At 39.3% G+C, this 288,358-nt stretch overlaps 5 protein-coding genes and 1 long non-coding RNA gene across 6 annotated transcripts; 5 read left to right on the top strand and 1 right to left on the bottom strand.

Annotated features, from left to right (window-relative positions):
- Nucleotides 1–59,337: 59,337 nt before the first annotated feature.
- foxd3 (forkhead box D3) lies at nt 59,338–61,001 on the top strand. Its single transcript, XM_062424370.1, has one exon. The coding sequence runs from the start codon at nt 59,678–59,680 to the stop codon at nt 60,854–60,856; it is 1,179 nt and encodes a 392-aa protein (XP_062280354.1). The 5' UTR covers nt 59,338–59,677; the 3' UTR covers nt 60,857–61,001.
- A 7,388-nt stretch (nt 61,002–68,389) lies between these two features.
- alg6 (ALG6 alpha-1,3-glucosyltransferase) lies at nt 68,390–86,290 on the top strand. Its single transcript, XM_062424030.1, has 14 exons — nt 68,390–68,558; nt 69,437–69,521; nt 70,786–70,875; nt 71,101–71,189; nt 71,433–71,515; nt 72,039–72,103; nt 72,521–72,706; nt 74,296–74,431; nt 78,290–78,375; nt 79,830–79,914; nt 80,217–80,287; nt 81,507–81,575; nt 83,387–83,579; nt 85,619–86,290. Exons 1-14 carry the CDS (start codon nt 68,477–68,479, stop codon nt 85,814–85,816), a joined length of 1,518 nt encoding a protein of 505 aa, XP_062280014.1. The 5' UTR covers nt 68,390–68,476; the 3' UTR covers nt 85,817–86,290.
- Nucleotides 86,291–88,789: 2,499 nt separating this feature from the next.
- Nucleotides 88,790–95,629, bottom strand: LOC133985183 (uncharacterized). The gene is made up of 7 exons (XR_009925442.1): nt 95,554–95,629; nt 94,789–94,843; nt 93,606–93,684; nt 93,242–93,329; nt 93,013–93,069; nt 89,243–89,296; nt 88,790–88,999 (listed from the first exon to the last, which is right to left on the bottom strand). It is a non-coding gene; the product is annotated as an uncharacterized LOC133985183 (long non-coding RNA).
- A 1,330-nt stretch (nt 95,630–96,959) lies between these two features.
- efcab7 (EF-hand calcium binding domain 7) lies at nt 96,960–109,299 on the top strand. Its single transcript, XM_062424404.1, has 13 exons — nt 96,960–97,286; nt 98,065–98,276; nt 98,454–98,540; nt 99,030–99,246; nt 101,115–101,236; nt 103,972–104,113; nt 104,993–105,102; nt 105,633–105,796; nt 106,427–106,560; nt 106,663–106,811; nt 107,028–107,237; nt 108,252–108,359; nt 108,556–109,299. The coding sequence occupies exons 1-13, from the start codon at nt 97,151–97,153 to the stop codon at nt 108,634–108,636; spliced, it is 1,872 nt and encodes a 623-aa protein (XP_062280388.1). The 5' UTR covers nt 96,960–97,150; the 3' UTR covers nt 108,637–109,299.
- A 6,760-nt stretch (nt 109,300–116,059) lies between these two features.
- pgm1 (phosphoglucomutase 1) lies at nt 116,060–124,448 on the top strand. Its single transcript, XM_062423729.1, has 11 exons — nt 116,060–116,387; nt 118,467–118,629; nt 118,827–118,967; nt 119,212–119,337; nt 119,679–119,869; nt 120,511–120,665; nt 120,783–120,898; nt 121,014–121,149; nt 121,560–121,743; nt 121,988–122,122; nt 123,675–124,448. Exons 1-11 carry the CDS (start codon nt 116,142–116,144, stop codon nt 123,762–123,764), a joined length of 1,683 nt encoding a protein of 560 aa, XP_062279713.1. The 5' UTR covers nt 116,060–116,141; the 3' UTR covers nt 123,765–124,448.
- An 8,585-nt stretch (nt 124,449–133,033) lies between these two features.
- Nucleotides 133,034–261,368, top strand: ror1 (receptor tyrosine kinase-like orphan receptor 1). Its single transcript, XM_062424498.1, has 12 exons — nt 133,034–133,139; nt 220,925–220,981; nt 228,336–228,626; nt 228,918–228,951; nt 249,691–249,818; nt 251,222–251,539; nt 252,080–252,325; nt 252,717–252,931; nt 257,245–257,424; nt 258,540–258,767; nt 259,477–259,841; nt 260,539–261,368. Exons 1-12 carry the CDS (start codon nt 133,034–133,036, stop codon nt 261,230–261,232), a joined length of 2,862 nt encoding a protein of 953 aa, XP_062280482.1. The 3' UTR covers nt 261,233–261,368.
- Nucleotides 261,369–288,358: the final 26,990 nt, after the last annotated feature.

Here is a 288,358-nt window from a genome sequence, read left to right as displayed (position 1 = left end):
TAGTAATCGAACCATGAATTTGAAGGTTTATCAGGTGCCAAAACCACAGCAGAGGTGTTATATAATACTGTGAGACATGATTCTACAACTCTGGAAAGTTATCACTGCAACAAAGCATTTTATACTCTGTCACAACAGTCGCCAGCAACAGTAAACAGCAGGGATACAGCGTTCACATTACAGAGTAATCTACCAGCAATACGTGCTTGCATGTATTTTATTGTCCAACACAGTAACTCAGTGGATGATGTTGCATTAACTGTGTTTTTTTTACCTCTGCGTTGGCAACCTGGCGTCATAAAAAATTGATGAGGAAACTTTTTACGCTAATCTGGAGGCACATGTAGAATTTAAAAGTAAATATGACTGAGTTCTTTCTGTCTGTAAATTCACAGCACTCAGCCAGAGCACACAAATATGTGGGCCACCAACTCCGAACATAAAAAAGACAGTTAAGACAGTCTTTCATTTACTTGTGCAATGAGCCCTCATTTCTATAGTTTATGCAATGTACTTCTCGTAGATCATGTGACATGGCAGAAACATGAAGCACATCACTTCCACCATGCCATCGTTTCTGAGAACAGATACTAATATGAACTACAAAGTGAATGTGAATGAAATGTGGTCAGAAAATGTAAACATTAAAAATACATATAAATGGGCTTATGAACTGGATATATGTTGGTTATAGTGTATAAATCAATGGTGAGGGGCAAATAAATGTATATTTATTTGAATGAAAATGTGGTTTCAGTCAAAAAATGATGGATGTGGAAGAAAGGGAGGAATTAAAAAAGGCGAGGCAAGGCAGATTTATTTAAATAGCGCATTTCATACACAGGTGCAACTCATGGTGCTTTACATAAAAACAAAATATCAGGGGGTGATTAAACAGTAAAAATTGGAAACAAAACATACAATTAAAAAAGAAGAGTGTTTTACAATTAAATGTTTAATAAACTGAACTGTGCATTGCATAAAATCTTATGGTCACTGTCAATAAGCTTATATTATAAGCTATATTATAAACCATGGTAATCACCTCTTCTGTCATATACAAGAAGCTTGAACTTGACAACAACATACTACAATACACACAAACAGGAATTCATGTTCACTACCAGAGATGGACAGTGAACACAGACATAAAGCTCACACCCACACACACCCCCACACACACACACACACACAATTCATAAGCATGCAGACTGGGGAACAGGCGTCCTTTTGTTGGAGGGAGAATGGGAAGTGTGAAGGACGTGACGAGGGAGATAAGTGTCCTCCAGGGCCCTGAGGTTACCCTAATGGTGTCATACATCACCACTCACAAAGCCATGCAGAGCAAAGTTGTCAATGCATGAATGCTGCACTATTACTATCGGCCATTTTAATCATGGCACCTGTCACTGTGCTAATCAACACCATAACTTCACACTGGAAATCACTCACAAAAACTCTCACATGCTGATGTGTACCACGAACTGTACACAACACAGGCAGTAAGTTATGCATAGGGGGCTCTGCTGCCGGCTGGATGGCGGACCGCTGTGCTGAGGGGTTGTGACTTTGTAGTGCATCATTGCCCTTGTTTAATGGAGGCTTGGCTTTTCCTAAGCAGTTGTTGTGACAATACTAAATGCTGCTTTTATGAACGTGCTAAAAGGGTTTCCCCCCACTGTCAACAACCCCCCTATCTCCTAGCAAACACACACACACACACACACATGCGCACACACACTGCCTTTCCACTGTAGCCTCCTAGACTCACTACAACACAACACATTCACACCCTTAAGAATGAAATGATTTCAGCGGTCTGCAACTCTCTCTCTAACACAGATAATTCTGAAAATGCACATAAATGCATTTTAGCTTTCGACCTACACTTAGCTGATATATTTGCTCTTTATGTGTCTATATGCTCACCAAAGTGGATGAAGAATCGTGGATAAAAAGATGTACAGCAGGGTTGGGTAACCCTTTTTTCTTTTGCTTCAGTCCCTGTATGACCTGAAGAAGGAATGTTTAAAGTTTGTCGCCTTTTCATTCATTTTATAAATAGCCGTTGTCATTGATATTTATTAGGGGTGTGCATCTCTCCAATAGGATACAATACGATACGATGGGGTATGAGACAATCTGACACAGTTCATTGTTTAAAGTATACAATAATTTTACATTATGAATTAACATAAGTCTGTACTATAAATGTGGCATTGCTTACCTTCAAATAGATTTAACAAAGACTAGGGAACAAGTATTTTTGTTACGTTTGACATGTGAATTCAAAAAGTCATGTTTATTCATGTAACATTTTGCACTGTAAAACTTTACAAAGCCCCTCTGACAATGAAAACAAACAATATTCAATTTCACTATTGGCACAAATTCGAGCCACAGAAACAACTAAACAAGGTAAAAGAAATAAGACTTGGAGAGATCAGTGTAGGTTCAGATCATAGAAGAATGAGCTACTGAGGTAGAAAATTATAACACAATTTCAAAAGACATCCCATGTGCAATTTTTTCTGAAAACAGAACACAACAAAGTTTCAAACTGTAAGTACTCATGTACAGAATGTCAGTCTTGTGATGTGTTGTTTTGCAATGTAACATGCATCTGCCTGATAAAATTTGGCACTAGTATACACATTTCACTTTTGAAAGTGCCATTTTACCATATCTAAACTGAAAACAATAACTTTAAAAAACAATAACTATTTTCTCACTCATTTTCTATTGGTTTTCACCCTTCTTTGAGACAATGTCCATTCCTGTATGCTTGGTGCACGCACACATGTACACACACTTTCTTTGATCTTTCCTATAATGCGAATTATAAATCTTAATCTATTCATACCATACATACAGTGAAGAAGTGTATGTATGTTTGTGCTTGTCAAAGTTCTTCTTGAGGGAAATCAGTTGATCAACTTGATCATGCCGGAGTAAAGAGTACAAGAATACAAGAGTACTAAGCCTATATTTCTTGCCTGTGTGTGATTCATTGAATACTTTGGTTTGTAAAACAGGACTCTTCAACTCCCAGTTGACCGATTGTCATAGGAGTCAGTTGCACGTGACGTCCAGGCATCGGTGGTAATTGCCACTTGTTTTGTGTTTAACAGCTGTTCTTTTACTTCATCTTTTACGCTGTTATACATCGTTATACATCTATTGAAGCCCTTATTACCTTGGCTCTAGCTGAGTTGTGGCTGAGTTTTGGCTTGTCTAGTGCTAGCTGTGCTAGCCTCCTCATCGCCTGTTTCCCCATGTCGTCTCACTATGAGTGTTGAGATTTGTTGTACTACCTGTGTACTTTAGTTCGGTTTTACACTCTTTGCATATCGCAAGGGTTTTATCCAGTGTTCCGTTCTTCATATAAAATCCGAATTTCTTCCAAACTTTTGACTTAAAGTTTAACGGTAAGTTGTGAATAGTGTCGGTGTCAGACATTTTATCTTTCCCTCGCAAACAGAGTGCTATCTGACATTACTGTGAGAGTTTTATGGGAGAGCGAGAGAGAGAGCTGCAGACACGGAGCAGCCGGAGCTTTCAGCAGCTACATTAACCCGATTCATAACTTTGTAATAAGGCCATCGACTCATCACAGCATTTAGCCTGGACTCTTTACAACATTTTGCATGCAATGTAGCAAACAGTAACCCGTAAACTCAGCAAAGAGGCAGTGAAATTGCCATTTTTCTGTTTTCATAATTAAAATAAAGGATTAATACATCTGAGTCGGTTCAATCTGTATTAAGACTTTTGCTACAATGTTTAACACTTTTTGATAAGTGCAAGTGGGGCAAAATGTGTTTATGTTTCCCTGAATTGGGAACTAACGTCAGCATTGTCATAATATCTATCAAACACGAAAAATGTACACCTTGGCCTTTTCTATTTACAAAGCTAACAGAAACAGATGTTAGCGGCTAACTTTGTGCCCCACATGAAGGTAGCTAGCAAGCTAGCTTGTAAATTAGTTGATAATACACCTTAACATGAAGTAATTCATTCATTCATCATTAATCAATTACTACATGGCAATAGTTTTTGTGTACACTGTGCAGACCTACACTTATAAAACTACTAAGTGTATAAGAATAGTTGTACTCACTCGTTTTGTTCTGGTTAACTGGGGCTCTGCAGGCTGGGAAGTTAGCTAATTCACAACTGATTCGCTGTCATACATTTAGTTTCTACAGAAGCGGACTGCGTTCACAGATAAAAAATAAAATACAATTTTAAAAAAGAGACTCAAATGACTTTAGTATCTCAGCATTACTAGAAAATATCCAAAAATATGACAAAAGAAAAAATAAATAAATTATGATTTACTGTCGAATAACTGCAAACAGTGCAGTTAAGAAAAACTTCTCAAGTGCCGGTAAAAATAAACATTTTTTAGAAAGTGCTAGCTGGTCTAGCCACAGCCAAAACAAAGGCACAAACTACCTGTAACAGCTTAATAGACCTTAAACATGGCATTTTGAAAAGCACAGGTGGGAGAGGGGCTGAGCATCTTCTTTAGACCAGCCTACTCCTCTTCTTACTCATCTCCTTTACTGTATAATTGGCAGAGCACAATGTCAACAGCTTTCATTGGGAATTTGGTGGTTGTAGTGAAAACAGGATAGTAGATAATATCCCCTTCCAGTGTTTATACTATATAATATTGCAATATTAGAAATAAAAATCTTCTTTTGGGATGGTAGTTAAAGGGATAAGCAAGAGTGATGTGAAAAGATAATGACACAATACTCTTTATGGTTATATATGAATGTTAATTTATTTACCTACTTAAAGCTTATTTACCACATTTCAAGTAAGGAGTACACAATGCTTTCCAGGGGAATAGTGTAGGCTATAATAAGACACAAAGTAATGAGAACTGAAGAAAACATAATCATACAAAGCCAACAGGTAAAAACTATTTTCCACAGTCGGCTATATTAACATATTCCACTTTGCTGATGCAGAAAATGAACTAAAAGAGGTCTTAAAGTGATTTGCACCATAGCCGTAAGTTCTCAAAGCTGTTGAAATGTTGTCAAAAATGGAAAGTGGTGCACATCATGATTGATGTTCTACCCAGTGTGCCTCCTCCAGTGGCATCATGTCAGCCGCCTCTGTGTATCTTCTTTTAGACTGAAACACTGTGTAGATACGGGCCCCAAAATAAGACGGATATGTTGCTTGAGACCCAGCAAAGCATGATTTATGGTCGCAGCTGGGGATGGGCTGGTAAAATATGGATGATTTCTAACTATAAAGATACTGATATCTCAATACGAGGAATGGAAACATTCATGGTGTTGGTTTCAGGATGGTTGGACTGCCCTGTTTGGGTAACACTGAAGAGACTATGGATCAGGTTGCAAACTATTAGCATTCCTCTGGATCGAGGCTGTAATATGGGATGGCAAACGGCTGCAGCAAGTTGCCCTTTACGCAGACAGAAGTGTGACCAATTTGAAGGACGCCAGGGTGGAGAACATCAGAAGACATGGGGAGACACTGATGGTGGAGATGTAAGATGGATGAACGGAGATTAAAGAAAGTCCAGCATGAGAGAGGGGAAGCAGGCTGGTGAAACTTTTCCACTGTCTGTACAATGCTGGAAGATCAGTCAAAGACTTACTGTAAATCAGGTTATAAATCTAAAATCCCAGTTATCAATTAAAAAAATACTGACATATTACTTTTTGTCAATTATTCAAGAGTTATTAATGGTTGAGACTCATTATTTTCTGTTTTTATTCTTCACCTGAATATATCTTGTAATTTATGTTTCTTTAAAAAAAAATTTCTTTAACTTGATCAGATCCCCCGGCCATTCCAATGGAAATAACTTTTCTAGAATGTCTAAGATCTAAGATTACAGTCGTCTGACTCTACCCAACTGCACAAACGTATTTGATTGGATATCTATAAGCCAATCATAGTGTTCTATATCATCTAAAGTGGACTGCAGTAGAGCCACATCCCCCTTTTCAGCAAGTATGACTGACCGTGAAGACAGGGGAAAGCGTATGGAACATTTTAATCTATTAATCATATTGTTAAAGCACATTATTTGTGTGTCAAATTATCCGTCCTTTTCATGATAGGTTCTTGTGTTCAGATTCTCTGTCCATTGGAGTGGACAGAAAAAATACACATAATCCATCTTTTTTTAAATTGCTACTGATTTATGAGTGCAGAGTAGAAAATCCACCAATACAATATTTTTTTTGTTTGAAATATGGACGGCTGTGTCTCAAGAGGTAGATCCCCGGCTCATGTCTGCATGTCGAAGATACTAAACTCTAAATTGCTCCCAGTTGCTGTGCCAGCACTATATGAGTATGTGTCTGAATGAGCATTAGATTGGAACCTGATGAGCAGGTTGGCACCTTGCATGGCATCCTCTACCATCAGTATATGAATGTGTAAATGTGTGTGTGAATGGGTGAATGTTGGCATGTAATGTAAAGCGCTTTGAGTGGTCAGAAGACTAGGATGGCGCTATATGAGTGCAGACTAGTTACCATTTAATTGAATTTTGCATTAAAAAAACTAAAAATGTAAATACGATTTTTTTTAAATACAGTTTCCGATGAAACATTTTTTATTTACTTGCTTTTTTATTTTATTCATTTTACTTTCTGCATATGTTTCTCTTCAGTTTCCAGGATTGGAAAAAACAAACTAATATCATTTTGTTCTTATGATAGAAAGCAAATACAGGTGAAAGTAAGTTGTAGCAAGCTGATGAATATATTTCAGCCAAAATCGTATATAAAAAAAAGAGCTGTAATGATGGTAAAAATCTCAATTTGAAACTATTGATTCACAGATTTGAATTTGTAAATAAAAAGAAAAGAAGAAAAAAAAGTACAGATGGAAACTGGCATCAAATCTAACTTTGACCTTAATTCATGTAAAAAGGTGAGATGAGAATTGCAAACCAACCTTCAGCTACAGTGGAGCCAGCTGTGAGAAGCCATATTTGAACAGGGCTGTAGATTGGTGGTTCTAGTAGCACTCTGTGTCATTATGAAACCTGTTTTAACTAATGAGATACATTATCTTTAATCACCTACTCATTAGGAGCGACATGTTGAAGAGAGACGCAGCAGTGGCACACACACACACACACACACACATACACACACACACACACACACACGCACGCTGATACACACATACACAACCATACAGTGACATTTTGAAGGCAACTTGCTGATTTCCTGGTTCTGAGTAGATACACAATCAGACAACTTTACATACCAAACATTTCTCACTCCTGACCATTATACGCACATCCAAGGCAGCATAGGTGGTCTCTTTCCCCAGGTGAGAGGTACTGTACCCCGGGTTAAGGATTCAGAGATTCTGTTTAATGACGCCCAAGACTCCCCTTCCTCCCTGGGTGCCATTAGAACCTCATTTTCAAGGAGAGTGATGGGCCAGGCTCGCAGGGTTATCTGGCCTATCTTTTAATCATAAATGAGACCCCTCCCTCTTCTTCCTCCCCCTCTTTACCTCTCTCTATCTACCTCACTGCCCTCTCTCTCTGTGGGCTAGGGAAAGTGCTGTCTCAGCGCTCTCTTCTTTTTCTCCCCTCCACCCCTTCCTGTTCTTTCTTTATGCTTTTCCAGCCCATCGCTGATCGGGGGCATCAGTTCCACTGGGGTGACTCCTCCTCCGTCACTTAGGAGCTTCAAAGTCCTCTTCTGTCTGAGAGAACTGGGGGAGATGGAGAGAAAGAGGGAGGGTTTGGGCTGGGGGGTGGCAGTAGAGAGGTAAAAGGAGGGTCATGCCAATGACAGGGGGCCTTAAAATGATGAAGAAGAAGTACTTTATTGATCCCCATGGGGATTTTGATCCTCTGCATTTGACCCATCCTGTACACACAGACTGGGAGCAGGGGGTAGCTGCAGTACAGCGCCCGGGGACCAACTCCAGTCCCTTGGTCAGGAGCACTGACATGAGTATTACATACATGTCTTTTGATTGTGGGGGGGAAACCCATGCAAACACAGGGAGAACACGCTAACTCCACACAGAAAGGACAAGATAGGGTTCAAACCCAGGATCTTCTTGCTGCAAGGCAACATTACTAATCACTTAGCCACTGCACCGCCCAGTGAGATGGCTCCCAGGCTTCTGAAAAGTCTAGAGTGGAGGATCTTATGTCTGCTAGCCCTGTGAAAATCTCCTAAAACATTACAGTCTATTACCCCTGCAGTGTGTGCAATATTTCACAAAATATTTTTTTACACACTCTCTCTCACATTTATATATTTTATATTATATATTTTGTGGACTGTTAAGTTTATGTACAACAATTTGAAAAATATATTTCTGTTCTTGCAAGTTTTGGGAGAGTTGGTAAAAAAAAAAAGAAAAAAGGGGAATGATGATGCATTCCCACCTGCAGGGCTGGGCAATGATTTCCAATCCTCATCACCACACACACACACACACACACACACACACACACACACACACACACACACCACCACCACCACCACCATCACCACTACCACCACCTCAGTGCCCCCTTGCCTTCAGTCATTGTCTCTCGCTGCAGTCCTGCAGGGGGTAAACGTCAAACTCTCCAAATTGGATGAAACATTATGGGAAATATTATGAGGCAGCCTGCTGGTGTGATGGCTAGGGGCTTCTGGTTAATTGAGTTGTTGCCCGCGCTGCATACTGAACAGGACCTGAAGATGGCAGATGAGTTGGGAGGAACACTGGCTTTTAGAAAAATTTTTTTTTTAAAGACATTTCATCTTTATTGTTTAATGTGTATTCGAGACAGAGAAAGGCCAGATGGATGAGTCAGTCCCACGATATTTATCTCCCCAAACTATCAATCACTTATTTAAAGACACGAAGTAAACAGCTGTAATATTAGTGTTATCTTTATCTTAAATATTCTAGGTTCAATGGGGAGAAACCTCATTACTTTCCTCAAGCTCTTTGATACATTACAACAAGTTCAAAGTCCGTCCACAACTTCAGAGCCCTGCCTCCAAAACTTTCTCTGCCACTGAATAATCTTCCCTCTTTAAGCCTGACACACAGAAATCTTTTATCCACAATATTAGTCGGAAAAGGAAGACAGAACTGAAATTTTAAAGAGAAGGGGGAAAAAAGCTAAGTGAAGTACTTTTGATCATCGTTGCGACAAGGCTGAGAAGTAACATTTAGTCATTAATGTCAAAGTGGATATATATCCCAGGATTTATATATTAGCATTAAGAGAAGCCTATTAGTAATGTGGCTCATCCTTATTCGGGGTCACTGCCAATGAGTAATAATCTTATGCAAATATATTCTGCTGGGGAATTTTCTGATGATTATATGCAGATTCAGCCCAGTCTCTTCCACTGGGCTCGAAATGAGCAAAAACAGAGATATCCATACATTGTCTGTGATTGGACGAAGATGAAAGAAGCTGAACTGCATATCAAGTTTTACATCATTAAGAAAACATAGTTTCATTTATACTACCAGCTATAATTTCTTTCACAGACTAAGTATATCTACTGTGTTGTGCGTGTATTTGAGTACAAGGTTTAAAAAATCTGAATATGGAACATCCAGATCCTCTAGCAGCTCAACATATAGATTAAATTTTGAACAATACATACATCAACCAGGTATTTACAGCTTTGCAGTACTCCTAAAAGTCAGATTTAGTTGTCGAATGGTGACATTTTTAACACATCACAGTGGATATTTAGAAGAATGCACTTGCATTGAGCTGGGAAAGACCCAATACATATCTTATTTTGTTTTAATTTAATGGATTAATTGCAATGTTAATAAAGTAAAAATAAAATATTATTGAATATTATATTCAATCACATGTTTCCAGGGTCCAAGAGTCCTGCAGCGTGCCAAAAGCCAATAATATTAGATTTACAATGTTATGAAACCGAAGATTTTCACTGGGTAGCCGAATATTTGAGAACCAAACTGGAAACAAACTGCAACATAAACAATTATTCAACAAATCAATTCAGTCATTTTTGAATGCCACACATGAATTTGTGATTTCATTGTGCTACATGTATTTCAATTAAATTCTTCTCACTACAAGAGTAGAAGCTTTTATTGGTCATATGGTTAAGTTATAGCTTTGTGGCCATCAGTTTATGTTGTTTCAGTATATTAAATTATTGTTGATTTACAATTAACGTTGGTCATCAGTGCATGCAAACTTTGAATCTATCAGAAGCTTTCTAGTTTACTCATGTTATTAAATGAAGGCAGTCATCAGCTTCATTATCCACTTGTAGAAATTGTCGGTGTTCATTTTTAATTTAATGTGATGCTTATAACATGTCCACTGATATGACCCCTGTCCTCGTGACTGGTGTTCACGGGCTGCTGGGAAGTGCAAGTTTCCTGGCGGCTACTTCATCAACATTTCTCAGTGGGTCAGTGTCCTTCGTTGGCAGAGCACATCAATTCAGAGGGGACATCGATCACAGCCGCCTCTTGTCACATTGACCAGCTCATTAGCTAGACTTAATATACGCTGAGGGAGCTCTGAGGCCTGCGTGTCAGTCCTGCACTCTGTAGGAAAGTGGGCTTGGAGATGTACATGTTTAAGGTACAACTTGTACAAGTGCAATGACGAGGCTGTAACTGTTAAAATGACGACATGCATACAAGTTATTTTAGACTGTCCTCTGTCTGTTTGTGTACATTATTTAGTTTATTTATCTTTATTCTCTAATTTAGTTAGAGAGAGGTATATGCTGTTTAAAATAATGAAAAAAACATTGGTTGAATAAAACCATGCATGCAAATTTGCACGCTCAGTATCCTTAGGAATTTCATGCACATTTACACCTAGTGCCATCATTACAGTCACCACCTACATTATCTTCATTCAAAAAAACATATCAAAAGACATACACATGAACGTATATTGTAAATTTCTATCAATATTGTATTACTGTTTAGTCTTCATTAATGAACAAACTTCAAACTTTTTAAAATTCTTTTTATGATGTTTTTATCAATATATGTGCACATAAACTACACTAATCTAATAGTCAGTACTAATGGAGGAAGCAATGTGTGGTGTACAGTAAAAGTTAAAGTGTGGTGGTCAGGGTTGTGGATGACTGTGTAGCATAGCACCTAACTTTCATGCAGGAGACCAAAGTTTGCATCCGATCACAGACCTGCAATAAAACACATTTGCTTTATTTTTATTTAGAACAATCTTCTCATAACCCTAACCTTAAGTTATTTGCAGTAGTTCGCTAAATACACCTTACCCATGGTTAGTTAACCATAACCATTATCTCTTCTGAACCATAACCATACTGTATTTGCCACAAAAATAGCAGAAAGCAAGAATTTCAGAGATATTTGCACTACATGCACAACAAGTTGTTATTGAACATATTTGATATATAACTTTTTTTTTTTCAAGCTATATCAACTTTCTTGCTTGGCAATAGAATTAACTTTGCAGCCACTGTTTTTACATAATAGCCCAAAGTGAAGCTAGCAATTACAGAAGAGAAAGTGAAAGCCTTTTTGTGAAAAGCTGAATTGTCTGGCAACTAGGATCAGCAGAGATGCTTTCAGTTATCTGGAGACATTAAAAACTGAAAGAAATGTGGTGACATTTTTTGTTCATTATCATCACACGCAGTATTCACCATTTTTATTCAGTCAGAAAGTTGTGTGTGTATCATGGCCTTCTGGGTTAAAACAATGCTTACTCCTACTGATGTAAACATCCACTCCAGAGAAAACCATGAGTGCCCCAGCTGACTGCTTTCCTTGTCGGGCCGGCCCACTCACAGATGAGGGCCACATTGTGCCTATTGTGTGCCTAAATGGTGGCTTCAGAGAGGAGAAAGGGGGGAAACTTGTGTAAACAAGCTACAGCTTTAGCATCTCAATGTCACCACATGGGTGTCTGCTGCTAAGCAATGCGTTGTGCCTGCTGGCATCATGCATTCCTGCCTGGGCAAACTTTGGACACAATCCTGCCTACTGGCTCTCGCAGCTTCTTTGGAGGATTTATAAACGAATTGAGATGAGAACTTGTGTCAAAAGAGGTAGAAATGAAGAGTAGAGAGGAAAAATGTTGCCACATAAAACCTCCAGAAGTGTTACTCACCGAGCTGGTGAGCAGCAATAAACTACAGCAAAGTGTATTGAACTCTTTTTACCCAGTGAGTTGTTTACCTGGCTGGAGGCTACCACAGAGAAGGATATTCAGGGTTTTACCATCTCTATAGCACCCCATTCACTTCCCTTTTCCTCCTTTTATTTGTATCTTTTAGGTTGCTGTCACATTGTGTTTTGCATTGAGCAGATAAGAGGCACGGATAACACATTCACTGCTGCTTGATCAGGTCGTTCCACTTTCAGTTTTGACTCGTACAAACCCTGACAAGAGTGTGAAGTGTGAAGTGGACACACACACTGTATACACACATTTGACCTCTGTGAGTCCTCTGTATTTACCTTTTAGACAGTCAATTTTTAAGAGCGACCGGGCTCTCCAGTCTCTAATAATTACTGGCTAAAGACATTCCTTTATTGGTGTCTAGTTTTGTAATGCTGCCAAATAACACTTTATTGCCCTTTAATTAAATATTAATGGTGGTGTCATTACATCTTCATTCATAATTAAAGGGCTACTAACGACTGATATTGCATATTAATGTAATTAAACATCAGCACAGTGTGTGTATGTGTGTGTCCGAGGGTCCTTGTGCAGTTAGCGATGGTGATGTTTGATTTAAACAATAGAAATGATGTTTTTTGTTTGCTAATAAAAAGGCCCTATTTTGAATTAAAAGATACATTTTTAAAATCAAAGAGGTATTTTTTGTAGCATCCACACTGTTATGCACAATTATTTTTGTCATTTTCCAGTTCCCATTCACACTTCTCAGCCTCAGAATTATGTCTTTAAGGAGATAAGAGCACTATTTTTCCACCTCTCATCCCCCACATCCCCCTCTTCCCACCAATTGATCAATGCCCCATTACAAACTGAGGAAGGATTGTAAGTTAAAAAGAAGAGACTCCATTCCAGCTAAATTGACCCCCCACTGCGGCTGTAGATTACAGGACATGCCCCTCAAGCCCCCAGTCGCCCTGACTTCATGGCTCCCTAAGATGTGTTAGGTAGTAATAATGCATGATAACAAGGCAGCTTTTGTTGTTAATTTGGCAAACAGGAAGTTTCTGCCCTGGAGGCTAAAGTGAGGATGGACACTGGCAGAAGCAGCCATCTTTAAATCCCCTTCAGTGATGTGACCCCTGACCCAGCCTCAGAGAAGGTCAGACAAAACTTATCTCAATGAATAACTGGTGCCCCTTTTAAAGTCGGCATGTTAAGAATTGCCTGCAGTCGATGCTTTGGCGTTCTCAACGTGGTCCATTTGTTGATTTTGAATTAACAGAAAGCAACAGCAGTGGTTTTAATATGTAGACAACAGTCAGACATGTTTAGTAGGACTTACTTTTAAAGGATAACTCTGTTTTTCTCACAGCTGAGGTTGCTACATTGGAACAGTGAAGTTGGATGAGGCAAGTGGATAAATTATCAGACAGGATACAAGGCAACAGATTTTCTAAACCGTTTTATTTGGAGGTGAAAACCGAACATGAAGCAGTTGTCAGCAGCTATTACCAAAAATCTTAAATAAGAAGTTTTGAAAATGTTTAATTCCTTTAAATTACCATAATAACCTTAACCCTAAGAAATGATCAATTTCATTTGAAATGTTCAATACATAATCAGAAAATGTTGTTACTATGAAAAAGAAACCACATTTGCTAATGAAGAATGCCAAATGTGGTTAAAACCTCAGAAAAAAAGCTAATAAGTGGACCTTTGAGTTGAAATAAATTAGTCACACCAAGAAAACATTGGTTTGAACGAGTCAAACTCAACTGATATTGACATTACACTGAATCATATGTGAGGGGAAGCACAGTAAATTTGTATTTGTTCATTCTATTGAAAATATCCTGAATTCCTACATATACTTCCCAACAGAAGGGTTAGAAATGTCAAAAAAGACATTAAGTCAGACCCAGACACTAAAACTGCAGTGCTGCAGTCACGAAGGAACACTCAAACCAACACACAACCCTTCTGCCTCATCAATTATGCAGAATCCAACGTCTTCATGTAAACCAAGAGAGGAAAGCAGAAGAGATGAGCGAATGTTTTCCACGCGGTAATGAAAGTCAAATTCACCGGGGCGCTTGAAAGCATTACACAGGCTGCAGCCATTAAAAGTCAATCGGGGTGTCTGCTGCGTAAACAAATAGCTATGATTATTCCAACCTGCCATCCTCAGACAGCATTAAAACATCCTTCAATTAGGCAGCGCTGCAACATACTCAGACCCAAACAAAGCTCTCCCTCCACCTCTCTGTCACGTACCATCACTCTCACCAAGCCGCTGCGTGTCTCCCTCGCTCTCTGCACACCTTTCACTCATCAAGATGTGTCAACTGTTTGCCGGAGAGGGAGCAAAGATGGCGAGCTCTTTGACCCAGACCAAGATGGCAACGGTGTACGAGACACACAAACCTTCATTGTTTGTAGGCTGGATCAATCAGAAAACACCTAAGGGTCTTTTTCTGAACTTTGGCCACACAGTTGGATGGGTAGGGTTTGATACAGATGGTCAAAAAGAAGACCTTCAAAAGAATACACAACACACTTTCTTAGCAAACCTTAGTCTCTCGTTATAGAGGGAGACAACGTTTTTCTTGCCTTTCTCTCTCACATATACCCACAGGCTCTGTATGGCACACTTTAGTTGTGAAAGCTGGTATGCATTTCCCATTACCATAATAAGTCAAGCTGCTTAAAAGATCAAAAAATAATTTACTCAGTCAGTTTCTTATTATAAGCAATACAGTCCTACATAAACACTGTTTTCTGTTCAAGTTGAATCTGTTTCGGTTATAGCACTTAAGAGATTTCTGTGTATCTGTTATTTTTCTGTTGTTGGTGGTGGTTTATTTGGTTGTTTGTTTTTCTCACTGGTTTGAAGTAGCTGTGGCTTGGTTTGAATGTCATGTGCTTTTATGTACCAATCATGATTTAGCAATATCTGATTTGATAAATCAAATCTGCATTTACTTGCACAGGCACTAATCAATCTGATCAAACCACAACCGCAAAATCCTGTTGAAGTAAGAGTTTTTTTTTAAAATAACTAAGAATGTTTTTTGCAAGACTTTAACTTTCCTCATTCAGTCAATAATATTCAGCACTATAGAAAAATACTCAAAGCTAACTAATTATTCCACAATGCATCAGTAAAGTGTTGCGAAAAACACTTAAAACATGTTCTTTCAACATTCATCCAAGGTATTTTTCCTTTTGCACCTGTAATGACAATGCCAATGTTGAGAATGACAACATTTACAATGCCAAAGCTGCACTTCATAATTATACTGAATATTATATTTGAGATTAAGGCACCTGACAAAAAGTGACAGGAAATGAGAGAGAATTGGGGAACAACCCCGATCAGGGACTTCGGGGCAGTTCATGTTAAAAGCCTTAACCCCTAGGTAACCAAAGCCCCCATTGACAACATTTTTTCTCAATACCAACAACAGTAACACATTCAGCAGTAGTTAAAACATACAGAAAATTGCATAATCCAGCCTCAAGATGTCAAGATATACAAACTTCATGAGCTAAAGGCATTTAGCTGGCATATTTGTGGTGCCATTCTGGGCATGCTGGCTCTGAAATGCAGTCTCACAAGTGAGGCTTTTCTCTCTTCTGATTTCTAAGTGCTAATTAAATCTTGAACATATTGAATAATTTAAATTGATTCATGGAGATGGTGGACCAACTGTTAGTCTTGACTGTTAGAGAAGAGTCTTGGTCAACCAAGTTTTCATTGTTTGGTTAGTCAAAGAAAAGAAAACAACTTCAAACTCCATTCAAGAGCTGCACCTTTTCAATTTTGGGTGCTTTTCTAAATACCAAATATGTACATTTCTGACTTGTGTACATGCAACACTTTTGTTACTCACAAAAAACAACCTCACTGATATAGAGAGATGCAGTAAATTATGTAATTCAGTCTGTAATGTTGCTATAATTAAAATCTAAACCGTTATATAGCATAGTAAATTAGACTAAATTTAATATAGATTGACCTGCTCATTTAAATACATTTACATTTATTGAAATGTGGTGACATCTGTACATATAGAGCGTCAGAGGCAGCACTGTTGTTTTGTCCAGTAAAAACATGAAGCATCACTTTAACTGTCAGACAAACTAATGTGGCAGCTACAATTCATATTTTATTTTTTAGACCATCATCTATCCTCAAAAAGGGATTACGTCATATACAAAAATACTATGGAGACATTAGAGCCAGAGGTAAATCACCAAAGAGCTGCACAGATCAGTTCACGTTCATCGCGGCATGATGACGGACGTTGTAACTTTGTGATACACTCAGTGCATGTGACAAGCTCACAAGGGATACAAAGCCTCGCCTTAAATCAGGCCTATGTTTCTGTCAGCACCCTGGGTAAGGCAAACTCTAATCCAATTGACAATCATTAAACTGCTCAGGCCATGTGGTTGAATTTAACATGGTTTCAAATTCAATATATATGGTATTTTCTCAAGAAATAAGTCGGTTCAAAGGGAAATCAGGTCTTTAAGTGCCACCACTTCAGTGAGCAGCAGTCTCGAGCTGGAGAGGCTTGCAGCCCTATGTAGGCCAACTGCAGCTGAAGAGGAGCCATTGTGTTCATTTTCAGGCTGATTCTATCTGTTGCCAGTCACTTAAGGGAGAAAAAAGGAGGAATTTCTGGCACCAGAGGTTTAATATAAAGCATGCTGATTTCAAAATAAGCTAATTTGCTAGAAGGGGTACATCGTGTAAAAAGGTTACATTCATAATTATCATCAAAAGCAACTGTTGTTGTAACTCAGTGTGTAACATCCTTTTGATAACAACTTGAATGCGCAGTTCTTCCGGGAATTAAACAGAGCAATGAAAGATTTTAATTTACAGAAGGACCTGAGGGGTGAACAAATGTTGCCGAGTGTCTCTATCCTGTGGATTACATAAACTATCAGTCTTGGACCCTTTGGCGCTTGCATTACGCATTTAAGCACAACAAACAAGAACAAACAAGAGATATATTGTGTATTTTTCTGTGAGAATGGAAATGACCAGATTTTAATGGCTTTGGGTGATCATATTTGAATGCCTTGGTTGTATGGGGATGTTAATGTTCATGTACACAATCATAACATTATAACAAATAAACAGATGACTCTAATTTCTGAAAATTCTGATGGATTCTGGAAATACTGGTACCACAAAGCGCTGTGGATTGACCCCAATGACCGCAGGTCCTGAAACCATCCACTTAAGACAAATTCCTAAATTGTATTACTCACTTGCTCCAACTTTTCTACTTGACGGCTTTAAGAGTAAGCGAGGCTGAACAGTACAAAGTCAGTAATCAGCGTTGGTTTTTTAACACATTTTTAACTTAAATTTGACAATTATATGTTCCTGCTCAAGGTGACAGCTCTAAGATTATATTGTTTCACATCTCCATTCATTCAGTTATCACATTACTGCCTTTACTTACTCATGAAAAGGTGTTTTTTTCTGAGAAGCATCTGTCAACATAAATATGAGTCACAAGAGTAGTAATGCATTGCATTTCATCCAAAACATTATGCCAAAGAACAGTAAATCATATAGACTAACTTAATAATAAGTTAGCTGAAATGGAGGAGGAAGTATCCGAGGACATCCGATAAAAGCCGCGTGCTTTTCATCTGTAAGTATTTTGACAGCAGAGAAATAATTATAAAGTGAAGTCAGTGTATATATTTTGTGGGTTTTGCAGATAAACACACACTGCTGCGAAAAGAAACTTGCTGGTGTAAACTCATCCTCTTCTAAAGATCCGCGTCACAATGATTATGCGCCAGACTACACACATCCTTATTTCACACTTAAGGCAGAATTAAATTCTACACTGACAGTGTTAGTTCAAATCCAAAATCACATTAACTCTCATGTCTTCAGAGTTATCATGTGTCAAGAGCCAAAGTATCACGGCCAAACGCTGTGTGTGTTTCTTTGCCAAATGTGTGTGTGGGACTGATGCGACTCAGCTGTGCATGAATAGATGCACTTCCAGCCGAGACTCCTGACAGTCATTGTATCTGCTAAAAACAGCTGAGCCTTTGTTGGTAGATTAACACCGCTGCCTAAATGCCTTATTTAAACAGTCCTTTGGATAACGAATCACCAAGGTGCATAGGAGCTATACATTCATTTGTAAGTTGGGCCTCGTGCCAGAGGGGTTTGACAGAGTAACTAAACATTTCACAGCGGATGAGAGCTGCTAAATGCATTGTGACAGCCAGTAGTGTGTTTTCTTTCTTACAAAACACAGTGCACACAGAGGAAAACTGAAACACACACATGTAGCACCCACAGCGACACAGGGACTGTATATGGACACCTGTGATGCAGACACATACACACACACACACACACACACACACACACACACACACACACACACACACACACACACACACACACACACACACACACACACACACACACACACACACACACACACACACACACACACACACACACACACACCTGTGCAGATTGTTTCAAGTCACACTCATTTGCTCTCTTTCTCTTTGTCTTTGGAGAAATTACAGAGAAGACAATGAAAAATGTTAGGTGTTCAGAGTAATATTACATTAAGCTAATCAAATTTGAAGAAAAATGGTTGCAGAACATCATGGGGAAACATATCTATTATGGAGACATATTAGCAGTTACATTTGTCTGGGCTTTTACTCACTGCTTTTCTTTCTTTCTTTCTTTCTTTTCTTCTCTGTCCTCTGAAACAACCCAATTTTAAACTGCTTTACCATGTACCAGAATAAACAGACTGCCGCACATTTAATACCAAAAACCTGATGATCAAATATATTCCAAAGGTCACAGACTCGGCAGGGTTTCAGATTTTATATATCTCTGCATTCTTTGTGCAAAATAGATTTTTTTTTTATAACTCAATAAACTTGTTTTGAGGTAACAGGCCTTTATGGTAATTGAATAACTAAACAGGATGCTTCAGTGCTACTGCAACGATCTCCACCCAGCTGAGGGCAAAAGGCTCATTTTGATTGGCAGCAAGGATACTCCCTATCTATTAGTGCATTTGAGATAACTGGATAATGGAAAGTTTTTGATCAAGAAGCAATAAGAATCAACACAGAGAGGACAGTGTTGTAAAGAGTAGCAGGGCAGGAAGCTGAAAATGTGCACTGAGCTGCACTTCTGGCTCCCGTGACCTTGAACCCCTCTTGGGTCAGAAACTTCTCATGTTCTAGCTGCAGTGAATAAATCAAAAACTCTGTAGGATGGGAGTAAATGAACATTTGTTTGAGAGACAGAGACCAAGTCAGGGACAGGCTTATGATAAAATCTACTTTTGTTACTCCACGTGGCCTCTCAACATATGTTTTTGTAGTTTTTGTCTGTGGTTGTTTTTTGTCGTTTAAAACAGACGCAGTATAAGGAAGGTCCTCTCGTGTTTTGACATGACAGTGCTCCTGTGCACAAAGTGAGGTCCATGAAATGGTTTTCCCTGTTTGGTTTGGAAGAACTTGGTTTGGTTTGCACAGAGCCCCGATCAACCCTATCAAACACCTTCTGGTTGAATTGGAACACTGACATCAAGCCAGACCTTACAGTCCAACATCAGTAAGCATGAGTTTTTCATGCTGGAATCATTCCTCCTGTTCATACTCACCATTAAGTGATCCCTTCATAATGCACTTTCAATTTAAACGATTGGGGATAAAATCAACAGATGTCCTTCCGTGCAAAATGTATTTAAAAGTGTATTGAAAGCTAATAAGAGTCTTCAGCCATCCAAATTAGTCAATCAAGTCGGTGACTTTTTGTTATATCCTAATAAATTTGAAGTCTTCTAAGTCGATATCTTTCCTCTTTTTGTTACAATCCTGCAACTGAAGCTGAATGGGAAAACGCTACCCATCGAGACACAAAGAGGGAATTTTTTCCTAAAAATACTGTAGTTATGGAACATACTGTAGCCACTTTATCTGCCTAACTCAGACAACTGAAACCTCATATTATCTTCAAATAAACCTTTTAATACAATTTTTCTCAAAAGGAGGGCCATGGATTTTGGATCCCACCACTTACATTTGAAGGGAAGGGATGAGCAGGAAGAATGATTACAGAAAGCAAAACCTCTTTCCATGTTCATGTCGACACCTGACTATTGTTTTAATTACACTTGAAAAATTGTGCAGCTCTTCGTTAATACTCCTGAATAAACTAGAATAAAATGCCTGCAGCTTCAAAAGCTTCTCCAGAAGAAGATGAGCTCAACAATCACATAAAGATGTAAACATGTACGGGTGTCCAAGTTATTTTGGTCAAGTAATGTGAATAGAACTGGCTGAAGTAGCGGGGAAGGTGTAAATGTACTGTGATTTGAGTTTAGTTTGTGGCTTGTTAGACGTCGCATCCTTCTCCTGTCTACCTTCACTAAACCTCAGAGAAATCATAAATCACTCTGGAAAAAATATCAGCCAGTTTCTCTCATGTTCATTTTCATATTGGGCTTGGCTCGGGCCTCCAACACATGACTAACAGAAACAAAACATCAATGTTCTTTTAACTACCTTTAAGGCAAACGGGTAATATTTTTGATTTATTGTCACTCTATTGCTAACAGGCCTCATTCATTCACAGTTTGCCAGTGTGCAGTTTGCAAAGATAAACAGCCTGAGCGTCAGAAGACTGTTTGAAAGAAATCCCCAAACAAAAAGGGCCTGCATTTCAAAAAGGCTTGATTAACACATAAGTGGGCTCAACATTTGCAATAACACTGCTAATCTATGCAAACTTTCTTTAGCCTTGTTGCAACGTTGAATGCCTGACCGGCCGTGCAAAGGCGTATGGTAAAATATACTCTGTAAAAATCTGACAAAGACTGACTTCTCTCTCGGCCTACAAAGGATTCCAAGTTTCGCCATCCTGCCCAGCTGCCTAGAATAGACAACACAGCCTCTTTTGTCAGGGTGAGTCAATCTGTGTGGGTGTGAATGCATTAGCCCTTCACAACAGAATTATGCCCCTGGACTCCCCCGCTTTGCTTTCAAATATTCTGTGATAGGTTCCCGCGGTCATGTTTAGATCACTTCCGGGCAATGATTTGCCATAAGAGAAGATGAATGGTGACCATTGAGATGCTGAATAATTATACTTGGACCTGCGAGTTGGGGAACACATAACCCTCAGAGGGCAACATGACAAACATGTTTTTCGGGGCCTGGTGACAAAGAGCATGTTTTGATGTGACTGGGCATATTCCCTGAATTGAGTCATGCAGCAGGGTTATCGCTGTGGTGCGTGGGCCTTCAGTCGTTCTGTTTGTCCATCTCTGCACTTTGCTTTTCACTGTCTGACTAATGGATTTATGTGTGTGTGTGCCTGTGTGTGAGCGTGTGTATGTATGTGTGGGTGTAAATACTGGCATGCATATGCTCATGTGTCGCGATATAGAGTATGCATCTGTGTTTGTGTGCAGCCTGGGGAAAGGAAAGGACCACAGCAGCAGACCAAGACTCATACAATGGCAGACCTCTCTGAAGTCATCGTTTCCAACAGTAAGCAGACCACTGGTCATTATCACGCACATACAGCATCTGTGCAAATGTGAGTTCTCATGAAGGTTCATTGAGTACTAAACACAATTAATTCGTTTAAAACAGCCAGCAGGACCTAATGATCTGTTCTTCTGCCCAACACAGCCCAGAATCCCCAGGAATTACATCCATATTGGACAATTTTGCAGAACACAATCTGTGTTGGTTGGGATTATTTAAAAGGAAATTGCAGCATTTGTAAACTTGAGTATTATTTTTATTTTTTTGTCAAACTTGTTACTATTACTCACATCTGTTAAAGAGATTTAGGAAATGTGAACTCCACAAGAAACATTGTTCATGGGCAAGTAGCACAAGCTGGTTGTATTGAAGCTTTTTGGAAAGCTTCAATACAACCAAAATTATGTCTGACAGTAAACATGGAAAATTGTTCCCTTAAAATCCTTGTAGCTGCAGTCCTGTAGTGAGCTGCATAGAACAGCTCTACAGTTAACATTGTTCATGTCTGAATTTGTGTTTTAAAAATCTGCAATGCAGGTGGTCATAATGGTCATAATGGACCAAAATATAAGAAAAACACACAGCTTGACTAACACTGGAATGTCCCATTGTTGCCAGTGTGCAGGATCTAATTTCTTATGAAGTGAAGCAAAAAGTAAGCGTGATGGAGGCCCTGTAGTGTGACGAATTTTCACACTGCAGCTTATCTCAGTCTAGCTTTTGTTTACTTTCTTCTAACTGTGACCATGATCTTTATCTAAACTTAACCATGCCTAAGCCTAGCTATTTCTTAACCATATTTTAATTGTGTATTTTGAGACTGTAATAGACAATGGTTTTAAAAATGGTGTTTTATCAAGGACTTTTTGAGGAATAATCGAAAACCAACACTGCTGAATTGAAAAATAATTAATCATTTTGGTGTTTTGAAGAATTTTGCTCAATTTGGTACAAAGATTTATTGTCCCTGAGTATGTAGTTTGTCATTTTTTCAAACGTGGACCATGACATTGCCCTCAGTATGAAATGCATCATCAGTAATAATAACATAAAGTTACAACATTGTTTCTGACTGTCTTCAGCTAAATCTTGGTTTTTAAGTTCAATCTGTTGCTGGTTTTGTTACAAATCGAGGCTGATAGATGCACCGTTTATTTGGTTTAAACATACAAGATAATACATATTATTATACTTTTTATTTTATTATTTTTTTAATTTCTGTTTATCATTCTCTCTTAATATATGAATAAAATTCATAGGAGATTTGGTGGCCCTTGATTAAAACAGACCATTTTTTCCCCAACCACCCCCTCCCCAGCCCATATGCACACACACATTCACTGTCCCTGGCCCGTTGTATTCATACACACACACTTCACACGCGTACTTCGCATACGCACAGCTTGGCCCATTAGCAGTGACATGTGACGTTTCGACGGGGCAAATGAAGCTCAACAATTGATGTCAGAGCCTTACAAATTAAACAAATGGGGGACCGCCATGGTGTATTAGGCACCCCAAACCCCCTGATGAACACAGCCGAGGCACACGCCAGCAGGACAACATTGTCTCACTCTCCTCTCCTCCCCTAAACAAGGCTGTGAGAATGAGGGGGACCCTGCCAACCAACCAACCAACCAACCAACCAACCAACCACACACACACACACACACACACACACACACACACACACACACACACACACACACACACACACACACACATACACACACACACACACACACACACACACACACACACACACACACACACACACACACGCTACAGTCAGTCAGGGAGAAAAGTAAAACTAACCGTACATTGATTGTCAATTGAGTCCTTTGACAGGCAGATAAACAGCACAGATTGTGGGGATCAATATGATTGATATGTCATTTGGCTGTTGATGCAGCATCTTGCAGTAGTGTATGTATACAGACTGTGATAGCACAGCAGGTCAAAGAATGGATGTCACTGAGTGAGCTTATATTGGCATGATAATACTCTTGTAAGGCTAACTTGTATTTGCATTGATAACTTTAAATGAATCCTAAGAGAAACAGAGAAACTTCAGTTGCTTCGCTTAAATTTGGTTAAAGATTAGGAAACAGGATTAATTTGTCCAATATATGGTATGTGTAAAAATAAAAGGGTATGTTGCTTGGACAAATAACTGTGTCTGTATGGCAGCAATAGTTGGGGTTTGGGTGTTGATAAAATTAGATTACCCAATTTGCTCAGTTGGACAACATTAATCTTTGGCCACAGAAATCACAGAAACAGGGTTTCTGGGAAAGTTTTGTCAAAAGGGTCTTTACATGGGCTCTCTGAAGAGGAGGCGGATGACACTTTTCATGTTATGTATATATTTAGCTTAAATTGGCTTGCTAAGGTTCTGTTGGTACACTTGCAGATTTTATTTTAGATATTTTAAAGCTACTTTTTGCAGTAAAGGTCTTAAATCAATCCAAGTAACAACCATATTCAAAGTTTACAGATGTTTTTGAGCTGCTGTATATTTTACAATCATGTTCAGATCATATTTTGGACATACTCAAACACTTATATATTCACATGACAGAATTTTCTGTAGGTGTAGTTTTCTGTTTGTAACTCACATAAACTGTGTATGAATTTGTCTATACTTACAGATGCATGTGCTTGTGTGTGTGTGTGTGCCTGAGCATTTGTTAATCCATATGCAAACACATTGTCCATCGACAGACCTTCTGAGGGGTGAAACGTCCTGGGAACAGAGGAGAGGAGCGGGGATGAGTCACGATTAGGAACTCTACGATTCACAGCACCTGCACACACTACATGCCACACACAATCACATCAAATCAAACTCGATGCTCGCACACACACACATAAACAAAATACAAAGAGTAAGTGGTGTTAGGGGTGCACAAAGGAGTATACTAAGACCTGCCGAACACCACATATAGGCCCACTACACACACCTTTAAAGAATACACAGTGTTACACATGCACACAGTACATGACCATCCCCGCTTGCACATACAATCACACATGTACACAGGTGTGGCAGGTCCATTTTGTTTTCACTAACCTCTGCAGCCCTTTTTACAATCCCCGGCAAATAGGACTGAGGCTACAGGGCAGATATAGGTGTACAATTTCTTGTTTGGCTTTGTGAAAACATGGCGTAATGGTAGTGAGAAATTGTGTTGGGAATAAATGCATCACCTCTGTTTGGGAGGGATGCCTCATCATAAGCCATCATCCTCTATACGTGTTTCTGTGCGTGCGAGTGTGTGTGTGGAGAGGAGGAGAGGAGAGAGATGGAATATCTAAAAGGGGTTAAGTGCCAGGGTTACCCATCCAAGGAGCATTAAATGAAGGCTCTCACTTTGATGGACACCGGCACCGGGATCCCTGATGTCCCAAAATATTAGGTTTCTCTTCTAATAATGTTGGAAATATTGCCTACTGTCATGATTAATCTGGCTGGCTGCTGGGCCTGATTGCAGGTGACGCGGTCACAGCACAGTGCCTGTGTTAGTTTCCACACACCGTCAGCTTCACTCCACACAAAGCCGCAGCCAGGAGCAGGGCTGATAGCAGCCATCGCAGCTGCCGCTAATGCAATGTGACAGCAGAGAAGGAAACCTTTATTTTAATTCAAACAACAAAAGCCAAACAGCCAAACTTATCTGCGTGCCCAACATTTTCCCTCCAACACGATGAGTTATTTTCTCCTTTTCCCCACCAAAGTCCTTATGCTCTTTTTTGTTTTCTGTCCTCCTATTTTCATTGGGTGAGGTAAATCTTGTGTAAACCAGTTCTTGCTGGAACAGTATCTGGCAAGGGAAGAGAGAAAGAGAGAAAAAGAGCGGATGGAGAAAAGTGGAGGTATTTGCAGATGTGGAGGAAGGCACAAAAACATTTGTCAAATCAAAGGCTTGAATTATTGCACATAGTCGGGTCAGTTTCACATGCCACTTAGAGGTCCCATTGTCCTGATGTTGAACAAGACCCCCTTTATGTGATAGGCTTGAAAAACAACGTTGGCCCTCCACATAATCAAATCTGTAGATCCCAACAGGCCAGCAGGCCCTGAAACTCTGAATTCTTTGCATTGGCCATGGTCAAGACGTGCCGTTTGGCCCCAACAATGGCAACATTGATTTTAGCGCCATGAGAATTTTGGTTGAGCTGTAAAAACTGGGACTGGGGGGAAACACCGATCTTTGCCGTTCCCAGGAGGGTGTGTGCGAAGCCGCGGGGGGAAGGTGAGTCACTCGTAGGCTCCAGGGCTCTGACCCGCTGGACCTCTGGCCTAATTCAATCAGTCCAAGCATCATTAGCCTACCATTATCAGACATTATCTCTCAGGCAAAGCAGAACAGTTATTCCGTGCCAGCGTTGGAAGAAAAAAAGCAACCACACACTTCCTGTCCTCACTTTGCTTCCTTTTGCACGCCTATGGACCACAATTGGAGGCTGATTGTCTCACCACAATCGGGCCTTGTTTATACGCATCATTTTGAGAGAGTGCAAGCCGGTGTTCTGGGGAACTGATGTCACATTGATGTCTTGTTGCTATGGGACTGGGGCTAAGGCCACAGCATAAAGGCATGACCTTCCTGTTTGGCTGCATAGTAACGTACTGAGTTGATACAAATTACCCTGCTTTTCGATATACCAATTTAGCGGCTACTTACTGGGCAGGGGTCAAACCGAGCCCTTTCATGTGGCCATCTTTTGAAGTGGCTGCAGACTACTGTGAGACTTTAGCACCAAGCTTCTTGATGAAGGGGGAGGGAATGTGAAGGGAGGAGAGGAGTGCTGAACAATGGGCCCCCCTTTGAAAAGCCTCTAAATCTTGGTGGGTAACTTCAAAAGAGCCCCTGGTGTCAAAGCCTGTGTTGTGGCTGGAGCTGGACATGCTGTTTCCCTGGATATAAATGTTTTATTAGAGGGCACACCTCCTCAGGCTCACCCTGTCACTGTCAGAGGTAAGAGGAACAAGGGGACACTATGTGCCCCTGAGAGCGACATCAAACATAATGGGCTTTGCATGCATGCACACATCCTACAAAAAGTTATTCATCAAACACTATAATATGTTGACTTTTTTTTAAAAAGCTTTGCTCCTGGACTGTCATCCAGCTATAAAGACAAACTTTAAAAAATATTCTGCAGTATTAATATGAGGAAGATGCAATACATGTATTTCAAAACTACCTTGAGTGCATGCAGTGACACTGAAAATAAATATTTTCTCAGATATCAAAAGAAACATCTGATAAGGAAATTTCCTAAAAATGATCATTTGCCACATCTTGCACTGATGATTTGGGTATGTCACATGCAGCATCACATTGCCAGACAAATATCACAATTTGCTAAAAGTATACATAATTCATCACCAATCAGTCTTGCCTCCCTGTGCCGACTCCTGTGTTATCCCACAGAAGATAGATGTGGGAGCGGAGCGCTTTGAGATCCAGATGGTACATTCCCAACAATAAGGTTTGGCCTTCCTTTGGAAAATGATCTTTTTCCTGTGTGCGACACTAATGTATCATCGTCAGCCAGTAATGAGATGACGCCCCCAAATGAAAATCTCAAAAATACATTTTCTCTCTGTCTCCACTGATGTTGTTTTTTTCTTGGTTCAAATTAAAAGCAAATGTTTTGCCTCTTCTGGCCTGCAAACCATGCAACAAACCACATGCACATTAATGCAGTTTTTAAGAAAACAACAGAAAATGTGATCCGTGAATGAAACAGTGAGTACACAAACTCATGACTTTGTTTCCAAGGCAACCACTGGCACACAGCATCATTGTATAACCTGTGCCATTTACCAAAACATTAACTTTCACTGCACAAATATAATGAGTGGGGAGAAGAATGTGAGGCTTTTGATTATGATTTTATTAGCTTATATACCATTAAAAACGGTTGTCCTGTTTGTTTGCTGCATTATTGGTCAGTTGACCTTGGTGTCCTTATCCCCCAAGCTTTGATAATATTAATCAGAACTTCACTTGGCCTCTTATCTGCATCAGATTTTTCCTTTTATCAAATTATATCACATGATGATGCAGCCAGTCCAAAACTCTCACTACGTACTTCATCTGCAGCCAGCAACAGTGAATTATGGCAGGTCTTCAACTCAGCAAAAGTGTTGGGAAATTTCAAATTTTGCTCTCTTTTCAGGAGGCCTTTTCTGACCCCTATTATGCATTCTAGACTTAACGTCAAAGAGCGGGGAAGAGATTTAATTTGTTGACGATTGCCACCGATCTCCTTTAAACGACTTTTAATTGATAACGGCAAGGGAGAGCGGTGAACTTTAAATAGACATTCTAATTATCGGCTTTAAGAAGCAGGGGCTTTTTGGGAAATGTTATGGCATTTGGAATGGGATTAATGGGTGAGTGAGGCGCTGGCCACCCTGCAGCTAAATGACATTAAAGAGGGAGATGAGTGGTGCTGCTGAAGGGAGTAAACCCACTAGTCACAGGAGCCAGGGCGCCCACTGCCTTGGGCACACACACCGTGGGGTAACGTGCAGGGGAGGAGGAGGAGGAGGGGAGGAGGTATTACATTATCTAGCCCTCCTACACTTCACCCCACTCGGATACAGACACTCTGGTATAGTTAGATCATACTGCCCTTATGCAGCACTCAGATGAACATTTTTGAATACTTCCGTGTTTTAAAACTTAGCACATATACCAAAAAAAAGAGATTTCATAGCAATTTGTTATTCAAACTTAAAAATGTCACCATAGCATATGTATATAGTCAGTCACATGATTGTTTTATATCGTGCAGTTACAAGTTAAATACAGTATAAATCCTTATTGACAAGCAATAAGAATTTTCAATTCAACCTCTGCAGGAGCTTGATTAAAGTGCAGACCAGCATTTTTTGATAATGCTTGTATGTTGAGTCAAGATGCTTATAGATCCTGTGACTGACATAGTCGAAAAGTCATCCAATTTAAATAGAAAAATGCCTTAGTCATAGCCTTGAAAACAACCCATATCTTCTGATCTGACGCCCCTATCAGCAGGTCAACCACTTAGTTGAACTTAGGGAACCTTTGCCATCCTGGTTTAAAGAATCCAACATTGACTGTTGGTAGGAGAACAGTGGTCGTATATTTGCCAAAGTCCAGCGAATTTTCAACCAATCCATCAATCCCAATTGCCTCCCATCATGGATGGTGAGTCACATTTCATACACCATTGCTCCTGCTGGACAAGGGTCATAATACACACCGCTACAGTAGTCTTTGTCAGTTAAGTGTAAACATGTAATTTTTTAATTTTTATTTATTTATTTGTTTAGTTATGACTGATTTTGTCCTTTTTCTTGGGAGGACAGTCTCAACAGTCTCAGTACTTACAGTTTACAGTTTTCAGTCTTTCAGTCAACATATTTCCTTGATTTATTTACTCTTTTAATTTATTTACAGCACAGATAGTGAGTGCATGCACAGAATGGGTTTATTATCAGTATTCTAATTAACTCAGCGCTGATGCTATAAATTGCTCCCTAACCAGTCAGACTCAATAAAGTCTTAATACACACCTCAAGCACCATAATAGCCCTGACTAATCCAGCCTGGCTGGCCCTCAGTGGGTCCCAGTGGTCTTGCTGGGTGTTCCAGACAGAAATCCCAGTCCCCTGGGGTCTTCAACTGGAGGCCCTTGGCCTGCAGAGGCAGTTCTGATGGATCAGCTAAAGGCCGACTGTAGGGGATCAAGCTGGGGCCTCAGGGTTAAACATGTGGCATGACGGAAGGACTGACATACAGAAAGATCTAGATGACATCAGTATTGTTTCCTTCAAGATCTCACACACATCTAAATGTGTCAGCATAAGATTGTTCTTCTTGTTGTCTGACAGGCACAGTATGTGTCCGTATGTGAACCCTGAGGACAACTTGGAGTCTCTCTGACTTGAAGCCCTCGGGTTGTTCCCTTTCTGTTGCTCATGTGTCAAGATTTTGTTCCCTGTAACTTTTCCAGACTTATGTCATGGTGTTATATTAAGAAAAACACTTTTTTAACTATTCAAAGCTAGTCTAACAAAATATAATAAGATTTTTTTTAAAGGGAGGACGAGCACATCCAAAACTCATCTAAGAGTGATAAATGTGATAAATAAGCAATAACAAGTGAAAAATAGTTGCTACACAAGGGAGCTCAAAGGAATTATTATATTTTGGAGTTCAGTGTTGAAGACATTCTTCACTCCTTGCAGCCTAACAAAATATGCCACATGTTCAGGGTTTCTAATGCCTCAGGATTTTGCAATTTCCTGAAGTCAGACAATAGTTTTCCCTAAACAGTTTGCAACCCTATTTTAAACGTTTTACTTATCATGGAAATACATGTTATAATCAGTATCATATCATCACTGTGCCAGCAAATACATTTTTCTTGCATTTTTGCCTTATTGGATAGCAACACCTGAGATACAGAGAAGAAACATGGGGATGAAGGACTATGATATGCAGCAAATGGCCCCTGCTGGAATTGAAACAGAGACATTAAGGTTATACGGTGTGCATCTTAGCCACAAGTCTAACAGGACACACCTGTCAAGAATAGATACTTGAAGGGTACGGTTACAATATTTAAAGCCAGACAAAAGTCAGGTATCCATATTTTGCTCACGGTAATTGTTTTTCTTGCCATTAAAAGATTCTCTCGAAATGCACTTACTCAATTTCCTTCTTTGTGTTTTCTTGGGCAGTGTTTCCCTGTTGAGCTGCGGTGGAAGACTAGTAACAAAATAAGGGACTTTGGCACTATGAAGGAAGAAACATATAGACTTTATTTCACGAATCTGGACAGCTGAAGATTAGTATTAGCTTGAGGTGGACTGAAGGAGGACAGTGGATTTTGTCCCCCATCACTTATAAGTACATTATGAACAGATCTTCTAATGGTCCGTATGAACAAAAGAAATGATTAAAGCAAGAAGAACCTGTTTAAATGTTCATTTGAGCACCTGCCTATTGTTCTACAACATACTTGAGAAATTGTGAGCCTATTTTTTAACTGAATAGATAAGGACATCTAGACTAAAACTACAATTTATTCCAAACAGAGACCATTAATTTGAATGGCCACGTTTGGTCCTGAAAATCACACCTTCTACATACAAAAGTAGATCACAGACTAATCTTTTCATACTCTGAAACTAAATCAACAGGGGGCTATCTCATGAAGGCCTGAGCTGTGTGAAGGGCCAGACTCGGCCGGTAGACCTCACTTTGGTTGGCCTCGGGCTAGAGGATGAGACCTGGGGAGAGTTGAGATGAGGCTGTCACACTTCCCATAGATCAGTCATTATCACTAATCCAGTCACAGCACTGGGATCGCCAGGCCCATTCATCTAGAACCGTCATTAAAGTGCTAAATGAGAGCTGCCTCTGCTAATGAGGTAATGAGAATTTCTGTGCGAGTGTGTGTGAGTATGTGTGTGTGTAAGAGGAAGAGAGAGAGGGGGACAGTGAAAGAGAGGAGACAGAGGAAGAGCAGCAGAAAGGACAGAGCAGCAGGTAAAGCGACAGACAGAGAGACTATCTGAACCATTTTGCCATGTGTGTGAATCAATTTAGAGCTCTCCCATCAGGGGGGCCGTATCACTCACCCTCCTCACCCAGTTCTGTTTACTGCTCTCCCTCGCTTCACATAAACAAAAGCCAGAGTTGTACTTGTTCGCAATCGCTCTTTAATTCGATACAGCCTCGGATGCATGTATGCAGCTGTTTTTTTCTGTTAATTGCGATACCACCAGGGTAAACATTATTGTCTTCTCAGTTATACTCCAGCCCAAAACAAAGCGCTGCTGAAGCTGTGTGAAGTGGGAATGCCGTGCTTTGCTGTGTGACATAAATCAATTATTTATGGCTATGAAGCTCCAAAATATTTATCTTGCCTCATGGTATACAGTGCTGAGGCCTCAGAAAACAAATAGACGTTTTTATCAAAGGCACAAGGGTGTAAACAGCCAGAAAGTGGAAAGACAATATACGACCACCCGAGAAAAGGTGGTGACGTTGGTGAGAGAAGTTTAGGAAAAGCCTGTCATTGATTGGCAAACGCACATCAAACAAACGGCACATCACCTAATGCCTTACAGGCCTGTATGCACTTTCTGGCACTGTCATCACACAGAGGAAAGGGAAAGCAAAATACAGATTATGGTCATATTACATGTAATATTTCTGTTAAAGTGATAAATTGTAATTAGATAACACAAAAGTACATCAATATAAAGGGTAAACAAGATCGCTGATCTCCCAAGGATAGACCAGGGGTGATTGGAGACATGTGGCCACTTGAAGACCAAAAGATAAAAGAGATGCATGTCTAGCCCATATGGAACGACTACGTAAGCAGCAATATAGCTTAGTAACTATTTAGCTAAGGAGCACACAAATTAAACAGTTTGCAAGCTGCTCAAACATTCGGGTCAAAATGGACTCAAAATGTATTGTGAGGGAACTTTTATATTGACCGTGTCAGCAAAAAGTTGAGGACAGTGCAGCATCTGTTTCCTAATTCAATTTAATTCAAACTTCTTTATTTGTTCCTCAAGGGGCAATTTGAGGCAATCCAGTTTGAAAACAATACATAGTTCATTCACACACACACACACACACACACACACACAAAGAAAATAAAAAAATACATAAATGACAATGTTACGAGTTAAAACACAAGTTGCATCGGCTGGTGTGTAGCAGGTCAACAATATCCAACACCATAAAGGCTCATGCTATGCAAAAAGTTGAAGTGCATTTATTATATTTATCTATTCAAAAGGTAAACTGAACATTTATTGTACTGAGTCTAATGGCTTCTGGAATAAAATTAAACTTCCTTCTGTTTCTTTTACATACAGTTAATCTAAAAAAAAAAATCTTTGTGTTTTGCCAATAATTTTATAATGAAGGTAAACAATACTTTGCAATCTTGTTTTGAGAAAGGGATGTAAACCAGCAAATTAATGAAAAGGTTAAATATTGAAGTCGAATAAAAGGTTGTCAGTATTCTCTGATGAACTCCAAATAGTTCAATTTACTGTATGTGGGCATGACATATGTTAATGTATGTATGAGCTAAGGTCAGGCAGCTTGGTTAAGTTTAGTGAAGGACTATTTCCATCACATCACTTCCTGACATCAAACATTACCTTGAACATACAGTATAAAAACATCTCAGGGATCTAAGAATCAGAAAGTTTGTTTTAATCTACGCAGACCAGCAGGAGGTTTAACCACATGAACAAACACAACCTCATAAATAATAATGTGCACTGGGGACTAAAAATGTGAAGGAATTTCAGTGTTTATCTCAGGGAAAAACTTTTTTCATATCATATCATATCATATCATATCATATCATATCATATCATATCATATCATATCATATGACATCAGAAGAAAAGACACTGTGAAGGGTCATTGTGAAAAACCCACACACATAAACACACACACACATACACACGCGCAACTACACACACTCCAATTCTCTCGGGTCTTGAGGACTTCTTAGTTTGTCCAACTTGATGTTGATGTGATTATAAACATGTGCTGCAGTCGGACTGTTTCATCGTGCAGTGTTGAAGTGAGTGGCGTACGACAAGAGGAGAGTAAACAGAAAACAGAAGTAGCCTGTTGGGAGTGTAACAATGATGACAATGAGCTTCACTCAGTCTGTCGCATTAATCCGGGAATCAAACCCACACGGCAGCATGACCTTGTCTGTCTCACTTGATGATCTCCACATGAAGCACTGATGACACACACATGCACGTGTTAATGCCAGCAGAAACATTTAATTGTGCAAACACAAACACAGACAAATGAAAGAACAGTCACGTTTCCCGACTCTGCTTTTTTGGTTTGGTTATTCCTGGAAAACATACTTCAAATCGTTGCCTGACTTACCAGTTCCACCTACTAAACACATTCTTTAAGAGGGTAAATTGATTTAAACAGGAGGGTTGCTTCAAAATTGGCATTAAAACAATAGATACAAAGGGATAAAGGATAGTAGGTGTCGTATTGATTGCAAATCCCTTCAATCAAAGCAATTGATTTTAGATTTTGGGCTATATAAATATAACCCAAAATATGTTAACTTGACTTGCACGGAAGCGTGAGTACATTTTGTGGGAGACGGAAAAAAACGGGTTTCTCAGGAAATCTGACGACATGTAACCTGGTGACTGTTTACACACAGCAGGGCAGTAATCAGGTTAAACGGATTTTGGAGCCACAGATTGTTTCTTTTAAGTGTATCAGGGATACAAGATGCTGCTTGTTGGTGTTTTTGTTGTTGTTGTTGTTGGTTTGTTTTAGTTTGTATTAATATATTTATATCATATTAATAATCTGAATTATTTATTATGCACATGCGCTCTTGCAAAAACACAGTGGAAACCTAGTGATGCCTATACGAGGTCAGGAAATAGCAGAAATCTAAATGTGTTATGGGGAGAGGGTTTCACATTTACATGATGCTTAAAGGGAAATTCCAAACATTTTTCTTATCTGGATCTTCAATCATGTACGTATGCATCTATACAGCAGTGATAGTAACTTTGCATTTGCTCACTCATTTCTGGAACAACGTACATCAGGGCAAGCAGAACAAGTATCCCACAGTTTTCCAAATAAGCTTAAACCGTTTAAATGCTTGTCACTGAGTTCAACCTAAAGTGAACATGGTTTATTTTAGGAAATTGGGTTATTACAGGAAGCCCACACTAACCTGGTTACTTAAGTCCATGTGAACATGCTGAACGTCAGTGAGCATACATTGCCCTGCCCTCACCTGCCAGCTCATATATAAGTCCAAACAGAAGGGGGGTGTGAGCTAGTCTCATCACCATGCTAAGTGTTTACAAATTGTTTTGGTCTGACTCGTGGGGGTTGCTCGGAGGTAGCAAGCGGTCAGAATGAGCTGCCATGTGAAGGCTGTTGATCTCTGCATGACACACTGCCCTTATGGTGTTGCACATGGCCCTCCATTAATAAACAAATGAAGGGCTCACCCTGGAGGTCAAGGGAGCTCAGCTGGCCCATTTGCCACGGCGATCTCTCGGCTCACGGGGATCCAAAATGGCCACCCGCCGCGTCTGCCTGTCAGACGGCTGCTAACCTTGTCTTTGCTGATGGGCAGGAGGGCAGGAGGGGGGGTTTAGGGTGGGGACACACAAACGGGGGGCATGTGGAGGTGCCCTCCCTCCCCTTCGCTGATTAGTGTGAGTGACAAAGTGGAGCAGAGAGTCCACTCGGGCCTTCATAATAAATCTATCAGGGAGTAATAGAATTCCATCAATCCTCGCTCCTCAGTCTCCCAGCCCTCCCTCCTGCTCCCCACCCCTCGGGGGGTCACCATGTCGGGGTGTGTGTCTGCGTGGTGGTGGTGGGAATGTGGGGAGGGGGGGGGGTCCAATCCTCTGGGATTGTACAACTGTTATTATTCAATTACGCTCCCTTTTCTTCTCAGTTAAAAGACCATGATATCATTATCACTTAATGAATATATATAATTGGATCTTGGCTGCCGCTTCCCCCTGGTCTGATGAATACCACTCACTATTCATTCAGCCCCTGCTCATCCTCCTCTACCCTGCATTCATTACAGGAGTCTGTGGAGCTGGAGATGATGATGACAGTGATGATGATGATGATGATGATGATGATGATGATGATGATGATGATGATGATGATGTTGTTGTCAATAAAGCAAATCTGAAATTATGTCTTTGTAGGATCAGTGTTTAGTTAAACAAAAAATATAACAGAAATTCAACTTGGGAGCTCCTGAGCAAGTTTTTGTCTTATTCTTTTGTTGTTGTTTTTTAGCAGTCTGAATATTGTAAATATAAAGAACAAGAGCCAAAGAGAGAGAGAGATCAACTGCTAAAATTACATTACAGGTGACTGAATTCAGGCTTCTCAGCACTCTGAACATGATCAAACTAATTCTAACTTAATGAACAAAGATTTTATTGCTCAAACGATGCCTGCATTCTGCATGTGATTATTGCAATTTCCATGTTTTGTTTAATAACCCTATGTCAATTTACAGTACAATCGTTTGCAGAAACTCATTAAATCCACAGATTGGATGTCGGTTTCATCCCCTGCTCCGTGATGGCTCCACATGAAGAAATTGTTTGGGAAAATCCAGCAACGTTAATGCAGAATAGATGGAGGATGGAGAGATTTCTACAATAGCAATACCGTCATTGATTGTTTCTATTTAAACGTGTCTCCTGGTTAGCATGAGTGTGAACAAACTCCCAGAGGACATTAAGAGAAGGAGGCGAAAACCTTGATAGCCGTTGTCGTGACAGTCATGGTCATCAATACCCTTTCAATCTGCCAGGAAACAATGAGAGCGAGAGAGGGATGAAGATGGTGATGAGCACCACTAAAAACATTGATTTAGCATTTGTCCATTTCATTTGAAGTGAGACAAGGGGGCGACAGAGGAGGGTGGGTTTCGGTAGGGGGGGTCTTTGAAGAGGCCAAAAATGGGGAGTGTTTAGCCTCCTCCCATTCAGATGTCACCCTCTTGTAGGATACCAAAAGCAACCGTCCCTCCCCTCCGCATTGTTGAAGGTAAATGTGGCATGGCGGGGGCTGAGCATGTCTGTGTAAATCAGACATGTAGAGCGTGTGAGGCGGTGGGAGCGTGTGCATGTGTGTGTGCGGTGCATGCTCGTGCGTAAGGGAGGCGTGCACGTACATGGATGGGTCTGGGGCGTACATGGCCATTAATCCTGCTTAAAGAAGACAGTGTTGGCAGAGTGGCAGCGCCCCAATCCAGCTGCTCCCCCCCCCCCCCCACAGAGACACTTCAGACACCCTATCCTACTCCCCGCCCCAACACACACCCTCCCACCTTCCCACCCGTCACCCCTCCATCTCTGATCACCTCAGCCTGCTCTACCTTCACTCACAAGCCCCAATTTCCTATCACCCCCCTCCCCACACACACACACACACACACACTCACCACCCAAAACCCAAAACCCCACTCTCACTCACTCACCCATCCCTGCCATACATCACTCCAAATTAAATTTACATTAGGTCCTCCTCTATCAAAGAGGCCAAAAGAGAGGCAGGGAGGGAATGAGATCGAGGGGCTGACATCATTACCCGGCAGCAGAGCACATGACCGTCATCTATTAAAGCCTTTTATACACATGTCTCAGGATTTTACCAAAGTTCATGCATACCTAAGTGCAAGTTTGTGTTAAAAATTAAAAGCTCTTTTAGGAGGACAAAGGAGTTTCTGAACTGTTGACTTTGAGAGGGGCTTTATTACCCCCAACCATGGATGTCTGGCATCGCTATAGACAGCCCCCCATCCCTTCCTCTCTCCTCTCAGTTTTTTCACTCCCTCCTACCTCTGGTTCCTGCAGCCTCCTCTGCCATCATTAGGCCGTGTTGGATCAACTGTCTGAATATTAGTAAGAATTTTTTGGATAGGGGAAAATATTACCTCAGCAATCAAACAAACAACACAGTAACTCAGACAGCTCTTGGCTGTACATGATGTGACATTTTAAGTATGAGTCAGGACTACTGCTCTATGGTGTGTCGTCTTTCTGCTCACTGTTGCTGTATTTTGTTCTACACTAAAATTCTCTAATACAGGCTTTAAAAAAACGGAAGAAATCACCCATGTTTAAATCTTTAGGAAACATGGACTTGTAAACCCCAAGTATTTTCCGAAATCTGTTTCCGTGCAGAGATTTCATGTTGTATTTCATGTCATATCAGTCAGAGGAGTGATGTGTTCTGTGTTGTGTAAGACAGAGCTGTACTATGTAGCACTGCTTTGAAAGTCTGTCTTCCTTTCATTACATTACATTGCAAAGTGGCTTTGATCATGTACAATAGCGTACAATAGTGTTGTGTTATCTATAACTGGTCATTGAACATTTTCTATACTAGTAATGATACAGTATTAGTTTTGGTACCACATTATCGGAAAGAGGCGACAATAGAGGCAGATAGGAAATAAGGGTACAGGAAGAGAGAGAGGGGTATGACATGCCACAGAAATGCCTAGCTGATAATTGAACCAGACACATTGCAGTTATGTGGCACTTTTGGGCGACTACGATTTCACTGTATTGTGGTGTTTGGTTGACATTTCTACCACTGTTGTATTATCTATGAAATATTGTGATACATGATATTGTGCTGTACCATCATGTATTGTGTTGTGTTGCTATCTTTACTTGTGTCATTGTGCCTTATTGTTCTATTGTGCTGTACCTTGCTGTATGGTATTATGTCATGTCATGTTTTGTTATCTTCTAATGTCTTGTTGTGTCAGATTGTGCTGTACTTTGTCACGTTGCATTATACTGCAGCATGTCGTGTTGCACTCTCTCCTCTCACTCTACATCAGTGATGTATTAGAACAGTGTTACCTCCCCTCACCGTTGGGGATATATTTGCATTGGAGCGTCTGAAAGCAGCTGGAGTGAACCAGCTCAGTAAAGGCACCTGAGTGCTGAGCGCTTACTCTTTAATTGCTTCATTATCGTCTGTGCTAATCCCTCTCCAATTTCGACACTCTCATTTTCTACACTAATTTGTCCCGGTCCCTCTCCGGCTCTTTCCTCTCACAGTCCGCAGCGCTATGGCACCTATTTGCTTTCCAAGGCAATGATAACAATTAATGCAGCAGTCGGCAGCGCTTGTTTCATATAAACCTGTTTTAGCCAACTAAACAAGGAGCTGCTGATAAACAGACTCCGGAGCCAAGGCGCAGAGCTTCACAGCACCATTTGTCTCTCTAATTATGCTTTAATTACAACTGTGTATGCTAATACACTAAACATTTGCATAGAACATTCACACAACTTTCTGCTTTCTCTTTAGGAGTGCTGCAGAAGGAGGAGAGAACAATTGCACCAATGCTTATTGAAAGAGGCCTGCACTGTGTTAAATTACATATGGGAATTGTTTAGAATTAAAAACAATGCCACAGTGCTCTCTGACAAACTGTTTATTTTATATTGTTTGGTAACAGCAAACAAAGTCTGAGTGATTATAGAATTAGGTGGCAATTCATTTCTTTATTGCAAAACATTGTATTGCATTTTAGTCTAATAAAAAAGATTAAAAATGATCTTGACAGCAACTGTATTCACATTCTTCTGCAACAGAATGATATCATACTCTTAACAACAGTGGGCTATTATCACAGTTTTATATGTGTTATGATTATTAAGGCAACAGTATGCCTCAACCAAAGTGCTTTTCAGATCAGTGAACGGTGTCTGACGTTGTGACGGCGTGAAGAATGGAAATACGAGAGCTTGAGAGAAAAGGTAAAACTCCACCTCCTTAGTTACCTCCAAACACCTGGCTAATGGCTACGAGAAGCAGATATGAATGTCATCTATAAAAATCCATGTACTGATGAAAATCATGTGATATAATCAAATGCTCCAGAGCAACTACTAAATGGACCTTGAGGTGAGACTGTTTTGTCAGTCAATTTTCTGTCCTCCGTTTTAAATAAATGTCTTACCTTTCTTCTGTGCAACACTTTCTACTCTTGTAAAAAAGTGATATATTTAATATTTTAAGTCTTTCTTGTTTTTTAGTCACCTTCTGGAATCCTATCATCTATTCTATTCTATTTTATACACTGACTGCATTGCCCCTACACTTCGCTCCAGCGAGGCGTTCAGCCACACACCTAACTTAACTACATGTCATTGAGTCATTAACATACAAATGACCTGCAGTTATCCTGTGATTGGGGCCCCCAAATGCCACCAAATGCTAAGGAACCACCATTTACAGATAAGTAACCCAGCAAGCTCTGGTAAGTAATTCCTCGCAACGCCATTTTGGCAAAAATCAAGCCATTTAATTGACCATTAGTAGATAGGCCTCTGACAGTTAAGGTTAGTGGTAGAGGTGATGATGATGATGGTGGTAGAGGGGCGTAAAATGAGGGCTTACACTGAATGGAAACACACACACACACACACACACACACACACACACACACACACACACACACACACACACACACGTATTCCAATAGTGGTAAATATGACACAGAGCACGCTTTATTGTAACTGGGGTGATGATCCTTCTTTATAGGATGATCTCATAGCCACGGACTGACTCAGTCTACTCTCAGCAATACATGACTCTAACCACTGTTTCAGGGAAATACTGTAAATGATGTTATGTATGTCCTATAGCGCACAACCTACAGGAAATTAGAGATGATTTCACTCCAAAAGGCTTCGCATAAACAACAGTTTCAACTCTGTTAAAAAATATAAATGATTCCCATGACAACAAACACCCCAGACAAAAAAGTCCATTATTTAGATTAAATCTACAAAAGCAATCATCAGTGATCTTTAAAGACTGAAAAAACAATCCCACTATTAATGTCCATTTAGTAGCCATACTGGAGCTTTCTGGGGCTTTCTTTGCAATGTAATCCATGTTGGTGTCAAGGTTGACAACCAAAGTTTACTCTTGACCTTAGAAACAGTAGTTAACAAAACAATCTCACAACAACCTAAACCTTTTATTATTGAGCTTACTTACTATATAAATAAAGCTACCTTGCCTTTCCTTACTTACAATGTCAATTTTTAAGGCAACATGGCTTTAAAGTGATCAGAAACATGAACATCTGAACATCAACCACTGTTTCCAAGGTCAAGGGAAGCTGATCACCTTTATTGATAAACAACTCCAGATTACATCTTGATTATTGCAAACACTGTGACATTAGGTTTGCAATAGTATGTGCACACTGCCAGTTATTAACTGCACAAAGTCATAATGAAACAGTCGCTCATCTGGATATTTAGATACATTTTCACTCATGTATCACATTTCACAGCTGATTAACAGTTAAGTAGAATGTATACTGTCATTTCCACACTAAGTATCTTTGAGCTGTTTAGTTAATTAGCACTGAACTTCATACACTCTAATTAATAAACTAAGTGTGAAACAACCAGGTTGTGAAACAAGCAGCTGTTGACACTAGAGCAAGGTTCCTATCAGAACAATAAAAAAAACACATCTCGCCTTCACATTCTGCCTCATGCGGCCTTTTATTATATTTTTGGCAACCGTGCCTTACTCATAAGTGACATTGTGTGACAGTTGGATCAATATATATTTGGTGACCTAACCCCTCTGCCTGTCCAAGCAGGAAATCTAACAGCTAAGGAGTATTTCATCTGAACAGAGTTGTGCCCTTTGACCTCTTCGCTCCACAGGGCACAGAGCTCCATAGTTGTAAACACTGACTGGAAGTTGTTGCACACTTGTCACAATGTTGGTGGCAACTGACGCCTACCTCTCTTACTTTCTTGGTCTGTCAGAAACATATATTGTGTTCATAGCCTGTTGCCTTAAAACAAGTTCAAACTTGCAACTATTTTCAGTAGATTTAAGCACAATTGACTTATAATACGTCTTAAAAAGCAACTTTTTTTTGTCCCATTTATACAGTTTAACATGTCAGTAGCCTGAAAACATTAAAAGTTATTGGGGGGTGAAGAACTGCAACCTAAAATTTGATACTGGGCAAGACAAGCATTGAGCAAGTGAATTAAGTTTTGAATTTCAATAAAAAAAATAAATTATTAGCAAAACCAAACTGATTTAGGTTGCTAATTTATAGAGAAGAGATTAATAGGAAGGAAGGAGGAGTTTGATATTTTTCTTTTTTGTCTCATTTTTGATCACTAAATATGAAGCTACAGCCAGCTTAAATCTTAGTAATAAAGACTGGAAACAGGGAAACAGCTTACCTTGTTCTGTCTGAAGGTAACATAATCCGTTAATGATTAAACTCTAATTTAAACCATAAAAACACCAAAATGTAAAAATGACAGCTTGTGGTTTTACAGGGGGTTATGTGCCCTGACTATTTCTTGGCTGGGCACCATAACTACAGGTTATCACTCTCATTTTACTCTCAACAAGAAAGCAAATAAGCACTATATTTTCTCTTCCTTTTAAGTTTGGCACCAAAATCAGTTTGATATTGGCCATGTTTGATAAGGGGTCTACAATATAATCACAGACTCCTCACCTACATTGTAACTTTAACTAATTCCTCTTGTTTGTGGAGCTGCAGCAGCCATTTACGTAGGTCTTTTACTTTGGCTTCATCTCTCGGTTCTGTCATCCAAATTGAGATAGCAACACTGAGGAGGATCAACAGTGGAAACAGTACAAATAATATTTCCCTCGCACATCATCTATCTGACAGAAGGCAAAAAAAGGAAAGGAGAAAAGGGAGAAAAAAACAAGAAAAAATCTTGGCCTGCCCGCCAATCTTTCATTCGCTCTGCACTCATCCATCCTGGGTGTACCTCTTAATTTGGGCCTGCCACAGACTGGGCAACAGAGACCTTCAGCCATTGGAAACAAATGATCTGGGCGGGGAGGGGCAACAACTCACAGCTGGTGGTGCAACACTACTCAGCTGCTGGGGTTTACTTTCTATTACAGGAGCGCGTTTGAAATGTTCGATCTATCATGTTTTCTGGGTAATTGTGCAATCCGACAAAAGAAACCGACAAAGAATTTGACCATAAAGATATTAGATTCAATTATTCATACAGTCCAGGCCAGCTTTGTACTCACATCCTTTACTTACGTAAAAGTAACAATACAGCAATACACAAATACTCAAAAATACGCAAAATATTCTTAAAGTATTACAGTAAAAGTAGTGGTTTGGTCCCTCTGACTCATATATTATTATATATGACATTATTAGATTATTAATACTGAAGCATCAGTGTGTATGCAGCATTTTTCTGCTGTAGCTGCCAGATTTTAAGCTAGGTTGTGGCTTTATATACAGTTAGCTAGTTTACTCAAGTGGTTTCCAACCTTGCAGTTAGGCCCCTCCAAATGGTCACTAGATAAATATGAGGGGTTGTGAGATGATTAATGGGAGAGGAAAGAGAAAAAAAGGGTCTGATACACAAATCTGTTTTCTGTTTATGAACTTTTTCTGTATTCTTTGATTTTGAGTGAAATATTGGATCATTTGAAAAGTTATTGAAATGAAACCATGTGAGAAGTCTAGTTGAAAAATCACTATTTGTTGCAGTGGTTAACAACGCATAGACATCTGAAATATGACCCTGACTACACACTGCTATTGTAAGCCAAACAAAGACAAAAAGGTTGGAAACCACTGGTTTCATCTTTAGCAATGTGTTGTATAAAAGCTTGTTTTATTATCCATTGTGTCAAATCTTCATCTGAAAAGTAACTAAAGCTGTCAAATAAATGTAGTAGAGTAGAAAGCACAATATTCTCGTCTGGAAATGAAAAGTATAAAGTAGCATCAAATGGAAATATTTAAGTAAAGTAGAAGTTAAAATTGTATTTGAGTTAGTATACTCAGTTACTTTCCACCACTGATTAGCTGGTCATGCTAACATTTGCAGAACCAACACACCCTTAAAGACCTTCTGTGCACAGTTAGGGTTGCTAAGCTGTGATTGGACAATCACTCTTCAGGGGCAGGGTTAGTGAACGGTCAGTTGGCGGCATTACGTTCCAAATAACTCCAAATATCCAATATCTCCAGAGAAATTAAGTTCAATCTTTTTGTCCACAAATCAGTGTGACAGATTTGGAAATCTATGACCAACAACTGTCAGTTTCATCTAAAAAAAAGAATGATTTAATTGTGGCAAAACCCAACATGTTTTGGCTGATGACACAGACTGATGGATGCATACAACGAAAAGAAGAGAAAGGCCTTATAGTCAAGTCTTGGTTCATTAACAGTAAGTTCTGTGTATTGTAGTGGAGTGCAGGGTGGCCACATGGTGACATTTGTGCCTCTGTCGATGTCAACCTAATTTTATAGTGAAACCAGAAGCCTGGTGTCATCCTCATGTGAGAGTTGAGTAAGAGGCCTAGAATACACTGGGGAGATGATACCACACACACACACACAAACACACACACACACACACACACACACACACACACACACACACACACACACACACACACACACACACACACTGAATGAAGTAAAAACACAGACACTTGCATGACGTGAAGGGATAAGTTTGACAGTTTTACACAAGATGCAGAAGAACTACGCAGTTTATACAAACACACACATGGTGACAGATATTTCTCCTGGGACTGCAGTCGTGTAGATCATGACATACACCAGACGGACACCAGCACTCTATGAACTTTGGACTCTGAGGGATCATGGGACAGATGCCAACTGAATGGATCATGTCAGTGCGACCGGAGTGAGGACATATGAGTCCCCAGTAGACTTCTTCCTTAAGTGAACGGGACATTAGTGTTGACACAAGGTGGGAGATAGCTACTGTAGATGTCCTCCTGCCCTGGTCGTTAGTACTGCTGCTTCAAAAACACTGTTTGGAATAGCTCAGCATTATTGCAACGCTATTAAAAGTGCGACACTAAAGATGATTTGTGCAGTAAGCTGTTATTTTCACTTTCAGTACTAGCCATGTTAGCAGTGCGACTCTAGGGATGGCAGTTTTGGTGGGTCAGCTGCTCCACCACAAATATCTCAACATTTACTGGATAGATTGGCCTGGAATTTGGTGCCCTGGTGCACAGCCATTGATGGTGACCAGATGATGAATTCCAAATACTTTGGTAACCATCTGACATTTCTTTTAGAGCCACCCGCAGTCAAAGTTTTCACTGATCCAGATAAATATCATAATATTGAACTGATGGATTGGCACAACATTTTATAAAGACATTGCTGGTCCTCAGAGGATGAATCTGACAAACTTTGGTAATCTCCTGTCTTTCCCTCTAGTGGAAATGTCTCAGCAACTATTGAATAGACTGTCATGACATTTGGTACAGACATTCATGTTTTCCAGAGGATGAATTGTAAAAACTTTGGCTATTTGTCCGATGATTTAGTTAACAACCAAATACCTACAAACCCAATAACATTCCAACCAGGCTCAGCTGTACTTATTACTGCTACTTATAAAATGCTAACACACTATAATAAGTTGGTCAACATGGTTAACAATATACTCACTTAACATTGGCATGTTAAGTGCTGACATCTGTCATTGGCTGTAAACTTTTAAGTTACCCTCATTTAGCATTTTTAAGCAGTATATTAACAGCTGATAAACAGTTTATGAAACACTATAATGTCGATCTAAGCAGCATGTGAGTGTTTATTAATGTATTGGTCAACAACTAGAATTCCTTATCGATACAGAAACAGATAATGAATGACAATATTGTAAAAGAGAGTTGTAATAATATAAAACATTATTACTTCATAGGAGAGGTAAAAAAATAAAAAAAAAAAACTTCATATTAGAGGTTATCATTTTTGATGAATACTGCACATTTATAAACATTTTAGGGGAGATGGAGATAAGTGTTGTTTTCACATAAAGCTGACTTCTTGTTTCCTTTGCTTTTCATCTCTCTACTGACATTCAATAACTACAACACTATTTTACTTCAGTCTGCATACGTCATTTTGCATCAATGGAGTTTTAGATCAGCTACATAATCTGTTTTAGCCAAATATAGGCTGTAAACACAGCATGGAGAAAGAAAATGGTCTTTAACAGCTGTTATTTGATTCTTCCAGGTTTAGCCTCAGCCGGTATAATGACATTTACTTTACTGCTTAGCCAGTGATAAGTAAGTTGGGTCCTAAATTGAATGCATTATTGTAAAGCGCCACTAATCTACAAACACAACTAGCTGCTTAACATGTGAGATGACCACAGACGCACACATCTTAGATGTAATGGAGCTGCAGCATAGATAATTAGATTGTACTACGAGTTCTGTTTGGACTGCAGCAACAGCATATAGAGGAATTCCTGTCAGATGACTTTGGTTTCAGACAAATACAATTTAAGGTAACTGGAAGCGTCTTTGAAATAAATCAAATGTTTACAGAGCAATTAATGTGCTAAATTGAGAGGAATCTCCGGACAATAACTAAAGGTCACAGAAGTTTATGCACACTGGGTCCACTGTAAAACATGCTCTAAATTGTGTTAAGTAGCATGGAGTTGTTTGATGTGGCTCAACAACATTTTACAGCAAAGACCTCTCACTTTGACCTTTTTGAACTTGCAGAAATGAAGTGCTGTAATGTAAGTTGTGTACTTTTCAGTCTCTCTTTTGTGATGGTTGGTGTAAGTTTCTCTGCACTCTGAGATTGTGTGGAATTGATTATTTGCAAAGCAGGCAGCTGCCCCAGTGCCCTAGATTTACAGGGGCCTAAAAGGTCCAGTTCACCTCTACTCATTTGGTTTTGTTAATTAGTCACAATTTTCACCACTAAACTACATTTTTAACTAAGCTTTGTCCTTGGCCACTATAGTGGCTCAGTGAATCTACTATTTAATGATAAGGCTTGTGATTTCCTATGTTTTCCTTATTGTTACCAAATCTCATGTGCAGAGCCGAGCCAACAATTAACTCATCCTACTAGTAAAAGTATTGTGTGTGTATCCAAAGCCTGATATATTACTCTTTACTCTGACCTCTGTTATTGTCTGAAAAACTATTAAAAGCACGTCGGTGAGCCACATCGTTGTACTGGATGAAATGCACCTTCGTGCAGCAATAAGATTGTAACTCTGAGGAGAGAGGTTCCTAGTACAGCAGACCCAAATTTGTGCGGGAACACAGTTCCATTTACAGTGCTTCATTAGCTTGTTGAGCTACATATCATTGCACTATAAAGTCAAGATGTCAAGATGTCACCCAGTGCAGCTGTGTGGCACACTGAGGTGTTTTTAACAGTTTTTGGACGATGACAAAGGAATAAGATCTTGTCTTTGGTAACACACATAATACTTATAAATCAGATAAGTTTATTGTTGGTTTGGCTCTGCACGTGTGATCTGCTGGTGGAAAATTGCCAGCCATATCCTTTAAGAGCATAATTCATTTTGTTTACATTGTACTCAGATGGTACATATCCTAACAAACTCAAACACAGAAAATATGGGACCAAGTTGTTCCTGGAGTTTAGTACTGGTTGGTCTCTTGGTGACTCTCCAACAGGTTAATCCTTTTACAAGAATTTGAGCATCAATATATATATATATATATTTTCTTTTAACACAAACACATTTTCATGAAGGAGCAAACAGCTGATATGAATAATTTCCTCTGGTGCACTATTTTCTAATGCACTCATGGTTTTTCTAAGTTTGTTGGTTTAAAAAATCATATACTGTATAATCCCAACAGACAGTTTTGTGCATGTGAAGAACTGTCTTAAGAGATTCACTTTTTGCATAATAAACTTCTGTAAGCCCTCAAAACTCATCAATTCACAACAACAAGAAACTACAGATCTTGGATCTTGATGGCATCATGTTTCTTTACAGACAGTGTTTCCTTTCAGAGTGTCCATTCTTTTTATGTTTGATAAATGACTAATGAAAGCTTACAAAAAGTACTTTTGGGATTATGGCAACAGCAACCAGCACAACATAAGTCATTAACATGGTTAGAATGTGGTAAGCTAAACCATGCCGTGAAGAGATGAAGCTGCAGATAGGGTATGAGAAACTTATTCACAAATGAAAAGAGCAAACAAGCGATAAACTCATATTCTAATACAGAACTGATGAATTATCCACAGGACCACTGGTTTGGTTGAATGTGATTTTTTTTTCTTGTTATTATTCATTGTTAATTGTTTGCTGTGCATAGAGAGCTCTCTTAGTTTCCCTCTCTTTCTATTCAGTTGACATTCCTGTCGGGGAAAATCCAGAATTCCTAAAGAAGCACAAAACATTACATATGCAGGGAGAAATTTTGGATCGCTCACAGCCACAGTCTCGCTCTGTATCCTCTGCACGAATCTCCCCAGACAACTCCCATGCCAAAAAGAGCGCGAAACAAAAATGACATAGGCTGCAAAACTTGAAATGTATGTAACTTCCTCAATATTATCCTTGACTGGCTTGCTTTGTTTCAAATGTGTGTCCAAACCATGTACACAGATGAATGACCCAGCAAAGGAATTCCTGCTGCAGCTCAATGAAATGGCTTATGCAGGGCAAATTTAATATGTGGTTTTGCCCAGACAATGCCGGGGTTTGAGCAGATCTGCTATGCCCTGGAGCTGGGTGATGAAGAAGAGCAACACAGAGGAGAATGGGGCCTTTGTGAGCTTCCAAAATTTTTGAAGGCCCCTCGCAGGATGCAGCAAAACCTGACTGAGGAGGACGATTCCCTGTAGGGGAAACAAGTAGAGTAATCATTACATAAGTGCAACAAATACTTCATAACTAAGCAACAGAAGAAGGTCACATTGAAGATATCGGTTACAGATGCTGCACTGTAATTGCACCCCAAATTAGGAACTTAATGGAAAATCTTTCTACTGTGTGGCATGATAGAAACATAGTGGACCTTTACAAGCAGCTTGTACCGCCTTCAGCCAGAGAGATGTACGAGATAAGGTGCAGTACATAAGTATTTCAAGTCTTTATATCTGTGGGCTCATGCGTATCATCATTATTATTTCATACCTGCGATATTATAATTTACAACGGGATATAGAAACGAAGGTCATTTGTCATTTCTGCTGTGGCAGCAGAATGAAGTCAAAGAAGCTGCTGCCTTTGTGAAGTGACATAAAAAGATGTTCCCTGTATCTTCAAAGGAATCGAACATCTGTGTTGGAGGGGCAATTTTAAATGCAAATCAAACCCCTTTTGAGTAAAAAAAACCATAACGTGCTTTGCAGAAGAGTCACTTTGCTAAAAAACAACATGGTGAGACAATCACACGATAGAGTTACTGTGATGGGACAGGTTTATGCAGGAGTGTTCATCACAGGAACATCTCTCATGGTGGCCTATATGTAATTACAACGTCCTTGTTTCGAGTTCAGGCAGTGACCTTTGATCTCCATCTCCCCTCATTTATGATCACACCTTTACCGTCTGCTGCCTAATACTCCAAAAACAGAAGAGAAAAAAAGTTCCAATTGTGAACTGGTACTGCCCCATAAAAATTAAGAAAAGGATCATTCTTCTGTGATTTGCATCCCCTTAATTTGAGCCATAATGCATCACCAAAGCCACACCAAGGAACGCTGCTCAGTGCTAACACCGGGACAAAATAAGCAGCAGATTCTCTGATTGCATTTCAGCATATTAAGCTCTTTTGTAAACATTTGATAACATTCAAAGGCTCAAGGCTTTTCCAAATGACATTAACCCCACTAACACGAGTCATCTGACAGGAATACCTCTAATTTCTAGTATAGATTGTTTTCATGCAGAATTCTAACATGATAATTGAATTTGCTGTTCTGAGCTGCTTTCTCAAGTCCAGTCACATGGCCCCATTAGCCATTTAGCTTCCCCTTTGGTTCTTGAGTTGTGACATTATGGTCCAAGAAGAAGCCGGCCAAATAACTATTAACCGCAGCACTTTGATGATTCTGTAACATGTTTTAATGATACAATTGGCTTGACTCTCCACGAGTTCTTTCTGTGAACTCAAAGCCACTGGCTAGAAAAAAAAAGTCAAGACCAGATTGTTTTTGTTTACAATCAGAAGTAAAAAATTAAAAGATTGACCTACAGTTTAATTTGCTGACTTTCATTATTTGCATGTAGATGTGCTGCAGTGCAACCTATTAAATGGTTACAAGTTTTTGTTTAGTTTTGAAGGGGTAACTGTATGGAGTTACAGTAATACACAACTAATCACAAAAATGTTCCACAATATAGTATTTTTATCATCAAATACGAGTTGATACTGAAGCAAACATCCTGTCTTATGTTCCCCATTGTTCTCACTACCTGTTATAACCAATAGATGGCATGAAACTGTGCCCTCAGCAGGACAGCTGCAGATTTCAGGACAGTGGCTCATACACAGACGGATACATGTGAAGATGTCCCAGTTTGGTATGAAAGCTGCTTTGTTGTTTGACCACCAGGGAGTAAAGGTTTGGAAACTTTTGCAGTTTTCATACAAAACTAATATAAAATATTGGTCTCAAATGTGTTGTTTAGTTTTTGAGGTGAATAGGTGGTTATCCTACTGGATGTAAAAAGTCAAGTCAGTTTTCTATGTAGCCCAATATTGCAAATCACAACTATGCCTCAGGGGGCTTTACAATCTGTGCAGTAATACAACATCCTCTGCCTTTAGACACTCAGTTTGAATAAGAACCTCTTTTTTTTTTTAAATGGAAGAAACTTTAGGGAGCACAACAGAGAAAGGGTCCTTTTCCTGGTACGGATGGACATGCAAAAGATGCTGTGTGTACATAATAGTAAAAAAGAGGTAAAATAAATATATTCCTATTATCCTAAAATTCATAAAAGCTTTTGAAAAATGCATCAACTGACAACAAAGCCCACCACTACACACAAGCATTTAAAATACCTTTACTCGAATCTGCCAATTACATTACAAGTATACATGAGACAAAGATTTATAGATACATTCATTGTCTTAAGCCTGACAATCATAACCCAATAAAAGTATGTTTGTGGACATGTCGAACGCTGCCAAATATCTGTTCCAGTAACTACATTTATATCCGACATGGGTGATATTTGATTTTTATCACCAAAAAGCTTCATACATGTACAAGTCAAAAACACAGCCAATATCCACGATTAAAACATCTCTTCTGCCTTGATTTAAAAATTTAAAAAAACAATATCAGGAGAGTCAGAGATGTTAGAGAACAGGGAGAAGAGAAGACACACACACACACACAGACATATCTCAAACCCACAAGGTGTAGAGGAAATCAATCTGAGGTTACCCGTTTACCAGATGTTAACATCTTTAAAAGGGAAATCCACAGTAAATTAACTCTGCCTGCAGCTCTGTCTCTGTGTGTGTGTGTGTGTGTGTGTGTGTGTGTGTGTGTGTGTGTGTGTGTGTGTGTGTGTGTGTGTGTGTGTGTGTGTGTGTGTGTGTGTGTGTGTCTGTGCGTGCAGCATGCCAATGTTGAGTTGACCAAGTGACCAGCAGAAAGATATTCAATGTGAGCTCACTGCCAGGTGTCATTACACTTCCCCTTCTAGGAGAGAAAAGCAGCCACTCATGCCACCATCTGTTTCCAGGATGCCCCAGTCAGCTCACCGCAGTGTCCTTTTACTTCATTGTGTGGCATTTTTCCCCCTCCTTTTTTACCACCTTGTGTTAACTATGAGAACAAAATGATACCTTTGTGTATATATGCAGCAAGTGTCAAAAGTGTATTTCCAATGACCGCTTCCTTTGCAGAAACAAAAATGAAGAGGAATGACAAAACTAAGCAGCTTGCAATAAAATAAAGCATAGAAAGAGCTGCGCGTGTCACATTTAGTCTGATACATTCAGAGGTATAAAAAGGTCTAATTTGAATTCATCAGGGAACAATAGCTCACAGTTGTGCATGCGGAGGACTGATGGTACATTTTGACACCGATTCATATGCAAAGAACGGATGGATTTTATTTTAGCACAACATCCCATAACACTCTGAGCATTGTGGTCAGTGCATAACATATTCCAAACCACCACCACCACCACCACCCCCTCATCACTTTTCAAGCCAGATCTGAGTCATCCTGACTTAGACATCCAAGCAACAAGACCCCCCCTCTGTTTCCTCTGACAACAGTATCTGCTTATGATCTACCACACAGTTCTTAAAGCGTGATTTGCAGTGCAGCCTCAGTGTGCGGAGATGGTGAAACTCCCCATTGTGTTGCAGTGTGTGTTGGACCGGGCTGGGTGTCCTCTCAGTCAAATCAAAGACACTTCCTCCGGCACTGTGGCAGAGCCCACTGCCTCTGGAGCCACTCATTATTACATGCGAGGGGGGACTTGTGATCTTTTTAATTATTCTGCACTTCATTTCTATCCCACCATTCAAAACGCAACATGAGAATTGATTGCCTCAAAGATCCATCTTTATAATCTCCCCCCAGGCCCATAAATTATCCAACTTTGGGGCAGGGTGGACGAGCCGTGCAGGCACAAGCAGATCTCTTTCAGTGCCACACTGCTGCAATGTGTTGGGGGGGAGCAAAACTGAATGGGGCTGCTCTTTTGCTGGCTGAAAATGGGAGGGGGTAAAAAAAAAAAAAAAAAAAGTACACTTGTTATCTTGTGAACCCTCAAACATGTAAGATAGGAATCTCTTGAATGTCAGCGACAGAAATGGAATTAACAAGAGATCTTTTTATTGTCACAGAAGGTCATTAGGCTGCCAATCGGGGTAATTATGGAAATGATCTCCCCATCTCTTTGGAATGTTTTCCTGCTTCCATAAGGACTTGAAAGTGTTCAATCTCTCTCGTGGGAAAGTTCAGCCATAACTGCAAGTGTACCAGCAAAATCAAATTAAGCAAAGAGATTTCATTAGTATTTATAGCCCCGAGGCATTTGTAAAAGTATGGAGCAGCGGAGTAATGTGGGACTGTGGAAGGGAGAATTATTGCTTAATGACAAAGGCCATACCTAGAAGACATACATATGGATAATGAATAGGAGGCATTGATTGCATCTTTAAAAAGGATTCTTGAGGGAATGTAAAATATTGATGCATGTGTGTCTGACTTTGGACTCCCAGCATGGGTGTCAGGGTGCTAACTTTATTTGGACGTTAACTTTATTACTCAGAAATGTTTAATCTTGTGGTCAAAATATGGGCAAAATTACCTAAATTATGGGCTAACAGAATTGAAACTAACACTGAAAACTATGTTAGTCTATAATTTATTTGTAATCTTTCTTTAAAAAATTAGACAAAAAGGGTAATTTAGTAAATAAGTGTGCATTAAGTGAGACCTAATATACATTATGTATTTTTCCTTTGTGTAATGCATGTACTCCATTGTCTTCTACAGAGATTCAGGCCAAAATGTAATGAAGTCAAATAGCTATGTGCAGTAAATTGTAACACCTGATTTGAATCATTGGGTCTATTCAGTCCACTTAACCTCAGAGTAATTGACAATTTAAAGGTGCAGTCCTTAATTTCAAGAGACAGCACAACGACTTTGATTAGGATGTGAGATATGCGCTTACCCACTGGAATAACAGGCAAGGACACTTTTTATAAGGCAAATAAGGAACAGTGTGCAGCATAATGTAAGGGGAGAAATATTGTGTTTTTAAGATGAATTCAAACATTTGGCTAAAAGGTGAAGACATAGACTGTTAATGATATTAGTATAACAGTTTTTTCATGGGCCTTTAGATTTCCTCAGATTTTTCTCACAAATATCATAAGAGCTTTTTAAACACATAAACAGACATTTCAGTCAATCTTAAAATCAAAACATCTTTCATCTCTTCTTCATCTTCTTCTTGAATTCTCATAATTGGGTTCGAGAAGAGGTAAAGTGTCTCTGCGAGGAACTTGACAGATTGTGTGGAAGGAATATTATTATGGGCAGGCAGACGGGATGTAAGAGGTAATTTACTGTGATGTTACATGTATGTATGCATCAATAGGCAAGAGGATATTGAGTTCAGGGGTCGCACCGAATGAGAGTTCCCATAAGAAACGCTGCATCACATGCAAACATTAAGACTGGTGCATGGGCAGCATCAACTTTACAAATTGGACACCTCTTTGGGGGACCATATTGAGTTGAGGTGTTTCTTTCTTTATTTGTTTTTTGTACACGATTTATAATTTTCCTTTCGCCAGGTCACTGTAAAATATGTGTCGCTGTGTCCTATTTTAGCACGAAAAAATAAAAAATCAATTACATTTCTGATGACAAGTCATAATAATTAATAACTTGTCATTTATAATTAATTTTATAATTATTTTGTTCTCATAAATAGCATATTTAAACCCAATTTTGGCCTTGAAAGGCGATTTTCAGCAAAGCTTTCTGGCGCCTTTTCTTATATGTTTGCTTGCTTTGGTACTCCAATGCTTTATTATACTCCAATGAACACAACTATTTGACACCCGGGGCAGTATTAGCACATTGTTTACTGTCGTTTTATGCAGACAATGATTTCATGAAAAGCCGGCCTGCATGTGTTTTGACACCGTGCTAAATGCCTGGTATAGGGCCAATTTGCACCATTTTACAGCCTGAATCAGTGCGCTCACACAACACCGGCGATACACTGATGTGCAACTTTCAGCCTTATCTGAATGACAAAAAGCCTACAAACTGAGTGACATTGCACGTACTTAACAAGTACACATTGGCATGGTAATCCGGCTGCATTTAGCTGGAGGTGTCACTTTCCCACCAGCTGCCGCGAGTCTCATGCAGCCTCCCGGGGGCTTGCCACTGACGGACAGCCAGGGAGAGCAGCGATGGACGGGCGGAGGCGCTGCGCACAGAAGCGTCGGTGTATGTTTGGAGAAGTTTGCAGGATGGGAAGCACAAGATTGTCATTCTAAAGCAAATTAAGATAAATATTGTATTTCACCTCATTTCAGATGAAAATGAATTCGTTCTCAATTAATTAATATAATTGGAAAATAGTCTATACTCAAATAAGACATTAGTGGGATTATCTGGACCCAAATGTCAATATGAAAACAGGATTTTCGTTAAGATTATTGGCTTTCTGGATGAATTTACATTAAATTATATATGTAAAGTGTTTTTTGTAACCAGAAACATCTGAAACAACTATGAAGACACGACCATTTCCATCTCTTATTTATTCTTGTCTGATAATCAAAACTGTATTATTAATTATTCTATTTTGTACTCCCTGTATTTGATTATTTACAGTATGTTTAACCTTAAACCAACCAATATCACAAGATTACACATCTACAAAGACATTTTCTTAATATCATTGTATGTCGCAATTATGAATTTCTAAAAAAGATTAACCAAATTTTCCAAACTACAATTTCCAAGTGGTAATGTTCCTAAATCCTGCAAGCAAATAGGCTGCAGACAAGCCTGTTAAATGAATGTACAAAATGTACAAAAATCCACTGATTCTATCAAACCCAAATACTACTGCATTTATTCTGTTTTTTCAAGCCCCACCTGCTAACACCTATTTGAAGAAACAATAGGCTAAGTAATAAGAACTGTTGATTGTCATACATATAAAAAAAACATGCTCTCATTATAGCTCAGTGTCAGAGTTGTTCATATGTGAACCATGACAAAACTGGAAGCTAAAGTGAGATGTGTCCTCCTGCGTCACCTGCTGTCTTTATACAGACGCGTCAAAACAGATGCTACACACACACACACACACACACACACACACACACACACACACACACACACACACACACACACACACACACACACACACACACACACACACACACACACACACACACACACACGCCTGGATCAGTGTCTTCTATTTTGGGGCCTTTGTGCTTTGTTGTGACGGAGAGATCTGGCCCCGGCTGATCTTGCAGGAGGGAGGGTTAAAAATGAGCTCCATCATATTGTTTGACAGAAACTCGCAGGTTGATAGAGTGGATTCCTAGAGAAGGGCTAAAAAGAAGAGGAATAGGGAGGAAGAAAAAACAGCTGAGAGCTCACATGCCTGCCTTCCAGGGCTTCACAGTTGTCAAGCATGAAAACCCTCAATTAGAGAAAAAATATAATTTAAATGATGTTTCAAAACTCTAATTGTGTAACATGTGTGGCGCACAGCTGTATTGGACAATATCTTGTTTTCATTGCATCTGACAAGCTGAAGATTTGGCCACTGGTGCAAAATAATTAACATAATGGTCGTAATTACAGGCGCGCTAACAATGCCATTAATTTATCATATCGTTACTGGCTGCTGCCCCCAACTCACCTAATTAATTACATGAGTTGCCTTTAAAAAAAATCTGTTTTCACGAACAGCTGATTTCGTTGGAAGAATGCGAGTCAAGCAAGGTGCAGTTTGTTGTGTATTTAGAGCTTAAAGGCGCGTATTACGGTTTAAATTGATAGCAAACGCGAATATTATAAAGTTAATAGAGATTTTAATAATGAATTTGAGTGGACGAGATTTAAACGTGGATTGTGTCTGCGATACACCAAAAAACACGAAATGTACCAAAATGATGCTGAAAACCAATTATCTTTAAAAACGTATTAAACTAAAAAATAAAAAAGCGTTAAAAAAGTCACTTTTGATTACATTCCAAAAAAGATCAGCAACCACCTTTGTGAAGAGCTTCAGACCATCAGACATTAAAATATAGCATAATAATGTATGATCCCCAAACAGTGAAAGCTGTTAATGCACCTGTTTATAATAATAGTTCAGGTTTTGTGCGTCGCAGTGAAAGGATTTGACCTTAAAACGAATTAAAATGCTTTCAAATAATTTGCTTTTGTGACATAACATGTGTAAACGCGCACTCTTCCCAGTTTGGAAGATGTCTTTGAATACTCACTACAATGAAAGTGTGAAGCAGAAAAATTAGGAAAATCGATCCATCAAGTACAAATTCTCAACACAATTTAATTTACACTTTTGTGTATGTGTGAATGTGAATGAATAGTATTTTGCATCTCTCAGTCTCATTCATTAATTTATAGAGAGAGTGCATCCTTTAATAGTAGATATTGCTCAAATCTTAAGCACCCACCAATGCTGAAGTGTCCTTGCGCATGCACTGACACCCTGCCAGTCTCTGCAGGTGACCCTGACCTCTGACCTCTGTGTGTGAGAAAGAGAGAGAGACAGAGGGGGTACACAGCAGATAAAAAAAAAGAAATAGAAAAATCAGACTTCCCTCCCTCAGGAATCAACAGAGCATCACGTTATTATGATCACAATTATTTGTTCGGTGACCTTGCTGATAGTTTGCAGAGATCACATGTGGAGACTGTTTCCTCTCCATCACCTGTGCTGCAACCCCCCCCCCCCCCCCCCCCCCCCCCCCCCCCCCTCACCTCCCCTCCTCCTTCTAATGGTTTCATGCAGGAGCGAGTTTGGCTTATTATACTAAAAGGTTTTGTCGCGCTAAGCCGTGCATGTGTGCTTAAAACGTACATTTCATTAACAAACTGCGGAGGTATAAAAGCGGATTTATGAGGCTTCAAAAGATCACAGGAAGGACGGGTTTGAAACCCCCTCTCGGTGCTGTTGCAGGCAGGTTATATCAGCAGTTACGCCGCCTTTCACACAACACTGCAACTCTGGGATTTTTTTTTTTTTAAAGGAGTCTGGCCTGCACCTGTCTCACACACACACACACACACACACACACACACACACACACACACACACACACACACACACACACACACACACACACACACACACACACACACACACACACACACACACACACACACACAGACAGGAGAGAGAGGAGGTGTTTCTGTTTCGTTAAAGCAGTGACCCTCTGGTTCCTTAAACATCCTTAAATTAAGAAAACGTGTTCATTGAGCTTTTCTTGTTTTATTGGTATATAAAAAAGAAAATGATCTCTTGCACTTTTAAAAAAGAGGTTGGGTCATTTTAACATTTCTGTTTAAGGAGCAGAAGAATACACACACACAATTGGTCTCTAAATATCCAAAATGCTTCAATCGACTTCTGTGGAGACGCGCCAAATCTGCTGCACCAAGAGGGAACTTTAAGATCCATAAAGTCTTTAGCGAGATAAGTTTTCGATCTGAATAAAATATCCCAAACAAATAACCTTCAACAGATTTTCTGCTTTCTGGCTTAAATGAAGAGAAACGTCTCTTCTTAAAGTGAGCACACGGCCTGTGTGCGAGGCAGCGGGATAAAAGTTGACGCAGACTCCGGTTTCATCTGCTAAGTAGCGCGTATTGACGGACCTGCAGATCACACAGGTCACCAAGAGATTAACACGAGGCAAGTCTAATCGGAAACCGTGTTTCCCTCCTTTGACCCATGCGAGCATTATTAATGATAGCGTTTGATTAATCCCACTTTCATCCTGGCAGCGGAGGTGGCGCAGAAAGCAGCGCCTCTTTGCACTGCTGAGGGGGCAATTAAAGGATCACATTTACTCCCCAAACTGTATGACACAAAAACAACAACCTCAAAATGAATTTATAAGAAATGTTTTTCCTTTCTTTTTTTTCCTTTTAGTTTTTTCCAATAAGATCTGTTTTTATCACGCGAATTAAGTAATTAACTTGAATTATTTCATTCATGTGATGACATTTGTAATTCTTTGCAATAAGTATAATAACAACTGCAATTCAAACAAAATCCATCTGAAATGAATTAGAAAATATTCCGCCTCACACCATGTTTTAAATAAGACATTAAGAGCTTGTAGCTGAGAAATAACCTTTAATTGCATAATATGTTAATTTGTATGTTTAATTTATTCAAATAAAGCTTTTGTCACAAATAACTAACAGGTGTTGATTGTGGATATTTCCATTAACCAGCTTAAAAAGGACTTCAAATAAATCTGTTCGCTTGTGGCACATTATAATAGATTTAATTCAATATTTTGTTAATTAACTGCACCCCCCCCCCCCCCCCCCCCTCCCTATATAAGATAATAATATTAGTCGCTTTGAACGTTAGCTGCTTTTTCCCCCAAATGTTCTCACGCAGGAGCACCTCTGTATAGGATCCGGCATCCTCTCCCCTCACAGCAGCCTGCAGCGCTCACCTTCATGCTTGTGAATAAATGGTCTCTTTGCATTCACCCGCTGCCGCATTTCCTACTTTTTTCAAATGTAAAAACATGCAATGATCGGGGTCGTTAGCACCTCTTCCAAACTCTTAAGGGAATTCTTTATTCTCTCCATTCATTGTCGCCGCCGCCGCTGCTGTTGCTGCTGCTCAATATTCTTCCACCTTCGGCTAATCCTGCGGGAATAAATAGACTTGAATTCATGCTTTGCATTCGCAGCTTGGATTTACATGGCGGGCTATAAAGCTGAAAACATCAAGGCATGCATTGCAGCACAAAATAAACAAAATTACATTTAAAAAAATCCTTAATCGTTTTCTACAAAGTAATACAACAACACAGCATGCACAGACAGTTAGTTAAATGAAACTGTGAAACACGAATCAAAAACACACTTAATGAAATTAAAGGAGGATTCAGTAAACTTAACTGTCGTCGTTTTCATTCTGCAGTTTTCAACACAGTTTGTACGAGCAAAGTTAAAGCTTGAATTGTTTTTACGCAGCCATGTTAATGCGCATCAGATCTTTCAATCATGCGGGCCAATTTTCTCCCCCCCCCCCCCTCCCCCTTCTCCTCCTCCTTCTGCCACCGTTAAATGGTCTATGACGGACGAACACAGAAATCAGCGGAAAGCAGCATTGCTGATGTCCCATTGTTGACAAATCCATGAAACAACTCCAGTTTGCATGGTTTAACAGAGAGGAGCGAAGAGGAGAGGGGGGAGGAGGGAGGGACGAGATGGGGGGCGTCTGATCGTCACCAACCACGTGTCCTGCACTGATAGTATATCTTATACTGGGAAAAGTAATCTATCAGACAGTCCCTTTTAAAAGCGCCGGCCTTTTAAAGCATGTGTCACCTCGACTTGCCTCTCCAAATATCGCTCCTATAGGAAATATACGCGCCGAGAAGGGTCTCCAAACAGCTTCCAAGGCAAGACGCGTCGCTTTACACAGGCCTGCTCACTTACCGAGTGGAGAAATATTTGTAGAAGGTGAAGTTTCTCTTTGGCTTCACTGACTTGCTGCCGTTTAAGCCGCATTTAGATTTTGGGAGACATCCGAGCTCTTGACAGGAGCGACCAGAAGTCAGCAGACAACGCTGTGTGTGTGCGCACTGACCGAGCCGGTCTCTCCTATACTCATCACCATCCGCCCGGCTGCTCGGTTGTTTTGGCTCCGGTAGACTTTTTTTTTAAATACAAAAGACAAAAGTGTGCGTATAAGCCGTGAGATGACCCTGTCTGGGGGCAGCGAAAGAGCCAGCGACATGTCCGGCCAAACTGTGCTCACAGCAGAGGACGTGGATATCGACGTGGTGGGCGAAGGAGACGATGAGTGCATGGAGAGGGTGGACAGCGACTGCGACAGCCCGGGGGGAGGCATCCTGCACGACCTCCGGGGAGAAGCAGGCGACGAGGAGGTGGAAGACGAGATCGAGGTGGAGAAGGAGGAGATGAGGTCCGGTGGAGGGAGTCCGTGCTGCGAGAGCTCCGGAGAGGGAGAGACTGGCACTGGAAAGGGAGAGGGTCACGACCAGAGCGCAGCGGCGGGAGGCATCCAGAAGCCCAAAAGTAGCCTGGTAAAGCCGCCGTACTCATACATCGCCCTCATCACCATGTCTATCCTCCAGAGCCCGCAGAAAAAGCTCACTCTCAGCGGGATCTGTGAGTTCATCAGCAACCGCTTCCCGTATTACCGGGAGAAGTTCCCGGCGTGGCAAAACTCCATCCGCCACAACTTGTCCCTCAATGACTGCTTTGTGAAAATCCCCCGGGAACCTGGCAACCCCGGCAAGGGCAACTACTGGACCCTGGACCCGGCTTCAGAGGACATGTTTGACAACGGCAGCTTCCTCAGGAGGAGGAAAAGGTTCAAACGGGTCCAACCGGACATGCTCAGGGACCAGACTGCTCTCATGATGCAAAGTTTCGGGGCGTACAGCCTTGGGGGCCCCTATGGACGGCACTACGGGATCCACCCGGCGTATGCCCATCCGGCGGCTTTGCAGTACCCGTACATCCCCCCTGTAGGTCACATGCTACCCCCGGGGGTCCCTCTCCTGCCCTCCGCGGAGCTTAGCAGGAAAGCCTTCAACTCTCAGCTCAGCCCGAGCCTTCAGCTGCAGCTCAGCAATCTGAGCACGGCTTCCATGATCAAATCAGAGCCGTCTAACAGACCGTCGTTCAGTATAGAGAACATCATTGGGGTCTCCAGCGCCTCCTCGTCCTCACCGGGAGCCGCTTTCCTGCGGCCTCCAGTGACTGTTCAGTCGGCCCTGTTGAGCGCTCAGTCCCTCTCTCTGACCCGGACTTCAGCCGCTATCGCTCCCATCCTCAGTGTACCTTCAAATCTTATTTCTGGACACATTTTACCCTCAGCGGCGGCAGTGTCCAAATGGCCTTCACAGTGACTTAAAGAAAGCAAAAACAAACACACAAACTTATTTTTATATAGAGACATTATTACTGGGGGAAGTGTGAACAGCACAAATCAATAGGCAGCACTGGACTCATGTAAAGACTGTTGAAACAGAGCAAAAAAAGAAAAAGGAGATATTTCTGTACAGGTAATATTTGTAAATATTTGTAAAAGAAAAGAAAAAAAAACAGAATGATTTTACCTGTTTGACTTTTACCTGTCTTCTTTATTTTTGTTGTTTTTGTTCCTGATTGAGATCTGTGATAATTATTTTACATTTTTCTTTTTGTATATTGGAAGTTCAAGACACAAGTGGACACAATTATTTTGGCTTCCTTTTCATACAAGAAACAAAAAGCTCTGAAAAAATAGTCTGTTTATAATAAAAGAAATCAAATATATGTAATTCTATGTAGCTATATTGTGTTGTAAACTGAATTTATTTGTAAATAAATCTAAGAAAGAATCAAAATAATCAAAATTCTCATCATTAACATTCATAAATGGTTTGACAACAGATTCAATGAAAATAATATGTGACGCAGTGGAGGCATAAAAAGAAAATGTAATTTTAACGTGCAGATATTATAAAAATGGCGTTAGAAATGTTATCGCATAAATGAAAAGTTGTCTTATCATGTAAGTCATTTTATAGACTCAACAATGAATAATATCATCACATTTTCACGACGTTAAAAGTCAATATTTTTAAATGTGTCTTTTTATGCTTTATTTATAATTATATGTCCAGCATTATAATTACATTTGCCGAGCAACACAGTGAAAATTGAATTATATTTTTACGGCAAAAGCTGAACAGTTAACTGAGATTTTTGGAATAACCCTTTTTAATTTAATGAGGATTGAAGCCAAAGTTAGGCTATAAAAGATAATAATAAGGAATTTCTATTTACATTTTTTAAAAAGCAACGTTATATGGTTTTGAAATGTAAAGCTCTATAAGTAAGAAGATTATTATGTAAAAGGGAAGATCCTGAAATATATTACAGACACACACACATTGATTATTTGCTCAATAGTTACACACTTTTTTCAGACTGATATAAATCTAATTGATATCAAAACACGACGGTGAAAAATATATCAGTGGCCATAGCCTATATATGGGGTAAAATAATAAAACAGTATAATTGTTTTTTAAAAGTAAATTTATGGTTGTTTTTTTCCTCTGGCTGGAGGTCACAGTTTAGACACCTTTTAATTCACCGTTACATCACAGCTCGGCTCGTTTTACAGGATTTTCTGCGGCTCGCCTACTATAAAGGTAACAGTTTCGCAGTTGTGTCTGGCTAATCACTTTTACACAAACAGCAAATGGTGATCGGGCTAGTGTGTGTTTGAGTGTGTGTGTGTGTGTGTGTGTGTGTGTGTGGGGGGGGGGGGGGGGTTATAGGCGCTATATTTATGTGATCCCCATGGGAAAAAGAAAGGAGCCTCACTCTCTGCTTCACTTCACTCTCAGACACTGAAGAAGGTGCTGATGATGCAAAAGGCTTCTCCAATGTCACCATGGCATTTCTACCGACTACATTTATTATTATCATAACTATTAAATTATTATTGAATTAATTTTATTTCCAAACCAACCAGCTCGTCAAATCATTTCATTGTCTTATCTGTCTCTGACTATTCATTTAATCAAAACATGATAATTAAAAATAAATTGGAACATAGAAATTGTGGGCTGTGTAATGGGTTCATGACAATATTTCCCATCATTATATTTTTCCCTCTCCTATTTCGACTCTCAATTTGTATATTAAGTAGGTATTAAAAATTCACATCTTATTCTCAGAGACCTTTTAAATCGGGTGTGAAAGAGACCATAAGGGGTCAGTTTCAGGGTACACAATTGCGTAATGCAATTTTGATCAAGGTGTATGTGGAAAAGCACAACTGTGACTAAATGCAGCTTTTTATATGTGTCTATTGGGGTTGTGTGACATAAAAAAAGATGAAATTATACAGGAAACATCAAAAGTCTTACACGTTCTGAGCAGATCAGTTATTTCCATGTTTTATTTATTTTCATCATATGTGTAAAGTATGCGTGCTTACAGATGCAGGTTCAGACACAACACTGTGGAGCACACACGCAGGTCTGACCTGCAGAGCGCCTGCAGCCAGCTGCAGAGTCTGCATGTGTGTGTGTGATGTTGCACCGGTGATGCTGTAGGCTGACAACACCTCGGAGGGGATTCAGACCGCTAGGGGGCGTTAACTCACACCTCCGACTGTCCATTAGGAATATCAGAAATAACTAAATATTAAGGAAGAAATCGCAAATATGAAATGAGGTGGAAGATGAACATTCAAACACCAAGATCCATTTTATTTTCTGGCCTTTGAGGATGATTTTAATCTGTAGAATCTGTGCAATCTGACTGCATTTAAAAGAAGGAGAAGAAATAAGTGAACATCCGATCTAGTCATTGATTTTTTTTCAATTGCTTATTTTGTCTTTTGCTCAGTAAGGATTATTAATATTGAAAAAAGTTTACCATCCGTCGATTTCACCACACTCCACAGCTTCACACAAATACAGTGAGCAGTTTCAGTCAGATATTTGAGGTAGATGTTGATTTATTTATTGGAGTAGCACTGAAATTGTTGTTGTTCATCAGATTATTATTGGAGCTTTCGGTATATACCACATTTTAACACAGCAGATTCCACCTGATCAAAAACACTGAATTCTTAAACTAAAACTGGCAATAAAGCCCAGGTGTATGTTGGAAATGACATTTTTAAAAAATCCTTAATTGTGTTATAATTTGAGTCTCATATTTTCCACACAAAAAAGAGCATGTTAATATCACTGCAGTTATTTTAAATTAATGTAACATAAAAACATGTTGCTGAATCGAAAACGAACACAGTGATTAGTTTTTTCGTGTCACCAACGATACAATTAGCTGATTGTAGGATTTCACTCATTTGAAGCGCAAACACTTGCGCGCTCATGTACGCAAAACTCGATAACGAGCTACGCAGCTGCGCGTGCTTGTGCACAGGTGGAGAAAAGCCTGGATGGTGGTTCCCACAGCTCCGCCAGCCTGTCTATATTAGTCTCAAGCAACAGTCTGTAAAATTGTAGGAATAAAACGTCTACTTTACCTCTGTGAGACTTTTTACTTTTTTAAAAATGTAATTTGATCCTTATTTTAGCAGGAAAACTTAATTTAAATTCTCTTTCTTAACATTGCAAGAAAGGCAGCAACATAACGTTTCAGACAAAAAACATACAACAAGTAATACAAACCTAAAATAATGAAATCTTGAATACAATTGAAATAGTATAGAAATCAATTATACAACCTTAGTACCAGAATTTGACTAAAAAGCAGCAGCAGCAGCAGCAGCAGCCATTTGAGCCATTAAAACACTTCCCAGCAGCCCCACTGACATAGTCATATAGATATAGATGCACAGAGTTCCTGCAGCAAAGCTTTAAACCTGCCCACAGAAACCAATGACTGTAATTTACACTTACTTCATTTACAAAAAAAAAAAGTGAGCTGGGTTTAAACTAGTTTATCTTAAATCCACATGACAGTTAGTCCAAGTTAAATTTGATCTTAAAGTTGAGCTGCGTGAAGAACATTTTGACAACAAAAAAGTTGTGGCATTTTTGCACATGTGAACATGAAGGACATTAGCATGCTGAGTTTTCTCATGTTGCACTACCAGACTACTACCAAGGCAAAAAAAATCACAGTTAATGGATTACCTTAATCTGCTGAGGTTGTCTAAAGAGGGCCTACAGCATTGTTTTGAATCTGATGATGGAGCTTTAATATCTGAGTTTCAATTTTGAGATTTTAAATATCTGATAGAAAAAAAAGATCAAATAAAACACAAAGCATCAACTCTGTTTGCACCACTTTACATGAGAAGTAGAAGAGCTAATCCATTGAATTGAATGGTGAGGAGGTGTCCTGTTGACCATGTAATAGCAATACAGTTCAAATCAGGCTGGAGACCTTTTTGTGTCTCGTCCCTCCTCTGTCCCCCCATTTCCTGTCATCTTACAATTACCATCAAATAAAAAACATGCCTGAAAACAACTGTTCGTTTTGTTTGCAGGGGTAAAGTATTTTTCTAACCTTCTCCTCAGATTCACTCATTCATTGTGATAGAATGAGACTGCGGCGGCATCCTTTAATACATTTTCAGTGCACCTGACTGAGGTGAAAAACAGGTTAAATTCAGCTGTTTGCTCACAGCACAGATTGCACTTGCTGTGGTTTTTTATGTAGTCAAATCACTCAATGCGATTCATTTACTCATGTGATCTACTACAATTACAACTTTGTAAAAGTGCTGGATTATGTGTCCAACCTCAGAAACCATCACAGCATTAGTGATTTATGTGCTAAAGCAGTGAGGGCCACTGTGTGTGATTAGCTGCCTGAACAGTGAAGTGAACGGTCCTGCTTTCTTCCATGTGTAGCTATTTATAATTGTTGACCAACACAAGTGAATCATATGAACAAACTATTGGTGGTATCAAATAATATACAATAATAAATCCCTGTAAATATGTTTTTTTGGGGGAAAAAGGTGTTCCGAAAGACAACAAATGTTGTATGAATCACATCTATTTCAAGTTATTTTCTTCATACAATATATCACGATAAAACCATTTTCTTTATCTGCTATTTACATATCCAATACGTCTCACAAGGCCATTTCTATTTCATTAGTAACTGTGTACTTGTGTTATAATAATAGTATCAGTGTTCTGTTTGATAATGTGACAAAAAGTTCACATTATCATGGATGCACCAACACCATGTTGTAATTAAACATCCCCCATTTGGATATTTGATGATACACATTACACAGGCAGGCATTAATGTGTCACCTTTGACCTTCTTCATCAGAGAAAGCATGCTGAGTGTCACTGAAACAGACTGCACCAGAATCACAGTCTTCATTGTTCAACACTAAACACCCTTGGAGTAGGGGGTGTAATTTTGGTTTTCAAAGCCTCATACAGAACTGATTGTGAACACTCATCGCTGTGTTAGTACTTACATCCTGTAAAAACCTGAAAGTACACATTATGAGTGCTGCAGGGTATTCCAAATAATTCACTGATGATGCTATTAAAATCTAGTTAGACTTGTCTGTGTCCAGAATTCATTAATTCAAGTAAATAATCCACAGACTGCATTTTTAAAGACATCACAGGATAATATATTCACACATGACTTTTCAACAGAAGAGTAAACTTTTGATTATAGGTCATTATTGTGATGTTAACTATGAAACATGTGACAAAATAGCAGAAAAGAGATTTCTGACATACTGTTGTGAACTTGACATGATAGACTATGCTGGCATGGCAAGCAAGACTCAGGCCTCCATAACAACTAGGTCATCTTCCACCACAAGCTACAGCCTTCTCCTGCGGGGAGATCACAGACAGTAAATGTAGGTACAGCAGTTACTGAATATTTAAAAAGGCATAGAGATGAAGCAATAAATGACAAAGTAAAGCTGGCGTGGCCAGGCATTAATAACTAATGGGTACCAGTGAGTTATAGGCTGCTCCCGTTGTAATGAAAGTGTCATTGCAAATCAGCAGTTGTCCGAGGTTATTATTATTTATGCATAATTGATGGCAGAATCACAAGGAACATGTCTTACCTAACAAATCCCAAACACCTTGGGAACAAAGATGTTGGTGTCAACAGAAGAAAAGGTCACAGAGGAGAGAATACCCTCAGGATGAGATTTACATTGTGTGGGAAGGGCGAGGGGAGGCTTTTACAACCACACATCTGTATACAGAAGGTTACAACAAACTAGTTACACATGAGACTCCTGGCCGTCCACTGCTGATAACATGTGGTGGAAGCTGCTACGTATGGCATGTTGCCACAAAGCGAAAAAATAGTTGACATACATGTAGTTCAGTGGTAGGGAAACAGCAGCCTGTGGGCCAAAACATGGCCGTCCAGCAAAAACATTTGACCTCTAAGGAAAGCTGAACTTTTCACTTTCAAAACGTGTTTTTCACATCAAATAAAGTATCAGCAGATGACAAATCTACTATTACATCTGTAGTCTGATTTAACTGTTCAACGCAAAGGAAAAATGTTCATATATTGAGTCATTTTTGCCAAATTTGTATAAATCTAAGTTGCTCATATTCTGTTGTTCCTCACTTATGAATGAACAAAAAAATTAAATTTTCTGTTGGATACAGCCATAAAAGAAACTGTTCAATCGTACATTATATTCTTAAACTAATTAGTAGAAATAAAAAGCTAAATATTAGAAAAATACAGTGTTTTCACGACAACTGTGAATCGGTGGCCATCTCATTGAACAGCAATGAAAAAAATGGCACAAGTCCATCTAAAAGCTGACCTCTGATGCAGTCAATACAGAGAATAACATGCTGCTGATGTGTTTCTGGAGCTTTTAAAGTGAGTATTTATTAAACAGCATCAAAACTCTAAGTACTTTTAATTTAAGATACTGTATCTTGCTATTTTAATCACCATAGCTGTACATCTGTCATTCATTCATTAAAAAAAGATACTATATGTGCCAGGCATACTATAGACCATAGCTCTAGTTATGTGCCCATCATTTGCAAAAAAAACCCCAAACTTTTGGACTTTTTGGAGTCTACAAAACTTTGTGTTCTGTGGCTGACTATTTAAAAATAAGTAATGGAATTTTTGATCATGTTAGACACCATCTTAGGGATCTGAGAGATGCCTCATCAGTATATTTTATATGTCATTTATAACAATGACAATGCCATACTGCCATACTTTGTCATTTCAGAGATGCCTCAAACACATATTACTATAAAGACGTTACACTGTATAGATAGTTTTAGTTATTATTATTTAAATTGTATTACAGACATGGCTTTATTAACCTGATATGATAATTAAGGGGAAAAAAAGAACATATTTACAAGCAGTGATGAGAAAACCAGGGCAATTACACTCGACCCTGATTCATTTAGCAGTTTTATTCACAGTCTGTGTTTATTAGCTGCTTTATTATTATATTATAATGAGTTCAGGCATTCTTATTTACTCATTTATTGCAGAGTCGGACACTTCTGCAACCGCTGACCTCTAAATCCACCATCAACAATACAGCACTGTAATATTACAGGACAAATAGACACTAAATGATGCATACATATCTAACAATTTGTCACAAATCTCATCTCAAGTGACGATGCATTCAAGGGCCTGGGAAACTTCGTTCTTTTAAAAACTATACTAAACATAAACTATTGATGTAGTGATGAAACCAGGCCCTTAAAGTACATCTAAAAACACTTCTAAATCTATCTGCCGAAGACAGTGTTAAAGCACGTTTGATAATATTATTTTCGCCTACACTCTGGAGCGATTATGCGATGAAAAGGAAATATTTCTATTCTTCAGAGTGTTCCTGAACGTCTCATGTGTCCACCGACCAATGAGAAGGTGCTACGAATCCTTGGTGGTTGACGTATACAGGAAGTGTAAACAGACTCAAAATCCTGTTTCATTGACCGGATATTTAAGTTATATTTCTCCCCCGAAAGCGCGTTTTACATGTAAAAGCTATGCAAACGTGGAGTCTGGTTTCCGTCTGTGTTTTACTCGGGGTTGTGGTAAGATGGGGAGTTTCGTTATCCTCCTATTCAGGTAGGAAGTGTGTGCACTGTGCACGTTTATGCTTTGATTTACATGAAATATTGACAGAAAATAAACAGTGTAATAGTTCAGACTGCAGCTGGTCACATCGGTGGTGTTAAAGGACGGGTTCACAGTTTTTCCAAGTCCTTCCTATATCAACAGCGAGATGTTAAAATGAACACTGAAACAGGGGTTTCTTGCCATACCCATCCCACCTGTTTATTTTGGCCATTAGGAGATCCATTCATAATGCACTCACAGTGTAAGAGATGGGGGACAAAGTCCACAGTCCACCTTCTGTGCAAAAATGTATTTACAAGTTTATCTGCAGCTAATAGGAAGCTTCAGACGTCTAAATGAGTCAAATCAAGTCAATATCTTTCAGTGTTAAAGTCTTTTCTAGGGCCAAAGTGCCTGTTTTTGTTGCTGTATTTCCACCACAGCTCAACAGGGAAACACAAAGAAGAAAACTGATGCTAAAAAGACTAATTGTAGCAGATATCCACTTCATATGAACTTGAACTCAGACTGTTGAAGCCTCACATAGTACAAAGCTTCAGATCAACTAGTAGGCTCAATGCACTTTTGCACAAAATGACTGTGTGGACACATTGTGGATTTTGTCCCCCATCACTTAGATTGAAACCAAATTTAAAGGGGATCTTTTTAATAGCTGGTATGAACAGGAGGGATGATTGCAGTGAGGAAAACCTCTTTCACTATTTATAAGGGCACCTGATTGTTGTTGTTTACGACAAATGAGAACAATTGTGAACCTGTCCTTTTAAGAGGTGAGGCAGTTGTCATTGGTAGTCTGATGTGTGTTTTTGGCTCTTTTCTGTCCCTCATTTATTCATCATGCTAACAGTTAAGTGATTTTTCTCCAGGGGCGGGGAAACATCCCATGTTTGGCGACTACGAAGCTCAAAGGCACTGGCAGGAAGTCACCTACAACCTCCCTGTTCAGGAATGGTCAGTCTGAGACGTCCTGTGTTCACTCACTCACAACTCATGTCCAGGCAGCCAAAAAGAGCATTACACCTTTTTCAGGTCCTTGGTGGGACAAGTGGGAAAATACTGTGCTGCTAGTTAGAATCAAGGGCACCATTTCATAACGAATCACTCGATATAAAGGTTTTTAAATTCCAACAAATGCCTTTATTGATGTTAAATGAGTGACTAATGCTATGTTCATCACAACAAATAATTAGGACAACCTTCAGGGTTTGCCAGGTTATGAACAATCCCTTTAGCTGCTGTTTGACCTCCTCCAGCATGACGCTTGCTTTGTATTTTTAGCTTGTTATTCAGTTCATCAAATGTGTTGAATGCATTTCTGAGCACTGCAGACAGGATGATTTGTTTTAGATACCTTTTTATTTATGATTTATTAACTGCAGAATACTATTTACTGCAGGCTTGGCAACCAGCCAAAGTTTTATTTTACTAAATGGCAGCTGAAAAGTTGTTCTTCTAAGTGGCTTGTAACCAACCTATAAAGCCTGAGTAAATAGTTATTAACCTTTAATAAAGACATTAGTTAACTCTTAGGCTTTTTTAAAGGGTGACTTAGTAGAAAGTGGTGCTGACTCAACACACAAGTAGATTAATGCCTTCTGTTGCTTATCATAAAAAGTAGAGATGCAACGATTAATCGATCAACAGAAACTTAATCAGTGACTATTTTGATAATTAATTAATCATTTTGTACATTTTTCAAACAACAAATGTGGTCTGGGTTCAGCTTCTCAAATGTGGCAATTTGCTGTTTTTTTATGATAGTAAACTAAATATCTGAAGATGTTGAACTGTTAGTCAGACACAAGAAGCACATTAAATCACAGTTAGCTCTGAGAAATTGTGAACACTGTCTTTTCACTATTTTTTTTATTTTTTTTTATTTTTTTTACCATTTAATAATCTAAACCATTAATAGGGAAAATAATTGACAGATTAATCAAAAATGAGTCCTAATAAAACAACCTAATTTATGGGATGAAAAAGATCCAGAAGCTTACATGCAAACCTACTTTAAAATGAGGCAGGTATTCTCTGTGCATTGTGTATTAATATGATTACAAGATACTTTAGAGAGACAGTGTAGTCCAATCTGAGACTATCCAATATAAAATATCTACCGATAAAACCTTCAGCCAATGTTCACCCTGTAATTATAGCTTGTCATAAAATTCCTGCAGTTTCGGAATAAATATGTGTAATATATCGCCTCCTCCAGGTACTTCAACACCACTGACAATGACTTGAACTACTGGGGTCTTGACTATCCTCCTCTGACCGCCTACCACAGCCTGATCTGTGCTCATATGTACGTATTATTTTAAAATAAAGATAAATAAAGAGCAAGACCATTGTACACATTTTTTCAGGCCAGTTTGAAAAAGCACACATTGATATTTTATTTGCTTCTGTATTCTTCTATCTGAGAACTGGTCAAAATCAGTTATCCTTACTTGCATTTTGTTTTTTCTGTATTATCAAAACAACAATGGCAACAAAAAAAATATCTAAATCATGTACTTTTTTCCTGCAGAGCCAAATTAATAAACCCAGAATGGGTGGAGCTCCACAAATCCAGAGGTTATGAAAGTCCAGAGCACAAGTTATTCATGAGAGCTACAGGTATAGTAACCACGAGGAAGCAGAACAGAGTTGTATGATCATTGACATACTTACTTTGCTGAGTGTACTGACTGTGTGGTGTGCTTATAGATAACATTATACCTGCTGGGATTATAAAATACTTTATATATATATTATTTGATTCATAGTCTGAATGATAAGCTGGTGTGGCATCATCCAGCCAACATTGTGTTATTTGTAATAATCAGATGCTGTATGACATGTTTTTTTTTTTTTTTTTAGTCCTAGTGGCAGATTTATTGATATACATCCCTGCTGTGGTTTTATACTGTTTCTGCCTGACTGATGGATCCTCTAAGAAAAAGGTAAGGCACATATAGAGTAGAGTATCTAACAGTTTTCATCCAAAGACCCAAATGAGCCCCTTTTTTCCCTCCTCGTAGCCCGAACCCAACCCTTATTAAAACAAATTACAGCACTGCTCATCCAAATTAGGGAATTATGAGGTCATTATTGTAATATAATATGATGATACGATGCTATTCCATTTTCCAGGAAGTTACTACATTTCAGTGGATCTTCATACATTTACAGTACAGTCCATATAAAGGGATATTTTGGATTTTTTTCACAAGATCCAACATTATAAAACTGTTGCTGATCAGAAGCTACAGCAGACATATAACATTATGAATGGTGGGACTGGTACTGTATGACACTAAATATGAATGATGAAGTACAGGGGATTAACGAATGAATAGAACAACTATCCAAATCCACACTTTAATGCATGAAGTGTAATTATAATAATAATAATCAGCAGAAGGTAATTTCAGCCTAGTTATGTTTCTCTTCCATCAACTAATACATACTCATTTCTTTTCCCAGGTTTGCAATCTGCTCTGCTTCCTGCTTTATCCAGGGCTAATTCTCATTGACTACGGACATTTCCAGTATCCTTTATGTATGGGTGCATTAATTACATTAAATATGTGTGTAGAATTTGCATTGATGACATGCTGTGAAATGCTCATATTCACAGTTGCGGCCATTGACTTTAACGGCTTGTTAAAGTTGGTCACTCACAAATATCTCAACTCTGTATTAAACTTTTAATGTCGTGTTGTACGCTTTTTAAATATTTCTACCAATGTAAAAATGGGACTTTATTAACTCACTTGTATAACACTAGATGAGTATCTTGTAAATCAAACAACTGAAGAAAAAATCCAATATAAAAAATGTGCTTTTTTTCTTAGATCTGAAAAAAGCTCTTATTTTTACATTGAGTTGTTTACCTCCGAAAAAAACTAGACTTGATTTTATTCATGTAAATGCTCTTGATACAATATTGACCTTAACAGTATCAGGTACAATGCAGTGAGCCTGGGTTTTGCCCTGTGGGGGGTTCTGGCTCTCGGTCTGGGCTGGGATGTGCTGGGCTCCGTGGCTTTCTGTCTGGCTCTCAACTACAAACAGATGGAGCTGTACCACGCGCTGCCTTTCTTCTTCTACCTACTGGGAAAGTGTATCAAACAGGGCCTGATGGGACGAGGGTGAGTCTGTTTGTTTGTGTCTTTATCTTTCTTTCTTTCTTTCTTTTTTTAACATTTTGGGGATTTTAGCTGATGTATGCAGTTATCCAGAGCAGTGGCTCTGACGTTTTTTTGTTCAGCTGACCCATACAGCCCTATCAGATAGACTCAGGTACCCTTCATCACACAGCTTTGAAAGTATTTTACTGCAAAGAACACACAGTAGCTGCGGTGGATGTTTGGCATATGTGAATCTGTACAAGACATAATGATCCTGGAATGGTTGAAGTTTAGTCTTGGATACATAGTCATCAAATCTTGATTTCTATGTATGTATTTTAAATTATTGGAGCTATTCTCCATGTAGATACTTTCTACTATCCCTGGATACTAGAACTCACTAGTATCACTGATCCATAGAGCAGTAATGTTAGCAACTTTTAGTATGGAAATCACCAAAATAGTGAGCAATCATTATAATAGAGGTGAAAAGAAATGAAACAAAAAAGTAGAGGAACAGATTGGATTTGTCATATTTCCTGCCTTCTTGAAAGAAAATGATTAGAGCTGCAATGAATACTCAATTAATCAATGACAGAATAGAACAATTAATATGAACTAATAATCAAATAATAATGTTAGTCATTTTAAAAGTAAAACGCCAAACATTTGTTGGTTCCAACCTCTCAAATGTGAGAACTTCTTTGTCATATATTATAATAAACTGATTATCTTTTGGTTTTGGACTATTGGTTTAACAAATTAAGAAATCTGACGATGTCACCTTGGACTTTGGGAAATTGTAATGAGCATTTTTCACAATTTTCTGACATTTTATAGATAAAACGAGAAATACAATTGTCAGATGAATCCACAATGAACGTAATTGTTAGTTGCAGCCCGAGAAAGTATAGTAGAAGACTGTCATATTTCTAAGGGACAATCAGTGATGAATTTAAGCCTGAATAAAGCAACCACTGGTATATCCATCACTACAGCCTGTGATACAAAATGCCTCAAGCCAGCATTCATTATATGGTTTTGTCATTCTGAATACAAGTGTCAGATGAATGCTCAAAGCAGATATGTAAGGTCAGCATGTAAGAGAGCGCTGTTCTCAGGAGAGCCACAGAATGACTGAGGTAATCAGATTGGATGCTGTTACTAGTGTGTCCAGTGTCTGTTTATCTAGTAACAATGTACCAAGGGCATTTAGTAGCAAATGGAGAGCTGGATTAGAAGAGCCGGGGGGAAGATATGTCCAGATGACACTCTCGCCATGCCCAAACTCCTCAGCTATGCCTGTGTGTGCAACTTAACCAGCAGCTTCACAGTTACAGCTGACAAGATAGCCTGACCTACACTAAAGACTCTCAGCTGATGCATGGCTTTCACTGCATTCCTCAACAGAGGGGTCAAATCCCAAATTTAGGACTTGCAGACATGTACTTATTAATTGTTACAGTGATAGAAGTAGATGTTTAAATTTCAGTCACAAAAAATGACAAAAGTATGTTAGACATTACGTCACTGCCTATTTATCAAATGTTTTCTTTAACCGTAAATCTCTGAGTAAGTGCATTTCTCTCTGTGTGACCCTCCTTGTGTAGGCTGTTCCAGTTGGTGAAAATTGCTGCAACAGTGTTGGTGACTTTTGCCCTCTGCTGGCTGCCCTTCCTGTCTGACCCCAGCCAGGCTTTGCAGGTGGTCAGGAGGATCTTTCCCGTGGCTCGTGGTCTGTTTGAGGTACAGCAGAGTTTTTTTCCAATGAAAAGTCAGGGTGAAAACCACATCTGAGTGGTTTATTCATCTTTCCTTGAGAACTAGCCTTATCAAAAAAAACATGTGCTTTTAAGAATAGTAGCTTTCAACACGCAATCCAAATTAAAGTGGCAGAGGGTAATATCGTTAACACGCAGGGTGGCCTGGAGATTAGAGGAGCCACACAAAGACTGGAAGGTCACATGTACACTTATGTGACGGTTTCCATTGACGCCTCACCTGCCCTTGAGGTGGTGCAGATGGTTAACTTTCTCACAACCTCTTTTGGTGGCAAGCGTAAGAATGTGCATGGAAAGTTTCTCAAAAATTCATGATTAAATGTGAGCGTAATTACAATAATCCAAATTCCTGTAACTCAATTCCATCAATAACATAAATAAAATATGTTAAGTAGTTTTGCTCAATAAGCCTGTGGGATTTCTTTTATAACTATAAAGATAATAATATATACAACTCCATCTTTTGTTATGTTATCCAACAGGGACGCTGTTATGTTTCTGTTTAACCTTAAGCCTGAGGCTGTAATGACGATGTATAACTTATAATCTTCTTAAAATTGGTTTGGGCTGATCTTTGGGTAAAAGACTGTGGTACTCACTCAAAATAATGAACAGTTGGTCCTGGAAGTCAGTATTTTGCATAATACGCCTGATATTTGATCCTTCAAAAGACAAAATGCAGTGAGGGATCTTTTTAAATTGTAATCCAGCTAAACAGAAAAAGAAAAAAGGATTTTGAAAATGGTATTATAAGTAAGATTTTCTGTTTAATCCTAATTGTGCTCGATGAGTTAAGATTAAAGGATATGGCTGTCGATTTTTATATTTTTCTTATTGGGAGTGAATTGATCCTACTTACAAGTACTGTGTGTATTCAAAGCCTGATATATTGTATTCCTCTGTGCAGTGGACCTCTGCGTGTGTTATTCAATAACTATTAAAAACTTGTCATTGAGCCACACCATTACACACTTGCGGTTATTAGTCATTGGAGCAACAAACCACTGTGCCCAAAAACTCTTTGTGGTGAAAGAATATATCACCCAAGACAACGGTGTGGCTCATTGACATGTTTTGAATAGTTTTTGGACGACAACGGAGGTCTGCGGCACAGAGGAACAAGATATGTCAGACTTTGGATACACACACAATACTTGTAAGAATGATAAAACCACTGTTGGTTTGGCTCTGTACATGAGGTTTGTTGACAAAAAGAAAATATAGAAAATCGACACGTACTGAGAAAAAGTTTCCATTTTACAGATTTTTAATTTTTTTTTGCAGTTTATATATAAAGAGGCTTTAATGCTTGTATGCAAGTCAGGCAAAACCTGTGTGGCATTCCTCACGCCCGACACACTGTTCCATACTCTCAGCATGGTTAAAACCCTTCCACCCGTCAGTGCTTACGCAGTCTGAAATGGATACACTGCAGGATCAAAGAAAACAGAGGAATAAAATGGTGAAAAGGTCAGGCGATCAGTTTCACTCTATCTCTGGGAGGTGTAAGAGCATACAGATAAATCTAACTAATTTATGGCCCGAGTGTTTTCAGCACTTCATAGCACAGCCATGTTCTGGCCATATGGACTGATGAGCGAGGTCAGCTCTGCACTTAAGGCATATCAGAGCACATCCGACAACTGCTGCCTGTGACTGACAGCTTTGGAAATCAGACGTGTATGTTTGACTGTCGTACAAGCGGACACATATTTGTGTACTGCAGTCAGACATAGAGAAGTCAAAGAGAAGGAAGGTTGTTGGAATATGATATTAATTAAATGGAAAGGGATAGTGAACGGTGATAAAGAGTACTTGAATCACGTCCTCAGCCGGCAGTGTTGAAAGCTGTCATTGAGGTGACAGAGGTAAAGTAGCTGTGTGTGCGTGTGTTTCTGTTGGTTGGTGTGTGTGTGACAGACAGCTCAGAGGCCAAGGTTTGCAAGCTCTCATTTCTGAAACCCTGTAACCCCCCCCTCTCTTGTCCCGGTCCCCGAAGTGGCACCCACCACAAGGTGTCATGGATGTGAGAAGTAATTGAAAATTCTACCCGGGGAGCGGATGGCCGCGTGCACTGTAGCAGTATTTGTTCAACCAAATGATGCAAACATAATACACAGGGTGTGAGAGACACTATACTCTCCTGTGACGACAGCATGTGAGGCTGCTGGGGTGAGTCGTCCTGAACTAATTGTGAAATTGTGCACGTAAGCAGAAGCTTTGGACAAGGGGACAGGGGTGAGAAGGGGTGGTGGTGGTGGGGAAGAGGAGGGCTGGTGGCTGTGGGTTGTGGCGACTTCTGGGAGGGAGCAGTTGTAAGTTTACCCACTGAGCTGCATTCTGGCGTCTCACGTTGCTGCCTGCTCACAAAAATGGCACCAAATGCTTCTCCCTGTGAAATTCCATGCTAGCATATAGGTGAAGGAGCCCCGCCGCTCTTGCCCTCCTGCATTTGCCGATGAGACCCCCCCCTCGTTCATGTGCTGCCTTCAGGCGGCATCCAGGAACATTCCCGCCGTGGTTATTTGGAGCGGGAAGGCTGAGAGTGAAGAGAGAGAGTGATGGGACTGAGACAACACAACAGTGAAAGGCCCGGTGCTGACTAGGCTGCCATTAAGATCCACACAGCTGTGCTGTGAGCAGCTGTAGCATGGAGGAGAGCGACGACACCAGAAATAGGCTTTCTAGACAGGGCCACGGGCTGAAACCATCCACAGTGGAGTGATGAAGTCGATCTAGTCAGGCTGTCTCTGTGTTGTGTGATATCATAGTGCACAGTGGCGGCTTGAGCCTCAATATCATCTGATCCCTGCACAACTGCTTAAGCACTTAAATCAACTGAACCGCGCAGCAACGCCCTGCTCATCTCTTATAAACCACAAGGCTTTTTAAGCTCGCATTAACATTGTAACATATCTTATGTATCATTCACAAACCTTAAAAGATTGATTTTTACAGATAATTCACAAAAACTAAATAGAACTGAGATGAAGGTTTCTACTAGCGCTGCAACGACTAGTCAAATCATCGATTAGTTAACAGACAGAAAATTAATCAGCAAATATTTTGATTAAGCGCTTCAGTCATTTTTGACAAATGATTAATATTCTCAAGCTTCGGTTTCCCAAATGTGAGAGTTTGCTGCTTTCCTCTATTTTTATACCATTGTAAATGGAACCTCTTTGGGGTTTGGACTGTTGGTCAGACAAAATTTGAAGATGTGACTTCAGGCTCTGCGAAAATGTGAAGGACATTTTTCACTATTTTCTTACATTTTATAAGCAATGCAATTTTCAAGATTCAAGTTTTATTGTCAGAAAAGTACTAGATCACAGAATGAAATGCAGTTGTAGCCCCCTCCACGCTACACACAGAGACTCGCACACATTTTAAATTAGGATAGTATAAAACAACAAAATTATTTAACTAGAACAAAAATGTATCGATTAATCAAGAAAATAATTAGCAGACTTATCGACAATTAGCATCAGTTGCAGCCACAGTTTCCATAAATATCAACATATTGACGTGTGTGTGTTGTTCAGAGTCAGTTAAGCAGAGCTCTGTGGTTGGTCTGCATCTGCTGCTTATGCAGAAAATACTACTGCCCTGAACTTCGAGCTGTCCTGTTCATATGTCGCCCTGGAATCCACCGAGGAATTTTTATTGCACGTTCAAGAAGGGAAATAATTACTTACAGCAATGTCGCTTATTAGCCCTCTCTTAAAAAATGAATTATGAGTTGATTTTTTTAAATTATTGAAGTGTTAACAATGTTCTCCTTTTTAATCTGACATCATTTCTCATTTACTTTTTTGGATAGGATAAGGTGGCCAATACATGGTGCAGCTTGAACATCCTGATAAAGATCAGATCCATTCTGTCCAGAGACTCCCAGTTCTACTTCAGGTAATCCCTCTATCTATCTAAAAAGCTTTCACTTCATTCTCTTCCTCTATCTTTCATGGTTCGGATCTCTCTTTTGCTGTGTCATTCTGTCTTTCTATCGGACCCCCAGCCTCCTGTCTCTTGTTTTGACTCCTTTCATTTCATGGGAAAGCAGAGCTTGCCCAAGGGAATGAAGACTGTGATCCAACAGGGTGGAAATAAGATCATCCCTCTAGAAAACATCTTGTGAGGAACTTCTGAACATGAAGTCACAGCTGTTTTTGGAAATGTGGTGACAAGAAGTTGGATTGCCTGAGGAGCTATCTAAGCTTGTCTCATGTACAGAGATAGAAGCAAAGTTAATGATAGCAAGAGAATTAACGAAGAAATGACACAGAGAGAAAAAATTGAGTTAAAGAAACCTTGGGCACTGGCACTATCCTCCGACATATTTGAATAGGTTATTTTGACCAAAAGCTGAGGACCCGTGAGATCACTGTGAGAAAAACTTGATGCAACAGTTGTGTCATGGTGGAGCCCGCTTAAATAACCCAGCCTGCTAAATTTAGGAGTCCTATGTTCGCAGCATGGACACGTTTCTGCCAGACTGCTAAGTCCAGGGATCAAGTGGGACTTCTTTGACTGTAGTGCATTTCAAACAAATGAAAAACACTCTTGTCTTTTTGGCAGTGGGAGTGGATTGCTAAATGCGCTGGTGTGGGTGTACTGTGTACATAGAATGAATCAGCTGTGAAAAGTGATCCATGTCCTTCCGGACCACAAAACCCTGCCCTACACATAACACATGCATAACACACTCGCTTTCATACACACTTAGTACTCACTTGCCGTTTGTTTATTACTACAGTCCATGTTTCCATCACTTCTCCATCTGTCTGTGTTCACATAACAGCTCTCCATCTCGTATACACTTTGTAGCATCAAACACATTGTTGGTCTCACACCCTCGACCTTGCCACATGACCTCTCATCACTTTTATACACATTCACGCTGACACATAGTCACTCGCTTACGGTGCCTACACCCCCCCAGCAGGTGACAATTGAAGGGTTAAACTAATGCCTGGTAACCCTCTGACAGGGGCCAGTATTTGGTCGTTTCCCACATAGCTGACGCCTTGCAGTGGTTGCAAGGCAGGCGGTGTCTGGCAAAGAGCGAGACGCAGCCACAGTTTGATGTTGATTGTTTGTATCTGACATTAAACTTTGTTTGTGTGTGTTTGTTACTGTCAAAATAGACTGCTTTTCAGTTATGTGGTCAGTAGTAGTGTTCAGTTTCCAGATGTCAACACAATAGTAAGATGTGCAAATGCCATTTTTCACATTTATTCTACATGTCACCTGCTATGGCATTATTTTTCTTTCTGCTGCACTTACTTCATTTTCCACTGTGGATTTTTTTGAATTCTTATGTATTTGACAATTCTGATTTGAGATCACCGCTCTTTTTTCAGTTTTGCTTGCACTTTACTGTCAGTCCTACCGTCCTGCCTCAGACTTTTGACGAAGCCCACCTTCTGGCAGTTTAAACTGGCTTTGGTAAGTGATTTAGGGCTGGGTTAGCACACACTACTATTATTACTATGACTGATTTCATACTAATAGCAACTTTAAAGTGAAAAAGTCTTTTTTTAGGCTCAAACATTAGATATCTTATTAGATATTTCTCTTTTCTTTCAGTATTATCAATATATAATTACAAAGTGAACATTTTTGATGCTGCTGTTCATACACATTTGTTTCCTTTATGGCCTTGCACTTAAAAGTAAAGGTACAAGTGCTATTAAGTATTATTGTTCAGTAACAATAGTTGTTTTACTAAAAATCTCTGTCACTTTTAGGTCAATTCATCTCTGGCATTTTTCCTGTTCTCCTTTCAAGTCCATGAGAAGTCCATCCTTTTGGCTTCTTTGTAAGTATTATTAGTTCTTGAGGTTTTGTCTCATGTGATTTGTCGACATGTAAGCGCAGCGTTGGCAACGAGCACAATCTGTACTTTCCATATCTGGGGATATCTCAAGTATTCACAGTTATAGATTTAGTTTCTACTCGAAAAAGGAGCCATTCCCCTTCTCCTCACTTGATCCTGCAGAGTAATGATTTGAATACATTAACACTTTATGAAAGTGACGTCATACTCGTGCTGTACCCTCAGAGTTGCATCTATTTAAGTACAGACTTGCTAACTGAGATATTATTCACCTCTTGTCATCATACTCTGTGCCGCGCAGACAAAAAGGCAGCTCTATCAGCTTCCATTGTCATGACATGTGCTATGTGTGTAAAAGGCAGTAATATTTAATAGGCTACATGCAGCCCTTGCACACATAAGCACACATAAGCCTGGGGATGTGCATGTGTGTGGTTCATTACCCATTCCCATCAATGTATAAAGCTGTGGCTGCTGTAGGTAGAGAGTGAAGCCTCGGATAGATTCAACAGCAAGGGATTTGGTTCCTAGATCTGGGCTCATCTATTAATCTAGATTAGGGTAGATTGTTGCTTTATTAACTATTGAGTTATATCTCCCACCTGTCCCCCTGAATCAATCAGTAATGCATGTCCAGGGATTAGGAAAGAATGGCAGGCGGCAGCTCGGGGCGTTGTTTGCGCAGGATCAATTATTGGGCTGTAACAGGATCGCCAAAGAGCACTGGCTGTAATTATGGGCTCAGGGACCGGTGGAAAGTGCCCCCCTCGGAGCAGAGTGTACAATATCACCGGCTATCACTGACGCAGGCAACCTGTCATAAACTTATCACAGTGGCGATTTTGGGGTCTTAATGTTGAAACTGAATACTTAATTCAAGTAGAAGTTGGATTTTTAACCTCAATTATTGAAACTTTTACAGTGCCATACATACATGGACTAAAGGGCGCAGACTGATATAAAATGATATGGTACAAAGGGCGCTCACTGCCTTGTGAGGTCAGTGACAGTACTGTCAGTAATCAATTCATGCGGGTGTCCATCGGGTCAGGAGCTTTAATATTATGTCACATGATATCAGTTCACATCCAGCTCTGACCTAACATGGCCTTTCTTCCCGTCCGACTGTAAATTAATATTAATCTGCACTTACTGTCGAGTGTGCGTAACAGTGCGTATATCCAACTTTGATCTTTTCTAGGCCCGTCTGCCTGCTGCTGAATGACCTCCCCCTGATCGCCATTTGGGTCCTGCAGGCCTCTACGTTCAGGTGAGACTACGGGGGGAAGGACTGCTGTCAGATTGTAGATTAAAATTGCATTTTATTCTTTTTGCATCCATGGAACAGATAGTTACAAACTCATTCTGATTCTCAACCTTTATTTAAAGATGCATTTTTCCCCCCCTTTTCTTTGATTTATATGTTTTACTGCAAAAAAGTCATCATTTGTATGACAAAATATTGGCTGCTCAATGACAGTGGTTAAAGCAGTGCTGCGTTCTGTGCTATTGAGAAATGTCGACATGCCTGTAAAGTCTGTTCAAATCTTTACTAGCTTTCACCTCTCACACCTGTGCGTTTTCCAATCACAGTTAGTAAAGGTGGAAGTTAAAAGAACTTCCTGTTATCATGGAGACAAGATCAAGGCAGAATTTGTCATTGTATTGTAATTGCTGAAAGAGGAAATAACACAAATGATAAGTTGAATTCATAAGCATTAAACCATATCCTTGCACAACTGAATACACTCAAGGACTTTACAACTATGGCCCTACTTGGTCTGGCATGACCACTCACTTATAATTACATAGTAAAAAAATGAAGCCAGACGTTACTGAGTTCGTTTGTTTTTTTCCTACTGCTACTTTTCTACTTGTGTTGCTGTAACATAATATTTTTATCCTTTATCCCTATTCTATAATTGTCACTTGTAGCCAAAATTATAGATTTATGGGATGCAATTGCACAGCGGTTAAATTGGCACAAACCACCATAAATAATCTGGCATTTGGCTGTCCTATATCACCTATCTTAACTTTTCCCAGTCTTTTCTGTCTTGCACTTGTTAACTATCCATTAAAAAAAACGCCATAGAAATAATCCTAAAAACCTAAATGCATCTGAGATATGGCCTAAAGGTGAGGACCGTGAATGGAAAAGAGTAGTGTTGCAAATGCTCCATCTAACTTTCACCAGCTGTTGTTAAATTCTTCCGGCAGCACTAATTGTTGTGCGTGTGGTTTAGTATAAGGATATCTGGGGATTACACGGCATAGTCTGCATGCCTGCTGTCTAAGTGTGCGTTGTATAGGGACAGGAGGTCATTCTGGAGCTGTTTCTCAGTACAGTCTGACTTGGACACAATCTGCATCCTCTCCAGACTCTGCCATTAAAAAAAAAATACATCTTTTGTTAGCATAATTGGCTGAATGATTGCTCAAGCACAGCAATTTAAAGAGGACAGAGTGCAGCCAGTCTGTTTTAAATTGATGAAGTATGTATTTCTAAAATGTTTGACTGCTGAATGGAGCTTTTTTTTCTTGGAGTAAAACTCAGAATGAGTGGTTTGTTGTGAGTATATAAGCTGGGGAGATGTGCGATTTACCATGAGTCAACTGTTGTTCTTGCTCATGCCCCTCTGCTAAACTAAGATAAGCTTGGCGTGAATTTCAGTCATCTCTCCCCAGGGGATGGACTGCTTCTGCTGGCCTGCTGTATAAAAGCTCTGTGGTTTAATGTTCCCCTTCACTCAACAAATATAATACTAAACTTAATGATGTATTGTTGGATGGATGGATGTGAAAATCTATTATGTGTGTGATGTCTTTGAAATGTAGGATAGGAATAGGAATGATTTCTTTTCAATATATGTCCGTAACATTCACCATCACATTATGCACTGTATTAACGTGGCAACATCTGTCTTCCATTCTTGTTTCCTCTCCTTGGAGTCATTACACATCGCTCTGTTTGTGGTCATTGTAAATTTCTCCACACAAAGACATCCTAAAAATTCTAAACTGTAAATGCACCATTGTTCTCGTCCTTGTCCCCCCCCACCCCCACCCCCACCCTTGCAGCATGCTGCCTCTGTTTCTGAAGGACGGTCTGCTCCTGCCCTACGTCGTGACCTCGCTGGCCTTTCTCTACTTCGGCCCTTATCTGCTGTCGGCTCTGGAGCACAGTTCAGAAGAAGAGCTCAGACTGGGAGCCTACCACAAGCTGCTTTTCTTCCTACCCAAAATGGACCTGGCCTCCTTAGTGAGACGGAAGGTCAGTGTCTAATCGTTGGTACAGTGACTAACAATGTGTTGCTCAGTAAGCATTGATTTTGTGATTTGCAGGTCAAAAGTAATGTAGACACATAGCTTACAACAGTGTTTTAAATGGTTCTGATGCGTGGGTTACATGTAACCTTATACACATAACATTTCATCAGCAGTTCAGTGATTATAATCATTTCAATGCTGTTGAGAAAATAATTGCAACTAACATCATCTGCATTATTGATTAATCTGTTAACAATTTTCTCGATTGATTATCTGGTCTATAAAAAACTAGTAAAAAAAATGCCAATCACAATTTTCTAAAGTTTCAGGTGATGTATTGTAATATCAATCCTATACCCAAAGTTATTAAGTTTAGCATCAAGTATGAAAAAGAAAAGCATCAAAAATAAATTAAGCTAGCAATAAATCTATAGTCAAAATAGTTGTTGAGTAACTTTCTTTTGAACTAATCGATATGTGTACAACTCCAAATTTATGCAACCTTTTTAAACACATTTAAACCAATTTTTAACATAGAAATCTAAAGAGCTTTTTATCTGCAACTCACCGAATGAGTTTGGGGTAAATGTCGACAAAAACAGACAGAATATGAAGAAATGTGTGAAAAACGTGTGTCTGGCAAGAAGTAAAAGACTTGTGTGTGTGACCTGCTGTGTATGTGAAAGATTCAATTCACAAACATGCAAGTAATTAAATATAAGTCTGATTTCATGATTTATGTCAGCAAGCTGAAGCAGCAGAACTGGTAGGTGGGAGATTGTGGGGTAGGCAATCCCAGAAGGTAACCTCTATAATTGTGGTTTATTAAGGTTATGTAAGGTCATACAGATTAGTTAATACCTTTTTAAAACAGAAAAAGTTTGCAATAATGCACATCTCCATCTTTGTCCAACTCGAACACATGGAGCTGATATCTTGCCCCCGTGTAAAACAATCCAAATTACTCTGATGGCTTAAATGAAAATCAGTGTTGCAGTCCGCTGATTGCTACCAGGTCAGTTGTGTCTGCCACAGTGTGTTTTTATGATACTACCACTAGGAATTAAAGTTTCCAATCCTACATACACAGCGGCTTTAAGTTGAAAGTGTAGTTTCCTTCAAGTTGTGGGCTTGCTTTAGACGAGATAAATGCTCAATGACTAACAGTTAACAAAGCAGATGTATTGCTGCTTGATTATGTTAATAGTTCATGTCTGGTCTTGTACTTGGGTGGAGGAGGATGCACAGCTGATGCATTTGTAATAAGAACGGTGCTGATTTCAGGATCCCAGGTGGCCTGTACTTTGAAAGTGGCACTGGACCTAAATTGCGACCGTGTGAGAAGATATACCCAACTGTATAAATAAAGATCATGTGCCGCTGTAAGCTGTGTAAGCTGTCCAGGGATGAAAGCTGCTGCCAGCCAAAGAATTATTTATCACTTATTTAAGTTTCCACAGCATCTGAAGTGGCTGCACCGCCAGCCCCTTAGCGACAGGGGTACCGGTAGGGTGTCAGAGATTAAGAGAAGGTGTCTTTTTATAGCGCATGTCATTAACACAGGTTTGCCTAGATATATTTATTTACACAAGCAGCATAAATAGCGAGCCCCAATGATGGCGATAGGGTTTCATGAGTTTGGGGTGGCAGGGTGGGTGTGGGCATGAGGTGTTTCCTCCATCTTACTCACCGACTTATCCCTGGCTCATAAAGCCCAAATAGACCTCATGAATTACCTCACCCTCACCATCAGTTATTTTTGCAACTCCGGTGATAAATTAAATAATTAATTGGTCACACTTTAAACGACGGGAAAAGCCAACAGTTTGTTGGTAGCCTGCAGTGCCTCTTCAGTTTAACTAGAAACACTTTCTGGTATGGGCTCTTAATTCTGTCATCATGTAAAGCAGTTTGACAGTGAGTAGTCATTAAAGGGGTATTCCAGCAATTTTTAGTGGCTGATATATGCTTAATTTTAGTCCCTAGTATGGTTCAGAAATGCTAGATCCTGTGGTTAACTCACTCTGTTTGTCTCTGTTGCAGTTCTACGTCTGCATCGCAGTCATGGCCTGTTTGAGCGTTGTGAGCGCAGCACTCGTCCCTCCACCACATTTGCCTGACTTGTTTCCCGTACTGGTGTCCGCTTTCGCTTTCATGCACTTCTTTGGATCATTTGTATATTTCAACATCGTCCAGTTCAGCGCGCCTCCGAGCAGAAAGAGCCAGAAGAAGAGCAACTGAATGCAGCCAAATTTTGTGATACACACTGAAAGAGGTTTCGAGCTCATTTTGAGTTGGGAAAGCCAGTTTAGCACACAGGCATGTCTGTCCTCAGTGTGTGTGGGAGCTTTCTATATGCCATCACGGACCCAATGCAGATAGCACAATTAGTGCACACGGTATTGTCTGCTCAGAGGAGCTGTTACATGAAATGAAAAGATGATATTTTCAAGTTTGGACCAAATAAATTCAGAATATTGAAAAAAAAAAAAAAAAAATCCTCCCTGTAACAAGAAAATTACACAATTTAGCATTTGCCTGCATTTGTTAATTAATTACCTGATTTATTTCATGTGAAATACACTTTTATTTTTTACACTTTTTTCATTTGGACCATTGATACTTAAGTCTTCAAGCTACTATTGTCCAGCTGGCCAGTCTCAGTCATTTGGAAACATTAAAAGTAACATCGGTGGACATGGGAGTGAATTTAGATGACATAATGCCTGTATGCTCAAACTATGAGGCAGCCACAACAATGGACACCCTTGCACTGATGAGTAATGGTTGAGACTGGGTCAGAGAGGTGTCAATTTAACTTCATGCTAACTGAAGCCACAGATAGTGATGGTCGTACTGTAAGGTGTCCTTGTTATTGTGTCCACCTTCTGCTTTCCTTGTAATTGAATGGACACCTGATGGGGCTGGGTTCAGGTCTTGCAGGAATGGGTACTCATTATCTATTCATGTGAACTTTTTTTTAAACAATTTTCTACTGTACATTTTTACCTATCATCAAAGTGATTTTGTACAAACTTAGTTTTTCTGAAAATAAATAAAAAATGTTCAATGACCTAAAGTGAACATCAGTTTTATTGCCACATTGTTAAATAATATGATTTGAAGCAGCTTCATATAAACTGTCTACATTTACCAAGTAGTCCGCTAAATCACCCCTAACTGTCTGGCAGAGACAGAGCCAATAATTGGACAGAAATTATATCTTCAAAGCTTTTACTCAATATCATTAAATATTCATTACCAGTCCCAGATACCACAAGGGTCCTGCACAAAAGACCTGTACATTTAAAACAAAACCAGTGACAGAAAAGGCCTTAAAAAGAGATGATGGAAGGTGACATATCTGAACATAATGCTATAAAGTTGAAATACCACAGAAAAAGGTACAAGCTATTTCTTTCTCCAATCTCTCTGCGAGTTAATGACAGGCATAAAAAAAATCCATTACAACTATAAATGTTATCAGGTCAGTGAGGGTTGCCTGTGCATCTGAGGCTCCGGGCCTGTAGCCAATAATGGGCCACGGGGACAAATAGGAGCCCAGGATCTGAGTTAACTGTTGCTACAACAGGACATGGCCACAAGGGGCCAATTGGAGAAGGCATGAAAGGCGTTGGTTTGTCCTTCTATTACACGTTTATATAACATCACAGCAATTCATCTGGAAAGAAGTGAGGGAAAATGACATGTTACTTTCCCACTTCTGACATGGGAACAACTAACACAGCTTGAGTAAAGATATTAAAAATGATTAACACCATCAAATCAGTGATTCATGGGATAACTTGTTAAAATTAAAGCGAGAAGATTAGAAAGTGATATGTTGATCGACAGAAAATGACAATCTCATGACAACTAGGCAACTCCATCTGCTACGAAGATCATGTGATATGACTGAAATCTGCCAAACAGCTACTTAAAGTCAAGGATTCTCTGAAATGTGAGGATTTGATGCTTGTCTCTCTTTCATATCACTTTAAAGTGAATAATTGGACAAAAGAAGCAGTTTGAAGTTGTAACGTTGGATTTTGGAAACCTGTAACAGACATTTTACCCTATTTTCTGTCAAATAATGAATAAAAAATAAACATTAATAATTAAAAAATCCTTAGCTGCAACCCTGAAATGAAATATTCTGTATGACAGTTTATAAAAAAAAATGTAAAAGCCTGTTGTATCTCAAATTTTATTTATAGTCACAAACATTAATAATGAAGGCACAACAAAATCATACTAATTGAAGCAACAAACTGCTCTGTGTTTGCACTGTTATGTTGACACCAATCTGGTTTTCAGTTCATATATAAATGTCAGTCTTCAATAAAGTAAAGGTAAGTTAATTTGTCCGTTTGGTGTAAAAAAAGAAAAGGAAAAAAAAGTTACAAAATCTAAATCTTTACACAGAAGCAAGCCCTATTTTTTTTGAAGCCATTGTAAAAATAAGGAATGTCATCACCCAGCTACTGACTAGTTATCCAGGATGCTGTGTCCCAATTCATGAAGATTATGAATCTTGGATTAGAGGCAGATACTGTGTCCTCATAGCTAAAACTCTCTTATTGACAGAATTGAAATATTTAAATAAATGAAATCTCCCTCAGGCACCCCTGAGTGCTAATACATGTTATTATTCTTGAGTAACAATTTTAGATCCCAGTCTATAGTGGAAACCATTGGTATAGGTAAGAGATTAATAGTGATGTAGCAGTGGTGGTTAGGGGGTATTAAAAACACCATAGAGCCTTTTATCAATCTCCAAAGGGGGCCTGTATCAAAACATTAGTTTTGTTTATGGGTGTGCTGGCTTTGTCCTTCACATGGCCTCTAAGGGTGATAAAGTGAGAGTTACACGATCCACCTTAGGCAGAAATAGGAAATGTTGCTGTGAACACCAGCTGTTGCTTAGGTCGACTCGGGCAGCGAGAGGCCTCGGCCTTCCCAAGCGCTGCCAAATAAAGAGACTACTGTGTTATAAGACAGTCCCCCCCCCCGGACACACACACACACACTTTTACTTTTCAAAAAGGTATTAAACTGAACAGGTGGGGAGGATTGCATTGTTTTAGCCATAAAGGGGATGAGAGTTGCCATTTGAAAGAACATTATTTGCACAGCGTTGCAGCATTGTGGTTAATGTAGAATCAACATTTGTCAGCTGCCAGGCTGAAGCTCCGGTGGGTGGATGGGGGGCTAACATGTCAGAGGATTCGCTCCTACCGTTGCAGACACTTCTCCAGCAAATGAATGACGGCTTCCAAGACATCTCAGCCTCACAACTGACAGCACAGATTCCACATTCATCTCCTGCACCTATCTCCGTGGGATCATACGCACGGTGCTACACAAGAGGTGAAGAGCAATTCCATTAGCTGTCAACAGCCGAGATGCCTCGCTAACAAAAACCTGGGGAATATGGGAGAGGAAAAACATGATTGTAACCCCACTGGCACTCAGTGATATTACACACACCGCAGTCACAGTCAAGATTGAACGTTCACACAAAGAAGAAATTTAACATGAGGTACATTTTTCATAAACCATGGGCGTTATCTGTTAACAAACCAAGATGTATAACAAAAGATTTCTGTCAGTCTTTAAACCACATTTCTAATTTCCAAAAATTAGAGAAGAAAGGGATTATTATACCTCAGCCCATAATGGATTTCAGAAAGTCGTAGGAGCTACCCGTCCTCGTACCATCTAAAAAGAGAAATGATGAAATCTAAAGTGAAACATTTATGGTCATTGAAAGTAACAATACCTAATCGTAATTAAGGAAAGTACAAAAGGCAGTAAAATGCTGGGAAGCAAATGCAGAGACAAATTATCTCTTTAAAAATCAATAATGTAGTAAAGGTAAATTAGGTATAAAATGTCATCACGGTGATTAATGTTGTAACCCAACCCTAACTAATATTTGCAGTGGAAAAATACTGATTTTGTTGCCGTTTATACTTCGAAGAAACATGGAAGTATATATTTTTTGCACCCTAAGATGAAATGCAATGACATTCACTAAATCAGAAATCATGTCTGAAAAGATTGCATACTCTGCAACCCACGGTGTCGATCGAAGGCCACCGGCTTCAGTTAGACCAAAACAGCCTAATATACAACTCCCTCCTTTAATTGCAACCGTGTGTTCAATCAGAAAGCATAAAACTCCCGGTGGGTAGGTGGCATCTGTCTGTGAGGGCTCTTAGGATTGATGTGCCAGAGTCTGGGAGCTGCCTGGGCTGGCAGCCCACGACCTGCGACACAGCCCCATCACTTTTATGACATCTTAAGGAATCTTCTTTTTAATACAGCCCATTACTGCTGACATACAAATCTTTCCCAACATGGCCACATCTATGGCCTGATCAATTTTTATACTGCTGAGCCGTCCCCTTTCCCCTCATTTTGTCATCTCAAAATTCACATTATACAGGATTTTCTTATGGGAAAAATGCAATAAAAATACGTCACCAGCCTGAAGATGTGCACCAGTCAGTACTTGGCTGTTATTAAAAAGCTTCAGAGAAAATAAAATTTGTTTCTGTAGTAAGCAGAACTGTTTAAATGTTATTTATTTTTATGTTCCTAAGAAAATATATTGTGAAGTGCAGCATTGATTTAGAACATAACCATGTCTCGATACGGGTTGGAGGGGCTGAATTTATGAATCCTTTGCACAACTCCTTTAATTGAATTTTCCAAATCTCTCACCACACACAAATAATCAATACCTACTGCTGAGGGAAACTTGCCTCAGAATTATTAGGGCCTTTCTTTTTCAATTTTGTAGTCATCAGCACATACAGGCGCGGTGGGTATTTGTAATGCCGGGACTATACCCAAAGGATTTATGCTCGCCCCAAGCCTGATTGCTCACCAAAAGTGACTTCTTTAGAATGCTTACTGAAACTTTTGTTAACCTTAAAGGACGGCCGTAAGCGCTTCTCAACACTGTGCTCTCAGTCTGAGGAAGAAGTGGTTTTAACTATCATAGCGTAAGGTGGAAAAAGGGGATGACAAGGCAGGGAATAGGGGGAAATGGGGAGAGGGAAAAAAACGGAGTGGGAAGAAGACATAAGAGGGGAAGGGAAGTAGGATTGGAGGATTGGCCTTCAAGGTTTAAATGTCCCCATGGATTTACTCAGCTGCCCTGGTGGGGCGGAGGTGCTAGAGGCTCGACTTGGCACCTTGGAAAGGGAGAGCCCAGCATACAAAGTCTGGATACATGGAAAGGGCTCTTCCAAGTGTGCTGCCATGGAGCTTGTGTTTCCAAATTTGCATGATTATAAAAGTGTAGACAATGTGCAAAGAGATATAAAAAGATGTAAATACAGTCAAATATCTGTGGTCTGTTTTCATGCAGGCTTTCCTCACCATTCAGAAATCCCTAAAGAAATGGGACAATTTTTACATCAACCTATAGTCACAAAATTGTAGTAATTAGTCTTAATTAGAAGAGAACAAGCATTCAACAATATCAAAATCTTATGTTATCATCAGTAATATTAGTCTACACGACTTTTTTATGTAACAGTGAACAGCATTTACATCTATTTAAAAACAGCTTTATTCATGTTATAGAATGTCATGCCTGGTCACCTGACATCATCTTGCAGCCTGAAAACATCCTAAGCTGCCTTATTTCATTTGTTTTTGTTTCATTTCAGGAAGCTAAATAAAACTGTGCTAACATCCCCTTACCCTCTCCACCAAACTGCTCAGTTCAGTAAATGAACCAATGACCGCTCATTATAAGCTGACCGACCTCCATCACTAATTTTTCTGAAAAGTGTAGAACAATCCAGTATGAAAAGTTGATTCTGGTTACTTCATTGAGTATTGGGTCTATGAAGGGAAAGCAGTTAATTACAACGACCTACACAATGATCTACACATCAATCACCACTGAAAATCCATATTCAGTATGTATATGTTAGTGCTTCACTGTAGTATTTCAATATACCTATAAAAAAGTAAAGATATACAATAATAACACTGTTGCAAATCTTTTCATTATACTTTGGTTTCTCATAATTTTTATGCAAAATATCGTGATATATAATATTGTATCCCAACAACGAGCCCACACAGTATATGTCCTCATAATGCACTCAGCCAAGAGTTTGTTACGCTCCTCTTCCTTGAATTCAGCACATGGAGCGGAAGCCTTAAGGCCATAGCAGCGAATCTAAACAAACATTTTACACTAGAGGAGGATCATGCTTCACGATACCATCAGCATCATCTGTCTGGATTTCACGCTCAAAGCAGATATAGGACAGAACTCCTCAGCAGCTTTCAATAACAGTTTGTTTACTTAAAATGTGTGTCTCAATGCACATAGAGGGCCAATTCTCTCCCACAGCTATCTGCCTTGACATTGTGAAGTCTGTTGTTGTAAGGAGGTTTATGCAAAACTGATAAATTTCACGGATCCACCATGTGACAAAAATGTGACATTCCTGGGGTGTGGATCCACAATGCATCATGTATGTTCAGCTCCCTTACTGGAACTAATTAAAATAATTTCTAACAACCTTATCGGAAAACAAGCTTGCCTTCTGACAATACCCCCTATTCATTTTCCACAAGTCACCATTGTATGATTGGATCACAAGAATTGCTTTGCTGCAGGCATAATATGTGCCTAAAATAATCAAATTAATTCTTTCCCTAGGAAATCTGCTCATTGACTTGTTTGTGTAGCCATAACAAAATGTTGTTTTTCCTCCAAAGGTCGCAGAGAACACGATTGTCTGAGCAACTCAAACAAGCATCCACTGATGTTGTAAATGTTAAATAGCAAAGAAGATGCAGCAAGAAGCAAATCAAACAGTGAAGTAGTAACAGAGGGGGATGTCCTTGGGAATCAAACAGCCTTGTGACTACATTTATTTTCCTGCTCATCCTGAAATCAACCAAACAATTGGGAATTTTTTTCTTCCTCATAGGCCTTAAATGACCTACATATGAGATCATAATCACAACAGTCTTAAAAAGGAGTCATTCAATAAAGACAAGACAAAAAAGTGGGGATATCAGCCTTCTACTGTGAGTGGAGTAGCTTGGCTCAAAGAAGTATATAACTCGCAGAAAACGTACGGATGGAAATCTGCTATAAAATTCCCAAATAATGAAGCGCTGAAGTTATCAAATAAGCCAAAATGAATGTGACAAAAATTGTTGAATTTCTACTCCTATCTTTAAACACGTATGGCAGGCTTAATCTTCAGTAAATCTTGTGATAGTGTTCAAATAATCAGATCCACTTAGCACATGGCCATGAAGCCCCAGAATGATCATTGAAATAGCATTTAGGCAGGGTTAAGTACTGTAGGTGTGTTATCTTGATGGTGTAAAAGCATGAGAGAAAATGAATGTCTAACACTGATGTCTAAAGTTATTACCAGGAAAAGTACCTTGACTGTGTTTCCTGTTATCTTTATTTCCTTTCAAAGACGACTCCGCTCTGAATGCTGCAAAGACACAAGCCATCACAATTATCTTAAGTGTGAACAAATAAATCTTAACCAGTTAAATCTATTTCACACCCAGTTGAGTGAATAAAAGTAGAGAGAATTCTTATTCAGCCTCAGATTTGATTGTCATTTCTGATATTCACATTCAATAGTGGCTTTGCGTACTTACTCAGCTCTCTATGTCTCTTCAGCTCTGTCTTCAGGTCGGCAGAAGATCCAGTCAGGAAATGTTCTTGTTCACTGCTGCCCTCTGCTGACTAATTAAAATACAGAATCAGGCATTTTATAAAAGGAAAGCACCCCCCTCCCCCCACCCCAGCAACACACAAGAAAAAGGTAGCACACATGATTGGAAATGGAAGAAAAAAAAAACACATAGCCCTGCAAGCAGCCACTCTGAAAGGAAAAGCCATGTCAGAAGTGAATATTCAGTATGTAATAAAACCATCATCTCTCAATCGGAGGATAAGATGGAGACAGAGACATTTCCGCCTATTTTAAAGATTTAAGACCAAAGAAAAAGTCTTTCTCACCAGTATTTCCTCTAGCTTTTTTCTGGCCCTGATGAATGCATCCACCGACTGTTCCAGTTTAGATCGCAGGGAGTCCAATCTGGTCACAGCAAAAGAGTATGGAGAGAAAGTGATACAACCAATGACACCTTCAGAGTTACTCTGGTTATTGTCTGACAGTGTGAATAAATGACTGGCTGTAATACTAAACCTTAATAAATGCCTATATATATAACACCATACTGACTAGTTATGTCTTGTCTATTATAGATCAGTAGTTTGTTTAACTGGGTGATCCTGAACTAAGCATAAAGAAGACACTGAAAACTAGCAATAGAAAGGCAGGTAATTAGAAGAGATGGTTCATATAAGAAGCATAAAAGTGTAAAACTGAGAGAATCTTTTCATGTTTTTACTGAATTTTTGCTTCTTTTTGTTCAAAATCATAATTTTCTTTGGTCTGAAAGGCTGTTTGTAACTAAAATATTAATGATATGATTATTATCTGAAAGACTACTTGTGTAACCACACCAGAGTCCTTTTCCATCTTCGTATTTTTGTTTCTTTACTTATTTAATAAGTTATTGTTTATCAATTATCTTTGTTCATTCTCGTAGTATGTTATTGTATATTTTGTATTTTATTGGTTTGATGGTGGAAGTTGAGTTCCACTTTTGTTCCACTTTTCCTACCATAAATAAAACACTGCAGTACTTCAAGTGACCCTAATATGACATAACCAAGTGAGTGTTATGAATGTACTGTAAACTGAGCTCATGTAACGTATTAGTGACAGCGCTATAAAATTAAAAACTAATGCTTGTCTTGATGGATGGGCCTGACACCAAATGTCTGCCTTGGCTAAGGAAATGGTTCTTGTGTTAAGTGACTCTTATACAACTATTTTTAGTGCTATGTAAATCACTGATAATTTGGCCAATGATGAATCTCCGTCATTCCGTGTCTCCTGTCATTAAATTCTGATATGTCATTATGACCATCAGGAAAGTGTGGCAATTGAAATATGGCAACTCATAAAAGGGAGTTCTGTGTAAGCCTTTGAATCTGTGCTTTTTAGGAGGCTTTGGCTTTTTATGTATTAACAATGAAAAAAAAGTACTTAAAAGCTTACCAATAATTCAACTTGTTGATGAAAACAGTCTAAATGAAAGGAAACTGCAATATCTATTAATTTGGTACTCACTTTTCCAAATCTGTCTGTTGGGTATCCTGTTCACATGTGGTGACTTTGGCCTTGCCTGCTGATTAAAGACAACATCCTTAATAACACAAACAAGAGTAGACACACATGTTGCTGTTGCTTGGTGGTCTAACAAGAACACAGTGTTATTTCCCCACACAAAGATTGTGTAAACAGTATGACTTACATTAAAAGTCATAGTCCTATAGAGGAGGATAAAAACCCAGGTGGTATACTGTAAATGTGGTTGCAAAACTTGCAAGTGTCTATCATTTCAAATAATGGATCTAACAGAAGGACTAAAGGTGACATTAAATCATTTTAATATTAAATCATTCAATAGTCTTTTAATCTGTATTTATGCAATAGAGGGTTACTTAGAACTAATGAACTTTTCCAGCCATGCTCTGCTTTCCTGCCCAGATTATAAACGTCTGCTTAAGGAAGGTTAAAAGTCCTTCTCTATCATTTTTAAGTCACAATTGCTCCATACCTCTTGAGGCTGGTCTTCAGAAATAGAAATAGTCTTAGAGAAAAAAAACTCCTCACTAAAGTGAATTCATAAAAATCAGGAACAATAATTTAGAGATGTAGTCTGCTACAGACTGTGTGCAATTAGTTAAGATACAAATTTCACCCTTGTTTGAAGTGATTTGGGGAGGGACACAATGACAGACATATCTTTGCTATTCTGAATAAATATGTGAATAAAGAGACACTTTTCCTGCTTCTATGTGGTTTTGGGACTAATGACATATGTCAACACACCTGCTTGAGAATTTGAAGTTGCAGTTGCAGTCAAAGGTGCGTTGGCTTTTGATAGTTTTGGTATTTTGGAAGCTGGATGCTGTTCAGGACAAAGAGGACACAACATATGATTGAAACAAGGTCTATGATAACATGAAACATCATTCAACCATTTGAGAGTCCAGGGAAAGATGAATAGAAACCACAGGCAGACAAAGACCAACACTTTAAACCCAAATGTGAAAATAATATGTTAGCTATGATTGGTAAATACATTGTGTGTTTTCTTTTAACACCTTACGAACATGTTGGAAATAAGTGCTTTCATTTTATATGTGAGTATTTGTTAATTCACAAATATATAAAATCTCATGAAAAAATGTCAGTACATACAGTTTAAGGACAATTTATTTAGCCTACTTACATTGTCAGCATTTTCCATGTCCTGAGCTCTTTTGGTCCTTTGAAAAAAAAAAAAAAAAAATCAGTATCAAAGCATTGTCTTGTTCAGTAAGAAATTATACAAGTTAGAGACCTAAGCAATTCCTGGTTACTTGAATCCTCATTTTCTACAATAGCAAACAAACCCAATACAAGAACTACAATATATGTGTTTTTAAAAAAAGGCCATATATGATGAATCTGCATCAGTAGCCTCATTACATTTGCTTAATGCGAGTTCATGAGAGGGACACACCGCATTTCCTACTTCAATTTTGGGTGGGGGAAATATCAATTGCACCAACATGATTGTGAATGATTTTCTGGGAATAACGTAGTAACACCGCAACAGATTAAAATGTGACGAGGGTATAATATACTATCTAATGAGCAAACCAACAACCCTGCAGTTGCTAAAACAGTAAAACAACATTATTGACGTGTAGACACAGATTGTGTAACATTAGACAATATATACTGTCCTATATAATGTTAACAGCATTGAACTTACAGCATTTGAAACACACATTTTATATAACAGATGAATTCTTGAAGTAAAATCAATATTACAACAAATTAAAGACATTGTTAATAACACTCACGTCATCTTCGACTTATTTAAAATCTGCTTCAGAAGTTTGTTTACACTTTATGAAACTAGCGCCTTTGCTACACTTAAAAAGCTCGTGTACAACATGACCTGTTGCTTATGTATAGTTCCGGCGGTCCCCCTTTTTTGTTGTTGCAAAAAATAAAAATAAACTCGAAATACGCAAAATACATTTTGAATCCAAAGAATAAATCCTTATTAAAATTAATAAAACATGGGATTGTTTTTATCAGTATTTTTTTTTTTTTTTTTTTTACACAGGTCAGAGTTTTCTTTTAACAGCAACGTTTGTTTCTACCGTGTCGTTTTCCGTGAACACCGGTGCGTTTTTTTGTTTCCCTAGCAACAGGCAGCCGATAGCAACAGGCAGCCGATAGCAACGGTGTTTGACAAATCACCATTGGAGTGAAGTTAGTGTCCATAAAATGTATCCTGTATGCTTTCAGAGGTAAAATGTTTGAATTAAGCCTAGGTTAGCTGCCGTATCTGGCTGTCATCTGGTTTCTAGGCTAGACTGAGCTAAGCTAGCGTTAGCCAGACTGATATTTTGACAGCTATCTTCTTCCAATGATGTCTTTTCAAGAGTCACCTCGGGCTGCTGCCGACGAAGAGGAGGCTTTCTACATGCAGTGCAGAGCAGCATACCTTGCTGTGTTCAGATCTAGTTTGACAAATATCGCTTCGAGACAGCAGTTATGTCGTGGTAAGCTAAACATGTAACTATTAGTGCTCTATTCAGCTTGCTTACGTTTGCCAATTTAAAGATATATTTCATTTGCACGTAATTAATATAACATGACAGTGCACGATGACTCATTGGACACCAGAAACGATTATATTACTGTGATACAGAAGTGAAAGTCTTAGAGTTATATAACATTCAGCTGGATTTATTATCGAAAATATGTATAGTACCAGTCAAAAGTTTGGACTCACCTTCCCATATATCAATCCATTGTACTGGTCATTAATTCATAGTTTGTGCACCATTTTACAAAATATATCAGCTGATGACATCAAGTTATGATACTGACTTTTGTGTCCAGAAAACATTTTTGAGAGGACAATGTGGATTTTTGAGGGTAAATTTCCCTTTTAAACTCTGAAACCTTGCTGACCTGCTGTCTTTACAAAATAAAGCTGTGCAGCTAAATCATGAATCAAACTTACAAGTTTAGTGCTGATCCAAAAGTTTCCAAAAAATACCAAATAAGTCTGAATTAATTTGGTTGAAACCTCATAGCTTTCTAACCTCATAGCTGCTTAAGGGGAAAAGGGGAAAGAGGTGCACGTTTCATGGTTATTTTTTGTGGTACATATGTTATAATTTGTGTCTCATTGTGAGGGATTACATTTTTGAATGATGTTCATGAGATTTAAAAGTCTGTCAGAAAAGCTGCCATAAAAAAGAAAGTATAAACAAACAACCACCTGCCTTTTTTACTTATTGATTCAATTCATTTCCCATTTGTCTCATGTAGTTCTCCAGCAGGCTGGTAGAAATCCATCCAACACCATTCTCAATAAATACTGGACGCCAAGAACATCTAAACTGAACTTTGATGACTTCTGTGAGATTCTCAAGTGTGAGAAGAAAACCGAGGAAAATGAGCTGATGAGAACCTTCAAAAAGATGGACGTGAACGGTGACGGCTTCATCACACATAGTGAGCTGGAGAAAGCCCTTAGCACTGTGAGTAACTCAAAGCATTTTGCATTAGACACATTTGCTACCAATAGGCCACAATTTGATTAAACTTTTATTTTTCATTCGTGTATTCCATGAGAAGGATTTTTGGTTATAATTGTTTATCTTGAAGGTTTGTTTCTGGTGTTTCCACGACAAAAACAGTAATTTTCAATCTTACAGAGAGGAGAGAAAATGACCACAGAGGAGATGAATGCCATTTTCACATTAGCTGACATCAACGAGGATGGCAAATTTGACTATTCAAAAGTAAGTATGGACAAATATGAGGTGTCTTCTTTTCATACTGCTTCTATCACCACTTTGCCATTTGATTAAAGGCAAGGAATTTCTACATTTTCTCACAAATTGCTACAACTTGAAGATTAGTATTTTAGATTGGTTGACCGATATATCGGTCGGGCTCTATTACTATCACCACTTTGCCTTTTGGTCAAAGGCAAGGAATTTCTAAATTTTTTACTTGCTACAATGTATTAGTATTTTATGAACCAGAGATAATTCAGCAAAGTACATCATAAAAATGTCTTTCCCTTCATCTCCTTTATCAGTATGTTGTACTTAAAAAAAGAAGTAATATTTATGATAAAAGATTAGAAGTGTCAGAGAAAACACAATTGTAGGTAAACAACATTTTAGCTCTCTCCCATAATTTGCTCTAAACTGTCTTCTTCATCCATTGCCTCAAAACAAAGCTCGTGTATCACCCCCTTATTACTGGTTTCCTTTTGCTGTCAGTTCTGCAGATTGCTTGTGTCTACAGTGGAGCAGTGTCAAATAGCTGCTTTGGAGAGGCTTGAGGCTGATGCCAAGCTAAAGAGACAGAACTTTGGCAGCCAGTCATACAGCCCTCCAAAACCCTCCGTGTCATTGGCATCATCAGCAGCTCAAGCAGCATCTCAACCTCAGCCTCCAGAAACAGCACGGGCAGAATCAGACACTACACTCAAGAAAGGTACAACATGTGGCAACCCAGAATTTTGTAACATAAAGTACCCTACCCCAGAGTGTATGCTTTATAATGTTTTGAACTAGAAGTTGCAGTCTGTGGTGTCAGTTCAACGGGTATACTTCAAATTCTCATCTTTAGATGCACTGCCGTACACACCGATTGCCCCAATACGCCTCAGCGATTAGTTTTGATGAATAAATAATAGCTCTGTTATTGATCGATTTTTCACTCCGCCCGTGACAAATCACCTCATTAAGACAGTCCATACATCATAATAGCCACACAATTAGAGCAGCTTGTTTGGAGGGAGGAGATTATAAAGCGCTGTGATTTGGGTAATCATTTTTGCCATTTAGAGATTGACAGAAGCTCTATCTGCACTGATGAAAAATGCTGCCTTTCAACTCTGGATTCGGAAAGAGAAAGGGAGAGTTCCTGCCAAAAAAGATACATTTTCATGGTTTGGAGAAGCAAGTAAGGCCTGGCTGGCATCAATTGCTTCTTCGGCCTTCTATCACCTGAGATAATGAGCCAACAGAGTTCTTTTCCCCTATAAAATACAGCATCTTCAACTTGTTAGAACTAGCATGTTGAGGGAAGGAAGAGAACAACAGAGATCCTGGATGAGCGAGCCTGGGACAGACCCACTATGGGAAGATAGATGGGGTTGATTTAAGTGGTCAGTCCATGTTCATGTTATTGATTTGGAGGATTCCACCACTTCTCACTGGGGAGATGATGAGGGATTAGACGGTGGTCTAGAGGAGGGCCCAGTCGACCGCCACTGCAAAAACAAATGAGCTCCCAGATAGTAGTCGGGGATTATCACATTATTGTGCCTCGCCCAAGTATTGATTTATACCTGTTACATTTTAACAAGGCGCTGACATGAGATGCTACATGATTGCACATGTGGAATGGGTTATTCTTAGAGCTCAAAAACAGTTTTGACTGTTCATTTGGACCCACATTTGTCTGTATACTCTAAGAAATACATTTTAGCAGTTTGCAGCATGGGTAATTTTGGCCCATTTTCCATATGGTGCCAAATAATTGATGAGATACGCCTTAATAATATATTTGGGGCTTTGAGTCTAGTATTTATTTGTTAGACCAATAGATGAACTGTCATTGTGTTTCAGTGATAATTGGTCGATTAAGTTTGAACCGCCAGTGTTGAAAAAATATTGACATTCAATATAAATCCACATTGGAGCTTTTGTTAGGTCACGTTCGAGTGCATCTTTGTCCACATTCTCACAAAACAGCTACAATTTGATCCTTTAGATTAAAATACTGTCATCAATACAAAATAGATCCACAGCAAATACCATGACAGTGGGTCTATTTGTTTCTCTGCTTGGGTAATTTGCTTGTAAGCCTATCACATTACTTCGCACCTTGATTTCCTGGACTTGGAAACAATCAGACCCCTCATTAGTGAATTGATATTTTCTGGCTTCAATTAGTGTTTGCTGAAAACATGCTGTTATGCCATTTGTAATTTAAAATGCCTCCATAATTAATTAAAAGGTGGCTGAACTTGAGATCACACTTTCTCAGAACCCAAATGCAAAGTAGCCACTTTCACTTGAACTGGAGAACGGACTTCTGAGAGAGAAGACAGATTACAGTGTCAATTATGTTGTGCACCTCATCTCTCTTTTAAAAGTGTGTCTACTGTTTTCAGAGGGGAGGGTAGTACTTAGTATTTCAGCCAGTTTGTTTTGGTGTGACAATGTTACAATTTTTTATGTATTTATAATAATGTTATAACATGTGCATTAAGCATAGGTTTGTATGGGCTAGCATCTGTCTGTGAGAGATTTTATATTATATTTTTATGTGTCTGGTGTGTTTGTACATTTCAGATAGCCGATCATCTTCTCGCCCCTCTTCCGCTCGCAGTAGACGGTCGTCCCTGTCAAACTCGATCACTATGACATCGAGCAGCACTAAGACCAACAAAACACCAGAACCTTCTGGTTTACAGGTAACCCCCCTCTATAGTCATAATGATTAATCTGTAACCTGTTATTTTTTCCATAAGTTAACAATGGTTTAGTCTATGTGATGTCAAAAACATAGAGACGGATGGCCATTACATGTTCATAGAGCCCAAGATGACGTCATATGAATGGCTTGTTCATTTTATCTATTTTTTCTGTCACCCAAGAAAGAACCAATTTGAAAACCACTTTCTCATATTTAACAAAGTATTAATATAACCACAGTTGAAAAATCATAAAATCACCTTTTAGCAGCCAGTGTCTTCATGTCCATTAGTGTTTATAAATGGCATTTGATGGCAGAAAGCTTTTTATTACAGCAATTTATAGTAATAAACAAACCAATGATTTACAGTATGTGTTAATTATCTTCTATAGACAATTTCTAATATTATGAATATGAAAGATTTATTTTTGATACTGTCACTGACAAAACCTTTAAATTGTAGTGTGTGAGACTCCATAATAACAAGGATCTCGCAAACCTATTTGCTCCCCAGTGTCACTGTCTCCCTCCGCTTTTGATGGGCGAATTTAGCCCAGGTAGGATAGATATACGCTGTATTGATTCCACACATTTTGTTTATACTCTTTTTGGCTTAACATCGTCTGGTTTGCTTTACAGCAAGGAAAAAAGTAAATAAATATAAATAAAAAAAACAGCCCCTTAGTCCAACTCTCAGCTCCAAGCACCATGTTGAGATTGGAAAGCGCCAGACATCATCGAGGTGAAAGAATGTGTGTCTAGAGATTACCTCTGAGGGAACTTCTGCTCGCTATATTGGCTTCTATATTGCCACAGGCTAATAATTGGGAGCTGGTGGGTGGGAGGGTAGCGCTATGAATGTGTGTATCGTGTGTGTTTCTGCGTGTGCCTTGCAGGATGCAGAAGTGTCTTTATGCATAAAAACCTGAGCAGTAGGGGTTTATTTTTTATTGGGTAGCATTATAAGAATGATAAGATAAAGTAAAGGTTGTAGTTTGATGTGTGTGTCTGTGTGTGTCTGTGTGTCTGTGTGTGTGTGTGTGTGTGTGTGTGTGTGTGTGTGTGTGTGTGTGTGTGTGTGTGTGTGTGTGTGTGTGCGTGTGTGCGTGTGTGCGCGTGTGTGCGTGCGTGCGCATGCTTGTATGGCTATCGTAGTGAGAACCAATTTCCAGTTTTATACCTGAGAAGTGAGGACATTTTGGTCGATCCTGACACACCTTTAAAGGGCTGTTTGAGGCTTCACACTTGGTTTTAGGGTGAAGATTAGAATTGGGTTTAGGTTCAGTTTAGGGTAAAGTTTCGGGTCAGGCATTTAGTTGTGATGGTGTTACAACCCAGCTTGCTAGGGGAAAGGGAAGCAACATAAAACCAGATGTTAAGGTTGAAAATAAAAATGTCTTATTCGCCAAAGTTAGACCAAATTAGAATAATACAAAACGGAGGAAGACAATTAACAAAAAGGGACAAATTTTTGGTGGATGCTGCTCAAATCAATAAGGTTAGGGGCTAGGGAATACTTTATGTCAATTATGTCCTCACTTAGATAGCTATACTAATGTGTGTGTGTGTGTTTGGGGTTGGTTTGGTGTCTTGCGATACTCTTTGTAGCAGTAAATCAGACCAGGGGCCAGAGCAAGGTGACAGCATCTATATTAGTCTGCAGGCTGACCCTCTCTCTGCGGGGGCATTGATCCTGATGTCTTTAAGCAGTGGACGGGTGCCCGTGGCAATTTCCCTCATTTAATATTGTCTGGACAAACCACTGAAGTGTTATGGTTTGATCTTTTATGCCTCTCACAGCCCAAGATAAATACTCTGAGAAAATGGCTTTTCTCTAAAGGAGTGAACTGCTCCGTCTTTATGGTACTTTCTTTGTTTAACTTGGTGATTTATTTGTCAACTAAAAGGATATATAGCCTATTCCAGACTCGTTTGGCCCTCGGTGTCCTCTTACCGCATGTATGTATCAACTGTGTTTTCATTTAATGTGTCTCCGATGAGTGGAATGAAAACTATCTTGTTTTGCCGTACCCGTGTTAATTTCAAATTATTACCTTATTTCAGTTGTGCTACCAGACAAAGGAACAACAGTATTTCAAAATGAGAGAAATATTAGGATTCATAAATATTGCCCAAGTAGCCTCTTGATAGTTTTGAATGACTGCCGGCCCAAGATTGAAAAGGCTGTATTTATCAAAGTTAAATGGACTCCAATTTGCCGTATCAGATCCTAGATGGAGATTTGCCTCAGCCTTCAGTAGAAATGTAGTGTAACACTTCTGCCCTCCTCTGGATCAGCGTGAGTATAACAACTATTTACGTGCTGCTGAGCTCACATAAACACTGTAATAATAATAATGAATATGCCCCCCTGAAGGTTGCAGTGGTAATTATCACAATGGCAGTTTCTGTTAATCAAATGAGCGACCTCACTGCTATGATTGACTGCTTAATTTACTTTTTTCATGCCAAAATATAACTTCCCCTGTCACAAGATCAATCCTCCTTTTAAGAAGAACTGCAAATTAGTTTTGGTTTCTGTTGAATGAATAAATGCATTTTGTTGTCAAGCAGCAAAACTGTTTGTTAGGATTTTTTCGGGATCTAAACAGAGACCATAGATAACAAAATATACCAGGATACACATAGAAAGATGTGCTGTATATACAATATTATTTTTATTAATGTGCTGGGCCTGTCAGTTATAAAGATTTGTTATTCTTTTGTTTACAGGAGTGGCATCATAACTACATGAAGGGATGTTTCTTTCTGGAAGATGATGGGAGTATCAGCTCACTGCAGTACCAGCTCCACCTGCCCCAGACAACCAGCATCTATCTAACCATTCAACCACTCAGCCTCAGCCACAGACCTGGTACTACTGCCATTGTTTTATATTACACAGCAAATCAACAATTCATATTAATAGTCAGAAATGTAGTCAGTATTGTTTACTCCAGGTAGGTTTTCTTTCTGCTTGCTAGTTTCCCCACTCCTTGTTGAACATTGTTGTTTTTAGTGTCATACAGTAGAGTTGCATAGATTTTTTTTTGTATAATTGTCAAGTAAAGTATTGCTCTAGTAATTTTGACATTATGAATGATTTAAAAAATGACAGCATAGGGGACTGACTTCCTTCGCTGACCTCTGCACTGTATTCAGTCAGGTTTTGTATTAAGTAGATATTTTAGTAGATATTTTACAGTAGATATTTTACAGTAGATATTTTGATAATAAATAGATTGTGGTCTATCACAGTGGAAGAATAACAGCTTGCAATAATATTTAAAGGACTAATTTAGATGGTAGAATGTCATTCCTCGTTATATGCTTTAATAAAAATCAAACAGGAAACGTATAGAATCAACATCATCTTAATGAAGTCCAGGCAAAGTTAAGCTTGTTAGTTAAGTTGCACTTCAATTCATATTAACCTGTAAAGTGAAATATTTGAAGAAATATTTTGGCCAAAATCATTACACAAGCCAGAATTCATGAGCTTAATTTTGATTCTGTCAAAAAACGCTGTTGTGTATTTGTTATGTAAAATGATATACTGTATAGTAAAGTTTATGGTACTTAACAGCCATATAAACATATATTAAAGGTATTACATTGTAAATGTATATGAAATTACATAATGGCCACAATCATGTAACACAATACAAATACATATATTCCTTTAAGTAATCTTGGGGGTTTTTTCTGTTAATTTCTAATGCTTAATGCCGATTCATATGTTATGTTTTTTTAGATAAACCTTCCTCCTGGACGACAGTGGACACATCTCTTTTTGTCATGTCAGCTGGTGAAACCAAAGAGGACTCAATGTTTGTGTGTTTCACAGAGTCGAAAGACAAAGAAGTATGTTTGTGCTGTCTTATGTTCTATGTAATTTTTAATTAAATTCTAAATCATTAATTTAATTTTTCCATCAATTATTAACCCCCTGTATCCTCGAATGCCACATGAAAATGACTGTAGGTCCGTTGACATAGATTCCAAAAGTAGAAGCCATTTCTGATATAATGAAATTGATATGATGCTTGTTTTGACAACAGCAAAACACAAAATATCTGTAAAAACCTTGAAAGCATTCTTAAGTGATTGCACTGACTTACTCAGCGGCATTAAAATGAAAACAAACAAACTGAACATATGACTGGATACACGAAGCTTGGGCTGTTCTATTTCTTACAACTTTTATTTTTGTTGTGCTGTTTTTAAAACATGTTCAGCTCAAAACGATGTAACTTTATCAGATATATCTTCTTTTATTAACTGTTCTTTGTGAAGACTTTAAACACGTGATGGTGTGGCATTCTAGCCTACAGGAAAAACTTGTGAAAAAATGTACTGTGTTTTTAAATTCCTTTCCTCTTTTATTTCCACAGAGGTATGTTTGGAAAGGAGAACTGAATGCTGGGACTTACTACCTGCTTCCCTTCTCCAGTGGCTGCAGACTGAGGAAAAGGAGCAGAAAGAGCCTTTCTAATAAACCTATAGAGCTCGTCTACAAGACTGACACTGGAGAACTAGACCTCACCAGGGAGCTCAGGTGTGTGTGTGTGTGTGTGTGTGTTTTTTTATATACTGTGTGTGTGTGTGTGTGTGTGTGTGTGTGTGTGTGTGTGTGTGTGTGTGTGTGTGTGTGTGTGTGTGTGTGTGTGTGTGTGTGTGTTTTTTATATACTGTGTGTGTGTGTTTGCCTTTCCATCATCACTGGTATATAACGCACCGCAAAACTCCTAATTTATCCACTGCATGTACATTTTTTTTACCTTTACCTATTCGCATCAGCTTCGGTTAGTGACCAAAAACTTCAGTCTCTACATCAATGTATGAGATAATGCATACAATGTGTACTTACAACATGTCTGTCTTTCAACATACATGTCATTTAAAAAATAGCCTGGAAACAGACATACTGTAACATAATCTGTGCTTTGAAGCACATCTGCATCCTTGCCCAATAAAACTGGATAAAAGTCGGAGCTGCTTTGCACAGATAGATAGTAGAGCTGCAACGATTAGTTAATTAATCAATTTAGTTGATCGACATAATGTTAATTGGCAATTTTGGTATTATTGAAATCTGCAACCTCACAGCTAGATGCCTCTAAATCCTACACACTGCACCTTTAAATCCTGTATGATATTTTTGTGTGTTGCTTCATGTTTGCCACAGGGAGGTGCTGTCTGACATCTTTGAGGTGATAGACATGGATGGGAATGGTTTGCTCAGTCTGGAGGAGTACAACTTCTTTGAGCTGAGGACAAGTGGAGAAAAATGTGACAAGGATTCCTGGGCTGTCTGCAAAGGTACAGCGCATAAAATATGTTTTCACAAAATTGACATGAAATGGATTGGGTTGAGCGGCCTATTGCAGTTCTGATTGCTGTTTTTTTTCAATTTGGCTACAGAGAACTTTGATATGAGAAAGAACCAGCTGACAAGGCAGGGCTTCATGGAGCTGAACCTGATGGAGGCCACAGAGAAAGACGGAGATCCTGCTGACCTGTGGGTCACCCTAGAAGCAATGGGCTACAACCGGATGCTTGAGCTAGTGGAGGTAGGTTTCTACATCTGATTTCACTCAAAACAATCAAATATACACACAAAGCTTTCGGTTTTGGTGTGATATAATGTTATATAGTCTGAATATGCCACAATTAAAAGCTTACACTTTAAATGTAAATGCACTTTAACAAAACACATCCAAACTTTCAATACACACCTCTACTGTACTAACTAACTGTATGAACTCATGTTTGTCCACCTCCATCAGGCTTGTCCATTCCAGATAGATATACACTGTGAAGGCACTCAGCCATCAATCCAGCCGCTCAGTATGGACTCAGGGCCCAAGCTTCTGAACCAGGCCCTTCAGAAGTCCATCACAGCTAGGACAGGGGCCAAATCACTGAGAGGACACGACAGCGTCTTTATCTACACCTACCGAGGAGAACACAGGATTTCCTCCGTCATAGCCAACAAGGTACACAATAAAGTTTGTCACGGAGTGATTGTCCGACAGTTTAGATAACTGAGATGTCTATAATCTGGCTTGGGGAAATACAGTCTCATAGATCATGATGTTATACAGTATAGTGAAGTTACCTGCACAGTTTAACAACATTGCAAAGGAGAGGCATGTAAAAGTTCCTGCTTCAGTGTGATTAAATTAAATTATCATGCATCCTCATCACCACTAGGGGGATGATAGTCCAACTCTGAATGAGTGAATACTGTTTCTAAGTTACTTTGCAGCAAACCAGTGAACAAACTGACAGAATGACAAATTATTATTGTTAGTATTATGAATGCTAAGTGGTACTAATCACAGCACAGAGCATCTATTGTATAGAGAGTATTTCTGTATCTTTTGCTAGACTTCTGTTAAACACTCAACTCCTACAGTCTATGGCAGCTAGAGACCATTCACCTTCTCATGTAATTGATATGCAGTGGTTGTATCCATTCTCACAGCAACATGAGCTACTCTGAAAGAATGGCCCGGCGACTGAAAGGAACCACTGAACAGGGGAAATGTTTTAGGTCATTAGCAAGTAATTACCCAGTGATCATGAAAGTATTTATGTAGATATGTCAGTTATTTTGTGTTATATTTATGTTTAGTCTTTCATTTAAACTTTAGTGAAACTAGCAGCTTTGGAAAGTACATGTCTTAAATGTAGCAGTCTTGTAAACCATGTATATCCACAGTATCTACAGTTGTGTCCAAACAGCAATAGCTACATAGAGAGGTACTGTAGTTTTCCTGACATTTACCCATGGTAGATTACATAGTTTTATGTGTAAAAAGACTAGAATGGAAGAAAGAGTTTCATTAATTAATACATCTGTCAGATTGTTTAACTATTGTAACCAATTTCTACATATATATATATATATATATATATATATATATATACTGTACATATACTACATATTCCCTGATTTCAGTGAAGAAAACTGACCAGTGCAGTGATCAATAACTTTTGTGTTGCAGTCCAACCAGAAAGTGACGGTCCATGTGAACAATGAGCAGAACAGGAACTGCAGCAGCAGTAGAGGCATGAGTGTGTTTGCTGTAGAGGTGCCAGCCAGGACTAAGATGGTATGAAAGCTGTCTCTGTTATTTTAACAATCAACAGATCATAATCATCTTGATATTGTAATTGTTTCTATTGAACTACATTCAAATTTACAAGTAAATTCATTTTAGTTAAATAGTGACAAGATGATTGATATGATTAATGGAGTGATTATGTGTTATTTTGGATACTAATACAAAAATATGTGCTGCCCACCAGGTGTGCCAACACGCCCTGCCCATCAATGAGAAACAGGATTGGACCTACAACTGTGTGGAGACTAGTCTGCCCTGCACGTAAAGCTGCACTCCCATAGAAGATCACAGCTCTTCTAGTAAAACAGAATAGCTACTAGTGAGCTCAATTTATTATTTAACCAACAGTTTCACACACGGTACACAAAGAATAGAAAATGTTTTATATCCATATGAAAACTGTAGTTATAGGATATGTGTGATAAGTGCAATTGCAACCCAGTTATATGAACGTTTAACAAGAACAATGCCTTATTATTTTAACTTAAAACTTAGCTGTGTGTTTGGTATCAACATTTGGAGCTGAGACGCTCTGCCCTCTTACAGCCAGCAGCTTCCTCAGCCCTACTTACAGGAATCTGACAACATCACCCAGCTGCTGTCTCAGAGGCTCCAAACATTAAAGACATCAACCATGAGTGGCAGCAAGAGGTGATTACACAAGGTAGAGTTGATAATGGTGACAGTTGTTACTGCTTTCATGTTACTGTTGTGCTTGTTTCCTATATTGTTTCTGCTATTTGAAGAAATCTAAATGTGAATTTTGTGGTACTAATTTAAATTAGTTTACAATAGAATGTAATTTACCATATTAATAATCCTTAACAAATTGTATATTTTCAATGTAAATAGGCTTTATCATAGTTTTTACTGGTAGTTTCATAATAGTTTATATATCACAATTTCGGTTTCCAACAATGTCTTAAAATCACAGTTAAATGAAAACCTATTTTACTTTGTTATCTATTTTTTTAATGTCAAAATATCATGTGACATGTCATCATAAACAAACTGGATTTTTAAAAATGTTTTTATATACAATATTTTGTGTGAACATGTAAATAAAAAATTTCAACCAAGATTTTTATCACATATTTTCATTAATTGATATATTTTTTATTTAAACTTTCACTTAGGTGATAAGCAAGGGTTACAATGTCACATTAAGTTTGATGGTTACACAGATCATGGGGAACCTGGATCTTTTTTTAGCTTTCCTCAAAACAGAAAATGTTTCTGATGAACTCAAACAACGGTGGATTGTAGTCAAAGTGTTTTAGTATCTCGGTCAGTAGGTCTCAAACTTTTGAAGTCCAGGATCCCTAAACTGATATAAATTCGACCACAGACCCCCGCATTATAAGATTTTGTCCCAGGGTGACCCATCTGATAAGATTTTTGCTTTTAGATATTTAACTAGTACAGTGCCCATTCAAAATGTGTCTGATCAGAATGGGTCATTACTTATTATTTCTCAAGAACTGCACATGTATGTATCAAGGAAGGGAGGTATTAATAAATACAGATAAGAGTGAGACTAAACTGAACCGTAGAAGCAGTTTACGGCCTTCCCTTGTTTGATTCTGTTACAAATGTGCCTTCACTCCTATTGGCTAGTTTCACTGCCTCTGTTTTTTTTTTCCTGTGTGCGCTTGTTCTCATCTCTTGGTCTGTTTAACTGAGTGGGTCATGTGTTTTTTGTCCCCCCTCAGTAAGTCAGATCTCAGAAGCCCCGCTCCACTGTGATGTAACAGTGTTTATATCAAACAGCCTCTGCTGCACTCAGACACAGAGTTGAGCAGCTCGCTGTTTGCTTGTTTATTCAAAGTTTATTAATATTAAACATGCCATGTGTCGTAATTGCACCAAATTTGACACTGCACATCCTTGGGTCCCCAGCAATACAACCACCAAGTGTGAAGTGGATCTGATGAATGATTCTCAAGAAATGTGAAAGACACACTTACGGACAGACAGACAGGGAATTCCTTGCTTTGTAGTTAGGTTACAGAAAGTGCATAAAACCCATGACCAAAATAGTACATTCAGTCATTGTGTTATTTATGTATGCAATTATAGTGAAAATAAACTATTCCCCTTCTTGCCTGGGCTGCCCTCAAGGACCCCCTGGGGATCCCTAGACCCCACTTAGAGAACCACTGATCTAGGGTTATGAATAACAGTCATTTGTCAGTATGTCAGTACTTTCTTGCTGGATATGTGAGGAAAGGAGGACCCAAAAAAGGGTGTAACAGTTAGCTATGAACCATTATGTTGACATTTTGAAGTTTAAAGGCTGTGTGAGATGTAATGCAGACGTGCTGAAAATGTGTACTGGATATACCTTTATACATTGAGATCAAGGATTGTTCTTTAGTTCTTGTACTTTGATTTTGTTTCAGGCTGCATGAAATATGTGTTTCTCTGTTGTTATTGGTCACCACACTCCATACTGATAATACAGTGTATGGTTGCCTTTGGATATAGGAATATTCAGTTGGCAATGAAACACATTCCTCTGCATTGCACTCAGGTCTAAACTTTATTTGCCCTTGGCCTTTCCAGCTGAGTACAGTCTTAACCTCCTATTTATATCTCTCAGGCCATTATTTGCCCTTTGACTTTCTCTGGTGAAACAGTAGAGCAGGTTAACTAAATGTCACATGGCATGTGAGATGTATTTAATGTCCTGAGCCCCTGTCTACTCTTCCTTTCCCAACACAGAGGGTTAGTAACACCCGAGTGCTCAGGGCTGTTGAGCTTCAGTGTTCGGTGGGTCAATTTGAATATTGTGAGACTTTCAGTACTGTATTATAATTTAAAATGTATTATGTAACGTTTTATAAATAACTTTCTTAACTTTGATGTGGATTTGTTTTGGACATTTTAATTCCCTTAATGGTTTGAAAGTCTTTCTTAAGGTTTAAAAATGAATATAAAATGTGTCTGTATATCAAGAATGGTAGAAAAGGGAATAGGAGAATATAATTGAGGCAGAGTAAAACTTCATTCTACTCTATATTTTTCCTGCTCTTAAGAACTTGAGAGACACAATATACAGATATATGAAGAAATCCCTCCCTCGACCACACACAAACACACACACACCCAACTGTTTGTGATGACAGGTCTGACGTTCAACTTTGTTCTGCTTATGATCAAACACACTGTTATGCAACAGGCAAACAAGCAGTGGCCTGAATGACTGTTTCACAACATTCTCTCTGTGATATTCACTGATCACTGAAGAAGAATCGTGTATACCAACATCTTTCTGTGAGTATATTTGTAAGGATAAAGTTACATTTAAATCATTTAAACATGGAATGATTGCAAGATTAGTGATCTTATTCACTTTTTATTCATATTTTTCTACCGGTTGGAAAGGTTTGGACCACAAACCTTGCAGTCATGGACTTGTGTACATGGGAAGTGACCTCCAAGGTACAAAAGTCTGCTCAAGCGTGGAAAAATGTGAAGCTCCATTAAACCTTTTCATAATTAGAAGATCCTGTTTTTTCACCTACATGTTTAGACGTAGGTTAGACTGCTGTGTCAGTTATCCCTAAACATTGTAAGAGTGGTGCCATGCTCAAGGCAACTTCAGCAGGGTAGTTGTATGCTGCCACAGTGTGAATGTGGGATATATATAAAACATATGCTTGCAACTCTGCATTTTTTGATGTTGTTGTTTGATGATGTCTGCAGGGCTAAAGTCAGATAGATATGCTATCTATAAATATTACAAATTATTATCTCTCTCTAGATTAATGCCACTTCTTTACTATTAATATACTGATATTGATTATAAAGTATGTTGGCTACAAAATAAAGGCAAGGAATGTCAGATAACAGAAAAAATACCTGAAGAAAAAGGCTGTACTTGTGCATTTGCAATCCACTTGTAATTGCTTTTCTTAATGTGATAATGTCCAATTTGTGTCTGAATCATCTAGGCATCTGTCTGTGCTTCAACTTTATATGTTTATTCTTGTACACAGGTCTCTCTTGGAAAGAAAATCCCAATCTCAATGAGACTACCTGATCATCAAATAAAGGATTACATAAATAGATCAGGGGGCCAAATATTTTTGCTGCAGGGCTGGATTTGACCCACTGGCTGCTATTTGCCTGCCACTGTCTTATCTTATCTCTGTATATGCTATCTATAAATACTGCAAACAAGTAATCTATTTATTTGTTATATTATACCCAAGAATGACTTAACCATTAAAGGAAACTAGAATATACATTTCTTGAAGAAAGTGCATGGATGAATGGCAGCTGCCACTACAGTCTGCTGCTCTAGCAAGGTGGGTTTACAGACCCAAGTTACCTCTACTATGTAATCTGATTACTTGCTCTGTACTCAATTCCAACCAACATTAAGATTAGCTAGTTAGTAAGTTAGGAAGAACCTTAAAGAATAGAGCTTAGATTTAAAGCTAGGGTAGGCAATTTATTTTAGAAGCATTTTTTGTTATATTTCTTGAAATTCTCGTTACATACTAGCAATCAATAAATCAAATGCTCTGACAATGAAAAAGAAAAAAAATCTGGAATCTGTTCCTGTCCTAAGCATGTAATTAGTGTGTAATTTGGTCTGCATGAAATGATTGGATGGCCAACTTGCCTATAAAGTGTGTGCAAATGCCCGTGCTTGTCTCGTGGGAGGGGCTTAGGACACAGAGGAGAGGGGGAAGAGTTGCAGGAGGTGGGCTGTGATATATTCTCCAGATGACTGCCTATCCCAGCTTTAATGAAATTATATATACCATTAAAAGAGCTTTTTTTTGGATTTGATCAGATGGCATGGTACCAAATCATTATCATGACAGAAGTAAGGGCATATTGCACAACTCACATTGATTGAAAATATAATGCATTTTACCTGCACTATTAAGCCAAGCAAAAAGAACCCACCTTATAATTTGCTGGATGAGGATGGGTGAAAAATATTTCTCTACTGTCCACGTAGACATGTGCCAACTTAACTGTTGTATAGAGCTGCTGCCAGCTGCTCTCCTCTCTCTTTCCCTCCCCTCATTTAGTGACCCACTAATGTTCTCTTCATTTTCTCATGAATAGATAATGGAAAAAAATCTAGTCTCCTCATGTGCATGTAATACAATTAAGACATTTTCAAACAATGTCAAATGGAGGGAGCAGAGAGATTTCAGTCAGTCTCTTCAGTGAGAAGGCAAAGACAGCATCGGTGACCTCTCCATTTTAGTGACAATTAATAAAACCTTCATATGGAATTTTCTCACTGCCATTTGGAACAACAATCACGGAGACCCTATACCCCTAAAAAAATGTGAGAATTTTGGGATGAAAAGACAATTGTCAAGATAGGAAACAAGAAAGACCAATTAAAAATCAAACACTACAGCACTCTCTGGTTTTATTGAGAGAAAAAAAGTTTTACCTGTGAGGAAGCTTTGCCAGAGTGTCGAGGAAGGTGATAAGAGAAAGGCTCAAAGACTTGTTGAATGACTAAGATGTTTAAGTAAGTAACTCCAAAAAATTGAAAGTTGAAAGCAAATCAATCTTACTTTAACACAGCAACACTGACATCCTCTTTCTTTTCTTGTCGTTCTCAAACCACCAACAACGCTCCCCTTAAATAAGCCCTCCAATCTATCAGGGAAGAACCATATTTTTAGCAGGCGTGTCCTATCCCTCACACCAGCGACAAAGTCACTTGTATCACTTAACATTGTTTACACACACACATCCACCATAGTATAGTCCTTACTATAAATACAGAACCAAACATTTAACTGATTAAAATAAATACCCCCATACTTAGTCTAACCCATGACATCACTGGTCATGTAAGTAAGAGATTAAAAGTAAGTAATTCAGTGCCTCCATGAATGTGTAAAGAGAACTGGATACAGTGTTGGAGACGGGCCCCATTCATTCCTATAAAAGCTTCTCAGTGGCACATAAAGCCAAAAAATGTTCTTCCTCTTCCACATAACTTCCATATTATTAGGCCCATGGAGCAAGCGCACTAGTGACTTCAGCAAGTCATCTAACGATCTAATTGTGCAGCTCTTCTAGACTTTGAAATCGGACCAAACGATTTACAGTCTATGAGTCTATGGGGAAAAGTATTTTTGGGCCCAATAGCATCACATGATGTTGTAGTACACAGTTTGGCCACTGTTCCTGGGGGCTTGGTGCCTCCCCCTTTTGTCTCCTAAAACTACGGTGGGTATACTAAGATAAAACCCAAATTAATCTTTTGGTTTCATATCTATTTTGAAGACCAAATAAATTAAATTGCTCACAACTTCAAAGTCGGGCTCCAACTAGGATTATTTTATTGTTTAATTAATTAATTGTTTAGTTCAGCAATGGCAAAACTGATACAAGCCATTGTGCATCATTTGGACTGCATTGGAAGTGATTTCATACACAGTTGCCTACCTGGATGCCAGCAAATGGCCCTATGGTCATCAAAGTTGTTGTGTGTGTCAATGGGGGTGTGGGTTAGGGTTATCTAGGAGGAAGTGGTTGGTTAGGGTTAGGGATACAGGAAAAAGTGTCCCTTTCTGCAGGTGCCTGGAGTTCTCCACTGGCGTCCTAGAAGGCCTCCACTTGGGTCCTGGAAGGTCCTTGATGTACAGTTCAGCTTATGAATAAGGTAAGACGGGAAAGGCTCAAAAAATACATAAGATATCACAACACAGAACACAACTTTGAATACTGAGGGATTGCTGAACGTTTTAAAGTTTGAACGGTATCTGCCAATGTATGTCCAAGCATGTGAGTTTCAAAGTTACAAAAAATGTTCAACTTTCCGACTAAGGTGGAACATTCCTCCCTCCTGCCATTATACATATGTCAACACATTTTTATAAAATCACTGGAATATGCTAGAAAAAAAGTGATATAGTCTAAATTGTGTATACATGTTCAAGATGTTAAAATTTAAACCAATTATTCAACAAATAAATATATCTGATAGGCCTATCTATAAATATTGGTTTATTTGCACATTTGTAAAATAAAAGTCATATGAAAATACTAAAATAAAAATAAAACACATATGCGGGTGAGGTAGAAACCTACTATGGGATATCTTATAAACCTCACCTATAAGAGATAAAAACACAATAATAATGCAAAGTAAAATACCAAACATAAATTTCATTAACCTAATTAATATAACATATTAATCAATCAATCAAACTTTATTTGATGTAACACAAAGTGCTTTACATAGTCAGAACAAACAAACTTATTAAACTCATGATCTCATGTTTTCTATCATAACTCTCAATAATCTGCAATGAGGAAACACCAGAGGTAGGATAAAAAATGTATATGTAATAAATGTAATAAATAAATAAGTTGGCTTTTAAAAATATAAAACATGCAAACATTATGCAATAAAATAAAGCAAAACAGCAAAAAGTATAAGTAAAAATAAATAAATAGACCATCAAACAAGCAATAAAATAAAGTAAATAAATTGTTATAAACTATATATGTGTTATACACTACCCAAGAATGAATGAAAAATTGAAGGGACACTACTTGTTAGATATCAAAACCCAGATACAGTATGTTGAGAGTGGGAGGAAATCCTCCATGTGCTCCTCTTGCCCTTTAAACCGGGAGGGCGGCGCTATGATTGGGGGGAGTTGCCCCGGTGTGTACGTGTGGCTGCTCTGCTGCTGCAGTTGCGTCCAGCCGTCCGACACTGCGGATCACACAGGGCTGTCTTTATATAGTGTCTCAGTGGGGGTCAAAAAAATGGTGAACGCAACTACCGTGAAGACCAAGCCGTACACGGACCAGAAACCCGGCACCAGCGGCCTGAGGAAGAGAGTCACCGTGTTTCAGCAGAACCAGCACTATGCGGAAAACTTCATCCAGAGCATAATCGCTGTCATCGAGCCTGACAAGCGGGCTGCTGCCACCGTGGTGGTGGGAGGAGATGGGAGGTTTTTCATGAAAGATGCCATTCAGTTGATCGTCCAGATTGCTGCAGGCAACGGGGTCAGTAGCATATTAGACTTACTGTCCGGTGTGTGTGTGTTTGGTTAGCTGACTCGAGCTAAGTAAACACACTTCTTCAGGTTAGCACGTAGGCTAACACCGAGCTAGCTGTCAAGTTATGTCAACTTCAGACTTCAGTGCAGTTTTTATAGTACTTTATGTCATATTGTGAGTTAGTCAGCTACCAGCAGAGATAGTGCCACCTTTTACTAACAGTAATATCAGGTTTTTTGTTAATAATAATATGCCATGTAGCTGTTATTGTCACTTATGTGGTTGTTAGCCATATTGAAAGGTTTTGCAAGGGATTCAAACACATTCAGTCAAGTTTCAATACATAATTAATACAAGCTCCATTCATCTGTTATGAAGGGATGACACTCTTGCTCATGCCTGTCAAGCTTTGTAATTATATATATTTATATAGTCTTTCATTAAGATTGTGCAGTCATCATAAGGTCCAGTGTAGATAGTGAACCCCTTCTACTTTGTGTTAAAATGGCAAGTGTCATTCAGCACCCGTGGTAATATTGGCTGCACCTTTCTCTCGTGCCAGCCTGACCGCGGTGATCTTTTGGATAAAGTGCATGTGGAGCACTCGCATGTCAAACCTTTACCTTTGACATTTGCACACTTGACACTAAAGAGCAGATTCAGCGCAGGAGATTCAAACCTTTTTTTTGGTGGATTACAAAAAACATTTCACATAGTTTTGCATTGCAGCATTTTTTGAAGCTTCATACACATGAGGAAGGAAAAAAACAGCATTGAGTGTCATTGTAAAAGAAAGCATTTAACCCTGTGTTGTTTTATAATGTGGTCGGATGCCACTGGCTGACTTCACTGTGATGCTGCTGAAACGATTTTAGGCAAGCAGGGGGCGTGACGTGCAACGTGCAGCCAGTCACGTTGCTCTGCATATGTCCCAGTGAACAGTACATACAGTACATCAGCGTTTATCAATTTTTTCAAGCATTAAAACCTCTCTATGATCTTATCCTACCTGTGATACTGTATGTACAATTGCAAGCATAAAGCAGTCTCAAAACATTTGGGCTAGGAATCAGGGTTACTGTCTTCTCTATGACCTTTCCCTCTCTCTTTCATGAGTGCTAGTCGTCTGTCTCTGTTATAGCTGCACCATCTGTGACTGCAGGTTACATCAGTGATCACAGTAGTTTGAAGCTGCATAAAGACGCGAAATGTGGGCTAGTTTTTGCAATTGTCATTGCCCCACTGCCTCAGTTAGGAAATACAGCAGTGTAGCGGAACAGAAATCATTGCCAAAGGTGCACAGACAAAAGAGGCACTGCTGCCAGTATGTTTACACAAAGTAAACCATGTTTAAATAGATTAGAGTTCCTGGACTGAGACCATGACATGATTTTAAAAATAGAGTCATCTACAAGCTACACATACAGTATGATACTGTTACGTAACCTTTCTGGTAGTTTACTGTGTGCCACATAGTAAACTACAGTATAACACATCAGAGTAGCACTGTGTATATTATTAGATTATGAAGTTTTGGCAGTATCTTTTAAGATTGCATTAAAATATGTATTTGTTTATTAACACTATAGCAAATAATGAAACAGTTATTGAAAGTATACAGTAGAATCGATAAAATGTGTTAAAATCTCAATCATAAGTTGCTCTCTGATTTACAGACCGTCATAATTACTGCAACTGAGACAGAATATAATATCAATATGAAGCTATGCCCATTGAAAAGAAATGGGACAGGCTTACTAGACATGTTCAGTTCAGGATTAATTATGTTTCTATCTTAGGGAAAAAGAAATGTCAGCTCACTAATCAAATACAGTAATCTTTAAATAACGTTAAACAGTTAGCTTACAGTTGGTAGCTATTCCTGTCCTTAAAGTTAAATAAAATTAAAATGTCATGGTCTCAGTCCAGGAACTCTAGTTTAACATTCAATGGTTTGCTTTGTGTAAACATACACAAACAAAACTGTCAGATTTTTTTAAATATTGTTCTACCTCTGACTCTTTGTTGTTCTCATGTGTCTATCAATGTATGCATTAATCTGTGCACATGTGCTCCTTCCTGCAGATTGGACATCTGGTGATTGGTCAGAATGGCATCATGTCCACCCCAGCAGTCTCCTGTGTGATCCGCAAGATTAAGGCCGTGGGGGGGATCATCCTCACAGCCAGCCACAACCCTGGTGGCCCCAATGGAGATTTTGGTATCAAGTACAACATCGCCAGTGGAGGTGAGTGAAACCTCCGCTTTCTAGTAAGATCAGTTTGACCCCGACCCTTGCTGCTCTGCAAGCAACACTAATGTGCATGAGTTTATTTGAAGAAGACTGTTCTGTTTTTGGCACATCATTATCTGCAATTTGCCCAGTATATTGTATCTTATGTTTATTAGTCATAACCATCCCATTTACCTTTACTTTGTCCTCAGGCCCTGCTCCAGAGGGCATCACAAACAAAATATATGATGTCAGCAAAAGCCTGCAGGAGTACCACATCTGCCCCGATCTGAAAGTGGATCTGTCCAAGATCGGCAAGCAGTCCTTTGAAGTGAACTCTAAGCCCTTCACAGGTACAGTAGCACGGAGAGTCTTTCCTTCAACTGAGAGACGAATACTTGAATGCAGTTCATCATCAGGGTTGAAAACTAATACCTGTAGCCTGCAATGTGATGACAAATTAAGGTTTTCGTTAATAACTGGACATCTGGACATTTGAAATGAGTGAAAGCACTTCTAAAATCCAATTATAAAAGGTAGTGTGCAATCGAATTTATTTATCTATACATCTACTGCTGTCCTTTTTGTTTGTCTCAGTGGAGATTGTGGACTCTGTTGAGGCCTACGCTGAGATGCTGAGGGAAATCTTCGACTTTGCTGCACTGAAGGAGCTTCTCTCAGGAGCCCATCACATTAATGTCCGCTTGGATGCTATGCACGGAGGTAGGAAACAGCACGGCACAGGCTTACACTTTTCTGACAGGTAAAAAAATAGCCTCCAGAACTGGTTGAGGATCCAGAGTTTCAACAGTGGACAGTTGCTGCATAGAAAAAAAAAAAGTTAATATCTTTGTATGTAGCTTTCCACAGCATGTACACAGCGTGTATGTAAAACATTCACTTTTGTCAAAGTTCAGTGTAATATATCATATTTTTAGAGCATCACAATGTAAAGGAGTTCCATAGTGTATACTTTATTACTGAACAAGATTATAGATGCTGTTTTATTAAAATCTGTATTAAGTGTAATGGCCCCTTTTTAATGCCTCACTCTCTCCCTCCAGTTGTTGGTCCTTATGTTAAGAAGATCGTCTGTGAAGAGCTGGGTTCTCCTGCCGACTCAGCCGTCAACTGTGTCCCCAAAGAAGACTTTGGAGGCCACCATCCTGACCCCAACCTGACCTACGCTGCAGACCTGGTCAAAGCCATGAAAGGAGGAGAATATGACTTTGGAGCTGCCTTTGATGGTGATGGTGTAAGTTAACCTTTCTTTCTGGGAAGATTATTTTACAGCTGATTAATCAAACACAGGGTGAGAGCAGAGTTGGTGATTTGGTTAAGAGTTTGAACTGATCTTGAATCTATGATGTCAGCTCCCACAAATTTGACTGACTCTGGTTTATTAAGATTGTAATTTGAAGTCTCGCTATTTAATTGACCAATAACCAAAATAACAGGCCTGGCTCTCTGGGTGAGACTCAAATGAACTCATTTTGGCACAGCATTTATTGAGGACAGTGAATGTTTCGAGTTAGCTGTATTTGTCTAGCTTTTCCACCCTGAAATATTTGTTATGTTTAATGAAAGAACAGATGAAATTTAAAACTTATAATGAGACCCAAAACATATTTGTACAAAATGGTGTTTGTTTTGGAAATGAAATACTTTTGAGGACAATTTCATATGCAGAGCAGGGATGTAGGGATTAAGTATCTTTTCTTTTTTTTTTAAATTAATCCCCAGAAGGCCTGGCAGTAAACTGTCCTGCTGAAATTGAGCTCACTTTAGTCTTTCATCACAGCTCAGGAACCTAATTCTTACAGGTTACAAATCCTGTTTACTATGTGTAGTTGCTGATCCCTGTCTGTATGTGCCCCTTGTTTTACTTCTCTGCAGGACCGTAACATGGTGCTGGGTAAACACGGATTTTTCGTGAACCCCTCCGACTCAGTGGCTGTCATCGCTGCCAACATTAAGAGCATCCCATACTTCCAGAAGACTGGTGTGAAGGGATTGGCTCGCAGTATGCCCACAAGTGGAGCCTTGGACAAGTAAAAACTACAAACCAACTAATCCAATGTTTTTACTTCCTGGATAAACCAAAGTGGAGAAGCCATGAACACTATTTTATTCTAATGCTGTTGTTTGTGTGTGCCAATCTATTCTAGTGTGGCTAAAGCTCTGAATATGCAGCTGTATGAGACTCCAACTGGCTGGAAGTTCTTTGGGAATCTGATGGATGCTGGCAAACTCTCACTGTGTGGAGAGGAGAGTTTCGGCACTGGTGAGTGAAAGATGTAATATTTAATACCACAGAACTCCAGTAAGAGAAAGCAGTGCCCCTTATGCATTTATTTGTCCCCTCTCTTCCCTCCCCTTTTTCTTTGCTAACTAACCAGGCTCAGACCACATCCGTGAGAAGGACGGTTTGTGGGCAGTGCTTGCATGGCTGTCAATCTTAGCCCACAGGAAACAGAGCGTGGAAGATATCATGAAGGATCACTGGCAGAAGTTTGGCAGAAACTTCTTCACCAGGTCAGCAATACTCCATGTAGAACTGTTTTGAGCTCCAAAAGACTATTTCAGGTTGCCAGGCTGCCAATTGTTTGTCCCATGATATGGTTGTGTTGAAACAGTCATAAGAACACCTCCTGCAATGATGCAGGGATGTTGGTTGGTCAAATGGCAATACTCTAGCACCTTCCAGTGGCAATTACAAGAACTGCAATACACAAGTGTATTCATATAGCAGTATTACAAATACCTTTCTAGAAGTTGCATGTTTTATGTAATCATTGAGACCAAATCAACATATTCACTGTGCAAAAAAAAAGAGAAAAAAGAATGTAACTTGACAATATGTTCAAACCTCTGATTTCCTATCCTTTTAATTAAATTAAAGCAGATTACAAATTTGCATCAATCTATATGAACCTTTCAAACAGGTATGACTATGAGGAGGTTGAATCAGATGCGGCCAACAAGATGATCAAGCATCTGGAGACAATAATGTTCGACCCAGCCTTCAAAGGAAAGAAGTTGTCTTCAGGTGAAAAGACCTATGAGGTGGCTATCTCTGACAATTTTGCCTACACAGACCCTGTGGACGCAAGTGTGTCCAAAAACCAGGTAAGGAATCTGCTCATCAGTTTTCTGTCTATCATTATCTTAATATTTTGAAATGATACCGCCCTGTTTAAAATTGTATAATATCAGTTATATTTCAATTAGTTTAAATTAAAGTCCTGTAATACATTATGGATAATACATTACCATTAAAATGCATCAGCATTAGATATTGCTCCACATGTTTTCCTGTTAATGTACATTTCCATTCATCCTCTTTTCTCATCCTTCTTTCTGCCTCTCTCAGGGCCTGAGGATCATCTTCACTGATGGTTCTAGGATTATTTTCCGTCTCAGCGGTACTGGCAGTGCAGGAGCAACCATCAGGCTCTACATTGACAGCTACGAGAAGGACCCCAAAAAGATTTACCAGGACCCACAGGTCAGGACTATCCCAGGCAGCTAGATCCAGTGAAATCAAGACTAGACAATGAAGTCATCAGATGAGAAAATAAACATCCATGGGACCAGCAGCAGTACAGGAGTTTTTTCTGTTCTCATGAATAGTTTCATATGTGAAAAACTGCAGAAAAGAAAAGAAATAATAAGGAAGTTAATACAGTTTGTCACCCCGTCATCTGCCTAGGTGGTAGCTGTCAAAGGTTAGCTCACACAGGACCCAAAACCCTTCAGGCTGGGTGGAATGATCTGCAATCTGCAAATGCAGCCAGCTTGCATTGGGTGGAGCTCTCTAGAAACGAGTTCCAGAGCCTGTATTCAACATAGGAGATTATGAAGGTGTTTGGCCAAGTCTTGAGTTATGGCAGCTTATCATGGCCAGTGTGAAGAGAGGGAACCATAGCACATGGGGAAAATAAAGAGCCTGAGTTCCAACTAGACACTTCATAAAGTAGTTTTGACTGGTGTGGACAGGGAGGTGATGTAGTACAAGAAAGCAAGACAAGACAGAAAAAAAGAGAATAAAAGACTTCAAGGCCTTTTTCCTCCTCGAGGCTCACTCGTCATGAATGAGTATATAAGCAGAAACATATTGCCTCAGACACTTAATCTGATAGATGGATGACTAGTGGGTTAATGGTTCAGTTAGCTGACTTTGTGTAGGTTTGATTTACACATCCAAAAGGTGACCTTGATGTATGAGCAGATTTTGAATGAAAAAGGAAACACTTAATATTTCTGCCGAAATTGGTTGTGAATCCAGTATGTTGAGCTTCATACTGATTCATCATACTGTTGTATGCAAATTATTGTAATTGTGCTTAGTCCCGTAGTTTATTCTGTTTTAGTCTGGCAGATCTATGTTTGGGCCACTGAAGTTGATGTGACATTTTGGTGATGCTTGTATCTAGAGTGATTTTTAAATTGCAAGGCAGCAGTGCTGTACAATTCACCTATAGCCCAGTAAAAGTCATTAGCACTGCTGCCAGTGATTATTAATTGATTATTCCTAATTGCTTTGTGTATAAATGTCCATATAAAATGTCCATTGGAATTTCCCCAAGCCAGAGATGCTACTTCAGATGTCTTTTCATGTCCAACCAACACCAAATAAGTTCAATTTCCAATTACATGAAGCAGAGAAAAGCTGTAAATCCTCACATTGGAGAAGCTGGAACCAGGGAAAAATTTCAAATTTCAACAAAGCTAATAACTAATTGTTTAAGCTATGATGGTGATAAAAAGCTGTATTGCAAAAGAACGCTATCACTCAGTCCTCTTGTCTTATAGCAAGTCTTAAATCATGTTTTTGTTTTTTAAAAACTGTCAAGACAGGGAGACAAAAATGTTTCCATGAGATTATCAAATCAGTTAACACTTGTATCCTTGTTGTGTAACAGGGAAACAGGGACTCTTGATTAAATAGTTTGGCATCTCTGTAACCTGTATGAGAAAATGCTTGTACTGGAGGATGTGTGAGAGCAGCATGATCTGAACAGGAAGTCATATGTTTTGTGTGTCATCTCTTTGTGCAGGTTATGCTGGCTCCCTTGGTAGACATCGCTCTTAAGGTCTCTCAGCTCAAAGAGAACACTGGACGCACTGCACCCACTGTGATCACATGATTCCTCTGCCACACTGCCTCACTCGCCCTCAGCAACTGGATACCTCCGCTGTCTCGGGGGTGAAGTTTCCCTTGAATGCTGTCTTTGCTTCAGTTCCTTTGCCCTCCTAAAAACAAAGCTGGATGAAACACTGACACGGAAAATACAGGTTGACTAGCAAGAAAATACACAAGAAGCACTTGATTTATCTTTCACTGACAGTTATCCACTGCCATTATCTGGTATTGACTTTAAACGCAAGGAAGAAAGTCATAAATAATTTATCATGGCGCTTTTAAAGTGACCTGCCTTACATACAGACATTGTCACATTTGTAAAAAAAGATTAGGCATTTGCAATTTCACAACTGTCTAATATCAAAACTGTCTTGATATTTTTAAGATTAAATTGAGTGTGTGTCATGTAATTTCTGGAGCCATATTCAACTGTGTCATCATCCAGATGTGTTCTGCAAATATACCTTTTTAAATTTAAAAAAAAATACTGAACTGACTATAAATCAGCAATTTGGGGCAACTTCACCTGTCTCCCTCCACTTGTCCCCTGCTGACATGGTGCCTTCCCCTCCCTCTGTTATCCAAAACCACCAAAATAGCCTCTGTGAACCTGAACCATGAAACCACAGTTCAAGTCGTGAGAACTAACACATCCATCATGAATAAAAGAAGCTTAAAAAAGAAACAATGTGGTCATGTTTTCAAATCTAACATTGTCTTTTTTCCCCTTATCATTTAATGCAGATGTCCATCATAGACACAAACAAATCACAATGTTAACAGGTATTTATTGATGCTGTACTTTTGCTTCAAGAAACCATGGTGGCTGACCAAGTGATCAAGCCAACAATAATTGCCTTAGCAGACCTGGCTATAGAAACCTGAGCATTCACAAGAGAGACTAAAACAAGAGTGTGTGTGGTAGTATTAATGACAGCTTCTTTTCAACCAGGAAATTATTCTAGATAAACGAAAAAATCCTGTCCCACAGTGAGTGAGCCAAGTTGTAGGACAAGCTTCCAGGAGAATAAAGTGCTTCGAAAAGGTCAACTTCTGTCCAAAGACATTCTTTAGGCAAGCAGAGAAGCACAAACTGATAAATTGTCTCCCTCCCCCACAAGTCTTTGTGTGTAATGAGATAGGCAGTGTAATCCTGATTAACAATTAGTTATAAAATGTCAGGAGGTCAGGGTATCCCATAGACCATATCGTAAGACAAACAGGCAAGAGCTGAAACAGATTTGGATTTTGGAAATGCTTTGAAGTGTTATTTTTCACAAGGGGAATGAGTGAATGATGTTTGAAGCAGCTTGGGTCTATTTGAGACTACACAGGTATTGGATTGGTGTCAACTTTTTCCTCACACTGCTCCCATATCTGGACGTAAATTGGCTACAATTTAGTTAATAGGAGCAAGGGTGGAAATGCTCAGTGTTTCTCTGAACACGAAAGGGAAAATTGGCCTCAATCACAGATCGCACATTTTCCGCCAATTTCTGTCATGCATGTCAATGTCATACATACTGACCAACACAATCAGTTGTACCTGTTAGCACTAATCCCCCAACCCCCAAACCAACCCCCCCACAAATTAAAAAAAAAAAAAATACAAAAAACACATGGAAAATAGTTAAAGTTCCTGAGCTGGAACTAATTGGTCAATCAAGTTGTATTTTCTCACAGATATTCAAAGAGTTTGATGTATGACGAAATTATGATATAGCTGACTATTACTGCTGTTTTACATTTCCTGTGATTTTTACTGACACAAGCTTTGAGGCACACTTTTCAAACGGCCTTGTTGATGATTAAGAGCTAGATCAGAATAAATGTTTCCAATCCTTTATCTGTGTTTACATTACAATTGAGGATATGGCTTTTCAGGCCTATTGCCAGCCTTCAGAGGTACAGTCTGTGGCATTTGGGATGTTATAACTGCCCTAAACAGTTCCTCTCTATTCCCTTAGGCATCACAACAACGGGGTGGAAATTTTTTCATGCTGCATTGTTCAGACCCTGTCAGCCTGACATAGTGCAATGCATAATGTGTTCCTCTTGTTCAGCTGGTAATGGCTTACAGGCTGTATTTGGATTGGCTGTCATTACATCAGGTAATCACTATAAGGCTTACATTAAACTGGCCTGGTCCTTAGCTATTAGATGTCTAAATGGCTTTCACTGGAGCTGGCATGGAGCCGTGTGTTTTTAGAGCAGCCGATTTCAATGCTCTCCTGCAAGAAGAGGGTAACGCGGTGGACAAAGACATCATTCTCAAAGTCCTCAAATAAGGCCTAAAGAAAGTATACGCTGTGATTTTGCAGTCAGTCAGGTTTTTACCCTTCTGTTTCTTGTGTGAGCCTCTTCTCTTATGCACATATTCTCTGTCAAGTGATGTACCTGACCATATATTTTACATTGTTTTATCATGGTGCTGCAAATAAAGATAGTGAACCATGTTTGCAGGCATACAACATTGCTCTCTAGGAAGTTATATTGGTTGTCATGGCCAGATTAATCTTTAAGATGAGCCGTTTGTTCCTCTCTCTTTCTGTGTCTTGTACCCTGGGCTGGAATATTTCAAGACTCCAGATATGGCAGTAATTGATTAAATACACATTTCATTCAAGTATATGTGTACCATGTCAGAACAGTATCAGTTGAAATGTCTTAAAACTACATTTTGACACAGCACCCATCTGGAGACCCTTATCATGTTGATGTTAAGTGGTGCATATCCCAAACAGAGTTACAATTGACCAAGTTAATCTAAATCAATTGATAGGGATTTTAAAGGGGGCCACTGGTGTTCTGGTGCCCCTGTGGTAAGCTAACACATCCCACAACTGTTTGAAACTGATGTTTGGATCTCTCTCCATTCTCCTGGTAACAAAGCTAGTCAAAGCTGAAGTGTTGGACATTTACATATAAATGAACATCTCTTACATTGAAGCCCTTTCCAAACAAGCTCACACAATGCTGATTATGGACGCAAGATGCCGCCAATCTCTCTGTATTTCACAGTATACCAGAATTGATCTGGTGTCTGGTGGTGATATTCCTGCGCTTGGTGCACCAGAAGTGATGCATTTTACATTAACCAGCAATGTTTGGTTTGCCAGAGCTATCCACACCAGAGGCAGAGCCAGCTAACTTTCCAAATGTTATTGGATTGTATGGATCAAATAATGATAGTGAAAAAAATGATTTTGCATGGGTTGTGACACTCAAGACAATTAATCATCCGTTCTACAGCCACAACAGTAGCAACCAGCTCATGCATGTACTCTATAACTAGGTAACTACTATTCACAGAAGGGGGAGAAAAGTTACACACTGCAGATTTAAGTAAACAAACTAACCACCCAAAATGTTTGGGGCATAATGCCTGTCATGCCAATTGCTGAATTGTAATTTGACATGTAGCTAATTTTCAACATTAGCTATAGTTATCACAGCAATATAACATTCGTTAATAATCATATTTGGAGTAACTTCAGAACCTATTTGAAGGTGCCTGCCATGTAACTACTGTACAAAGTGCTCCAGCAGAATGATGTTAATGATGCATACTATACATGCTTTTAGACAAATTAATCATGTTCACTTAATACAAGATTAATTATATCCATGGAAATTGAGGTAAACCGCTCACTTAAACATTTGAGTTTTGCCTGCAAAATGTCCATTTGGTCTTCCTACAGGTCATGTAAGAAAGTAACTATTATTTACTGAAACAGCACCATTAAATTTAAGAAACATGAAATGCTCAGGTTTCAGACTTAATTTGTGCTTTGGAAATCTGGATTAATGCTATGTCAATCCAAAGCTAGAAAGTTAGCACAATAAACTACAGTCTGTCTTGTTAAAACAATAGTGTTTATTGCCTCTAGCTCATCTGCTGGAAGTGAACAAGCTTTGACAGGGTGTGTGAATTTAAAAAAGTATCACATTGCCTCATCCAAAAAAAAAAAAAAACTTGGCATATTAATAGATGTAGAGGCTCCACATGAGTCATCACCATCTTTACACTCTCAATTTTCCAGATCTGGAGCCGAAGTGTGCAGGATGATATGTGAGGCCATAAAAACTGTTCAGCAATGGGACGAAAATGGGTAAGAACGTTTTCTGACCACACAGCTGAACCGAGCAGTGAGAAATAGAGGCTGGATTGTGTCCACAGACCGCTTTGTATCCTGTCATCCACCCTTCATCTGGCTCTCAATCAATAGGAAGACAAATACTCCACAAAACTTAAAAAATTCTATGGCCCATTGTCCTCTGAAGTGTATGTTTGATATAGAGACTATTTGGACCTTTTGTAGGTTTTGAGAAATACTCAGGATGTTAAAATGCAATGTGTTTGTATGATTTGACCTCAAACAACAACAAAAAAAGTCCTATCAGTGCCTCATTTGTCTCTAGTCCATATGCACTCCACTAAGAATAAAAACAAAAGGAGGGAAATGCAATAGGCTACACAATCAAACCCAGTGATGTATTTTGTGCTGCATGTGTTCAACTGCAAGTAATTATTTTTTTCTGCCTCCCAAAATGTTTTTGGAGGCCTGATTGAGAAGAATGGGAGAATCAATAGTTGCCTCTGCATCATAGTATGACTTTACATTTTCTTGAGTCTCTGAAAGGTTTATTAAAAAAAAAGATACATCTCAAGAAATGTAATCTTTTGAGGTGTGTAGTGTGTTTGTTCTATATTATGGTATCTGTAAGATTTTGGTTTTGTCTGCTTGCAGTAAAGGGTTCCCTTTTCTTTTAATGCAGGGAGACAATATTATTGGCCATACTTGAAAGTATCCCTCCATCCTGCGTTTGTTGTACATTATCACTGATTGCAGTATGTTCCAAAAAACACCTCGTGGGAATAGAATAACGTTGCAACATGTCATTTGAGAGGTAAGTCCATAAAAATGCAATATGTAGCACTGAATTAAACTGTGGGTTAGACAAGAGTGGGTGTGGGGAGGAAAGGGATGCAGTGAGGCCAATATGGTCTGTCAGGCATTTAATGATGTCTAAACTGGGATGGAAACTGTTTTGAGTTATCCGCTGATTGAAGAATGCGTAAAGTGCTAACACATTTTTCAGAGGGACGCAAGGAAAATGAGATAGAAACACAAATGATTAGAGTCATCTGAGTATGTGGAGAAAAAGAAACAGTTATGGAGAGGCATAACAAAATGCCGAGAAGATGTGGCAGATATTTTTGAAAGGCCATCGACACCGTCAACCCTTCATTCTCTCTTATTGACTGAGACATCATTGCCAATTCTTTAACAAAGAGCCTCCCTGTCCATGTGCTGTGGCCGCTGTAGGAAGCCTAAGGGATCTGCTCTTCAAAGAGACCTTCAGAGCCCTAATCCATTCCACCATGAAAGTTAGATGACTTTCACCATGCATGGTTGCAATTTTAATAATCATATCCTACTTTAGGCAAAATGAAGTCAATAGACATCAAGGAGAAAAAATAGGCCAATGTCAGAAATAATCTTGCTACTTGATGGGCCCAGCGGTGAGATCTTCCCCCTCCAAAACGCCTCCTACTCCTCTGAGGCTCCTTATTACAGAGAAAACCACCTAAACACAGCTTAGGTTAAATTCATTTGGCTGCTTAAACAGCAAATTTAAAAGGGTGCCTCAGTAAGAAACACAGCTGACATATGATGTACATTGCCTCACACATTTCTCCACACTGCAATCAGTCATGCCCAATTTCTTTTGGTTTGACAGTTATTTACAGCTATTCTGTTTGATTTCGTTCTCCATGTGGCCTTGTGTTGTGTTAATTGAAATGTTTTGTGGAGCTTTGTGCAGACATTTAAACACACAGCCGCACACACTTCTGGAGTGCCACTATCTTCCTGTGGTCCAAAAGAAGCTCAAACTCACCAGAAGTACGCACTCAAACCACTTAAAGTCCTTGAAATTGCAGCCTTCAAGAAGAGGTTAGAGCCTGGAGTGTACATATTTCAACGTTGGGTGGCTTTCAATTGAAACTGATTTAAATAAAAAACTTGTCTTTTTAAAAATCACAACCACTGGCATGAAGAGTTGTTAAGTTCAAACTATTAAAAGTGAGACAGAACTCTCACTCATCATCAGCAAATGAACTGCAGTCTCTGTTTACATGCTGAATTGCTTGAACTGACCGCAGCCCTGGTTTGGATCAGAGTTTTTGGCAGCTTTTGCAGCCTGCTGCTTCGTATCCCCGAACCCCCCATAATCGCAATATTCTTAATTTCCACAAACATTTAAGTAATGGTGGACTAGGGACACTGCAAAGATGTGTTGAAATACAGTAAGCAGTATTACAGGGATTTCTGAATGGTAAATGGACTGCATTTATATAGCGCCTTTCTAGTCTTCCAACCACTCAAAGTACTTTACACTATATGCCAACATTTACCCATTCATACACTGATGGTAGAGGCTGCCATGCAAGGTGCTAACCTGATCATCAGGAGGACTACTAAACTGGAGGAACTGGGGATCAAACTGCAGATCTTCTGATTAGTGGACAAGAATATAGAAGTATTGAGAGTATCTAAGTGTGTATAGAGGAAAGGAAGGTTTTGATTAAAAGCCCTGGTCTCGGACCATTAGGTCTGACAAGGAAGCGGGACATTGGAGGTGAAGCCCTAACACTTGTGAGCAACCCACTACAGAGGCACCCCGGCCACCCCTCTCTTCAATTAAAAATAAACCAGTCTAAAGCATTATTCATACTTGTTATTTCTTTGCTCTGTAACAGTTAAATCAAAACATAACTTCAGAGGGGATATTTCCCTTTAATGAGCAGGGGTAGGTCACAATATGAGAGAACCGGAGATGCTAAATTACTACCATTCTTTTCCTGCCCCAAAAATGACGGTGTTAGTCTTTCAAAGTGCTCTGTGTGTGCAGACTCACATGCAGAGACAAAGTATGTGTCAAAAGCCAGAAGTGAGTAAAGTAAAATGAAACAAGGTGTGGGGTTATAGAGGAGAAGGTTGGGTGGGTTCATAATACTGTAAGGCTCTGGAATTAATAATTCTATAAAGGTGCATGTGTTTGTAGCCATGCTTAACATGTCTGCAGGCGTGATTGTTCAAGGCACAAGAGACCTCGTCTCTTTACGCTCACTTTTCCCTCTCCGCCATTCATCTGTCTTTGTCTCTGTACAAGTAATGCATGGACGGAAATCAATTGAAGTTCACTGGGTTAAACATTTGGATATGGTTTTAATATGGTAAGTAATTCATGTAGTTATTATACAAAGGCAACAACTGTAATCATCTAATCAGCTCCAGATTGGCTCATTATCAGATCATCCAGAGAGATACATTCAGATACATTAACAGTTCTCTATTATGTCACATCACTCTGGACGGTCAAACAAGAGTATGTGCAGTTGAAGAAATAGACATATTTTCACACGCTTGGATTGAGCTGTCACTGGTAGCAATACAGTAGTAGTAGTACAACCCAGTGTCATGACACTTATAGTCTTGACTTACAGTTCAACAAACCAGGTACAGAGCTAAGTGGAAAAATGCACAGTGATAATTTTTCTGAAATATCTTTAAAAGTAGTAGTTATACTAAAATAAATCATTATTATTACTTGTATGGGAATATACTTAGAAATATCACAAGTGCAATAAAGCATATGGCTGTGCTGAATCCACTATTCACAGTCCCTGAATTCAGTATTGGTATATGTGTGCTTTTTTTCATTTGCGAATATTTTCCCCCTTGTAAATACTGTACCTTGTAAATCAAGTACAGGAGACAGCTTGAGGCATGAGTCAAATAAACAGCTTCTTAGTGCCTTGTGGTTATTTTATAAATACACTCTCTGATCTTATTATAGTGCCCATAGCACACCACATAAAAAATTTACTTCATTAATTAATTTTGTTATTATAACAAATTAAGTTTGGGAGTGCAATGGGAACTCTACAACAACTATCTATCATGAAGCTATCATACTATAACTTCTGTATTGGGTTTTTAAACTATTCCTTAAGAATTATTGATGTTTAATCAGGTTTGACCTTTTTGCTCTATAGTGATTTTATCTGTCAGAATTTGTAGTCAATTACTGCTGAACATAGTGGCACACTGTTAAGTTATAAGTTACTGATAATATTTTAATTTCCAAAAGACATTAATTTCATGGGACCTGTACACTTGTACTTCAGCTAATTAATTTTTTCAAATTCAAATCACAAACTAAAAACAAATATTTAAAGGACAGGTTCACAATTTTTCAAGTCAGCAGTCAGATGCCCAAATGAACTTTGAAAGAGGTTTTCTGCGCTGTAATCCTTCCTCCTGTTATACTGACTATTAACAATTTCTCTTCAAATACTTTTTCGATGTAAGTATTTAGGGCCAAAATCCACAGTCATTTTTGAGTAAAAAAGCATTTATCTGAAGCTTATATGAGGCTTCAGCAGTCTGAGTTAGTCAAGTGGATATCTGCCACAGTAACAGCCTTTTTAGCATCAGGATCCTTCTTTATGTTTCCTCTGATGGTGCTGAGCTGTACTGGAAGTATAGTAACAAAAAGAGGGACTTTGGCACTAAAAATACTTTAATGTTGGTTTAAGTAATTTGGATGATTCAAATTGCAAGCTTCACATTAACTTCAGATACACTTTTAAATATATTTTGCTTGTGGATTTTGGCCCCCATCACTTAAACTGTAAGTGCTTTATGAATGGATCTTCTGATGGCCAATTTAAACAGGAGGAATGATTATGCAAAGAAAAAACAATTACAATGTTCTTTTAAGCACCTGACTATTGTTTTAAGACAGACTTGAAAAATTGTGAACCTGTCCTTTAAGAATAAATCCTTTATTGAAAGGCCGGCGTCTCCCTCTCTGATCGTTCCTGTAATGAACACAAGGTGGCGACACATGGCTAATCAGAGCCATGTGGCTCTTGTGGGCGCAGAACTCAGTGAAGTTTGTAGGAAGGATTGCGCTCAGTTCGGGAGACAGACAGACAGACAGACAGAAAGGGCAAAGTGAGCTGCGCTCCAGCGAGGAGGAAAAAGACAGAAACCAGGAGAGACAGCGACAACTTTCTTCCAGACAATTATATTTTTATGCAGATGGTTTTGGTGAACTTGGAAAGAACGGCGGAATAAAGCGCACAAGTTACCAACGCACTGTATTGTGAGTTTAATCACTTTTTGGAGGGGCTCGAAATTAAATTTTTAGTGTAGTGGATGTTAAAAGCGGGCGAAGGTTGAACACAGAGCCGGAGGAATGTATCCAACTCGGGCAGCAGCGAGCCAGCGTCTCTGGAGATGTCCAGCCTGCGCTCTCTGGATCGCCCTGCTTCTCCACAGTGTCCTGTACCTGAGCGCGTCTGGTGAGTCTCAAGACTTCTTCCTTCCCTCGGAAATCATTCTCGTCTTCCCTCTGCTTCTCTGCTGGCTTTTCTCACTCTGTGGTTCATCCACACACGCCTGAATTGAACGATGCACTCTGTCATCCTTGACGAAAAGTCACCGCAGTTATTTCTACTGTGTTTTGTGCGCTCAGTTTATCGCAGTTTAAAGACAGTTTAAGTTATCCATCACCATGTTCCAATGGGGAGACATATTCTTAAAATCGGTCTGTTTGTTTTTGATATAATCTCATACATGTAGTTCAAACTGTTGTTCCATACATACAAAGACGAGCTGTGCGCCATCATTCAGCTTCCCCTCTCATGTAAATGATCTTTGGATTTTAGATTATCGTCCTATTGTCATTCTGAAACCTCTGCACGGGGAAAGACTTGACTCCATTGACAGACAATGGGGGGCTCTTAACTAGTCAGCTGGATAGCTATTGTGCCCCTTAACCTCCCCCTCTATAATTTGGGTCAATTTAAAGATAAGGGATACATGAAGTCTCATTTACAAAGCAAATACTGCCTGTTTTAGAAAATAAGATGAGGGTGCATGGAAAACATCTGGGAAAAACAGACCAGTCTGTGACTTAAACAAAATCTAAAACAATCTTCAAAATATACCTTCAGTTTAATTTTCTGTAAACGTAAGAAGTTACAGATCGTTTTTTTAATTTCTTGTAATAATATAGGCTATCTGCGGCCTTCTCCGTGGCTGACTGTGTGGTATTCACATGTTAAAGAAAGGGTGTCCTGATGTTACATGTAACTGGACATTGGTTGACTAATATAAGTGTGATTGAATTTGGCTCGTATGCAGTTTTGAATTGTTTATGAAGCCGCTGGGGGAAAGCATTTTAATTGTTTGTCCTCTGGCTTCTGAGTGTATAGTAAGTATAAAACAGTCCTCCCCTCCGAAATGTGTAGTGATGAATTATCTCCGGAAAGGTTTTCCGGGTTTGTTTGGATTATCTCTGTCCTCCTTAAATACTTTTATGCATTATTTACAATGGAGGTGTACAGTGGATGCTGTGTTAAGCATAAACTTTCTGCTGTGGCCCTTCCCTTGCCATCCCTGTTGTCTCTTAATCTTTCCCCCTCTCTTTCTTGCTCTGAGGCAGGGAGAAAAGCTAATCCACATTATTGAACTGGTTGATTTAGCTATAATTTCTTCAAATTAAGTTTTGTGAGAGAGAATATGGAGTGGGAGAAAACGAGGTCCCAGTCATTGAAGCTACTTTCTATCTGGAAAGAGAAAGCATTCTTTTTTCATGTAAATTGCACAGTCTAGAGGCACAATCTACCCTGGAAATTAAATTTCAAATGCTAATACTCTTATACATGAAGCAAAACTGGTTATGTTCTGACAATTTCAGAGATTCTCTGCAGCTGCTCTGAATGAAGATTTTGATATTGACTTGAGAATTGAGCTATGGACATGACAATTACATTAAGATGCTTTATTGCTCCTTTGCATCCACACACTCGAACTCCAATTCACAGCAAATAAAGCAGTTCTGGGATAAGTTTGCGGGTTATCACACAGAGTATTCTTTCCTGGCTCACTGGAATGGGAACAGTCAGGGAGAAACAACCGTGTGCTTCAACTGTAATCAAATGTGAAGAGAAGAATGATCAGTGGGCAGTGGCTGCAGTGTGGAACCATCTGAGCAAACATGACAAAGAAGAAACTGAAAGGCGTGGTTGCCTGTCTATATTTGCTGCCGTCTACTTACTGATCAGCAAGCGAGCTTCCAGTCAGTGGTCACTGGACTGTCATTAGTCCATAAACCAGTATTTCCAGGAACAATCAAGGCTTCCACTGATCACTACAACAAGCGCCTGTTCAAATTATTTGGTGTTTTGTTGACATTGTAGGCTTGACAAATGAATAAACCAACAATAATAATATGCATGTAAGAATGATTTATGTAGCACGCATTTGAAGAAATTTGTATTTTATTTGACCATGCCCTTGGCTTCTATTGATACATAAAACTGGGTTTGATTGGCTCACAAAATGCAGTCCAAACCACATGCTCTTCTGCCAGCTCTTCAGCGAGCTAAACACTTCCAATAAAGGTTGAAGAATAACCTTTGAAGTTTTTCCTAGAGACAATTTTGAAACTGTGAATATAGTTTTTTTCACACATCAAATCAGAAAAAGATACCTTAAGCAACAGTCAAACCAAAGTTATTTTAGACATGAATTAGTTCAGTTAAAAGGAAATTGGATTCACAAAAGTATACACTAGCTGTCAAATTAGGTACATTTTTCAGGAAGAAACAAAGTATCACAAGTAACTGAAGATCAATACAACAGTCTATTTAGGCCCAATCAGACAGGGCGCTTTTTGCAGGTTGCAAAATGTGAGGCGCACTGCTCTGCCTTTTCTGTTGAAGCCTACAATTTAAAGAAAAAGCTAATTGCTGCATCTTTTTAAAATTGTTGTTAGGCAACCACTGAACCACCTGTCCTTAGCCTAACCATTTTTTGTTGTTGCTGTGAAGTAAACTTAATCCAGGCCTGCTGTGTTCTGTTCAGATCGTATTAACTACAGTTAGTAAAGTCATATAGCCTCACTCTCAATTCATCTGATTGGACAATGGGAAAAAGTGCAAATTATGTTGGTAGGTTTTCGCTCAGAGTTGAAGTTTTTTCAACTCGAGGTGTTCAGGGAGCTCGTGCAAAAAATGTGAGACACATTAAGCAGAAAAACAGGAGGCGCTCAGCACACCAAAGCAGCAAGCAAAAAGTTTCACTCTCATTGAAAACAATTACAAAAAGCTGCTCCATGCCGCTAAAAAGAAACTCTGTCTGATTGAAGCTATAGAAGGTTTCATTAGCAAAACATTAGCTCCAGATAGTTAGTAAATTGGTAAGCTTCGTTAACAGTACTATAGTCTAAAACTAAGTTCTACTAAATCATAAATCAGCAATCACGAAACAGGTGTAAAAAGAGATAATATTCCAATAAAGGTTCTTGTGGAGTAGATAAACATGTGTGTCAATATTTGCCTTGTCACAGATCTGATGTTTGGATGTAACAATGTCAGTTAAGCAGCAACTGCAATACATCTGTGTCAGCAGGGGTTGCTATAGCAACATAATGTTCAGCTGAAACCAACCACTGGTTACAGTGCAGATATACTCCTCCAAAACAATGTTACACTTTTTCTGTCTTATCTTTAGATATTCACATCTTTTTAGCTAATGTTAGAGATCAGGTTGAGGCAGGAAATTGGATAATGGGTTTGGACTTGTTGTGTTCCTGTGATCACTCTAAAGCCTCTGTTTACATGCACTTTTATCAGCACTCAGAGTCCTTCCTCCTCTTGCCAAAAACAACTTTGGCATCACTGTCACCCTCACAGGTGCTAATCTAAACAAGGATGAGATCATGTTGAACAGATCCTGAGATTTCATTCTCATCTTTTACTTGAAAATGTTAAATTGAAGGTTGACCCCCCCCACCCTCCCCAGAGCAGGAATCTAACGATGCCAACTGGGCCTTTTCTTAATCAATTAACCTGAAACTGAGCCTCCGTTTTGCATCGTGTAAATCAGATTCCTGCAGATTAGGGACCAGTAAATGCACCATTTATTTAAACATTTGATAGGTGCACGGTCATTTCAAAATGGTCACTGTCATTCCATCTGTCAGACTGTGCCCTTAAGCGCCAAAGTAATAATCTTTGTCATGCTCATAAAAATAAATTGACGCCAGTGTTTTCCAACTATATAAACTGTGTAAATGTTTCTGAACGTTGGTAATTCACCTCTGAGCATAAAAGGTCCTCTACAGAGCAGAGAGTCTACGTAAAATCTGTTTACAGTTGCATTTAGCCTTTTAATAACACTCAGGAAGGCTATAATTCATGCCGGGTGGAACTGCCTCTGTACAGTTTTCAACAGGACACACTGTTGACACTAAATGCACTTCACCTCTGGAAAAAATCCTCGCTACTACTGGCTGAGTGTGTAAGAGCTTGTCCTGCTCTCCCTGCTACCGAGATGTCTATCTTAACTGTTGTATGTCTTCTGGCTTTTTCTTAGAGTTTCACTAAGGGACTAATTTACAGGGAAGTTAAAGAGACATTAGAATAAATGGTAGCACTTACATTCTTGTTAAATTTGTGCACGTCATCACTCCCTCTGATGATTTCTTATTCGCTCAGTGCTTTTTGTCATTTTGATATTGCCCTAATCTGTCCGTAAAGTGTGACTCTATTCAGTTTATAACATTTTATCCAGATGCTCTGGGAAATGTAGGGTTCCCTCTAGGTCTGAATGGTACATCTCTTTCAGACAGATGACTCTGCTGTGTTTAAAACTCGACTCCCACTCTGCGCAGTGCACGCTACACTAACTCAGGCATCAAGTGGTGTGCATCCCTAAAAGCTTTTGGCAGACACAGAAGAATGTGGCAGGAACTGTATGTGTGAAACAGATGTATGGTCTTTTTCTGGATGGGGGGGGGGGGGGGGGGGGGGGGGGGGGGGGGTTGATTTTTCTTTTGAGACTGTTCGACTCCATTTTGAGTGTGTGAAATGGGAAGAAAGTCATAGACATTAATTTAATCAGCACGTAACCATAAATCATACATTCGGACTCTGTTTTATGTCACTGATTTAAAACATTGGTGTGTAAACCACGTCGTGCACTGGCAATTACCTACTTCCCACTCGTTATTAAGCACATGTGTTTGCCAAGGCTATGTGTTGCCATGGGGTGAACTGTTTGGAGAATATTGTGTGCTAATTGTTTAACTGATGTACAGCCAACGGGCGATTTACTTTAACTGTTACAGAGACTATGCTGAACTTTTTTTTTCTTCTCAAAAATGTATCAAATAACTAATGTTCAGTGTCTCTATTCTTCTTTCTTTCTCATTGTGGTTGCTGTTTCCCAAGCTGGACTACTCCTATTGATTACTATGGAATTCACAAGATATGAAGTTTCCTTATGATGTGTGATTAGTACAGTTGTTTTCCACTGAGTTGCTGGCCGGAATGTCCTGATGTCGTCAATGCTTGGTTGACAGAGGAATTTCGGAAGGAGAGCCAGTTTTAGGTTTTCCTTCTTTGTAGATCTTCTCTCTGCCAAGTCAGGCATAAGCCTTTCTATGAATGGTAAGAAGTGTAAATTTCCTGCATTTGTGTAATATTGGCAGAAAATGCTCATATTTCCGAAAATCTGACTCTTGTGGAGCTTGCTTGTTTTTTAGCGGTCAGTGTGCCTTGGAGAGGCAGCGTTTAATCAAAGGCTAAACACAGTTCACTCTGATCCTTGCTGGAGACGTTTGATAAAGTTTCTACCACCACAAACTGTAGCCGAGCGTGAAAACCTTTTTCCTGCAATTTACTGTCTGCACAGGAGGTCAGTCAGACTGTTGGAGAGAGAAAAACCTCTACAGGGTTCAGGGAAATGTGGCGCTGGATTAAGAGGAGGAACAAAAAACATTGGTTCAGGTTTTAGAGCTGCAGTGGAGAAGCCAGTGTGTAGATGACAGTGTGGCACCTCAATGGTTTTAACAGAGGGAACGTCTGGACCAAGTCGAGGAAAAATCTGTAGTAAGATAGCATTATTTTTTTGTTTAAAGTGTTTCATACAATAACAGACAAAAAGGATATTTTCCCTTTTCCATCGATATACGCCCAGCTACAAATTAAATAGCTTTCTACACCCTCCATTCAATACTTTCTATGTTGATGTCTTTCGACTGCTGTCTGGAAGACAAATTACTCCTGCCACATAAAAAATGTTCTCTGCTGTACTTTATACACACAACACAATGAGTCCTTTGCTGCAGTTGTAAGGCAAGCTGTAAGTGTGAGAGTGTGCTGATGACAAAGTGACACTTTAATGAGTCTAATGGAATAAGCCACACATACTGCATATCAATTTCCCATATGGACTTGGCACGATTTAGTGTTGAGGACTGCAGGGAATAGTAGTGGCTTAAAGAGCTCTAAATTTCATTGAGACCACTCTTCATTGCAGTTTTATCAAATTACTGCTTTGCTAGCGTCCTCCACTAGCTTTGCACCAGCTTAATATGTGGAGATCATGCTACATTTAATTTAATAGGGGGTTAGGATGAAACATGGCTTTTTAAATTCCCCTATATGTGTCAGAGTAAATCTTTTTAAACCCTGTTTGCATTGCATTAAGGACTTCAGAAACCCCCACTGCAAGCAGACGGGCAGATCTGCCTCCACCCACAATTAGGCCTTTGTACAACACCACACTCCCCCCAAGGTATTAAATACCCCAAACCTTATGGACCACTGTGCCAACAATATTAGTACTTATTTTCAACAAAATATACTTATCAGTCAATGGAGGAATTCTTCCATCAGCTTTATTCCTCATGGATATGCTGCTGCTACATTTCTGTCCATATGTAAACATCTTTTCATGTTTTCAACATGTTCTTTCTGTATCCTTTTCACAACATTTCTTAAGTACATTGGCTTAAGCAATTAGTTTGAGGATGTCACACTGAACAAAATGATTTATATAATTTAAGTGAATTTGTGTGAATGAATGAACTAACACCATAATGTACTGCATGTTAGTTCCTCAAAGTTTGTTGTCCGTACTGCACACGAGCAAAGTTTTTTGCCTGCTGGAGGATCTGAGGAGAGTTAGCCCCACCGTCACCCCATCATCATCAGCATGATACCAAAACTCCTTGGCACTCCTCTTATCTGGCTGGCACAAGACAAGCGCTGGCACTCTCTCCCTGTTTTTCTTATTCCCACTTTCTTGGCCATTCTATCTCTCCCTCTCTCGCTCTCTGTCTCTCACACATAAACATAAACACACACACGAACACACACACACACACACACACACACACACACACACACACACACACACACACACACACACTGTCCCTATTCCCCGCTGACTGTACAGTTCACTTTGGCTGTGGAGTGGCTCTTCCACTTGGCCCTTCTTGTCTGGCTGACTGACATGCTGCTCTTGGCAGTGTGTTTACTCAACAATAACTGAGAGCGGGGGAGGCTCCACACCCGTCCTCCCTCTCTTCAGGGACACAGTGGAGACACAACTATAACTGCTTATGCAGGCTGTTGTTAATGCTTTTTCAGTATTTAATTTGAGTAACAGGCATCTTTTATTATGTCAGCAGATGTAGAAATACTTTATATTTTTAGTTATGCATTCATTAAATTATCAGGATGATTATGGGGAGAATTTTTCTCTTCAGTTTTTCTCAATATCAGATATGCATCTGTGGCTCTACATCTGTTCTTTTGCCCACCAGTTCCTGATGTTATGCTGCAAAAGCAATGGACCATCAGCTCCACTGAGACATTTGTACAAACATATCACTTTTTCTTATTAATAGAACATTATCATTATGTATTTTTTATGTCATTTTTGGCAACTAAAACATGCAAATGTTCTGTTTTTTCTGTCTTTAGTCATGCTTTCAACACACACACATTTATGTCTGGGTTGTGTGTGTTCATATATCTGTATATGTGTCATTTGCTTGTCATGGCTCAGGGCAGATTTGTGATTCATCTGTATCAATTAGTAATTCTGGAAGTTGTTATGTGTGTGTGTGACATATTGACAGACGTGTGCGTTTGTATTGATTTGTAATTGCAATCAGTAGCCATAGAAACTGTAATCCTGTTGTAGCTTGAAGTTGAGGAATTCTGTCTTTTGAAGATTAGTTCCTTTAAATGGGTTTTAGTTTTAAGCTGCTGGGTGAACAAGCCTACTTTGGCCACCAAATAGAATTGGGGATCTGTTAAAGTAATAACAACAAGATTGCGAATGTCTAAGCCTTTTTCAATTCCATTGTTTTCAGTGGGAGAGTCAAAGTCAAATCGTTTCTTCAGCATTATTTGAGGTCACAAACTGAACTATGGTCAACTCTTGTAGATTATCACCCAATCAAAACTTTTTTTTTTCAATAAACTGCACACTTTAGATTATGCAGTCTCATCAGAGATTTTTTTGCAATACAGCTCTTGAATGTTGGGAAATCTGCTCACTACAGATCTTGAATTTATTGTTCCTTCTGCAAGAAAAAGTTATAACTCTCCCACTTTCTCTTTGCCCTCCTCACATCAGGAGTTTGTTTGCTGTGGGTACTGACTGTATGTTGTGTAATATGTTTTTTTCTGCTCCACTGAAAGTTTGGAAGAGGTTTGGCAGATTTATATGTGTTTAAATTGGTTTGTTTTTTTCACGAGTATTATTACACAATACTATTATATTTGATATGTATTCATATCTACATAAATGCATACATTTCTTTGTATTTTCTTTCCTTTATTTATTTTTTTTGTTATGTAAAATAGGTTAATCCAGAGAAAAAGCCCAAAGGTATCAGTATTTATTAGATAGTTGGCAGTAAAGTGGTACACAGGAAACAAGGGGAGAGAGATGGTGTAACAAGGGCCCCTGCCTGGAGTCGTCTGAAATATATGTTTGATAAGTATTTTTTAGGTGGTACTGTAACGAAATTTTTATTTCAGTTGTATTATATCAGGGCGGGTATGGCTTCATTGTAATGAACTTGAACCACAACCGTTGATCAAATTACTATTTGCTATACCATCACATGCTAAAATTTTGGAATAGATTTGTTTTTTCCATCCACTCATCCACGCTACATGGTGGTAATGCCTCTGATGAGCCTTTTTGAAAAACACCATTTGAACAATTTAAGTAACTTTGCATACAAGTAGGCCGAAATGGAGGGAACATTGCACACTCTTAGATGTTGTTTGCTTAGAGTGTTTTTCTATTGTATCCATGAGTGTGGACATGGCCTCAGTGTTATTGTTTGACCAAAGGGTTTGGGACATTGTTCTCTAAGCAAACCCCCTATTAACCAGCAGCCAGTGTTTACCCAGCCACTTCATTCACACACAAAAGACTCAAGAGGGGCTGTCTTGAACTGGCAGCTCAGTCCTGTTGTCCGGGGGATCTGAAACTTTCACATTAGGAAGACAAGTACTGCCTTTAATCTTACTGACAGAACTATCCAGCGTAGAAGCAATGTTGGTCTAATTTGTTTGCATGATTGCTGAAAACACCATAAATACAACAGTGACTTTGCACAAATAGAAAAAAGGCACAAAAGGCCATATGAAATTTGACTTAAATGGAAATTCTAATCCTGTGTTGACCACATTGACCAAGGAATCTGGAGTTAAAGGTCCCACTGGCTGTAATTCTGAAGTACCGTTTGTTAAGTGCCAATCTAAGAAACCGCTGCTGGCGAGCCATCTGCATAATTCAGCGCCAACCAGGAAAGCCTTGCCCCGTGTGGCATCAGTAGTGGTCAAGTATTGTCTCATCAATCAGACTTGGTGATAGGGAACTGGAAAAGTGTTTCAATTATCAAGTCAGTCTCTCGTTCAAAGTTGCATTTCTCAGATTTCAAGGTTAAGAATATAAGATCACCCACGTCTTGATTCTTGTTCCAGAAACTACGGCTGGCAATATGAAAGTCTGCAGATTATGGCATGCTCAACACCCAGAGTTTTGGCAAACCCTCAAAGCTTTCCTCACAGTCTTGCTGGAAAGCTGTTACCATACCCACACAGTCATTGGTAGCCTCTTAAATCCATTTTGGCTTGATGGCCTCACCATACAGCAGCTTGTTTTAAGGCGTTATTAGAGTAATTGACCTTGTGTTTGTAGCCTAATTATCCAGATTGTGGGCCAGATTTTCAAAGGAAACAAGTGAGTGAAAAGAACAGCAGGATGGACGGACATTTTCAGTTGTTTTGTGCTGATTGCCGTCCAGATGCGTTAACCAGAGGCTCGTAGAATCTTTGAGGGATTCCTGTCTTTGATGTCTAAGCGCATGTGGGTTTTTTGTGGGAAAATCTGCAGGAATGGTAATGGAAGGGTATGGAATAGTCATAGGGCAGGAATCTGTCTTTGTGTTATTGTGACAAAATTTATGCTATCTTTCCCACTTCTGTCTCCTTGTCATTCAGTCAGTTTAGCTAATGTAGGGGAACTCAGTATTTAACCCGGGGCAAGCGGAAAGGAATCTCGTCAACTGGGACGCTCTCGACCAGGAATTCATAAATTTATCATGTGGGATGCCAAATGTCACTCTGCTGAATCTCTCCCTCTCTGAGGCAAGCAAAAAAAAAAAAAGAACGGGTGTTGAGGGGAAAATTGAGTTAAAGCAGCCCCCTTCAGTTTTTCATATTTCCACTTTGAACGGTCATTTAATTTCCCGGTAGATGTTTATCAAAGCTGACACTGACTTGGAACCTGAGTTTAGGTTTACTTACTGGTGCGGCTCTGTCCTGCATGCCAACAGTTGTCTCACACCTCACTCTTGTTTTCCTGTCTCTCTATATATCTGTCTCTGTCTTTCCAGCTCCCCTCCCTCTCTCAGAAAGCATTGATTTCAACAGGGCAGGAAATGAAACTGCATTGCCCTGTGACTTCCAGCAGGAGAGGGGGACCAGGGGAGGGAAAGAGGAAGAGGTTCATTGACTTAAAAAAAAAAGTCCAGTACTGGTTTCTTGAAAGGGGATGAAAAGATTGATAGTCTGAGGATGTGACTGAGGATCGGGATGGGCCTGGCTCAGCCAAGAGAAAGCTGAGAGGGCTAAGAACGATACGGAGATGAAAAAAATATTTTCATAGAGGCGTTTGCCCTACAGCAGGCTTAAATTAACTCTCAGCCAGTGATATCAATCAAAAATCTGAAACATTTGGCTCGCTCAAAAAACACAGGATAGAAACCTAGAGAGAAATAAACAGCCACTCAGCGACAGTGAAGAAAGGGGGCTCATACTAGTTGAAGACTGGTGCCCCCCTCTATCTTTGACGACTCCTGACCTTCATCCCTCTATCAGAAGTCAATGATCTTCTCCTCAGAGGGGCCTATATAAGAGGCTTAGGTCCGCGTGATCCCACTGCCTGTTTGCTTAACCTCTGCGTGGCTGCCTTAGCAGTGCTAAGCTTTGCCCGCAAGAGCTCATTACCTCTCAGCCATCCATCTCTCTTACTTTTTCATCCAGCCGTCGTAGCAACTTGAAACATGGATTTAAGAGTCTCTGATTACACACAGTATCAAGCCCTTCATGCTAAAATATGATGTTCACTATGAAAAGTAAAATATGAAAATAAACTTCATATCATGTTAACACTTGCGCTTGCAAAATAGAGACATTTTGAGGATAAAATTTGTCAATGTTGAGAAATACATGCAGAGCAACATTATTTTTTAACTGCAGAAGAAAACAGATTCCCGGAATTTCACTGTCCCACAGAAATATTTAAAGGAACATAAAACCTGTCATGTCGTTACAACCATGATTGGAGCAAAAGAGAGATGGCACAGCTTCAGCATCTTTCCAGACATTTAGCCACAGTCCCACTGCGCTTAAATAGACTATTTATTGAGCTTTTCATTGAGATGAACAACTGTTTATACTATTGCATGCATTGTGTAATGATGTTTTGCAACAAGGCAGGGGCCCTTCTCTGTCTATACTGTAAATGCAGACAGAGAGCCCTGTTTAGAGTAGGAATTTAACTCTTTCTTTACAGGGGCTTTTTCTTTTGTTTCAGGAGCATTTTGGATCATTTCCAGGGGCATTTTTCTCAAATGGGAAATACCTTAGTTCACTGTTGCATGACCAATATTGAAAGACTAAGGCAATGCAAGAAAATTTAATGGATAAAAATACTCACACTGATTTATAATCCCAGTCACAGATTAGTAGTATTTTATGTATATAATGCAGACTTAATTTTCAAAAGTATAAACAATAAACACAATGTTACATAACGGCATCATAGTTCATCATCTCAAAGGCACTGCTGATAGTCTGCATGTTATATACTGCACTCTGTGGTTTAAAATGTGCTATGACAGCACTGGTAGTTTTTTTTAGGCACAGGGCAGATCGGGAAAGGGTCAACGACTGTCTACATTTCAAATCTATTTTCATTTCCGGAAGTGTGATAAGATCCACGTTGGTAATGTTACCGTTGGTAGCTGTCGTGGCTGCCCTCGCAGTGCCCGAGTGGGAAGGGGTAAAGGGGTTCAGGTACAGGAGCCTAGCTTACCCAGACATTTCCCAGCTGCACCCGGAGCAAAATCTGGACACCTAACCAAAATATAAATGTAACGTCTTTCGTTATGATTATATTGTTGTTCTGTTGAAACATCATCAAATCCTGATTAAGAGTGAAGTTCCTCTAACTTTTCAAGCATTAAGAGTCATGTACACTGTTGAAAAGAAAATAAGACGAAACTGACATCCGTAGTTTGAACCACTGTCAGCTCACGGGAGGGTCTTGTGGTCGAGTTTGGCACGAGGAGAGTTTGTCTAAGCTTTTTCACTTTTACTCCTTCACTCTTTATGTCTCCATCTCCCTCATCCCTGGAAACTTTGTCCAAAGCAGAGGATTTGTTAATAAAACTTAGTGCTTGTATTCCAGCTATTTTATGTACATCCTTGAGCATGTTCCTTCCTGTCTCACATTTATTTCTTTAGCTGTTTGTGTGTCCAGGACAAGACAGCAGCGACCTGTTGTCTCCCACTGCCCTCGCTTTGGACCTCTGGCTTTGTTAGTCCATTAACTCTAATTCAAACCTGATTTGGCCAGTTGGCTATCTTAACCTCTTCTCATGACGGTCCTACGCAAAAGTGGACATTGTCCTTTGTTTGACTCTTTGTTTGTGTGTTGTTTGTGTGCACCTCCAACGTTTGTTTCTTGCCGACATTAACACATTTCCACATATTAAGCTGCTTTACAGTTACTGAAAATAGCTGCTATAAACAATTCACACTCTTCCATTTACTTGCTGTCATGCAAACAGTTCTGTTGTGGGTCAAGTGGTTTCTCTGTGATCAGCCTTTGTGACTGAAACAGGAACCATTTAGCATCTAATGCACTTTTTATTTTATGTCCTAGGCCAATTGTGTTTGTTGTGGTAGACATTCTCTCATAAAACAAATGTGGATATGCTACACAGCTTGTTAAACAAGTAGTGGAAAAGATGGAAATTAAAAATGTTGCTGTGAATTCAGGATTAATACTTGGTGATATTGTTAGACTTTGTGGTTCCGAATGTTTGTTTTAGCACGGCTGCGAAATAAGGCTGATTCAGGAAAAAAACCTCAATATAAGACCACAAACCGGTCTTTCATATGGTCACTTCCAAAAACAGCTTCTTGATGATTTCATAGAAAAATTGGCTCTTCGGATTCTGTCTTTTGATTGAGAGTTATCCAAAACTTCACGTAATGAAGACATTCTTGGTGCATTGCTATGACATAGGCATTTGCATAGAGATAAAGGGTATGAATACAGTTACATTATATTTTTTGACATGGCCTCCATTTTAACTGTAGACCTGCAAGGTCATTTAAGGAAGGAACAACGGCCCGCCACTCTCCATGTTTAATTGGCGCAAATAACCCATTGCTGATGAGTGTACCGTAAGCTTGTAAATGTGTTTTAGGAAGTCAAACACTGTTGCTAAATGAGTTACATCACTCATTTCCACAAAGCGCCTCCAGATATGTGAAACAATGCATTTTTGAAGTTGGTTATACATGGGTTTCCTTGACTCAACAATAATAAAACTAAAAGAACAACAGGAATGAAGGGTCCCAGACAATAGCATATAAGTCTTTTACTGCTGGTTACGTAGCAGATAGCAGCCGGCATATTTGCCCTCGGCCTGTGCTTACACAGTAATGCAGCCAGAGTCTGATTGGTGGTATGCATTTGCAAATGTGCACGCCCCATGTCCCAGTGTTGGTGGTCTTGGAAAGCCACCAAGATCACCCGGCTGCTCTGTAATGTGAAAGCAATTAGCAGCCAGCGGTTTTACACAGTGCCGATATGTGTGGAATAACAAAGGGGAATGTAGGTCAGCGGTGAGCCATAGGTACACGGTGTGGCCTTCGCTTTTCTTTAATGCTGAACTACACATGTCATTATTTCAACCATTAAGAGCTTGAACATATTTGTAGATTGAATATGTTTTTTTCTATTAGGATATCTAACCCATTCTAGTTAACACATTTGAAAGAGTTGTATGCAACAGCATGGCTGGATGTCATACTGCCCGTAACCACAAGCAATAAAATCCTAAAATACATCACACATCAAAATACTAAATAGGAACCATATTGCAACACAAATGAAAGAAAATGTTTTTTAATCCTCTTCTAAGAAATGATTTTGGGATTCTTGTTAGGGTTCAGAGGTGAATGTCTGACGTATATGGGTTTGTAGCAAGTTTAAATCCAGATTTATTCAGCTCTCTGCAGCCCTCTTTGATGTCTTCACCCTCCGTTTACTTCATCTGACATTCATTTTAATGAGACGGACATTCCCCTTGATAGAGATCTGCCTCTGACTTATGCTGGAGTACAGTAAATCAGTGCCACACACATATTCACTTTGGGTTAGATTGAGTTGAGTGTGAGATTTTTTTTTTTGTTTTGTTTTGTGTGTGTATGTTTACAGTGAGTGAGCAGTGTTCGTGCCCTCCGTCACATCTGGCAGCCTGTGGTTTTTTTTTCATGAACTGCTAAATGAGGGGAAAAATACTCCCAGCTGCTTTCAGGAAAACTCACCTGGTGTCAAGCCGCCCAAGTTTCCTTGTTTTATCTGACACACTCTGTCTGTTGCCCACATCTGTCCCTCGCTCACATTGTTCTCCACAAAACAAAACATGTAGATACACACACACACACACACACACACACACACACACACACACACACACATACTCTTTAAATGGCATGCTGGGTTCACATTTTTCCCTCACTCTTATACAACACTAATTAGGATATGCCATTAGGTTTTTAGACCAGCAAAGGTTGCACAAGCCTAAAAACACCCACGTTACTTGGCCAGAAATATGAATTCCAGAAAAAATATACTCTGAAGTAAGATATTCTGTACTTATGTCCCAGTATAACCTCAGAAGTCAGATTAAGACAAGACAAGGACAGTTTGGCAGGCTTACATGCATAGCAGGAGCAACCACAGCCTCTTCGCATGGTAAAGTCATTTTCACCTCGGCCGCTGTGGGAAGAGCAGGCCAGGAGCAACATCCAGCCCTCCCGCCCCTCACCTCAAAACCCCTAGCCGGCATATTTCGGCTATCTGAAGGGAGGCGAGCTGGGAGATATCAGGCCTGAGAGCTGAAAAGCAGCTTTTGTCTCAAGCGACCCTCCAAGACCTCTGCCTGCCTACTCTATCAGCAAATCATAAATTATACGGCACAACTAGAAACACAGGAGTGCACAACACAAAAAAAGCAGTTACGAGGGGAAGAAAAGGGAGGGGAAAAATCAACAAGATGAAAGGCTTGAACTGCAAAGTAAACAAAGCAGAATCATTGCCAGCTATAGATCAAACACTAACAGCACATATATAAATCTATGCAACTTTAAAATTGTAGATTAACAATGACCTTGACTAATGTGACAAGTCTTTGGGGGGTTTAGCTTCATGTACAATTTGTACAACTTCATGTACAACATTGAATTTAACATCTCTGTCTTAGATATTTACTTCCAAAATGTGTAAATCAAGAATGTCTGCACACTTTTTTTCTCAGGGGAGAATTTAGGAAAATCCTGTATTCTCAAATGAAGCCGTGATAAGTTATCAATTTTCTGTCTTCAGCCTGGACTGAACCATTTAGCATTGGTATTTAAGAATGGAGGGCTCAGTCAGCAGCTATCTGCACCTTTCAGCCTCTTTGTCGACCTGCTAAAAAGGTTTTCACTGGTAGCCATCCCTTTCTCTTTTCCCCTTCTCTTACTTTCATGTCCTATTATTAAATTCATTCACTGCTCACTGAGACAGCCCCCCCCCCCCCTTTCACTGGATTACCTATTTGGCTCAACTTTTTTTGTGTCATTTAATTTCTCATGCTCTCCTTCTCTTGCCCAGACAGGAAGTGAGCTATCTTAGCCGGGGAGTAATTTCAGGCACCATGTCTATCAAAGCAAGGCTCACAACAGAGATTTAGTAGGCTTACCGCCTTTCGCTCTTAACCCGTCATTTCAGGATTTCCAGGTTTCACACCAGTTGGGCACTGAATAAACAAGGAAATGGTGCTGCAGCAGACACATTACAGCTCTTGTTACAAAGAGAGCTCGACAAGATTTAATGTAATCCTGTCAAGTGTATTTACATGTACACCGATATCCTACTTAAAGCATTTTTGTAAGACTCATGTATTCAGGTTTTGTCAACGAATACGCCAAACAGTAACTGTAATGTCATTCTTAAACCCAAATGTAAGACATCATGGCTTTATTAATATTCATTGTAAAAAGTCAGTTTCCATTATCCTGGTAATATTATTTTTACTTAAGAGCACAATTATGTTTATGCGATATGATAATAGTATCGTGGAAGCAGATATAATGAAGGTCTTTACTCTTGAATATGTCCTGCGCATGTAGACTCATTCGCTAAGCACATGGATCATTCTTAGGTCTAAAATCCTTGTACAGACAATTTGAATGTAAATGTCAAGACTGAATTTACCTTCTGCTATTTCAATAATGGTATGGTTGTATGGTAATGCAACTTCCTAGCTTGTGCACAAAATCTTGACCCTCAGCCCTGCATTGTTCTGATGTTATTGCCCCCTTTACTCAAAGGTCATAAATCTGCTGAGGTCCACTGCTTGAAATGAAGTGTTCTCTCTGTTGCACTGCCTTTGGAGTTAAAAATGAATCATCTACAAGTAGCACGGATCATAAGTTCTCAGGGTGGTGTACTGTAGTGAATAGGAACGCCCCTGTTTAACCACTGGGCCTGGGTTCAAGAGACTGCATTGGTGAACACCCACACCCATCAAGTGTCTCTAAACAAGACAGAGAATGCCTACCGGCCCTTGGAGAGCTCTACGTTAGTTGACCCTGCGCTGCAATGTCCCTGTAGAGTGGGGAAATGAAAAGAAAATGTCCCTACTGGGATCTATAAAGTAGCCCACGCAAATCAGTACACTTCCTCTAAATCTGACTCTGCCTAGTCCCAGCAGTACCACTGGACCACCAAGCTTTCAGTAAGACCTGCCCCTTGACTAGCCTCCATAGACGAGCGTTGAGCAGAAGCAGCGACTCTCGAGTGAATGTCCTGAGACCATAGGTTAATCAACTAGTTAACTCCTCACGTAAGTACTAAATACAGTTACAGGACAAATGTCTTAAAGCCCTGTATGTTATTCTTAACCTCTGTCTAGCTTTCACACATTTGTCTCACATTACTGTTGCTCCTTGCCCCCATTGACATTTTCCATAATTTATTTTTGATATATTGTCAAAATGTATCAATGTTCAACCATAGCTTTGACCTAAGTTTCACTTGTCTTGGTAAATACTGTGTAAACTCAATTAAGTTGTTACCTCAGTTTGGCTTAGAATAATAAAGCTTTGCAGTATGGTGAGCTATTAAGGAGTCATCAGGGGTCAAAAGGCCAAGAAACACAGTGAGGTATTGTGTCATTTAAAAAAGAAAATCGATTACACTTACAGACACTAGTGGTCATTATTGTTGTCTGAAATGACTTCATTATCTCTTTGCGTGTATTTGTCTCATAAGAGCTGTCAGGTGACCACATTTAACTGCTGTCACACTGACCATTCACTGTGTCTGTTGCAGAACATGTAGCTATGATGTGTCTTGACTTGGCATCTATGCTTTCAGCACTTATGTCAGTTATTTACAGGTCCCAGGTCCCTACTAATGCTTGCCTGCATTGCTGTGTTTTTGTCTGGGTGTTTCTTGTCTGAATTAGGTGTTTTTTAAGGAAAGAAGTCAGACATTCACAGAACATTGAAAGCAGCTGGACCGCCAGTCGGGCAATGATGCATTTGCACATCGTGAGTGGAGAGGCTGACTGCATCTTAATGTCTATTTTTTTAACGCTGTGTTTAATAAAACACCTTTGAGAGCGCTACTGTATAACAGACAGTTGAGAGTCAGTGATCCCTCCAGCTGCCCATGGTTTGTGTATATGGATATGTGTCATACAGAGGCTTACGTACAGCGCATCCACTAGCTGAAACAAGAACAGAAACAGTGGGATAGGACTCCCAGACCTGCTCTGCAAATATGGGCTAATGGTGGTGTTTCCAGCTCTATTTTTAGTTACCAGCCATGAATGGGAAAAAAGAAGAGGCCAGTAGAGGGTAAAAAGGGGGCAAATGGAAAAGGGGCAGGGGCCAGACAAGAGAGTGAATGAGAGAGGGATAAATGGTTATTGGTCATTTGAATATTGTATTGTTACATCTGCTTGTGATGATTTGCTGTCAGTTACTGTAAGTCACACGGAGCACTAGCAGATAAAGTAAGCAGGGGTCAACAAGAGGCAGTTAGTTGAAAAGGAGAAGCGAATGAGTGGGAGGAAAAAGAATGAGTGAATGAAGGAGGGAGAACAAGCAAACAAGAGAGTGAAAGAGAGAGGGGAGAGCAAGTGGCGGGGGGAAGAGGGGCAAATCTTTTATGAGGCATGGAAAACGGGGTGAAAGGAGGAGAGAGGGGGAGTTTATGCCTGTGGTGGGTCTGAATAGGGAGAACCCATGTCCTCTTTAATGTCAAATGAATACCTCCTGACCTAACACAGGCCTTTAATTGGTATAACCACCAGTTGGATGGAGTGCTAAGTTTGTTGTGTTGTGTGTAAGTGAGAAAATACACACATATCCTGCGATTACTTTAAAATGATCTGTAAAGTTTGAGATAAGTTTTGGAGAGTGTGTGCATCATCTATGTATCTAAATGCATGTGTACATTTGCAGTACCACTTTTTGCACGTTCATTCATAATTGTTCATATGGACGTTTAACTGTTAGCTTAATTTGAATTTAACATATTGTGTATACATTTGTTAAAATTGCATGAGAAATATGAAAGTTTTGAAAGCATACTGGTGGCATTGTGATGCTGCACTGCCATTGTTCCCGTCTTCAAAACTTCACTTAGCCATTTCTGAACTTTAGGTGGTAGAAAAACTAAAAACTAGCAGCAGCAGACAACTAACATATTGTTGACTTTTCAAGTTGTGATACATAACGTGTACATACATGAGCTTCCTACTGAAATCCAATTTTTGCCCCACTGACTTCGAAGAAAAAACAACTGGGCTCTCTGCCATTTTATTGCGGTGTAGGTTTCATACACACCTGCCTCAGCTTGTGCCCAATGAGAGAGCCACTGGGAGACAAAAATACAGGCACGCAAACCAAAACAATATGTCCAAAGCTTCAACAGGCTACGAAAGCCTCAGAGTTGGATGTTGATCCTCAGCAGGATTGGTAGTAATAGAATTTTTTTCTCATTACAAGGAGTCATTTTGAATCAGTGTTAATATTAATAATACCACTTACTGGAGCTTTAAGCAAAGCCCTGGTCACTGGCTAACTGGGTGGCTGGCTAGCGAGGCCCCTGCTCAGGCTATGGGGCCCTCCTATGTTTGGGAATAGAGGGAGCCCTGGGCCCGTGAGTTTGTAGGATACTCCGTGCATGAATGATGGAGCAGGAGGGGTGGCAGGGTAGACGGAGAGGAGATGGCTGAAAGAGGCAGCTCAAGCAGAAAGAGAGGGAGAGGGGTTAAGTGGAGGCAGGTGTTCCATGACAAACCGTACAACCCCCCACCTCAGTTTTACTCTAGTTCCCTCCACCAGCACTGGTCCACTGAGAGTACAGCAAACTAACCCAAGAACAGACACTTGTTAGTCATTTCCCTCTTTCTCTGTTACCTTCTTTTGTTAGTCTTTATCCGATCATCTTATCCATCTGATCTAATCTAACCTACCAAATTGCACCCTTTTCCTTTCATCCCAGATTTCTTTCCATGGTCTCCTCTGTGTGCTTTCCCCATTGCTGCAGGACCACCTGGCTTTGTGGTTTGAAATCGTATAAAACTCCTGTTGCTTTAAGTAGATGGACAGCTTTCCCACTGCTCCACTCTGTCTGACCCAGCTGGCAAATTAATTTAGATTCGATTGACGTAGAAAATTACGTCCTCTCATCGTGTTCCAGAGGTTATTAAATTCCAACCCAAGACTAGAGCAGAGTAGTACACAAATTCAGTTTTGATTGCTGGAAAAACAGGGAGCGCATGATTGATGTCATTCTGTAATTTTGTTAAATTAAATTAAAGTTAGTCTTCGATTATACATTTTGCCCTTTCAGATGTAATGTAGTTAGTATCTCCTCCAATGGCTTTCTTTTTTGGCATGTCACTATCACATTTTTGTAGGTTAAAATGCTGTGTTTGTGCTGTAGTACTTGATTTAAGATATCCTTTTTTCGTTTTCTAAAGCAGCCTCACTCCATCTGTCAAACACAATATCTTCAACCCTACTGATTGGATTTTTAAGGAAATATTGTTGTATGATGTGTGCCATTGCTCCTTTCTGTCATTTTAAAAATGACACTGATTAACCTGAGGGGGCACTAAAATGTTTGGTTAACTCATGCATGGTTGATTCGCTGATTGGAAACCTCTGGGAATCATTTTTCTTTCATTTCATTACATTTTTTAAAATACACAAAATGTATGCATCATTTATTCTGTTTCCATATAATCACAGTGTGACATATTACATGTGGTCCAAAAGTCACTCTAAATGAATAATTGCAAGTCAAATTTGACAAAAATCCATCTCACCTTGTAATGAAAATGTTTAAGCGTACAAAGGTATCTCATTACTGAGTCACGGCTCGCCCAGTGTAGGAATTGTAGTAATGTTATGGTAAAGTGTATTTTGACAGATGATTCAAGGGTGATTCTTAATAGCAGACACCATAGCTTTCATTTGACCCCTTTGTCCCAGTTATTACTCACAAAGCCTCTATTGTGTGATGTGTGTGCACATTTACTGTAACTGGAATGCTTGGAAGTTGCTATGACTGACAAGTATGCATCTCCTGGTCTGCCAAAATATAAAGTGTGTGTGTCTGTGTGTATAGAAAAGATGATGTTTTAGTCTCTGAAAGATAGTTGGTTCTACTCCTACAGTGACTGGTTCTTAGTGTTGTGACTTTGAACAACTTCAGACGGCACTCAGGTTTGGTATCTGGAAGAAAGTCATGTGGCTGTTGTTCTTTTGTCTCAACGCCTGAATCACCACTTATCATCACGCACATGCATGTCTACGCACACCCTCCCTGTCACACTTAGGCCATCAAGCACCAACAGCAACCCTTACCCACAATCCACTTCTGGTATGTTTTCACTGAGAACTTTTTTGCCAAGATGAATGAATTTGAGCCCTTCTGTCTGTGTTTCAGTCTCATCCGCTTTCCTATAACCTCTCGCTCTTGTCATAAGACAATACCACATGCTCTTTCTTTCCAAATACTTCGCCCAAGGCTGGAATAACTTACAGCAACACACACACACACACACACACACACACACACACACACACACACACACACACACACACACACACACACACACACACACACACACACACACACACACACACACACACACACACTGAGTAAAGCACTTGAGCAGCCAGGGTTGTCAGAGGCTCCAGACCCTTCCAGAAGAGAGACGCTGATAGACACAAATGGATAAGGGGCAGACCTAGAATAGTAACAACCACAATAAGTCACGACACTGGTACTGATTAAAGACTCAAAAACAATTCAGAGTTTCCCTCTTGTCAACAAGCACCGCCTACTGCCAGCACATACTATATTATTGTTTTTGTATTACTCAGTATGTGTGAGGTTTTTCTGCTGGAGGTTTCGTCTTGGTTGTTGTGTTGCTTGGATTTTTTAAATCTTTTTAAGTCGGCTCCAATAAGTCATTAAATGTCAACCAGTCTGATATAGAATGATTTTTACTTCCTGTCCTTAAACATTTCTTCCAGAAAGGGAAATTTGGGTATGTGATCTTTGTCTTTGAAATGAAATCTAATCGACCTACACATCCTTACTGCTGTACCTAATCTTATTTCACACTTTCTTTTTTTTATCAGAGAAGTAAAGCTTCCTGTTGCTGTGTATATTGTCTCTCTCTCTCTCTCTCTCTCTCTCTCTCTCTCTCTCTCTCTCTCTCTCTCTCTCTCTCTCTCTCTCTCTCTCTCTCTCTCTCTCTCTCTCTCTCTCTCTCTCTCTCTCTCTCACATACACTCAAACACTCACTGCAAAATGTCTATCTACTCAAACTCGAATCAGACAGCGATAACAAGGTCGCCACTTTATGGCTGCCCCACTACCTTAACTGGTGTCCATTTGTGATAAAGAGTCAGACCTTGTTGATATGTTATCACCGACAGGAAGAGAAGCAACATGCCAGACAGCAGTAGTTGCATAAAGGACCATACTTTATGCATTAAAGTATGGTCAGTGATAATTCAGTCATAGTCCTGCTACATATATTCTTAAATGTACTTTTATTGTTGTTAAAGTTAGTTGCAAGATTAATGTGAGGTTGTAGGTGTGTTTGCTTCCCTCATAATACTTTCAATCGTTGATGCTAGAAGCCTTCAACTGTATGGTGCTTCAGGCTAAGTGAGCTAAAGAGATGTCCATATTCTGGAGATATATTAAACCGAATTAGGAGCTGGGATAATCACCAATGTACAGGCCCAAGACATAGAAGTGAATTCCCCTGGACCTGATCAGGCTGTTTGGCCGGATGTCAGGGTGACTCGAAGGAGCCATGTTAGCGCTTGTTTGTATATATTTGGATCTCTGATGTGCCCACTAACACACAAACTGTGGAATAAGACCAATCAGTCAGTTTGGTTTGGGCTGACTTGCAAATGAGACCTCATTTCTCCACACATGATTTCCAGAGAAGTTTAGCCATTGTTATTTCCGTTAGTGACCACACCTGTAGCAAACACAATATATCTAAGCCAAGAGATGCACACAAATTGCTCTGTTAACGACCATCACAAATCACTACATTGTCTGCTAAATCGTTTATTTATGATGGCAGCGTCACACAAACACCTTTACATTTGTGCTAACCACTTTTTCGTATCGATCAGGACTTGCCAAGAAACTTTTTCTGAAAGAGGGATCAACGCTAACTGTCAGTGACAAAACTGCAGATGAAGGATATGTAAACACTTAAAAAGTAATTGTACTGTGTGTCCGACATGGTCTAAGCAGCTGGCCAATCACAACAGACTGGGCTTTTTGGAAGAGGGGACGACATGAGCCAAGACAGCTGGTTTCAGGCTGAGTGAGCTAGAAGGGCTGATTTCATGGCTTGTACAGCTGTAACTATGAGGTTTTTGACCCTCAATACCTCAGAACCACAATAATTATAATGTTAAATTGGGAAAGGGCAATCATATTGCCTTATTTTCACTTTTTCACCCATACATTTCTTATTGTTTTGGCTAAGTGAACAGCAAATGCCTTTGATCTTAATATCTTCAGTACTAATGATTGTCGATATCATCACCAGCCACCAGCCAAATGCTGATAAAATATGCAAGTGGCTGGTAGTTTTGCTTCACCCACCAGGCAAAAAATCTATGGTAGTCTATGTATTGGCTGGTAAAATTTGAACATTCACTAGCCATTTCGACAGTGAACCAAAAAGTTAGTTTTGCACCCTTATATAATATTTTCAGGTTACATTAATTTGATGACAAAATGATATTGAAGAATTGACTAAATTGTAATATTTCATTTTGTCTGTATTGCTTAGCCCTTGTTTCGTCCCCCGCCCCCCATCCAGTGATCCATGAGTCATGGGGGTATGTAGAGAAAGAGATATGTTGATTGGGTAGGAGAGAAGAAGAGGAAAAGTAGCAAATGTATACATTTGGGACGCGACCTTTAACCTTCCAACATGCATTAGGACGTGTTTGTGATAAGAAGTTGTGATGAAAAATGAGGTCATTTTTAGTCTGGCGTGTGTGGGAGTCAGTCCTGAGCCCTAATGTGTTTTATTTTAGTACACTGGGGTAAATTTTACTCTCTAGTCATGCATATCAGCCATTACAATAATAATGTTATGTTAAACGGGAATATGGAGAATGAGACACAGAGAAGAAGTCATGTTCAACGGGTTGAAAGATGGACACATAAGTGTGAGAGTGTGCACCCAGGGTGATTGTGATGCAGAGATGGAGAGAGAGAAAGGGAGCAGGAGGGCAGGAGGTTACGTGATTGCTCCGGTCAGCTCTCAGAAATGACTTTTCCATGACTCCAGGTATGTGATCCTGGCTGAGCCCGGGGATATCCTCTGTTTATGCTCAGGCAAAGACCCGAAGATTAGGCGGCCTGGTATTCGCCTGATTAAAATGACCTTCTTGTGTAAACTAAGCTGGCGGGTTGGGAGCAGTGCGCACACACACGGGACCTTTTGGGACCTGGACGTTGTATGAACAATTCTGTCTGTGTAATTAACACACATACTCACACCGAGAGCAATGTGTGTTCATACTGCAGTGAAGTCACATTACTGTGGAGCCCCTGTGGAAGAATCAGTGGTACTAAAAAAACTATTATCCACTCTAGTACTTAGCCGCACAACAAAGAGCCAACTGCAAAAGACATGTGTACCTTTTATCTGGGAAAGTCTGCAGTATAGATATTTGTATATCGTCTGTAGTGTGTGCGTGTGTGTACAGTTGTCAAAGCCAGGTGAAAGGATTAAGCAGTGATAGGTCAAGGCCCAGGGCCAGAGCACTCATTTGTTTGTGATACTCCATCAATCATCTGTCTCCTCCTCATCCCTGCATGTTCTCAGGTTGCCTTTTTTCTTCGCCATTCTCCAACATTCCCATTTTGCTATGTCTGTATCACTTTTTATCATATGTCTCTTGCCCTCTCCCTATTGTCTTCTTTATGGCAGTTTTATGTGCTGAAGTCAAGTAGCGTGAATACACAGATTTCAGCCTAGATTATAAAGTAAAATTGAAAACTACCATAGTGCTTGCTTTCCAGCGCAACATGTGCTTTTTACGTTTGTGTGTGAGCATGTGTGTTTGCATGCAGAACCTAAGTCTATCCTGTGGTTGGTATATCATTGCTGACAGCTGTCACATTGTTATAATACAGCCTCTTCCTTTGGAGCAGATGGTTCTTATACCTGTGGTCTCCTGTTCCCCCTGGCTGCTGTAAATCCTTGCTAGTCTCCATCTCACTAACTGTTAGTGTGTACCTGTAGCATGATACCCCCATACTGCAGTATACCATGCTGTGGAAGAAACCTGTGGGCTATTATTAAGAGTATTTGTTTCCATAAAGTATTCCAGCATGCAGAAATATTTATTTTCTGAATTGGAAAAATGTGTTGCCACTTAAAAACAGTAACATTTTAAAGTAATTACAGTAGCTAGTCTAGATGTAGGATGTAGATGTAAACGTAGGATGGAAATATGCAGCAATCTTTCATGTTTACTAGCACTTGCAGGGGGTGGATGCTTTTTAAAGGTGATTATTGGTTATTTTGTAGGACAGAGGAGTGGTCCAAAATGGGAAATACCATATTATACTACTCTCCTTTGAAAAAAAGAACAGATAAGTCCCAAAAATAAGGGTTTACTGAACTGAATTGATTTCATGTCACCTTCTTTACCAAGTTTCAACTTGTAACCCAACTTGAAACTTGAGGCTGCCAGTAAATTTTAATCGTCAATTAATTATTTAATTATTTTTTCAATGAATCAATTGTTTTTTTGGTTTATAAAATGTTCCCAGTTTCCCGAAAAACCCAAGATGACATCCTTAAATCTTTTGTTTTGCCCCGACCAACAGTCCAATACACAAATGTAATCAGTTTACGGTCATATAGGACTAAATAAACCAGAAAATATTCACATTTGAGAGTCTGGAATCAGATAATTTGGACATTTCTTTGTAAAAAAAAAAAAGACTCCAAATGATTAACGAATATCAAAAAATGAATTTAATACTTTAAATAATCTAATCGATTATTGAATAATTGTTGCAGCTGTACCCCTCAGTGTAATACCAAAACTGAAGCTACAGGGTTTGCACAACTGCAACAATATGCTGCCCCCTGTTATTCTGACCATATATCAGTTATCTTACCCCTGTACAAAAACCTCACAACAGGTAGTGGGGAGTGCAAAACTGACTCCAGATCAAAGTCAGTGCAAGGGCACCCCCAACCTCGAGCCTACACTGAGCAGCTCTGCAGCTCTGTAGACATGATCCCGTCTGAATGTTAGAGGAGTACAGAACATATGGCAGTTTGGATCTACCAACCACTTTGACTGATAACATACGAACTCAATATGTCTTTTAATTCTTGTATTTAAACTATAGATGGTTACATTTTGGGTGGAAAAAGAAAAGGAGAAAAATCTGTTGCCAGTTTATGGAACAGTTGGCTTTCAGGGTTGGACGCAGGGCTGCAGAGGACACTGGGAGGAGTGGGAATTTCAAGACAAAGACTACCAGTAGAGAAGGAATGCCGGTGTCCTGCTGGGCTAATCCTAGCTGGAAGAAAGGAGAAAATGTGGAAAGCGAGAGAAAGAGGGAGGAGACGAAAGGATGGCAAAGGAAGGTCCCAGGGATTGGGCAGAAATGGAAAGGGTTGCTTGAGAAAAATCCTCTTCCCATTCACTAGTTTCCCTCTAACTTTCACCTGCTTTCTCTCCATGGCTTTAGGGTGTTCTCTTTTCGCTGGTGGTCCAACTGGTCTCTGTTCAGTTATCGAGGCATTTGGAGTTAATGAGACAGCTGGACTATTTGAGAGGTGAAGTCCTTTTTAGATCAGCTTTTCTCAGTCTGCATGGCCCAGTGCTCACTTGTCTTTTTAGTCCTGAGGGTAGTGAGTAATGCCATTTTCACCCTCAAGGGCCATTTATATTGAAACAAACACCTACCTCAGTCCGTTGTGTTTCTAACTAGATGGATTATTTTAGATTAGATCAGAACTTTTCAGAAAGTTAAATAAATACTGATTCTCTGAGGAATTTAGTAGATTAGTCAGATAATCTTAAATCATTTCCATGTCTTAGAGCCATCTGTATCTTGAATATTTGTCCTGGACATTAGCAGCTTCTTTTCTTTCTCTCTGGGAATCTTTGAATGTTAGTATGTCTTGCATATGGGCATGTAAAAACTTTTATAAATCTGTGTGTAGACAGTTATGCTGCTGTGTTTATCCGTGTGCGTGAGCATTTATGTTTTCAATCATGAGTATGAGAGGAGAGACAGAGGAGAGTCTGAGCTTTTTGATTTAAAGCAGATCTTCAAAGCCTCTGTATGAATGCTGGCGAGGGCTGCGGCATCAGATTGACCCCCCAGATAGGAACCAGACTACTGGGAGAACAAGGACTTACATATATTTAAAATTAGTAGAAAACACATTTTTGAGTAAGTGAACTTGTTGAAAAGATGATTTGTTAAATAGAAGATGTCTTAAGAAGAAGCAGTGTCTCTTGCTGACATTTGTGTTTTGTAGATCTGTTGGTTTTATGCTTGCACTCAAGTCGATATCAATTAAATATCAAAACTTGGTGTGCCTTTTCTTACACTTAACATGAAAGATGGCAATGTCATGATCCATCTAGATATTTCACTTCCAGAAAAAGCCAGCATGTTGCCTCACTGGCTGAATCCAAACCATTTCCTGTCCAGCTTCCTGCGCCAGGCCTCCTGGTTTTGTCCTGTCTGGTCCAAGCTTGAAGCAATTACAAGCGGCTCAGGGGAAATCACCTCCCTCCACTATATGCTCTGGCTCATTTTTCACAACACCGCCAGCTCTTTTAAAGTGTTGACAGAGACATTAAACACGAAAGGCCCGTGTCACTGACAGTTTTGGGACATAGGTGCGTTTGAAAATAGCTGGGAAAAAAATTTGATGGATTCCTCAAAGAAGACGAACATGAAGACACTAAATTTGGGTGAATAAAAATAAAAAGAGATAATAATATTGAGATGGGAAATACTGGTTATAACTACTACTAACCCTAACCCATGAACAGGACATCATATCATTTTTGTTTGTGTACGCCTTCTTTGATTGTATTCATGTGTTTATTTCTTACTTTTGTCTGCAAGTAAAGGAATTCAAAAGGATGAACTGATAGAAGAAAGAAGAGAAATGAGATTCATGAACAGTTGATTTATTTTTTGCCACTTCTCACTCCTCACAACCCATCTCACACAAAACAGAGGTCAGCATTTTCCTTTTCCATGCTGCCTCTGCTTTTCTTCTTTCTTTTATCTGCTTGTCTTGTTTTATTTCTGCCTTTCTTACAATTTCCTTCTCTGCTTTCTGGCTCTGGAAATGTATCTTACTGAAATCCAGAAGGCTAGATGATTTAAAGCCCTATCCTCACTTAAGGCCAAAAACTTGTTTCATGTCTTGTTCTCTGTTACCTGGCAGGAAAATGAGAGTGTAGTGATCATTATTGCCAGGATTTGAAAAGCCGGTGGTCATCTGCAACACTTTACTTTTTGGTTTTGTTTGGGCTCAGGCTGCACCTTTATGGAGACACAGGAAGAAGAAATCAATGAATTCCTCGAAGAAGTATGAAGGAAATGTAATATCAGCGGAGAGGTGAAAAGTGGGTGGAGGAGAAAGGGGGTTGTTAGAGGTTGGGAAAAGCTGGTGAGACATGGATTTCATTAGAGTTCCCTGTGTGAATGGTTCTCCTCCAGGAGAAAGGGCATTGTTCTGCTCTCTGCCCCCAGCTCAGAGCTCCTGCCATGGGTGAGACTTGTTACAGAGACAGCCTCCTGTAGAGGAGGCTGGACAAGGGTTATCAAAGGACAAAGGAGCCTTTTGGTGTGCTGACAGGCGGACAGGTCAGACGCCTCAGTGTGTGTGTGTATGTATGAGAGAGAGAGCGAGAAAAAGTGTGTGTGTGTTTCTTTAGTCCATAGTGATGTGTGTTTGTGCTCGGACACAGGAATCCCTCTCTCGCGTGTTTTTACGTGTTGGTTCACAGCAGTTGAGTCGGTGTGAATAGAAGCCTGTTGATGGATAGCAGGCTGATTGGCTCCCAGGAGACAGACATCCTGTGTGTATGTGTATCATGATGGACCACTGATCAGAGCTGTGGTGCGAAAGGGTGACAGTAGGAAATGTTACAGCAAACCTTTGTTTATTCTCCTTGCAGCCTAAATATTTGCACTTGTCCACCACACAAGCATAATAAGTTAAAATCCCACATCTGCAGACATGATTATTGTAGGATTTTACTCTGTACACAGCTGCCTAACTATTTTCCGGTCACAGAGAAAACAGAGGAGCAACTGTAACCTGTCAATGTCAAAACAATTCAATACAATGTGCAGTTATAAAAGAAGATTATAATGAACGTTTGTTGGAGCAGTGCACACTATTCAGGTGTAACTGCACAGTGTTTTCTCTGCTGGTCATGATCCCACTATAATGGGGCTTTTCAGAAGGACAATGTCAATCCATCTGTGGATTAATTTGGTGTTACATGTCCCCAAATAAACCATGAATCTACAGGCACAATGAAAGCAGTGGCAAGTATTGAACCGAAAGGTATTTATAGGTACCAAACCTTAATATAATTGGTTCCAACCACAACAAAAGAATATTGAAAACTGAATATTAAAAACTGTATGTTAGATTTGTAATCCTCTTCACCTTTTCTTTTCTTTTTTTCTTTTTTCTCTTTTTTCTCGACAAATTTTAGTTTCAGGTTAATTTCTTGTCCAGCTGCTTGTGTTGTTAAACAACTTATAGCACTTGGGTAACTTAATTAAAGTGTTTTATGAAAAAATAAACATGTTAATATTGCCGTAAGGCATCAAACAGTAGCATTTTAGCATCTTAGTTTTATACATAGGACTGTACAAATATTACTATTATTATGCTATTATTAAAATGTCAGTGTTCTCACTCCTAGTTTATAATTTCCTGTCAGTGGAGTGTATGAGTAATCTCAATTGAATCTAACTGCTATGAAACATCCTGTTAGTTTCATTATTTGGGCAAATCCCACATTTTACAAACAAGTTTCCATTCACCAAGAAAACCTTGTGAAATCTGAAGTGAAATTTGGGTTCTGAAGGAAACGAATCACTTGAAGAACCACTACGTACAGTATCCTTATCACCATCTCTCATCTTTCCGCCATCCACCGGGTTTCGAAGAGCTTGGCTTGTCATATAAAGGTTTCAGTCTTGCGAGATTAGTTATTAAAACCAACAGGGAACATTCCACTTTCACAGGCTTTTCTTTCTCCCTCTATCTCCCCCTCTGCCAACACACACACACACACACACACACACACACACACACACACACACACACACCTTCCCCCAAATCTTTCTCAGCATTACCCCCTTCCTGTATTTTGGAAAGCAAAGACACATGCTCAAATTTTTACTGTACCTGCGAGAAATGGGATTCCCTTGTGGCTCAGCAGGGCAACATGTATGCCTTTACTTAAAGTGTGATGAATTAGTTTATTAGTTATGTATATATCTCTCTTCTCCTCATCTTCTCTGTCCTACTGCAGTTTGAATCCCACCACTATCTAGATCAACTGTCCTGACCTGGCCTAGCTCAGACACATTCCAGGAAATGAACTGACTTTTTAGTAATCTCATTTGTTTTTAATTATATGAAAGCAATAACTTTTAATTGATTTGTGGCTCATGTAAACAGCCAGATAATTTTTTTTGGAGTGCTGCTGCTGCTGTGTGGTGTGGTGTGTGCGCTTCCAAATAAAAAAAAAAACTGTATAGTGTGGTCATTAGTAAATCAGTTAAGATTGTGTAATGGTTGGCGAGTAGACAGACTGAATTGGCAGATAAATGTCTGTGCTGCTTTATCTTTGATATGGATTTAATTATATTTTATTCATGTGTTCCACATTCATATTACATCACTGTCCCTTTGTTCTGCTGTTTTTAAAAGTTACACAAGCTGGTTGTTAAGTGTTAGTCTTGGTAGGATCCCAAGACTAACCTTTGTATTTCAAAATAGAAATATATAAATGTTGATGAGAACATTCATTTATCATTTTGGGAAATTGTATGTTTAGAACATCAAACATTTTTCCAAGATAAGATAAGATAAGACTTTGCCTCATAAAAGTTTTCATGCTCCTCATTTTCTCTGAGAGCATGTGACAGTAATGTGATTATATGTGATAAAATATATATATATATATATGATAATCATGGTTCAATATATGATATGATATGACTGGCACACTATATGTGCTTTAATCCACAAAGCCTTCATTTGCCCCAGTGCTGTTTATCAAAGCCTCAGTGCTTCCAGCGGTGGCAGCCTTCAGTACTGGATGCTGGGGCACCTTGATGCATTTGGTATGTTATTGGGGGAGACGTGTGGTGTTACACCCCTACCCCTCCTGCCACTGCGTGTGTGTGTGTGTGTGTGTGCGTGCCTATGTGTATTTGTATTAAGGACCAAGGAACCTCCCTGCCATATTTCATGCTCAACGCTTTAAAATGGAGCCATTGCTTGGTGTCTGCTAAGAAAGATCCAGCACATTTGAAGGACTTTAAGACATGAATTCTGCTGGCTTCTATACTTCTTGTAGCACATACTTATATTTAAATATCACCATAACATATGCTTTCTCTAATCTTTCATAACCCATTTTCATGTTTCAACACAATTGAACCCTTTTTTTTCAGAATGAGCACAATGTTTTTGTTAGTAGGGTTAGATAAATCTATTTCCTTTGTCAACAGGTTTGTCTTGAATCTTTCTTTTTTTCTTCTTCTAGTTTGTCCAAAGTGTTTCTTTCACCAGCTATTGCTTCCATTTGTAATGCATTATTGTAATATTATAGTTTATAAGTTATTAATTATTTACGAAAAAGTAAATGATCAACCGTAAAGGAAATAACTGGGCACACTTGTAACATTGTAGACTTTAAGTGACCCTTCTTAGACCTGACTTACCCACATCCTTTGGCTCATTTGCTGCAGGACTTATTGTTATTATGAGGGTCAGTTAAAAGTCTTGTGAAGCTGACTTTAGTTGTCTACTACTATTAGTTTCTAGTACTATTAGTTGCTATATTTAACCTTCCCAAGGACTTGCAATGTACTCAGACTAAAAACACTCTTTATGTTGTTGTTTTTCCATTAATAATCCTTGTGTTTGTTTTTAGAAACTGAATTGTCCTGTGTCTGCTTTTTCCTTTTAGAGAGCAAGTAGGTCATTTTTATTAATGTAACATATATTTCTTTCATTCAAAGAAACATGCTGTGCCTTGTTACCAGAATGGTAGATTACCCTCTGGAGTACCCACAATGCAGCACGCCTTAGTGTTTAATCCAGTGCCCAATTGTTTGCATCATCCATGATTCTGATTAATGATGGTGCAGAGATGTGGACAAGCACCATGGCTGCTGTTTGGTTCCTTAGACAGATTTTTTCCGCCAGTCAGTGGTGGATTGAAAGGGGAAAAAAAAAAATCAAAGCTAGCCACGGATGTATTTGGAGGTTGCGGGTTTGTTTAGGAGCGCTGTATATTTGTATGCAGATGTTTAGTTGGAGGTTGAATGCCTGTCATGGTATGTGTTGAACCCTAAGAAGAGGTTAAAATCTTTCCTTTAGCATATTTATTGTATATTGTTTTCTAAATCCTGAGTGAATTATATACTAACTAAGCGAGGCACATGCTCATTTTTAAAGACAAAATAACACTTGTAACCTCGAAGCAACATCAGTAAGTATTGAAATGTGCTATTCTTAGCAGAAAAAATACATACACCTCAATTGACACTATGATGACTGTGATATCATGTGGTTTTCCTCCAGGGACAAAAGGTTCAGAGAGAAGCTGTTATTCTGAGAATGAATGTAACAAAAGGACCACCCATAGTCTTTTAATAAACACACACTGTCTATCTAAGCTCTTCATATGGGACCATAGAAAGGATTTTCTCTGTATACACACACACTTCCACTTTGGCATTGATTTACACAAGTGTCTGATAAGGAAAGTGATGTCCCATATGTGCACACAGACACATGCAGTATGTCTGTTCACACATGCATGATAAGTGAAGCCCAAATGCAATATCATATACTCAAACATAAGATCCTATATAAACTTTTTTTTTCTATGTTTGTCAATCAGCTAACTGCTGATTCATGAAGACTGCTTGGCTCACCTAGTGTGGGCAAGGTGAGTGCCAAGTACTCACTGTAGCAGCATGACCCTACACGCACACATTTGATTAGTGGATTGCGCTGCATTTCAGCTCCAAAGCGTGCAACCATCACTGATATTTCCCTTGATTTTTCAAAAACAACATGCTGTTTTGTTTTCGGGGTGGGCTATGATTGGCTAGCCCCATCACTGCAAAGCATTGTAAATAAAAAAAACAAAAAGCCAAATTCCAAGAGCTTCACAAAGCAATGCTGCATGATGTGTTTGTGTATGTGTGTGTTTTTTAATGGAAATAAATAAGACTTAAAAAAAACCTCTTGCATTTCATTGGCTTAGCTGAAGTTTCTGTTACTTCAAATTAAATGAGTACAGCTTGAATAAAATGTAAAGTTTTACATTTTAATGTGAGATAAGTAGTTAATTTTTTAAAATCTTGCTTACACACACAAACATTTACATGACTCTTCATCCAGTATTAAGAAATATGCCAAAGAAATGTGTCTTCGTCTGCCCATACTGCTTTTTAGCACCTCATTCGTGAACTGAAATTATACATTATATTGTATATATATTTTTCTTATACCCTCCTCCCATTTATCTGTCATTGATAAATATCCCAGATTTTTTTTGTTCTCCTCCGTTCCTTCCTTTTTTCCCTTGTGTCTATGGCTGTAGTCACTGGAGATTTGTGCTGTTATCAGTTCAAGTGGAGCTGTCACATCATGCTGAGGGGCAAACAAACGCAGTACAGCAACATATGGACTGCACATGAATGTCACGTTATAATACATTATTATGTTTCTTCTTGCTTTCAATTTCTCTCGTTCTGTCTCCCTCTCACCCACTTGCCCTCTCTTTCGTCTTTGTTCCAGGTCTCTTTGAGGGTGTTTTTCAAAACAGGCGTTATTGACATTGAAGCCCTAATCAAATGCAGGCATCTCTTGCTAACTGAAACCATAAAGGAAGGGCGGGAGGGAGAGAAAAAGGCGAGGGGCTTGGCCTCGGCATGAAAAGGCATAAAAATATTTTCAACACAAGTTGGTCAAGTGTATTCCAAATCCATCGCTGTTTTCAATTGGAGAGGCATTATATTTGTGTTTTAAAAGGAAGTTATTCTCTCCATCATGCTGAACATTTGTTGGGACCCACAGACAGATAAATGACAACCACTATTGCAGTGACTGTAACAAAATCTTTTTGCAGGTGTTGCAAACATGGATTATGATTAATGCAATTTTTTGTTTAAAAAGTATTGGCAATGACTGCATATTGTGATTTTAATCAATGTCCTACATATTTTCAGTCTTTTATAAATGCCTGTATCTTTCTGGGAAAGTTGTTCAAAGCATTGGATGCTAATCAGTATTTAATGGGTTCTCCTGGTTAAATTTCCCTCCCTCTGAAGTGCAAGGTGCATCTTTTTGTTGATTACATTTCACAGCCTTTTGGTCTTCTGTATAATGCGGATTTTGGTGCAGTCTGTGACAAAAAAAAGAACTTGGAAAAAATTGTCAGTGTCTTTCCCTACAGTTGTTCGACAGTGAGTGAGCCTGAGGGTGGGTGACCTTTTACACTTGTGACTATCTTGCGTCAGATTTAATACTTTAGTTAAATTGTGAGGGCCTTGTCACTTCTTGGCTAAGATATTTTGCCCCTAGCGGTTTCTGCAAGTCCCATCTGTATCACATATGCTTGATATTTGTAAGAATCCTCGTCAGTTGTGTAACTATGAGTGATTAAATCTCAGCAGGGTCTGTCACCAGTACTGCACACACATTACCACTACCTGAGTGTTTCTAATTCTACGGTTTTAAACCCCAATTAAATCATGAAATTTAGTCGAGTTGAACTTTTTTCTGTTTTTTCTTTCTCACTCGCAAACATTTAGTTTCAACTAATAAGCAAGTGGGAAGAATTCTTGATTTATGAGTTGGGTGACACAAGAGAGACGCCTGAACCGAAACATACATGAAGCATGTGTTTTCATAAACAAACTGCATCTTGTAATTTGTGTATCCTCTTCCAGTGTGCCTACTGTGCTGGCATCAGAGTGTACATGATTTTGCATTACAGCATTGCGTTAGATTTAAAAATGTAATGGTGGGCCTTTGGCTTGAGTCTTCAGTCTGTGAAGTAGCCCAATCCTGAGACATTTCTCTGAGGTTGGTAGACACGCCAAACTGTAGATTTAATCTAAGCTCTCTCTGTTTGGTTTCACATCGTCTCACAGTTTATTGACATTGCTGTGCATGCCTTATACAGCGCAGTGTACTGCTGCTCATACACACACAGACACACACTCACTGCTGTTTTTGTTGGACTCTAGAGTCTGAGACCTGCAGTGTGTCACTGTGACCGTGGGGTGAGAGAGAGAGACCAGGTGCATTGTGTCCCTGTATGTTTGTGTGGGAGCGAGAGAGATAGGCCTGACCTTGTATATGTGTGTGCGATTTCCCATATTCCCAGTCCTGTCTCGGTCAGAGAGCATACTGAGGTCTCCAATACAGACCCATCATTCTTTAACTCGCTTATTGGCCAGAGCTTTTAGAGAATAAGACCAGTATTAATTTACCATCTCCCTATTCTGTTTTATTTCACTGTCAACTAAGTCATGGAGGCGCATACACACACATTGTCCAAGACACAGATGTCTACACTTTGTGCAGAGCAAAGGCTACTGCAAGACATCAGTTAGTGAAGAGGAGTGTTTTTTTTTATTGTGCATCATCATATTGAATACAGTGGAAATTACAAGACTGGGAGGGAGGCATGTGATATGGGTCATAAGCTGGATTTGAAATCCACAGAGCATGAACACATGGGGAGCACCTTAGTCTGCTCAGCTTGAACGAAGCCTCAACCTTTACAGGGGAAAGCAGCCTCGCTCACATAAACCACACATGACCACATTTACAAGCCACTTCAAAATGGTTCACATTCTCTGTGAATTAGACGTTGTGCTTTTACTGGTCTTACAAGCAGTTGTTTTTAGACAGTCTGTTTTTCCCCCTCTTTCTGGTTAGGAATTGCCCCCCAGCATTGAGGTTATCACTGCAAGGGTATGTAGTCGAAGTGAAAAAGTATATTTTAGCAACCTCACATACACAAATTCCACATGAATGTATTCACAATCTGTGATTAAAAAACACAACTCCTGTCCAAAAGTTCACTTTTACTTTCCAGGCTTCGGTAAGACAGTAATGAGTGTGAGTGATTGTGCTGTCGCTCTGCTGTGAGCTAAATGACAGGGTGGCAGCACTGGCTGACAGCGGGCTGTTTGATAAATGGGTTGTTAATGAGAGGAGAGCTGGACTAGAGCTGGGGAACAAACCTTTAATACCATGCTCACATGAGACCAAAGTTTCAGGAGGCCACTCCTGCCTATGGGAACCCCAGTGCACAACATAGCACAGCATAGCTCCTCATGTAATGTAACAATTCTTTGAGCTATTTCAAGATTCAAGATTTTACAAAACTTGATTGTCTATTACCTAATGATAGAAAACACCATAAATACATACGCCCTTGAAAGATTCATAATTACATCAAAACACAGACAATTCAGAGCAGGCGTGCAAAGCTGCATTAAAAAGTAGTGACAGTCTATAGCCTTGCCTAAAATGGATATTGCAGTGGGAATGAAAGAGTTTTCCTTTTGGAGAGGCATGTGGAAAGCAGTCAGGGTTAAGTAAGGTTGTATCAGACCAGATACAGGATGTCCTGGAAGTTGACGTGTTGAATGAATTTATGATTCATACAAAAATAGAATTATTGCGTGCAGCTGCAATTAGGAGTATTGTTTGGTATTTGATTTGGACAGTGTGTATAAAATGCAGCTGAATGAAGAGGAAACAGAGCCAATGGGAGATATATTTATTTGTGTCTGTTAGGCAGTGATGTGCTTAAATTTGGGATAGCCTCCTGAAGTTGTGTTCAGGTGCATAACTAGCTATCTTAAAAAAACATAATAATTATTCTGCTGTAGGCCACAGTAGCTACGCCATAGCCAACGTATGGTTCCCCAGAAATGTTGCTACACATCAGGGCTATGGTTGCTATAGAAATGCCACATGAAGACCTCATAAACTATGATTGGCCAGCTTGTGTTATTTTTTTTTTTTTGTTTTTGATGCAGGTGGAGATTGTTGATAGCGAAATAAACATGAGCAAGTTCAAACAAGGCTCAGCAACCTGTTTTTTAGTAACACATCTAGCAAAGCTACTGAAAACTGTCTACTCACAGAAATCACCACGCTCTGTCACAATGAATGAAACAATGTGAGTAAAGTTAATGTGGTGAATAACAATAAGGTCTGATCATGGACAATATATCTGTCTGATGTTTCTACAAAGAACTATAAACCAAAAGCAGAATTCCCTTAAACCATGTATAAGTATAAATCCAGCTATACTAATCTACAGAACACATTAGAGATAAATAAAATGATCTTAGTTGAAACTCAGAATCCCCCTTTATTTAACCAGTTCACACGCATCATAAAGAGAGCCAGGAACAGTCTGAAGAAATTTGGCCACATTTGGTCATATTAAACACTAAGTGCCTCAACAGACTGACAGCTCTCTTTTTAAAAGCGTATAGACGGGGGAATTGTATTAAATATTGTTTCTGAAACTATGTGTTCGGGAGCCACACTTGGACACAGGCCTACCTGTTTTGGGTCCCCTTTCTCACATGAGATGTAGAGAAATATGCTTTCATGGTCCTGGACCAAAGGCAAGAGACTAAGTGTCTCCTCTTGGTCTCAATCTGAAACAAATTAACAGCCCTCGTATTAAAGGATAAAACAGTGTTTAAGCATGGTGAGAACCTGGCTCAGACTCAACAGTACTAACCACACTTTGATAGAACTGCCTATTCTCTGTTTTACTGTATATGGACTAATTTCACTAGAATTGTATGAAAATATAGGAAACAGTAAAGACTATCTTTATTTTTTTTAAAAGCTGTGTAAAACCTAATATAATATTGAATTTGGATTGTGTTTTGAGTCTAATTTCATCATAATCAAACAGTTTCTGAATAACTGCAATCTTATGAGTCATAGTGCATCAGTGATCTCATTCCCACACGCTATTTTCTTTAGCCAGCGTATTTCTTAATCTTTAATTCCATCTCCAGAGTGTCTACTCTAGCACAGTAGACACATACTATCTGTTTCTAATTCTGACCTACCTATAGCATCTTTCTTTTTTCCCATTTCTTTTACGTAACCTCCGAGACCACTCAGTTGCCCTCACTGTCCACTAATTCACCCTCCAGCTCTCTTTTCCAGTTCCCCAATAAACAGCATTAAAGAGACCTTTGGCAACGTTTTCTGGAACAGTCCCTCTCGTTGTATTATATGAAATCGTAAAATGTCGAGCCCTGATCAGTTTTGTGTTTTCATCTGTGCAATGGAAAAAAATACTGTCCAAAATACAGTCTCAATGGTCTTAATAGGTTCCATATCTCTGTTTTTATGGGAGTTGCACAGCACGGCACAGAACAGTACCAATGTTCAGTACAGAACAGGGGAAACCCCTGGGAGCACAGGACGGTTGTCTGTGTTTTCATAGTGATTGTGGTTGCAGCGTTGACGGGGTGTCATCTGTCCAGCTGCCATTCGGAGGCTTTCTGACTGTTGGTCACAAACATGTTCAACGTCCAACCCCATAAAGAGCGCAGAACCGCTATCTGTCAGCGAAAATGTCTATTAAAAGCCAGTCCAAATTATTAGTGTGCCGCAGAAATCTCATGTTGGAAAGTACAGGATTAAACTGCAGGAATAAGCCCTATTCACACAGGACTAGTATTACCTGGGGACCTCCAGTAATTTGTAATAAATGTGAAGATTGTCTGTGATCTTAATCCTTTGTGAATCTGCCATGTCCGTAATTTGTGAAGTAAAGATTTCACCACAAATTACCCAACTTATTTTGCCAAACACAGAGTTCATATCATAATATTAGTCCCGTGCCAATAGGGCTAAAGTCGATAATTTCCTGGAAACAATCATGGAAAGATAAAGAGTGGAGTAGTCCAAAAAGTGAAAAATAATACATGGGCCTGCTGTGGTCAGTGATCAAGTCATGTCTTTATTAGATCCCATGGTGATGGTTAACTACTGGTAAATATCTTAGTCCAATAAGAAAATAAATACATTTGAATTAAATTGTCTTTCATTTTCCTTTTTAAAACACATAACATCATAAATGGTGTTTTAGCCGCCTGCTGACACTTCCAGTGATAGATTGAAGGAACAAGACAAACTTGCATTGACAGACAGCTAAAGTAGGGGTAAGGCAAACGGAGGATATTTGTCTTCTCATTTTGTGGCCTGGACCTTGTATTTGCATGTCATTACTGACCCTACACTCCACAGAGTGTTCATTCATGCCTGCTGTCCCTCTCTGCGCTGCACTGTTTCTTACCCACACCACTACCTTCCTTTAAGCCCAACTCTGAAAACCACCAGGCCCAAAGGCAATTAGCTTTTTAACTTATCCACTTGTTTTCCATCGGAATAGATTATGACAATTTCCTGGCTTAAATCACTGGAGACAAGTTATTAAATTGGATATTTAGAAAATCTGGTAGGCTATTTTAAATAGGCCAAGGACAGGAGCAGCCACTCGACAGGGATGATATTCAAAACACTTGTGCATCAGTATGATGTTGACAGATGAAAGATTAAGTTGTACATTTCCTGGTTTTCTAGTCAAATTACTTTGCCATACCCAGTGACAGAGTCCGTTCCGTTTAGCCATGGCCTCAATCCATCAACTCTGCTTATCTTTTTCGTCCGCTATGTTTGTGTCCCTCTTTGACTCCTGTCTCCCTCTCTCCGTTGATGGTATATGTGACAGCTGTCATAAATGGGTCTAAATCTGGCAATGGGCTGGGCTCTCTCAGCAAGTGGCAGAGAAAATGAGAAGAGTATCTAGTTAGCATGTCAGATCCAAAGTGCTGAAAACAAGCTGGCATAGAAATAGTGTCGTATATGAAATTCAAACCCCCTGCATACAAATACAAATAGGCTGAACACACACTTTCTCACGGTCGCATACACATATCAGGTGGTCGACAGCGCTTGCAGATTGAGTTTGTTTGTGGGTTGGTGGAAAGAAAGTGTGAATCGCGCGCGCGCGTGTGTGTGTGTGTGTGTGTGTGCGCGCGCTCAAGCTTGAATGCTGACTTGCATCATGTGTGACTCACATTCCTCAATAGTTGGCTCATATGCACGCAACACCATTAAGCAGCGTTGGGGTAAGCACACATGCATTACTTAAGCACTTTATGATGCACATGAGTCAAAGCGGCATCTTTATATATGAGTATATAAAGATACCCATGGGTTTTGATGTATTTGGCACTGCTTTTTGTAGTGTGTGTCGTGTGGCAAACGCCCACCCATGGGACATCAAAAAGCCCCAGAATACGTAGTTGGACATAGTTGGAACAAATGCCTTATGCATGTTATACACTATTTGTGTGCTTGAACAGTAAACAGAGGAAAGTGTCTGCATCTTATCACTGGTCATTAACCACGTGGGCCCTGAGGAGAGAAGTATGGGAATAAGTAGTCAGAGAAACAGTGTGGCCTCTCTGTGCTGAATGATGAAGAAATGCAAGAGAAGAATGTGCTTTCAGTTTCGTCATGTAAAATAAGTTGTTTTATGTACTTTTCTAAAAGCTAAAAGTAGAATAATTGAAACTCTAAATCACAGTATTGAAAAAGGAGCAGCTTGTAAGGTAATTAATAGTCAATAATATTGATACTGATGAAAATTCTGAGATTGTTTTTGACAGCTGAGGTAACAAGGGTGAGGATTTGATAGAATGTTGTCCAATCTGTGTACACTAATGAATCTGCTTATTGAATTTGAAGCACTTTGATGATATCCTTTGATGCACTCAAACACATAATCAGTGACGTAAACTGGGATCACTGGGTGTTCTGGATCTTTCAACATCAGACACCCTGACTGAGGAGACCCCACCTGGGTTGATTCAAGCCCTGGCTTGTGTCCCAGTAGCACTTCATGGCTTGTTCGGTTTCATCCGCAGCCATCTAGAGGATCTTTCTGCTGCTTCAGTGGCACTCCAGATGGCGTTGTTAAATCTCTACATTATAGAACCTGTGAAAGTTTGGCTTTAGCAAAGATAATAAATAACTTTATTTGAAATCAAATCCAGAAAGGAATTGACCATCAAGAACTCAACCCTTCTGACTAAAAAGTTGAAGTAATCAAGGAAGGATGAATATTTCTGAATCCAAATGCTTTTCTTTTGCCAGAGGCAGTACAAACACAAGGAATTTGATGCTTAGATACAGAGTTACACAACATTGCCACACACAATGATGCTTTTACAGGACCTCACATGCAATGGTTAGAGGGACAGTGTGGTGCAAAACAGATCTGAATACAGTCATATTCAGCACATACTTGAGAGGAAATAATAATGCATTCAGTTTTACTGCCTGGCCACCATTTTCTTTAACTTTGTCTTTGTGTTTTCTATCATCAGTAGCTATAAAGTTGAAACAGTCAGTCAACCACTGCTTGGCTCAGCGGGGTCACGGGCCAGTAGTGCTCAGGGACTAATGAGCTTTCAGTCACCCACCCCAGGGTCACTACAGCAATCAATTAGAGTTCTCAACAAGCCAATCTGAACCAGTGCTGGCCAATTAGAGAGCCTCATACATACACAGCTGCACACATAGAACATTCCACGGGCAGGTGGCAAGAGGGGGGACTGTGTGCCGAACACACCGTGTCTGGGTCAAGGCCAGCTGGGGCGAGGGGGAGTTACTGGGTGGGTGTATCGGGGCTCAGTGTTAAGCCGGAAGTATGGGTAAATGGCCACAGTGTCTCACGCCCCCACCTGTCCCTTTACCCACTGCTACAGTGTGCTTTAAGTTGTGTGTCCACGTCAGCAGTTTCTGAAACTGTGGCTGTAGATATTCTTAGTAGTTTTTTTAGTGTGGGAACTCTACAAGGATGGTCTTTGGATATTGTATCTATTGTCAGTTTATGACTTGGTTGAAAATCACAATTTTAGTATAGTTCAGGTCAGAACTGTAGTATCACTAATTGTTTTTATTATTTTTATTGCCTAGCCTAAATTGGCTCCAATTGGGTGTAAAGGAAGATCATCGTCTTTAGGAGCAGCTGGTTGATATTTACATGTACATGTTTTCGACCAACTCCTTTTATGTTTGCAGAAATGTTGTTAATATGTGACTCAAATGCTAAATGCTTAAGACAGTGCAGTAAAAAGTCTAACATTACAATTTAACTTCATTCATGTTATCATCTGGTGACCTACCTTTTTTAAATCACAAGCTTTTATTGGTTAAAAAAGCCGAACTGTACTTATTTATTGGTTTGCTGGAAAGTCAATTATGACTATTAAAAATGCCTTTATGGAAGGTGAGGCACTACGCTTTTCCAAGTCCGTACCTTTGAAGCATGATCTCCTATAGGAGGATGTGGTATGTTGTAAATGTTTATTAAAGATGTGGGATCATGTAATAGTGGCAGTGTGATTTAATGCTATGCAAAACTGTAGACGTCAGTGCCAAGTTGAGCCAAAAGAGAAAATCACAATGGAAAGAAGCCTGGGTTGATTATCTAGCCATATTCAGAGAAAGATGTCTGGAAAAATAGAAAGTAATTGTGGAATGAATAGAATCACAGGAGAGATGAATTAAGTGAAACGTACTAAATCCACACACACACACACACACACACACACACACACACACACACACACACACACACACACACACACACACACACACACGCACACACGCACATTAAAGCACATTCAAACCTGTACTGTCATCCAAGAACTCTCCATGACAAGCAGGCAGGTTTTGAGTCCAGCACTCTACACCTCCCTTGGCATCTTTTTACCTGCTTATCTTGATGTGATGTCAAATCACCATTCATCAACATGAACTTAAGGCAGTGCAGGCTGAACGCTGCCCACACATCATTTGGAAGGCGGAGGGATGGGGTGGATTATGGGTAATCAGAGCAGGCCTCAAGACAGAGACCGAGGATGAGCGGGAAAGGAATGCAGGAGGGAGGGATGAAAGGGGAAAAAAGACGGAGAAAGGGCTGTCAGAGATAATGGAGTAGCAGCATTTATCAGTCTAAGGATCTACATGTGGGAAGGAGCGACAGAGAGGGAGGGCGGGGGGCAAGGATGGAGAGATGGATTTAAGTAGAGAGGGGAGGGCACCCAATATGATGGGTGAGTGAACAAGGCAACACAGAGGTCAGGGTTCGTTCTAGTGAGAATTTTCTCAGCTTTAACAAGCCAAAGAAAACTTTGTGCTCACATTATAGACTTGCAACATCTCCTCTAGATGTATTCATCAGGGTAAAAGATAGGCCTGCAACCTTCACTATCATTTCATTTATCTATTATTGTCTTGATTGATAGTTTAGTCGGAAAATTTAGACACTGGTGGAAAATACTCATCACAGTTTCCCAGAGCCCAAGTTGACGTCTCCAAATTGCTTGTTTGCTCTGTCCAAAGCCCCCTACGTTTTCAAATTACAGTCATGTAAAACTGAGAAAAGCTAGAGTTTGTTTTTGCTAGGTAAAGGATTCATGTATTTTATACTTCTGAGAATTGTCTAGTTTAGGGCAGCAAGTAATGATTATTTTCCTTATCGATTAATCGCTGAGTTGTGTTCTCAATCAATCAATTATTTGTTTATCATCTATAAAATGTAAGAAAATGTTTCACAAAACCCAAGATGACATCCTCAAATGTCTTCTTTTGTCCCTTAGTATCTTAAAGATACTCAATTTTCTATCATAGAACCCACAAAAAATATTCACATTTGCAAGCCTGGAACAAGATAATTCTGCCTTATTTCCCCCTAAAGAATAACTCAATTTATTGTTGATCAAAATAGTCATAGTTGGCAACTAATCAATTAAATGAGTAATTGCTGCAGCTGTAGTGTATCTGATTAATGAACTGGCAAATGTGTTGGTCATTTTGGTTTTAGCATTAATTGTTAGTGGCTCATTCCAGGATCAGTTCCCATAGGTCTTGAGCTTTTTATTTGGATATTTATATTAAGATGAATGTGCAGTTGGGCCGTAATTAGCACCAGCTGAGCTGAAAAGGCAGACCATGAATTTTCATTGTATTAACCTTTTTTTTTAATCTGCCTGGAGACATCCTCTATCCACCTGGAAGCATTCTATCTAAATGACTATAAAGGAAACACTAATGCGGCTTCTGGCACTGCAAAACAAAAAGAATGGGTGGATATGAGTACAGTGAGAGATGTACAGAGTGGGAGCAGACAGATGTGACAATGATAGATTCAGTGGTTTGAGAGAAGAGAGACAGACACACTGAGCGACAGCACTGGAATGTGGACGAATGAATGAGCGAGCGGAGAAAGGGAGTGAGGGATGCCGAGTGTGTTAGGGTGTGTTTTCCCAGACCTCTCTGTGTCCCCTCTGGTTGACCCTGTTTTATGGTTCTTTTACAGCCCTTGCATACTGTAGCCATCCAGATTCTCTTCGCCGGGGCTCTGCTCCCCTCGTCAACCTCAGTTTAGAGCCTCAGGCAGGGTTAGCCGGCCATTGTGGCTCCTGATCAACCTCTAATTCACAGCAGATCAAAAATGAGCCCCCACTTTTCCTCCATGGCTTTAAGCGAGCATCTGTATTAAACACACTTTCTCACACAGTCATTCATCAAGACTCATGCCAGCAAACGTTAGTGAAAAGAGAGCAGGTGTTTCTCATATTTTATGCATTAGTAGAAATGAATTGCTCCATTTTGTTATTTTTTAATTAAACACAATTTATATTATTCTTCTTTTGTACAATTTGTTTTACATTCTCATCCATTATTTGAGATTTTTTTTCTTGAATAGTTACAGTGCAAATAGCTCAAGTACTCTACATTTGTACAAATGTGAGATATGTGTAGTTTACTTGAATATTTTAAGTTTTTGCTACTTTATGCTCATATTGTTCTTCATTTCAAATGGTACTTTTTACTTTAACTCAATTCTTTGATTTTATTATATTATTGATTTTTTACCCTCAAAATATATGATCACAAAACATGATTGTATAATGCTGTATAATTGTTTGAAAGGGGGCAGTATCTATTATAACAACTTTTACTTTTGATAAGCTACCTAAGTATGCATTCTGATAGTGCTTATGTAAACTTTGAAATGCGATGTATGTGAGTATGGTTTTTCTCAACTGCAGAGGAGTTTCTTAATCCTTGCATTTTTTCTACATTCCCAGTGAAAAAAGCTACATATTTTGGATGAATTTTGAGGGAGCCTATCAGTGTCTATGTGAAACAATTCTCTTTTCTTCACATGTAGTCAGTTTGAGTATTATCCTTCCAGCCTTAACTATGCACTCAATCACTTACTCGAGGTAATTTATGAGCTTTTTCCTATACTGAAAACTCCTCAAGTCACAGTTAGACTGAACAGATCTGGAGTTTGAGCAGCTGACGATCATACCTCTCAGAATTCTCTTTCAAATGGCTTAAGGGTTCATACATTGATACATATAGGTGCTCAAAGTCTAATTTGATCCAGCACAGACCAGATGACCATCCAGCACTGTATACATCTGTATGTGTCAGGCTCAGACAAGGCTCCACTCATATTTATCCCTGCCATTTTTCAGACTGTACAGGGAATTCCCAGCGCTCCTTTCTAAGTTATAGCCTGCTCGTTTTGGCCTCACAGAGTCTGCTATGGTCACTGATCCAGGAACAGTCGCACTCCCAGGGGAGGATTACTAAAGCGCAGGATTCTGACCGTTGCCTGAAACGTACCCATTTCTGCAAAGTTAAGACGGTTGAGAAATAAGGGAGAGTGAGACATGCAAACCCCCCCGAAAATGTCCTCAGTACATAGCTGGGACATATTCTTCTGTCTCTAAATGATAAAATGTTTTCTTTACTTTGCCTTTTTCTGAATATTAAAAGGAAAAAGTTCCATTAAATAACCTTCACCGCTGATACTGTGCATACTTCTTTTTTCTTCTTTTAGAAGCCTCTAAGCTCTTCACAGCGATTTTCGTTGTGCAAAAACACCCAAAACCCAGAATGCTGTGCTCTCAGATTTAACAAGGTGAAACATGGGGAGGCGGGAAAAATTTTTCTCTCTAAAATTAGTTTCTGGAAAATAAGGAGAGTGTATGTAGTAAATAACACTAACAAGGGGACGTCATCCTCTTATCCTGCCTTAAATCACCTCAGGCTGTGTGAATAACTCCTCAATCCTGCTCTGTGAGCCGCATGTAGAATTTTACATCCAGAAACAGGAACTCTGGGAGCGAACCAACAAATAAATACACCTCAGTGGTGAGATAACTCATAACAAACTAAACCAGTGAGAGATGCAGAAACTAAAGGACCTTCTCTGCCATACAACTGCAGTGTAAATGGACAATACTTCTAAAGGATAGAGATGTTTAAGGTAAAGGTCTACTTATATCATTAGTTTTGCGTAATTGACTCCTTAGAAGTCTAAAATCAGCTTATGCTCCTTGCCCTACCATGTTAACGCTGTTATTTTCTGTATTTATCTTTCTCTTTGCTGCTCTCTCTGACGCAGTCAACCTCTAATCCACTCTGCATCATGCTCCCTCTCTACCTCTTTTCTTTATCTCTTAAATCCCTCCTTTTCCCTCAATTTCTATTACCCAGTGAACTGCTGCTGACCTCTGTGCTCTTGTCAGTGATTAATGTCCCTTTCCTGTACAACTCCTCATCCCATTCAGAAAAAAACAGTGTTAATGGAGCTGGGGATCATAGTCCGAGAGTTTGCACCATACTAGCTAAGAGATTTGAAAGCGATGGGTGAAATTTGTTGTTTGTTAGAAATGTTTTCCTCTCCGTCTTAAAGCAAAGCACAGCAATAAGAGTAAACATGCATAACAAGTTGACCATTTTCTCTCAGAAAAAAAATATTGGCATCTTTCTCTTAAAAAGTGACATTTCATTGACTTCTCTACCTCAGGCTGCTGCTACACTGAGCAATGCTGCAGTGAGGACATAGCATTTTTCTGAACACACTCATGTACAAACACTCTTGCAAATACACACTTTCCATGTCCTTTTCCTGCTCTGGTCAGGTCAAATATACTGATTTTTTTCTCACACTGTAGTTGAATTTAAAAAATACACAGGAGTGAGGTCTGCACACTATTAACCTCCCAATAAATTATTTTATTTTATTTTTTGAGGCAACGTTTCAAACTGTAAGACTGGAAAGAGTATTAAATTATTTTCTGGGAGCGTAACAGTGTGCAGACCTCACTCTTTTCTACCCTGCAATGATTTTTTTGTCTTGCACCTGAATAATTTGCTTGAATGTGCACACACTTGGTCCCTCTTCTGAATTTAAAGCATACCAGACCACCTGTTGGCTAGACTTCAGACATAGAGACAGTTGGACTGCCAACAGGTAGACATGTACGCACATATAAACCCACAGAGCCAGAGGGAATAGTGTCTACCCCGATCCTGTTACTTCAAAACTTGAGAAGGTTAAGTAGAGAATTCACGTCAACATCTGTCTCCAAAGGGAGAAAAATGATTCTTGATTCTATTCAATTAAAACATTAGGTATATGTACAGCAAATGATTTAAAGTATATGTATGTATAGTAGATTGTTTGATTTTGTAGGTCTGTTCATTGATTTGACCGGACATTTCTTAGAAAACTGTTTAATGATCTGTAGTCACAGTCATGCATGTGCACACATGACCACATTGCTAATAGTTTAATAAAATGAAAGGATCACCACCTAAGTAGTGGAGTAAAATGTGCTCTCTCTCTCTGTCTCTCTCTTGCTCGCTCTCTCTCTCTCTTGCTCTTGCAACTTTCTGCCATGCAACTAACTATCTAGCCAAACACCCAAACACGCTTTCTCTATGATGCGTAATGTAGAAATGTTTTATATGCTACGTATTAAGCATATTGAAATGTAGAGATAGATTTGCCGAAATGTACAATGCCAACATTTTAATCTGGAGACTGGGTTGTACATTGTACAGGATTTGTCTGTATAGCAGATGTAGCGCTGCTCTGTTCAGCAGTAGTAATCACTACCTCAAACATTGCCGTCTCAGGTTTACATGCTGCGTGACCAGATGTGTGCCCACTCATTTAGTTAATTTCCTACCCATGCTTTAATCAATACAAAAAAGTCTTTCTGGGCCACCATTTTTCATCTTAGTGCTTACCTAGCCTTTAAATCACGATGGCATCCAGCGTTGGAAGTTTCTCTTGCTCTTATTCATTTCCTCAGTCACTCAGCTACAGACACACACATAGCATACACAGTGTTTTTAATAGTATCCTCACTCAGTGATTTACATTGGCAGCCATTACCTGTGCTGCTTTCCCAACCTGCTCCAGCCAAACCCTACGAAAGTTTAAGAAAACCTTTTTACTTTGCTGTAATTCTTTTGGCCCTGTACAGATCTCAGCTCTCAGTGGATGGACAAGATGCCTCAGGCCCTCAAATCAGACACTGAAAGACGGGAAGTCTTTGACAATTTGTTCCCCTGACCCCAGCTAACCTACAGAGGCAGACTTAACAGGTCTGCAAGGCTCAGATCTCTTCCTTTTGGCCAGACGGTTGCATCTCCCCTCCCCCGTAGACCACAGGTCACAGCTATAGTGCAGAGGAGTTTTTTAAGTTTGTGATGTGCTGAGCTTGTGAACAGGCATTCTGAATAAGACTTCCATGCCTGAGGGGAATGGACGAGGTGTTGCTTAGGATTGACATCTCCCGAGGGAGAAAACAGATAAAGACAAAAGAGATTGAGTAGATGTGGGAAGCAGAGGGTCACCAAAAAGGTGTCAAGGCACAGACAAATGGAGCTCTTTGTTAATGTTACCATTTACAATTAGTATTTAAAGTTTGAGAAAATATGGACAATTGTAATACTGGAACAATTCATCTGTTAATCAGTTAGTTCAACAGAAAATTGATTGATTTACAATTTTGATACTGCTTTTAATGAATGTATAAAGTTGGTTACAGCTTAATACATGAGAATATTAGTTATCTCTACAAGTTTCATATCTCTGTAAACTTTGTTTAATGCAGTTTTGAGACATTGGTAATTTGTGATGGGCATTGGTCATAATTTTGACTCTTTTTAGAGTATGTGATTGATTAAACGGACATAATTATAGATCTGTCTAAAATGATCCAGGGAATATGAAGTCAATAGATGAAAAAAGTGTGGCAGTGACCGCTTAAAATCAATAAATTAAAATATAACAGTCATAACAATAAAAGTTCATATTAATCAGCACTTTAAATCTACAGTAATGTCAGCTATCTTCTGCTATCTTCATCATTACATCTACTGTACATGAATGTTTTTGAAAGCAAAAGATAATGTTAACTGTCTTGGAGATTCCAAATGTAATAGTTGTGTCAGTTGAGCCATGATATTCCCAGGTATGCTACTCTCCAAAAACCACTTAATCAGCTTATGGTCACAAGTGATTTACATGGAGTATTTGTGCAGCTGTACAACTTGTAGTTGAACCTGCAGGTTTTGCAGTGCACAGTGAGTGTAAAGGGGTTTTACAGTGTAATAGAGAGAGAGCAGGACACTGAAGTTGAACAAGACTAATTGCTCTCAGAGGGGGATAGATGACTTGTCAAATCACGCATTCACACACACACCCACTGTATCGACATACAGTAGGCACACAGTGACAAATGGACGTTATTGCAAGCATCTGGTCTCACACGCACATACAACCACACTCGCACACATCGTCTTCACTTCCATCCCTCACTCCCTCCATCTTTCTGTGTCTGTCACCACCAGAAGATTATACAGCGGGATACCTTACACCGCTGTTACAAAAAAATGTAGGCTGGAAAAGCTCTACTCTAAGCGAAAACACAACCATTCATCTCCCTCCGTCTCTCTGCTCCCTTGTTGCTCCTTCACTCTTTCTTTTCCACCTTCTTTTTGTTTCTCCACACTTTTCCTGTCTCAGGTTTAGTCAGGAGCCCCATAGCTGGAGCTAAAACCCTATCCTTTTGTTTCAAGATCACTTATTCAGTTACATGGTCATCTGGGAATTCTGAAGTTCAGATTAATGTAGTTTCACTGTGCTAATTACGCCAGTGTCAGGCTGTGGTTTAGTGATAGAGGATGGGTTTATACTAAAAAGGAGCACAATCAGGAAGTTGTCCTTTTTGCAATAGGATCTTTTTTACTGTAAACTGTGGTTGTCAGTGTCTTCTTTCAATGAGAAACACGACAACTAGTGGATGCCCAGTGACATAAAACCTTTGTGAAAATAAGTATAAATGGATCTGTTCCTTAAATTTTTCCTTCAGCACTGAAAGTTGGCAAAAACTGAACCCTCACGCATAATGAAGCCCTGAATAAAAGTTGAATGTGAGAACTTACCAGTAACTTCACTATATTAGTTGCTTAAATTTGTTGTCTTTTTAAATATAGATAATAAATGTAAAGTTATTTAGTTAGCCATGCATGTCAATTTTGTAAATTTTGTGCACAAATACTTTGTGCAAAGTATCATACATTTATATTTAAGGGTAGATACAATACAATAAGTAGAAAGTAACAAAATTCAATACACAGAAAGACACTAATAGCTGCTTTCCTACAGTCGAAAAATAATGTGTTAATTTACCAGTTACCACAAAAAACAATCTGGTGCCTGCGATAACACATCAGATTGCTCTAGAGGTGAGTGTGGTCTGTGAAGCCCAAAGGGAATATGTAGCCATGCTAGTGGTGTAGCAACAGGGAGGGAAATGTTGTTCGGTCTCTGTTGATCTACCATTCTGGTCCAGACTGAAATATCTCAACAACTATTGGATGATCTGCCATGAAATTTCTTACAGGCATTCATGGTCACCAGAGGATCAAGAGGATGACTTTGTTGATCCCCTGACTCTAGCGGCACAATGAGGTTGACGTTTATGGTTTTTATTGTCTCAGGTGTTGGATGGATTATCATGAAATTTGGTGAAGATATTCATGTTCATCTCAGGAAGAATTATAACTCCTGGTGATCAACTTAGCTTTTCATCTAGTACCATCTTTGGATTAAAAATTGTATTTGCCCAATAATTTAATTCACAACCGAATAGTTGTGAAGCTCATGACATTCCCATTAGCCCCTGCTGTACTTTGTTTGGTGCTAATTAGTGAATGTAGCATGCTAACACGCAAAACTGATTTTGAACATGGTGTAAACATCATCATGTAGGTATTGTGTTAGCAATTAGTTCAAAGCTGTGCTGTGTCTGTAAATGCAGCCTCACAGAGCTGCTAGCATGTCTGTCGACTCTGTCTTGTTCCTTTCTGAATACTTAGGAAACATCTGCACCATCTAAAATCTCAAACACCATGCAGGATGACTGGCATGTGTTCCTCGCCCAAGGCATTTAAAGAGCTTCCAGTTTCCTTATGTTTGGTTATGAGTGCTGTGACATGGTCTTCACCTCCCACTTACTCAACCCTGCCTATTTAAAACCTGGGGGGGAAGATTTGTATATTGCCCGCGTAATCTGTGAAATCTGTCTCAGAGCAGTAAATCAAAGGTGTGTGTGTGTGTGTGCGTGTGTGTATGTGTATATGCGTTAGTGAGAAATCATATCCGACCCTGAGGTGCCATCTGAGAGGCATAACAGACAAGTCTCTGCCTATATCCTTCTCTGGCTTTCACACAAAAATAAACACACACACGTCTACATCTTCCTGTGATTTCTATTTGTAGAGTAGATGGATGGGCGAGACATCAAGGAACAAGACAGTGGCAAGGTGAGCTTGCTGCTGCTAAGAAGGTGAAAGAAACATCTTCATTGATAGTGCTTGGTTTAATGCTGAAATTAGTCTTACTAAAATGTATTAACAACCAAAAATACCTTAAAGTCAGCTTCTCAAATGCGAAAATTGCCTGATTTCTTTGTTCTATGTCCTTGTTAATTGAATGCTTTTGGGTTTTGGGCCATTTGTTGAACAAAATAAGACAATCACCTTGGGCTCTGGGAAATTGTAATCTTAATTTCCAGTACTTACTGATATTTTATAGACTAAATGATTCATTTAAAAACTATCAACTGATTATAAATGATGGAAATAGTTGTTAGTCGCAAGCCTGCTTCATCTCCTCCTCCTTTCTGTTTCCTTCTCTCTTTTTATCTATTGCTCTGTCTCTCCTCTAACACACACACACACACAACACACACACACACACACACACACACACACACACACACACACACACACACACACACACACACACACACACACACACACACACACACACACACACACACACACAAAGGAATCCCAGGTATGCTGTGTCCATGCAGGCCAGAGAAGAAGAGCTCTGTGTATGTGATTGAAGCTGTCCTGCTGCTCTGGGCTGTGATATGATGGGCAGATAACAGTACTCTCAGATGAAAGCTTTGAAATGTCTTTATCTCTTTTGCTTGTTCTTAGCATGCATTGCTTTGTTCCTGCTTTCTACTGATGAAAATAGTTGTGTCATGACGTTGGTGTGCAAGTTCTTTCTGCTGTGGAGTGTCTTTCCCATCTTTCCAGTTTTTCTCTGACATTTATTATTTGCATTGTTCTGTGTTAAACTTTATTGCTCTCTCACTGCTATTTATTACTAATCTGCTTTGCAGTTACTATAAGGAACCATTTGAGGCTACACTTTCCACACTCCCTCTGGGTAGATCTGTAAAATGTTTTGTAAATGTGCTACAAAAGCTGGTCAAAGCATTATGAGTTGAAAAGATTGTACCTAATTATATTAACTGAAAACAGTTGTTTTCTCATAGTGTGAATATGAAAGCAAAGGAGCTCACTAGAGCTGCAACGATTAGTCAGTTAGTCAATTGACAGAAAACAAATCTGCAATTATTTTGATCATGGATTTTTTTTTTTTTTATGCCTAAATTCCGTAATTCCAGTTTCCCTTTTTCAAACTTTAGTCTTCTATGATCGTACACTAAAGATCTTTGAGTTATGGAGTGTTGGTCTCCATGCATTTTGCAGGTATGTTGTTTTGGGGCATGTAGTCAAGCTTAAGTTTGAATGTCTTTGCTTAGACATGACAAAAAACCCTGTAAGATGGATAGAATAACTTTATATACAGAAATGATTTTGTTTCTAAAGTAATTATTGTGGAAATTTCTGTTTATAAAAGTTATATTATTTAAGGCTGCCCCAAAGAATAAGCATGAAAAGTTATGAGACCGTCCCCCTCCGTGTCATGAACCTTTAAGTAGTTTATGCTGAGGCACAATCATATTCTTACAACTTGTCTAACAACGATTGTCGTTTACACTCGACCTCATGTAACTTGATGACTCTAAGAACTGTCCCTAACAACAGCCAAAAGCAGTAATGAACCAATGATAACAACACCCGCTAGTCAGTTAGAACTGAAGAAGCCCCTTAGATGAGAGGCAAAATGTCTTCAGGTATCTATAATCAAGTCCAGTTGCCTGTGATTCAGCCCTCCTTGCATAACAATGACCTGGGTGACTGAGAATCTTCACAGATGATTGACCTCTGCCTTAAACTCATGACCCGGTCTGAAGCAGCATGAAAGCAAAGAGAAGCTCCATATAAGTCTGTTGGCCCTGGACTTATATGGAAACTGACCCATACATCTTTCAGATCATGCACTCATCCTGCCGACTGTATTTGAAGTATTCTTAAAGGGATATTGCAGCTTTCAAGTGAAGGTGTTTGCATTTTCATCTTTCCCACCCATTTCCATCATTTTTGTAGTGTTCTTCGCATGCTTTCTCTTCATCGTTCTGCCAACTGTCAAACTACTACCTATTTCTTTCACCACTTTTCTTTCCTCTTTACCTAATACACATCCTGCTGCTTTTCCTCAACCCTCACAGGTTGGCCAGAGAGAGATCCGGCAGCGATTAACCTCTAATTAATTGAACGTTACTGTTGCGCTCACTTGTCTTGGGGGCATGTTTTTCTGCCTGCTTGCAACCAGATGCTTGTTGACTGCAGCCAGATACACGGAAAACACCTCATAACAGCATCTGAATGGGAAAACTTTGTCTAATTAAATGATGATGTAAGTACTATAACCTGGCATTATAACTGTGGTGAAATGGCATTTTGGCATCCGTCAGGGCACGTTAATGGGGACAGATATTTTGTACTGTTACACAGTGAAGTGATACTGATATGGCAGAATGTTAATTGGATTTTTTTGCCATTTGTTTTTGTGTTCTTTGTGAGATAAGTGCTTTAGATGATATGAAAAGATCACACAGATAGTTGACTCAGTACATAAACAAATAGAACTACTGTTCATCGTTTGTTTTACAGAAATATACTGTACAGAATATCCTGTGTGGGTTTGTGTCAGAGAAAAGAGGATATCATCTTAGACCTCTGTCAGAACATGTTTTAAAATACATGTACATGAAGCACTCATAGTACACATGCACACTGATGCTTCTAACCCTGTGTATTGAGATGAAAGGCCTGACTTCTGTTGGTCAATTTAACTTTATCTTATCTGTCTCTGTGAAATCCCTCCAGACGTACCTCCCAGGTATGCAGTTATTGGACTGGTCAAACCTGGGATGCAGTGGCTGGGATTCAGCCAATCTGATTTATCTTCATAGATATCTCTGCTTTCTGCAATCCTGCAGATTTGACATTGCAGTCTGGACACACCTTCCCATTCACTCGAATGAGAAAGTGTGTTCAAACTTTGGACTGGTACTGTATGTGGCCTGCTGAAATGATATATATCCACTTTAGTAGCTTGATGATATGTTGCACAATGTTCTGAATTTGAATATATTCACGACATACTGTGATAAAAGACTCTATCCATATCACCCACACCTTCATGATATGACACACTGCATTTTAAGCTGAAAGTGATTCACTCAGCAGCACTTGCATTCACGAAACAAGCAACTGCATACCATGAGGTTCAGTTTGTTTGAATGCAGCCTCAGTGTTTTTCACTGAACAAAAATCACAAATGTCTCTCAGTATGTGGGTGTTCTTTGTCTCTATCCTAAAAAACTAGCTCTCCTGTCAGAATGAGCAACAGTTCCCTGTAGTGCAGAGTTTCCAAGTGTGCTCGTTTTCTCTGTCTTTTTACTCTATTCACCTTCTTACCTTCTCTTATTTACCCCACAACCCCCTCCCCACATCTGCCCAGTTTATCTGGATGTGTAATCTGCCGTAACTCTCCCAGGACAGGGTCTCTTCACTCCACTTCACTTCAACCAAGACTTGCTATGAACTCCCCCCTGCTTCCACTACAGCATAATTCATTCATGCTTCACTAAGATGAAGAGGGGAAATGGGAGGAAAAAATGAGACGGAGGGTACCCTGTGGTGTGGTGAGCCAGAGCAAATAACATGTATCATGTGTGTTTGGATTTAGCCCTTGACCTTTGTCGCACGATAACGTTGGTCTTCCACCTGTTCTGTTATTCTCTGCTCAATCCAGTTGAACAAATTTGCATATGTGTATTTCTAAGGTTGAAACAATCAGTCAACAGTACATGATCTGAAGTTGCAGCACTGTGAGGTTTATAGTTAGTCAACATTTCTTCCTCCTGGGAAAGTGTAGCATCTTTTCTTTCTTTAATGCTTGGTCTTATACACTCTTTCTTGACATATTTAAGTTAAATGACCTGCTTAATCGTAACACATGCACAGCCTATATTGCATAGCATAAGTCCAGAATGCGTCTTCGTTCAACAAAAAATGTGAGTCTTGGATCACTAGCACTGGAAATGCAGACTTAATAGATGGATATACTGTTCATATGCAAATGTTTCGGCACCCCTTAAAAAGTAACATGTTTCGGTGAATTTTTAATTGAAAAGATGTAACAATCACGATAGCATGTGCAAAAATTCGGCACCCTACATGGTCAGTACTCAGTAACACGCCCTCTTGCAGATATCACAGCTTGCAAATACTTTTTGTTGCCAGATAAAAGTCTTTTGTTTCTTGTATTTGGGATTTTCTCCCAGCAGAACTGCTTCTCCCTTTAAGATCCACCCATAGATATTCAGTTATGTTCAAGTCAGGGAACTACCATTGCCATTCCAAAAACTTCAGCTTGCAGTTTGCAGCTTAATCTTAAGGTAGTCCATGGTGGATTTCGAGGAATGTTTAACCTTTTGTGAAAGGCATCCTCTTGATGATGTGATCTTTACGACAGTGTTATGTTTGCCTCTGGACTTTGCCAGTGTTTAGTGGAATCCATTCTTCCCTCCACCTGTTCAGTGTTTCTTGTGCCACTGGCTGCAACACAACCCAAAGTATGATTGATCCACCCCCATGCTTAACAGTTGTGTAGGTGGTGTTCTTTTTTTTCTCCAAACATACCTTTGCTGATTGTAGCTATTTTAACTTCATCAGTCCACAACACTTGTTTCCAAAACACATCAGGCTTCTGTAGATGTTTGGTTGAATACTTCTGACATTGGATTTTATGTTGAGGACGCAGGTAAGCGCACACACGCATTGCTGCACAGTGGAACAGTGCACGGCCACTTTCAAATCAGCTAAATCTTCCTGCCGGTTCTTTGTAGTCGGATGGGAGTTTTTATTTGCCTTCCTGACCAGCATACAAGCAGCTCTCTCAGAAAATGTTCCTTCCCATAAACTAAAGTCATCTTTTAATTATGTTTCGCACTGTGAAAACTGCAAGCTGATAACAATTTGCTATCTACTCGCAGTCTTTCCCTGCATTGTGGGCATCAATAACTTTAATTTTCTGAATCGTACACAGCTGCTAAAAGGGACCCATGGTTGGTTAGTGCTGGCACAAGGTTTGAAGAGACAGAGTATTTGTAAAGCTTTTAAATTGGCACCAGCTGACATTTCCTAATGACAATTGTTAACATGCCTGAGGCCTAACAAGCTGATTCTGAGAACTTATAAACAGACATTGGAACTCACAATGATGTTTTTATTTATTTATTCATTCATTTTTATCAATTTATGACATAAAAATAACTATGCATTAATGTTTGCTGGAAATATTGTGTTTTTTCATATTCTACAGAGACTGTGTTTACATCTTTTCAATTAAAAAATCAACAAACTATGTTATTTGTCAAACGGTGCCCAAACTTTTGCATACAACTGTATGCCTTCTGTCATTGTTTAGAAAAGGGATGCAGATGAGCGTAACACACCTTCTTCAAGCATGCTATGCCGGGTTTGTGTGTGTGTGTGTGTGTGTTTACTCATCCTGAATCTGGGAGTAATTTAACAAAGTTGTAGGAACAGGGGCAATCTCAAATAGATGGTAAACACAGCATGGCACAAAATTACCCACCTACCACACACTTACTGTACATATTCACACGCACACACCTCAGCTCCTTGCTCCCCAAATTTGTGCAAGACAGTGTGCAACCATATTGACTACTGGTCCCCCTATCATGATTATTGTTCCATTACCATGTTTTTTCCATAGCAGAGGTGGCTGTGGTTTCCTTAATGGAGTGTATACATATATACACAGCTTCCTCTCTCATTTGACCTTTTTAATATCGGCTTGTATGAGTAAATGAGAGGGAGCAGTGTAGTGCTGTGGAGCCAAGTTGTTTTCTGGGAATAAACCACTAAACACACACACACACACACACTGACACCATCCTCTCTGTCCATGCCCATCTGTCCAAGGTTGACCTATTAGGAGTGACCTTTCAACTGGCTGGATGCATGGATGCAGTCGGCTGTTTTATTAGAAGGTATCAATGTCACAATCTCACACAAACAGCCCCGCAAGCAGCTATCAAATGTCCAGTTTCATGAAGACTTTGGACCTGGCTGTGTGCTCTCTCTTTCAGTCAGCTCCAGCTTGCCTTTATTATGAAGGGCTGTTACCACACTGCATTCAATAGGCCCTTTGTCTTGTGTCTTATGTGTCTTATGTGTGTGTGTGTGTGTGTGTGTGTGTGTGTGTGTGTGTGTGTGTGTGTGTGTGTGTGTGTGTGTGTGTGTGTGTGTGTGTGTGTGTGTGTGTGTGTGTGTGTGTGTGTGTGTGTGTGTGTGTGTGTGTGTGTGTGTGTGTGTGTGTGTGTGTGTGTGTGTGTGTGTGTGTGTGTGTGTGCGTGCGTGCCTTAGTGAGTTTGATCAAATGAAACATTGTCATCTACACTGCAGTATGTTCGTAACGCTGGAGTCACTCTTCTTTTTTTTGATAAACATGATTTAATTGTAACTGAAGTATTTGTGTTGACATTAAAGTTGGCACAATTAAGCTGCCAGTTCTTTCCGTGACCAAATATTTGATTCGATTTTTTTGCCACTTACGCAGAAAAAGAAACTGCTGATTTGTCTGAATTTGTTTTTATAATGAATTAATGCATTTTGGAGTATGAAGCACACACATTGTGCAGGCGTAAAATTATTTCCCATCACTGCAGATCTCGGATTCAAATCCAGTTAGCAGCTTTTCTGTCTTGGCCATATTTCTAACCATGAATGCAAAACTAGATTCTGTGTTCCAAGATGACACCCCATTTAATCCAATACAATTTGCTCACTGGGTGCACACACTGAAAATGTTATTCAGGCTTGCGCAATTTTCAGCACATTAGAGTCCATCTCTGGTTGAGAAGATCTCCCCACAAACATGAGTGGCATGAAAATTATATACTAATACACTGATACATGCAGTGAGGGTGGAACAGTACCAAGTTACACCAAACTGATGAAGCTCCTCACCAGCGGATGAAAAGAAGCAGCAAATCACATCAAGAGTGTCATGAAAGTGGCAATTGGCTGTCTGCACCCTCCTAAACAGAGGAGTTTGCAGTAACAACTGCTGTGCGTAGGGAGTTAGGCATTCCAAATTGAAAACAGGCATTTCTACTTTTAGCTATGTGAAGGATCTGAATGCTTCCTCTTCGCTGTTAAATGCAAACTGGAGACGCATCCATGATAGACAATGATGCTGAGACTTAAGAAATGATTGTTTTAAGACACAGTGTGGGTCTATAGGCTGGGAGGCTTGGAATCTGATGATTCATTAGTTGGACATCAGCTTAACTTAATTAGCTACATTGGACCTGACGTCACAAAATCGTGTTTTGTAATCTTTGGGCTGCAGTCAGCATCCCTCTCCAGCCCTGCTGTCACCAGTCTGTGTGTATGTGCTGGTAAAGGATGGCTATTGTTTTTTTTCCATTATGAATTACACTCCACCTCCCAGATGTGAAACATCATCTTGTTTTTCTACATTTCTCGTGTGGCTAGAAGCAACAGAGAACCCTGATCGTCAATTAATAATAAGTTGCTTTGCCAAGAAAGGGTTGGAAGGATAAACACACAGATAATGCAAGGGCGTGTAATTTCTCTTGCTTTTACTCTCTGTGTGTGTGTATATACGTGTGTATGGTTAATATAGCGGCCTACTGGGTGAAAATGACAGAGGGTTTATTTGAAGGCAGCTGTATCAGAGCTATTAGTAGGGATAAGGTTGTAAAACAAACGGGCATGTTGCTCCTGGGTCCTGTGAGGTTTTCATCAGGGTGGGAGGTGTAATGACAGTGACGAGGGTTCTCCTAAAGGAAAACAAGGAGGGAGAAAAAAAGACATGTAGAGCAGTGGAGAGATCAACAGATCAACAATGGCTTGATGGGTAGAAAATGTGCTGAGTTTAGACATAACAACTAATGGTTAAATTCCAACAGAGAGCATCATATTGCCACAATGTCATGCTTTTGAATCTTTCAGATGCTAGGCCCACTAGTAGCTAATAGGTCCTGTTATCTAAAGTCTTCATCTAAACTCTGAGTAAGAGACTAAGTACAGCAAGGCTTAAAAAGGAGTGGAAGAAAATAGCACTGCTTGGAGCTTGTGCAACCTGTGGTCTGTAAAGAGAGTGAGATGGACAGAGATACTGAAGATAAAAGAGGAATCTAGTGATATCTCTTTTACTCCACTTATCTACAGTAGCAGCAGGGAGTGGTCAGGAGAACAAGGCAGTAAATAACTGTATGATTGGCCTTCTGTTTGGTCATGAAAAGGTTGCTGTAGATGTCATTGAATGAAAGGGGGGAGAAAAAATCTTATTGAAATGTTACCGTCAGTGTTAATTAAGTTTCATCATTCACAAGTCAAATGAAACACTTCAGTTTTAATGAAGTGATGGGGGCAACATTTTTTAGGTATTGTGTCATTCTGGTGGTTGCATTTCCCTGTAGAGCTCAGAGGGAGTTCAGCACAAACAACACATGGAGGTAATGGAGATGTCCAAAATTAACTCATGTAGAAGTGGTAATTATCTAGTTAATCATATCTGACCTGTCTACACACACAAAACAGTGACTATCAATGTGGATTTTGGAGCAGAGCCTGGTAGAAGTACAAGGCTGCCAACTCTATTAAACCTCAGTTTGAACCTATTTTTACTCTCATTATTAATAGAAAATTAACACAATGACCTGGCCAGTAACAGGGTAGCTTAAATAAAATGAATTTACACTCAGTGTTTCAAAAACATGCATGCAGACCCTGAAAAGCAGACAGACGGCAGAACTTAACCAAATTAGCCACATGCCAACCAGAACAACTGCCCTGAGGGGAAGAGAGTGCGAGAGAGAGCGTGCGGAGTGCGGAGGTAAAGTGAAGTTTCCAGCTGTTACCATATCAAGTTTGACATCAGTGTCTTGTCCTCCACCCACCAAAGAGCTCTCAGATTGACACACACTACCAACAGACAAACATGCAGATTTATTAGCCCTGAATTGCCTTGAGGCTTCTTCCCTAAAGTAGCTCTTATCTCAAACTCAAAAAAAAGTACTCAAACAAAAAGCTACATGCTGCCGTGCACAAACTCTAAAATGAACTAACTGCTGTCACTCGCTTTCTCTTTATCTTCTCTACACACACACTCCGCATCCATCCAGTGATGCTCCCCCTACCTTGATCTCAATTCACGAGTGTGAAATTACAGGTTAGTCAAAAGAAAGAGCTTCTGAGTCAGCAGTTTTTTTAAAGCTCAATATCACCTAACCACTTACTCAGAGCAGGCAACAATTTTCTACGTGTGTACACACCTCTGAATACAAATGCACTTTTCTTTTCTCTCTGTAAACACATCAAGTCATTGCTAAGCTCCCGATAAGCTCACATACATCCTCCTTAAATACCACAAAGCTTGCCATGTCCTACTCACAAAATATACTAACGTTGGCACGCCTCCCACAATACATAGACACACACACACACACACACACGAGCATCAACCCATTCAGCTCACAGATGTCTGCTCATTGTAAAAGCGTGTCCTCTTTGAAGATAAGGGCAGATTATGTGTGTAGGTGGAGCATTAAAAGATTAGTTGAATATCATGTACGCCCTCTTGCCACCTCTTCATTTGTTGTTCTTAACACAAGCTAGTGTGTTGACGTGCTGCTGCCAAACACCTTTTGCAGACGTGTTAAAAACGACCCGTGCTTTTACACAGTGCTGCCTTTGGCTCATTTATGCTCAGGAATGGACCTGCCCCACCTGTGATCACATTATTGCCTGAGCAGGGTCGTGTGCTGCAGTACGATGTGGGCGCCCGGGGGCCTCGCTCCTGCCCCTTTTTACTCACCCGCTTCCAGGCTCTGCCACAGCAGCTTGTAAAAGTCACGGCGAGTGTGAAAATTAAAGAGATGCATGCTGCTTTTATGGGCTTTCTTTGACTTTTTCCTCTTTCTTTTGGGTCTGTCCCCCGCCTTCCACTCTTTCTGTCTTTCCTCAGATTTCTCCCACTGTGAAGGTGAAAGTGCTTTGTGACACACAGTTTGGTTTAATGAGTCATTGCAATCCTGTCTTTATTCCATCTTTGTTTCTTTTAACTTTCTCTTTCCTCCCATCCTCTCACTCCTCCTCTGGTCTCCCCAGACATGGTTTACAGTATAGAGACCTTGTTTTAATGGTGCGTTGAAAATTGGATCAGAGAATTGAAACAAAGATGATTCACTCTGGAGTACACTACCAGGACTAAAACTGACCTTTAGAGAAGCTACTCTTAATGACGAAAACACAGAGTCAGATTTTACCCTACATAATGATGAAGATATAGACAGCCAAGGTGTTGATCAGTCAGGAAAATACAGTCATAAATCCGGATATACCATCACCCTCACTTGGCACGCACTGTCAACTACCATTCATAAATCACCGTAGGAATGACCAGCCGTTCTCAGTTATTCCTGTTTATTATTCTCAGTTATTCCAGGGCACGGCATTTCTGAAGGCCTCTGGGGATAATGACAATGTTAGTAACGTGCGTAAACCCTGCAATCGGATCTGGCTCCGTGCTGCCCAGCATTGCCAGGCTGTACGTCTGAGCAGACAGATGGAGAGTGATGCCAAATCTGTTAGACAGCAGCTTGAAGTTCTTTTCCAAAGGCTAGGCAAGTCAGACTGGCGATTATACCTTTTCTTTTTATAGCACTTCTACTGGAGTAACACATTTTCAGTCATTACAGCCACTCAGCGGGGGCTCAAGTGTAAAGTAGCTTCTAGTACAGTGGCATCCAAGTTAATATGTATGGTATTTTACATGCTGCAAAAGCCTAGTTTCAGTTATTGCTTTGCTGAAAGTAATTTTAAACAGTTTGTATGACGTTATGAAATAAATTAAGAACATGTACATATAGAAAGATCCAGTTTTCATTTGTAAATGTGACAGCAATAGATTTCATGTTGGTCTACCTGTAATGTTATATCAAATAATCTTCTATGTTTTGCCAGACTTAATGTTAAGACAGCATATTAACAGATAATAGTGTTTTATTTGCACATGTTGAGCTGGTCTGTCAACTGTCAAGTAAACAAATGAAAAATACTTCTGTCCCAAAGTGAGAGGTATAATTTAGGAACAAGGAAAAGCTAATGTTGCAATAAAAAATGCTTGGTTGCAGTTAGTTACAATTAACTGAAGGCTATTAATAAACCAAGATTTAGATTAGATTTTCTTTTCATGAGATGTTGAATTACTGTGTCTGAATTTGAGTTTTAAAGCAGCACCCTCTTCCATATTCACATACAATAGTTTGGATGCTATGCAGTGTACTTTGCTCATGGCCACAACAGTGATGATGAGAGGACCGTTGCTTGATCAGCTTTTTCAAGTTTATGTTTGGCCCTATTGTCTTAGAGCTACTGTGGTTACTGCTGAAGATGTCAACACAGAAATTATAAAAGGCTGATTGGGACTATTTGGGCTGGCTTTAGTGCTAGTGGAAGCCAGGCTGTTGTCAGCCTGTAAAAGTTTAGGAGGCCTCTCTTTATGAGAATGTCACTGTTGGAAGCTGCAGTTGGAGCTTGTTGCTGTCAGACTTCTCTACTTGGGGCAAAATGGAAAATGAAAAAACTCTTATTTTCCAAACCTGGGAACAACTGTGGTGTTAATATAGACAATACAGTATTTTTCCGGCCAAAACAAAATACACACACACTGATAGACAGATGTCTATGTACTGTAATATGTCTGCCAACAACGCCAGAAAATATCCAGGGCACACTCAGGAAGGAGCAAAAGGGTAGAAAGGTCCTTTGAGTAACATTAACAGCCCACAATATGCTTTACAGGCCCAGACTCTGAAAGTGTGTGGACTGTGTTTGCCTGCCACAAATCCATATTAGCCAACATCATATAGTGAGCTGAAGCATTTTTTAGAACCTCATAACATCTGGCACTGGCAAAGATACATAAATAGTGAGATCAGGGCTTAGCTTTTAAATGGTTCAGGTCTTCTAATGTTACTGGATGAAGAGTTATGGGCGGGTGAACGATTGGGTGTAGATTACAGCAGCACCCTCATTATGTGTAACTATAGTTTCTACTGCCCACAACACTGCACATACAGCAGGAGGCACAGCTCATTGCTTGAACCTAGACTGGCTTTTTTCTCTGAAGGCTTGGACTTTTCTCGCTCTCGTTTGCCTATTTTGACTTGAAGTCATCTTCCCTTCAGCCACTATATGCCCATTACCTTTGAATATTTTTAATTATACATTTTCTCTACCTTCTCCAATCTTGTGTATCTTCTCATATGTTGCCCTTAAAGAAAATAAGAGTTTACATAACGATATAATATACAGTATATTTTAATCAATAGAGTAAATTCAGATTCATTTGTTTATTGTGAAGGATTCAATCTAGAGCTTCCACAGATATATATACACACTTATTGGTCCTTGTATGGAATAAATGTAACATTTGAAGAGGAAACATGCTTTATTTACTTGTTTGGAAAGCATGGTTTTGAGTGCAATCGTTGAAGAAGGTATATAAGAAGGGGTCAAAGCTTTATTAAGTTGTTTATACTTTATATTTCTTTCCTTCTCTCTGCACCTTGGAAATAGGAAAAGTTGTGCCAGAAATCCTTACTTGGCTCAGAGGGTATAAAATCCCCACATTTTCCCTTTCTACTTCACTCTCTGTTTCTGTTGAACCTGGGCTCCAGCTTTCTCATAGTGTAGCATAACAGTATAATTTAATGCACAACTGTAAGGCCGATGCACAGGCAAATTAAATGTAATAAAAAATGGGTGAACTCCTGCTAACTGTCAGCACAAAATATATCAAATAAGCTGTGTTTCTGCATGAGGTAAGCAGGTATAGAGAGTAGAGGGGTGGATATATGAATGTTTAGTCATAGAATGTCATCAGACATTTAAGAGAACTTCATTGAAAGCAGATTGCAGTTTAAGGAGAGTATTAATGGAGGATTTCATTAATGGACTGGATTAATTTAGCACAGATGCTTGATTTGGAACAATGGACTTCACTGTAATAGAGACAATAAGGCTTTGCAGTCAGGTGTACCAAATTGAATAAATGCAGAAGTGGGAGTTAATTTGGACAGGCGGTCAGCAGGGCAGAGGCCAAGGTTGACTACTTTCTAATAACACTGGCTACACACCACAAAGACAAGTTTGCTTTATTGGCTATGCCATCATTTTGCACTTCAGAGTTAATGGTGCGAGTCCAGCATTGTTAGTATTATGGCTGGTGCTCTCAGAATTGGGCAGTGGCCTAGATTGGCTTCTGGGTGGGTATGACGAGATTTGTTGGGGTTTTTAGAGATTTTAAATTAGCTAAAATTGCAAGCATAGTAAGTTTTCCATGGGGATTGAAGCTTGAAGACTCAAACAAACATAAGGCTCAGAAACATCAGGGCAAACACAAGGAATGCAGTGCCCATTCACAAGCCCACATGAAAACCCCTTATCACATGAAATGGGCATGTCAGATTTTCCTATTGGGTTGAGAAAAGAGCATTTGGTTTGGCTGCCTTGTACTTTTTTTGGCAGGGAAACTTCTGCTCTATTTTCAACTGGGAGTTTAAGTGCAGGCAGTCATTTTACCCTATCAGAAAGAGTGATAAAATAATGCAAAGGGAAGTCATATATCCCCCACTCTCTCATTTACTCTCTTATTCATTATTATTCTGTGCATATTTCACTCAGCTCTCCACTAGTTTGCAGCCTTTTCTCCACAATACAGGAATTAGTAGTGATGCTTTAACTACTTGAAAATGCTCCTGGTAGTGTTAATTGAAGAGCGAAAAACCCAGGGCCACTTTGTAAGCAAAGTTTTGGCTTGTATTGCTAAACATAAATATTTAGTTTAAAATGAAATAAAAGTTAAAGTATAAACTGAATTGCAGGAGGATTGTCTTTCAAGATACTGGATCAGCTGCACAGCCAAAAGAACAACATAGAGCTGGATTTGGCAGTACAGATAACCATCAAAGATAATGAAAAGTAATAAAGTGTGTGTGTGTGTGTGTGTGTGTGTGTGTGTGTGTGTGTGTGTGTGTGTGTGTGTGTGTGTGTGTGTGTGTGTGTGTGTGTGTGTGTGTGTGTGTGTGTGTGTGTGTGTGTGTGTGTGTGTGTGTGTGTGTGTGTGTGTGTGTGTGTGTGTGTGTGCGCATGGACACTGGGAAACTCAGGCTGAATGTTTGAGATATTTTATGTGTCAGTGTAACCTTTGTTATTTTTTGTAGTTACAAATAACAGATGTCCCCTAAACGCCTCATATGCAGACTCTCGGTAGATGCTACAATTCGCAGATGTTCCCTAAAAAAACTCACGTGCATGCTATTGGTAGATGCTAGCTAGGTGGCTGCCCCCAGGAAGTGTGCCAGGCGTTGAACATGGATCTATAAAGAGAACTGGATACAGGAACAGCGCTGGGCCTTGAAGTTAATTTGATTCACACTGGCCCAAAAAAACGTTTTCCCTTAGGTTAACACCGTGAAAGAGATGTCTGTAAAGTTTTTTGGGCATCATAACCCGGGCCAAATGACTTACTTCATTATCAGAATTTAATCCATTCGGTCTGATCACATTTCAAAAGTCTAGAAGAGCTGCACAATTGAATCGTTTTATCCCCATTCAAGTTAGCAAGAGGGCTAAACAGGAAGTCAGCTGTTTTAGCAGGTGGAAGTCTCAAGTGAGCATGCTCCATGGGCTCAGGTGGCCCATAGAGCGTGCACAGTATATTTTCTTCCAGGTAATTTCTATAAAGCAGAAAATGGCTATTGTGGCTTCATGTGCCACTGCGGAACTTTCAAAGGAATGAACAGGGTCCCACCTACGACGCTGTATCCAATTCTCCATATACGTTTATGGCTTACTTAGAAGCCAATTTGGCATAGTGGCAGAATAGTGGAATTACAACCTTCAGGTCTGCCTTGGGCCCAAAAAGCATTTTTCCTTCATACGATCATGAGAAAAGGAGCGTCTGTAAAACAGTGGATGCATTGTTTTGAGTGTTACAACCAAAATCACTTGTTTCACTATCAGAATCAGATCCATTTGGTCCTATTTGGAAAGTGTGTGCCGCACAATTGAATTATTTTATCCCCATTCAATTTAGTGAAAAGTTAGTGGACCTACTGAATTTACTGAACCTAGAAAACTGAGTGAACCCATACTCGTACTGGACTGTAAGATCTTGGGTCAAAGATATTTTAGAGAACCCCAGATTCAGATACTGTAGATGCTTAACCCAGGATCAGCAGCATAGATTTCCTACTACAAAGAGATGGTTACATCTGTGTGTCGGGAAAAATGAAATTAATTTGCGACCCTCAGCTGCTGTGTTTAGTCTTTCACATTTCACATTCCCCAGAATTCAGAACCATGGCTCCCGTCTTTATGTTGAACTGCCACCATAAATTACAGTTTTGCCTCTCTAGAATTTCAAGTAAGGTGACGATTTGCACAAGTGTCGAGTGAAATGTCTAATATAATGGAGTAATAATACAGAAAAGAAAGAAAAGAGAGGCGATTTCTCATTGTGGATTACAGCACTGAGAAGGGAGGAAGCAGAGCAGACACATAAATGAATTGTAAAATAAGTTATGAAAGGTGTTTAGGGAATCCTGTAAGACAATATAGTTATTAGTCATTATAACAGCTGTGCTGTAACACAAACTCTTTTACATTACATCACATACTCATTTTACATGGTCATTTTACATTTAGCACAGGAGTACTCACTCACTCATTTCATTTCTTTATATAAATATACAGACATATTACATGTTTAGTATTTTCTCCACCATCTGTTCTCGGCAGCAGTTTATTGTTTGCAAATTCACATAAAATCTGCCCAATAGTTTGCTTTTGGGAATTGACTAAATCAACTCAACTGTGAGATTTAAAAATACATTGGAGCTGAAGTGATATAGTCTCTCGTCTTTGTGCATTTGCAGATTTGGCAGATGTGCAAAGGTCTGCAGTTGAATAAACAAAGTAACACAATAAACATTATGCTTTCAGATATTGCAAGTCAAATTCATTTACTTCAAAAGTCACATTACTTATTACATCATATTGTTGTACTACAAGGCACATTTCTAAAAAGAGAAAACTTGGCTTTGGACAGGGAATATATTGAAGGATGTTGTATTACCATGAAACAAAACAGTTCTCAAGCAAAACAGGATAATCTGATTTTAAATATGTGATGAAATAAACTTAACGTCAGTAAAACGAGCCTGATGAGCATGACAATGTTCATGGTTTGCATGCTTGTTATTTTTTTTGCAGTGTTATCCTTGGGATAGATATGAATGGAATGATCCAAGCAAGAATATAAAGCAGGAGTTACAAGTAGAGGGGGGTGAACTGGATTTACAGTCTGTTGTGTTTAACCCCAGTGCAGGGATTGTTATCAGGTTTAATGCCTAGGAGTTTATTATTTAAAGGTGAGCATGTTGAAGAGTTCGGTTTCAGGGTCATGAAACATTTTCATCTGTTGATTATACCAAAAGAGGCTATATTATAATGTTGGTGTTGGAATATGTCAAATAATGACACCATATTTCATGATCAAGGATTCTTTATGATCTTACATATGGCATGGAGGGATACAGTATCTTATAGTATCTCTTTTCATAAGATCTTCTAAGTTCAGTCACCACAGATGTATCTTTAGATACATTTTCACCAGTTTATTATGTTTTTTCTTCTTCTTATTGTCTCTGTGCACAATACTCTTTGTTTGGTCCTTTTGGCTGTTTAAAATCCCAACTTTAAGATTAAAAGTAAGATATACATATATGGTTACGTATACAAGGAAAAGACGTCCTTGCTGTGCGGCTGCTTGGTTGTCTTCTTGGTCCTCCCCAACTGTTGGAAAGCTTCAAAGACAGAGAGGGCATCAAAGGCTTTGGCCCCGAGTGGTCTCCTGCTCTCATCCCCGTGCTTCCCCTCTTCTCTAACTTTTAGTCTCCGCTGTTTCAGCTATGTTGTTCCTGCCCTCATGTGCAAGTGATTAAACAACAGGGCCGAAAGAAAATACACACTTTGTTTTGTAGGCAGTGGGCGCACTTAGAGTCCCAGTGGATTTATAGCATTGAGGATCCCTCTGATCCTAACTAGTTAAATGGGACTCTGGAGAACCCTTCCCCTATCTGCTAACAACATTCAGGTCATTCCTTCCTTCTGTCCTTCCCACTTTTCTCCTCTCCTCTCCTCTCCTGCACAGAGGAGATGATACAAAGCTCTATTCATAATCTGAGTGACTGCTCATTTTTTCCTCTCTGCCCAGATGTCTTGCCTTGCTGTCACTCTGGTTCTAATGAAAGGTCAGATAGTCATGGATGGTACAGTCGCTGCTATTATGCCTTCATAGGCAACCGTTATGTCTGCTGTTTTGTCATCTGCTCTGAAAGCAAAAACAGAGCACCAAGGGACTTAATAGCTTGTCCGTGCAGTGACCTTGATGAATATTGGATTTCCAGTCCAGCTGGACAGCTCCAGGGTTCCTGCAGGGTCCCCATGGGGCCCAACACCCAAATGAAAAGTTGTATGCTTTTGTTAGACATACACAATATTACTTCAGTGACACAATTCATGCTTTACTTTCCGTTCTATGCCAAATCAATTAAAAACATAGGACTTTCTGCAAATACTTTCAAATAATCAGATTTATGAGTATAATAATTCAAATGTTCTAATAGATATATGGACACTAGAGTACAGAGATTAGAAAATAAGAATAACACATGATCTGCAGGATATCAGCTTTTCATGAACAGCCTTGAAAGACGTTGTGCATTTAAGCATGGCTTTATGTTAATAAGCCCAAGGGTTGGAGAATTTATAACCTTTAGAGAAGCACGTAATCCTTCAATATAAATTAAAATATAAAAATCACAAAAAATATGTGTAGGTTTCCAACAGGCAACAGTGATATGCTTTGGAACAAACCATCCCACTTACCAGACCCCAGGCGTGCTGCACCAATAGCAGCAGAGTGCCAGCCAGAATAGCAATTTCTACCAAAAACAATCAAAGTAAGTGAAGTGTGGATCATAGAGTCCCTCTGGCGTGCCTGTGTGTTGACTGGAGAGTAATGAAAGAATGTAAAAGGGCCCGAGCTCAAATCACGTTCCAGTCAAACAAAGGAGGAGTAATAAGGCATTTGGAGAGCAGGAAAACTCTGAGCCTGCAAGTGATTTAACTCGGGGCTGACAGTACAGTAATGTGTGTGTGTGTGTGTGTGTGGGGCACTCATAGATTGTGTGTGTGGTGCAAGTGGAGGAATAAAGGTTCTGTTACATAAAGAAATTTGTGTGACCGGGCTTGTGTTTGTGTGTGTGCGTGTGTGTATCTTTGCAAGAGCTTGTTTCACAGTCATTTTACTGCATTATATGGTTTCTTAGACCTGGTTGGTTTGTTGTGTGCTTTAATAACCCCCTCTCCCCCGAAGGATATAAATATATATACAAACACACACACACACTTGCAGACGCTGCCCTCCAACTATCTGTGTAAAATTGCAGCTGGAGCTGTTGGCTGGTGAAATCTGACAAGTAAACTGTTTTCAGATTTCACTTTAATTCTGCTGGGCTTCATCCCCTCACATGTGGAAGTGATACTGTGATCTACCAGTTTATTCCAAACAGCCTACTTTGTAAAATAGGGCTTTATTCAGTCTCCTGTGCAGAAAATTGGATGTTGACTTCACTCATTGTCTTTATCTGACTGATTTCATGTGTTAAAGGGTACATATATAAAAACTTCCAAAAGTAAAGCCAAAACATCTTGATCGCCCCCTGGTGGCTGGCTGCAATATAGATCATAAATCTTGCCTCCTCCATATTAGCGGGTAGGACATGAGCCAAACTAAAATATCAAAGTTCACATCATATACGTTTTTTCCAAAGATGGTTTTCATCATTTTAGGTAGTTCTTATTAGGTTCATGTTTGTTCAAGTGCTAATTAAGTTAATACGTTTGTTTTTAATTAGTTAGTTGACGATATAAAAGGGGGTGTGACATCATGATTGACAGCTGTGACAGCCGCTCTCAAATTTCCGTCAGGCTGTGGGGCGGCTGAGGGGGCGTATCCGTTGTTGAGTCTTTATTAGTTCCATAGGCAGACCAGTTAACCCACTGCTGTGAAGTATTTCCTTCGCTGTCAATTTTATTTATATCTTCAACATTCACTTTCAATTCTGAGAAATCTTTTTTTTAATTTTTTTTTAAAACTTTTTTGCACTTTTGGATGATACACTATCATTAGCATTAGTTTACCCATGATCCATTTCTATGGTGAAAATGCCAGCTAAAGCCGTAAGCTTGTGGTGGCTTTAGACCATCCATGCTATAGACGCAACCCAATATCATGGCAGGTGGTAAAATAGTCACAAAATGTGTAATTCTTTTTAACTATAACCACTTTATTACTCAACATTTTATTCTTGTTAATATATTTTAATTATATAGGTCTGAGCAGACTGGAGGACTCACTGCCCAAATGTTAGCAATTTTTTTCAGTGTTAAATCTGCGTCCGTCTGTGGTGCAAACACACGACATCCGTACACTTTCCGACGTACAGCCAATCATAATGTGTGATGTCATCCGTAAATGCAGGACCCCGAGCAGATCTGGCAGGCTGAGCCTACGCTGGGCTTGCAATACACTGGCGGAAACCCTGGTCTCACAAACAGGCTGAGCAGGGCTGTAAATGTCATCAGTAGTCAGAGTCTCCAGTCGTTTCTCTACTCAGCTTTGTATGCTCAGCTCATCAAGAAGGAAGCCACCACAAACCTTGACCCTGATAAAGTCAGACTGCAGACACTGAAGTTCATATATAGCATGAAGTTTCACAGAGAAATCAATCAGTGTATTCTATAAACATAATGTTAACATTTAAACTTCAGATTCATAGCTGGATTTGAAATTGAAATGAATGATTAGATTTTTCTTTGCCACAGACCTCCATGGTACTCCAAAAATTGCCTGCACAAATTTTCGTTTTAGTGGATCTCTGTGTGGTTTTGAACTACATATCTTATACTTAACATCTTAAATGTTTTGTCAGTACCAAAAGCATGTCTTTGAAATGTTACTGGTGGGTCTTAAATTCTCAGTAAATCTTTTTCTGAACTGTCACTGGCAGAAAAAGCTGGACTGACTCATAGACACAGCAGGAAGAGCTGAACGCCTCCATACTTGTCATGCTGGCAGCCAGTGAGAAATGGATGGTCTTTTACCCACCCAGTAATACCACATTTAGTCTCCCTTTATGAGAGACTTTCTGTATGAAGGCCTTGTGTGTATCAAAATGTGTTGAGGCACTTCATCAATATATCAAGGCCATTCCATACAAAGTGGTGACAGGTGCACATTAAGAAATAGTTGTTAGGTCCAGCTGGTCTGCAGATCTTTCTGAAGCAACGTTATGACTTTCTCTTTGCCTTTGAACATTCCCTTTACTCTGTTTAAAAAAACAACAACAGCACACACATGCATGGGCTAGCATACAGTACACACACCTACCCCTTTTTTCCTTTCTCCACCACTTCCATCTGTAACATCAGGATCATTTCTTAAACTGAGATACTTTTCCTGTGATGATTTGCTCCTTCCTTTTTCCCTATTGCTCACCCCCTTTACTTCTCCTTCCAACTGTCTGTCATATTTTCTGAGTTTGAGGTAAAATGAACACACTGTACTGTCTCTTTACAGCACAAAAAACACTTAGTGAGAAATAACTGCACTGAACTGTCTCCTTTTAAAAATCAGGGACTGACCCAGTCTGTTGGAGTCTGGTGATCGTCAGCAGGGGCTGCTCAGTTCAAAGGCTTCATACTATATAATAATAGGCAGACAGACAGAGCTAACAGAGCCCATCCACCAGATGTGGAGTCTGACACACTCCAGTGTCTGTGCTGTCTGTCGGCAGCCTGGAGCTATACAATACACACACTGACAAGCAGGCAACATTCATAGACACTCAGACATGAAACTGAGAATTAATAGTGTATCTCTACATTTCCTCACAGGGAGTTTAGTGGTCTCCCATGCTCTTCTTTCTCTGTCTATGTTTCTGTCTTTTTCTCTTGCTCACTGGCTCAATGTTACTATCTACTATCCAAGACAGGGGCTCAGTTTATCCCCTAAATGGTTTCCTCCTCATAAGACATCAGTTTCATGTGTTTTTATAAAACAGCAAAGAAACCTGTGAAATCATTCTGACAGTGCAGCACTGACTGTGTGCGTCATCAGACTCCAATTGTATCATCAAAGACTTGGAAAAAAAAAATTTCAACTTTGTCCTAACTCATGACAAATTGTTTTGTGCTCTCACAAACCACGAAACTGCTTTGATCCAACCTAATTTTGTGCCCACATTCGTCCATGCAGATCTCAAATCAGTGTTTCAGTAGCCTAGCAGCCCATTTCTCAACCTCTGTTCCTCTCTGCCTTTTGAGGAGGGAGGATTGTTTATGTTAGTATGAACCAGCCCTGAGCCCATCATGGCTTTATTGCTTTGAAAAGGACCCAGGACACCACGTAATGTGTATAGAGAAGGGAGACACTGTATACAGTACAAGCTGGTAGGACAGACTTGAAAAGTGGGGATTCCTGCAAAGGTAATGAAATAAAACTAAGCAAGGGCGGGAGAGGAAAAGTCACACGGCAGGGAAGCGAAAAGGACAGACGATAGTGCAATTTGATTAGAAGTTCTGATCCTCCAAGTGAAGCACCATGATAACATCAGGGCCCAGTGATATTACTGTAAACATGTTCCATATGCTCTCACTGTCTCCACCTCTGTCTCCTTCTTCTCTGCCCTCTGCCTGTCTTGCTCCATCTCTTTTGATTTCCTTTCTTTCTACTTGTCTCTTTTCCCCCTGTCTCTCCTGCCCGCTTGTTGTTTTATTGAGAAATGCTTCACTGAGGAGAGCATTTGATCTTACTGTTGCTTTGACCTAAAGATGGAGGGAGGGCGGAGGGCTTTTAAGGCTGCATGTGTCCCCAATTACACCGCAGAGATGGCAGCATAATTCACTACTTCACTCAGCGACTGGTGGACTGGAAAGAGACGCCTAATCAAGGCCAGAATACCCCAACCTGCTGCCAATTCTAACACGTACATAGACACTGCACTTGCATGGACTCTCTCACACACACACTTGCAGGCTCTCTCATGACAAGAGGCTTCACACAGCTCCCCACATTTGAAGGCTTATGTTGCATATCGCCCCACCCTTTCTTTTTTCAAATTCCATACACATAAAAATCTCATAAAAATCGATAGTAAATATGAGGACCAGAACACTTCCTCATCCACTTGATGTGTTGCAGTTGGTTATCGTTGAGCAGCAAACCAGTTCATGTTGTCTTATCAGCAGGAAACTATTGCAGGTATATTTGGCAACTTTTCTTGTTTCTTACTTTTTACACTGATGCCCTGCTCCCATTTCCATAAAAAAAATCACTATAGATTAACTGTTTATGCTGTATATATTTATCCGTGAGAGAGAGATAAAACTACCTTTTTTAAAGTAAAGAATTAAATCTCCAAACATTTTCTCCTGTTTTTGTTGAGGATAAATGTCCATAAATCTGTTAAAAACCATATAAAAGGATGCTCCTTACAACTTCAGATCAAACGTTTTTAGTATCAAATGTAATCCAGTTGATTTGTTTCTATGCACCCACTCTGCATCTGTAGTTATGATACAAACTAATTTTTACCATTTAAAGGTTTTTTCCTTATTCAAATCAAGGATATAAGCATAGAGGATGATACATGCTGTACAGATTTGTGATATTGGGCTATATAGAAATAAAATGGACTTGACTCAACGTGACAAACTGCTAGGGCGCCATAGCTTAGGAGCCAAGACGCCAACCATGAACCACAATCTTCCCAGTTGGACTCAAGCTGGAGACTTTTGTTGCATCTCCCCCCTCATTTCCTATCACCTCTCCACCATCTGTAATAAAGACATAAATATGCCACAATCTCAAACTAAGTGGCTAATGCAGGTGGACTTTCAGTGGTGCAGATTTGCCAAAAAGTAAACAGATGAAGGCAGTAAAACATTTGTTTCAGGTGAAGCCCACAGCATTAAAGCCAAAACTCTAAACTTATCCAAAACTGAATTGAGTCTAGTCTAGAAAGTCTAGAGTTCAAAGGTCTGGCACAGTGATGAGAAGTAAGAAGCAGAAATAACATAGTACCTTGCAGGCGGTGGGATCCTGCACTCAGAGGGATCTAACAGATTTCATCTCTGCAACCTGGAAGATTCCGAACAGGAAATGAGGTAATACAATAGAGATCTTTGTGCCTGTAGTATTCCTTTAACACCTCTTTCTTCTCTCCACTGCCATCTGCCTATCCTCCTTTCCATCGTCTGGGGTGGAGGCGGATCGGTTATGAAGTGTGTTTTCGAGAGGCCAGGGTTTATGGGAGGTGAGGTGAGACTGTGTTTGGAGTAGCAAGCTGCGATGCTTTACAAGGTGTGCTTAGTCAGCTCCCGCACTAGTCATCTGCTGAAATGAGATGGAAATTACAACAAGCGTTGGAAATGTGAGAAGAACTGTGATCGTCTTTGTGTCTTGTGGAAGATTTTGTGTCCCTCTCTGCCACTCTTCTCTGTAGTTTGCCCAGGCTAATAAAATCCAGGCTTTTCCTAAATCCCTCAGCCATCCCCGCCCCCCCCTAACTCAACGCCCTGCTTTAAAGTTCTCAATGTTCAATCCACAAAGACGACTCAGGGTGGAAGTGTTTTCATAATCAGCACCCAGTTGCAGCCAATGGAAAACTGCGTCAAATAAAGCGAGATCAGGCATGATGTTCCACCCAGCAGCTACTTGTTTGTTTTGAACTGTGTCTGTGAGGCCTCATGCATCATAAATCATCTCCATAAATTTTCTTTCCAAAATTACAAATGATGACACTTTAATGTGAGCCAAAAATAAAAAATGTGCAAATGCTTTTTTTTATAATCTTACTGGTTAACACTTCAAAGCAGCCAGCATAAACATTATACTATTTTTTAATGTATATTTACTGAAAAAAGAAGAAGAATTCCACCGTGGGCCTTATCAGTACAAATGCAGCTACTTAACTATTGAATAATTAAAATAATTGAACTCTTATTGGAATACTATAATGAACTTTTAAACATCTTTAGAGGGTCAGGTGAGTTAAGTCAATCGCTCTATCACAGAAACGAGAAACTATATTCAGGTACATCTTAGGACTTTTACACTGATTTTCTCCTTCAGATTGGCATTCAGTTTTTTATAGGAGTGCCTGCTGTTTTTTTTTTCCATGCTGGGTTTTCCATCATTCTTCCCTGCGTCTTGTCATCACTGCCTGCCTCCCTTTGATACTTCTCAGATTTTTTCATTGCACTTTGTTATTCTTCTCCTCTGCACACACTGATGATTCCTAACATACCGTTTAGGAATCTTTTTCAGCTTGTGTTTCCATGCAGCGAGTTTCCCACAATGTCAAGTTTACATTATATCATCTCCACAGTTTTCATCACTTACATCCGCCTGACATTTTGTCCTTTTTATTTTTCCTCTTCTGTTCTTCTTTCACATTTCGTTGCCCTCTTTTTTTCTTTTTTTTCTCAAACTGAGGCAGATGTGGAGCAGGTGTCCCTCCCTCTGATATTAGAGATGGGTCAAAGGGGAATCGGAAACCAGGGAGGCTGTCTCTACAACACGCACATAGTGTGTACACATAAACACATGTTTTTGGAACATCTGGTTCTTCGCTTATTAGGGGAGAAGAGTACATTTCATTAAAAGAAAATCCTTGTTGACAAATATTCTCCATTAAGGGAGCTTTATGGACACCTGAATCACCCTAACCCTCCCCCACATGTGTAAAAAGCACTCCTCCTTTTTTTCCTTTTTGCATCTTATTTACTTTATTTATAGTGCAGTTGAGTGTGCTGTTGTAAAAAGCACACTGAATATTGTCAAGACTTTTCTGCAAGATGAAACTGGATTACAATTTTACCTCTAGAGGGCGTATACATGCAGTTTGGACTGAAAAGGGAATTGGAATAGACCGAGCAGCCAGAATCTATCAAAGTTGACAACATGGCAACAGGGTCAGACTACCTAAAGGATGCCAGCTCAATTCAACTTTTTTTTGACAAAGTGGGTTCTAATATGACAATACTTTGTTTTCTGAACCAACAAAGACAGAAACCCAACTAACAAACCAAAACCCTTTTTTAAAAACGTTCCACATATTTACTCTACTGAAGAGTACAAACAGTGATTTTTCCCCCTTGCTGCCCTGAAGAAATAGTTCTGAAAATTACACCATAAGCAATAAACTCAGTAAACTCCACTGACTGCACCACTGTCTATGGTAGTAACACTATAAGAAACCAGTTATTAAAAGACTGAAGCTGGACTACATTTGAACTACAGTTTAATTACTCATTTTTTATCTTAATGGACCTGTATTATTTTTACTTGATTGCATTGCTTTTAGAGGACAGTTTTGTGCATGTGATATACAGTATAACCCATGTAGTTAACTTCTTCAAATTGAAATAGCAGGCCATTTTAGTCTTATCTGTCAACACTTAATTATGAGACACTTTATTTTGAATTCAATGGCTTGCAATGAACATGGCTGATCCTGTAACATAGTATTATATTTTCAAAGTCTCATTCATTAGTCTATCCTGCAGACTAATCACAGATTTAAAATCTACCATCCCTTTTTTCCCATTATTTTGCAGTTTCCAGCAAAATGATGAGTGTTTTTGATTGATTTAGTCCCTTTTTGACTTTACCCTTACATTTATATCCATATTTACAAAAAGGATTGACATGATACAGATTATAGTACTGTAGGTGAGATTTCTCATGTTGCACATTCATCACGACACAGAGGAACATAAAAAAGTGGATGAAAGAAAACTGACAAATATAAAGTGCCTTTTCCATAGAGAAAACATTTATGCATTTATAATATTTGGCTATCTACCAACAAAGCATGAAACTTGAACACACATATCAGACATCCTGATGGAATACCATCAACTTGTCAAATGCATTTACTGTCTTGGCCAACATTTGTATATTTTAAAATATACTGTATCTCTCAGCACAATCCGAAATGTATGTGAAATCTATTTTTGTGGTAAGGGATGTGGAAATGCTCCAGTCCAACTTTTTCTGCAGTAGTGGAAAGTGTTTTGGATGTCGACGGTGTGGGTTTTTCTCAATGGCTTGTTTTCAGCTTTCTCTTTGGGGACTAAGTGTTCACTTCTCCTTCCCACCACTCATCCCTTTCATCCTGTCCTTTTCTCTCTTCCATCCTCCTGTCTTCCTCATTAGCCGGCTACCTTTTCCTCTAAACAAGCAGAGGAATGCTGGTGCTTATTTTCTTAACCGGGGACGAGGGGAGGTTTCCGCAGAGTATTGGTGTGATTGACAGGGAAGCGTGCTGGAAAGGCTCAGAGGTTTAGTGTTTGCTTCGGACGATCACTGTTGGCAGCCCAATATAGAACTGGAAGACCAAAGATTAAGAATAACACAGAACGTTTTTACTGGAATGAATATCTTTTGTGAGCATGGCGTTTCGTCTCTCACTGTCTTTGTCTCTATAGTATATCTGCCTGTCTGTCTTTTCTCCCTCTACTTGTTCTGTGTATGTCTCTATCTCAGTTTCTTCCTCTTTCCCACTCTTAACTTTCACTTTGGCCTTGAGTCAGATATCTTGTGGCTGAGTCTATCCTAGCATCAGCCGCTGAGAGCTGACTAAGTCTTATGAGTTGATGGAGACGTGATGTCTCACGCCCAGTTTCCCAGAAGTATCCCAGAATCATTCAGCACAGTTTATCTGTGCAGTCAGAAGCCAGCAATCAGTGGCCTGTGTTACACATCAGGTAGATCAGTTGAATTCATCACAGTGGTAGTAAAGAGAAAAATGTGCTCATCATTGTGGTTAAATGAAAGGCGTGGAAAACATATAAAGCTTAAAAAGCAAAAAAGGCCATGGAAATGTATTTTATTCATATGACTGAAAAGGGATTTATCTGAATTGTATTAGTAAACACAAACAGAGAAATACACAGATGTTTACCACAATGCATTATTGGATGTGCATGAACAGTATATCATTCATGATTAAGAATCAAAGCAACCATGACCAGTTGCCTGATGGAAGACAGACCAGCAACATCATGAGTAATAATGCTAATGTTCTCCAAATTACACCATCACTGTGCTCAATGTGTCATGTATAACATCCTTAGTTTGAAATGGACATGCTCTGTGTTTCATCAATAGAATCTGGACTAAATACTCTCATTGATTTAAGCCAGCCTGCCAACACTTTTCAGTCATTGTTTGTCCTGCAGACAAGGGGAGATTCAGTCTGGCGAATGAGGAAATACTGACAGACGTAAGGAATGGTTTTGGAATGGCGCCCAGCTCAAATGTAGTCACATGATGTCTAAATCCGAGTCACGTTTGAAATCCGGCAGCATTATCCTGGCGTTCCCAGATTCCATCTGCCAGGGGCCTCTCCTTTTGAATTTGTCATCCTCAAGGAATCTGGGAATGCTGGCCGTGAGCTTATAGTGTGTGTACGTGTCCCTGTCTGCACCTGAGTAGACACACAAACACACACACACACACACACACACACACCTACCTACACACACACACACACACACACACACACACACACATATACACACAGTCACACTGTTGACACACATGACATCCTATTTAGGGAGAAGTCACGTACCAAAAGCCAAGTGAGATGACTATATTCATGTCCCACACACAGACAGCCTGACTGACTTTAGCTTTAGGTCTTAAATCTTACATTCCACACCTGCCCCATGACACACAGAGACCCCAACACGGACATCAGGCTAATTTACACCATATTCACATCATGAAAAACTATGTTCTTTCTGCATAATACACTGAGTCGCACATCCTCTGCAAGAAAGTGACACACTGACACACAGGTGTGATGACTCCATTCACATTCCACAGACAGACGGTTACCTCTGCAGATTACGTCAAGGTCTCGGGGCTCAGTCTATCTGCTTGGAAGCGATCAGGTTTTCCAGAAAGTTGAGCGTACACACACTTGTAGCGGACCTGTCAGGTGAAAACAGATGAGCTGCACAGTAGGTGGTAACATGCTTGCGCACATTCCTCACTAGTCTGCTTACACCGCTGGTAATCGGAGCCTAGGGCAGCCTCACCCAGAATGGGCTAACGGGGCCTTTTACATCAGTGTGGTTTCCATTGCAGAGCCTCCTAGAGACAGCAGGGGTTTGTGCATTATCCTGTTAAGCCTTTGAGGCCAAATAGGAGTCCTTTTTAGGGCTGAACAGGGTACAGCTAGGCTTCTGCAAAGACATCAGCGCAGCATGGAGGTACTCCAAGAGCAAAGTTCCTGTCATCATAAAACAGACAAATGCGTTAGATGTAACTGTAGCTTAATTCATTCATAACACATAGCCAACTTTTCCTTACAATAGAAACGTACATAAATACTTAAGTTAATTCCCAAGCTGCAGCCCTTTCTGTGTGACGTTTGCATGGCGTGTGTTGGCATGGGTATCCTCGGCACTCTCAGGTTTCCTCCCATATTTAAAGGCATGCAAGTACTGTAGCAGTAATTGTAACGTATAAAGGTTAAATGAACAGCACCATCATGGCTCATACTTGATGTCAGTCTTACCACCACATATTCTCTCCATTTCCATTTACTCTGTCTACACATCTCTTATATCTTACTGTATAGTATAAAAATACTTATCTATAATATTTTAGACTACTGCCAATATTATATCAAGCCTCCAGACTATTTAGTTTTTTGAAATTCACATTTTCAGTACTTGACTTGATATTGGTGCGCTACCTAATTTGGCCTTGCTGTGGGAGAGAAGCCGCTATAGGGTGTCAGTGCAAATACAGTAGGGAGCCCCCTCCCCCTGTGTGAGCGTGTGTTGTTAGGCAGACTGGCGGTGAAGACGAGGTGACATTAAACTGCTGGCTTAGATGAAAATTATGACAGGAAAATGCCCCTTTGATTGGTAGTCTTTTTTTGCTTGTGATCTTCAAAATTTGCTTCAGAACAGCATCCTGGTTGCTTGTGGATTTACTGTCTTCCTTAAAATCCCTTTAGCAGAGATCTGGCTGGTCTTCCAGCTAAGGTGTGATCCTCTTTCACTCTATGCTACTCCACTGCTCACTCAGCCATGCTCCCCAACATGGACTGAAGAATGCTGGGTAGTGACAGTTGTCAGTGCGGGCTTGTTGCTGTGAGATAATTTCCGGTAAAGTGACAAGCTGCTGTTTAAAAGAATCTTTGCAGCACTCATTGGTCTGTGTCAGCTTTAGCTTATTCTGGGTGTGCTCAGGTTCCCTCGAAAGTTGCTCTGGAGCAGCTGAAAAACCTTCTGAGGTAGTCTGGAGTCAGCGATACACCTATGTAAATAATGATCACTCTTACAAAGCTATTTTAAAGATACATATTTACAAAGCTAGGGCTGCAGAAGTCTGTTTTACTCAAATAGGTCTTACTACCACAAAATGCCAATGCCACTGATATAAGTGGATACCACTCTGTGCTTCCAGAAAGTACACACCAGTCACCATGATCAACATCCTTAATACTTTCAAAAAACTGGTATATTTTAGCATGTATAATACAAAGAAATAACTGAAGTTCCTACTAAACTTTATAGAGAATTTCAGCTCAAACCATAGTTTAATTCCAAATACAGTGCACCTTTCCAAAATCTGCAGCACAAGTTGCATAAAACATCCTCTCTGCTCAGCTCTGAGTGATATTCCGAGGGGAAGCAATAGTTTTTCCTTTTTTCCAACTGTACGTTTTCATGTTAGCACAAATGTCTGTTGCAACTTGAGCCCTTTCCTTCTCTTGTTGTCTATTGTTCTGATGCAGAAAAGAGCCTTGTCACGCACCCTCCTGTCATCTACCCTGCTCACATCTCTCTCCCCCTCAGCCCTCCTGCTCCCTCCCGCCCCTTCTGTGGTCTTATAAGGTTACACAGCAGAACTTTCTGAGGCAATGTGGGCAGTGTGTGTGTGTGTGTGTGTGTGTAAGTTAGTAGTTCCTGTGTTCTTTGGTCCATGATGTCCTCAGGTGAGCACTCAGCCCCTGAACTAGGCCTGCTTTTATTCCTCTGTACGCTCCAGTTGAGCCTGAGAAAAAACACCTGCACACACATATGCAGGTGCAGCTACACAAGCGCACACACACACACACATGAACAGGGGTATACATCGATAAATCTTTTAAGTTTTACTTACTCCTCTGTCTCTTTCTCTGTATTTTTAATTTAATACAATTTGGTTTGTAGTTTTCCTATTTTCAGGATGCACTTGCCAAGTTGGTAACCTGGTAACATCTTTAAACAGAGCCATATTTATCTGGTAGAGATAACAAAGATGAACAGTATTGTTATAAAACCACTGCATAGGGATTAGTACGCAAACTTCAGTTGAACAAACTCCTGGTTTTACATTCAAATAAAGGTTTTTAGATAATCTGGCTAAACTGTAAATAGAGAACTGGCTTCTTTACAACCATTCATCATTTGATCAATTGTGTTTCTTGCCCCCTCTGACTTTTGTTTCCCCAAAGGGAACTTCACTGTTGCATTATGTATACAATGAATAAATCACCAAAATTATGGAAAAAAATAGTTATTTGGCTGTCGGGCCAGTGAAAATATAAAAGGGTCCAGTAAAACTCTGATCTGCTGGCCAAGTGGGCCAGTGGGGAAAAAATGTTACGTTGGACACTGCCATGTATGACCAGTTTAATGATTATTCGTATATTACACAATGACAGTGGATAAACTCTCCAGCCAACACAAACCTGCACTCTGCCCGAGAGACCTAGTCCCACTTCTTAAAAAGCTGATTTTACAATTGCCATCACTCTGGGTTTATTATGAGGTTTCCCTTTTTCATTTCTTTCTTGGTGTCTTTTTGTCTGTACTCTCAAATTTTCCATGTCTTTTTCCCTACATTTATCTCCATTTCCTCTACTCTCCTTTACCGTCCTCTCCCACTTTTCTTCTCTCCCTTGCTCTTTACCACTATTTTTTTCTCTTCGTTTTGGCATTCTCTCAAATCCCTGTCATTTTGCCAAGTCTCTAACTTTCCACTCGTTCTCAAATCTCGAGCCTAATCGTGCTAATAATTCATTAAGTCATCTTGAGCCCTGTATGGCAGTTTGGCCATTTGTGGATGCACACAGCACTGAGACACTGCTGCTTGATTCACTGTTCTCATTGTCTGTAACTTCACATGTGGCTGTATATGAAGGAAGTAGATGTTCGCATAAAAGCTTTAACTACTTCCTTTGGGTAAACATGCATGAGATATGAGATGAGACTGTGGTTATTGGGGTAAAGAGCAATAGAAATATGGTTGTCAGAAAGTGAGATCCAATGAAGACAGATCTGAGAAGGAAACGTTCCTGATTTCTGAATTTTCCTCATTTACACATACCTATCTTTCACCTCTTTAAGACATAAATGTTACAGAGCTGCACTGTGAAAATGCTTGGTTTGCTGTACTTCCAGATAACCCCTGAGTTAGGTCAGTTTTCCAGCTAATAGGGATGGAAGAGGACCTTGGGAGAGGCCCTAATAACAGAGCGGGAGAGCTCATACATCAGTCTCACTCACCACACCAACCACCCTGGCTCCAAACACAGCCCCCCAGACCATATAACAGCATATTAGTTGCTATGCATAACCACTCAAATTGAACATTTCTGATTTGGTTTAGCTTTACTCTTTCAGACTCCATCTTTCGCACTTTCTCCTCTGTTTTGCCTTACTCCATTCCTTTCCCTCATTCCCATGCCATACAGTTTGAAGTTCTGCACTAATTCCCATGTGCGGCTGTCACAGTAAAGTCACATCAGATTCTCAGAGCTTTATAGGGGTTAAGCTCATGTCCCTGTTTGATTTTTATCATCACAAGCCAAATACAGCTGGACAGGGATCAGAGGCTGTTCACAAAATATTTCTGTGTCTGGACTTCTCAAAGGCACTTTCATGTAATCCATTTACTGTATATTTTGCCACTAGGATGGTAAATGAATGGCACTCAAATGAAAGAAGTTCCAAAACGTTCAGTTGCATGAATTAAGTCATATCAGCCAAGAGGGGAAAGCGATACTATAATAAATGTTGTCAGACGTCCAGATTTTTGATGGGTGTTTGCTGCCATACCAAAATGGCCTCTGAAGTTTAACATACCACTACTGACATGCTATGGAAATATGTGCATGGCTTTATGATCCAGGTTATATTGCTTTTCTTTGAAGCTGCTTAGAGGGAAATTAAGATCAGGTTTTTTTTAACACTTCAGATAATCGTCATCCTAATAAAAAACAATGGGCAGAGATGGTATCGGAGATGGGAAGCTGACTTGGGGCTGTTTTAAATAGAAGTGATGTGAAATGGTAGACAAGCAGCTAAAAGGCAGCTTGGCTCTTGGCGCGAGAGACAGCACGAAACAGACATGGAGCAATGATAAACTGATTCAATTCAATGACAAATTTAATTAAATAGGGATTTCAGGAGATACAGTAGGTGTGAACCACATGCACATGAAGGGACAGGAATGTTATCGACAGCTGATTACAAAAAAGGGGGGAAGGTATTTATATGTAAGCTTAACTCTAGTTTGACTGTAACTGTGCACTATTGGCAACAAAAAATTGAATGTATTTAAATGTGTGCCAAAGCAGCTCTGAATGGTTGCAAAGAAGTATATCTTGAATGCATAATGAACATGCATACATAATATAAGTTACTTACTCTATGATATATGCATATGTGCATCTGCATTTGTTAGTTTGGGTGTCATTGCCTTCCCAGAAGGACCCATATGAACATTTTATCATCTGGTGCCTCCATCAGACACATTGTTCATGTTGGGTATGCATGACTATTTCAGCTAAAAAATCCTTTTCTACTATCATCTAAACCAGACCTGTTGATCCTGTGATTCATATTGTCAGAGGAAAATCCTTATGATACACAGCTCCAGTTAATAAATGGGTAGCCATCATAGTCTGTCTCATGATCCAATCAGAAAACAGAGCCGCAACTTGCAAGAACTGTTGACCTAAACTGACAGGCACAGTGAAAGTTCCTATTTTAGGCTCGCATTAATAAATGGGCCTAATACAATTACTTCCCTCCATTACTGATAAACATTAGAAAGCTAATCTCAAAATTACTCTGCAATTCATCCCAGATATTCCAGATGATTGTCTCAATGAAAGAGAACTCACAGATGTGACCTAAATAGAGGGGAGATAAAAGTGGAAGAGAGAAAGAGAAGTAGAAAAAAGTTGTAAATAACCTAGTTGGACAATTGTCTTATCTGCAAATAATAATGTAATTGAAATCTCATGCGCCACTGTTTGTACCTGATAGAATGATAAGATAACCAGGTCAAAAATATATTTCTTATAAGTGGACAGAGCCAACACTACAGCTCCTGCCTCCTCCATATTGTTTTTATAAGCCTCGTCATGATACACCTTCCAACCTTCCCCCCTCCTTCCCATTCCCCTTCTATTCCCATGCCCAGTCCCCTCTATTGAACTCTCACCATGCTGCACTTGGATAGCTATGTATTAGTGAAGCTAGTGAGCTGCAACGTCCCCTCTCCTCTGTCCTTTGGAAACCACAGAGCTCCTGGCCTCTTTAACTCAATCAACCCGAAACACAGAGTAAATTTAGACTCACCTCGGGGCCCAGACTCACTATAATACACTGTTTTGTGATATGAACCTCCAGGAACAACATGTCAAGGAAGTCATTTTGGTTTCCAAGAAAATCCACTCAAGAGTGCAACATCCTAGCCAGATTAGGTTTTTAGTTTTACTAGTTCAGCTACTGGATCTAACTCAATAAATGCATACTGTTCCTGTCTTTATTCTATATAAGAATATATATAGCAGTGTTACTATATATCTGTCAGAGTCTTGAATCTAGCTCATAAAGCTGCCAGCCTGTTGCCAAGCCTCCAGACACCCTGACTAACAGGTGCAGAGGCCCAACGCGCTTCTCATTAACACAGCTCATTTCACAACCACCACCACACAGTCATTACCATCCTGACACAGCACGTGTGAAACAACACATTATCACCCAATTAGCATGACCCTGTGTCAGGCGCCTGGTCGTGTTTGACTGTCGACGTGTCTTTCCACTGCCACACACATAACAAGAACGTTGTCAATGTAGGGAAGTAAACTGTTAATAAAATTTCACAAAGTTGTTTTTTTTTTACTTTGATATCCAGTTCTAAAGTCTTTACACTGGCTCCCAGTCAGTAGTAAAGTTATGCTACTGGTCTACAAATTACTGAATGGTTTAGGTCCAGAATACATGAATGACATGTTAGTAGAATATAAACCCAGTAGGGCTCTGAGATCTACTGACTCAGGTCAGATAGTGGAGCCCAGAGTTCAGACTAAACATGGTGAAGCAGCTTTTAGCTGTTATGCTGCATACAACTGGAACAAACTACCAGCAGAATTGAAATCAGCCCCAACTGTGAATATACACTATATACTATGATTGGGTTTTATTTTTATTTCTCAAATTACATGTTTTTTATCAATTTTTTCTGTTAAATGTTTGTTTTATGTAAAGCACATTGAGTTGCCACTGTGTATGAAATGCGCTATATAAATAAAACTGTCTTGCCTTGCCTTGCCTTGCCTTGATATTGAAACATATACAGCATTTACAGGGAAGGTTAAGTTTGCAGATATGTGTTTTTGTACAGTTGTGTTAGGGCACATGCTTGCATTTTTGCATGTGTTTGTGAATGTGCATGTCTGAAGTTGGCATGCAGCCATTTGTACATTCGTCAAGTTAAACTATCCCAGCCTAAACCAAAATACACACACATTAGGTCTGGAGAGGCAGAGCTAAATCGAGTGTTCAGTTGATTGTAACCGTGTAATAATGTATGTGTGTTGAGTGTTTGTCAGTTCTGTTGACCCCGGAGCATGAGTAAAGATAAAACTGTGTCAGTTTCCATCCTTGTCAGTCCTGCATGTTGTAAGTCCTGCAGAGGCTTTTTCATTTGTCAGGAATCACCTTGTGACCTGTGGCGGTGCACACTGAAGCCCATTTTCTGTCTCTTCTCTCCCATAATGAAAAGCAGAGGGCTGTTCTGTCGTCAACTGGTAATAACACAGCATTAGGTCCACATGGCTCGCTGATAGGCTCCCTGTTATACATTCAAAGCTTTGATCTACACTGGGAAATGTACAATGCTATCATCGGTGTTGCTGAGCATTCAAGACGGGAAAACGATCAAAGCATTGTGTATTTATGTCAGTTATTTTCTTTTACATAGAAAAGTGGCGGCAAATTTGAAATGACAGATTTTACCTTTTCGTTTGATTGATTTAATACATGTAAGCATAATTAGCCTCCATTCAGTTGTTTATCTTGTCATTTGAGTCATCTTGTGTTTGCTTTTGTTATCTAAAATTTTGGGTGATCCCATTGGTCCATAAGGTCCTGACAGAGCAGCGTTGTGTGTTGCTCACAGCATACTCTAAATACTTTGCAATACATTTTAATTGAGAGGTTCATGATCCACCCAGCTAAATGAAATTAATTCAAGAAGCTCATTCCTTTTTATACATGTTTTGCATGATTCAGAATTCAAAAGCATGCTAATGGACTGCTCCATTTTCTCTGTTACAGGGTCTGAGTTTCCCCAAGACCCCAGTGTGCTAGCTGCCACCTCATGGAACACGTCTAGTGATGGTAAACGCACACACATACTAAACACACACATACACATAACCAGAGTCTAATTCTTAATAACCCATTCCCGACAGCCATCTTCCCAACTAAATTAGAAAACCGTAGATGCAAAGCACATCTGTTACAGGCAGTCCATGACTAAATGTTTGCTGTGTAATTAACACATGGTGTGTTGAACTGTTACCCCACCTGTGTTGTCTGAAATTACATTCCAGTGATGTGTTGAAAATTACACATCCTCTGTGAATGGTCACCTACAGCAACCCAGGAAACACCCATTGTCCCAGCCCAGGCCACTATATAGGATAATTGATGGAACAAATTACGCATTGATCTACTCAACATGTGGAAATCGAGCCACAGGTGCACTGCATTTCCCTAATTTCCACTGACCTACTTTAAGTTCTCTCTTAAGCAAACGCTACCAGTGGAGCCTCACATTGTGCTTTCAGTACATCCTCTTACACTTCACTCGGTGTATTCAATAAAAGTATCTTTCTGCTGACTCATGCGGTAACTCTCCTATTTCAGCAACAAGCTGAGTTCACTCACACTCAGCTGGGTATTTCCATCCCATACAGGGAACTTACAGGAGCATACAGGAAATATGAAGTGTGTTCAGGTGAAGAAGAGGCCCACAGTTGTTTGCAGATGTGCTGCTGGAGCAGGATAGAGACTGTAACTGAGCTGTAGTAGTAGAATCAGATTTTTCATAGGATAAGGCACACGTTACTTTTTTTTTCACATTCATTTATTCATTTTACATTCATATAGTAGTTTCCCAAAATGCCTTCAGAGACACCGCTTAACTTGTGAGTTTGGAGTTAAAATATTGCTGCTTATTTTATTATTATTTATTATTTATACATGGCCCAAAAAAAGCATCATTACGTCAGTATACTGTAGTTGCTTTTTACTAATGCCTGTGAGTAAATGTTGATCATATGCTGATTTACTTTTTTAATTTACTCCCACTAGGTGGCAAGTCAGGCAGAAGTATCCCTGTTTGACACAGGAATTAGCCTAATACCAAATTGCCAGTTCATTCATTCAGCCTAACATAGTGTTCTGTGTTTTGCTTTTTTTACTGTTCCTGTTTAGGATGAAGGATTGTTTTATTTTGGCCTAACTAATCAGTAATTAGTAATAAATCTATCCTGCCAATGTAATTTTCCACTGGCATTAAAGCTGTGGTAGCGGTTGCTAAAAGTAGTTTATCACATCAATCAAAGATGTCAATTTAAGAGGCCATTTTTCAGTGGCTGTTTTTGATGGATGATGCAAGGTAGCTAGCTAGCTTTTTAGGAAACTAACATCTCCACTCTTAGTAGCGACTATAATGCTCTGATTGGTTGACTGTTTCTCCAACCAGGGGAAACAGCCATTGCTACAGTGGAATAACTTTCTTAAGAACTTGATTTTGCACCACATGAACATAAAAATTGTGACACTTGATGATGTTGTTAAACTGTTAATGTTAAGATCATCATTGAAAAAGTGGCAGTGGCAACAAACTCTTCTAGTGTCTCTTTAATACATTCAGCCATTTGAGATCAGCCGGAGATTGATAATGACCCTACTAGGCATTCTGATATAATTTCAAAGGATGCACATAACTAGTGCTTTAAAGGGACATAGGTTAGTTTCGGTAGCCATCGTGCACAGAGAAAATGAATAGTTAAATCTATCAGCACTCTCAATATGTCTGACAGAGCTGGATTATGTACATGCAAGCAAGAGCTGCCCCCTCACTGGACAGATGTGCTCAATATCTCCAGGAGCTGTAGAGATCAAACCTGTCAACGACTCACATTTAACACACATTCCACCTGGATCAGACCCCCTAGCGAATTAACTGTAGGATGCTATATAGAGATGGAAAGGTCTTAAAGGCTGTTCTTACATAGACTTTTTATGTCAGTTAATCGAGCACAGCTTACTATTTCCTTTCCTTGATCACTAAGGATTCTTGCCAGTTAATATTTTGTGGTGAAGATGGTTATATGTTCCGAAGCTTCCCAGGTTTAGATCTACAGATCCTGACCGAGGAAACTTTTAAAACTGCTGTTCTTCTGACAGTACTGCAGGGAACAACTGAGTCAGATCTATAAAGTTTTTTTTGGATATTTTCTCAACACTGTTGCCCAGAATGATCAGTCATATCTCACCCCCTCTGCTCAGTTTCCCCTTGAGCTTTAGAGAGCCGACATCCGCCTAATCCCCCATGAAGATACCATAACTTGGAAGATCCTCAATAAGAGACCTTCTTATTGCTCTCTCATTTTGTCTGGTTTGTTTAATTCATCTCTTGCGGGTCCAACTCTCCCACAACATCCATCCCACAACAAATTCTGTGTACAGAAAACAGACATTGTTAAATACAGAGGCAGGTTGAAGGGCAGTAGTTTTTGGGCATGATTGAGCAGTTTAGTCAAGATAATGATTATGGTGACCAATCAAGGATGTTTAAAAAAATCATAAATACAATGAGGAGTAGTTCCAAACAAATCAGAGACAGATTTATTTTTCCACAACAAGATGGAATATGAAAACCTAAAAACCCTGCACATGTGCATGCGCGCACCCATGTATTAAAACTAGTGTGTGTGTGTGTGTGTGTGTGTGTGTGTGTGTGTGTGTGTGTGTGTGTGTGTGTGTGTGTGTGTGTGTGTGTGTGTGTGTGTGTGTGTGTGTGTGTGTGTGTGTGTGTGTGTGTGTGTGCAATTCTGAGCCCAGCTCCATGACTAACATCTGTTTCTTATCTGATGGATGAATTGTGATTGCACCACTTGTTTTGTCTGCAGGCAGGGAATGGTTTTGATTGACCGAGCAGACAGCATTCAGGTAGCATGGCTCTATCAGTATGCATCAGTAGCAGGAAGTTATCATGCTGAAAGAGACTCATTATTGGGCTGAAATCAGGGGTGATGATAGTTTACTGAACTCATTTTCCCTGGGGTCTTCCTTCCTTTCGTTTTCTTCGTTTCATTTAATCCATTTTTTTCTTCCCTTACTTCCCTTGCTCTCTCTGTTGGAGAGTGACTTAACTTTAATGAAATTCACCTTTGGCCATAGCTGGCAGTGCTACAGACCAGACTCCTCAGTGTGTCTACTGGGTCTGTTTAGTTAGCTGTGCAGCCACTCGGGTTTCTGGGCCTGTGTCTTGCTGAGAGCAGCTTGCAAAGCCCAGCGTCACTCTTGTGTATGTTATTGAATGAAGACTCACATGTAGACTACAATGTTGCTGGTAAAATGTAAATATATTGTGTAGTTTAGTCTAGTTTGGAACACGAATAGCATGTGTGTGTTGCGGTTGTGTGGGTGTGCGTGTGTTTACATATGTGTGCCTGCGTGTGAGTGTTTGATTGTACAAAACCACTGCGAGAAAATGCAGGCTGATGACAGGGTACCATTTAGTCGCCTGCCACATTAAAGGGACAGTCCGCAACAAGGGTTTTAGTTTCACAGTGCTGCTGCTGCCAAATACCACAACACTCACCACGAGACAATTACATAGAGTAGCTTTGTTACACAGACACAGGCAGAACATCTTTCTCCTCTTTACCCTTTTTTCTCATGACCCCTCTTGTCTCCTCTTTCCTTCCTTCTGTTCCCCACTGCTTTATTGTTACTTATTGTAACAGCTAATGAAGTGCGCAGGCCCACAGCTCCAAATGCCATTTTCTTTTCCATCAACTCAACTAATGAGATGAGATGAGTGATAAAATGACTCTGATTTTGTGACCTTCTTGCTATAGTCTATTAAGTGTGGGTCTGTTCCCATTCATTATATAAAAAAACTTTTCAGATAATAAAGTCACATTCAACAGTCAGATTAAGATTGGGAAGAGTTGCACATTTTGCACACTTGAACTAATCTTTTCATTTTGTGTAAATTGAAACAACAGAGTAAAGTCAAATGAGACAATTTTGTTGGTCAGCATTGGTGAAATAGGGCTAATGCATCATAGCCTAAAGGAACACAGTCATGTCTTCCAAGTAAGTATGCCTACGGTTGTCTCATGACATTTTAAAGTGATTAGAAATGGTAACATAATCAGACTTGACAGATTAAATTGGAACAGAAAGCAAAACACAAAGTTGCAAATAGCAGAGTAAACAAGTTATGAAAAGAAACAAGTGACACAAATGAATTGTGGTCAGTATTTGACTTAATTCAGACTCTCTCACACACAGTACATTTTGTCTGAGCCTTTGCATTCCCTTTCTTAGTTTATGATCATATCAGACCATTAACCTGGCTGTCAATTATGTACAACTCATTACACCACCTATTACATTTTATTATCAAGTTTTCCCTTGATAATCCATTTACAAGGCTTGTTAAAGTAAACAGAAAACACAGGAGTCTGTGTCTGAGTGTTAAAGTTATTTAAGTGTTTGTACGTATTGCTGCCTGGAAAGAAATACATCAACACAACAAACCCAAACATTGAAAGTGTTGGTATTCAAGCTAGGTAAGAAGGAAGTCACACAGTAATAAACTGTGTTATTTACACATGGTGTCCATATGATGTAATGCAAGAGCATCCTCCCGACACGCACCTAAGTGAGATATCATTTTTATGGTGTACATATGTGCAAGGGAGTGGAGGAGAAAATAGATATGGAGAGATAGCAAAGTGAAAAAGGATGGTCCATTTTCTGCTTGATATCATTTTTATTGATGAGTTGTTGGAGGTTTTCTTTTCTCCAGTGCTCTACTATAGAAAAAATAGTAAAAAAAGTAAGGGAGAGACGGTTATCTATGGAGAGAAAGGAGAACAGATAAACAGTGGGAGAGGAGAGAATGGTGGTGGTGGGAGTCTCTCCATATTGTCACACACTTGTTAGTACCACATTGCTGTGTTAAACCTGGTGCTTCAGGGAGAGCAGTGTGAAAGTGTGTTTGACAGTCCAACAATCACACACACCAAGGCTGTATGCCAAACAAATGTGCCGTCTTTTCTTCCTCACAAACACTTTGCACACCTCATTACAATATGTTAGGAGTCAAATGACCTGGTGACAAAGAATTACCAAGTAAGAATAGTAAGATAGTTGTTGTTTGTTGCAACAGCTCTAAGGATAAGTAAATTGAAAAAAATTGAAAATTACACATCAGTGCTACATATGATATTGTGTCATGGCACAGGTGGAACTTAAAGAGTGGTTTGTTGTTGTTATAAAATCATAGTACCATTGGTTGCCGACACCAAAGATAGGATGTGAGCCTTACCTGGAATCCAGTGAGTCAGACTTATCTCTCACGGTGTTGCATAAGTCAAGCTGGATGGTGGTAGCCGGGCCTGGTGTCCTCTTGCCACCTGTGCCCCTGTGACTGTTAACAGTTTAGTGTTTATTTCAATTAATTTAGGTTAACATACAAACACAGACAAAACCTGAAGGAGAATACTTCATGGATACGGGTTATTATTCATTATCCAATTAGGTCTTAACAAAGAAGTTACTTGGTATTCTGCAGCACACAAATTTTCTTGCGTTTGTGTTTCATTCCTTTTCTCAGCATCTTAACTCTGACCAGCCTTCTTGATGAATAGTAAGTAGTCAATCAATTGCTCTTTTATGAGACATTGTTAGGAGACCAGTTCAAACTAAACTTTGACTGAACTTTGACCAAAACAAACAAGTTTCCTTGCCAATAAATAAATGTTTTAAGGCCCCTTTTCACCCTTAATCTGGCTTTCTCACACTGCACTGTCTTGTACTTTCAACTACCAGAATTAATACAGGGGAGAAAAGCCTGCAAAGGCAAGTTCATACCAGTTATTACAGGAATTATGCAGAATTAACCTTTCAACAAAAAAATTGAAGATTCATTGATTTGACAGGACAGGATTATTACAGTAAATACCAGTGTTGATTATCTTTTGATTATTGGGAATGTTTTCCTGCTGACTTGCAATTTTTAAACAAACTGCAAAAGGTTTTGAAACAACTCAGAATGCATGTCATTGCAAAACATTTAAGAAACACAACATTAAATTCCTGAACTTTGGGGAACAATAATCCCAACAACACTACTGGTTAGAGTCTGCAAGTTACATTCCCAGTATTACATAACACATAAAACCTTGAACTGTATTCACACTGCAATGAACAACAGAGAATAGACAGATACAAAGAGAGAGCAAGACAGATAGCAGGTTTGTATAAGACAGCAATGTCCTTGTAGGGAAAACCTTTGATGGGAACGACCTGGCTACTGTGAGGTGTTTTTGAGAGATTTATGTGTTCAAATAATGCTCTGTCCCTTACCTTGACTGGTTGGCCATGTGATTTCATCACACAAACAAATCTGGTCTCAAAATATAGACATTTTGTGAAAAAGGTAAAATTTGTTGTAGGGTTCAGTCGTACTAAAAGTCCAGTACAAAGATGCCGTAACTAATGAACTTGCATGGCATACTAAATGTTTTAGTGTGGGCTGTGCTTGCATATATAAGTGTGTTCCTGTATATTTACTCATCAGCCTCTCTATTCACACACACTGAAGTTGGTCTGACTAGTATTTGAGATCCCCCTGTATGTACTTTTCCTCCTTTGTTTGTTTTGGCCCGTTTGTGTAACCAGAAGCATTTTTGCATACCTAAGATGGGTTTTGGGGTTGAGGGAACTTTCCAGAGGTTTTTCATGACATAAACACCAATGTTTTTCCTGCACATTAAACTCTTAGGTGGCCCTCCAGATTGTTTTCTTCTAACTACCTCAAGGAAAAAATGTTGCCCTTGAGATGAAATGTTTTGCTGTTTTTTCCTCCCAACACCTTCTGAACTCATCAGTGTCACAGTTGGGAATCACAGTTGGTTCATTTTCTACTCAAGTTTTTTTGGTGCTTTTGTTCTTCAAAGTCTTCACCCACCAAGCAGGTGATGTTGCCTCACAGGCTCTTATACAAGCCGGGGGAAAACCCTCTGGCATCCTACAGTCCTGATGAAAAGTGAAATTAGGTGACACCACAGTGGCAGCCACAAAATAACTTGCAAAACCAACACTTTGAATATGTGTGTCCGAAAACACGGAGTTATTTTACCACTATTTTCTCGTACAGCAGCATGTTTTTCTAAAATGTCTGGCATTGATATTTTACAGTAAGTGTTGTTTGATTTATGTCTTAGTTCTTTGCCTTGTGTAATAAAATCTCTTCCCTCTTATTTTGTCTTTCTCTCACCCCTGATGCTTTTTCTCACTTGGCCTCCTTTTCATTGCTTTTCCTGACCCTCTCCAACCTCCCATGTTTTCTTTACCTACTCCACCCTCTCCTCTTTCTTTATATCCCTCTTATTTATTAATACCTTCATCTTTTCTACACTGTTGTGTCTCCCAGGGCACTTCTTTATACGTCTTGAAGCTCCTATGAACAACATCACCACCTCTCTGGGCCACACAGCCGAGCTCTTCTGCCGTGTGTCTGGCAACCCACCGCCCACAGTGCGCTGGCTGAAGAATGACGCCCCTGTGGTACAGGAGCCACGACGGGTCTCCTACAGATCTACACCATATGGATCACGCCTCCGCATCCGCAACCTGGACACCACTGATACAGGCTATTTCCAGTGTGTAGCCACCAACACCCAGGGTACAGTGTCCACGACAGGGGTGCTGTTTGTCAAATTCGGTAAGAAGAATTACAGTTATAACAGTAGCATCTAAGCAATCTCAAGCTGCCATCCAAGCTTTTAGGCTTACTCACATGCAAATATCACAATGAAGTGGCATAATGACAAGGGTTTGACGCACATTGTGTGTCAAACAATTACATTCTTTTATTATTCATCTTTTCCTACCAGAAATCTGGTTCCTCTTAGCAATGCTGCTGCTTGCTTGTTCCTGGCAACTTGCACAAAAATCTGGGAACAATATTGTTTATTCTGTAGTAAAAAAAAAATACCCTTGTCCTCTATTCCAGATCCACTCCCTACACCTCTGTCAGGAAGGCCAACGTAAGTTTCTTATTCTCTTCTCTCATAATGTACTTACTGTACTAATTTTGTGAGCACTGCTTACATGTAGAGTCCAAGTGCTCTTGCATGTTGATATTTAAGTCAAATGTGTTTAAAAGAAGACAAGAGCCCTGGATCACAGAAAGAGAGAGAAATAATACACAAAATAATGATGATTTAATACCTGTGCTTAGAATCTCATAATTTTAGGCCTGTTTCCATTGTGGCCAAAAGCCATACAGTAAATGAGAGAATGTCATTACTTGATATGTAAACTACAGAGAAAGGTGCATTTTAGTAACTGGATTAAAAAACATTTAATATTGCCAAAAATGTTGCTTTCATACAGCATTGCTTTTGTTTCTCATAGTAGTTTATTGTCTGCTAGTATATAGCTCACCTTAAAAGTACTACACAGCATAATTGTTGAGTAATTACTCACAGTATATGAAGGCTGGGTCTTTAATTTTCCATTTTTATTGGTGGAGGTCTCAGTGTGGCTAAATGAATATTTAAGATGAGCCTTTAAATCTCTGCTGGTTTGATCTACTACACCGCTGTTTCTGCCCAACCTTCACAATTCACATGGTTCACATCTGAATATTGACTGCGTATGAACACTGAGCTGTGGACCACAGCTGGAATGTGGACTGTTGGGCAGTAACCGCTTCATACACCAATCACAAATTGGGTCCTAAAGCAGTTGATATAGAGCGGCAAAGTGTATAAGATGCACAACAGAAAACAGAACATGACTCAAAATGTTAACAAATTCTAAACATATGCCATTAATTGACTTTCAGGGTAATGATGAGACATTTATCAGATTTTAGGGCTGTAATTACATTATTATAATTAAGAGTGAATGTCCTGTGTCTACTAGTAAGTTTAGTTGATTAAGTGAAGTCTCCCTAACGTATCACTGCCTGAAACAAGCAGCGTGGAAAAATTACCCACATCTGTCTGTGTGGTTTTTGTTATATAACATTTTATAGTCACCCAATTAGCTGCCAGCTGTTTGAATGAACAGCAAAGTCAACCACAGTTCTGATCCCTTGACATGAACATGTATATGAATTTAAGGGGGGTCTTTAGAGTAGCAAATAAAACCAAATGAATCAAAATATTTTCAGAAAGAATCAAGAAATACACTCTACTAAACGCATTTTCATGTTCTTAGCGATTGTAATGCTGCAGCCCAAATCAAAAATTGTGTTTGAGTCTGGCTAGCTTCAGTTTCTTTGTTTAGAAGTCTCACTAGTGTTATGGGATAAAACTCTATGAACTTTCTCAGTTTGTTTGATTCTCACAGGATCAAAGGAGCTAAACTGGATGATTTTCCCCAATGACATTATGGCAAGGCTCACTGCCATATTCCATGCAGCGTTCCGTGAATCAAAATTTGCTGGCACAAAGCGGATATCAGACACTTACTAAATCCACTCTCACACAGACATACATACACAGTCACACACACACATTTGAACATGTACACATGCTCTTTCTCAAACATCTGTTTCTACCGTTCCTTTGTTTACAAGTGTTTAATTTTTCCTGCACAACTAAATTATGGTTTGTTTCATAGATGAGACTGTTGGCTCACAGTACAGTTTTCTCTAGGGAGTTATCAATAAAATTGAAAGCGAATGAGAGGCAGCAAAGTGAAAATTTGGGAAATAAACTAAACTGGAAAATGAATGAAGATTAAATAATAGGAGGATGTGATTTTGGTGAAGTTACTGAATATGTTGACATAAGAGATTATCGGGATGACATTACTATTATGTTTGTTTCAGTAGCGTAGGCAGAAATCACAGTGTGGGTGGGCACAGAGAATATTAGCTGGGCCTAGCCCGTCTAAGACCAATTATGCTTAATAGATTCTGATGATAATAGGCACTGTATGTTAACCAAAATAGGCCATTAAAATCAATCAGTTTAATCATACAAGCCTTATACATCATCAGAGCTAATGTTACAGGCACCAAGACCAAAACTGACAGCATTGCATAGCCTGGTACAGCAGCCACTGATGAATCCAGTGTCAGTCAGGCTTTAGTTTCTTTAATTTGAGTTAGCACCATGAAAATAACCATGATAGGACTTTTTATACGGCAACAATAATATTTGTGGGTTTTTGTGCAATGCAAGCACTTAAAAGCCGATGTTCCACAGATGCTTCTAGTCTGGTTGTCAGGACTGCTCCAAATGTAGAATTAGAAAAATTAAAACTTGTTAAGGTACGTTTGCTTTAACATGCCAGATGCTAAATTCTACTTTGCAAGTTCAAATAAATTAAGTTCCCCTTATTTTTTTCCAGCCAACTTGTAAAGGAAAGTGTTGCAGTGAAGCAAAGACCAGCATGATATCTTGAGTCTCATTACAGTCATTACTGAATTCATTTAAACGGACAGGGGCTTCCTTTGACAGCAGCAGAGCTGCGGTGATGGTGGGCTGATCGTCACTGCTGCTCATCATTAGTGTCACGGGCAACTTATTAGCTGTAAAGTATGGTGGCAGGCATCAAGAAGACAAGGTCACCTAATGATGACACACAATGAACTGTGTCCGCTTACCTCATACTGCAGCTGTTCAAGCGTCAGAGCTTCTCCTCCTTGACTCAACGTTTTCGGCAAGACATCTGGCACCGAAGCTTGTCAGTTTAAGTGAAATTTATTCATTTTCGTTCCACTATTTTTTGTGTCCCTCTTCCAACCTCTATTTATGCAGCAAAGAGGGATACAGCACAGTGGCTTCCGTTTTCTTGGGATGAATTACCCACAAATATTACTCACAAATTCAAGGGGAAAATTCTTGCCACCCACCTTGTTGAACCTGAACATACCATGAACTTCATTTCCTTCGTGTTGTCTTTGCTTCGCTCTGTGCTCTGATTTCCATCACCTCCACGTTAGCTTAAGTATACACTGTGGTGTGTGGGACATTACAGTATGTGTGTGTTCTTACGTATCCCGAGGGTTAGGGTTTTGAGAGTAGCCACAGGCAAACTCAAAGCTGACAGGCCAGAGGTCTAAATTACAACCCAGCCCGCTTGTGTCCAGTGTCACAGAGGAGATCAGGAATACAGGAAGAAGGTGACAGGAGGATGATTGAGAGAAAGTGATGCAATGGTGGAAAGTTCAAGTCAGGAATTTTTCCTTTAGCAAAGTCATTTTTGAATTTGAAAGTATTCCTTGGAGTTTTTTTAGGGTTGGAACAAGGCATGTCTCAAGTCATTAAAATCAAATCCAAGCCAAGTGAAGTTTACATAAGCAAATTAGGCGTATTAATGGTGTTTTTCTTTTTAAATAGGTAAGACTAAGTTCTTTTAAAGCAGCAGTCTCATCTTTAAATAAGTAGTTTTGTGGCCATAATAGGCTTTCTAGGGCTTTAGTTACATTTAGTAACATTTTATTGTTACATGATTTTACCAGGTCAAAATATGAAGACTTAAGCAAAAACTTAGGACTGCGACTAATGTTTATTTTCATTACAGATAAATCTACTGATTATTTTTTGAATTTCATTTTTTGTCTATGAAATCATAGAAAATGGTGGGAAAAAGTGCTGTCAAAATGTCCCCATAGTAATGAGACCACAGTAAGTATTTGCTTGTTTTGGCTGACTAAGAGCAGGCTGACTATGACAAAGAGAGACAGAAAATCATCATATTTGTGAAGCTAGAACCAGAAAGTTATTTTCTGTCGATCTGCAAATCAATTAATTGACAAATCGTTGCAGTGCTAGAATAGTTTGACATCTTGGAAAATACTCATATTAGCTTTTTTGTGAAGCGTTAGATGAGACAATCAATATTTGTCTGTTTAATGTGACACTGTAACAAGCAATTGGTTAGCTTAGCTTAGCATAATGACTTGAAACTGGGGGAAAACAGCAAGCCAGACTTATTCTAAATATAAAAAAAAGATTCTGTCCACAAGAGCCACAAAAGCTCAATAATTAATACGTTATGTCTTGTTTGTTTAATTCATACAAAAACTCCATTGTAAAAATGACACATTGTGGTTATACGGGGGGTTATGTGGTGTACTAATTTTTGGGCCAGGAACACTAACAACTTAATCCACTAGTTGCCTGGCTACCTCACACTGACCACAAGACTTAAACCTGGCAAAGAAATAGATATTAGAGTGGTTATGATCTTTTCAAGAAAGCCAAAAAGGATGTTTCCCAAAAGTCTACTCTCAAGTTCTCATCCTCCTCCAGATGAGCCCACTCTGCGATGACTGGCCAGCTTTCTGGAAGCTTGCCGAGGGGCAGTCGTATCAGAATCGTGTTAAGTTACTGCTGATGCAATCCCAACATTTCCTGCCATTGCATACATATAGACATATTTGGAGCTCTTTGTTCAGCAGATCAGTTAGAAATAATTCAGAGAGCACTAGTACAAACAGAAATTGCCACAGTGATGATGATGTTTTATGAAAAGCTGCAGATGACCAGCACACCTCCAATGGGTAAACAACTTATTTTATTTTGTCATGCTTGTCATGCTTTGTAATGGAAAAACACTCACAACCTGCCAGTTCCACTCGGGTCGAATGCTCGGGTCGAGCTGAGCATTCAGAGTAGTCCGATGCTGCAGTCTGAGCTTTTTGGTCACAGGGATTACTTCTACATACGTTTACCTCATTATTTCACATTTTGGCCTTATTTAATATGAACATCCAGAACAGTAACATAATACATATATATGACTGAAAATAGGGAAAAGCACTAATAGATCCCCTTTAATGTCCTATCCAAAGTTCATAAGTATGCCAGCAGTTATAAACTAAGAGACAGACGCGTGCATCTCCTCTACACTCGCCCATTCCTTTTTCTTTATTCTCCTCCCTCCACTCCCCCCCCCCTCTCCTTCTTGGAGATGTTTTCACAGAGCCAGAACAAACACAGGGTGAGGGGAAAAAGTCTCACCTGCCAAAATTAGACCCCCTGACTTTCTCCCCCTCTCTTTCTCTCTCTCTGTACCCTGCCACACTTCTTTCACTCCTAGAAAAAAAATAGCATGATGGAGACGGCGGGAGGGTGAGGGGAGTGAAAGAAAAACAGTGTTAGCAGAGTAGGAGGAGGATGGTACCATTAACACTCAGGGTTGCATGTTGTTCTTTGATTCCTGGGTTCTGCAGGGTCGGCAGTGTTCAGGTGTGATTAGCTGTGTGAGCCAACAGGAGGTTTAGTTGTAAGCTCAGATCAGAGGCAGTTAATAACTCCTAACTGAGACCTGCGTGCAAACTGCGCACACTCTGACAGAGCAGCCCTGAAACTGTCCACATCTATCATGTTAATCTGTCTTTCCTTTCAGTCTTTTTTTTGTTCTTAGTTGTTTTTGCAAATAAATGAATAAGTTAAATAAAATACAGTGGCATCAGACACATGTGAGGCAGACAAGCAGGACTAAAACTGAGCTGTAAATTACTTTTATAAGTTCTTCAGTTCTTTCATTCTTTTTTTTTCTTTTATTGTTAGACCCAATTGAATTAATCACAGAAAAAACAATAAAACTGTTCCAAAACGAATACACAAATTTATCAAAAGCTAACAACACATGGACTACAGTTTTCTTTAATATTCCTAAAAAAATTGACTTATTGGCTATAGAAGTTTTGAATCTGACAGCAGCGATAAACGGACAGATCCCAGAGTCTCTGTCTGTGTTTATAATAAAGGGGTTTTCTCCCTGTTTGAAAAGATTAATACCACTACACCCTGGCTGTCAAGGCCGTTTAAATTTCTCAAAACTTTCCCCACCACTTTTCTCTCAGCGCTGGCAAAAAAAAAGAAATTACAAAAATAGCTGTGTTTTTTTTCTCCTTTTCCCTCCACTGCGCCTCTTTGCTTTCTCCTCTGTCCACTCCGCACTTGAGAATAAAGGAGACAGTTTTAACAAAGAACAGATTCTCTCTGCCCTGTTTTTACTGGCTTCTTTTTTGTCTGTGCTCTAACCTTTCTGCTCCTTGCTTATTTTCAATCTTCCTGTCATTTGTTTCAGCTTATTTCCCTTTTAAAAGAATTGGTGTTCAACAGTATTTGCCTCCTCATTACTCTACTTCAGACACCAAAATAACTTATTTGAACAATATTTTACTCTCAAATTGAAGCCAGTTTTGCCAACAAATAGAACAACTGAAAATCACTGGTTTGTAAATGATTAGATTTATGTGTGTATGCATTTGATCATAGTCTTCAAAGTATTATGTAATACAGTAAGACCTTTATTTACTTTTAGGCACCTGTAAGATTGTAATTAATTTGCTAGATGAGATCTTGTTTGGGTGTAATTTGACAACTCAGTATAATTACATTAATCAGGTGTGTTTACTCTTACCTTGCATGCGTGTTTATACTATAAAATCTTGCCTCTAACTTGTATGTGTGTGTGTATATCCTGCATATCTGTGTGCATGGCTGTGAAGTAAGAAAGAAACCAACACACATCAAATGGCTCTGAAATGAACCAGCCATCAACACTAGATTAAAGTGTCGTTGGAGCTGACATTATGAAGACTGTGAGGCCCGCAATGCCATCAGCCCACTGGCAATCCAATTATGCAGTCGAAGCATCAAAGTTTTTAAGGAAGGAGTAATTTGACTTTGTATAGACAGGACTGTAGTGTGTGTGTGTGTGTGTGTGTGTGTGTGTGTGTGTGTGTGTGTGTGTGTGTGTGTGTGTGTGTGTGTGTGTGTGTGTGTGTGTGTGTGTGTGTGTGTGTGTGTGTGTGTGTGTGTGTGTGTGTGTGTGTGTGTGTGTGTGTGTCTCCCACAGCGGTGCATGAGTTGATTGACAAATTAGTTTAGGGAAGTATTTGCCAAAATGTGTAATGACTTGAAGATATCACACTAACTTGATCTTGAAGCTTGCTCAGGCTTGCTCAGAGGTATTAGGTGCTAAAACATGTGTGTACTGTAATCATAATAGTTTGATTGATACCCTGAAATCTCTTTTTTTTTACCTCCAACATCTATAGCTGTCATGAAAGGTTTGTACTTACACTGTCTGTGTAATTAGCATCTGATTTATTAAGATGGCAGGTAGTTACACAATCACTGTGTGCTACTGCCTACAATGTGCGTTCCACTACTGTGGGAGGATAAAAAGGAACTGTTTAGGGGTTTTATCTGGCAAAGGGCCAGTAACATGTCCAAACATTTACTAAAGTTATAATAAAGCCTATAACTTGCTATCAGCTATATCTGCATTATCTCTGTCAGCTATAGATAAGATATAGACTGATGAGCAAATTGAGCATTCCTTGCCATGTGTGTGGCAAAAATACAAGTCGCCACAAGATAAATGCCACAAGATATATATCCTTTAAAATAATGTGATTGCCTTCATGCATCAGCTGCATAGTGAGTATACCATTCACTTTGCAGCTGATGCTTCAAATCGACCACATTCGAAGCATCAGATTCAAATCAGTTCAATGAGCACATGTGCACAACTCCGTCTGCTCTGTGATTGTCAAGAGTTGTTGTTGCAACAGTTTTTCATTCAGTGCAGCTCCTTCGCTTTCTATAAAATACAGGTTAATTGTCTTTTATTTTCCCCACCATAGCCTTCCTAATGTATCTTTATATTTTTTTAAGGAATGAGAAATGTCCACACAGAATCAACTCTTGCAAGTTCCAGGACACTTATTGCATCTCTTCATAATATCCCCATGATCCTTTCTGCACGGTATACTGACAAGACCTTCGATGTAGTCTTAGATGTGCCAGTTTGATAAATCCCCCCCCCCCCACTGTCAGTGCAGAATCTGAAATTAAGCACAAAACCTGACTTGGCCCTGGGTGTCCTGCTTAAGGACAATGGAGTAAGAGTCATATGCAGGTTTGAACCCAGATCCACCGGTTAAAAAACACTCTTCCATTTCACCCCGTCACTCAGCTGCCGTCAGCATATAGCACATGCTGTTTTTGGTCACAATAGGCTCTTAGCTCAGACTGTGAACTAGCCTGTGTGCTGTATTGAGAAATGATTTTGGTTTCACTTCTCCTCACCTCGGTGCCAGTGTCAACACTGCTGTGGTTCTCAGATACCGGCCAGGATTGATGATGATTTGCTCCCCACCACAAGCATTGCACCCATTCAGACAGAGGGGATGACAGGCCCACTCAATTTTTGGATACACTACTCCTCTGCCAAATGCTGATCCATCTCAGCACTCCACATTAGACTAATGCTAGGGTTCTGCTAAACTTATTTCAATTTGGGATCCTGTTTAAAAAATATGTGTCTCACTTTGGAATTCATTGAGATACTATTCTGACCTGCCAACATCAGGCACTGTACCAGTGAAGTTTTAGTTTAACCAAGAGTGAGAGAAATAGCCGCTCCAGTGTCCCATTATAGCTTAGTAGTGCTGTTAACTGCCAAACATGGAAAATGGATTAAACCTATGTGGGGAAAGGTTTTTTTGGACGGGGTTTCCATGGTTGGATGTGTGTATATGCTACCTCTATGTGTATATAGCTCTTGATACATTAGGAAAAACAAAGACAGTCTACTGAGACTTTCTTCACCCCTGTGCTCTACTTTGCACATTCAGAGTCAACTAGGACTATCTATTTTTTTTCTATTTCAAGACTTTCCCCCTCACACGCAGTCACACAAATGTGCACGCTTGCAGTCCTACATAAAACACAAAGTGAAAGAACTGCACACACCGTTACTCTTAAAACCCTATCTCTTGCACGTGTTTAGATAAGCCCTCAGCGGGGCTTAATTGCCGTCTTGTTGTGGATTCTTTTTAGCGCGGTGCTGATTGATTTGGGATCCGGGCCCTAATATGACTCATCAGGGACAGGGCCTTTGACATGACCTGGTCCCTGGGCACCAGTACTATTTGAAACCAGAGATTCCACCACAGCCCCCTTTCACAAGCCTGGATGCCTCTCTGCTAAATGCTGCCCAGGTCAGGGGGCTTCACACGCATACATCTGAACACACACACACACACACACACACACACACACACACACACACACACATGGAGTGTGCCTGCTTGAACCATAATCAGTCATTAAAAGAATTATTATATTATCAGGTTTTAGGTAAGGTATAAGTCTCTTTTTACACACTGCACACGGCGAGGTTCATACACAACTTATTATGAACGAGGCTTTCACTCTCAGCTTGGACAGGGCCCACTTCCTGTTTCCTGTTTCCCAGAATCCCCTGTGTCTGTCTGTTGGTGATCCTGTTGGCAGGTCTGGTCAAGGTCAGGTCTGTTAAAGTCTGTGTGTGTGTGTGTGTGTGTGTGTGTGTGTGTGTGTGTGTGTGTGTGTGTGTGTGTGTGTGTGTGTGTGTGTGTGTGTGTGTGTGTGTGTGTGTGTGTGTGTGTGTGTGTGTGTGTGTGTGTGTGTGTGTGTGTGTGTGTGTGTGTGTGTGTGTGTGTGTGTGTGTGTGTGTGAATCATGCTTTCTCCCTAAGGGTTACAAGGCCTAGATGGGGTATGTGGGGTTTCCCTGAACTCTGCCCTAAACCTCCCATGAACACACAAATACTTACGCTTCTGCACAGAAAAGAAACACACACATGCAGACAAGTACGCACAGAGAGCGTTCTTTCTTTGCCCTTGGTGGTGGTGGTGAAGTTTATGAGAGAAACAGAGGGAGACACAGCCTGCCTAAAGTATTTCTAGGTATAAATAGAGGCTTTTGTTTGCAGTTTGGACGTGTGTCCCGCAAGTATGAATGAAAGCATGTCTAATAATTTGTTGAACTTAACTGGATCAATGCAGTTTGATGTAGAGCGTGTTGATGAAGGATATCCTTTTACCCTTTTTGTCCTGACGCCTATCAAATTGTATGCATTTGACAAGGGCATTTTGGGTTATGATAAATAAGACAGAAAGGTCAGAGGCTTTACTCATGAAGACACTTTGGTTTAAAACTCTGACAACAACGGGCTTTTCCAATAGCACACTGAATAACTTGGAGACATTCAAATGAATGCTGTTGTGGTAGTTGATCGTTAACAGGAATAGAGTCAAATGCTCATTACAAACTGCTTGTAATGAGTATTTGCTATTTACATCACTTTAACATTAATCAACAGCACATTGTAAATGTGGGTGATAGGTCTGAGAGTGTGTATTTAGTCTTTGTACCAGCTGAATAATGTGCTATTTATTCCAGTTTGTTTTTAAGAGCACACAAACCTGTAAACGATCTTTTATTGGAAGATTAGCAAAAAGGTTGAGAGTGTATAGTATGTGTGCGTCTGCATATACATGTCTATTTTTAGGCTTATATGTAATTTTATCCATTTGTCGATTGCTATCCAGAATTGTTTGTTTGGAGTTCTTCCAGTATTTTTTTCACGAAAGTCTCACTTGTTAGAGTTAGACCACAAGTTATCTTTGGCTATGTTCACATTATATGTTTTTAAAGGCCCAAATCCAATTTCTTTGTCTCTAAGTGACGCAGATCAGATTTTTTTCACTGAAGTATTTTCGTGGAAAATCTTCAATTGAACATACAAGCAAAATTCTCCAGGCGTCTGTGTTCAACACTTCTTTATTACATGCACATGGGAAACATTACATCAGTGCAAGCTTTAACTTGACTTGTGTACCATATTTGTATGACCTTTGCATGACTCCTGTGTGACATCAGTTTCACTCCTTTTATAACTGACGAGAAATTCATTTTGCTTCTATATGACAAACTGCATGATCTGGCGAGACATCTTCTCAAGATAAAACAATATGACTAAAGTATATCCCCAGTTTTACTTTTAAATTGGTTATTAAGTGAATTACCTCAGTTACATAGGTGTTTCATAAGCATGATAAATAGTTGTTTATCTTGTAAAAGTTAATTGGTTACTACATTTCCACTACAGTGTGAACAAACCAAATCTGACTTTTTCATATCAGTTCTGGGCCATTTGTATATGTGGTCCTAGATCTGATTCATATCTGATATCTGGCTGTGGGGCCACTGTCAAAACGTTCAGATCTGAGTTGTTTTTAACGCCTCACTTGTCTGCACATATCACCTGTCGTCATCATTCAGTGTTTGCACTAGCAGCATGGTAACAACAAACATGGAGGACAGCAACAACAGTGACAGGTCAAAGAAAAGACAAGGAAGTTTCAAATGTGTCTGACATTCACAGAGAAGTTTCTATTCGAGCCAAACTGGAGAAAACTTATCGTAACTGAATTCTAGCACAGCCATGTCATCTACCTTTATGATTTGTAGCAGAAATCACATCACTGTTGTTATAGTTGTATGCGTGGCAGTTTAGGGCCTCAACATGCATACAACATGCCTTTTTCAGTTTAATCAGATGATATCTGCATATTATTTCCAGAATCCTCAGACACATCAGGCGACTTGCTTAAATTCACTCGTCAGATGTGGGTTTTATATGAGGGAAGAGCTAGCAATAATTGTAGTGCTACCAAAAGCAGAAGGTGTTTTAAGTCAGGAACAGTGCATAAGTCATACGAAGTCATCAGTAAGTCATCAGTAAGTGTTGCAGCTGCATTGTATTCAGCAAGGCTACTATCAATGGTTCAATTCATCACTGCAGAGAGAGTAACCAATTGTTTAACTTTTGTTTTGACATTTCCCGCTGATTTATACTCGAAAACATAAATAAAAATGCTCAATTGAGCAAAGACATAACAAAAGATATTGTCAACAGCCGTTTAACAGCTTTGTAAAAATGATCCTTACACAAGTCCATTTTATTTGTTTTCTGCATCCTACAGACACCTTTTATAGCATAGTGTATAAAGAGGGATTATTTATGGATTCAGTGTTTTCCTTCCCAACAGTACATGCCTTTAGTGACTCTTAATCGCTCTCATCACGGATTATTCCACTTTCCTCAGGAAGCTACGCTTGTGTTCAAACGTGTGTATTCATGTTCCTTCAGCACCGTCAGTAGCCAGTCAGCCAAAACATGTGTCCTCCTGTCTCTTTTAAGTGTCTGCCTTTGTGTGTTCAGATTGAGATCTGTGATCTTGGCAACAAGCTGTCGTAAATCATGCAGGAAAGTGTGTGTGCGTGTGGTTGTTTGTGTGTGTGTATGTGTATGTGGAGAGAGGGGTTACATACTGTCTAAATCATAGAAGTAGCTTCGCTCTCGGCTATCTCTTTTCCCCTGTTCTTTCTTTTGTGCTCTTTTGCTTTTCCTGTTATTATTGTTTCCACACGGATGTTTGGAGTCAGTTCAAGGAACGCTATTAAGAAAACTGAAGACAGGAATTTTTACAGCAACAAAAAATGGAAAACAAGAATAGAGTGAGTTTGTAAAACTGCTCCGGGGGGGGAAAAATTATTATAAAATAGATTCTCAACTACTTTACCCTCCTCCATTGGTTGTTTGTAAAGCCATGATAATAAAGATCCATACTGCAAGTTGTAGTCAGATTTTTGTGGCACCTTGTTACCTAGACATTCTGATGAAATCACAGTACCAAAATTAAGAGATCTTTTAGAGCTCCTGTTTTCCACAATTATCAACCAATTTATTTCCCCCTGACTTATGCTTTCCTCTCCCTCCTCTCTTTCACTTTTTTCTCCCCTTTTCTTGTTTTTTTAACTTCTGTGGACTTTCTGTACTTTATCTGTCTGTGTCGTTTGTTTTCAAGGATCTCTACATCCAATTGGTCCGTCATTAGTCAAACAAAAACTTCCCCTCCAATTCACCTTTTTAGTAATGGATTTTACTGTGTAACCCCTGTGCTCCATTTGTTTGTGTGTGTATGTGTCTGTCTAAACACTACTGAGTTTATGTTAGGTTTTAGGAGACATATCGCCCTCCTATCCTGCTAATTGACAGGCTGATTGACACCTCCCATCCCCCAAATCTGGACCTCCGGATAACATGCACTCCTCAGGGGAAGTGATGTCACCAGGTCAGGGGCGTTGTGAGGAGTGACAGGATTGATGTAGGGTCCTTCCCTGCATGTCAAATCACCATGTACGTGTTAACCCTATTATTAAAACTCTTCAGCTCCATCCACAGTCCTGACTTCCAGCCTGTGTGGGCAAAGTCTAGGCCCTACAACAAATTCTTCAGCATAGTGCAGTCCAACACGTCAAGCAACAGTAACTACAATATATCTGGGAGTCATTCTGAGCCTATCTTACATAAGATTGATATCCAAGTAACATTCAAATGTTAACATAAATAAATGTTTATTTTCTATCTCACATCAAGAGTAATTCAACCATTGGCAATTTCATAACGTTTCACTGTTGTAACAAACCACTGCTTGTTATGTCCTTTCTGGGAAAATTCCTCAGACTCATTGGAAGTGATGCATTTAACATTTTTTTGGCAGCAGAAACAATTGCTTGTTTGAAATATGAACAAGAACTGTATATTTAGCATGAGCAGAGATAGCCAGCGTGACTCAAGGAGTGACATTAGTGCTATGTGAAAAAACACATCCTCATCATTCACTTAAATGAGACCACCACATTGACAGAGGGGTGGTTTTGAGACAAAGGCCTCTGCAAAAAAAAAGTTAAACCTGGATTAAATCTTGCCACAATGCAATTCAACATTGTCCAGTAAACACCGCTTTGGCCAGTCAACTATATTTTTGTAGCATTGTTACATGTTATTGTACTGTTAACATCGTGATCATCACAGCAAAGGATAATTTTAGTTTTTAAATCATGTCTAATAGTATTATAAGCTTCTGGGTAGTGTTATGGTGTCTGATAAGCCTTCAAACTAATTCACCTATTACTCAAGTAAGACTTTGTGGAACACATTTGAACTCCTCACCAGTACCTGCAGCAGCTTGTCCACACAAGTGCAGCTGCTTGGCATTTTTTTAGCCATACTAGCAGCTTGGCTAGATGTTTGTATGGTAGGCCATCCACAACTTTGGTTTATACCAAATACCCTCAAAACTAACATAATTCCTTTTTACCCTCAGTCATTTATGTTTAGTGCTAATTAGCAAATGTTTACATGAAGCTAAATTAATGAGCATAGTAAACATTATACCTGCTTAACTTGCGTGCTAACATGCAGATGTTTAGCTCAAAGCAAGCAAGATGTTGCCCTGCTGGGGGAAAAAAAAATCTTCATGATACCTTTGATCTCTACTTTGGAGCTGTTCATCAGACATGACTGTTTTTAATATATTTTAACTAGAGGAAAATATGCCAAACAAAATCTGTCCTTGGTGTCTTCTCCTCCCCGTCTCTTGCATTTCTTCTTGCTTCCTCTGCCAATTCGCTCTGAATCTCTCGTCCTTACCTCTGACAGAAGCCTCTATTGTTGCAGTCAGTAAGCAGCAGTAACACGAGGACCCAGGAGGGTCTTTTCATTCTCCATTGTATCCTAATGCAGCGCCTCAGTTGCCCTCGCTCGCTGTTCATTCCCACTGCGGTCACGGGCCACTGGCAGCTACAGACCCCAGTCAACCTCAGCCTCTGGTGGCCGTTTTGGCTCCCTGTCAGTGAGAGATCATTTTAGTGCAACAACATTCTACAATTCTCCCATGATAATGAAGTTACACTGTCTATGAGCTATGCCTATGTTATTCACAGGCATTGCACAGATAACACTTTGGCAACATTCAAAGTCTATGTTTTAGCTGAGTACTAATTCTGTGGTATCTTTTCATAATTGCGAACAGGCAGAATAATGTTGAACAGATTTTGTTTTCTGACCTTTTTTATTGTGTATGTCAGACTTTCTTCGAGTGAGGAAATGTCTCTTGAGTCTCTTGAGGATGGCGGCCACGCGATTGTCCATTGTTTCATTCTTCTCATCTTCCCCGTCCATCCGTTCCCACAAGTGTCTTTGATTTGTTGTTGGACCCATTCCTTATAATACTGTACACACACCATTTCACACACATGCACATACATTAACAAGCACTCCCTAAAAAAGACACAAGAGAGTAATATCCCAATGAGTCATTGGGTCCAAGAACCTATTGAAAGCCAACATATTAGCTGTGTTGGATGTCATTCCTTCAATACGTCACCTTATTTTAGTTCACTTCAAAATCATACAGAAATGCATTGAACAATAACTCTTCATAATCTCTAACAAATATTTTAAATAAAACTACAAATTAGACTTAAATGGGCTGGGGTTTTCTTTAGGTCTCCTCTAAACAACGTACTTTACATCACTACTAACCATTTTGCAGACCATGCTGCTATATTTGAGAAATTTTGAATGCATTTGGTTTATTGCCAATAGCATCCATTGCTTTTCATTAATTTTCCTTTGATAATTGGCTGATATAAAACTTGAGATGTGCAATTTCTCAGACTGAAATCGCATAAATCAATTCTACATTATTTTTTGTCAATGTTATATATGGTAAAGTTTGAAGAAAATGCGATCTGCTCTAAATTCAGTGGAAAGTAAAGACTGCCTAGAACAATAATAAAAAACACACACAAAACATGAATTATGAATTTGAAAATGGTTGGTGGCAAGAAGTATTCATGATCTTATTTTATCCATTTTAGTAGCTAATTAGATTAGAGATGAGGCCTAAGAACAGAATATAGGAGATGTAAATGAGCCTGTGTTATCCAACAAGGCAAATCCCTCCCAGGTCATGGTTGTTAAAAAGTCAACACAGTTCATAGATGAGCTTTAAAACAACTGAGAGCGCTGAGAAAATTTGAAAATCTGAGGTTGCTGGCATTGAAACAAAACCAGGGAGTGTGTCTCTAAAAAAACACATATAGCACAAGCTAAGCGGCATCCCCAATCAGGATACAACAGCTGTGACCTCAAGCTGCCGGCAGCTCATCTCCTCTTCACTCAGCACCCACAGCAGCTCCTGGAAACGAAACCCTGAAATCTGAAATGTCATCGGGGTACGCCCCTCGCCTCCTCACCCTTAAATCCTGTCTTTTTTATACCCCCTCCGACCAAGAGTGTTGAGTTTCACAACCCCAAAACTCAACACAAACCTGTCATCCCATCCCACAGCTTCTTGATGAGGAATACCCAGGTTTACATGCACGATTTAAAGACTTCTTCCATAATCAAAATCTCAACCAAATTGTAGTCCCAACAATGAAACCCTGAGCAAGTTTGTTTATTCTGGAATAAGCAAAGCATGTGGTACAAAAGATATGTCACACAAATGTTTTTTAAGATGCAAACATTTTGAATATTGTCATATGGTTAAAAAGGCCACCCCGTTAACTTTTGATTAATTAAGAAAGTAATGCATTCAAAATACTATCAGGAGCAGTAGTTTTTCTTAATGCTTCGGTCTGACCTGCACATACAGTAATTCCCCTTTTAGGCCATACATTCAAATATTCCGTATCTTTTGCATCTTCTGCATCCTAAACAATAATAGCTCAAAAACATAGATTTCAGAAGTCCAGCAGTCGGGTTTGCATGGGTCACACAGACTGACAATGAAACTATTAAAAGAACTGAGGAAGACACCAAAAGCTTTGCCCGAAAGCCACTGCTTGCTTTTGACATTGTGGAGTTTGAGGTTTTTTTAACTTTCTTTTCCTCGTTCGATTTCTGTTTGATCCTCTGACTGACTGTCTTGGTGAAAGGTCTGAAACAGTTGAAAGTGAAGAAGAGTCATGTTTGCAGGGGGGCGACTCATGTAGAGAGAGAGGTGGAGGGAAAGTTGGTGGTGCAGTGGGGGGTGTTGGCAGATCCTGTGGAGGTAGTGAGAGACTTGACATTTTGATCGATTATGATATTTAGAAGAATCCAGTCATTTTGTTTTTGGCACAGAATCGCACATCTTTTTGAAGATGATTAAGTGCAGAGGCGACCCTGAATGAATCATCCATTTTTGTGGGCTGAACATTCAACCTCCACAACTTGCAAAACTCTCCCTTTCCTGTTAGTGTTACATTTGTCATCAGTTATAAACCCTTACCGTTCACCACTGGGGTCAAGGAAGTGTGTGTGTCTGTTACTGTGTTGAAACTATTTTATTCAAGTGAAATCTACCTTAAAATTTTCTGTTTCTTTAACGTTGCATCCAAAACACACACACACACACACACACACACACACACACACACAAAATCACAGCCTGATTCAACCTGTCAACAGTTTCTATTTTATCAGCTTATGATCTGAGCCTCCTTTGTGGGCCCATGCATTTGTATATAAGAGAAAGTGCACAGGACAATATACTAACTAGCCTTTGGCTTTTTGTATGTTTATACATTTCAGTTTTTGTGTGAGATTTAAGGCTACAGTTAAATAAATACTCACTCATGTGTGTAATTATATACTGTTGGTTCTTTGTAGATATGTTGCCAGTTTTTGGGTTGTTGTTTTTTTTTACTTTTTGCAATTTTTTTCTGACTGACTTTCACATTTTTACATTTATTTAGTTCCATTATCCTTGACCTATTTATTTTCTACTTCTATTTATGTGCATGTTTGATAGATTCATGATGTTGCCAGTTTATTGATGTTACCTAACGTGTCTTTTTTACTTTCTGTAAAATAATCAAACCAGGAGGATTCGAGTTTAAAGTTTCAACTTTTATATTTTACTTTCTCCGTGCTTCTTCACTAGCTTGCTTGCTCACATTTCTGTCTTAAATTAATAAATCCAATATTATTTTGCATATTTGCACAAAACACACAAAGACACAAAAAGTTATCAGCATCCTTCAGGATGTATTAAAAAGCTCTGTCCCCTTTTCCCAAACAGCAAACATTTAGGCTGTCTTAAGCAATGGAGCTGCAGTCTTGGTTTCACTGGCACCACCCAGGTGTGAATGTATGTAACCGTATGGATGTGAATCAGGGTGCTGGAAAAAGAGCATGGCTGCTTAGCGAGCACTTCCCTCAATAAATAATGAGGCTGGAAAAAATTTAATTGGACAATGAATCAATGTCCTCAATACCTTGTTTAGGTTCTGTGGTGAAGCTGGCCTTACTGTTTAGATCTGGATTATAGATCGGGTCTCGGAGGGAAAAGCCTCTCCTTGTAATTAACTATTATAAAACATTACACAGAGGGCCCGTGGTGTTGGTGTGTAAAATAAAAGGCTTGAAAAGCCATCCACTGTTTACACAAATAGCAACCGCATTTGGCTCTCTCTGCCTGGGATAGCTGACATGCACAAAACACACACAGACACACACACAGAAATAAATGGAAACCCTCAGATGTCTCACAGCGATTGGCTTTTTGTAGATGTCTTTCTTTTCCATTTATCTCCTTAGCCATGTTTATAAGTTATTGCTACCTCACTGGACAGGTTACAGATACTTTCCAACTGTGCTGTTGCATGAATTCCTCTCAAACTCGGCTTTCAATATTAGTTGAGTGGGAAGAAATTAAAATATAGAAAAGCAGTGAGGGGCGATTTGTGATTTGGGCTGAGCTGGTTTGGTTGGGGCCATTTTGACCGGTCCAGAGTTGTAATTTGCCCGGCGGGGATCTGGCTGCATTGTGGTGGATCGTCTGCTCTCCCTTGTCATTTACTTGTCTGTGTGTGGCTTTATGTTAGTGGGGATGTGTGTGTCCACCATCTTCTGTGACGCACAACCAAACTGCCTGGACACTTTCCAGCCTTCACCCTGTATCTTGTGTGTGTGTGTTTGCCTTTAGCTCGAGCTCCATTTTCATATTCAGATTCATTACATCCAGAATGGTAACAGCCCAATCAATCAACCATCCCTCAAAACATTCATCTGCTTCTCAATGTGGCAGCTTTTTTTTATTGCAAGACTCTCCCCTTACAGCTGCACTGCCAGACATGATTTTCACCTAAAGAGATGAAGCTCTTTGCCAAAGGAAAAATATCTGAAGATGTAGCAGTTTGTGAGTTTGTGGCTCGATGAAGGGGTGCTAAGCTGTCTGCAGGCACACCGCAACACGAACTCATTATTACTGATTTCCACATTTTAGTAGGAAATTACATATTTGAAGGATAAAATCTGCTTAAACCTGTATTAAGCTATAAATGTACTGTTACCATATCTCTGTGGAATCAGTATATATAGACCATTGCTCTGTAGTTCTGTGTGGGTGTGTGTGTCTCCATGTCTGGAAAGCCCATTAAGATTTGTACAGACAGGGGTAGAGGGAGAGAGCTGACCTTGGCCCTTCAGTCACTTAACACTCCTCAGAGAAAGGGAACCTAATGACCCCATACTCACACCATGCTTACACACCCTTGAATTATTAGGGCAGGGTGATTTGTGTTTTTTTGAGCCCTAATGGATGTCCATGCATTTGTGTGTATGCATGCTTGCACCCTGTTTTTAGCTGCATCTTTAAAGTGTTTGAGTGACCTTTTACAGTTTGTAGAGTAATAAGTGCAATGCACACACTGTTGCATTGCTTTTTAACTACCTGACTCTCACCAGCAAATAGGCAGCAGACATGGTTGAATGCAGATGAAGCATTAAGCCTCAAGAGACTCTATTTTACAGTTGGACACAATGTGAAATGAAGCAGCGCATTGCTGTTTTTCATAAAGTGGAAGCAAACACATCAATGCATTTAAGGACAAAGTAGAACATGTATATTACATTACCAACAAACAAATTTGTCAGTCTCCGTGTTAATATTTCAGAGACAAACGCAATGTTTAGTGAGTGCTTCTTTCATTTGAGCTGCAGTGAGTGTAAAGTATGAGGATGTAATCTCAATCAGCCAATATCTACAATATGGTTCTTTTGTGCTCAGTTGTGTGCGAGTGTGAGTGAGTGCATGCCTAGTGGCATCATGCACTAGCCCTGTATATTGTGGTTGTGCCTAGACTTAAAGTCCCCATATGGCACGACTTAAAGCACATGACACAGTGATCTCACACTGAGCGAATAGCCCACTAGTCAGTGTGTGTGTGTGTGTGTGTGTGTGTGTGTGTGTGTGTGTGTGTGTGTGTGTGTGTGTGTGTGTGTGTGTGTGTGTGTGTGTGTGTGTGTGTGTGTGTGCGTGCGTGCGTGCGTGCGTGCGTGCGTGCGTGCGTGCGTGCGTGCGTGCGTGCGTGCGTGCGTGCGTGCGTGTGCGTGTGCGTGCGTGCGTGCGTGCAGCAATCGAAGCAGAACGAGGAAGCAGGAGAGAGATAAATGTATTTACAAAGATGGGTGAGAACAGAGGATGACTATATAAACTGGGAAGGAAGGAAAGGAAAATTAGAAAAGGGCCAAAAAATCAAGAGTCACTGAAGGATGTAAAAGTTGTATAGTTGTGAAAACATTATCATCAACCTCTCTCTCTCTCTCTCTCTCTCTCTCTCTCTCTCTCTCTCTCTCTCTCTCTCTCTCTCTCTCTCTCTCTCTCTCTCTCTCTCTCTCTCTCTCTCTCTCTCTCTCTCTCTCTCTCTCTCTCCCTCTCTTTTTGTGTGTGCATATGTTTCAGATTATGGCTCGTGATGACAACTCTCTGCCATAAACAGGAATAAAGTCAAACAGTCAAAAATTCATTCTTGACACAGTTTACATTGATACTGTGAACGAGGATGTGGGTGTATTTTAGATCTTTGAGTGTGTGTGACATATCTTTATCCAAGCAAAGGCAGACTTCTTGTTTAAGGACCAGCAACAAGAAACAGTCATTCCCTCCACAAAAGTGCATCTAGTTGGTTTTGTGTCATATTCAAATATAGCCTGACCTCTAGTGGCGTTTCTTTGCATTGCAGCGTCTGTATCTCCATCTGCAGAAGTTTTCTCGCTCTTCCAGCTGTACAAATGTTGCCTGAGAACAAACTTTACATTTTCCAACCTGTCCTCTGTCTCTCTGTATGACTCAGGGACGATTTTGATGAAGAGGGATTCTGCCAACCGTACAGAGGTATTGCCTGTGCCCGCTTCATCGGTAATCGCAGCATCTTCGTCGACTCGTTGCAGATGCAGGGAGAAATCGAGACCCAGATCACAGGTGAGAAACAGGCAATCCATTTTAGTATGTTTTGTTTTCTGCAATATCAGATTTGTTTTATGCTTACATTTCAGCATAAATAGTTCAAATGTACTTATACATGTAGTGTGGATGGCTTTCATTCATAATGTTTTTATATTATTTTGCAGCATAGTTGTATTTTAAACTATTTTAGATTCTATATATATGTAATTTTTTCTGAAGTTTCATATTATGTACAAATGTCTAATGCGCGTTTGGTGACGATTCAGACAAACTTTGGCATATTAATTTCAGATTTATACTTTTATTCATAATTATAATATATGCATCAATGCCTGATCAGCAAAGCCTTGCCTCAGTTTTAAGGTCAAACTCATCTTTCCATCTCTGGAAAAGCTGAAGTTCACTAGTTCAACCAACATTCAGCAGTTCTGTCTTGATTTTAAAAAAAACCTTGTCTTCACGTTTGTCTTCATAACCTGTTAACAGGCCAATAAAGCATCTTCGTAAACCTGACTGTCTGAATACACTGAATCAATCAAAATCTTTTGCAAATGAGGACTGTTTAGAAACTTTATTAATATCTAGAGGAAAGTAAACAGGACATCACTCAAGTAGTTCAAAGAAAGTTCAGCTAAGTTACCACACTGTATAACGCACACATGGCACACATACTGTTTCAGTCTCTTATACATGTCTGCGTCTCTGCTTCCATGTTTTGTTATGCATGTTTGCATGCATATATGAGAGGTCCGTTTAATGTGTATGTTATTGATTACATCCGCACAGCTGTCAGCTGTGAACGGTTCAGGGACAAAAGGGCCATGAACCCAGCCTCTAATCTGAAACATCAAGGACGAGTGATAATTAAGATTTATGATGCTGCAGAGTAGTAATAAGCCTACAGTAGGACTGTAAATCATGCATTAAAAAGCTAGAACATGCACATTCAGTAGCCATTTGCTTTCTTAAATTTAATGTCACCTTTACTGATCTTGAATATCATTTTATTCAAGCAACATGTGCTTTGGATTTGGAAAATTGCCAACTTTACTTATTCACTTTTTAATCGCCTGCCTTTCCTCCATCCCCTACAGAGCTGCTTTACTGATAATCACAGCCACAGAGAAGCATATGTTTGCAATAACCGTCCCGTATGACTATGAATCATACAATCATACATTTAAAGCTGCAGGTTTTTATTGTCAGTCATCCTCTTTGATCCTCCATGTGTGTAAATGTTCAGAGAGCACAATGTTTATTTGTTATCTTTCAATCTGTTATGTTAAGCTAAATATGGAAGCAATGTGAGCACAACATTGCTTTTTAGACTTCTAAAAAATGGATGAGATTAATATATTAGGATAAATCCACAAGAACTTTTTGTATCCTAACTCTAACTATGCTTCAACTGTTCCAAGCCGCCTTCACCATGATTGGGACTTCCAACCACTTATCCGATCGTTGCTCCCAGTTTGCCATCCCTTCCCTCTGCCACTTCGCTTTCCCGACTTGTGACCGCAGTTCAGGAACTGACAAACCTCGGGACCTGTGTAAGGATGAGTGTGAGATCCTGGAAAACGACTTGTGCAAGACAGAGTATATCATCGCCCGCTCAAACCCCCTTATACTGAAGAGATTAAAGCTGCCAAACTGTGAAGACCTGGCTGCCTTTGACAGCCCAGAGGCTGCCAACTGTCTGAGGATCGGCATCCCCATGGCTGAGCCCATTAACAAGAGTAAGACATGTTTTCCCACCAATTGTATTTTATTGGTTTTGAAATTTTTCCTTGCTGGCAAATCAAAAGATGCCCCAGTATCGGAAACATATTCAACTTTTTTGGCCATATAGATTTAAACATAGAAGGAATTTGACTGCATTTTTTTGTAGCACAACATCATACAAAAGTTATTTTAATTTAAACGTACATTTACAGTGATAGAAGTTACATAGTTAAAGACACACTGTATGCATACATGAATGTCCAAAAGTTAAATTAAACAAAAGAGTCTGAAGATAGGATGCTCTGAGCTTTGGTTGCATAAACACTGAAAAATCTGTTGCCAATTTTTGATTGCACTCATAACTTCTATGGTTAGCCGAGTATGTCTGGATTTGATATTCCTATAAGATAAGATGGAAATCTAAAGCTGTGTGGTATGCTTTGTAGAATATTTCATGGCACTGAAACATATTTTGTAGGTAAAACACGATTTAAGAAAACTAATTCACACATACTCAAACACCTACTGCACACTCTCACCTTGCTCTCCCACAGATCACAAGTGTTACAACAACAGCGGGACAGACTACCGTGGGACCATCAGTATGACCAAATCGGGGCGTCAATGTCAGCCGTGGAACTCCCAGTACCCTCACAGCCACACCTACCTGGCCGTCCGCTACCCAGAGCTGAACGGGGGACACTCGTACTGCCGCAACCCCGGGAACAAACATGAGGCCCCCTGGTGCTTCACGCTGGATGAGGGGGTCCGCATGGAGCTCTGCGACATACCTATCTGTGGTGAGAGATTTGAACATGTGCCTGTACTCGTTCGTACTTTGTGATGTTGTCTTTGTGACACGTGCAAATAGTTTGTTGGCTGGCCAAAAGTTCAATAAGGCATGTCTTAATAAAATGAAACATTCACTTTAACATATGGAGTCATGATGACCTCCATCAGATTTTTTTTAAATCTCCAAAGTATAATTTAATGGTATTTAACTGCAAATTACACAAATAAAATGTGTAGGAAACTGCTAATGTATTGTATAATTGTTAATCATGACAATTTTATTATTGTCACCAAAATGCGAAAGTATGGCAAACCTATATCTGTATACGTTTATCTCATTTTCATGTACAATAATCTATACATCTGATATTATTCTCCTTTTTCCATCTATCACCTTAGACCATAAGGAAAAGTCTGGCGGCGGCAACATGGAGATCTTGTACATCCTGGTTCCCAGTGTGGCGATCCCGTTAGCCATTGCCTTGCTCTTCTTCTTTATTTGCGTGTGCCGCAACAACCAGAAGTCCCCCAGGCCTCCTGCACCCCGCCAACCCAAACCAGTCCGTGGACAAAATGTTGAGATGTCCATGCTCACAACTGCATACAAGCCAAAGGTACGGTTTGTGTGTGTGTGTGTGTGTGTGTGTGTGTGTTTAAGTGTGAGGTAGAAAGATGCTGGGAAAGAGCGTGCTTCCCTATTTGACTTTTCTTAAACAAACAAATATTAACCAGATGCACATTTACAGATTTTTTGCTTGTCATGCTGCAGCTCATAAAAACAGGCTGAGTATATCATATCTATTTTGGGAGTATAAACTATAGCCATCTATTATTAGTTTTTCATATACATTTTTGATATGAAATTTGAGAGTTTAAAACATCTGCTAAATATATAACCAATGTTGTTGTTTTTACATGAACACAAAACAGTTTTGTGGATTATACCTTTAATTTTTTTTACTAAATAACTGTGATCAAGGTATGCACTGAGCAGGACATTTTCAGTGCTCTCTGGTTAACAAACTTTGTAATAGAGACTTGAATTACATACAATACTGCGTTAATATCAACTATAAAGTGTCAGAAAACAATGACACACACCCATCACCATTTCCTGAAGCCTGAGGTGACTTGTTTTGCTTGACCAACAGTCTAAAACCTAAAGATATTTAGTTTACTGTCACATACAACAAATAAAAGCAGCAAATCTTCACAACACCCAAAACTGTCCAGTCAATGAGTTACTTTGTCCACCCATATGAGTTTCTGTTTACTGCACTTGGTTTGCTTGTAAAACATGAACGTGAACATTAACAAGGTTAAAACTAGAAAGCAGTAATGTTTTCTAATGTCAACATTTTTTGGTACAAACTACATGTGTGAAAGCAAACTTAGCTTCAGGAAGATATCTCACAGTATCATGTCACCACCATCTTTGTCTGCCACTTTCTCTCAGAATATATCAGACGTGCAAACTCAAGATGCTAAACACACACGCATAAATATATACTCACACAGCATTTTGGACTCTTCTGTGCTGAATCTAAATGAGAACTCCTTTGCTGTGTTTGTCTTTTTTGAAGTCATAAGAGCAGACTGCAGAAGGAGTCAAAACACTGGCACAGCACCCCATGTGTCAACTGGGATACCTCACAGCATGCTGTGGTTACTGGTGTGTGTGTGTAGGTGGGTGGGTGGGTGGACATGACCTGTCTCAGGCAAAGCTTCAGATCTCTATCATCAGAGCCCAGCAGGTCCAGGAATGTTCAACTGCAGCACTTTTCCCCTCTGTTTATTTCTCTCCCACCGTCTCTTGTCTTCTTGCACATTGCTCCTTCACACTCTTCCTCTCCTTCCTGCTCTCACTTAATCCATCTTTCTTTGTTGCTCTTCCCCTGTCTCTCCCTCCATCCCTTTACTTCTAGAAGTCTTTTTCATCTTCCCCTCTCTCTTCCCCCCTCCCCTCTTTTACAGAATGTCTTTGTAATGTAGATCATCAAGCCACTGCTCTGCCAGCCAATACATAGCTCACATTAGGATCATATTTCTTTTAAGGTTGCACACTCAGTCATATCATGTCTGTTTATCTTTTTCCACATAATTTTTGGGGTGGTGGTGGGTGTGGGGGCTTATCTAGACAATGTGTCTGCCTGTTGCAAACCAGAGCTTGTTGCTCAAGGTAATGTGTATAATATTACCATCAACAGCTGTAGACGGAACCGCAAAATGTCACAGAAGCGTCAGAAACCATTAATATCTTTGGTTTATTTTGTTTTTTTGGAATGGAACAAATGTTTCTCTGACCTAAAGAGGGAGTCTCTCCTCGCTGTGTTTAGATGACTTTGTATCTGCAAAGAGTCAGGTTTACAGGAGATCAAAGAGAAAGTGACAAGCATGCAGTCATGGAATTATACAGAGGATTTTAAATGCTCTTATGGACAAAAGGGGTTTCTAAATTTGGTTAACACATAACAGACCACATTATGATCCATTTTAAGCAGAAACATCTTTTACCGGGGTGCATTTTCTCACCTGTTTTCCAGTATGTATATCTAAATACTGGAATTTACAATACTAGTGTGTGATTCCTACCTTTTTTGATACGTGGTAAAATGTCAAATTATCATATCTTTCCCCCTTTTTTTGTTCCCGTATCTTCAACTTTGTCTTGCTTAGACTGCTACCCAGCAGGCTTTGCTACAGGGTCACCCAGAGGCCATTCCCTGTGACAATCCATTTAGACACACATAAACACACACACACACAACCTGCAGTGGTGTGAGGAGGATCTGAGGGTTTGGGTGTGGGGAGGAACGAAGGGGTGAAACAAACCCATAACTGAAAACATCTGTGTCTCTCATAACATCAGCAGGCCCCCACACTCCCTTCACACACACTCATACACACACACCACCCCCCTCAGAGCTCACACAGGCCTGTGTGTCTCTCCTGCTCGCCGAGGAATTTCATTATTCATCTCAGAGTTCCTGGAATCTGAAAATCTCTGCCAACCTCTCCTCACCTTTTATCTTCTCCCAAGTACAGCTACACACACACACACACACACACACACACACACACACACACACACACACACACACACACACACACACACACACACACACACACATCTACTGTAGCTCTCTCTTATGCACATACACACACACACACACACACACACACACATACACACACACATACACACACACAATCCCTTCTCCTTCAGTGATCACTTGGACAACTCTTAGATAGATAGCATTTAGCTGAAGTCATAAAGGATAAACAACCTCATCCATACACTTATTTACACACAGTCACACTAATTCCCTGATTATTCATCTTCTAGATGAGCATATGACCTCTTTTTTACCTCTAGTAGCGCTGATAAACAGATTTGCATTGTGCACGCTCGTCGGTGATGCGATACACGATCTTACCAATCATTTCATACTATTTCACTGATCTGTAGTTGACTCTAATGTGCCAAGAGAAGAAGAAGACTGCCAGCCAGTAAACAACTATGTAAATGATGCAGGATTTCAAATACTTTAAAAAATCAGTTTTGCAAATGTTTTATGAGGAAGGAAACTGAGTAAACACATTTGTATTGGATTGGATACACAATGAGTTTTGGAGAGGAACAGTGAATGTAAACAGAACTTTTGTTTGTATACAGAACTACACTGTGAACAATTAATACTGTGGTTTTGAGGAGTTGTTAGAGATGGCTCAACCCTTAAAGAATGACACAAAAAACCTCTCTTTGGTCCAGGATACGTCTGGGATTATTCTACAATTTTCCCATTTTTTACAAATCCAATGATCCATAACTTTATACCCCACAACTTCCCTAGTTGTCGTACTCATCTCCATGTCCAGTCATTCGCCTCAATCTGTAAAAATAGATCACAAATACAATATAATATTTCATTTATAAATGAGGAAATGATTTTACTAAAACAGCTGAACACTCTAGTTTTAGCAAACAACACTCAAACAGGAGGAGAGTGCATTTGTTGTTCTGGCTGTGGATTAATGTGTAATCACAACAATTCAGGCTCTTTTCGTTTGTGACACCTCAACACACGAACCCTTTTAATCTTTTAGCACTTTGTTAATTATTTCACTACTTGTTGTTTGTGGTATTCCATATGTACCTGTCTACTTCCAGACATTTCTTACTTGAATTTTTTTTTTAAAAATGTAACTTCTGTCCAGCACTCTTTCTAATTGCACTAACTTTTGAGAATTTGTACCACAGCTCTTTTGAGTCACTGTCCCCTAACATTTGATTATCTTGAAATCCTTTTGTGTCTCTCCTTTTTTTTCCCCCTCTCATCATTTCAAAGTAAGAACTACATTTGATTAAGTCCAAGTGAAGTGTGAAAAGTCTGTGAACCTGTTAAAACCCCACAATTGATCTCAATCCAGCTGGATTTAGCTGCAGAAACAAACCCAGCAGTGTCATCCCTCACTACAGCTTTTGTTGTTATTTCAGCAGCCTCTCTGATTCTACAGTCTTACTGGCAAAAGAACTAATTGCTTAGTCTTCCTAAATGAAGATTGTCTGTCAGCTAGATGACATTTTTAAGCTGTAAATGTGTTGCCAGATTTCAAGATTTTCCCCACTTGGCTTAATGAGAGTCATTAGGAGCTGATGTAATGGATTGAATCTGATTATGGCAATTATCAACACTCCAGGCTGCAGTTGTATTTATCTTATATGCATTGCCATGCTCACACAAAGTCAGACACATATTGGGTGTTGTATTAGGCAGTTTGCCTGTATCGAGTTAGAGGCACTTATGTAACCTTAATGTCAATAGTTTACCTTTTCCATACAAGGATAATGATGAGGAAAATGAACTGGCCTAACAAAGAAAATAATGATCTAATCCTTCTCTCTTCTCTTTTTCTCTCTCTGCAGAGTAAGGCTAAAGAGCTTCCCCTGTCGGCTGTGCGTTTCATGGAGGAGCTTGGAGAGTGCACTTTAGGGAAGATCTACAAGGGGCACCTGTATCTGCCAGGCATGGACCAGGCACAGCTGGTGGCCATAAAGACAATGAAAGATATCTCCAACACGCAGCAGTGGGGGGAATTACAGCAGGTACAGAATGGATCCCTGCCCACAAAGCTTTATGTGTACTTCCTCTAATTTCGTTGCATTTAAAGAAATACTCAAAGCCTTGTAAACATATCCCTGATTGGTGAGCCAGTAGATCAGGGTTTTCAAACTCATTTTAGTTCAAGGGCTACATACAGCCCAATTTGATCTCAAGTGGGCTAGACCAGTAAAACCAGTAAAACCATTGCAGAACTACACAACACAACAACTGATCCTGGCTACCTTGGTAAAAGATTTGGATAAAAAATGTGTCCAAGCCCACCGAGGCAAATTTGTCCTTCAAATCTGAATCACATTGCAAGTCAATTATCTGAAGTTAGATGTTCAAAGATCAGTTCCAGATCAGAAGTCTTGACTGTGAATGGTCAGTGAAAATAGGCAAAAACAGCTGTGCATTTCATTGAAAAAATGGAATTACTTTTCTGCATTTTTTATACTTCGCTAAGTTATCCAGTGGACTGGATTGGACCCCTTGGTGGGTTGGTTCTGGCCCGTGAGCCGTATGCCTGCAGTAGATGATTCACTCGACATAAGGAGTAGATACACTCTAAGGGATAATAGGCAAGTGTTATCTCAAAAAGAAGAAAATAACAACCTGTCACAGCTCTAAGGCTAAACAGCCAATAATTTGGAAATACATGCTTCCAACTGGCATTTTGTGCAGATTGGAGACATGAAATTTGGTACTAAAACACGTTAAATGTTGTTATAAACTGCAAGACGCTTCTTTCACGGTGGAAAGATCTCTCTTCCCACAAGATGTACAGCGTGTCTAGTTATATTTCCACAGAAAGTAAATGTGGTGGGTGTTGGGAGAATGTATGTCAAAAAATCACAGAACAGCTGATGGATGTTCGCTTGAAATAGCTCCAAAAATAAACTGTGACTTTTGGCGGCCCTGTTCAGATAAATTTAGAAGGGTTCAAATATAATCATCACTTTCCATTTGACTTAGATGTGAACTGCCCGCATTTAAAGTGATAAATATGATATAGCAAGCATCTTTTTTTTTAACTCCCCCAAATTTCTTATCTAAACAAAGCAGCTGCCTTTCTTCTTGCTCAACATTCACCCATCCGTTTTGGTTCCTAATACAGGAGGCCGCAGTGCTGACAGAGCTACAACACCCCAACGTGGTGTGCCTGCTGGGTGTGGTGACCCAGGAGCAGCCTGTCTGTATGCTGTTTGAGTTTCTCCCTCAAGGCGACCTCCACGAATTCCTCATCATGCGTTCGCCACACTCTGATGTTGGCTGCAGCAGTGACGAAGATGGCACAGTTAAATCCAGCTTGGATCATGGAGACTTCCTGCATATGTCCATACAGGTGAGATCAGAAAGCAGTTTAGCCTTTAAATGTCATCCAGGGGTATGTCAACCATCCCCAACATAGTTGCATCTAAATCCTATCAATAGTATACATTTTTGGATATCCAGCTTTCATTACATAACAGTCCACTTCCAGAGCATGAATGGGCATTAAACTCTCTGGATTGAACTTTTAAAACTATGCTGTTTGTGCTGCTATCAGCAATCATAAGCTGAAGTTTAAACTCTGTAGAAATCTGGCAAAACAGATGACAGTTGTGAGATGAAATAAGTAACTACATTGTTCTTTATTGCATCAACGATGTATTTTTTGCCTCTATTGTGCTACAGCCCCGATAAATGGGTACCTTAGCATTTAGAGCAATTGCCCGTACCAAACTGATGGAAAAACAAGACTTCTCAGAAAAATTTACAACCACTGATGAAACAAACTTTTACTATTGTTGAATTATCCAGGAGACTCCCCATGCTGCCAGTTTCTTACCTGTTTAAGCTGCAGTCACTGGGATTGTCATATATTAAATGTTTTTGTATTAACTATTTGGAAATGCTGATGAGTGGAGGGTCTTGTGCTTGCTTGGTCAACAACAGCACACATTTGCTTCAACCTTAAAATTGAAATGTGGTTAACTCATCTCTCCTCCTACTGTTTCCTTTGTCACATCAAATTAATCTTTAAATTACTTTTTCTAACTAATGTAATCCAGGTGGCTGCTGGGATGGAGTACTTGGCCAGTCACTTCTACATCCATAAGGACCTTGCAGCTCGGAACATCCTAGTCGGTGAACAGCTGCACGTCAAAATCTCTGATCTGGGCCTCTCCAGAGCGATCTATTCCTCAGACTACTACTGCCTCCAGCCTAAAACCCTGCTGCCCATCCGCTGGATGCCCCCTGAGGCCATCTCCTATGGAAAGTTCACCACAGACTCAGACATCTGGTCGTTCGGAGTGGTGCTGTGGGAGATTTTCAGCTATGGCCTGCAGCCATATTATGGCTTCTCCAACCAGGAAGTGATGGAGATGGTGAGAAAAAGGCAGCTGCTGCCCTGCCCTGAGGACTGTCCACCGAGGTATGTTTAGTTTAATGTTGAGACCTCATACACCTTGTAAATGGTGTAACTTCTATTTAGCTTAACCTTGTGTTTGAAAGCACATACTTTTTTTTTGTTTATCACCACTGAAGACCTTATTCTTCATCTCAATGCAAAAAAGGAAAAAACTAATGATAGCTAGCAGGTTTCCATTTGCACCTTCACAGATGTGCAAATGAAAACACATGAATCAATCAGCTGTTCAGATGTCATACATTGTTACAAAATTCAGTCACTAACAGTTTTTAAATGTTGATTGAAAGCTTACTGATGGAAAAAATTAAACAAAGAATATAGTAAAATAAAGTTCTCAGTCACATTTGCAAAAAAATGATGTTCCACAAAATGATTTTACTTAATCTCCCTTGTTTGCTTATTTTTTCTGAAATGTTTACTCAAGAAAGAATCATGACCACAATGTACACATTTTGCTTGATAAATAGCTTAACATTAATAAATTAGTCAGTTAACCTGTTGAATCAACTGACTGATTTTAAAAAGTAATGTTTCAGCACTATTCATCACATGATTAACTAAGTATTCATTAACACCATCCACGCAAATAGTGAGTTGGAGTCATTAGCAGTGCTTATGCTGTTAAAAGTATAATGTCTTCAAAAATAATTGTGACATAAATAACCATAAATGGTAACAAATTAACTCTGTTGTCACTCAGGTTTTATGGTATGATGACTGAGTGCTGGCAAGAGGGACCTGCACGGCGACTCCGATTCAAAGACATCCACGGCCGCCTGCGAGCCTGGGAGGGGCTGTCATCTCACGCCAGCTCCAGCACACCGTCTGGTGGCGGAGGCAACGCCACCACTCAGACAACCTCGCTCAGTGCCAGCCCTGTCAGCAACCTGAGCAACCCCCGTTACGCTGCTGCCGCCGCTGCTGCAGGATACCTCTACCCGGCCCAGGCTATTCCCACATCAGGCCAGATGGCTCCGATTCAAGCCTGGGCACCCATGACTGTGTCGCAAACCCACCCACGCTTTATCCCCGTCAATGGCTACCCCATCCCACCAGGATACGCAGCTTTTCCTGCTCACTTCGCTCCCCCGGCCCCACCTACCAGAGTAATCCAGCACCACCTGCCCCCTCCCAAAAGCCGCTCACCCAGCAGCGCCAGTGGCTCCACCAGCACGGGTCACGTCAGCGGCGTCCCCTCCACCACGGGCTCCAACCATGATGCCAACACACCGCTGCTGTCTCACTGCATCATGCCGGGGAGCGGAGGGCCAATTCAGATGTATGGACAACTATCTCAGAAGCAGCTGGACCACGCATCACAAACAGCAGCGCTGCTTGCTGCTGATTCCGACGTACTGATGTACAACGACTCAGTCATCACCGCAGATCTGTAGATAAATAGAGGGATACTCACACTTTTTTTTTTTGCTCGGGACCCACATTTGAGAAGTTTAGCCTCTCACCAAGGGACTGGTCTAAGAATTATACTCTGGTCATGTTGATACTCAACAAACAAGCTTGTGAGAAACACTGCCGCAGCTACACAAGTATACACACAGCTTTGTAATGCCTTATTGTTTAAAGCAAGTGTACTTACTATCATGGTTTGAAAATGTTGTGTTATTATTTTAACCTCTGTGTAAATACGGTACATAGGTCCTGAATGAATGAATGAAATACAAAGATATATATTCAAGAGAACATTTTATTAAGGAAACTTGTTTGTCGGTGGACAAAAATGTGCTGTACATGTGTACAGTAAAAACTACATTTATAAAGAATGGGAACTGCAGATTGAACAAACCCTTGATTTTTGAGAAGACCAACACCGAAAAAACTCAAAAGCAACAGTGTGCAAGGTTTTATGCAAGGTGTAGAGGTGACAAACCCTGTTCTTTGGACCCTGAAGCTGAACTTCAGTATTTTAGGTTGCATGCTGTGTAGCAGCTAACGACTATATAACAGCTCCCCATCAACGCAGCTGGAATTGAAGCTGAAACAGATTTGCTACAAGTGCTTTTAAGTGCATCATTTTCGGCCATGACACCTGAATGTTTTTTGTTCAACCTCAATGACGCTTCTGTGACATTCATCATGCTCAAACCTCAGCTGAGAAACAGAAAAGCTGGTAGTTCTTATGATTGGATATTACATTTTATATCAGACTTTTTTTTCCCTTCGTTCCTAGCTCTCGTACACTGATACAAAGACCCATCATGTCTCTCTCTTTTACTCTCACTCTTCTGCCCTCCAAGTGGATACGGCATGTATTTTCAAAGCCGGCTGCAGTGGACCACCTACGGATATACAAATGAAATCACACAGCGCTCATATCCTCCACAGCTAAACTGGATTGGTCTCAGGGCAAACGCTTCATTCACCACATCAGTTTTACTGTCTGTAATGTAAGCTGAAATTTCAACTGTCACAAAATAACATTGTTTTTTCTTTTAGTGTAGATGGGATGTGACGTTTTGAAATGATTTTTACAGGAGAGCATTTTCAGTGTTTGGAATTTTGAAGGAACTTTTAGATTTCGGAGCTTACATTCTTGTGTCTTTGTCCTTTTCTCTCTTTGTTTGTGCATTGAATTGTACAAAATAGAACATTAAAGACATTTAAGTACACAAGACAGAGAAGACTTGTGGTAAATGGCACACCTTTACAAATGTTTTATCATGTTGTATGCATGGGGAATTTTTAAGGGCTCAGTCGGTACATTACCAAGGAAATTGCTATAAATGTCACGTTAAACTTGCCTGAAGAGAAGAATGTTTCACGTGAACAGGATACATTTGGAAATCTGGAGAGAAATTGTATAAATGTGTGCAGAGAGATTTATGGTATGTTGCTTTGTTTGTGGAGCTATTTTTCTTAACATCTTGCCCTGTGTGATACTAGTTTCTCTGTTTCCATCATCCAGAGCTGACACATACGTTTACCCAAAAGATTCAATCAGACATTTCTTATACCTTAATACAACTGCACTAACTTAGGTGATCCAAACGAGGAGATGTGCAAGTTTTATAAGAAAAGAAAGGAGTCTCTCTCACTAAAAGTGTATTTATATTTCATCATGTCCAATGTCCAGCAGCAGTATGTGCGTGTGTAAATGATTCATTCTCAGTGCTGTAATAATCACACACATGATGCCTCAGCCGTCTTTTAATTTCTGCTGATAGTTGATTAGAAGCATTACTGAATGTGAAACTTTTGTTTTCTTTTGTTATTGATAAAAAATCACAACTGCAGTAACTATAAAACTGTTTGTGACCTTAGTTTCGTTAAAACTCTGAACTCTCCCCCAGTATCTGTGAAGTAGACAATCATTGGTTTTAATGGTCCTCACTGTATGTGTTGCACTCTGCTGTTTTGTACAGACTATCATGCTATCAGTCAGCTGTATCTGTTAGCAAACATTCAGTGTGACACATACTCTAGGTACCCTGATAGCATTTCTCTGTGACTGTGCAGAGCATAAAGTACAGTAAAGATGGTTTATAGCCTGCATGGAAATGTTTGTTCATTGTTTAATGGCAAAGTTTCAAGTAGACGTTTGAGGAATGTAGATAGACAAGACTGTAATCTGTTCAATAACTACTTCATCTACACTTAAACCTGATGTATTTGCTGAAGTAATTTATATGTTTTGAAACTGTTCAGTCCATGTTGGTAACCTTGCAGGGAAATAGCAGCAGCTCCGAGTCAGCAATATAAAGGGAGAAGCTCTTGTTTCCAAATTTAGACGTGTTTTATTCCTCGACAATCCAGTCTAAGGTGATTTGAATCATTTAAAGTTGATTTTCCCATTGAGTTGTTGTGTCGTTGCTGCCTTTTATTTCTTTATCTTATCTTTTTTCTTCTGAAGCTTCTTCTTCTGAAGATTGAGCTACCTAGGCATCTGAGTATGTAAACGTGACCTCCAACATGTAAAGGATTTATGTGTACTAAAATATAGCAGTGCAAAAACCACTTATACACAAGACTGTGAATCTTAATCAAGTCTAGGTATTTTTGTATTTGGCAAAAAAAACAAAAACATTATTGTGCCTTTTGTTTTATTTTATTCTAGATTCGTTTTGTTAACACCATTCAATCAAATTTCAATAGCCCATTACAGAAGGTTTACATACTGACCAATAGAGGCCTTGTCTTTTGTATTTTGTCTGAACATTTTTGCACAGATGTTTTGTATTGCAAAATCATTTATTAAATGATGTTGTTTGGTTAACCTTGCAGTAATATGATCATTCATTTGTAGGGAATGGGTTTGTTGAACAGAATTGTAAAAACAATGTGAATCCACTGGGTGCCAGCAAAGCACCATTTCCTTTTAAATTCCTACTTAAATTTTGTCTATCATGCAGTAACTGCTGTTAACCAGCTGATGGTGCCCTTTAGCTGTGTGATTAGAGCTGGTATAACCTGGAAAACAGCTGGAAATAATATTAGTCCTGCTAGAATTTGGCCAATGGTGGAAAAACGACTCTAGTATAGTCTTCCCCTGTACCACTTGCATGTGCAAGTGTCTGTTTTCTCTCATTTCCTGCTCCAACTCAAATTTTGCACATTGAATGAGCCAAAACAGCTTAAATGAACCCGTGAGCTTGTATAAACAATGATTATACAAGCCCAGAGAAGATGTAATGCTGAATGTACAGTATATAGAAATTATTGGATGGTCATGCAATCAGCAGGTAGACCTGTATGTATAGATACAGGAAAGAAGCCTAAGCCCTTACCCTGATCCCTTAAAGGCACAGTTTACCCAAATTAATAATACTAGTAACTTAATTAACTTAACTTAATTAATAACTACTAGTAGTACTTTGGAAATGGGAATAGTTTTGATTAAATGTGCCCAATAGAATTACTTCCTAGTTTATTATCCCTACACTGGGACACTGTTTCTAGAAAGAGATGATGTTGATTTTTAGTTTTATTATATTGTTTTCTATGCTGTAAGCGCCACACAAACATATCTTAAAGCAGACATTTTAGACACGAAGATCTTGAACTCTGGACAAAGAAAACCAAAGATATTTACATTGGTTGTACTTCACTATAGGTTTTGTAGGTTACTAATTTTGTTGTTTTTTTTTAAAAACTTATCCTTTAAAAACATGAAACTCTGAGTAGAGCATATCTGTCCTCAGGCCGTTTATTCCTTAATCCTCGTTTTAAGTGTGAATCTGTATGTGCAATCACAGGGGAAAAGAAGAAAAGGGACAGAGCTATTAGTGGAGATACACACTTGAAAACATTTTCTGCTGCCATTCTGGAACAGTTTGCATTGTGAACGTACTCTGTGAGCAGCAGTAGCACAGTAAACTCCCATGACTTCCTCATCAGAGGCGCAACACTTTGAAACTATGGGATATAATTTCTCCCAAGACGAAAACTAAAATCATTTGCTATGCTTGCAAGTGCAGCCAAAGAGAGCGAGGGAGGAGGAGAAGAGAAAAATGAGGCATCTGTAGCTGATAGACTGGGCTAGAGCTAGAAACACAACACAAGAAGTAAGAATCCATTCAGACTCTGAGTCACTGACATCCATGAAGGAAATATGGACATTCAGATCCAGGACTGTGTTTCTGTGTATGCTGCTGCTGCTCCTTTGTCTTGGCTGAAAGGTTTTGTAGGATAAACAAAATTTGCAGCTCAAAACATATTTAAGAATCCGGTCTAAAATCGGAATGTTTTATTAGACAATTTGGTTGCAAACAACTTTTATTATAACAGCATTTCAATGACTATATCAGAGGTGGAAAACATGATTTTTTAAAATGGACTATTCTATCAAATTAGTTTAATTATTTAGACCATGAAATGTATTAAAAAATTGTGAAAAATATAAATTTCTCACAGTGCAGGTGTGTCTTTGAATTGCATGTTTTGTCTGCACAACTGTCCAAAAACATTACACTTCCAGTTATATAAAACGAGCAAATTGTCACATTTCTCAGATAACATTTGCTAAACAGATCCATAAAATGTTTGGCTTTTTTAAATTGGTATCAATGAGGTATATGATTAATCAATTATCAAAACAGTTGTTGATTGCTGTTAAACTCTCAATTTATAATATCTACAATATCTCACACCAATCTACTAATTGATTAATCACAGCGACAGTGTCATATAACCGAAGACATTTGACTGAGCTCCAAAATAGTAACAAAACTACATTTTCACTTATTAGCTTTTTCTGGAACTTTCAGCCATATCTCACATCTTACTTTAGCTATTCGCTTAACTTTTCGGAAAAGCCTGAGAATCGATCTTTACTGAAGACCTTTTCATCACAGACATGTGGTCCTGCCGCAGTCAGGCATGAATCTCCGTACTCAATTCTAGACATCTTTTGACTCGAAAATCACTTCGGGGCAGATATAAATACCAAAAAAAGTAAGAATGAAAGGATGAACTTGTTGCTTTGCAGCAGTGACGTGGCATGAGTAGGGTGGCAATTCTGCTTCAGTTGAGGAGCAGAACTGTAGTCAATCTTCAGACTACAAATCAACACCTTGGTTAAATAAAAAAGTGAATCATTTCTGTTTTATGTTTTCTGCTTCCTGAAATGGAAAAAAAAACAGACTAAAATGGACATAAACAGACCAGTCTGGCAGTCTGAATGATGGGTGTAGTGGGGATGAGTGTGTCAAAGCCAGAGGAGCTACATCCCGCGACCAGACTGTAACTGGGGACGACCACTCCCTCTCCACCAATGACAGAAAAGCCCTGGGGGCGCTCTCTGGTAAAGGAGCCTCATTTAGCCTCTTGAGTTCAGGGTGTAATGGGCTGTTATGGGCTTTGAAAGTAAAGAAGAGGCTGAAGAAGAGAATGAACGTACATTTGGCTTTAAGAGTGAGAGAGATGGATGAATAAAGGGAAGGAGGGGAGAGATACAGGTAAAGTGCACTGAATGGCTGAGAGGGATAATGTGAGGCTGTAAAGTACAGCATAAAGCAGAGGGGTCAGTGGGGGAGCGAGTGGGGGGTGGAGAGTGTAACAGCTTTACCTTGAAGTCTTTATGGAGGCAACATGTAAATAGTGAATCAGAGGGGAGTGGTGCAATGCAGAGAGAGACTCAACCTGATTGCTTCCAGTTGTGATAATTGGCTTCATCAGAGCTCACTGGGAGGATCAAGAGGATAGTAGAGGGAAAGAAATGTTCAGAGGCTTCAAGCGTGAATATTAAAGTCAATATCATTATGTGTGAAAGTTTTGTCATGGGTATTTTACAAAATGTATTTATCGGAAGTAGAAACAACAATAATCGATAAGTCAGTTATATAAAAATACTTCATTTTAATGGTCTGTAATTTTTTATTATATATTTTTGCTGAATTGTATGAATTTAACTGTAGACAAATTTCACATTGTTGCATGTTTAACCGGCTTGCTGTGCACTGGCCTCTGAAAGACTCTGCAGGTTATGGTAGCGATTACTTGGAATTGATTAACTGGAAGCGGACCAACACTGTCTCTGATTAACATATAATGAGAACCAAACTACATACAGTCTTTCCCCCAAGAAACCTGTAAATTATTAGGAAGTTGTTCAGAAATTACAGACACAGAAGTATTGCGAAAAATATCATCTTGCAGGTTTAATGTTCTGGTGTCATGTTCTGAAATGTGACAATATGCTGCTTTTAAATCAAACTTGGGTTTAGCACAATTGGTCAAACAAAATAAGATATTTAAAGACATTGTGCACTAGGAAATGTAATTTTTTTCTGTGATAAGACTGATTATAAAAACTTATTTCTAGCCCTGACTGGAGGGTATATTTTCAACCAAGGCATGAGAATCTAAACCCCATGTTAATGTCAGGAGTGACATTTTCAGCTTTCAGCCACTTGTTGTTCTATTTTCACATTTGACCTACATTAAATGTACAAAATATGAGAATACCTTCCTTTTTCCACATTTCATCTGTCTTAAAGTGTAAAAAACATTTTCTAACTCTTTGTCCATCCTTTTTTGTATAGTTAATGTAGATTTAAAAAGACAAATCCAAGTCATAACGCATTAACCATCACCTCATTGTGCACTTAATGAAGCCAGAGTGACCTCACTAAAAATACCATACCATTGTGTAAAAATACTATTAAAATACAATATTTCATAATGTAACCATGCTTTTTTATGTAAAGTCTTCATTTGAAAAGCAACTGGTAGCCTAACTATTGTTGTCTTTAAATGAATTGTAGTGGAAGTATAATGTAGGATAAAATGGAAATACTAATGCTAAGTTACAAGTAACTCAAAATTGTACTTGAGTAAAGCACTTGAGTACATTTATTTACTTTACTTTCCATCTCTGATCAGTATGATCTGCAAGAGAAGAGATTTGCATCAGCAAAAGTGACAATTGAAGGTTTCCACTTTGACGATTGGCAGGAAGAAAAGGAGGAAGAGATGGGTACAGTTTCATCGTCCTCTCTCACTCTTTCATGGCGGCACTGGAAGCCTCCAACAAGCCCCTGATTGTTGGGGAACATGAGCTGTTTGTGTTGAGGAGCTGACAGGCGCTTGACCTCTGCTGTCCATGCTGCCACATGCTGACCTTGAAGGGGAGAAGTGAAGTGAAGCCTTTGAACGCTGTCAAGTGAACTATCACTGCCTGCTTTAATTTCCCCGGGGGCCTTGACAGAGTTGAGATAGGTCATGTAGACCACATACACATCAGCCTGTTCCATGCTAATTATTTCTATAGAGATACATATTCATATTTATTTTTTTCTTCAAACAGTTGGTTTATTTGAGGTTTATTTGCAAAATAATGACATTAAGTATTTTATTGAAGGCAATTTGTAAAAACAAGTCTGTGATAATCATCAACTAGTAACTTATGATATCTGCCAGGACTGTTTTGATGTAATAACAAGTTGACCATGTGCACTCTGCAAAAACACTTAGGAGTGTTTCCTAATCTGGTACTCCTATCAGCAGTAATCAACAGGACGACATCATTTGTCTGTTACAAATTACTATTAAAAAACTAATTATGTTTTATGATGTGACAATGCTCTGGTTAAAGTCCATTTCCAGTCCAAAATGTGTTTTACAGTTGGATGTTTGAGCTTTACTGTGCAGAATGATGTTTGTGCAAAGTGCTAACAGTACAAGGCTGTTTTCACATTTGCGATATCACGACTAGTTTGGAGTCAATCAAGGGCCAATATACAACTTACCCAAGTCTGGTGTGTCAACTTGAAGCTTCAGGTCACATAAACTGAGAATGTTCAGTTTATGAATATTGAACATTGGCCATGAACACAGTTGTTTTCAGTGAAGTAGGAGATATATTGTATCCAACAGTTAAACTTTTGAAGTGAGACATATTTTCATATTCATAGATTCTGGATTTTTAATGAAGAGAAGACTCGATTTTTTAACATGGTAACTTAATATTTTTTGTGGGAAAAAACCCATGTCAGACAGATTATTCCAAGCAGAGGATTTTTATACTCTATGACCTAAAACATGTCTGGAGGGGATTTTTAAAGTCTGGTTAGGCTTAGGGAAAGATCATGGTTTGGATTAAAATGATCACTTTGTTAAGGTTAGAGAAACATGTGGTGTGTGTTAAAGTTACATTGTTTTTAAAATTCGGTGACCTTTGTTTTTATGGCTACAATAACCACAGGGTTAAGGTTAGGGTACACTCATAGTTTCATTTTTTCTCACTATATTTAGTTGTTGGGCGACTGGCATTTAGAACTTTTGTGCTTTTCTTGAGAGGACTGTTTGTTTTTTTAAAATCTCATCCTGATACACATTTGTGTACCTTAAACCTAACTTTAAAGATTAGAAACAATAATACATGTCAGCATAATGTTTTCAGGTGGATTTGTAGTCTCAGTGGCTGTTTCAGTTTCATGCTAATGCCACAGGCTAATATGCTCACAATGATGCTATCATGCTAATTTTTCATTTTTGCTAACATTTGCTAATTAGTAGCAAACACAAAGTACAGATAAGGCTGAGGGGAATGTCATTTAAGCATTAATTTAGTAACAAACTAAAGAAATGGACAACTAAAAATTGTGGCACTAGATCAAAATGATGTTGTGGTGCTGGATAAAAAGTCAGAGGCTCATCAAAGTGAGTACAATTCTTCCTGACAGAGACATACATTTGTTGACCAGATTTCATGGAAATCCATCCAATATTTTCACTCAAAAGCAAAACTGTAATCATGCTGGTGGTACTTCTGGAAAAGATAGGAGATCACTGAAGTCAGTAGAATTCATCCCCTGGTGATCATGAATGTTTGTCCAAAAAATCATGGCAATCCATTGAATAGTTGTTGAGATATTTCAGTCTGGACCATACAGGTGATATAACTGTCAGACATGGCTAAAATCAAATCCCATGAAGCTGCACACAACATATTCAGCCCTTTATTTCCTGTTAGTAACACTATCTGCTGAAGTGCTGAAGTACAGCCTTGTGCTAGCTTTGTCTTTGACAGCTGAAACTCATTGTTCAGGTCGAAAAGCATTCAGCTGTTTTAAACATTAACAGTCCTCTTCATTGTCAGACAGATACTCATATGGCCACAGAGTCGGAAAGACGAGAGGAGAACAATAGAGTGAAAGATGGATCCACATTCCTTCTCTCTATTCATGCCTCACAGGTTTGAGATCACATGACCACCCGCTCCCCCAAAAAAGGCCCAGGGTGCTGTGATAACGCTTTGCCACATCAGCTCAACATGAAAATGAAAAAGGGTGTTGGAATTGCAAACATAGGATGAGATAATGTGATTTATTGAACACAAAAAAATTGTAATTGGAAACTGTGTCAGTGTCTGGATGACTCAACCATTTGAAAGTTGTGAAATATTTTTGCAACTGTAGAGATAAAGCAGGAATTTGATCAGTTACGACACATTGTTCTGCTATAGTGCACCGACCAAGATTAAATATTTACTGACACTTGAATCTTTGTATTTTTTAGAGTTGATGCGTTGATTTTACTCCAATGATGTTACTACTTTAATTTCTTGTCAGACTGCGGATTATCTAGCATCAAGCACAAGTCAGACAGCATATAGGATCCTCAGACAGGAACCAAAGATGATAAGAATATTAAAAAGATTTTCAGTGTGTTAAAGATTTGAAACACCACAGCTAATGAAGTTAGACTTATTAAACTAACACTAACTTTTAAATCACATGTGGGGTCAGTTTTTTACAGGATAAATTGGTTTTATTCAACTTAAAACAACATACTTTATCAAATTAAGGAGGTGCCATGTCAGTATTAATAAACGCAAAACAAGTAGCTCTGTGAGAATTTGTCATCTACTACAAAACAAATCATTGTAAGTTGCTTTATGTTGATATTGGTCAAATAATTTAAATTTCATTAGCTGCATCAACTCTGCAGTCATTCCTCTGATTATTGTGGAGCCCCTGCTTATGTTCCAGAGGTACCACTGTATCAGCAACAACATCCTCAAAGAGAATAACAAATGCACCTTAAGTTTGCCAAGTAAAAAGGTCATAGTTTGCCAAAGATGGGACTAGTATGCTTGGAACATGGAAAAAGGTTTGCCTGTTTGAAAAGTGACTCAAGCTGGGCAGAGTCACAGACAAAAAGAAGTCACGCATGACACATTCATCGTGAACTTCAGCTAAAATAGAAAAATATGTTAGTCAGGAAGGACAGTAATTAATGCAGCATGTTGATGAATGTAATGTGTGCAAGAAAACACATACTCTTAAGCAAACCTGGCTGGTGGAAGAGGAAGAAAAGAGAGAAAGAGGTTAGAAACTGAGGCCACTGAAGCCTAAGCTGCTCAGGTGTAGGCTGTTTCCTGAAGTCCATACCTCCTCTGCTTATTGGCTCCTGAACCAGCAAGTCAAACCCACCTCACAAAGGGCACCATTCCTGCCAAAACTACTGCAAACAGGCAGCCACAAATGCTAAATGCTTTGTCCGTTCTCTAGGCTTCGTCTGATCATGAGAAAAAGGTCACAGCTTCTTTTTTGCCAAATTTGACACACATTTGATGCAAGTAGGTGTTCATTCATTTATTTCTTCATTCATCATAATAATCCTCCTCACTTTGCCTGCAATGTCACCAACGTGACCTTAAGCTTTAAATGTTTTTGAGAAAATGTCATTTGTTTAGTCAAGCCTAAATAAGAGCCAGCCTCTGCTGTCTAACAACGTAAAAAGACTGAAGTACAGCTTAATGAGATTTAAATGACTGGAGAGACCATGCTGACTGTGTGTTAAATGCTGCACTCCAGACTCCAGGGGGATAAAAGATGGTTATCTTGAGACATGATGCATTTCATATTAAAGTGAGTGTGTGTATTTATGTACACAGAAGTGGTTTATAAATAGTTCAGGAATTAAGGACATAAGAAGCCCACAGAAAGTACCACATGTATAAATGGCGCCTGTACACAAAGAGGGATTTGTGCATATACGTTTCTTTAAAAAAACAAACAACTTTACTGTATATTTCTAACAATGTGCACATTCTGTACCTGCAGTTAGGAGGATCCCATGTGATAGTTCAGCCCTGAAAATGACAAGAGGAAATCCTATCCTAACCCTTCTGAAATGAGTTTTTTCTGCAAGTATAACAAAGATTAGGTATATTTCTGGGCACTTAACCTCTTCAACCTCACAACTGGCCACTGGTTCAGCGTGTTAGTATGTTAATATTGGCTAATTAGCACTAAACATAGAGTGCAGCTGAAGCTAATGGGAATGTCATTAGTTTGCAGGCATAAACCAAAGAATGAAACCAACATTGGCATCCTTTGAGCCATACTTTTTTTGTTTGTTTGTTTTGTATATCTGGAAGAGGCACCCAAGTGTATTTTAAATTTGACACAGATGTTAGCTTAGACATGTACATGTTAAATGAAAATGTATATGAAATAGTTTCTCCACAATTACTTCTGTTTGGCTCCCTTTGATTTAGTATAATCCTCTTTTTAAATAAAGAAAAACATTAAACATTGATGGTTATGCCAGTCCTCCACATTCAAACATAAAATCTCTAAAAATATTCAGATGCACAGTACAGTCCCTCCTCTCCTTTCTCAATCTATTTCCCCACCCTCTCTACCCCTCTCTGTCCCTCTCTCTCTGCCTCCACTCGTTCCACACAGACTCACTCTCTATCTAATAATCCGTCAATCTTTGTGTTGGAATGGGGGTCTAATGCTTTCCATCTGTGTGTGTCAGTGCACAGGGCTCCAAGGGCAAGGCCTGCCACTCTTTATTCACTCCCCCTCTCCACTTCAACTCTTTTCCAACAAAACCCAGAGTCTGGTTCCACTCAGCCTCTAAAGTCTAAGATCTCTCTCCACGCAGGGGCCCCTCCTGGCCTGAGGCAGCAGGGGGAGGTCGGCCAGACCCCTGGATCCTACAGATTTTGGGCCACTATGAAATATATGAAATATGTGAATGAGATAATTAATCACATACCTAAAGCGTCACAGTCTACATGAACGTACAAGACACCAAACATTCTTCCTAGAAACAAAGCAAAAAATATTGTTTTTTATTACCTGCAGACCACATTTTTATTATTTTTTACAATATTAGTGTGGACAGTTTCATACGTTTCTTCAGAATATTAAAGGCTTGCATGATGTCTACCTGACCTGATTAAAATAAAACAGTAAGACGCTTCAATTCGTCAGACATGGTAAACTAGTCAGAACTCTCAGCTGATGTCATGAAATTGAATCATGTTTGAATAAACTCTAAAATACTGCATTAAACAGCACGACATAATCATCTCATCCAGATGAAATATTTTCTGTCTTCTTCTGAGACTTTGTGAAACTCTTCCAGAGTCAGAGACACAGCTCCAGATCTTACTTTGTTATGTTATGTTTGTATTACATTTGACTCGGTGCTCTGGATGTTATTTAATGACATTGTATGTTATGAGTTTCAACAGATATTCTTGTCAAGCTACATAAATGAAAAAACAAATGGAGCAGAAAAAGGTTCAAACTATCATATCCTACAACCAGAGAAACATTATATGACTTGAATGCCGCTGCTCAGTTAGTAAGTGTAGATAAAATATGTGATCAAATGGCAGCTTGAAGAGGTGTTATAATGTGATACCGCAAACAAATACCAATTCTATGAAAAGAAAAAGGATTGTGTAGAGCCATATCTCACTGGAAAAGTTTGCCATGCTTTACATCATAAGAATTGGTCTTTTTTGATGTTTCATATAAGTCTATGTATAGTCTGTGTAATGTTATTGTTGGATGCAATGGCAAAAATTGATTACATGTGTTGTATTCCAACATGGACCCAGGTAAGAGTAGTTATTACCAAGGTAACCATTAATGGGGATCCAAATAAACAACAAAACAATATCTCAGAAATCCAGTTTATGTGTATACATGCGTACATTCCTCCATACGAGCACTGGGACTATATCTACATTATTTGCTGATTTTCTCAGTTTGGTACTTTGTACTTTGAGTGCTGGACTCTTAGTTGGACAAATAAAACATTATCAAATCATTTGGAGTTTTGGAAACTGTGTTGGGCATTTTTCAGAATTTTCTGATATTTTATTAACTCAAGTAATTGAAGAAATAATCAACAGATGAATGAACAATGAAAAAATGTAGATGCTTGCTGCCTTGAAATGCATAATATATATATGATAATGATGAAAGATACACCCACTTTTTAAGCATTCAGCACTTTAAAGTGAGTGATGCCATCTAAATGCTATTTTTACTGTGTGCAAGTCATCTTAATTTTCTGGTTTTTGAGCAAAAGCCTCATAAATCTGTTCATACTGTACAATAAATGATTGTATGAGCATGATACGGACCACCCAGTGATGCTACATGTGGCATGTGGACTATGACAGTGATGGCAATGCTTACAGAAAGACTAATTGTACAGAGGACAGCCCAAACTCTGCCAGAGATTTTACAGTATAATGACATCTTGTCATGGTGTGGGAATGCACTGGTGCCATCAAAGGGAAAGTCCACCATAAAACTAAATGCAGCCTCTTCATCTTCTGATCTCAGTAAACTTCATGTTCACAGTGTGTGAACATGAAGTAAACTTAAACAAGAGCTGGAGACAAGAGAGGAAAGATTTGAAATGGTAATGATAGTGAAAATATATCTGGACTCCAACATCAGTTTCCTTTTTAATTTTCAAAGAAATATCCAATGAAAATTCTTGTTTAGGGTGGAATTCTGCAGTGATTCTGTGGCAACAAAAGTAATCCATTTTAGCAAATTAATGGAAGAAATGGTTGGAGGGAGTTTTTGCTTTGCTTTGCTGGCAGAGAGAGATTCATTCAGCACTGTGCCCTGACTTTTATCTCCCATCTTACACTGTGACCAACGCAATACTGCAGCCTCAACAAAACCGCCTTTGTGGAAAAGTCCTGATTTGGATTAAAGGCGGTGAGTGTGTTGTTCATATTAGGGCTCAAGGTCTCTTTCAACTCCACTGTGCAGAATCACTGCTGAGATCAGATGTGTGATTGTGATCGCTCCCCCGTTTCCTGGAGATAAAGGTGTGAATGGATGTCTTTGCAGTGCTCAAAGAGACTGGAGCAGTACTGCTTTGTGTATTATTAAACCATCAAATTCATTATGTGGAATTTTCTTTTCTGCCTTCTCAAGCTAATTTAAAGTCACTCAAACATGTATTTTGCCTTTTGCCCCTTCGCCTGGATGTTTGAGCTTTACTGTACAGAATGTACGTATGTGCAGATTTCACATTCATTTACATTTATCTACTGAAGAAGAAAAAGGCACACTTTTAAAGTGAATTTAAGATCATACAGTAAGTGTACCTATATGGAAAATGGTCAGGTATGCAACTTACAAGTGTGATATGGAAATGTAAAGCCTCCAGTGCACATATCATGTGAAGTACTTCGTTACTGAAATTGAAATTTTGATCACACACAATTTATATAAAATTTAAAACATGTCTGGAGGGGATCTTTAAAGGGGACATATCATGCTTTTATTGATTCTCTATTATATTTATACTGTTGTTGGATGTCAGATGTTAAATATGGTCAAAAAAGGACCTCCCTGCAAGATGAAAGCCAGGGCTTTAATGCTTAGCTCTAGTTCCTCCTCCTGATGACGTCACATAATTCACACATGCTCATAGCTTTTGTTGCTGAAGTTGTTCCATGGTTTGCTGATGTTGTCCGCTCACATACAGTATATCAGATTACAGCTTAAACATGTAAGGATGTATTTGAGAAGTTTCTACTTGGAATAAAAGATGATAAAAAAATAAGTCAGATCTTACTACTACTGTTTCTATACATAGCCTCTGGAACCAGAAGAAACTTCCTGAGGCTGACAGAGTGGGCATCAGGAGGGAGGGCCTTAAAGAGACAGGAGCTAAAACGCCCTGTTTCAGAAAGAGGCTGGACTGATGGGCTGCGTGTAGAGCCAGTATAAGATAAATTAGGAGTTCTAAATCATGCAAAGATATTTCAGCCCGAATATAAATATAGACCTGAAAATGTGCGTCCCCTTTAACTTTTATTTCCTAATTTTATAATGCAAAGTTTTACAAACCTGTTTTACTCTAAACATGCACCAAACTGATCTACAGCAGGCTTTAACATCAATGATGTGTGGGTAGATTTTGGTGTGAGCTTTCTGCAGATGTTCCAATTAATATTTCATATTTCCAGGGTGAGACACAGAATTGAAAACATGATGCCACAACACGGCATTAAAACATGTTAACGACGACTCTTCTTCTTCCTGTCTGTCTCCCCCCCACCCCACCCCACCCCCCTTTGCTCCTTTCATCTCCCCCTCTCTTCCTCTGCTCCCGCCATCCTCCTCTTTTCATCCCCTCCTACTCTTTTGATATTTTCTTTTTAAGGTCTGTGTCTGTCTGTGCTTGCATGCAACACACACTCAAATTCATGCACAAACACATGAAGCAACATTTCTCATTATCGGTTGCAACCAGCAGGCAGCTTTATAATCAGACTGCTTGTTTATGTTTGTTGTGCTGCAAATGCACGCACTCTCGCAAGCACGCACGCACGCACACACACACACACACACACACACACACACACATACAACACACACCTATCTCTTTTAGTTTTCCACACATCTTTAATACACAAGCACACTGAGTCATATTTTTTTGCTGTTTCTCTCAAACACACACACACACACGCACACACACACACACACACACACACACACACACACACACACACACACACACACACACACACACACACACACACACACACACACAGATGTCAAACACAGCACTGCACAAAGCCACAGCCTCAGTGTTGAATAGAGCCAGAAATAGCGTTGGGTTTGACTTGGAATCGGCTTAAGTCTTCAAAGAGAACATTTTTTGATGCAGCAAAGGGAGTGAGAGAGTGAGATGGAGGGAGTTGGAGGGGGAGACGAGGACAGAGAGAGGGAGAGAGAGAGAGAGAGAGAGAGAGAGAGAGAGAGAGAGAGAGAGAGAGAGAGAGAGAGAGGGAGGGGAGTGGATGAGAGAACAGAGCAGATCTGGTTATTATATCCAGCTGTAAAAAGGGGGCAAAAAACTTCAAAGAATCATGTTGCCATAGCAACTGTATAGTGCCTACTTTAAAGCCCCACCCCAACCCCCTGCTCAGGCACACATACACCCACATGTAAGAAATATATTCATAAAAATTGATGGCAGCAGAGGAGTGTTGTGTGTACTGGGTACAGACTCACTCCCTCATACTTTATTTTTTTCCTTCTCCATCCCTCTTTTCTTCTTCATCCTCTTCTTCTTGTTCATCATCTTCTTCTTCTTCTTCTTCTTCTTCTTCTTCTTCTTCTTCTTCTTCTTCTTCTTCTTCTTCTTCTTCTTCTTCTTCTTCTTCTTCTTCTGCTTCTACTTCTGGTTCTGCTTCTGCTGCTGCTTCGTCTTCTTCTTCTTCTTCTTGTTATTCTTCTGCTTCTGCTTCTTGCTCTCCATTTCCAGCAGAGATCATATTGACGTGTGCAGCTAATTAAAACCCAATAGGGTTACAGCTAATGCTTTAGTTTCCCTGCGTGCAGTGAGTGTATTAGCCTCATCTGGTGTTATTGGAGTTGCCTCTTAATGTTTGATCACAATGTTTGGGGTTTGTTTTTGTTATCATGACAAATCACATTTTTCAGCACTCATTTTCCATTTAAGTTTGGTTAATTTTTATAATTTGGAGTTTGAAATCCAAGGTTTTCCCAGTGACACATAGACACATCTTAAATTTACTTGGTCTTGCTTTTTGATAAAGAAAATCACACAATTGTAATTCATTATTTGGTTTTAAATTAGTTCAGGGACACTAGTTTAATAAGCCTCTGATCATAAAGTAGGCTACTTGTCCAATGTGGCACACTTTGTCCTCAAAGGTGTAGCTTATTCACGCGCTTCTCTTTGGAAACATCATCCACAAACATAAGATTCACTTTAGTTGTAAGGAAAGATCTTTCCCCTGTGAAAAACAAGGAGCTAATGAACTCTTAGACATTCAATACTGGATTTTTTCATTTTCATTCCATTTTACAAAGTCATTTTGGCACTGTGTCTATATGGCAATCCTTCAGCTGCATACTTATGTGGGATTTTTAACAGTAACCTTCTTCTAGTAATCAACTGGTTCAGTCATGTTTCCAGTGAAAGTTTCAAAAATCAGGTCTTTACCATCTGTTGATAGTTTTAATCGCTGTTCCTCATTCAATGTTAAAACATCAATTTTCAACAGCTGTACAACATTATAACTTTATAAAGTCATTTAATTCATTGTTTGATATTAGTTTTCGCTCAATGCCTCTTTTGACCCTAATCATGCTGGAACTTTGCTGACTAAAGCATATTCATTATGACCATATATTTTTTTTAAGTATATATAATCTGTCATAATTAGAATTGATCAAATGACAAAGTGCAATGTCAGAGGTGTCTCATTGTTTAGCTGTCCAAGTCCAACATTGCTGTCTAGGTTCACTTTCCCCAATATAGTGTTGTTTTTGGCCACAGCAGACAGCTGTTTTCAGAGAAAAAGCTTTAAAAAACCCACTGTTCACTACCTGCTCAGCACCAAACAGCAAAAAACACAGTTAGCTGTAGACTAGCTGGTGAACATAGTGAAGATATTTCACTTATAAGTCAAAAACAGAGCTTAAAGAGACTAGAGTGAATATTGGACTTCACCAGGTGGCCACAAACATGAAAACGTTGCTCTCTAATTGCTGGACATATAAATCTGTTTCTGCTGCCCCCAAATAACTTGAGTGTAAAGAGAGTTCATTATTTATTACACTAGTACCTTAGAGTTCCATGTGTTTAGCTGTCAATTCAGTTATTTGTGCATGCATGAGAATAAAAGTATTAAGTATTAAAAGAGTCTGTATACATGCATGCATGAGGCTCAGATTTTCATGCAAGGCCCCTGTTCACAGATGCTATTTAAATAATTTCATCATTCGATGATTAAAAGGTCATTGGTAAAAATGCAGCAAAGACTGTAAGGTCCCACAGGTCAATAAACAATATGTGCAGCTGTGTCTCCACGTCTGCTTGTGACCTCTGAACAAAGTGAGTCTCTCTGCTGTTTTGATCCATTTCTCTCTATGTCTTCTTTTTTTCTGCCTTTGTCTTTCTTTCGTGGCCATGTGAAGTGCAGGGGTCTGTCATGCATTAAGAAGAACTGGGTCTAGCTAGTTTTGTCCCTGGAGCGTTTCCTGTCTGCAGATGGATCGATGCCCAGAGACTCTGAAGTTGAAGCTCTGAAGCTGCCAGTGAGTTCAAGTCAGCTGGGAACTGGGAGGTTGTTTACGTCTAAAATGATTTCTGTTTTTACCACAGGGTGATCACCAAGGCGCCATGGTCATCAAGAGAGAAAATCAGGTTAGGCTGTCAAGATCACTCCTCTGTATTTGAGGCTTAATTGGTGTTTAGAGCACTTGAGAGGGTCATTTTCTACATATCATGTCTGATATTTTTACAATGTACTACTATACTGATGACTGAGTGTTTATTGTGTTAATCAGTCAACCAGAAGCATGTGAATAATTTAGAGTCAGCTGGCCAAACATTCAGTATGTCACAGATAAGTCACTGGATGAGAGCAAAATGTTGAAACTTGTTTACATTTTGGGTCTCATATTATTCTTACTGTGGTCTTTTTATTGTGTTCTCTTCATCTCCCTGATGGGACATGGAGAGAGGATGAATGATGATTTTCCTTAACATGATGATGATGTCTAAACCAAAGAGAAGTATTAGGAGCAGCTGTACCCAGAACTTTTCCCCCCAAGTGGTTTGAGGCTGACCCTGCTGGGAAATAAAGAGATGGCAAAGAGCTGCGGTGAGGACACTCATGTAATGTATCATATCCAGTGTCACGTACCCTCGTACCTGCAGTCAGTCAGTGATTAATGACAGCAGGTTAATCTACATATTAATGTATTTCATGCCTTGAACAGATGACAATCTATTAGTCTGTCTGACATAAGGCGTGACTCATATTAGTTTTATTTTACATAATGTATAAACAAGAAAAGAAATCTCTCCATCAAAGGAATGTTTGTGGAACTGTAATGCTGCAATGTTGTTGTCAGTACATGTAATATAATAAATACAAATACAGCATGATATACTGTGAAGAAACAACACAAGAGTTTACAAATATTACTACACTGGAGTGGACCAAGCCATTCCTAGTTAACCACAAGAAGGCAAGTAGGCAATGATTAAATATTGTTGCTGTCGTGCCCTCAACTTGAGGGGAAACATACATTAGGATTCATTCTTTGAAGACCATGAATGTTTACCAAAATTCATGGTAATCTATCCAATAGTTGTTGAGATATTTCAGTTTGAACCAAAGTGGTGAACCAACCCAAAGGCATAGAGTCTAAAGGGGCCCCAGCCCAGAAAATCCCACAGGGCCATTTTGACCGACTTTAGTTGCTATTACATTCCAAAGTACACCTATTGAATATTCAGATATGAATCCAAATGGATTTATAGAATAATAATATTAAATATCTGCAAATAACTTAAAAACTAATGCTTCTCTCTGTCCACATTAGTGTTCATCAACAGAAAGAACAAATGTGATAATCTTATCTGACTACTTAACAGTAAGTGTTACTGAAACAGCAATATCTTGCTGTTCCTTGAACTACAAAACGTTACATTTGCCATCAAGTTAAAGGTAAGATATTATGAAAAACACACTTTTTGAGAGGCTTCATCTATAAGCATGGATCTCTTCAATGCCCCCAGAGCTAGAAATTGTGAAATTAGTTCCTTGTGTTATAAAATGTGATTTAACAAGCACTTTAATATGAAAACAAGTGACTGAGTTATGCTGTGAGTATCTCCTCACTCTTACAGAATTCAGGAGGCCTAGCTACAAGTGTGTCTCCTGTGAAGTGTTCATTTCCACCTGTCATATCTTACTTGTGTACCATAGCTCCTATGTTGTGTCCTTGTTTTTCCAAGCTGAATGTTGCTGTAAAAGTCTAACAAGCCTCCACAGTATGTGTCACCATCAACCTCCGTGTTTACTGATTATTGCAGTGGGAAATTGTCATGCTCATTCAGTTGCATTTGGCTGACTGTATTTACACAGCATGAGAAAATCCAGTTGTAGCATTGTCATATTCCCACACACAGAGACACCTACCCTCAGAGAAAGTATTTTTATATTAAGAGCAGTGCAACCTGGCTTCAAATCTAATCTCCACTTCCACAGGTAACAGGTAATATTAGATCCCGAGCCAAATTTTTTGTTTACATGTCATTTTAAAAAAAGTCTCTTTCAGTCAGAGATGTCTTTGAAGGCAGATGTGAAAGTCTTCCTGTCTTGTGCTGCTTTGAACAGGACCTCACAGCATCTCACCCCAGATCTCAATAAATATATTCACATTTCCTGCACTAATCAGCCTCACTTTCTCCTTTTCGCCTTTATCTTTCCAAGCCAGGTGGCTTTGTGGGTCTATGCTGTAATTAAAATCATGCAAATGGGGTAAGCCTGTATAGCAAATCCTTCTGTCTCTGTTAACGAGGACCGCTGCCCACTTTCTTGTGTAATGAAATATTTTGCTCTAAATGAACCAGCAGCGCTCTCAGGAGAGATATGCCAGTCAGTCAGACAGCCAGTCAGAATTAGTACTTTTACAGACAGGCACTGTGCTTTGGCTGTGCTGCAGTTTGAAACTGATCCAAGAGATAGAGTGAGAAAAAAAATAACAACAATGAAAGCAAGTGAAACTGGTGTTGTAGTTGCTACTTATGGCATAAACCACAGATAGCTGCGATAGCTCATAAACAGTGCCACATTGTATTGCTTTACAAATGAACAATCAGAAGGGTAAGGGGCTGATTTGGAGATATTGTATTCACTTTTAAAGTGAATACAATAGAGTCAAAAACAATCCATTTAGGGATCTTGATGAGGTATAGACATGAATTGTCTATTTATGTTTCACCATATAATAAAGTTTCACCTGTATCACAATAAATACAATACATTTAAACATGTATTCTTGTAATAACTGGAAAATCTTTGGTCACTGAATATACCATTATAGGCTTGTGTTAAAAAATGTAACAATATCATCACAGATTCTTTAATAACCCTATGTCTGTTCTTACTTATACAAAGTTAGGTGTACTAGGCTCAATCTAATGCAATCCAGTACAGCAGTCCTGGGAACTTTATGAAGTTTAACATATTCGAGTTTTGTTGAGAATGTAGTTGTCAATTGAGTCTCATTTTGGAGGCTGTAGTTTGTGATTTTGTCGAATTATATTTAGGAATTTAATGTCACGGGTGAGAGTTTAGGCCAAACCCACCATAAGTTGTGTGCCTTTAATCGAAATCAGTAAGAAATGTTATGATATTTTAGAGTCTCCATAGGCCAAATGTTTAATTCTGGCTGGGGACTTTTTTGTCCCCACCTCTCATGTGGAACTCATTGTCAAACCTCTCATATTTCCTGTCTGTATCTACTGTCACTATCTAATAACAATGAAAATCTTTCAAAATTCTAGTAAACCGGGCACATTGGTGGTACAAGCGGAAAGCACTGGCCAAAACCAGCAAATAGTCAAGAAATTCAACTAGTTTGATATTTGATTGATCAAAAAAGTATTTTCTAAACCCAGCTTTTCAAATATGAACATTTTCTGGTTTCATTAGTCTTCTATGATAGAAAATGAATATCTTTGAGTTGTGGACTGTTGATCATAATAAAGAAAAGCCAAATGACTAATCAATTAATTGAGAATATATAGATAAATTGATGATGAAAATAATCTTTAGTTGCAGAAGAAGGGGTTAATGGAAGAACAAAGTGTGCATAATTTTGCATATTTAATTATATTTTAGGTTAATGAATATCTGCTTTTTCATCTCTTTACTGACAGTTTCTTTAAACTTAGTCAAAGTTTTCACCTCAACAGAAATCCTTGATGCAAAAGGGTCACATGTTGCATGAACTCAACCTCTTTCTCTGAACATCTCAGCTACACTGCTGTGAACAGAATGCACCTGTTGTAGTACTACACATGCACATATACAAACAAAGGCATGCATGCTCACACATAACAGGTGTCGAGCAGAGAGAGTTGGACATACAGCATTTTAAAAATTCTCCAAACTTATAAACACTTCTCTCACTGACACCAAAGCTTTGATGAAGTAAGCTCTGCCTCAGTGACTGAGAGCAGAGGAGAGAAGAAGAGGAGTTTAACATATAATTTTAGAAATGTGTGGCAAATTAATTTACCTTTGAGTTATTTTAGACTTCCCCAAATTATGTTAATTTATACATTCGTTCTAATGTTTGCACAAGGGTTTTTCATATGGTTGTTCCTGTGCAAATATTGCAAATAGTTTTGATCCAACCTATTCAGAAAATGAATTCCCTTCCAAAAACAGTTATTGTTTGTGCCCTAAATCACAATTTGCACATAAAATACAGATTATGTGATTTTGTGATTTCTCTTCTCTTCTCAACAGTTTAACTGACAGGTGAGTGTGGCAACAGTAACACAACCCCTAGAAAACAGTAATTTTCTGGATGGCTGATAATGTATGTGGTGCACACACTGCATCTAACCACTCAGCAAACATCCTTGTGTTTGTAAGTGTCTAAAAGCATCTGATGGCCATGCAAACATCTGGTGGAATCTGCAGCCAAAGACACAGACAGACGACCCATTCAGCAGCGTAGCAAAGTCAAGAGTCAGGGACTCCTTCCTTCTGCAGACCCCTGGTTAACAAAGCTATGAGTTCATCTACTGCATCAATCTCACTTAACGGCTCTGCATTTAATAAGCAGAGCACTCATTTTATATTCAATCTTTTAGAGGAAAAATAAAATAAAATAAAATGTTTTTTTTTTTAGAAAAGAAAGAAGTCTGTATTATTAGTAGGACATCCTTAAAAAAAACACAATTGGTCAAATGGAAACAAATAGGAAAATTAAATAAAACTTAAGGTGACTTACAATTCAACTGCAATATCCCAAAATGAGGATCATTGTAATAACATGTAATAACAGGATATTTTTATTCTGAATAACACACACTTAATATTTCTTCATTTGACAGATGTTGAAAGGCATTAAAGTTATTTTGGCGGCAGTGTGAAATAATCATGGTGGGTGTGCTGCACGGTCCTCCCTGTGATAGATACCATGAATAAACATGGTTGACAGACTAAAACATAGAAATAAATATATGTATTTATAGATGCCAACTCTTCAGTAAGTGATGCATCATGAAGAGACATAAATGTAAAAGTACCATTATCATATCATTGATGCTAAAAGTGGGATACAGCTTATCAGTGTTGTAGCTGTCTGGCAGGACCTCATACAATATATCACACGTGAGACAGCTTCTCCCTAAGGCTTTTAGACTACAGACTTTAAGTAACAGGGTTACAAAGTTGGTTATCCTCCTGGCACAGACAGAAGTTAATTGATAGCCTCTCATGCCTGTCTGTGATGATGGTATGACTGGAGCCTATGGGTTTGAGACTGGGAAGTCTGTCATTTCTTGTGTGAATGGCACATAAAGCAGACAGCACAATGCCCCATTTTGACCAACAGTCAGACAGAGTGTGTGTTTTCATCATTGCTATCTGTTTGTCTCCACGGGCTACATCTTTAAAAGTTATGGATAGATTTGGAAAGAAATAATACAGTGACTTCTGGTGAAAATCTACAACATGAATAGGCATGTTTGGACAGGGGCAAAGCACTCCTGCAGTGAGTATCATCTGAGTTCACTGACACCACACAATAGATAAAATGTAAGGTAGAGACAGGATGAATTGTTTATATGACACAGCAATGTCATATAAACAATTTGTCCTGTCCTGGTCACAGCCTTCTCACTGTTCTCTCATCAGGGAAGCCTGAGGTCAAACACTGAAAGTATTTTTCCCCCCAGGCAGTCTAAGTAATGAATGAGGAAAAAATATAACTCTGCATAATTACCCAGACTTTCTTTCATGACAGTATTTGCACAATTTCATGCACCTTAATTTGTCACTTTCTATTTTTTATTCATTTTGCCTCTGATCTAAGTTTTATTAGTTCAGTCATTTTTATCTTATTGCCTTGTGTAGTGGACTGAGGCACAACAGAAAGATTCTAGACACTGCCATTATTTACAAAATGTATTTGCTGTGTATGTGACAAATACAAACCTCAATCTTTATCAATTAAGTCTATCAACTCAATATGAAACCTACAGTTGCCTGCTATCAAACATTTTCCAGCTTTATTTAACCTGACAGTTGCACAGCAAGCATCAACTCAGGCTCTTGATCAGGCAACCCACAGTTACTGCATTAAGTTTGAAGTGTGTGAACTGATAGTGAACTCTCTCTTCAGTAAGTTTATGTAAAGACAGAATGTCTGCAGGTCCTGTAAAAATGTTTGAATGCCCTGAATAAAATACAATTTACAAATGTTTAAAGAAAAATTGGAATCAGATTTTTATTATTTTTGTAAAAGAGGAAGAAATGCAGTGAGCTGAATTTTTCAGATCCAACAGCCGTGAAACAGACGTTCTGTGCATGTATGCACTGTTGGTTCACCAGGAAATCTCCAAAAAAAGAAGCAGTGATGGTTTGGAAGAGCCCAGTGGTGCAAATCCACTCTGAATCCACTCTGAAATCCAAGGAAGGAGAGAGTGAGTACTCATTAGAGGTCAGCTGTTTGATGGCTTGGAGTGCTGTTATACTTCAAAGCCTCACATCGTTAGCCTTGACAACAAGATTCTTTAACAAATGAGCTATCAGTCAGACTTTTTCATTTTTCAGACAGCAATCAAAATTCAAAATTTCCCAAATACATCATCTCTGCTCTTTTTCAAAGCAGCTGGGCTCAAGTGAAATTGAAGCTGCGGTGAAAACAAGAACTGGATTCTTCCAGGAGTGAGGTCTGCTGGTTACTACACCCAAGACTGGTTTCATTCATGTTCACCCAAATGCTGTGGTTTAGTTTCACAAGTTTTACCATAATTATACCTGCACAACAAACCAATGATCTTTTCACAGATGTGATAAAACAATCCCTGAGATTCTTGGTGTCTAATCTAAAATGATCTACCTAAAACAAACTAAAGGCCCCATATAGGAGACATAAGGAGATATAGTGATCCCACTCTCAGATTTAAAAATGAAGGGTCACTGCTATTCCTACTTTATTTTGGGGGCTCATGTAGTCTTTTTTAGGACTCAATTGGCTGCCATTCAAACCATTTCACAAGAATAAAAGTGCTTTTGGTCCAACATCAAAACATATACCTTGTAAAAATATAACAATATAAATAATAGAAATTAAATTAATTATAAATGAATTAATTCTCTAGGTTAAAGTGGAGTGGACATTGAAAACCAGCCCCATACACAGTAGAATTAACTAATGGTTAAGGATACATTTGCAGAATTGAGGTTTCTGGCACAACTTCACCTACTTCCAAGGTGCATGGAGAAGGGAAATAGTCTAGAAAAAAGCCAAAAGTTCTACATGTGTAAAGCAAGAACAGCTTTTATTCTCTCTCTAAGAATGAATTAGCTCAAATAAGAAACCTTTCTAAGAAGGTTGAGGTTTGGAGCGAAAAACGTACACATGGTGCCATTTTATTACCTGATTCTAGTGTTTTCAGACTCAGTATATTTAAATGTAACTACTTTTAAGCATATTTTGATAGTGGTTTTCTTTTATTAGAGAGTATGCAGTGTGAAGCAGACAGGAAATGACATGCAACAAATTTCGCCCAGCTGGACTTAAATCAGGGGCATTGAGTCCAGGGGCAGCGTTTTAAACCACTAGGCCTCTAACCTGCACCAAATGTTACTACTATGAAGCCAACAATCAATTCAAAAATTCAAATATCTAAAACATTTTTTAGATATCTTGATGTCTGGGTAAATATTTCTGTGCTTGTGGGTACTTGGATATTTCTCTGTATTTCTAAGACCCTTGCTTTGCCTTAGTTAGAGCTGCAACGATTAGTCAGTTGCATTCATTTAATAGATGTTAACTAATCAATTGCTAACTATTTTGATAATCAATTAATCGATTGGAGTCATTTTCTTATGAATAAAAATGTAAAAATTATCTGATTCCAGTTTCTCAGATGTGAATATGTTTTGGTTTCTATGACATTTAGCTGGACATCTTTGGGATGTTTCACCATTCTCTGACTTTTTTCCCCCATAATAATAAAAATAATCAACAGATTAACTGATAATGGAAATAGGCCTAGCCCTAATAGCTGCATATGCATGGGCAACATGGATGTTAAAAAAAATCCTTGTTTTCTTCCTGTCACAAAGAATGGAGAAAACAAATACAAACAGAAACAGATTCGATCCGACAAGGCACATACAAAGAAAATGAATTAAAACAGGTTAAAGGACGGTTCACCAATTTTCAAATCTGTCTTGAAGCAATACTTTGGTGCCCAAATGAATTTGGAAACAGGTTCTGCTCTCTGTAACCATTCCTCCTGTTTATACTGGCTGTTAAGAGATCTCTTCAGAATGCACTTACAATATAAGTGATGGGCTCCAAAATCCGCAAGCCTCCTTCTGTACAAACCACCCAGATTAGTCAAATCAAGTAGATATATTTCAAAGTTACAGTCTATTTAGTGTCAAAGTCGCTCTTTTTTGTTACACTACTTCAACAGCTCAACAGGGAACACAAAGAGGCGATTTTGCTAAAAAGGCTATACATGTGGAAGATATCCACTTGATATGACCGATAACCTCTTCCAGTGTTCATATGGTGCAGCTGACCGTTGTTTTTAGACAGGCTTAAAAAAAGCGAACCTATCGTTTAATAGCAGCATTTCCCAGCAGCATTTGAAGGCAACACGTAACCCTGATCCATTGATCCAGAGATCCAGGCGCCGGTAGGACTGTCTGTATTTCCACGCCTCCCACTTTCACCCCCATTGTGGTGAAT

The sequence above is a fragment of the Scomber scombrus genome, chromosome 8, assembly GCF_963691925.1.
Source record: "Scomber scombrus chromosome 8, fScoSco1.1, whole genome shotgun sequence".
Taxonomy (NCBI): domain Eukaryota; kingdom Metazoa; phylum Chordata; class Actinopteri; order Scombriformes; family Scombridae; genus Scomber; species Scomber scombrus.
Note: the sequence above shows the minus strand (reverse complement) of the source record. Positions and strands in the feature narration are given on the sequence as shown.

Excerpts from the sequence above, each read along its gene's own strand:
- alg6 (XM_062424030.1), top strand. The coding sequence starts at position 68,477 with ATGCAAACGTGGAGTCTGGTTTCCGTCTGTGTTTTACTCGGGGTTGTG. Across the intron at positions 71,190-71,432 it reads GTTATTCATGAGAGCTACAG|TCCTAGTGGCAGATTTATTG; the intron begins GTATAGTAACCA and ends TTTTTTTTTTAG. Across the intron at positions 78,376-79,829 it reads GACTCCCAGTTCTACTTCAG|TTTTGCTTGCACTTTACTGT; the intron begins GTAATCCCTCTA and ends CTCTTTTTTCAG.
- efcab7 (XM_062424404.1), top strand. The coding sequence starts at position 97,151 with ATGATGTCTTTTCAAGAGTCACCTCGGGCTGCTGCCGACGAAGAGGAG. Across the intron at positions 105,103-105,632 it reads CAGAGTCGAAAGACAAAGAA|AGGTATGTTTGGAAAGGAGA; the intron begins GTATGTTTGTGC and ends TTATTTCCACAG. Across the intron at positions 108,360-108,555 it reads TGCCAGCCAGGACTAAGATG|GTGTGCCAACACGCCCTGCC; the intron begins GTATGAAAGCTG and ends GCTGCCCACCAG.
- foxd3 (XM_062424370.1), top strand. The coding sequence starts at position 59,678 with ATGACCCTGTCTGGGGGCAGCGAAAGAGCCAGCGACATGTCCGGCCAA.
- pgm1 (XM_062423729.1), top strand. The coding sequence starts at position 116,142 with ATGGTGAACGCAACTACCGTGAAGACCAAGCCGTACACGGACCAGAAA. Across the intron at positions 119,338-119,678 it reads CTTGGATGCTATGCACGGAG|TTGTTGGTCCTTATGTTAAG; the intron begins GTAGGAAACAGC and ends CTCTCCCTCCAG. Across the intron at positions 119,870-120,510 it reads CTGCCTTTGATGGTGATGGT|GACCGTAACATGGTGCTGGG; the intron begins GTAAGTTAACCT and ends ACTTCTCTGCAG.
- ror1 (XM_062424498.1), top strand. The coding sequence starts at position 133,034 with ATGTATCCAACTCGGGCAGCAGCGAGCCAGCGTCTCTGGAGATGTCCA. Across the intron at positions 133,140-220,924 it reads CCTGTACCTGAGCGCGTCTG|GGTCTGAGTTTCCCCAAGAC; the intron begins GTGAGTCTCAAG and ends TCTCTGTTACAG. Across the intron at positions 252,326-252,716 it reads CTGCGACATACCTATCTGTG|ACCATAAGGAAAAGTCTGGC; the intron begins GTGAGAGATTTG and ends CTATCACCTTAG.